The sequence below is a fragment of the Haliotis rufescens genome, unplaced genomic scaffold (genome assembly GCF_023055435.1).
Source record: "Haliotis rufescens isolate VD_foot unplaced genomic scaffold, xgHalRufe1.0.p SCAF_14, whole genome shotgun sequence".
Taxonomy (NCBI): Eukaryota; Metazoa; Mollusca; class Gastropoda; order Lepetellida; family Haliotidae; genus Haliotis; species Haliotis rufescens.
In genome coordinates this window covers 20,678,665-20,955,874 of record NW_025963824.1, presented here as the reverse complement: position 1 = coordinate 20,955,874, position 277,210 = coordinate 20,678,665, and the positions used below count along the sequence as shown (strand labels likewise).

General features: G+C 41.3%; 5 protein-coding genes and 3 long non-coding RNA genes across 15 annotated transcripts; 6 read left to right on the top strand and 2 right to left on the bottom strand.

Annotated features, from left to right (window-relative positions):
* The first annotated feature begins 11,011 nt into the window (after positions 1 to 11,011).
* LOC124116675 (MICOS complex subunit MIC13-like) lies at positions 11,012 to 16,322 on the top strand. The gene is made up of 4 exons (XM_046478104.2): positions 11,012 to 11,166; positions 13,515 to 13,659; positions 13,820 to 13,871; positions 15,916 to 16,322. Exons 1-4 carry the CDS (start codon positions 11,084 to 11,086, stop codon positions 16,017 to 16,019), a joined length of 384 nt encoding a protein of 127 aa, XP_046334060.1. The 5' UTR covers positions 11,012 to 11,083; the 3' UTR covers positions 16,020 to 16,322.
* Positions 16,323 to 19,272: 2,950 nt separating this feature from the next.
* LOC124116674 (calmodulin-like protein 4) lies at positions 19,273 to 42,914 on the bottom strand. Its single transcript, XM_046478103.2, has 5 exons — positions 42,771 to 42,914; positions 42,658 to 42,688; positions 29,394 to 29,543; positions 23,629 to 23,814; positions 19,273 to 19,812 (listed from the first exon to the last, which is right to left on the bottom strand). The coding sequence occupies exons 1-5, from the start codon at positions 42,771 to 42,773 to the stop codon at positions 19,715 to 19,717; spliced, it is 468 nt and encodes a 155-aa protein (XP_046334059.2). The 5' UTR covers positions 42,774 to 42,914; the 3' UTR covers positions 19,273 to 19,714.
* LOC125379142 lies at positions 23,875 to 25,810 on the top strand. 3 transcript variants are annotated; one of them, XR_007220601.1, is made up of 3 exons: positions 23,875 to 23,907; positions 25,124 to 25,564; positions 25,706 to 25,810. It is a non-coding gene; the product is annotated as an uncharacterized LOC125379142 (long non-coding RNA). The 3 variants fall into 3 exon arrangements; XR_007220602.1 differs by lacking the exon at positions 23,875 to 23,907 and adding an exon at positions 24,414 to 24,446; XR_007220600.1 differs by lacking the exon at positions 23,875 to 23,907 and adding an exon at positions 24,724 to 24,740.
* Positions 36,567 to 39,047, top strand: LOC125379141. The gene is made up of 3 exons (XR_007220599.1): positions 36,567 to 36,800; positions 38,539 to 38,640; positions 38,945 to 39,047. It is a non-coding gene; the product is annotated as an uncharacterized LOC125379141 (long non-coding RNA).
* Positions 42,915 to 70,461: 27,547 nt separating the features above from the next.
* LOC124116686 (hydroxysteroid 11-beta-dehydrogenase 1-like protein) lies at positions 70,462 to 211,119 on the bottom strand. Of its 5 annotated transcripts, XM_048395111.1 has the most exons (8): positions 210,997 to 211,119; positions 153,800 to 153,933; positions 102,674 to 102,755; positions 90,481 to 90,611; positions 89,869 to 89,967; positions 88,442 to 88,655; positions 76,709 to 76,846; positions 70,462 to 70,965 (listed from the first exon to the last, which is right to left on the bottom strand). In XM_048395111.1, the coding sequence occupies exons 3-8, from the start codon at positions 102,744 to 102,746 to the stop codon at positions 70,724 to 70,726; spliced, it is 897 nt and encodes a 298-aa protein (XP_048251068.1). In that variant the 5' UTR covers positions 102,747 to 102,755; positions 153,800 to 153,933; positions 210,997 to 211,119; the 3' UTR covers positions 70,462 to 70,723. The 5 variants fall into 5 exon arrangements, with proteins under 5 accessions (XP_048251068.1, XP_048251069.1, XP_048251067.1 ...); XM_048395112.1 differs by lacking the exon at positions 153,800 to 153,933; XM_048395110.1 differs by lacking the exons at positions 153,800 to 153,933; positions 210,997 to 211,119 and adding an exon at positions 132,798 to 133,398.
* On the top strand, positions 145,720 to 172,524 carry LOC124116685 (zonadhesin-like). The gene is made up of 6 exons (XM_048395444.1): positions 145,720 to 145,746; positions 153,158 to 153,996; positions 158,389 to 158,517; positions 160,463 to 160,470; positions 163,978 to 164,880; positions 172,118 to 172,524. Exons 1-6 carry the CDS (start codon positions 145,720 to 145,722, stop codon positions 172,522 to 172,524), a joined length of 2,313 nt encoding a protein of 770 aa, XP_048251401.1.
* Positions 211,120 to 239,552: 28,433 nt separating the features above from the next.
* Positions 239,553 to 268,569, top strand: LOC124116695 (zinc finger protein 629-like). The gene is made up of 3 exons (XM_046478134.2): positions 239,553 to 239,656; positions 251,388 to 252,505; positions 263,813 to 268,569. The coding sequence occupies exons 2-3, from the start codon at positions 251,435 to 251,437 to the stop codon at positions 264,677 to 264,679; spliced, it is 1,938 nt and encodes a 645-aa protein (XP_046334090.1). The 5' UTR covers positions 239,553 to 239,656; positions 251,388 to 251,434; the 3' UTR covers positions 264,680 to 268,569.
* A 2,564-nt stretch (positions 268,570 to 271,133) lies between these two features.
* On the top strand, positions 271,134 to 276,663 carry LOC124116694. Of its 2 annotated transcripts, none has more exons than XR_007220598.1 (2): positions 271,134 to 273,351; positions 273,438 to 276,663. It is a non-coding gene; the product is annotated as an uncharacterized LOC124116694 (long non-coding RNA). The 2 variants fall into 2 exon arrangements; XR_007220597.1 differs by having other exon boundaries at positions 273,382 to 276,663.
* The last annotated feature ends 547 nt before the right edge of the window (positions 276,664 to 277,210 follow it).

Below are 277,210 nucleotides of genomic sequence, written 5' to 3'. Positions count from 1 at the left end.
CTCAAGTCAAGACGGCCACAACAAAAAGTCAAAATCTCCACAAACCTATTTATTTTCAAAACGACATTAAAATGTCATAACGGCCACAACAAATCATACCCGCTACAGTTCAAAAGTCAAAATGGACATTATAACAATGAATGAACATCCAATGTGAGCAGGAAAACATGTTGCAGAGAATTATTACGTTGAAGCACAGGACCATGTAACTAATAATAATAACAATAAAAGAACTCGCCAAAAAAATCATACACGAGGCCGAAGGCCTTTGGCCTCGTCTGCGAGTTTTTTTGTTGTTACTGCTATTGGTTACATGGTCCTGTGGTGGGAGGTTAAATTGTTATTACAATGTATAATCCTCATCAAATTACTTTGATCTCTGTACTGACCTGTGTACGAATCTGTTGTGAAAACATGAATAAAGTTTTATCCTAATGAGGAAACCATACATTTTTTGTATTTCAAACTAATCCGGGGCGGTCGGGGAGGTTAGTGGTCCAAGCGTTCGCTCGTCACACCGATTCCCGACATGGGTACAATGTGTGAAGCCAATTTCAAATGTTTTGACATTTTACTGAGGCCGTTTTGACATTTTACTGAGGCCGTTTTGACTTTAGCTTTTGAGGCCATTCTGACATGAGGCCGTTTTGTCCTGCTCCCCTTTTGGATTGTGGCCGGTTTGACGAAAGGTAATCGTGGAAAAGAAAACGAAAACAAATGATTACCCATAAATAATGATTTAATGTATTATTTCTACAAAATAAATAATAAGTGAAATTCTCGTTTTGAGAAAATCGCTGTCGCTAGATATGGCATCCCACGAGCATTCGTTTAACTTCTGGTTCTCCCACCTGCATGGGGATTCCACTGCTCGTCTCGGGGAACAAATGAATCGGATAAGTCATGTCTTGGTTGGGTCGCGTGTCATGGTACCCTGACGGCGTGGAGCGTCGCTCACTACATGAATCACTAGACTGTCCGTTATTTTCAGTCCGTAAGCATTATGGTTTCTCTGAATGTATAAAGGAGAACAATATATACTAGTTGACCCCACAGGCCTCGGCCTGAGACAAAAGTGGTCAAAGTTAAAGTGAAACAAATCACACTACTATAGGTGCAATATAAGGCGAGATATGAGTGAGTGAGTTGGGGTTAACGCCGCTTTAAACATTATTCCAGTTATATCATACATACGCAAAATTGATACATTTTAGTGTTTATGTACAGATTTAACAATTTTAATGATTAACAATTAGAAAACAATAATATACTAGCTACTGAATCTGTTAGTCGTTTCTATATATTTGTGTACAGACAAAAATATATTTGTATTCAGTAAAACATTTAGGTTTGGGTCATCAAAAAAAATACTACACTGTCCAAAAGAAGAAACGCATAACAGAATAATCAGTGTTTCATTACATTTTTAATGAAATAGGATTACACAATAAATAATGAAGATACAACAACCAAATTTTACACAGGATGAGGCACGTTTCTTACACTACAAACAGTCTTTTAATGTTCTAAGGGACGTCTGTGTCTGTGATGGCACTGTGCCAAAGTCAGTACCGGGTGTTACCACCTCGAGCATCGATCACAGCTCTGCACCGCCTGGGCATGGACTGTATGAGTCGTTGAATCTGGCGTTGTGGAATCCTTCTCCACTCATCCTGCAAGGCATGGTTCAGCTGTTGAAGCGTCTGTGGTTGAGGCTGTCGGCGTCGTACACGTCTGTCTAGCTGATCCCACAAATGTTCAATGGGGTTTAGATCTGTCGATTTGGAGGGCCATGGCAGCACAGTAACATTGTTGTGGGCAAGATAATCCATGGTAACACGTGCAGTATGCGGTCTTGCGTCGTCTTGCTGGAAAATCTCTCTTCTGACGTCAATGGCGGGAATAAGGTGACGTTGAAGGATTTCATCACGGTAGCGTACAGCAGTTAAATTTCCCTGCACGTGCACCAGATCTGTCCTACCATTCACGGATATGCCTGCCCACATCATGACACTTCCACCGCCGTATCGGTCGACTTCATGAATACAGTGTCGAGTGTAGCGTTCATTTCTCCGTCTGTAGACACGCATCCTACCATCATGGCGATACAGCATGAACCGCGACTCATCACAGAACCATATCCTTCTCCAGTGCACTAGGGTCCATGGTCGAACATTTCTGCTCCATTGCAGACGTGCACGACGATGATGTTGCCGCAGAACGGGCGCTGTATATGGTCTCAGCGCTGCCATAGACGAGAAATGGTACTCTGCCTCACGTTAAAGTGCCTGGCTACTGATGTCTGACTTTCTCCAGCTTCCAGACGTCCAATGGCTCTGTTTCTACAGTCTTCATTCAGTCTTGGCATCATGAGAGTCACGTATACAGAACATCGGAGAGTGATTCGTAGCAGGACTGCCAAATTTTTATACCCATCGGTATAAAGGTTAAGTAGCCGTATTTGCACGTGCAGCATACTTACAGCTTTTTCTCCATGCAATGTCTCCCAGTTTGGTTTCAAGATGCTGTATTTTGGCGACAAGTCACCAAATGTTGTGTTCGAGTGCTATAAATTAGTGTAAGGTCAATATTCACAGTTAGCAATGACATTTATATTGAGTTCAAGCCTTCATCTTTAATAACAGTCAAGTTTGAAAAACAGATTTCAGCTATGCGTTTCTTTTTTTGGCCAGCATAATATTATGTACTCCCCATTCACTGGAAATAGTATTAGATAAGTTAAAACGAAACAGGTTGGAATTTAGTATGTTACAATTGTGTCTCAATCTAGTGTGCAATATGTTTGTAGATCTCTTACCGCAATTATAGTACATACATGTAGGTGGTGATATAGGCTGCTGAGATGCTACAGATTTAAAAGAAGAAATTGACGAAATATTCCTTACTTCTGAGGGTAGATTATTCCATTTGCCTAATGTATCTATAACATAAGACCTTTTAGACGTAGATGTTCGTGCACATGGTAGTACAAAATCCTGGCGGTTTCTGAGATTATAATTGACGTTCTGTGACACAGATGGTGGTATAAGACAAGTTTCATATGAAGGGCATTGCTTATTTATTATTTTATACATAGTTACAAGATTCTTGACGTAAACTTTAGGTAATCCAGTCACTATTTCAGCTACCTCAAGCTGTAGTAATTCTGATTTATTAGCATTATAGGAAGAGTAACTGTCACAGACAACCGAGGCATATTCTAAAGTCGGTCTGCTAAAAACTAGATATATTCTAGCCAAGTTTGATCTACTAAACCCGATATTTAATTTTTTTCATTTTTGAAGCACTTGAAAGAATATTATTGATATGATCGTTGCATTTTGTGTCTTGTGATAATGTAGCACCAATGTACTTATGACAGTCTACTCTTCCTATACATGTGTTATTGAAAACTATTGATGGCATTTTATCTGGGGTTTTATGCGCGAAGAATATATACTTGGTTTCGCTAGGATTGAATTGTACTAACCACGTTTGTGCCCAGTTATGTAATTTGCATAGATCTTTATAAACTGAGTTTTCAATATGCTTAATATCTGGAGTTGATATGCCTATGCTGGTATCATCTGCGAACAAACGTATCAAATTTCTCATTTCATAGCATATGTCATTAATATAGATAAAAAAATATTAATGGACCAAGGACTGACGCCCGAGGGATGCCAGCGTGTAGGATTTGTTCTCTTAAAAACAAAACCGCATCCGTGGTCTAGTGGTAGAGCGTCTGCTGTTCTTCCCGGAGAGCGGAAGGTCCGGGGTTCGATGCCCGGTCGCGTCATACCAAAAGACGTTAAGAGATGGTACATGCTGTTGCCCTGTCTGGCGCTCGGCATTAAGGGGCTAACACAAGGACTGGTCGACTCGGAGTCAGTATACTGTGTCTGAGTGGGGTATTCATGTTAAACTGCGGCATGGTATCTCACTGAGTTATCACTGTAAAATCGGCATCAGTCCGGCCTAGTACAAGCAGTCACACACACGTATGCACGTCGCTATATAAGTGCAATAATAAGCGGTAGTACGTAGTTCATTGAACGCAGCCATTGTCGATTTACAATGTCCTAAACGCCATTGTTTTCACACTTGTTAAAAAATGTCATGGATGAAAACAGTAAAGCAAAATGCACGTGCAAGTTATGGCATTCGTAACTCGTGGTAGTGGCAATAAAAAGACAAGCATAAGCCAATAATTTGTCATTCAATTGTCAACATTTTTCAAGTTCGAAAATTCCGGGACTCAGTGCTGCCGATCGGAACATAGGACGTATTCAAAGAGGGGAATAGCAGTTTTCTGTTGCACGCCACTTCAACGTCTACCACAGCACCATTTGCCACTTTGGGGACCGATACACACTGTTCAATTCCACTGCAGACCGTCCGAGAACCGGCCGACCACGAGTTACCAACCCTGCACCGGATCGCTACATTCGACTGTTCCACCGACGTCATCGTAATGCCACAGCTACAGAGACTGCAGGACGCATCCCTGGTTAGAGGAGGATATCGGACCAGACTGTCTGGAACCATCTTCGCGAGGCTGGAAGCCAGAAGACCAGTTATCGTCCCTGTGTTGCAACAGATCCATCGACAGCAACGCTTGCGTTGGTTCGATACCTTACAGAATTTGGAATTTGAGAAACTGGAGACGAGTGTGGTTTAGCGATGAATCACGATACCCTACACCACGAGATCTGATTTGGTTGTGGTTCGGGGAAATTTGACAGCAAATTGCCACATGAATGAAATTCTTCAACCTCACCTTCATCCAATCATTGACCGCCAGAGGGAGCTGTTTCAATAGGACAACGCTCCACCTTGTGTCACGGTAGACTACCTTCATAACGCCAACACATCAACTTCTTGCCCTGGCCGTCGAGATCTCCAGATCTCAACCCAATCGAACAACTCCGGGATGAACTAGATCGACGTGTACGTCAACGCCAGAACGCGTTACAAGCAGAATGGCGTAGAATTCCGCAGGGCAGAATTCGTAAACTTATCCGAGGAGATGTAGAGCCGTGATTGCTGCCAAGGTGGTACTGAGTTCAGCGCCACCTTGTGGCCTTATGTGACATGACAATGAAAAGTTTTCGATGCCTTTGTACAACGACAACATGTGACTATCGAGCCCTAAAATTTCATACTTGTATCTATGATATTAAATAAGATATATCGACTTTATAAGGTACAATAAATTTACAGTTAAATGTGTTCAATCATTCTTTATAATACTGATAGTTCCGATGTGCTTTCAAAAGCATCTGGAATATATACGACAAATGGGGGAACTATTCCCCTGGATGCCTGAGGGATATGTCCCTCTTCTTCAACCCTCACTTTAAAGTCGAATATAATTCAACATACATCACGTGCACAAATACACTTCATAGTTTTGAATTCCGTGGGAAATTCCCTGTTCTGTGTTATCATCCACTGCCATTTTAGGCAAAGCAAATTACTGAAAATGACCTCTGAAAATTAGGTACATCGTAAATGTCGCCATTGTTCACACATTACTAAATCACCATTCACGGCGCTATTTCGGCGTAAATCTAAATTTCGGATATTTACTCTGAGAAATGAATTTCACAAATGGCATATTAGTGATCACGGGTATCTGTCTTATATCAAATCACCAAGGATCATTCCAAAACGTCGCTGATAACGCAAGAATCGTTTAGAATGTTTTGGAAAATATGCAAACACGAACGCCGAAGTGAACTTTCCGCCATATCGGAAAGTGTTTACATAATCACGTTTCACGTATGCAAGTAATGAGACGCCAAAAGATAACATCACGTATATACTCTTCAAAATGAGAAAAGCAAAACGGATATTTTGGGCCATAAAAGTAAAATTAGCAGATCAAGAGGTGCAAAATGAAGGTGTTGAATGTGTTATAGCCAGTGACAAATTTCCCGGATCAAAATGATCACAACAAGGACATGAAAACCATTAGTTGGGAAACACGTACGATTCGGAAAAAACGCTGCCAGTGCATTAACAAACGGGCCATGGAGCTTCTCGCACTGTACTATGAACGGTATTAAAGTGCAGGATCTTTTACTGTCTGGCATCTGCGTCAATCGAACAGTGACAGTCAAACAACATGCCAATAATAACAGAAGCGCATGGAAACAACGTCATGGGCCGCTTGCAAGAAGGAGAATCCCGATCAGCTGTAGCCAGGGTTTTCAATGTAGCGCCCAGCACCATCACAAGGCTATGGGATCGCTTTGAACAGCGTGGGTCAACACGTGATCGGCCAAGGTCGGGCCGACCAAGAGTAACCACCCCCGCCCAAGTTCGCTACATCCGACTGCGCTACATACGTGAAAGGACGACCACAACCACCCAAACCGCATCCCAAATACCTGGACTGTGCAGAATCTCCGACTAGACCGTTTAAGAGCAGCAGGTCTACGAGCAAGACGTCCTGTTCGAAGCGTCATATTGAGTCGATAACATCGTCAACAACGACTGCATTTGTGTCGTCAACACAGGGAATGGCCTCAATTGCAATGGAGAGATGTCTGGTTCAGCGACGAATCAAGATTTCTCCTCCGTCGGTGGGATGGTAGAGCACGGGTCTACATGCGTCGGGGAGAAGGTTACGCCGGAAACTGCATACAGGAAGTGGACAGGTTTGGTGGGGTAACGTTATGATGTAGGCCGCTATCTCTCATCATGTCAGGACAGGTTTAGTCCATATCCAGGGCAATCTTACTGATACATCAACGAAATTCACCAACCTCCCAATTACAGCCAACGGCTTATTCCAGCTGGACAACGTTCGACCGCATCACAAGAGCCTGTCTACACAACAACAACGTTGATGTTCTCCCCAGGCCCTCCAGATCCCAGGATTTGAACGCGAAAGAGCACATATGGGATGAATTGGATAGACGTCAACCACCACCCCAGACGTTGTAGCAGTTGGCTTTTGCGTTGCAGTCCGAGTGGGCTACCATTCCCCAGGATGTGATTCGCATACTCGTCCTTTCAATGGGCAGGAGATGTCAGGCCCCTATCGATTCCAACGGGGGACATACGCGTTATTGATGGTAGATGAGCCTCACCTTGGACTTTTCCTGACTGAGATGACTACAATCACCAAGTGTTCTCTCCACAACATTGTGGCTCAATGCCTTGTTCGGTTCCTCGTATAAATGTATTCTTACCTCACACAGTCTGGCTTTGCGTTTCTTTTTTTTAAGAGTATATTTTCAAACTAATACGTGATACATACATCCTTGAATTCCTCACACATCTTAGAATCAAATGACAAATGGTCTTTGTCACTTTAAAAAGTAGTCTAGATGAAACCATGCAATATAAATTAGGTGTGAAAACGAACGCTGCGGTCGGAAAAGTGCACTTGTTTGAAATGTAAACAAAGCAAAATTCATATTTTACACTGTGGCATTTTCTCCTATTTTGAGCTATCCGTCGTCTATTCGTTGCATACACTGGCTCAACATTTTCAGAATATGCATGGAGAGAGAGTCGTAGCAGGAATTAAGAAATTAAAAAAAGATACATTGCAATGATTTGGTAAATTCAACAAATTGTCAGAGATTCCGTCCAATGTGACGCCATGAATGACGCAAAACGGACTATTTCTCTTGGCTTCAGTGAAAAACATAAAACCAATTAACAGTACACAGATTGTCTGAATGTTTCTGATAACTTACATGTCACACACACATACATACATACATACATACATACATACATATATATATATATATATATATATATATATATATATATATATATATATATGGTTCCTGTATCAACGAAAGTCCCCTCGTAAATACTAGAAGACCAACCTGTGACCATATCATATCATAGATACTATGGGTCATTGCTATATAACCTGGGAAGCCTTAGGATGGCATTGGACAACAAGGTTTAACATTTTGGCGGCATAATCTCCCCATGTATAAGAACTTTCATCTTGCTTCTCCCTATCCTCGGCAGATTGGGTTGACAGCCTCCAAATGAATCCCATGTCTTGGTAAGTCCAGTTGAAGAAAGTTGAACTTCTCAGTCAATTTTGATTTTTACCCTTTCCGTTTTGTTCCATTTATATTGAAGATCGGGAGACACTCTTCTGTCATGCGGTACTCCATAATTTCAGATAGCACAAAACCATCATCTAACTCCTGTGCCAAAGTGATGATCTCGGCCATGGCTTTGTTTTCCAATGCATCCGTTTTTGTTACCCTCTGTTTTGATGCGTCTTTGGCAACTGGCGGTTTGCTGAAGCTGTGTCTGCTGTTTCTGTGAATGGTTGTATGAAACTGTTTGTCATCAGAGAACATTCGCTCTTTAAAGAATGATTGCACTGGAGTCTCCCAACCCTCGTGTGCTGTTTCAACATCTTTGACAAGTGCATCTGATGCTACCATTCCTGACTGGAGTGACCTCAAGATTGGCTTGGTAAGGTCGAACGGGTCTGTGATTCAATTGTCTAAGTCTTGTACCCCGCGCTCATCCAGCAACAACCTCGTTGTGGAGTTCTCCTTGTGACCTTCGGAAGATTCAGTGAGGTTTGCCAATGCATGTAGGGAACTTCTTACTCTATACACAGAGTTGACGGTTCTTGTGTGAGTCAACAACATCTTCTCATTTTTTAAGATGCGCTTTCTGCTTTCATCTTCGAACATTTGTTCATGGTCATTTTTATCCAGCACAAATTCACAAAGACATGGAGCAGTTTACGATCAAATATGTATATAAGGATAGAACAAGCAAGACACTCGCAGAAGCTAGGGCCAAAAGGTGGGAGGGGGTGAAGAGGAAATCAACTCTCAGGATTCCTCCTGATAGAGATTCGCATAATCTGAAAGTAACCAGAGCCAACTATCAGGCATTCATCATGTTGAACTTTATGAACCCAGCTGCCCCATCATCTCCAATACAGCATGGTTGGAGCTTAAGAGAGGGCAAATGTTTGCCAATACGGTATTCACAGCCAGCACTGCCTGAACATCTGAGTGATGCCAGAGCAAACTGCTCTGTAGAATCGGACACAGATTCAGATACTAGTGATTGTGACAGTGATTCTGACTCTGCATCTGATGGGTATGACACAGAGTAGGATGATGAACTGTGCACTAAAGTAAGGTTAGAAAAGCATTACTGGACAATGGATTCTGAAATATGCTGCGTTATTGGCCAAGGATCCTGTTTCCAATGACTTTGCTGAAGCATGACAATTCTTCGTGCAGCTCTTTTGGCAACCATTTTCAATTTTCAAGGTCTAGGTAACCCTTTTTACTTTTAAAAGTTGCTTGGTTGAATTTGTCATGTCAGAAAACATATTAATAGACACTACAATCATGAAAATCGGACAATGTTAACTGTGTTTGTGAATTTCACCGACTGCAAAAAGTGTGCTGACCTTTCAACGTTTTTGGCCATAGTTCCCCCATTTAAGGTCGGAAGTATAACAAACTATATATTTCTAGGTTCCTTATGACTGGACGAGTAATTTGATATGCATATCGACACAATTACATCATATTTAAATTTTGACCCCTGTTTGACCTTTGTTGACCCCTCCCCGAAATGCCCGGGATTTTCAAGGGGGCAGCCCAAGTCAAAATTGTTCAGTATACATCAGGAAACTCAAAAACACATTCAAACCTTTGTTTCCATGATTTGGTCACGGGACCTACAGGTTGGTCCTTGACTAAAAATCCCGCGTACTGTTTACACTGAATATACGCCATTTTGTAAATGTCGGTCACCGGTAGTGATGTTATACGTCAACTTTGTTGTACATATTTGGTAATTTCTTTGAGGTGAAGGTCCTTGTGCTGTAGATTTTGCATATATTTTATACATTGTAACACATAATTAATTTCACCATGGATATTATCAATGTTCAGTATGATATACGTAGATATAGGCCACAAAATGTATGAACATTTGATAATCTACTGTTTGTTTGAGCATTGTTTAGTGTCGTATTCGATATTTCTTTCCTTTAGGAGATGAAATGTAACTGTAACATGTACTTATTCCTTTGGAGTATCATAGTCAATATTGTTATTTCATATAAACAGGTTAATGAATAGCCGTTTCACTTTCTTTTAAAACTGAAACTTAATACATTAATTTAACAAGACGAGTAATACTTTTTTGTTAAAATATATGCACAGATTTTTAGAAGAATTGCCTTGGTTTTTTTTTTATATGTCGTTTGATAGACAGAACGGTTATGTCTAAAGATTCGCCAGGTGCGCGTTAGTCACAAACGATTTACGATTTATTCCTCTCGTGCTTTCAATTCTTTATTTTATTTTCTCAAAGAATTGTAAAAAGTATAAAACATATGAACCGTGACATATACCCCGATGGTCAAACCTAATACGATTATCCTGATAATTCTGTACCTTTTATTATTGAATCCTTTTATTGTATCATTCTGAGACGAGATAAAGAGAAATAGTCACACAATAATGAACAAAGACATGTCCAATATTGAAGATAATTTTGTTTGTTTCGAAATATTTTTTAGGGTATTTGATTACGTAAAATTTATGTCAAACAGGTGCGTGTCTTGTCCAATTAAGATACACAGTAACTATCTGAGCTAATGGTTTATCTCTATTCGGCTTGTCCCGGAATAACACGAGTTGTCACGAATGAAGTGCATCATTCTTCGCAGGAACGCACGGGAACCAGTCTAAGGGAGTTGGGAACCAGCTCATATTACACTAAGCTGGTTCCCGACACACTAAGCACGTCGTCAACTTGTATATTGTGATATCAGAGACGGGACCCAGCTTAATATTACACGAGCCGCGACATCGATATACACTGGGTTCCCGTCTATGGGTAAAAGCATAAGGTGTGCCGGGGCGAACCAATGGCACCAGTTTAACACAGATAGTATAATGTCCACAACTATCTATAGTTCCCTATTTATTTTACACATGTATCGATTTCAGTATTTGGTAATATGCGACTATTTCAATAAGGATAACACTGACATCAGGACCAGATATAGTTATACACAATCAACAACACTTACTACCAACAGTAATAGATGGATACAGTATGTCGAGTAACTGCGAACGTTTGGTATTGGGAAATAGTGTTTGCTCCCAAAATGGCGACGACCTTGGTGAAGTGAGTTCTGTTCTGATTATGTGTACTTTAGTTATTGTAGTTAGGTTTGCAGCACTGTTTGAGTCAGTTATTAAGAACAACTAATCAGGCAATGTATCATAAGCAAAACGTGCCTAACCACAACTTACAATCGTAAACAGCATAGAAACCATGCTGCTGCAGATGAGAGCCGGATCGCCTATGTTGTGTTTGATTGTGTGTGGAAATTTTTAATATTATGAGCTGTTAGGCAACAGATCTCAGAGGGAAAGTATATAAAAAGTGATATTTGCACATTTTTCCTTTGTTTACATTGGTTTACGGCTCCACGTCCGGTCATGGAAGCCCTACGGATCGGTCACTTGGATGTGTTGGTTGGTTGGTTGTTTTACGCCGCACTCGGCAATATTCGAGCTACAGTGCCGTGCCAGTTATATTCGTACGATCCAAAATGGCCGCCGTTTGTTTACATATCGACTCGCTTTAAAAGAGCGTCATTTATTATTGAAAAAATTATCTACATACCTTTATACTTGGTAAGATGCCCTTTCATAGTCAGAACTTTAGATATCCGGCGTGGAATAGATTCATAAAGGCCACGAATAAAGTCTAGCTCAATGTCCTGCCAAGTGATATGGATCGCTTTCAAAGCGATCTTAGCACTAAGGTGATCGTAAGTCCCATATTTTAACATAGGTTTACGATCATTGTAGCGCTAAGATCGCTTTGAGGAACGGGGACCTGATCTTGGTTAGTGATGTCGTTTGAGGTGTCCTGTAGTTTTTTCTTTAGTTTTAGCCAAACATTTTCTATAACATTTAAATCGTGTGATTGTGCTGGCCAATCCATCGTGTTTATGGCATTGTCGGCAATGAATTTTTTCACAATATTTGCCTTTGGAACTGGCACATTGTCATCTTGAAATATATAGTTATTGTCTGGAAAATGTCTACAAATTACTGGCCACAAATTATTGTCCACAATTTCTATGTATTTCTGGGCATTGATGTTACCATTTACACGCACCAAAGTCCCCACACCATGATAACCGATACTCCCCTACACCATCGAACTCAACTTCCTGGTTCGAGGGGGACACACGCACTCGGGTCGATCGGCTTCATTTTCCTTTCTCCAAATGTATACACGATTATTATTTCCAATAACCAACTGACTCTCATCAGTAAAGTTTACATTTTTCAAAAAATCATTAACAGTTTTTTTTCCTCATACTCCCGACACCACAAGACACGTTTTCTTTTGTTCACCCCCCTAACAACCATCTTTGTTTTCGTGATGTGCCTGTAAAATCCTTCTCGGTGTAATTCCCTTTGAATTGTTCTTTTCGAGACAGGTTGGTCTCTCACTGAATTGAAACTACCAGTGATGTCCTTCAAAGGTCTCTGTCTATTATTTTTAACGAGTCTGAACAGCGCGATGCGATCTCTGTCTGACAACTTCTTTTGTCTAGCTTGTCTCGGGATGTTTTCTACCGAACCCGTTCGCTGAACTTTAGCAAAAATACTACCCAAAGTAGACTTGGGAACCCCCAACAGGTCAGTAATCGCTTGATAACTTTTCCCTCTTCTTTTAACTTTAACACTATTCTTTTCACATCACCACTCAATTTCTTAGATTTTCTCCCCATGTTTGCACTGATTATCGTATGTTTTGATCAAAACAACAGACGACACTTTGAAGGACATCACATGACGGTCACGTGATCAAAGTGACGTCATGTCAAATTTAACATGGTTCCAAGCATTATTGATGCTATGCGAAACATTTTTGTGCTTGTAAAATATTTGACGGTTATAAACCGTTATGGATCATACGAATATAACTGGCACAGCACTGTATATGACAGCGGTCTATAAATAATCGAGTCTGGACCAGGCCATCCAGTGATTGATATCATGAGCATCGATCCACTCAATTGGGATCGATGACGTGCATGGATGTGTAAAGCTTTTTTGTCATGCACCTCACTGTCTAGTTGTATTAGCATATCTATGTCATTATGGATCATGATATGTAAAGCAGACTGACAGGCTATAATAATTTTGGCCTGTATGTTATTATTTTAGAATTGTTTTTGTTTGCAAACAAGAGAACTGTGTGGTCACGTGATAAGCCCACACTCCAGCTCTGGTCACTGGAACAGAAACATCTCTCGTGGAATAAGGGGACCAAAGCCAAATGAGATTGAGCTTATCGGCTATTGTTTGCAAACAAAGCTCCAGAACAGTCGGCAACCATTAAACATACAAAATGAAAGTAACACAATCATTATAATTTGATCCTGATTATTATTTTCCTGAGAAAAGATTAAATTTTATTAAAATTTAGTAATTAATGTATTGTTACAGGCTAGCCAGCAAGCTTGCAATTGGTGCTGGTGCTGTGTATGTGACCATTGACCAGGGTGTGTGGAGCAACAGCAGCAATGGCAGTCAGGCCCTGGAGAAGGTGAAGGGATCTGTCCTGCCTGCTGCCAGTGACTACGCTAAACAGGTAGGTGACATCACCATCATAAACATGCAACACTCATGCTTCCAAATGTTGATTCTCTTCAAGTATGGATGGTAACTATGATACAAAATTGAAAATTTATTTGAAACAGAAAGAATCAACAATATCTTCTGTGATAATTTATTATCTTCTCTACTTTCAGATTCCGTCTTTAGATGATGTCAACAACACAGTGTTAAGTGGCTGGAACTCAGGTAAGCTTGCCTCTCTTTGGTACGTATGGACAGTAGTGAGTTAATAATTAACGTCACATCAGCAATATTTCAGCCATATCGTGACGAGTATGGACAGTAATATACTTTAGACATATAATAACTTTTAGTTCGGTCGTCACCTGTGTATGTTATATATGTTCATGTAGGGTTCGAAGGGTGAAAGGTCTGCACAGTCTTTGTTTTGCATAACTGCCATCTGTGTATAAACAAGTACAGGAAAACCTGCAAACAAAAGAGCCATCACGCCATTGCTGGGGCCCTGGCCCACATGTGATGTCGCTATGCGGCAGGGTGGCTGATGGATTTCACGTCTATCTGTCCCTTGACCACAGACAGATAGATACACAGGTGTGTTCCATACCCATGGGATCATCTTCTCTCCTGTAAGTCCTGGTACTAGTAGAAAGGCCAGTCAAGCCCGATTTGTAGACGATTGTTGTCATGGTAGATGTTAATGTTTTGTGATGTAGTTGTATGCAACTAACTGTAAGTAGTGAATGAACCTTTTTAGAAAATAAATTCAATCACAGGTTCTGTTTGATATGAAAACTAAAAAGTTACAAATGCCCTTTTTTTGTCACTTTCTTCACATAACTTTAGAGAATCCAATCAAAATCATTTGTTTTTAATTATGGATAATTGTGTTGATTGTTTGGTTGTTTTGACCACCCGAATAATTATTAAGCTGGCCATCCATACAGATCTTAGTGACTGATAATAATCAATTATTATCAATTATTTATAAATATAGGAGAAGTAACTTTGAGCAAATATGCTAAAAGCTGAGAAAAAACAACATATTTCACATCACTAGTGAGTGGTGTCACATTTATGCATGGATTACTTTGTGGACATGTAAGATATAACAAAATCAGTTGCTTCCTGTCTTTGGCAATTTACAATTTACAAGTTGCTTTGGTAAATTTAAACTTTATTTCATCACACTAGTTTATGCAAGATATTATTGATGACATAATTTTCATATCGATAATCGTTTATATTTCTTCACATCAACGCCAGCCCTAGTATAACATGCAGTATATTAAGTTCAATATAGTGTATATCACATGCAGTATACTGTTTGATCTGTGCAGTGTGCGCTGAGTGAACTCGACTCAGTAACACAAATTTCATCCCCCCTCTCCCTAAGGCAAACACCGCAGAAGATACACTTGTACAGCGTTGTGGCAGGTGCAAATTGATAAACAGCATGTAACTAAACTTAATTAATGAAGTAGAGATAATGACTGGACACAATCAAAGGACAATGTACAATGAGAACCCTTTGCTGCTCCCTTGATCTGCAGTATTCAGGAATGAGCAAAACTCTTTGAAATTAATTTAAATGATTTAAACATTTCCTATTGGTTTTGATCTGAAAATATAGGCAACTAGTACTCTGGACTAATACAAACTAATACAAATATTATTCTTGCCATATGTCAGTAAACGTAAATAAATTTTACTGAAATGTTCCTATTATTTGAACATGAGCAATGTTTTTACCCAAGCTAATTTTCAAAGGAGATTTTGGTAAAGTTATTACAAATATACAGTTGAAAATTCAAAGTGGGTCACCAACTTGGTCAGCTACATTTGCGGTATTTCCTTTTTCACCCATTTAAGCCATTCATTTATACTAGATTATGTCATATGGCCAAATTGTGCAGGTAAGACAGGAGCTAGTTGTTAGTCATATGACTTCCATGAAAATATTTTGCAGTTTATGTATATATGTGGGTTCAGATAGGGCCCTTCTCTGTATAGTATCTCATCCTGTCGACACCAGTGCAGCTTAACTTGTCTGTATTAACAAGCAGACAGTTGCATAGGACTAAACAAGAATGTGTACTGTGTGACTTTGTTGGGGAGGTTGGGTTGGTTACCATTCCCTACATGGGTACAGTGTGTGAAGCGTATATCTGGTGTCCCCCGCCATGATGTTGCTTGAATATCGCTTAAAGTGGTGTAAAACCATACTCACTCACTATGACTTGTTATTGATTTACACTGTATATTGCAGGGGTGAAGACTGTGTTCTACTATGTGTCATCAGCCCCAGACACAGCCGGGGAGTACAGCAAGAAGGCCGTGTCATCATCTGTCAACTTTGTACGTGGAAACTGATGTGCACTTGTTATTTTTGTGTGGCAGATAGCTGAATGACTGTGAATAGATGCATGTTTTACAAAGGACAGTTCGAACAGTGTACATAGCACAGCATGTAATCCTTCAAAGAATACTAAAAATGATGAAAAATCCTTCAATCCCGGCTGTTCGGTTTGAGCTGTTTACCTGAACTGTTGAATGAAGTCTTGGACAGAATACACATCATCATATCCTGAGGTATAAAATCCTGTATATTTATGACAACTGTGATCTGGGGAAGAGTTTGTTGGTTTTCATTAAATATTCACGAAACCATCTAAATAGATTTTGTTTTAATTTTCTACTTTTTGAGGAAGGTTGTATGTACTTACTTTGTCGATCTTCCTGAGGTAAGGGAGTTAACGAACTATAAAAGTCCAGTTTCCATCCTTGCCGAACAAGGCTAGAATTTAGTGGCTCAATCGTAGAGCCACCAGTAGTTTTTACTAGATATGTCCCTCCTGTTGATCAATCCAACTCCAACTCACATATCACTTGCATTTCTTGAAACAAAATGGATGCACACAGTCAAACGATCTGATTGACAATCACGGCCTTACCTCACGAAGTGCATTAAATCACTTGAGCAAGTTGAGGTGCACACATGAAAAGATTTGGAAAATATCTGTCGATGACTAGTTGTAAAATACACATGCTTTGCAAATCCTGCTATAGACCAATATCTGTCATCATGTTGTTTACAAACCAGATGTTAATTCCGTTGCGCGATTTTGATTGGACTCTGCATAGCCTCATTGGGCCAGCTGAAATATAACTCAGAAATTCCAGCCTAGTTCAACTGAACTTTACCTTAGGAAGATGACCTTTGTCATGCCCTTCAACAGTGGTGACACAGACATATCACTCGGGACTGGGTTGACATCATCATATCACATAAAGGTAATTACTTAATTTTAATATACACATTTGTATTTGTACAAACTGTATTAATTATCCGGAGAGTAAATAACTGTCGTGTTTATTAAGCAAATGAGTAGAGAAAGTATGAAGAGGGGATGAATAGTTTTGAGCCTAACTATGAATGATGAATAGTACACCCTTAACAGTTTGCATATATTAAGTACAATACATTTGAACCAAATACACAACCAGGAAGCATATTTGTACAGGCATCAAATAAAAGTGATTAGGTATCGTTGCGGACAGTGTGTCAACTTGAGGGGATGATGTTCCATCCTGTGCCACTATTCAAGAGGTGAATAGAGAGCCGAGAAGATGATCCAAGATCAGGAAGACTAAGATCAACTTCAACCCCTAAGGAAACAGTTGATATAAAACATCAAATGCTTATGAATGATCGACGACACACCACATGTTACACAGCCCCAAACAGTAGGCATCTCTATGAGAGATTTGAGAACCTTTTCAAGGAATGAACTAGGCATGATACAGGTTTCAGCACACTGGACTTAAAACTGATCAGACAAATCAGAAACTCTCTGGATTCATCTCGTGAGGGGGGCGGTCGGGTAGCCTAGTGGTTAAAGCGTTCGCTCGTCACGCCGAAGACCCGGGTTCGATTCCCGACATGGGTACAATGTGTGAAGCCCATTTCTGGTGTCCCCCGCTGTGATATTGCTGGAATATTTCTAAAAGTGGCGTAAAACAATACTCTCTCTCTCTCTCTCTCTCTCTCTCTCTCGAGAGAGAGAGAGAGAGAGAGAGAGAGAATTTATGTCGGTTTGAAGCAGACCCAGCTGATGTTGTTTTGAGTCATTTGTAACCATGGATTATTCTTTGGCTGACCACTATCCATTTTCCCGAGGCAAGGGCATTAACTAACTATAAAAGTAAGGTTTCCACCCTTGCCGAACTAGGCTGGAACTTCCAGGCTCGATCGTAACACCACCAGTGGCTATTGTGAGTTATGTCCCTTCTAAGTCCCTCCTATTGACCAATCAGATTCCACCTCTCATATCACTTGCATTTGCTTCAAACAAAATGGCTGCGCTCAGTCAAGACGATCTGATGGATAATCAAGATCTACATTATGATAACACGGGTCTTACCTCATGAAGTGCATAACATTACTTGAACACCTTGATTAAAATAATGAAAAGATTTGCAAAGTAGATGCTGACACCCAGTATGCTTTGTAAAACCTGCATTTGACTGAAATCGGCACGTTGAAATCCCTGTTTTTTACAAACTGGATGTCTAGTTTATCACACGATTTTGAATGGATTATGCACAGACTCAATAGTCCATCAAAAATGTAACTCCGGCATTCCAGCGTAGTTCGGCAAGGGTGGAAACTGGACTTTTAAAAGCAGTTAACGACCGTGGCTAGGGAAGAAAACTGCTATCAGCCAGAGACTTAGCGACAGGGAAAGCAGTGGAAACATCTAATGTATATAACAAAAGTGGCAAGGTGATGGCTTTGGTTTTCTAGGATTCCAAAGGAATCCTACTAATGAACTTCCTCTCAAAAAGGTCAGACCATTACTGGGCAATATTTTGCAACTGTGTGAGAACATCAAGGCTAAATGTTGTAGAAAACTAACTAAAGATGTGTTATTCCACCAGGATAATGCACAGGGCACAAGTTGGTTGTCTTTGTTGACTGTGGCTTTGAACTCTTTGAACATCCTCTGTCTTTACTACCAGAACTCTCTGCCAAGCAATATCCAATATCCAATGCCTTTGAGTGGTGTAATCCTACATTATGAATCTGTTGTGCCATAGGTACTGTCTGTGCATCAACTCATCAATTCATAAAAAGCAGATGTATTTTGCATCTCCTCTTTTCTGAGGAGGCAATGAGATGTACAGTCTTCTTGACGAAGATGAAGATCAAATTCTGTGCTATCACACATCGACCAACTGGTGATGAATATTCCATGCTTGTTGAAAAGTAGCAGATGCAGCTGATTAGCTGTAGTCCTGGTAACTAGTGCAACCTCTGATGCAGCTGATTAGCTGTAGTCCTGGTAACTAGTGCAACCTCTGATGCAGCTAATTAGCTGTAGTCCTGGTAACAAGTACAACCTCTGATGCAGCTGACTAGCTGTAGTCCTGGTAACTAGTGCAACCTCTGATGCAGCTGATTAGCTGTAGTCCTGGTAACTAGTGCAACCTCTGATGCCGCTGATTAGCTGTAGTCCTGGTAACTAGTACAACCTCTGATGCAGCTGATTAGCTGAAGTCCTGGTAACTAGTGCAACCTCTGATGCAGTTGATTAGCTATAGCAAAAACAAGTCAAATCAATTCTGGCATTGCATAGATTGATAGATTTAATGAAGATACATCACATAAGATGAGGACACTTATCATACACTACATAGATTTAGCTATGCTGTTTAATGGAACGATGTTAATGAATTACACACAGTTTGACGTCGACCCTCCACCCTAGATGTGGACCTGCACCCTAACTATTATCATGATCAATATACAGTGGACTTATGTAGAACCAGACATAAGAAACTTCAATGTTGTGTTTGAAATACAATGATAAATGTTCACAACCTTTATCTATGGATTGATCAAGTGATGCCACACTGTGGAATGTAAGCCAGGATAAGCTGCAATGAATCATCTCTGAATGATCACTGTTCATGTTAGTCCCCTTCAGAGGTCTTTCTTGTGATTTCAAAAAACAGACAATCTGCTACTAAAGTGGCCATGGCTGCCACAGCTGCTGTGAAGAAGTCTAGTAGTCCGGTGATGGTGTTATTATAGCATCTACAAACTGCTGGTACTGCACCTCACCGCGTGGGTTCAAGCCATTCTCCTGGAAGAGGCTGTCCACTGCAAATACACACAATAAACCATTAATCTCTACATCCATCTCCAGACTGCAATGTGTTGTCCATTGTGTTTCGGGAGGCGCAATGATATTGTTGAATAGCCTACATAAGTTTGACCAAGATGTCTACCACAGCTAGGTCTCAAATCCCAACAGCGCAGTGACTGTGCAACAGCTGCTGCACCTCGTCTTGCCCATGCATCAGCCAGGTTAGGAGAGTACAGGGAAGCCATGTTGGTCTCCGCCTACAGTTAGTTACCATGGTCACAGTGCTTCTGTGCATTTCATAAATGTAAACTGTTAGGCAATATTTGTTTGCTTTTTGTTTAATGCTGCACTCAGCAATATTCCAGCTATATGATGGTGATCTATAAATAAACGACTCTGGACCTTCCAGTGAATGACATCATGAGCATTGATCCAGGCAATTAGGTTACAATGACATACAATCAACACATCACCGAGCCTGACCACCATTTAGATCCATTTAGTCACCCCTTTCCCCTTTATTCAAATCGTCACAAATATGGTAATGCTGTTCATAGATGAAGGAACCAAACTGCCCCCACCCCATCTTTTGAAGTAGTGTGAAGCATGATAAAATAATTTCCTTCTTATGCAAATATATCCAAGAAAAATAAAAGCGTATTTATTTATGAGAATCGACAATAATTTCATACATTACCTGTTCGATTTTTACCAATGCTGTGATAATGAACACTGACTGGAAGCGATAGTGCAGCGTCCTTAGAGACCAAAATTATGACTTTGAAGCTTTAGAGTCCATGATGTCACCAATGTGTGAATTTCATAACATACTTTTTATAAACTTACATCAGGTACAGTTTTAAACCAGTTGGTAGTGACAAATACTAAAATTTACTGAGGCATTGTTTGGGAGTTTGATCAAAAATCAGATTGCAAAATGAATAAGGAAGTGTGGCAACCAGCTGTGTGAAGTATACAAACAATGTCCGCCCTTAACCGAACGAAACATGCAGACCAAAGATTCAAAAAGTCTTACAATGTCATTTTAAAAAGAAATATCACATTGAAAAGGTATTTATTTTATGTATTCATATTAATTCACATACATTGCCTTGCTCATTGCCTTATCCTTGAAACGCAAGCATCAGGGCAGAACCTGCAAGCCTTTGAGGGATGCTCTTGATGTCATAATGGAGATTATAAAATTAATCAAATATTCCCCAAAGTGAGAGAGCACCTCTTTCAGAATCTCCAAAAAGGTCCTGCAAAAGAGAAACCTTGATCTTGAAAAGACCCACACTGCACTTGGTCTAAGGCCTCTTTATTGTACACGATGGACTGTCAGGACAGGGTCTTTCAACTCAGATGTTCTTCAGACATCCTTAGTGATATTAACAAGAGGGGCATGATGAATATGCAAGAACTGCAGGTGGTCTGATGGATCAGTTTGAACAGTTCAGTACATACTTTGGACTGAAAGTTGCCTCTCAGGTGTTTGCTGCATCTGAACAACTATCAGCCTCCATTCAGAGTGTGCACACAATTGCTCAGCATGCAAAACAAGCTGCTCAGCAAGTATTACAATACTATGCACAACTGAGGTCACACAATTTCACAGAGTACAGAATGGTTTAGATTAGATGATGGTTCAGAACTTCACAGAATTAATTCTGTTGAAGAACTCAAATATCAAGGGATTTCAGAGAGCTTTACAGAGAAGATTTTGACTTCCCCCATTTGGACACACAGCTCACGATGCTCCATGAAACTAAAATGTCTACCACGTATCGCTGTGTATAAAGTGACCCATGTATAAGATGACCCCCCTGTACACGCCTTCAAAATCGACCCAAAATCCAATACTCCGTGTTTAAGGTGACCTGGAATGAAGCACATCACAAGTGCTCACACAAACCTTATATTTGCAATATGTCAGCTGACAAAGGATACGTCATCAAGGAGGTGAGACTTATTGACTCAATCATCGTTACCCCGAACTCTTCACCATTCATCAAATGGATGCTCACAGAGATCAATAGAGATACTTTTCATCACTGATACATCCAAAGTCATATCTCAGATCTAACGACTCCGGAGCGACTGAACAACGTTTTGCTATTGCATCAGGCTCATTTCAGTTGAACTGTCTTTAAATGACATTGCAAGGAGTTTGTAACCCCAAATAACGGAAGGCAAAGAAGCTACTTTGGATCATTCTCCCAAAAATAACTTTCAAAGTGGAAAAAAAGTCTGATTGCTGAATGCTGACATCTCTCTCCTTATATGCAAAGAGATATTAACGTGTTGTCCAATCTAACCTTTCTGTTTGTCTTTACAAGTTATATGTTATAATGGTCCATATGGACTAAAAAATCATGTGTAATTTCTTTTTGATATTTGCAGTGTGCATTTAATGATTCTCTAAGCTGATTCTTGAGCTAATATAACTATTTGAACCGACAAACTTAATGAGGTTACTTTGTAATGTAATGATCTCAGAGGGAGACAAGTAAGGCATCTTACTGAAATGTATTAAGAGTTCATTTCTGTATGTTCAAAATAATGTGTTTAAAATGAAAATGAGTGATAATCAAAACCCTTTTCAGGTTTCTTTTGAGACACTTAAAAACATATTCATCTCATTTGAGGTAGTCTAACTGTAGATTATATTCCTCTTATGTTAATTTGGGACGGGTCACTTTAGCTTTATACCTACACATGAGCCAAGGTGCCGAAAAGAGATCACAGATAGTGAAAAAACACAAAATATTACTCAAGTTAAAGATTAAGTACGAGTTCATATTTTTGTTGAAAATGATGGTTACAAAATACAAAGTTTGTCAAACAGAATTGATAAAATAACCCTCCATGTTGCCTATTTTGACTCAACCAAGTCATTCTTTGGATATATCAATATGAGATCTTCCATTGTTTGAATGACATGTTTGGGAAATAGTGACAGAAGAAGCTGAACTAATTTGTTTCTCAAATAAATTGCATCACGGTGTCGTAGTTATTTTGTAGCTTTATACCAGATGGTATTAAATAACTCTCCAGCAACAATAACACATATTCAGAGTGACTTTATGAGCACCCCCACATGGCTGAACTTCCTATCTTTCGTTACTCTTCACTGTCCTTGGCTGCCAAAATAGTTGATTTTTTGCATTAACCCAGAGCCCATTCCAAGGTATAATCATGTTCACTTTTAATGTGATGATTTGCTCATGGAACTGAGCCTGCTGGCACAGCCTCAGCGCCAACAGAACCACCCCTGGCTGAATACTGCCTTTTAGATAACGACAAGATGGCATTGTATGACACGAGAGAGACTCAGATAGTCTGAGACACAGCTTATTTTCGTGAACCCAGATTGTGTGGCCCTGAACAGTAGTTTGGGTGAGTTTTACTTAATTATCTTTGTTCTGAAATTGATTCAACACATCTGATATCTGATCTGCAGCTATTGCCATATGTATTGATGCGTAGGCTATCAATAGATCAATGTTTTCATAAGCCAGATCTTTGTGTGAAAAGACATGATAATTTTGAGTTATCTAATTGAAATCAAGCAGAATCAAGAATTCTTCAGTGTCATGGAAGAATTAGCGATTTACAAACCTCCTTACCCTGGGCATACAGGGTTAGAATAGGTCCCCATAATCCTGTGTGGGTCATAAAAGGAGACCAAATGGATTGGTGGTCAGGCTCAAAGACTTGGTTGATTGCACATTATTTTACCCGGCACTGACAGAAACTAACATTTATATATATGTCATATACCAGGAATGTTGCTGAGTTACACAACAAGCAAATAAAAAACAACAAACCTTCATTCCTGCTCAGCTTTTCTCCCATGCTCATGAGGATATGCCTCATTTCTGTGGCAGACACGGTTCCCCTCTTGCCTTCATCCTGTGCTCGGAATCCCTGCAGCATCTCCTTCTCACAGTTCTCCACCTCACTGTGCTCATGCATCACGTCCAGGAAGGAGGCAAAGTCGATCCGGCCTTGAGCTGCAAACACAAAAATGGAGGTTCAGGAACTAACAACACAACAGGTCTCACTGCACACTCAGGAACTAACAACATCTTCAACAGTATCAACAGGTCTCACTGTACACTCAGGAACTAACAACACCTTCAACAGTATCAACAGGTCTCACTGTACACTCAGGAACTAACAACACCTTCAACAATATCAACAGGTCTCACTGTACACTCAGGAACTAACAACACCTTCAACAGTATCAACAGGTCTCACTGTACACTCAGGAACTTACAACACCTTCAACAGTATCAACAGGTCTCACTGTACACTCAGGAACTAACAACACCTTCAACAGTATCAACAGGTCTCACTGTACACTCAGGAACTAACAACACCTTCAACAGTATCAACAGGTCTCACTGTACACTCAGGAACTTACAACACCTTCAACAGTATCAACAGGTCTCACTGTACACTCAGGAACTAACAACACCTTCAACAGCATCAACAGGTCTCACTGTTCACTCAGGAACTGACAACACCTTCAACAGTATCAACAGGTCTCACTGTTCACTCAGGAACTAACAACACCTTCAACAGTATCAACAGGTCTCACTGTACACTCAGGAACTAACAACACCTTCAACAGTGTCAACAGGTCTCACTGTACACTCAGGAACTAACAACACCTTCAACAGTGTCAACAGGTCTCACAGTACACTCAGGAACTAACAACACCTTAAACAGTATCAACAGGTCTCACTGTACATTCAGGAACTAACAACACCTTCAACAGTATCAACAGGTCTCACTGTACACTCAGGAACTAACAACACCTTCAACAGTATCAACAGGTCTCTCTGTACATTCAGGAACTAACAACACCTTCAACAATATCAACAGGTCTCACTGTACACTCAGGAACTAACAACACCTTCAACAGTATCAACAGGTCTCACTGTACACTCAGGAACTAACAACACCTTCAACAGTGTCAACAGGTCTCACTGTACACTCAGGAACTAACAACACCTTCAACAGTATCAACAGGTCTCTCTGTACACTCAGGAACTGACAACACCTTCAACAGTATCAACAGGTCTCACTGTACACTCAGGAACTAACAACACCTTCAACTATGTCAACAGGTCTCTCTGTACACTCAGGAACTGACAACACCTTCAACTATGTCAACAGGTTTCACTGTACACTCAGGAACTAACGACACCTTCAACAGTATCAACAGGTCTCACTGTACACTCAGGAACTAACAACACCTTCAACTATGTCAACAGGTCTCTCTGTACACTCAGGAACTAACAACACCTTCAACAGGTCTCACTGTACACTCAGGAACTAACAACACCTTCAACAGTATCAACAGGTCTCACTGTACACTCAGGAACTTACAACACCTTCAACTATGTCAACAGGTCTCACTGTACACTCAGGAACTAACAACACCTTCAACTATGTCAACAGGTCTCTCTGTACACTCAGGAACTAACAACACCTTCAACAGTGTCAACAGGTCTCACTGTACACTCAGGAACTAACAACACCTTCAACAGTGTCAACAGGTCTCACTGTACACTCAGGAACTAACAACACCTTCAACTATGTCAACAGGTCTCTCTGTACACTCAGGAACTAACAACACCTTCAACAGTGTCAACAGGTCTCTCTGTACACTCAGGAACTAACAACACCTTCAACAGTGTCAACAGGTCTCTCTGTACACTCAGGAACTAACAACACCTTCAACAGTATCAACAGGTCTCTCTGTAAACTCAGGAACTGACAACACCTTCAACAGTATCAACAGGTCTCTCTGTACACTCAGGAACTAACAACATCTTCAACTGTGTCAACAGGTCTCACTGTACAACATTTAGGAACTAACAACACCTTCAACAGGTCTCACTGTACACTCAGGAACTAACAACACCTTCAACAGTATCAACAGGTCTCACTGTACACTCAGGAACTAACAACAACTTCAACAGTGTCAACAGGTCTCACTGTACACTCAGGAACTGACAACACCTTCAACAGTATCAACAGGTCTCACTGTACACTCAGGAACTAACAACACCTTCAACAGTATCAACAGGTCTCACTGTACACACAGGAACTAACAACACCTTCAACAGTATCAACAGGTCTCACTGTACACTCAGGAACTAACAACACCTTCAACAGTATCAACAGGTCTCTCTGTACACTCAGGAACTGACAACACCTTCAACAGTATCAACAGGTCTCACTGTACACTCAGTAACTAACAACACCTTCAACAGTATTAACAGGTCTCACTGTACACTCAGGAACTAACAACACCTTCAACAGTATCAACAGGTCTCACTGTACACTCAGGAACTAACAACACCTTCAACTATGTCAACAGGTCTCTCTGTACACTCAGGAACTGACAACACCTTCAACAGTACCAACAGGTCTCTCTGTACACTCAGGAACTAACAACACCTTCAACAGTGTCAACAGGTCTCACTGTCCACTCAGGAACTTACAACACCTTTAACTATGTCAACAGGTCTCACTGTACACTCAGGAACTGACAACACCTTCAACAGTATCAACAGGTCTCACTGTACACTCAGGAACTAACAACACCTTCAACAATATCAACAGGTCTCTCTGTACACTCAGGAACTAACAACATCTTCAATTGTGTCAACAGGTCTCACTGTACACTCAGGAACTAACAACACCTTCAACAGGTCTCACTGTACACTCAGGAACTAACAACACCTTCAACAGTATCAACAGGTCTCACTGTACACTCAGGAACTAACAACACCTTCAACAGTATCAACAGGTCTCTCTGTACACTCAGGAACTAACAACACCTTCAACAGTATCAACAGGTCTCACTGTACACTCAGGAACTAACAACACCTTCAACAGTAACAACAGGTCTCACTATACACTCAGGAACTAACAACACCTTCAACAGTGTCAACAGGTCTCTCTGTACACTCAGGAACTGACAACATCTTCAACAGTATCAACAGGTCTCACTGTACACTCAGGAACTAACAACACCTTCAACAGTATGAACAGGTCTCACTGTACACTCAGGAACTAACAACACCTTCAACAGTATCAACAGGTCTCACTGTACACACAGGAACTAACAACACCTTCAACAGTATCAACAGGTCTCACTGTACACTCAGGAACTAACAACACCTTCAACAGTATCAACAGGTCTCACTGTACACTCAGGAACTAACAACAACTTCAACAGTATCAACAGGTCTCACTGTACACTCAGGAACTAACAACACTTCAACAGTGTCAACAGGTCTCTCTGTACACTCAGGAACTGACAACACCTTCAACAGTATCAACAGGTCTCACTTTACACTCAGGAACTAACAACACCTTCAACAGTGTCAACAGGTCTCACTGTACACTCAGTAACTAACAACACCTTCAACAGTATCAATAGGTCTCTCTGTACACTCAGGAACTAACAACACCTTGAACAGTATCAACAGGTCTCTCTGTACACTCAGGAACTAACAACACCTTCAACAGTATCAACAGGTCTCACTGTACACTCAGGAACTGACAACACCTTCAACAGTATCAACAGGTCTCTCTGTACACTCAGGAACTAACAACATCTTCAACTGTGTTAACAGGTCTCACTGTACACTCAGGAACTAACAACACCTTCAACAGTATCAACAGGTCTCACTGTACACTCAGGAACTAACAACACCTTCAACAGTATCAACAGGTCTCACTGTACACTCAGGAACTAACAACACCTTCAACAGTATCAACACGTCTCTCTGTACACTCAGGAACTAACAACACCTTCAACAGTATCAACAGGTCTCACTGTACACTCAGGAACTAACAACACCTTCAACAGTATCAACAGGTCTCACTGTACACTCAGGAACTAACAACACCTTCAACAGTCTCAACAGGTCTCACTGTACACTCAGGAACTAACAACACCTTCAACAGTATCAACAGGTCTCTCTGTACATTCAGGAACTAACAACACCTTCAACAATATCAACAGGTCTCACTGTACACTCAGGAACTAACAACACCTTCAACAGTATCAACAGGTCTCACTGTACACTCAGGAACTAACAACACCTTCAACAGTGTCAACAGGTCTCACTGTACACTCAGGAACTAACAACACCTTCAACAGTATCAACAGGTCTCACTGTACACTCAGGAACTAACAACACCTTCAACAGTATCAACAGGTCTCACTGTACACTCAGGAACTAACAACACCTTCAACAGTGTCAACAGCTCTCACTGCACACTCAGAAACTAACACTTTCATAGCCAGATAGTATAACAACAGGACTAAGTCGTGTACTTCAGTACGGATTTGTTGACATGATCGTTCCGGCGTTTGTGTGGTCGCGATTACATCTTTGCATGTGAAATAAAATCAAAGCTCATTGTATGCATGCACTATGCACACACTGGAAGTCCAAGAGTAGTCAAATACTGTATTCCAGTATTATACTTATCAAGGAACATATTTATGTAAGGAGTCCATTTCCAAGGTTGATTGTACATAACTGTTTATTTGGTTACATACTATCAGCAGTTTGAACAACACCGGAACCCTAACAAAACACCACCCACCTGCACCATATTTTTAAAAGGCATAGCCTGAGAACCAATTCTTTTATGTTTCAAGCCTCACAGCATGACTTTTCTTCTTGTTGCACTGAGTGATCAGCATCACTCTCTTACTCCAGCTTTCCTACAATTTCTTTTGAAAGATGAAAAATTCAAAACCTCAATGTGCTTTATTAGCATTAGTTCAAAACCTCAATGTGCTGCTTTAGCATTAGTTCAAAACCTCAATGTGCTGTATTAGTTCAAAACCTCAATGTGCTGCATTAGCATTAGTTCAAATCCTCAATGTGCTGCATTAGTTCAAAACCTCAATGTGCTGCATTAGTTCAAAACCTCAATGTGCTGCATTAGCATTAGTTCAAATCCTCAATGTGCTGCATTAGTTCAAAACCTCAATGTGCTGCATTAGCAGTCCAACTATAAAAACAGACAATTCCTAGGGATACCTTACTTATATTCACTTATGGACTAGTTCAATCACTAGTTTGAAATTAACATGTGCCTAATGCTACAGAACTGCCCAGAGGAGGACTCCAGGTGAGAATAGGTCCCCTGTACCCCATGTTCGTCAAAAGAGATGACTAACCTTGGCATTAGGGCTCACTAACTGGGGGATGGTACTGCCTCAGAAAGATACCCCATGCTTGTTGTAGGATTTAATTAACATGAGGATGTGTTTTGCTTACAATGTATGTCTTAGCTTTTTGTGTAATTGTGTCCAAATGGCATGATTGCTGCTCATAGTATTAACCACTGGTTTCAATGGTCCTCACTTATGTTCAGTGCAACAGCCAATCAGTCCATCTTGTTGCAACAGAAAAAGAAAAACATAATTCTGGAAATAAATGAAAATATTAACTTGTACATAATAAACATGTAAACTGCAAATAGTACCCTGGCACAGGCTGAGTGTTGTACTTGCAGCAAGATCGATGAGAGTTCAGTGTATACATACTATTAGGATCTTTAGATGCACATTTCACATAATACTTGTGGACTTCCTGTCGGGTAGGACTATAGGCCAGGGATCGCATGATGATGTTCAAGTCTCCCTCCTGCTGGATGAAGCCTTTCCGTGCATGGAAGTAGAAACACTCCTTAAATTCTGCAAACAGAGACACTTACAATTATACTCCTATTGGAGCAACATGAGGTGAGATAGGAGACTACTACAGGTGCAATATAAGGTGAGATAGGGGACTCTACTACAGGTGCAACATGAGGTGAGATAGGGGACTACTATAGGTGCAATATAAGGTGAGATAGGGGACTCTACTATAGGTGCAACATAAGGTGAGATAGGGGACTACTATAGGTGCAATATAAGGTGAGATAGGGGACTCTACTATAGGTGCAACATAAGGTGAGATAGGAGACTCTACTATAGGTGCAATATAAGGTGAGATATTAGATTCTACTACAGGTGCAATATAAGGTGAGATAGGAGACTCTACTATAGGTGCAATATAAGGTGAGATAGGAGACTCTACTATAGGTGCAACATAAGGTGAGATAGGAGACTCTACTATAGGTGCAATATAAGGTGAGATATGAGACTCTACTACAGGTGCAATATAAGGTGAGATAGGAGACTCTACTATAGGTGCAACATAAGGTGAGATAGGAGACTCTACTATAGGTGCAACATAAGGTGAGATAGGAGACTCTACTATAGGTGCAATATAAGGTGAGATAGGAGACTCTACTATAGATGCAACATAAGGTGAGATAGGAGACTCTACTATAGGTGCAATATAAGGTGAGATATTAGATTCTACTGTAGGTGCAACATAAGGTGAGATAGGAGACTCTACTATAGGTGCAATATAAGGTGAGATAGGAGACTCTACTATAGGTGCAACATAAGGTGAGATAGGGGACTACTACAGGTGCAATATAAGGTGAGATATGAGACTCTACTACAGGTGCAATATAAGGTGAGATAGGAGACTCTACTATAGGTGCAATATAAGGTGAGATATTAGACTCTACTGTAGGTGCAATATAAGGTGAGATAGGAGACTCTACTATAGGTGCAATATAAGGTGAGATAGGAGACTACTATAGGTGCAATATAAGGTGAGATATGAGACTCTACTGTAGGTGCAATATAAGGTGAGATAGGACACTTTACTATAGGTGCAATATAAGGTGAGATAGGAGACTCTACTATAGGTGCAATATAAGGTGAGATATGAGACTCTACTATAGATGCAATATAAGGTGAGATAGGAGACTCTACTATAGGTTCAATATAAGGTGAGATAGGAGACTCTTCTATAGGTTCAATATAAGGTGAGATAGGAGACTCTACTATAGGTGCAATATAAGGTGAGATAGGAGACTCTACTATAGGTGCAATATAAGGTGAGATAGGAGACTCTACTATAGGTGCAATATAAGGTGAGATATTAGACTCTACTATAGGGTCAATATAAGGTGAGATAGGAGACTACTATAGATTCAATATAAGGTGAGATATGAGACTCTACTATAGGTGCAATATAAGGTGAGATAGGAGACTCTACTACAGGTGCAATATTAGGTGAGATATGAGACTCTACTATAGGTGCAATATAAGGTGAGATAGGAGACTCTACTGTAGGTGCAATATAAGGTGAAATACAGCATTTTCTTGAGTATAGTGCGGACCCAAATTATAATGTGCACCCTCCTCTAGCGGATTCAGTGTTTTGGAAAAAGAAAATTCAAATATTATGCGCAGAATTCCCCTTCAGCGAATTCCGGTAAACGAATGGGTGGTGAGAAACTTGGTCAGTACAAATTTGAATTTTGAGATAAAAAAATCACCAGAGATGTTAATTTACCGTTGAAATTGTATTTTTTGTTCGGCTAGGCATTGTTTTACTTCAGGGATTAAGATTACCTTGTGTATTTTATTGTAAACTAAGCCATAAACAGCAATCAGTTGTACGCCTGTTCTCTTGGAAACTACGATGATTCGGTCAAGACACACCCAATGATATAACTTCACAGGATTTTAATGCAAGGATTGGCAAAAATTGTATCTGAAACTATTTTTTTACCAGGAATAATATATTCCAATATCTTGTTAATTTAGTTGCAGCTTTTACTAAATATGTTTAAAATAATAACAAACCTAAGCGTAGCAGCTGATCGCTATTGCCGGGTATTATTTTTCACATGGAACCAGTTTGACCAGTCATTGTCGAGGTTCCCACGCACGTGATTGCGTGAACTACGTGTTGATATAGAATCGTCAAACTATAGCAAATATGACTTATATGAAGTATGGCATTTATGATATATGTATCCATTCTCTGTCAACTACAGTTTGTTTCAAGGCGTCAATAGCGGTAATCTGACCGTGGTTGCTGTTAATAATGATGAGTTGTGCAATCTTCTGATTGCTTCAGACACAATTTCGCAGAAATTAATTAAAACAATATTAAAAGGAATTTTGAATAAAATTAATGAAATAAGTTACAAACATAAGTCCAGATATACAAAGAACACTTTTTATAGCCAGACAGTGTAATTACATGATAAATTTGCATACTTCAGTATGGATTTGTTGATATGGTATTTCCGGTGTTACGTGCTCATGGTAATGAGGGAAAAAAACATCAAAACTAACTATGGTGTGTATAATGCGCACACCCTTCTACACTGCTGAGATTTTTTTTGGAAAAAAAGTGTGCACTATACTCAAGAAAATATGGTATGAGACTCTACTATAGGTGCAACATAAGGTGAGATATGAGGTGAGGTGAAATTGGGTTTACGTCGCGTCCAAGATTATTGCACTTACATAGCAATGTGCATGTACATTTGTGTGTTTGTGTGGCTGCTTGTACCAGTCCAGACTGATGCCGACTTATTGTGCTAGCCCACTGAGATACCATGCCGCAGTTTAACATGAATACCCCACTCAGATACAGTAAACTGACCCCGAGCCGACCAGTCCTTGTTTTAGCGCCTTAATGCCGAGTGCCAGACAGGGTAACAACAAGTACCATCTTTTAACGTCTTTTGACGCGGCCGGGGATCAAACCCCGGACATTCCCCTCTCCAGGCGGACGCTCCACCACTAGAACACGGAGGCGGTAGGTGAGATATGAGACTCTACCATTGGAGCAATATAAGGTGAGATAGGAGACTCTACTATAGGTGCAATATAAGGTGAGATATGAGTGAGTGAGTTGGGTTTAACGCCGCCTTAAACAGTATTCCAGTTATTTCACGGAGTGTGGGAGGCTTAATGTGGGAGGAAAGCCCGAAGTGATGCAGGTCATAGACGTTTACCACTTCAGTGAAACCCACAAGCACGGGTATGGTGCTGACAAACATAGAAACATAACCGGGGCGACCTGGGATTCGACCCACAATCAAAGGTTTCTGGCATGAACTTTCTATGCTTCTCACTTTGCTCAGTCAGATACCATAGAAAGTCTACTCGTTTCGTAAAAATGGTATCTAATGAGAATGAGTGTGGTATTCTCTATGCTCCTACTGATATATAAGGTGATATATAGCTATGCTCCTACTGATACATAAGGTGAGATAAAGCTATGCTCCTACTGATATATAAGGTGATATATAGCTATGATCCTAATGATATATAAGGTGAGATATAGCTATGCTCCTATTGATATATAAGGTGATATATAGCTATGCTCCTACTGATATATAAGGTGATATATAGCTATGCTCCAACTGATACATAAGGTGATATATAGCTATGCTCCTACTGATATATAAGGTGAGATATAGCTATGCTCCTACTGATATATAAGGTGAGATATAGCTATGCTCCAACTGATACATAAGGTGATATATAGCTATGCTCCTACTGATATATAAGGTGAGATATAGCTATGCTCCTACTGATATATAAGGTGATATATAGAGATTACTACACGAGTGTCTGTCAGATACCATTGATCTTACAACGAGTTGTTTCAAAACATATCTAACGAGCGAAAGCGAGTTAGATACGCTTTGTCACAACGAGTTGTAAGATCAATGGTATCTGAGAGGCACGAGTGCAGTAATCTGTTTCTTACACACCCTAAAATTGCACCTTTTTAGCATCGAACCGATGAATTTTGTCTATTCTCATGATTGAATGAGCGCATTAATACATAACACCACTGTCATAAGTGACGTCATCTTATGTGCTGCTTACTTCTCATAAATAATGTGACCCTACACAAAAAGGTTTCCGTCATATCTGTGGATTATCAAGGCGATGATGAAAATGCAAACTAGACAAAAACAAAGAACACGCCGGGAGCAAAGTTGAAAGTTTACACCTCAAAGAAATTACCAAATATGTACAACAATGTTTACTTCCGTATGACATCACTGCCGGTGACCGACTTTTACAAAATGGCGTGTTCACTGACAACAGTACGCGGGATTTCCAGAGGAGGATTTTCGTTGATTGAGGGATCGTATACACATAAATGTTTCATGTAAGTAATCTGAAACATTCTGACAATCAGCGTACTGTTATTTGTTTACCATGTTTTCCAATGTAACAAAGAGAATTAGTCAGAAATGCAGATAACTAACGTCATCGTTGTGCATGATTTAGCATCAGTCATGGCGTCACACAGGACGGAAACTTTTACGGCTTCTGTTGAATTTACCACATCATTGTAATGTGTATATGTGTATTCCCATGAATATTCTCAAACGCGTGATCGAGCCAATGTTTGCAACAATTAGACGAAAGTACCTCTAAAAATGCTACACAGTGTAAAATCTGAATTTTGCTTTGTTTACATTTCAGCAAGTACAGTTTTCCGAGCACAGTTTTCGTTTCCATACCTAGACTCTAATATATTTCGCATGATTTCATCTAGATAATTTGCGTTGGTGACAAAGACGATTTATCCATTGTTTCGAAAATGTATGAGGAATTCAGGGATGCATGTATAGCAGCTGAGTTTGAAATATACCTGATTGAATAGGTGTCTCATAACCGGCAATTTGTAAACACAATCCAATCCAATATGGCAGAACATATTTTCCAAAACATTTTAAACGATTCTAGGCTTAACAGCAACGTTTCAGAATTATCATTAGTGATTTGATACCCGTGATCGCTAATATGCTATTTTTCTTCTTTAATTATTCAAGTAAATATCCGCTATTTAGATTTCTAAACACACAATAAATATTTATATAACGCCGTGAATTGTGATTTGGCGAGGTTTACAATGTATCTAATTTTCAGAAGTCACTTTCAGTAATTTTGAATTGCCTAAAATGACAGTAAATGATAAACAGAAGGGGGAATTCAAAACTGTGCACATGAAGTGTATTAGTCTGCGTGATGTATTTTGAATTTTATTCCATTTCGAAGTGAGGGTTGAATAGGAGGGACATATGTGTCGCTGTGGCATCCAGGGGGTTTACACTCTGAAAAAACGATAATGTTGACATAACAACAGATAATGTAACTGATAATAATACCAAACAAACTCGCAGACAAGGACGAGTTTGTTTATTTTTATTATTAATTACACGGTCCTGTTGTTCACGACAGACGAAGGTGAACATTCGACTGAAGCACGAGCAACTTATGAATGACTTACACTCAGGAAAGTAGTCCGTCATCATCTGACCTCAGGTCATCACCATGGAGTAGCCAATCACGGGCCTGGAATTCGATCTCACACATATGTTTGATACCAGTTATCTCAAATGGGTTTTTCACCAACAGGTGTGTAAGAAATAGCTATGCTCCTACTGATATATAAGGTGATATATAGCTATGCTCCAACTGGTGCAACAGAACGTGAGATATAGCTATGCTCCTACTGATATATAAGGAGAGATATAGCAGTCAGCAGATAATATATGTATATGTATATGCATTCAGAGGTACAGCAGCGTCTGGAATTACAGAACATGCAGATATTGTCGAACAAAAGGATGTTTTTCTTATTATTACGCTTATTATGTTTAGATATATATGAGATGTTCCCTGTTACATAGATCTTGAAATATATGTCATCATATCTTGGATTCATGTTCAAGACAAGAAATGTACAAATATTGTGAAAATTTGTACAAAATGTACTATCCGAGATATGGATTGGGTTGAATGTAGCAGTTGCAAAGATCAATTCCTACTGAGGCTGTATAATTGCTGATTGCAAGGATTTTTCATTGAAATATGACACAACAGATGGCAGTACGATGTGAAATGCATCTCATAGTTAAAGGGCAATAACACTCCAACTTTGAAAGTATTGAAACACGGCTGGGCTTTTTCTGATACAAAATGTGCTTATTATGGACTATAATTTCGACTGGATTGACTTGTGTTCAGTGCTATCCTCGTTGCGCTGCGCAAAGCAACATCTATCGGAGGCTTGAACAATGACAAACCTGATATCATAACAAAGGTTTTACAACAAACTGACATGTGTTTTTGTTGTAGATTAGTGTATACATGACTTGCAAGGGTGACGCTATGGGTCAACATCATATTACACATAGTAAGAAACTACATCATATCCTTTCCGAGATTTCAGGTAAACGAACAGGTGCTTACCCAGCTAACACACGACGTTGTCACAACGTTGTGGAAAGGTTGTGGATTGGTAACGTCGTGAAATAACGTTGTCACAACGTTATTATAACGTCAACATGCAACGTTATTTCACAACGTTATAACAACGTTGCACATTCACGTTGTGAAAACGTTGTGCATCGGACATCGCACAACGTTTTGTAACTACGTTTCTGAAACGTCGGTTAAAAGTTATAAAGTTTGCTTCTTGATAGTCATAAAGGAATAGAACTGCTTTATCAAAATCAACATGAATTTGTCAGAATACCAAGGCAGTAATGCATTACCTTTCTGTATATTCGGCATTTGAATTTTCATCTCTTAATACTAAAATTCCCAGAACGTAATTGCGTATCTCTATTACAACGTTAGTATTACGTTACATTGTAACGTTATTCCACAACGTAACAGCAACGTTGCAAATTAACGTTGTGATAACGTTATGCTTTGGACATTACAACACTTTTTGTAAATGATGTTTAGGAAACCACTTGTAGATCTACCATCTCGTAGTTTTATTTATTTTAAACATATATATCTATGAACAAAGTTAAATGTTGTCTAAAGCAAAATTACAGTTAAAAACACATTGGCGCGCATTTTTTGCGGCGTGAGAGCGACTGCTGAAAAGTTTAGCCTGTTGCCTCGTGAAGTGACGTCAAAATGACGTCACATTGTCGCGGAAGATTTGTTGTCACCAGCCATCTTAGTTCAAACTCACTCTGGATATATTACAACCAAGGGATTGTGCAGCAACGGGAACTGGACAGATGATCTGTGAATTCGGATAAGGTAAGTTATTTTTCAAAAGCAGTCTCCGCTTGTTGATATGTTTCTGTACATGCAGATAGTCAAATGATTTAAATGTATCATATTATTCAGAAGTGGCGGGGTTTAGAATGTACTTTGCCGGTCACTTTCACTGAGCTGAGCGTCAGTGTTGATAGTAATATTTGATACACAGAACGTGATGTATATAGAGGTGAAGGAAGCCCATGACTTTTTACCATATTATTATTTTATGGATACCAAGGGTAGTTACCAAGGGCAAGCAGTAGGTATATGTTTGACCAGAATTCAGTCTGGCGGCGTTTTGTGGTCGTCATATTATGTTCGGGTTTCGATCGTAAGCGTATAAGGCCTGTATGCCTAAATAGGCCTAACGTATGCATCGCCTACTGACCACTGACAGTTATCGCCATTTCTTCCGTGTTATTGCTGAAATCTGAAAGTTTACATGTACTAATATTCTGACTTTGATTTTTGTGAAACAATGTGGCTCATTCAGGCCATGGGAAAGGTTGAGTAGATTTCTCTTATACAGCGAAGAGAGGGAATCAAAACAATGGAAGTATTTTCAGATCGACTCTCTGTAGGCTGCTAGTTATAGCCCTAGTCTAAAGGGCTCAATGATGTTATGAAAAATTGTATTTTCGGGAAGAGACAGAAACATACTTGTTGTTCCCGAAAAGGCCCTATTAGCACTGACTGAAGTGGCCTAAATGTGGATCATATGGTTGTTGGTGCTGTCTATAAAGTTTATTTGAGCAAGGCGCTTATCATGTGTATTTTTAATATTTCCCCAAAAAAGAATCAATTCATCATTTTCCGATAACTAGATCTATGTCCGACTCCCTTCTAATGAAAACGAGCAAAAGTAAAACGAGTCTCGTCGCGCGCTATAACGGGGTGTTTGCGGTATTGTTCTCGCTGGTGATGATAAGCTAGTCGATAATCAAAAGTTAAATATCACCATACATTGTCAGTGATTTGGTCATCGTTTGTTGATTATTAAGGTGAGATAGGTGTAGATCTAGTCAATGTGCACCAATGAAAAATACAATGGAATTGATAGCAACCATATTCGTTCGGTTTTCGATCTGTGTATGTTGCCAGGTAGGCTACCATACTACAGAATTATATTTAACGATATTGAACTGTATTATGTTAATAAACGTAGTAAGTATATGATACTTGGTTCTTGGTTCTCTGAAACGTTTTGGCAATGAGAGAGAATAAAATGGTGATCGCAAACTGAACGAGTAAGTTCCAGTGCTAGCTACAAAATCGTACTGTAGCTAGATCTATAAAAACAGCGCTGCGATGAAGATGTGAGTCGTAATTAGCTACAATGCCTGTCAAATATATCTGTTCCCGTTTGGATTCCGGTTTAGAAAAGGTCCCCAACAAACCATGTTTGTACTAACATGATTGTGTGTCATTGTACTCTGACAGAGGTTGTGAGACGTGGCTCACTATAACAATCACTGGTTTGTCAGACCGGTGTATATGTAAAACCAAATTACATTAGGTGTTTTTTTTATGATGGTACTCATAAATTTGTTACTTATATCTGTAGCCTGAGTTTATTTCCGATCGGACCTTATACATGAAGACTTTAGATTTACAGTTTTCCTAAATTTTAGGCAATTATACAATGTATGTTATCTTTTTGTTTAGACTACAGATCTAAATGTATGCTTATTGAATATAGTTTTAGTTTTGACTTTTTTTCTTGTTTTCGTTGCAGCAAGGGGGAAAATGTTACACGACCATTCCAGGAGATAATATCAAGAATGTTGAATCATTGAGGAACACACCAAATAAACCCTGGGCTGTGAATTATGTTAACGTAAGACAATTGTTTACGGTTACATTCCATTGTCTATATCCATGTTAATTGGTGGGTTTTTTTTTGCTTGAAATGAATGCTAAGAATGTAGATCTATTTATATAAATCTATGCTCGTACCACGTTTTGTATTCAACCTGATTCTTGATGTCTCTGAATGAATGTTAAAATTTGTTTCCATCAGTCACTTGAATTATACATTATAGTTTGAATATTGATAAAACCTTATCTCCAAATGAATGTTTCTCGTCATACGAAATCTTTCATATACCTGCTCGAGATTTATTAAGCTGTTTGTATTTCAGGGAAGTGGAAGTGAACACCAAAGAAAGAAGATTCTGGCATTCAATAATTTCGAAAAGTGTATACATTTTCTATAATCTAAAAATAATAAAATGTCAACGCAAATGTGTCTTGGAGTTCTTTGTTGAATGGTGACTTCGCATGACTGAAAGTTGAAGTATACTATATGGACTTGATTAGAGACCGACCATTTAATATTCAAGGAGGTGGGGACCTGGAACTTTTCTATGGAGATTACATATGTTTTCGGTCACAGCTACAAAAGCAGATATATGATTTTCTTTAACTCTATGAGCCTGAAGATAAGCACCTTGCATCTAGATCTATGTCATTTTTTTGTGGCAGGCATTTTTTTCACCAGTCTGAACCGTAATTATTTTTGTCAAGAATTTTCGGTGACAATATATTTATCGATAATATTCCAGGACCCGACCCGACCCAGAAAATATCACATGGTCAACCCCTTACAATGTCTGCCATTCTTTTTTTTTGTTTCTTTCAGTACAAGCCTAAAGGGTAATGGTGTCTGACTTTGTTATAGTCAAATCATGTATCTAGTTAACAGCTGAGGGGTGTTTTCACACGATCTAACTCACTGTTAACCGGGCTATTCGACGCCCTGGTTTTTAAATATTGGTAAAAGGTATCTCGTATCATACACATTCATGTGACTAAAGCATATCCTAAAACATTTCCGGAACAAGTTTTGGGGTTGTCTTTACATTTTAGTGTGGAGTGGTCACAACCGTATCATGATCATCCTTGTAACACAAAGTTATTTCACGTCGTTGTGACAACGTCCATGGTAGTACACAGAATAACGTTGTAGGGACGCATTATTATAACATTACCACAACGTAAAATACAACATAACCACAACGTCAAATACAACGTTCCCTCAACGTAAAAATACAACGTTCCCACAACGTAAAATACAACGTCATCACAACGTTGTGACGACGTGAATATGACGTAACACAACGTGAGGCGATGACGTTGTGACAACATAAATGGGAGTCCACAGAATAACGTTATATGGACGTAACATCCGCAACGTTACCACAACGTAAACACGACGTTATCACAACGTTCCCACAACGTAAAATACAACGTCATCACAACGTTGTGACGACGTGAATATGACGTAACACAACATTCGGCCATGACGTTGTGACAACATAAATGGGAGTCCACAGAATAACGTTATATGGACGTAACATCCGCAACGTTGCCATAACGTAAACACAACGTTGTCACGACGTTGTCACAACGTGAAATTGTTAGCTGGGTAGATACTTGGCCAATAAAAATGCAAAATTTGAATGATAAAGTATCACTAGACATGATGACTTACCATTTAAATTGTATTTTTATATGCAGAAATTAAGATTACCATCTGTATCTTCAGCCAGAAATAGCAATCAGCTGTACTCACATTTTCAACCAATTAACCGGTGACTCAGTCAAAAAAATACCCAATAATATATAAAAAATATATAAATAATATATGAATAATGTATAAACATGTACCTTTTTGATGCAATGATTGGATGAATTGTATCTGAAGCTATTAGTTTATCAGAAATAATATATTCCAATATCAAGTTATTTTAGTTGCAGCTTGTACCACAAATATCATCCATGCATTCAGGAATCTGGACAGGCTTTCACTGAGGGGATACTTTTTCTTATGGAACTCTTTCCATCGTGGGATTTCCAAATAACGACATCCGAGAAGTTTTCACCAGTTATTTTTGTTTGTATGTTTAGGTTGAAGAAATTAATGAACATGTGCCATTTGTAATATTTAAATCTTCATAGAATATGAAGATAGCTTTGACAGTGGTTAATAGTGAAATACGTGCACAGCAGCTATGGGAAACTCGGTCAAATACATTTCAATAACTTCAGCTGTATCCGTCAAAAGCCGATCATAGTTAATTGACAACACCTTTTCCGACAAACGTAGTATTTTCTTTGGTTAGTCTGACTTGAAGTCTTGTCTATCAAGCATAAAATCCAACATTGAACAACTATTATTCATATGCATCAGAATTTGTTATCTAAAGTGGGAGACATGTTTTCTGGTATCAGTTATCACAAATAAATGGGCAGTCGTCAGGTATGGTCTCCTAACATGCTGAATATGCCTGACATCTTGCCCATCCCCCCATCCGATCCCAGCAATCTTGGCAAGTGTGTGGTAGCCAAAACACACATATATTGCAGATCATAACTGTAATCAGAATTACAAATGCCTGTGGTATTAATAGGGCTTGGACAAGTCCAAATTTACTACCCGGGTACTCAACCCCCTGTTACCCAACCCTACCGGGAACCCACTGTATGTCTTAAGAGATAGGAACAACTGTCTGACTGGGAAAAGTTTGACTGTAGCCCTGGCAAAATGTATTTAGATACACAAATAAACGATCTGATCATGCATACACTGAAGTTGACTGAAGTTTGCGTGACTAACTACGGGTCCGGGTAGTCCTTTGGGTACCCGGGTCCCACTCAGTACACACCCAACCTGAGTACCCGAATTACCGATCCCAGCCCTAGGTTTTACACTCTTGGAACGGACTGTATTACATACATTTCAGTACTACAGGCTAGGTCAGAAATGTTTTGGTTACTTTTGTATTCTTATTGAACACATAGAATATGCTGAAAGTAAATCATATCATTGTATAGCAATGATACTCAGGGCCATACTCAGCCACAATGCTCCCCGAGTGATGTACAGCAATAGTGTTAAGAAAAATCCAACAAGAATGTTCAAAATAGACAGACACAGGTAAAATATTGATCTGTAACAAGTGTACTGCCCATCAGAACACAAGACTAGGATTCACATTGAAAGATTTGACATGATACAGAGCTGCAGATAAGCTTTTGGTGTTGTGGGTATTTTACCCATGCATTTTAAAATCATTGGGTATCAGTAATTCTATTTGGGTATTCAAATTTCTGTTACCCACTAGTTTTTACACATGTGGGTATTTAAGTTAAATATTTAAAAACACTATTCATCTAGTCCCTGCAAAGTGGTGTCGTGTGGGTTCGAGAGCTTTATAGGACGATACCACGATACTTCCACAAGAAAGTGTGATGGCAAATGATCATGATGTAACTGTCATCGTGGAGTTTGGAAAGGTTGTTCGGAAATACCCGGCACCACTCTAAGTGACTAAAGAACTTGAGACTTTGGTACTTATATATGTTATTTTTTCAGCTGTAGAAGTGCGCAGTAAATCCTACAGCATTCACTAAAGCATAATGCAGCCGAGCAAATCCACTATTTTACTTAGACTCCCTGCTTGGACTTTTAGTCACGGCGATCTAACCAGGATATTTTATCAAATGGGTTCAAACAGATGACAGGTCTTTGCACTGATTTTCATTTTTTCATACATCTAAACATTTTATCTAGCAGTCATACACCTATTACGTTCAAATGTAACAGTCAACAGTCCAAATAATTTCATTGCAAGCTATTTGGGGGCCTTAAAAAAACTATCACATGCGGTACTAAATGAGATTTAATCACACAATTTCGTTTGTTTCGATCTACACATATGCCCCACCCTAACACTGGTACGGCTAAAACAGTTTCCTGGAAGTTCCTACATATTACAATGTCAAATTCTCGTCAACAGGAAAGGTTCGATGCAGATGGGTGTGGTCACCTTGCTGTCACCTGTAAACTCACCGTCAATCTTCTGTTGATCAAAGAACCTTGCCTGAAAAAAAATGAAGAATATCTTAAAATACAACGTAATTCAAACAACGTCCCACATTATAAAAGATAGCTGGGATTCATACCATTGTTTTCTCTGTCAACAGACTCTCAGGTGAAAGTCTTAGTTTTCGTTCTTGTTTCTATTACCTCCCCTTAGACCTCGGTCTTTTTCGGAAAACACGATTATTCACGGCCACTTGGCTGGGCTCCTGTCTACGTATCCTTTAAGACTGGTCCACTGCCTCTGTTGCGATCTATGGTCTCAGGGTCACCGCTACAACAAATAAGAGATGAGATAATTTAAAAAGACTTAGTACCTTACCAGGACTATTTCATTGCATGATGTTAAATCAAACGACAAATGTTACTTTATTTCAGTTCAGCCGCTGTATTTGTAGCCTGGCGAGTAAGGCCTCAAAGGCGCTGATAAACACAATGCTTTTGAGGATCTATTTTTCAAGTACATCAAGAGTTATTTTATGTCCGTTTCATAAGATTCAGGAGAATTGTTTTGGAAACCTAAAATTGTTTATAAATGTTGTGTAAAATCTTCATTTCAGTTTACAAGTTGGAAAAAGCTCTTCTTTGATCTTGACTGAGACTGTAAGCACGGGGAATCGGGAAACTTGGTGGTCGTTTTTTATCCTTTACTTGCCATAAAAGATCATATTTCCTAGTCTTAAGCGTAGATTGAAGCAAGGAAATACACTTAGGAGTAAATTGTGCCGTGGCACTGTGCAATCAGAAATTGCATCAGGTAGATTTACTCATCCTAAAACTTCAGAGATCTGTAAATTTTGTAACGATAACGTGAAGAATGAATGACATTTTCCAGTGAGCTAGCTGTAGGCGTTTACTATATTTTGGGCATCAATTCCAGTAAATTAGTAACGTAATAAAGTTGCTGACCCCCTGTTACATGTGTACACAGTTGCTGACCCCCTGTTACACGTGTACACAGTTGCTGACCCCCTGTTACACGTGTGCACAGTTGCTGACCCCCTGTTACATGTGTACACGGTTGCTGACCCCCTGTTACACGTGTACACAGTTGCTGACCCCCTGTTACACGTGTACACAGTAACTGACCCCCTGTTACATGTGTACACAGTTGCTGACCCCGTTACATGTGTACACAGTTGCTGACCCCCTGTCACACGTGGACACAGTTGCTGACCCCCTTTTACACGTGTACACAGTTGCTGACCCCCTGTTACATAAGTACACAGTTGCTGACCCCTTTTACATGTGTACACAGTTGCTGACCCCTTTTACATGTGTACACAGTTGCTGACCCCCTGTTACATGTGTACACAGTTGTTGCCCCCCTGTTACACGTGTACACAGTTGCTGACCCCTTTTACATGTGTACACAGTTGCTGACCCCCTGTTACATGTGTACACAGTTGCTGACCCCTTTCACATGTGTACACAGTTGCTGACCCCCTGTTACACGTGTACACAGTTGCTGACCCCTGTTACATGTGTACACAGTTGCTGACCCCTTTTACATGTGTACACAGTTGCTGACCCCTGTCACATGTGTACACAGTTGCTGACCCCCTGTTACACGTGTACACAGTTGCTGACCCCTTTTACATGTGTACACAGTTGCTGACCCCCTGTTACATGTGTACACAGTTGCTGACCCCTGTTACATGTGTACACAGTTGCTGACCCCCTGTTACATGTGTACACAGTTGCTGACCCCTGTTACATGTGTACACCGTTGCTGACCCCCTGTTACATGTGTACACAGTTGCTGACCCCGTTACATGTGTACACAGTTGCTGACCCCCTGTCACACGTGTACACAGTTGCTGACCCCCTCTTACACGTGTACACAGTTACTGACCCCCTGTTACATGTGTACACAGTTGCTGGCCCCCTGTCACACGTGTACACACTTGTTGACCCCCTGTTACACGTGTACACAGTTGCTGACCCCTGTTACATAAGTACACAGTTGCTGACCCCCTGTTACATGTGTACAAGTTGCTGACCCCTTTTACATGTGTACACAGTTGCTGACCCCCTGTTACATGTCTTCACAGTTGCTGACCCCTGCTATATGTGTACAAATTACTGACCCCTGTTACATGTGTACAAGTTGCTGGCCCCTGTTACATGTGTAAAAGTTGCTTACCCCTGTTATATGTGTACATGTTGCTGACCCCCTGTTACACGTGTAGAAAGGTACTGACCCCTGTTACATGTGTACACAGTTGCTGACCCCCTGTCACACGTGTACACAGTTGCTTACCGCTGTTATATGTGTACAAGTTGCTGACCCCCTGTCACACGTGTACACAGTTGCTGACCCCATGTAACACGTGTACAAGTTGCTGACCCCCTGTTACATGTGTACACGGTTGCTGACCCCCTGTTACATGTGTACAGGTTGCTGACCCCATGTTACACGTGTACAAGTTGCTGACCCCTGTTACATGTGTACAAGTTGCTGACCCCTTTTACATGTGTACACAGTTGCTGACCCCCTGTTACATGTGTACACAGTTGCTGACCCCTGTTATATGTGTACAAATTACTGACCCCTGTTACATGTGTACAAGTTGCTGACCCCTGTTACATGTGTACAAGTTGCTGACCCCTGTTATATGTGTACAAGTTGCTGACCCCCTGTTACACGTGTAGAAAGGTACTGACCCCTGTTACATGTGTACACAGTTGCTGATCCCCTGTCACACGTGTACACAGTTGCTGACCCCATGTTACACGTGTGCACAGTTGCTGACCCCCTGTTACATAAGTACACAGTTGCTGACCCCCTGTTACATGTGTACAAGTTGCTGACCCCTTTAACATGTGTACACAGTTGCTGACCCCCTGTTACATGTGTACACGGTTGCTGACCCCTGTTATATGTGTACAAATTACTGACCCCTGTTACATGTGTACAAGTTGCTGACCCCTGTTACATGTGTACAAGTTGCTGACCCCTGTTATATGTGTACAAGTTGCTGACCCCTTGTTACACGTGTAGAAAGGTACTGACCCCTGTTACATGTGTACACAGTTGCTAACCCCCTGTCACACGTGTACACAGTTGCTGACCCCATGTTACACGTGTACAAGTTGCTGACCCCCTGTTACATATGTACACAGTTGCTGACCCCGTTACAAGTGTACACAGTTGCTGACCCCCTGTTACACGTGTACACAGTTGCTGGCCCCCTGTTACACGTGTACACAGTTTCTGACCCCTGTTACATAAGTACACAGTTGCTGACCCCCTGTTACATGTGTACAAGTTGCTGACCCCCTGTTACATGTGTACACAGTTGCTGACCCCGTTACATGTGTACACAGTTGCTGACCCCCAGTTACACGTGTACACAGTTGCTGGCCCCCTGTTACATGTGTACAACTTGCTGACCCCTGTTACATGTGTACAAGTTGCCGACCCCTGTTACATGTGTACAAGTTGCCGACCCCTGTTACATGTGTACAAGTTGCTGACCCCTGTTACATGTGTACAAGTTGCCGACCCCTGTTACATGTGTACAAGTTGCCGACCCCTGTAACATGTGTACAAGTTGCCGACCCCTGTTACATGTGTACAACTTGCTGACCCCTGTTACATGTGTACAAGTTGCCGACCCCTGTTACATGTGTACAAGTTGCTGACCCCTGTTACATGTGTGCATGTTCCTGACCCCCTGTTACACGTGTAGAAAGGTACTGACCCCTGTTACACGTGTAGAAGTTACTGACTCCTGTTACATGTGTACAAGTTGCTGACCCCCTGTATATGTGTACAAATGTGCTGACCCCCTGTTACACGTGTAGAAAGGTACTGACCCCTGTTAAATGTGTAGAAGTTACTGACTCCTGTTACATGTGTACAAGTTGCTGACCCCCTGTATATGTGTACAAATGTGCTGACCCCCTGTTACATGTGTACAAATGTGCTGACCCCCTGTTACATGGATACAAGTTGCTGACCCCCTGTTACATGTGTATAAATTGCTGACCCCCTGTTACATGTGTACGAATGTGCTGACCCGCGTTACATGTGTACAAATGTGCTTACCCCCTGTTATATGTGTACAAGTTGCTGACCCCCTGTTACATGTGTACAAATGTGCTGACCCCCTGTTACATGTGTACAAGTTGCTGACCCCCTGTTACAAGTGTACAAATGTGCTGACCCCTGTTACATGTGTACAAGTTGATGACCCCCTGTTACATGTGTACAAATGTGCTTACCCCCGTTACATGTGTACAAATGTGCTTACCCCCTGTTACATGTGTAGAAGTTGCTGACCCCCCTGTTACCTGTGTAGAAAGGTACTGACCCCTGTTACATGTGTAGAAAGGTACTGATCCCCTGTTACATGTGTACAAGTTGCTGACCCCCTGTTACATGTGTAGAAAGGTACTGATCCCTGTTACATGTGTAGAAAGGTACTGACCCCCTGTTACATGTGTACAAGTTGCTGACCCCTGTTACATGTGTACAAGTTGCTGACCCCCTGTTACATGTGTAGAAAGGTACTGATCCCTGTTACATGTGTAGAAAGGTACTGACCCCCTGTTACATGTGTACAAGTTGCTGACCCCTGTTACATGTGTACAAGATGCTGACCCCCGTTACATGTGTACACATGTGCTGACCCCTATTACATGTGTACAAGTTGCTGACCCCCTGTAACATGTGAACAAATGTGCTGACCCCCTGTTACATGTGTACAAGTTGCTGACCCCTGTTACATGTGTACAGAGTTACTGACCCCTGTTACATGTGTACAGATATGCTGACCCCTGTTACATGTGTACACAGTTACTGACCCCCCTTACATGTGTACAGATATGCTGACCCCTGTTACATGTGTACAAGTTGCTGACCCCCTGTTATATGTGTACAAATGTGATGACCCCCTGTTACATGTGTACACAGTTACTGACCCCCTGTTACATGTGTACACAGTTGCTGACCCCCTGTTACATGTGTACACAGTTGCTGACCCCCTACAACATGTGTACACAGTTACTGACCCCCTGTTACATGTGTACACAGTTACTGACCCTATGCATTGCGAGAACCTATGCATAGACGTAAAAAGTTTAGTTGGCAGACGGTGGTTCATCGGATGATTTGAACATTTTCGTATTAGCACCGACTTCACAAAAAAAATTTTCAATACTTCCTTACAGTGAACATTAGCAGGTTTTGACAGGTTTAGGGTATTTTGATATAATTTTTTAATTTGAAGTTTACACGATATACGGCTTTTCCATTGGACGAGAGGTCGGTCACCTGACCGCTACATTGACGTTCATAAGTGTATAATTCTTTAATTTGAAGTTTACACGATATACGGCTTTTCCATTGGACGAGAGATCGGTCACATGACCGCGAAATTGACGTTCATAAATGTATGAACGACAAAATTTGACGTTCATACGTTTTTCACGAGACCGTGTTCTTGAAATGACGTAAACACTGATGGACTACTTCCACATTCCTGGGGAAAACCCTGGGAATTCCCTAACACGAAAACATACATAAGCGTTCTTTCTGATCATTTAGAACCTTTATTTTTGGTCTCAGCGTTTCAGTATACATTGAGAAATGTCAGAGAGCGTGACTGCATGATTTTCACGAATATCCTCGCTTCGGCCTATCCTAATGAACAAACGAAGAAATGCACATCTAAACTATCGTAGTATCGACTCGATTCGTGTCTAGGCTGACACTGAACGTCTCCATTAATCTATGAATTTACCTTAGTGTCTGTTTGACGCATCGTTATTCACCGTTCAATGATCGGCCAGTTGATCAATGATGACTAACACATGTAACCGCCACAGGTTCATTAACAACTTCGGAAATCTCTCCCGTCACGTTTATCGTGTCGGCCATTTTGACGTCTTGTTCTTCATGTAAATGTATTACGACGCGCTGTCATTGTGACTGACTTTCTGAGGTAGTTCTTTACAGACCTTTCTCATCTAATGAGGATATGATTTGAACACACGTGCTGGTAAGATGTTTCTGAAGAGCAAGTTGTGCATCCATACGCCCATGTCACCTCTGTTTTTGACGAACTAAACTGACGTCCAAAAGAAACTTTACCAGAGTTTGAAATCACTCTTGCTCAAAAACAACAAAACATACATGCATGAAGTAAAGTGTATTTAGAAGATCAATATATCAACATAATCAACACTGAAAATGACAATCATACCGCGACCGAGAATGAATGACGTCAGAGCCCCCCAAAGTTGGGTGTGGTACAAAACTCGAGCTTTCAGAATCATGGACAATAGACAGAGTACATAAACAATCGCTCACGTTCAATAACAAGTCATTAGTAGCGTGTGTGACCACCAAATGCCTCAATACACGCAAAAACTCTTCGACGCGCAGAAAAAGTCAGTCGTCTGATGAGGTCACGTGGGATTTGACGCCATTCTTCTTGGAGGACCAAGATCAGATCTTGCTGGTTGGCTGGAGAGTGTGGTCGTTGTCGAACACGACGATCCATCAAGTCCAAGAGGTGTTCTATGGGGGCCATGTCGGGTGAGCGTGCAGGCCACGGCAGGACGTTGACGTTGTTGGCTGCGATGAAGTTAGTGACAATTCTGGCTGCATGGGCTCTAGCGTTGTCATGCTGATAAATGACTCCACGTGGCTGCTGTTGGAGAAATGGTAGGACAACTGGACGAAGAATGTTATCCATGTAACGCTGAGCTGTCAAGTTTCCGTCAACGATGACCAGCGGTGTCCTCTCCTGCTCTCAGATCCCTCCCCACGCCATGACACTCCCTCCACCATATGGTACGACCTCCTGCACGCAACACGCCGCCGTTCGTTCACCACTTCGGTGGTAAACACGTTGTCTTCCATCAGCCCTAAACATACAGAATCGACTTTCGTCAGTGAAGACAACCCTCTGCCAGTCACGTCGTTGCCAACGTCGTACAGTCCGGGCCCATCTCAATCGCAGACGACGATGTTGCGCTGTCAATAGCTGTCCTCTGTATGGTCTAAAAGCCCTGATTCCATGAGCCCTGAGTCTCCTTGCCACTGTCTGTCGACTAACCCTGTGACCTAAGGCATTTGTCGCCGATGACGTCACTGTCAGGAAGCGATTTCGGAGGTGCAATGTACGCAAGTACCGGTCATCATGGGGCGTGGTCACCCTGGGTCTGCCTGTTCTTGGCCTGTCCGCGGTCCGCCCTGTCTGTCTGTAACGTTGCATCAAGTTGGTAACGGCAACACGGGAGCAACCGAAGGTTCGTGCAATATGGGCGTGGGTGGCTCCTATCTGTACCATACCCAAGGCTCGTTCAAGGTTGTTCGACTGTCAGTCGTGGCATTTCTTTTGTGTTTTTTTATCACTGTGGATGTCTGACTTGGCGTTGCAATCGTTTTATACCCTTACCCGCACGTGCATTTGCAGTTGTCCGTGGTGCACGTGATTTTTCGCGTGTTATCTCGCAAACATGTAACAGACGATTAACATTTTCTGCATACACTATTGTTGTATTTAGGTTATGTGTTTTAGATAGACTTCATTGAAAAATCCTTTATACTTTGTCTGAAATTTATATTTTTAGTTCGTAAAGTTTCTTTTGGACGTCAGTTTATTTACTCCGCGATATAACTGGTTATTGTATGGCTGTTAGTGTAAACATGAAGTCACGTACTAAATAAAATTGTGTTTAGATCTTGGCCTACATCCTTTGAGGTAAGAAATTGTGATAAAAAATTATAAGAATTGACTTTTACTTTGTATGAGTTCATTGGAGTATGAACCTTCATAGAGTGAGGGCCAAACATTGTATGAACGTCGTCGCAAGCTCCGACGTTCATACAGCTTGGCCCTCACTCTATGAAGGTTCATACTCCAATGAACTCACACAAAGTGAAAGTCAATTCTTAAATATTTGCATTGGAAGTACAAAATGCGCAAGCCTTTCAAATAATGAAACCGACATTTAAGTTCAGGAACACAGATTGCAGTTTCTTTGCATCTATTTATCCTCTGAGAAAGTTCAGGTTCAGTCAATAACTTTTGTTATTATTAATTCTGATTGGTGTCATATTCAATACAACCATCAAATGAAGTTTACAGCCAATAATAATACACGTTATCACTTAATTAGCTATGGCAAAGACGTCTTTGGCCATGGTTGCGAATGGATCTTACAGCCTGGAGACAGTATTGCACTGGATGTCTGCACATTCGCTGATCAAACGCGTGCGGGGGGTCAAACGTGTGAGTCATGACTCACTTTTATTACTATTGGGATTCGTCCCAACCACAGCAAAAGTTAGCAAGGTCGATCCGTTATGGGGCTGACACGGTAACATAGATATACCACATGTAGCCACTTGCCCGCTCAAATTTCAGCAATCATCGATCCCCTCAGACACCTTGGTCACACACGCATGGCAAACCATAGAAAACAGTTCAAGGTATGACTTGTACAGAACGTTTAAGTGTCTTATTCAACCAGAGAAATACTTATCTACATTAATATCAAGAACCCTTCGACGTCCATTTATTCAATTTAGGCTCGGATTGTTAGATCTCATATTAAATGAAGGAAGAAAAATGTCCACTCAAAAGTCGAAGAGGCTGTGCCCATTGTCATTTAGCTATAGAAAATGAAAATAATTTTACTTTTGACTGGCCTTATTATTGTGACCTAAGAAGAAAGTTTATTCCAGAACGCTAACTGTCAAATTATCCTGTACCTGCTTTTATTTCTTAAAAAGATGATGCTGTCATATAAAAACTGGCTATATATATTAAAAATGCAATTTCCCTTATAAACAAACTGTTAAACATGAGTATATATCCAAATATGTAAACTACTTATACTTGCAACTCTCTTGTATATGGGCCGGAGGCCTTACATGCAATAAATATCTTTGAAGACAAGATTGAAAGCAAGTTCGCAGTTGCAACTTATAAAGAATATGTCACGGTTTAAATCTCGAGTCTCACCATGTATCATTGCACGTTCATTCAGCCCATTCGTTAATACCCTGTTGGAAAGGTGGCCCTGTCATTTACCTTGGTCCCAGGTGAAAGATGGGAGTGGGTTTGAAAGTTTGCCCTGGTAGACATCGAAATGAAAGCCTGTTGCGTCTAAACACACAGTGGACTAAGAAACTGCCCAGTTATTGCTCGTTCCATCTCCACGTCTTCACCAGATTCATCGCCAACATCTAGTCGAATATGAAGGTGCCAGGGGGAAATCTCTGCATCAATGTTAAGGGCGATAAAATAGATATACTTTCTATCATATTGCTGTAAGGCTGTAATGGCGTACCATGTGGGATCAACCATAAGACTTAAGTCGTACTGTAAGTAAGAATATAAAATGTTACATTCTGACTGGACAAGATATGCAATTAATGATATAAAATTAAGTTTGCATGAATATGAATTAATTTACTTTAACTGTATTTGACACTTATGCTTATTCAATATATAAAGACTCTAAGACTGGGAAAACTTGACAGGTGGCTTGCCGCTTGGGTCGTCAGTCAGCATTTTTATTAATCTCCCCGAGAAAAGGCAGTTAAGTGACTATATAAGTCTAGTTTCCACCCTTACCGAACTAGGCCTGGAATTATAGAGTTATATATTGGCTGGACTAACTGGCCATCCATAGTCCAATAAAAAATTGCGTTACGAAATCGACATCCGGTTCGTAAACTGCCGTGCAGATTTCGGTCGATTGCAGGATTTGCAAAGCATGTGTACCGCCAACTAGGCGTCAACAGATATTTTACAAATCTTTTCATGTTTTAAATGGATGTGCTCACGTGATGTGATGCACATTGCGATGTAAGACCTGTTTTATTACAACCTTGATCTTGATTATCGATCAGGGTGCCGTTATACAAAGCGATCTTAGCGCTAAGATGATCGTAACTCCCACACCTTAACATAGATTTACGACAGTCGTAGCGCTAAGGTTGTTTTGTACAGCGATACCCAGATCGTCTTGCCTGGGCGCCGCCATTTTTTTAAGCAAATGCAATTGACATGAGAAGTAGAATCAGATTGGTCAATAGGAGGGACATAGAAGGGACATAACTCGTAATAGCCACTGACGCTTCGATCAAGCCTAGAAATTCCAGCCAAGTTGGGCAAGGGTGGACACTGGACTTTCAGTTAAGTCCCTTGCCTCGAGAAGATGTCAGCAAACCAAAGGACGGATAAGTCAACCTCGGACCCTTAATCCTCCAGTAGTAATTTTAGTGTATGACGCCAGTGCGCCAACTATGCTTGATAAGGTTTTTCTTTGATGATTATACAGTAAACTTTATATTTCTTTATGCTTATAACTTATGTAAATCTGTAAGCACATTTTGTAAACGTATACATGAAAGTAGCTGTATGACAATATCCTCGAGGTGTTCAAGCTCCACGTGGTTTCAAAAAGTGATGCAGCACCGGCTGCCACGATAACATTTACATATCATCTTGAATTGAACTGTTTGTTCAAAACATTCACAAAAATACAATCACATCATTTCGAAACACAGATATCGGGCCATTTTCTTCATAGCGAGTTAATCCAGCTCTGGAGGGGGCGTAGCTTTAATGTTCCCCTTTGAGTCATGCCTTGGAGAGACGTTAGGTTGCTTAGGAGAGACGAGTATGTCGTGTATGTCGACAATGTAAACACTGTGCTTGACTGGTATGATCCCAGAGTTAGTCAGGTGCACCATAAATAATAGATACGTTATAAGTTTGTTAGGAACATCATGTTCTGATGAAGCTAGACCGCCTCTGTGCTCTAGTGGTAGTGCGTCCGCCCAGAGAGCGGATGGTCCGGGGTTTGATCCCAGGCCACATCATACCAAAAGACGTCAAAAGATGGTACTTGTTGTTACCTTGCCTGACTCTCGGTATTAAGGGCCTAAAACAAGGACAGGTCCGCTCGGATTCAGTATACTGTGTCTGAGTGGGATATTCATGTTGATGTTGAAGTCTCTCAATGGCATGCTTGTACACAAGGGCGTCCCATGGAGTCCGTGCGGGAACCGTGGGGTTGTTCAGGTGATCCCGTGGACGTCGGACTTCGTTTTTAGTTAACGGTACTGGCACCTGCTGGTCTTGGGTACTTGAGCGTGACGGATGGGTTCAGCTTCAGAGCTACTACTCAGCTGACTTGATGATCTCTCGTGCGCGCCGTCTGGAGGCCGCACGGTCGCAGAGCTTGCAGTAGCAGACTGGCGCGGCTCGCAAGAGACAGTTCCCTGTGTGGCCTCGATCTCGGTCGGTGGAGTCGTCTGCGCCAATTCCTAAAGCGATTTCTTCTGAAGAAGAAAGGGCGGACAAGCAGGAGTCGAACAAGGCATCCATGGCCGATTTCTGTTTGGAGAAAAGTTGCTCCAAGAGGCCCAGAGATGAACTGGGAGTAGGGTCGAGCTGAGTACGGTCTAGGAGACGAGAATTTGGACGGAGCTGGCTTGAGAGAAGACTTCAATGAACTCTAATGCGGCATCCTTCCTTCTATATTAAATCACGTACGAAACTTGGAGAGGTCGGAACACAGAGTGTGTATGCACAGGTACATTCTCTACACATTTCCAGGAGGGTCGGTTGCCAGTAACCATAAAACGTCCACACTTCTTACAAGTGGAGTACGTTAACGCCGTGGGAGACACGCACTCGCACTCAACTAGTAATACACACGTGAAAAGCACAGAAAATATAAATATACACATGCACAAAAGTTAAGCGCCACCCACCATATTTGTGTATTAATGATGACTATTATAACGAGATGTACGATTGTTATAAGCCGTATATGTAAACCTCATGTAATGCAAAAGTTGTCCCAAAGCAAGTTTATCTTGTGTTCCAAAAGAATATGAGCAGAATGGAATTTTATCGAAGACCAGAAATTGAAGGAATAGAAAACATTGAAAAACCTTTTTGGTCATGTAACTGTCATGATATCAGCAGACCATATCAGGTGTCACATAGACACCCTAGGGAGTGCAAAGTCTATTGCAAGACAGAAACGCCAGTAACGTGTGTATGGTCCAAGGACATTGACCACAGCTTCGACCCTAAGCCTCATACTCATTACAAGTCGTTGAATGCTTCTCTGAGGCAAACGGATCCATTCTTCATGAAGTGCGGCTTTAAGTCCAGCGAGATTTTGAACTGGGGGATCACGATGTTTGATTTTCCGGCCAAGAATGTCCCAGAGTTGCTCAATCGGATTAAGATCCGGACTACAGGCTGGCCAAGGAAGAGTGTCAATAGCTTCTTGACGCAAATAAGCCAAAACTGCCCGAGATCTGTGTGGTCTAGCATTGTCGTCCATGTAAATAGGTCTTGTCTGAAGAGGATGGTTGTCAAAATGAGGGACTACCACTGGACGAAGCACGGCATCTTGGTTTTGTTGGCCATTCAGGTTTCCACGAATTGTCACCAGCGGAAGTTTGCAGCCGAAGGAAACACAACCCCATATCATGACAGACCCCCCGCCACATGCTAAGGTCTTCTGGATGTTCCTTGGTGCAAAACGACTGTTACGTTGCCTCCAAACACGTATTCGACCATCAACAGTTCGTAGCAGCATTCGACACTCGTCAGACCAATGGATCCTTCTCCAGTTGGCCAAGTTCCATCGACTACGGGCACGACACCATATCAGACGATTCCGCATGTGCCTCTCAGTCAGTTGAGGACGTTTTACTGGTCTTCGTTTTACCGGTTATAACCAGCCGCTCTGAGGCGACGCCTTACGGTCATCGTCGAGAGTCTCTGATGGGTAATCCAATGCAGTCATAAATCTGTTGAAGTGGCAAATGGATTTCGTCTGACTATCCTGAAAAGACGTCTATCCTCTCTGTTAGAGGTCTTTCTTGGCCTACCAGACCTATGCCTGTCATTGACATCATTGGTTTGACCATGTTTGACAATGAAACGAGGGATATATAACACTGTGATGACGACCCATTTGTCTCGCAATGGCCCTGCATGACATGCCAGCATTTTTCATGCCTATCACTTGCCATCTTTCAGCGTTGTTAACTTTCTCCTCATCATGGCTGATTTTCAACCTCTACTGGAAGGGGAATCTCACACAGGAGCAAAATGCAACCACGTGTCTGAAACTTGAATTTCACTATTGATAGGGTAGGGGAACTGCAGCAACACGTAAAGCACGCTTTCCTTGTGGTATCTGGACAAATTTGGGCTCATGAAACTATGGAAGCCTAATTCAGAAAATTTGAAATATTAGCTATAGTGTAATTGCAGGCAAATTATAGGTTTTATGTATTAGCAGTAGGGGATTCTCACACCTTCTCCCCCTCCCCCCTCCCCCCTCCGTATATACCCATTCATCAACACAAGTGGGATACAATGACATGCATCAAACAAGTCAGCGTGCCTGATCACCCGATCCGATCCTGTCAGTCGCCTCCTACTAAAGGCATAGTCGCCTTTTACAGAAAGCATGCGTTGCTGAATACCTATTCTACCCAGGATCAAGGGATGAGTTTCAGGAGCATAATCTGCCCATCATGCTTACATGCAGTACCCAAAAACATCATGGTGATGTTCACCTAGGGTTGTGTACTTTATGTTTTGATGCTCTTTTTAATCATAAAATACCACTGGGTTATGTTAATCTGAGGTGATGGCAATGTTTGCCTTGGCTGCATAAGGCATAAGGCACCAACCAGTTGATATTCCAGTTAGGAACAAAACATTCTTGAAAAAAATAATAATGCTTCAGGCTGTACAAATGTAAAAAATATTGCCTGCCATAAATATTCCATTGTTACAAGGTGTTTTGTTCTTAAGAAAAGTACAGACTCATACTTTTTTAATAAAATAATTTTGGTATTGCAGCTGCAGCTGAAAAGAATATCTAATCTTGGTGTCTAACTTACAAAGGAAGGCACTACCACACACCACAGTACACAGTGGAGGTCATCGATGGCATTCATTCAATGACACATGCCAACGAGTAGATGAGGTAACACCCAATACTGACATGGTTGCTTACCAATGACTTTTTCAAAACTCTGCAAAGTTGTCTTCCACACTGTGTTCGTGATATCATGTCCATTTTCTGCTTTTAGAGGCTTACTAATTTATAAGTGTTTTGGTATCCATTTCACGTAAGTACTCCCACTGTACGATGGCTGCCTGGAACTGTAGCAAGCACCCTGTCTGTTATGATGATAAAAGAAGGCTGTGGACCTTTTCTAACCAGGGTCCTCACCCAGTCATACAATAAGAAGGCTCCATGTCAAGTGATATCACTGCAGCATCCATATCAGCATGGTGCATGATATTCTCCCAGTCCCAGTCCAGGCAACAGTCAATGGTACTGACAAAAACAAATAAATCATAAACAATCTTTGTGTAATAAATAATTTATTAATGATAAATTACAGTGAAGTCCCTGATAAAAGGTATCAAGTGACCAAGCTAATAACCTGAGAATACTGACAGGATGTTGTAAGGCATTCATAGATAGAGTGTATATTTAGGGCTATCCAGCAGACTGGGCCACTGGGAGCCACTCAAGTCTGCAGCACTGTCAAACATTCATCAAAGACAACTTTGGACTCATTACATATGATGGTGAAATGTATACTGTATGCAACTAATGTGACAACATGAATGTGATGCTAGCTACCTCATGATGTGTAATAATGTAGACATCGTGTGTGCCTGTGTGCACATATTGTGTGACAATGTAGACATCTTGTGTGTCTGTGTACACATATTGTGTGACAATGTAGACATCTAGTGTGCCTGTGTGCACATATTGTGTGACAATGTAGACATCTTGTGTGTCTGTGTACACATATTGTGTGACAATGTAGACAGCTTGTGTGTCTGTGTACACATATTGTGTGACAATGTAGACATCTTGTGTGCCTGTGTGCACATGTATGACAATGTAGACATCTTGTGTGCCTGTGTGTTCATATTGTGTGACAATGTAGACATCTCGTGTGCCTGTGTGCACATATTGTGTGACAATGTAGACATCTTGTGTGCCTGTGTGTTCATATTGTGTGACAATGTAGACATCGTGTGTGCCTGTGTGCACATATTGTGTGACAATGTAGACATCTTGTGTGTCTGTGTGCACATATTGTGTGACAATGTAGACATCTCGTGTGCCTGTGTGCACATATTGTGTGACAATGTAGACATCTGGTGTGCCTGTGTGCACATATTGTGTGACAATGTAGACATCTTGTGTGCCTGTGTGCACATATTGTGTGACACGAAAGACATCTTGTGTGCCTGTGTGCACATGTATGACAATGTAGACATCTTGTGTGCCTGTGTGTTCATATTGTGTGACAATGTAGACATCGTGTGTGCCTGTGTGCATATATTATGTGACAATGTAGACATCTCGTGTGCCTGTGTGCACATATTGTGTGACAATGTAGACATCTTGTGTGCCTGTGTGCATATATTGTGTGACAATGTAGACATCTCGTGTGCCTGTGTGCACATATTGTGTGACATGAAAAGACATCTTGTGTGCCTGTGTACACATATTGTGTGACAATGTAGACATCTTGTGTACCTGTGTGTTCATATTGTGTGACAATGTAGACATCTTGTGTGCCTGTGTGCACGTGTATGACAATGTAGACATCGTGTGTGCCTGTGTGCACATATTGTGTGACAATGTAGACATCTTGTGTGTCTGTGTGCACATATTGTGTGACAATGTAGACATCTCGTGTGCCTGTGTGCACATATTGTGTGACAATGTAGACATCTTGTGTGCCTGTGTGCACATATTGTGTGACAATGTAGACATCTTGTGTACCTGTGTGTTCATATTGTGTGACAATGTAGACATCTTGTGTGCTTGTGTGCACATATTGTGTGACAACACATACATTAGGTTGAGTGATAGTGTAGTCATGTTGTGTGATGGTGTAGACATATTGTGTGATGGTGTAGTCATGTTGTGTGATGGTGTAGACATGTTGTGTGATGGTGTAGACATGTTGTATGATGGTGTAGACATGTTGTGTGATGGTGTAGTCATGTTGTATGATGGTGTAGACATATTGTGTGATGGTGTAGACATATTGTGTGATGGTGTAGTCATGTTGTGTGATGGTGTATACATGTTGTGTGATGGAGTAGACATGTTGTATGATGGTGTAGACATGTTATGTGATGGTGTAGACAAATTGTGCAATGGTGTAGTCATGTTGTGTGATGGTGTATACATGTTGTGTGATGGTGTATACATGTTGTGTGATGGTGTATACATGTTGTGTGATGGTGTATACATTTTGTGTGATGGTGTATACATGTTGTGTGATGGTGTAGACATGTTGTGTGATAGTGTAGTCATCTTGTGTTTTGGTGTAGTCATGTTGTGTGATGGTGTAGACATGTTGTGTGATGGTATAGTCATGTTGTGTGATGGTATAGTCATGTTGTGTGATGGTGTATACATGTTGTGTGATGGTGTATACATGTTGTGTGATGGTGTAGACATGTTGTGTGATGGTGTAGACATGTTGTGCAATGGTGTAGTCATCTTGTGTTTTGGTGTAGTCATGTTGTGTGATGGTGTAGACATGTTGTGTGATGGAGTAGACATGTTGTATGATGGTGTAGACATGTTGTGTGATGGTGTAGACAAATTGTGCAATGGTGTAGTCATGTTGTGTGATGGTGTATACATGTTGTGTGATGGTGTATACATTTTGTGTGATGGTGTATACATGTTGTGTGATGGTGTAGACATGTTGTGTGATAGTGTAGTCATCTTGTGTTTTGGTGTAGTCATGTTGTGTGATGGTGTAGACATGTTGTGTGATGGTATAGTCATGTTGTGTGATGGTGTATACATGTTGTGTGATGGTGTATACATGTTGTGTGATGATATAGACATGTTGTGTGATGGTGTAGACATGTTGTGCAATGGTGTAGTCATGTTGTGTTTTGGTGTAGTCATGTTGTGTGATGGTGTAGACATGTTGTGTGATGGTGTAGACATGTTGTGTGATAGTGTAGTCATCTTGTGTTTTGGTGTAGTCATGTTGTGTGATGGTGTATACATGTTGTGTGATGGTGTATACATGTTGTATGATGGTGTATACATGTTGTGTGATGGAGTAGACATGCTGTGCAATGGTGTAGTCATGTTGTGTGATGGTGTAGACATATTGTATGATGGTGTATACATGTTGTGTGATGGTGTAGACATATTGTGTTTTGGTGTAGTCATGTTGTGTGATGGTGTAGACATGTTGTGTGATGGTGTAGTCATGTTGTGTGATGGTGTATACATGTTGTGTGATGGTGTAGACATATTGTGCAATGGTGTAGTCATGTTGTGTGATGGTGTAGTCATGTTGTGTGATGGTGTAGACATGTTGTGTGATGGTGTAGACATGTTGTGTGATGGTGTGTACATGTTGTGTGATGGTGTATACATGTTGTGTGATGGTGTATACATGTTGTGTGATGGTGTAGACATCTTGTGTTTTGGTGTAGTCATGTTGTGTGATGGTGTAGACATGTTGTGTGATGGTGTAGACATGTTGTGTGATGGTGTGTACATGTTGTGTGATGGTGTATACATGTTGTGTGATGGTGTAGACATGTTGTGTGATGGTGTATACATGTTGTGTGATGGTGTATACATGTTGTGTGATGGTGTATACATGTTGTGTGATGGTGTAGACATCTTGTGTTTTGGTGTAGTCATGTTGTGTGATGGTGTAGACATGTTGTGTGATGGTGTATACATGTTGTGTGATGGTGTATACATGTTGTGTGATGGTGTAGACATCTTGTGTTTTGGTGTAGTCATGTTGTGTGATGGTGTATACATGTTGTGTGATGGTGTGTACATGTTGTGTGATGGTGTATACATGTTGGGTGATGGTGTAGACATCTTGTGTTTTGGTGTAGTCATGTTGTGTGATGGTGTAGACATGTTGTGTGATGGTGTATACATGTTGTGTGATGGTGTATACATGTTGTGTGATGGTGTAGACATCTTGTGTTTTGGTGTAGTCATGTTGTGTGATGGTGTAGACATGTTGTGTGATGGTGTGTACATGTTGTGTGATGGTGTATACATGTTGGGTGATGGTGTAGACATCTTGTGTTTTGGTGTAGTCATGTTGTGTGATGGTGTAGACATGTTGTGTGATGGTGTATACATGTTGGGTGATGGTGTAGACATCTTGTGTTTTGGTGTAGTCATGTTGTGTGATGGTGTATACATGTTGTGTGATGGTGTATACATGTTGGGTGATGGTGTAGACATCTTGTGTTTTGGTGTAGTCATGTTGTGTGATGGTGTAGACATGTTGTGTGATGGTGTATACATGTTGTGTGATGGTGTATACATGTTGTGTGATGGTGTAGACATCTTGTGTTTTGGTGTAGTCATGTTGTGTGATGGTGTATACATGTTGTGTGATGGTGTAGACATGTTGTGTGATGGTGTATACATGTTGTGTGATGGTGTATACATGTTGTGTGATGGTGTAGACATGTTGTGTGATGGTGTAGACATGTTGTGTGATGGTGTAGACATGTTGTGTGATGGTGTATACATGTTGTGTGATGGTGTATACATGTTGTGTGATGGTGTATACATGTTGTGTGATGGTGTAGTCATGTTGTGTGATGGTGTAGACATGTTGTGTGATGGTGTAGTCATGTTGTGTGATGGTGTATACATGTTGTGTGATGGTGTGTACATGTTGTGTGATGGTGTATACATGTTGGGTGATGGTGTAGACATCTTGTGTTTTGGTGTAGTCATGTTGTGTGATGGTGTAGACATGTTGTGTGATGGTGTATACATGTTGTGTGATGGTGTATACATGTTGTGTGATGGTGTAGACATCTTGTGTTTTGGTGTAGTCATGTTGTGTGATGGTGTAGACATGTTGTGTGATGGTGTGTACATGTTGTGTGATGGTGTATACATGTTGGGTGATGGTGTAGACATCTTGTGTTTTGGTGTAGTCATGTTGTGTGATGGTGTAGACATGTTGTGTGATGGTGTATACATGTTGGGTGATGGTGTAGACATCTTGTGTTTTGGTGTAGTCATGTTGTGTGATGGTGTAGACATCTTGTGTTTTGGTGTAGTCATGTTGTGTGATGGTGTATACATGTTGTGTGATGGTGTAGTCATCTTGTGTTTTGGTGTAGTCATGTTGTGTGATGGTGTAGACATGTTGTGTGATGGTGTAGTCATGTTGTGTGATGGTGTAGTCATGTTGTGTGATGGTGTAGACATGTTGTGTGATGGTGTAGTCATGTTGTGTGATGGTGTAGACATATTGTGTTTTGGTGTAGTCATGTTGTGTGATGGTGTATACATGTTGTGTGATGGTGTAGTCATGTTGTGTGATGGTGTAGACATATTGTGTTTTGGTGTAGTCATGTTGTGTTTTGGTGTAGTCATGTTGTGTGATGGTGTAGTCATGTTGTGTGATGGTGTAGACATGTTGTGTGATGGTGTAGTCATGTTGTGTGATGGTGTAGACATATTGTGTTTTGGTGTAGTCATGTTGTGTTTTGGTGTAGTCATGTTGTGTGATGGTGTAGACATGTTGTGTGATGGTGTAGTCATGTTGTGTGATGGTGTAGACATCTTGTGTTTTGGTGTAGTCATGTTGTGTGATGGTGTATACATGTTGTGTGATGGTGTAGACATCTTGTGTTTTGGTGTAGTCATGTTGTGTGATGGTGTAGACATGTTGTGTGATGGTGTAGACATCTTGTGTTTTGGTGTAGTCATGTTGTGTGATGGTGTATACATGTTGTGTTTTGGTGTAGTCATGTTGTGTGATGGTGTGTACATGTTGTGTGATGGTGTATACATGTTGTGTGATGGTGTATACATGTTGTGTGATGGTGTAGACATCTTGTGTTTTGGTGTAGTCATGTTGTGTTTTGGTGTAGTCATGTTGTGTTTTGGTGTAGTCATGTTGTGTGATGGTGTAGACATCTTGTGTTTTGGTGTAGTCATGTTGTGTGATGGTGTATACATGTTGTGTGATGGTGTAGACATCTTGTGTTTTGGTGTAGTCATGTTGTGTGATGGTGTAGACATGTTGTGTGATGGTGTAGACATCTTGTGTTTTGGTGTAGTCATGTTGTGTGATGGTGTATACATGTTGTGTTTTGGTGTAGTCATGTTGTGTGATGGTGTGTACATGTTGTGTGATGGTGTATACATGTTGTGTGATGGTGTATACATGTTGTGTGATGGTGTAGACATCTTGTGTTTTGGTGTAGTCATGTTGTGTTTTGGTGTAGTCATGTTGTGTTTTGGTGTAGTCATGTTGTGTGATGGTGTAGACATCTTGTGTTTTGGTGTAGTCATGTTGTGTGATGGTGTATACATGTTGTGTGATGGTGTAGACATCTTGTGTTTTGGTGTAGTCATGTTGTGTGATGGTGTATACATGTTGTGTGATGGTGTAGACATCTTGTGTTTTGGTGTAGTCATGTTGTGTGATGGTGTAGACATGTTGTGTGATGGTGTAGACATCTTGTGTTTTGGTGTAGTCATGTTGTGTGATGGTGTATACATGTTGTGTTTTGGTGTAGTCATGTTGTGTGATGGTGTGTACATGTTGTGTGATGGTGTATACATGTTGTGTGATGGTGTATACATGTTGTGTGATGGTGTAGTCATGTTGTGTGATGGTGTATACATGTTGTGTGATGGTGTAGACATCTTGTGTTTTGGTGTAGTCATGTTGTGTGATGGTGTATACATGTTGTGTGATGGTGTAGACATCTTGTGTTTTGGTGTAGTCATGTTGTGTGATGGTGTAGACATCTTGTGTTTTGGTGTAGTCATGTTGTGTGATGGTGTATACATGTTGTGTGATGGTGTAGTCATGTTGTGTGATGGTGTAGTCATGTTGTGTGATGGTGTATACATGTTGTGTGATGGTGTAGTCATGTTGTGTGATGGTGTAGTCATGTTGTGTGATGGTGTATACATGTTGTGTGATGGTGTACACATGTTGTGTGATGGTGTAGTCATGTTGTGTGATGGTGTAGACATGTTGTGTTTTGGTGTAGTCATGTTGTGTGATGGTGTAGTCATGTTGTGTGATGGTGTATACATGTTGTGTGATGGTGTACACATGTTGTGTGATGGTGTAGTCATGTTGTGTGATGGTGTAGACATCTTGTGTTTTGGTGTAGTCATGTTGTGTGATGGTGTAGTCATGTTGTGTGATGGTGTATACATGTTGTGTGATGGTGTACACATGTTGTGTGATGGTGTAGTCATGTTGTGTGATGGTGTAGTCATGTTGTGTGATGGTGTATACATGATGTGTGATGGTGTACACATGTTGTGTGATGGTGTAGTCATGTTGTGTGATGGTGTATACATGTTGTGTGATGGTGTATACATGTTGTGTGATGGTGTATACATGTTGTGTGATGGTGTAGTCATGTTGTGTGATGGTGTATACATGTTGTGTGATGGTGTATACATGTTGTGTGATGGTGTATACATGTTGTGTGATGGTGTACACATGTTGTGTGATGGTGTAGTCATGTTGTGTGATGGTGTATACATGTTGTGTGATGGTGTATACATGTTGTGTGATGGTGTATACATGTTGTGTGATGGTGTACACATGTTGTGTGATGGTGTAGTCATGTTGTGTGATGGTGTATACATGTTGTGTGATGGTGTATACATGTTGTGTGATGGTGTAGTCATGTTGTGTGATGGTGTAGTCATGTTGTGTGATGGTGTAGTCATGTTGTGTGATGGTGTAGTCATGTTGTGTGATGGTGTATACATGTTGTGTGATGGTGTAGTCATGTTGTGTGATGGTGTAGTCATGTTGTGTGATGGTGTAGTCATGTTGTGTGATGGTGTAGACATGTTGTGTGATGGTGTATACATGTTGTGTGATGGTGTATACATGTTGTGTTTTGGTGTAGTCATGTTGTGTGATGGTGTAGACATGTTGTGTGATGGTGTAGACATGTTGTGTGATGGTGTAGACATGTTGTGTGATGGTGTAGACATGTTGTGTGATGGTGTAGACATGTTGTGTGATGGTGTAGACATGTTGTGTGATGGTGTAGACATGTTGTGTGATGGTGTATACATGTTGTGTGATGGTGTAGTCATGTTGTGTGATGGTGTAGTCATGTTGTGTGATGGTGTATACATGTTGTGTGATGGTGTAGTCATGTTGTGTGATGGTGTAGTCATGTTGTGTGATGGTGTAGTCATGTTGTGTGATGGTGTAGACATGTTGTGTGATGGTGTATACATGTTGTGTGATGGTGTATACATGTTGTGTTTTGGTGTAGTCATGTTGTGTGATGGTGTAGTCATGTTGTGTGATGGTGTAGACATGTTGTGTGATGGTGTAGACATGTTGTGTGATGGTGTATACATGTTGTGTGATGGTGTATACATGTTGTGTTTTGGTGTAGTCATGTTTTGTGATGGTGTAGACATGTTGTGTGATGGTGTAGTCATGTTGTGTGATGGTGTAGTCATGTTGTGTGATGGTGTAGACATGTTGTGTTTTGGTGTAGTCATGTTGTGTGATGGTGTAGACATGTTGTGTTTTGGTGTAGTCATGTTGTGTGATGGTGTAGACATGTTGTGTGATGGTGTAGACATGTTGTGTGATGGTGTAGACATATTGTGTGATGGTGTAGACATCTTGTGTTTTGGTGTAGTCATGTTGTGTGATGGTGTAGTCATGTTGTGTGATGGTGTAGTCATGTTGTCTGATGGTGTAGTCATGTTGTGTGATGGTGTAGTCATGTTGTGTGATGGTGTAGTCATGTTGTGTGATGGTGTAGTCATGTTGTGTGATGGTGTAGTCATGTTGTGTGATGGTGTAGTCATGTTGTGTGATGGTGTAGACATGTTGTGTTTTGGTGTAGTCATGTTGTGTGATGGTGTAGACATGTTGTGTGATGGTGTAGTCATGTTGTGTGATGGTGTATACATGTTGTGTTTTGGTGTAGTCATGTTGTGTGATGGTGTAGTCATGTTGTGTGATGGTGTAGTCATGTTGTGTGATGGTGTAGACATCTTGTGTTTTGGTGTAGTCATGTTGTGTGATGGTGTAGACATGTTGTGTGATGGTGTATACATGTTGTGTGATGGTGTAGACATGTTGTGTGATGGTGTATACATGTTGTGTGATGGTGTAGACATCTTGTGTTTTGGTGTAGTCATGTTGTGTGATGGTGTAGACATCTTGTGTGATGGTGTATACATGTTGTGTGATGGTGTATACATGTTGTGTTTTGGTGTAGTCATGTTGTGTGATGGTGTAGTCATGTTGTGTGATGGTGTAGACATGTTGTGTGATGGTGTAGACATGTTGTGTGATGGTGTATACATGTTGTGTGATGGTGTATACATGTTGTGTTTTGGTGTAGTCATGTTTTGTGATGGTGTAGACATGTTGTGTGATGGTGTAGTCATGTTGTGTGATGGTGTAGTCATGTTGTGTGATGGTGTAGACATGTTGTGTTTTGGTGTAGTCATGTTGTGTGATGGTGTAGACATGTTGTGTTTTGGTGTAGTCATGTTGTGTGATGGTGTAGACATGTTGTGTGATGGTGTAGACATGTTGTGTGATGGTGTAGACATATTGTGTGATGGTGTAGACATCTTGTGTTTTGGTGTAGTCATGTTGTGTGATGGTGTAGTCATGTTGTGTGATGGTGTAGTCATGTTGTGTGATGGTGTAGACATGTTGTGTGATGGTGTATACATGTTGTGTGATGGTGTATACATGTTGTGTTTTGGTGTAGTCATGTTTTGTGATGGTGTAGACATGTTGTGTGATGGTGTAGTCATGTTGTGTGATGGTGTAGTCATGTTGTGTGATGGTGTAGACATGTTGTGTTTTGGTGTAGTCATGTTGTGTGATGGTGTAGACATGTTGTGTTTTGGTGTAGTCATGTTGTGTGATGGTGTAGACATGTTGTGTGATGGTGTAGACATGTTGTGTGATGGTGTAGACATATTGTGTGATGGTGTAGACATCTTGTGTTTTGGTGTAGTCATGTTGTGTGATGGTGTAGTCATGTTGTCTGATGGTGTAGTCATGTTGTGTGATGGTGTAGTCATGTTGTGTGATGGTGTAGTCATGTTGTGTGATGGTGTAGTCATGTTGTGTGATGGTGTAGTCATGTTGTGTGATGGTGTAGTCATGTTGTGTGATGGTGTAGACATGTTGTGTTTTGGTGTAGTCATGTTGTGTGATGGTGTAGACATGTTGTGTGATGGTGTAGTCATGTTGTGTGATGGTGTATACATGTTGTGTTTTGGTGTAGTCATGTTGTGTGATGGTGTAGTCATGTTGTGTGATGGTGTAGTCATGTTGTGTGATGGTGTAGTCATGTTGTGTGATGGTGTAGTCATGTTGTGTGATGGTGTAGTCATGTTGTGTGATGGTGTAGTCATGTTGTGTGATGGTGTAGTCATGTTGTGTGATGGTGTAGACATGTTGTGTGATGGTGTAGACATATTGTGTTTTGGTGTAGTCATGTTGTGTGATGGTGTAGACATGTTGTGTGATGGTGTAGACATGTTGTGTGATGGTGTAGTCATGTTGTGTGATGGTGTAGACATGTTGTGTGATGGTGTAGTCATGTTGTGTGATGGTGTAGTCATGTTGTGTGATGGTGTAGTCATGTTGTGTGATGGTGTAGTCATGTTGTGTGATGGTGTAGTCATGTTGTGTGATGGTGTAGTCATGTTGTGTGATGGTGTAGTCATGTTGTGTGATGGTGTAGTCATGTTGTGTGATGGTGTAGACATGTTGTGTGATGGTGTAGTCATGTTGTGTGATGGTGTAGACATGTTGTGTGATGGTGTAGACATATTGTGTTTTGGTGTAGTCATGTTGTGTGATGGTGTAGACATGTTGTGTGATGGTGTAGACATGTTGTGTGATGGTGTAGACATATTGTGTTTTGGTGTAGTCATGTTGTGTGATGGTGTAGTCATGTTGTGTGATGGTGTAGACATGTTGTGTGATGGTGTAGTCATGTTGTGTTTTGGTGTAGTCATGTTGTGTGATGGTGTATACATGTTGTGTGATGGTGTAGACATCTTGTGTTTTGGTGTAGTCATGTTGTGTGATGGTGTAGACATGTTGTGTGATGGTGTAGACATCTTGTGTTTTGGTGTAGTCATGTTGTGTGATGGTGTATACATGTTGTGTGATGGTGTAGACATCTTGTGTTTTGGTGTAGTCATGTTGTGTGATGGTGTAGACATGTTGTGTGATGGTGTAGTCATGTTGTGTGATGGTGTAGTCATGTTGTGTGATGGTGTAGACATCTTGTGTTTTGGTGTAGTCATGTTGTGTGATGGTGTAGTCATGTTGTGTGATGGTGTATACATGTTGTGTGATGGTGTAGTCATGTTGTGTGATGGTGTAGACATCTTGTGTTTTGGTGTAGACATCTTGTGTTTTGGTGTAGTCATGTTGTGTGATGGTGTAGTCATGTTGTGTGATGGTGTAGACATGTTGTGTGATGGTGTAGTCATGTTGTGTGATGGTGTAGACATGTTGTGTGATGGTGTAGACATCTTGTGTTTTGGTGTAGTCATGTTGTGTGATGGTGTATACATGTTGTGTGATGGTGTAGACATCTTGTGTTTTGGTGTAGTCATGTTGTCTGATGGTGTAGACATGTTGTGTGATGGTGTAGACATCTTGTGTTTTGGTGTAGTCATGTTGTGTGATGGTGTATACATGTTGTGTGATGGTGTAGTCATGTTGTGTGATGGTGTAGACATCTTGTGTTTTTGTGTAGTCATGTTGTGTGATGGTGTAGACATGTTGTGTGATGGTGTAGTCATGTTGTGTGATGGTGTAGACATGTTGTGTGATGGTGTAGTCATGTTGTGTGATGGTGTAGTCATGTTGTGTGATGGTGTAGACATGTTGTGTGATGGTGTAGTCATGTTGTGTGATGGTGTATACATGTTGTGTGATGGTGTAGACATGTTGTGTGATGGTGTAGACATGTTGTGTGATGGTGTAGACATGTTGTGTGATGGTGTAGTCATGTTGTGTGATGGTGTAGTCATGTTGTGTGATGGTGTAGTCATGTTGTGTGATGGTGTAGTCATGTTGTGTGATGGTGTAGTCATGTTGTGTGATGGTGTAGACATGTTGTGTGATGGTGTATACATGTTGTGTGATGGTGTAGACATGTTGTGTGATGGTGTATACATGTTGTGTGATGGTGTAGACATGTTGTGTGATGGTGTAGACATGTTGTGTGATGGTGTATACATGTTGTGTGATGGTGTAGACATGTTGTGTGATGGTGTAGACATGTTGTGTGATGGTGTAGACATGTTGTGTGATGGTGTAGTCATGTTGTGTGATGGTGTAGTCATGTTGTGTGATGGTGTATACATGTTGTGTGATGGTGTAGACATGTTGTGTGATGGTGTAGACATGTTGTGTGATGGTGTAGACATGTTGTGTGATGGTGTAGACATGTTGTGTGATGGTGTAGACATGTTGTGTGATGGTGTAGACATGTTGTGTGATGGTGTAGACATGTTGTGTGATGGTGTATACATGTTGTGTGATGGTGTATACATGTTGTGTGATGGTATAGACATGTTGTGTGATGGTGTAGACATGTTGTGCAATGGTGTAGACATGTTGTGTGATGGTATAGACATGTTGTGTGATGGTGTAGACATGTTGTGTGATGGTGTATACATGTTGTGTGATGGTGTAGACATATTGTGTGATGGTGTAGACATGTTGTGTGATGGTGTATACATGTTGTGTGATGGTGTAGACATGTTGTGTGATGGTGTAGACATGTTGTGTGATGGTGTAGACATGTTGTGTGATGGTGTAGACATGTTGTGTGATGGTGTAGTCATGTTGTGTGATGGTGTAGACATGTTGTGTGATGGTGTAGACATGTTGTGTGATGGTGTAGTCATGTTGTGTGATGGTGTAGTCATGTTGTGTGATGGTGTAGTCATGTTGTGTGATGGTGTAGACATGTTGTGTGATGGTGTAGACATGTTGTGTTTTGGTGTAGTCATGTTGTGTTTTGGTGTAGACATGTTGTGTGATGGTGTATACATGTTGTGTGATGGTGTAGTCATGTTGTGTTTTGGTGTAGTCATGTTGTGTGATGGTGTATACATGTTGTGTGATGGTGTAGTCATGTTGTGTGATGGTGTATACATGTTGTGTGATGGTGTATACATGTTGTGTGATGGTGTATACATGTTGTGTGATGGTGTAGTCATGTTGTGTGATGGTGTAGTCATGTTGTGTGATGGTGTAGTCATGTTGTGTGATGGTGTAGTCATGTTGTGTGATGGTGTAGACATGTTGTGTGATGGTGTAGTCATGTTGTGTGATGGTGTAGTCATGTTGTGTGATGGTGTAGTCATGTTGTGTGATGGTGTAGTCATGTTGTGTGATGGTGTAGTCATGTTGTGTGATGGTGTAGTCATGTTGTGTGATGGTGTAGTCATGTTGTGTGATGGTGTAGTCATGTTGTGTGATGGTGTAGACATGTTGTGTGATGGTGTAGACATGTTGTGTGATGGTGTAGACATGTTGTGTGATGGTGTAGTCATGTTGTGTGATGGTGTAGTCATGTTGTGTGATGGTGTAGACATGTTGTGTGATGGTGTAGACATGTTGTGTGATGGTGTATACATGTTGTGTGATGGTGTAGTCATGTTGTGTGATGGTGTAGTCATGTTGTGTGATGGTGTAGTCATGTTGTGTGATGGTGTAGTCATGTTGTGTGATGGTGTAGTCATGTTGTGTGATGGTGTAGTCATGTTGTGTGATGGTGTAGTCATGTTGTGTGATGGTTGTGTTTGACGGACATGCTCTATTTTCTCTGAGGATGACCTGAGAAGCAAGTTGTACAATACCCACAATCTACATGTCTGAAGAAAAGCTGGTAGCAATCTTTTGTAGTGTGAGTGTGTAACAATGTAGCGTGTGACACACTTCACACTATCTCTTGTAGTGAGAGGGTGTAGAGATGTAGCGTGTGACAGACTCTATGGCATTGGGTAGCCAATCTCTCAGTAAGTATGGTATCCTGACATCCAGGTAGGGGTAGTAGATCTCCCTGACGCGCCTCTGCCCCCCCTTGACAATGGCCAGAGCTGTGTCTGTGGGTGTGGCGGGCTTCATCACACTCAGCAGGAAGTCCTGTCGAAACTCCATCAACTTTGACAAAGCATTGTCTGTACCTGGAAGGAGAGAGCTAGTAAATAGCATCACAGACTTCACCACTGATTCAAATATTTTTCAAGGCACAATTTGCTAGAATGTAAACACTCCGTTCAAATTCCAGATTTCCTATTATTTACAAAATATTGGTTGGATTTTCCCAAAAAAATTCTCGAGTCTTTCCAAAAATGAATCTGTGTATTTAACCATGCAATTCAATTGAACCTGCTTGTCAATTAGGAGATACACATAAGGTGTTCTCAATGTACAGTTAGGTTTCCTGTAGATTTAACCCTGCTAAATTGAATTTGGAACTAAACCGCAGCTGAGGTTAAAATGTTAAATTTAACGCAATTAAATCTACACGTAACCTAGCTGTACATTGAGAAAACATATGTTTATCTCCATTCTACCATGAGTAAATAAAATGTGAACTCTTTGGTGTCAGCAAATATATTGAGTGAAGTGGCACGGGTTGAGTCCAGTGTTTTGGATGGGTTGTCGATCAGAATTTACAGAATCACCGCACAACATCCTTCAAACAAAATATGGTGAGCTGTATGCTCAAGCAGTTTGTTTACAACATAATACTTCACTCAAGCTTATGACAGGCACTGAAAGCATGTAGCATGTCAACTTGGTAAGCTGACATGACATTGGCACACTAAAGAAAACTACACAAACCTCTCAAAGGTTTTGTTCTACACCGGATAGCACTATTATGACATCATATCGCTCATTGTGATGCAAAAGATATGACGTTACAGTCGTATATAGAAAAGCGCCAAATAGCAAGCTCTCCACAAATTTTAAAATACATTCTCTTTGCAGATTTCCATCATGTTTTTTGCACTAAATGTATTGCCACACATCCTTTGAATATTGTAGTGACCGCAACTTTGCATTTTGTTGCCTATAATTGTACATATAATTATTTATATATGCCTTCCGACAATGACTGTAAAAGAAGTACTATTTTAAGAATATTAGCTTCGGCGGTGATGCAGCCATCAAATCGTCTGTTTCAATCAGAGGGGTTTATTGTGATTTAATACCTCTGATTGACAAATCAAATTCATGTATTTTCCAAATTCATGGTAAATTGGTTTTGACCATCAATTCTTGACATTACAAGAGGTTGTTATCCATGAAACTGTCTCTCACCTTACCTAAAATAACGATGATTACAGAAACACAAAGAGCAAAGAGGTATCAAGTGATGGTAATGGATGGATAAGCAAAAGTAAGGACTAGGTGTAACATGACAATGAACACAACATGTTGGCGGTGTATTGTTAGGTCGCAAGTGAGTGAGTGAGTATGGTTTTACGCCGCTTTTAGCAATATTCCAGCAATATCACGGCGGGGGACACCAGAAATGGGCTTCACACATTGTACCCATGTCGGGAATCGAACCCAGGTCTTCGGCGTGACGAGCGAACGCTTTAACCACTAGGCTACCCGACCGCCCCTGTTAGGGTGCAAACAACCGAGACAACAGGGCTGTGTAACAAAATGAACGTTGATGACTTGTCCAACATCCACTCCTCTTGCAGGGCTTGGTCCAGTTTGGCTAATGTAGCAGCTCGACTCTGATGTCGGGAGTACAAGTCTCCGTATCATGTCCCAGATGTGCTCTATGAGGGAGTGGTCAGGGATCATGGCTGGCCATTGCTTCCTGATGATGTTTTGCTACTGGAAATAGTCAATTACCATAAGTCCATGGAGGGTACAAGTGTTATCACCCTGAAGACAAAACTTGGAGCAGCATGGCATGCAAATGGCACAACTATTGGTGCCGGTATGTAGTCTTGGTAGTTCTGTCCAGTGTCCCTTGCATGGACAATATGCAGTGGCATTCTGGCAGTCATTGTGATCCCGCCCCATATCACTACAGACCCCATCCCAAATGTCTCATGTTGCCTTATGTTCGTTGGGACACCTCCAGATATTTCCACATGTCTCCAAAAAGTCCAGAGTGTATCTTGACTCATCTGAAAACTTTACATGTGGCCATCAGTGATTGCCCCAGTTTCTACACTACAGTTTCTACACTACAGTTTCTACACTACAGTTTCTACACTACAGTTTCTACACTACAGTTTCTACACTACAGTTTCTACAATTAAAACATTGGCTTTTGGCTACAAAGTGTTGATGGTGGTACCAAATATGGTCACAGAGAAAAATGATCAGCTGCTTGGTTTCTAATCAGCAGTGGTCAGTATCGTGAACTTGGTGGGTGGCCTGGCGTAGGTAAATAGCAATTGGATTGGCTGTTTGGGCTTGATTTCTTAAAGCCTAGTTTCTGATTAATCTGGACTTGTCAAGTTGATCAAGGCTTCCCAAGTTGTAGATGATGTTTTCCCATATCTGATTACAAATGCTGCACGAAAGCAAGAGTAGAGAGCTTACTTCTTACTGAAAGTAAACAATACTAATGGCTCAGCAATTTGATGACCATTTAACTGAAGTGTCAAAATCAAGATTGACCCCCTATTCAAATGCACAGAGCAATTGCACATTCCACGTGCAATATTTCGGGTGAGCTGTGGCATTAGGTTTTGGTTCCAAAACTGTTCTATCTATGGCGGCCATTTTTCAAAGCTGATCATAACATCTATGTTTGATGCTCCCCTACCTATTGTGTAGAACCACTACAAGAAAACAGACAGTCACATATGGAGGAAACACGAACATTGCCTACGTCACTTTGCTGGTGATCCACCTTGCATATGAGATTGATCAGAACATTGTCTACATGCATTACTGAAACAATTAAACGTATATTGTCAAATATATTGTAAATATGAAAATATGACAAATAGTGGCATGTTACTGTATCTGATAGTTTACCAATCTTAAAAGAAGCAGAGGTCAGCACTGATATTTAAATACTTTCCTCATAAATACTGAGGCCTTTTTAAAATCACCAACACAAATTCTACGGATGTGTACAAAATATGATTTCCTCATAAGGAGAAACAAGGTTCAGCTTCGTCAGTCGGCAAATTACTGAGCATGGTCAAAAGAAGGTTCAAAATTTAAAATATCACAAAAAATGGAATACTGTATTAATGTTGAGTCCCACTTCTAACTAAACATAGACCAAATGTCATTACATTTTTAAAAATGGCTACTGAGGCAGCCTTAACAAAAACTGTATTTGAACCTCTTGAAGAAATTGTGGTGTCATTGTGGTCTTTCAGTGTCACTTGTCCTATTATGACATCACTTCCTGTTACTGATATTGAGGTCTTTAGCCTTCCTGCAACTTTGGCTTTCATGATGTCCTTGTCTGAAGCTGCCTTACAAGATAAGAAAAGTGGTTCTCTGTGCCCTTTATGTGATTCCATTGCTGCCAGATAAAACTTTAGTGCTCTAACTGGACATGGGCATTGATCAGGGTGATCCACAGTCTAACCTAACAGGTTTGGAGTGTTGTCCATGTCCCACATATGCTGACTGGATCTTGGCCACAAACTGTGGGAGAGAATGGATAAACATTGAGCTCTAATCCTCTGCGTGAATAAGTCCCAAATGATTCATGTATACTTCGATACTCAAGCTGCTGTAGTCATAGCTAGCGGAACAGATAACTGAAAAAGGAACTCCCCTGCTAATGGTTTATATGGTTTATCAATCAACGCAAATAAGATCCTATTCAGGAAAGTATGCGGAGTTCTGACATCCTCCAGGAAGAATGATATTATCAGTCTGTTAAGAACAGCTAGCTATGTACAGTCAAACAATCATTCCCTTACTGAGCTGGCAACATTGGTGCTCCGAGCATGACCATGCAGTCTGACCTTCTGTTTTCCACTTACAACTCTGTTTTAGAGAGAACAAGGAGGAAAAGGCACTATTCACTATAGATGATGTGTTTACTCAGAGAGCTTCGTGGTCCCATACTGGTCAATGTACAATGAAAACTTGTTGCTGAGACGTGACGACCATGACTACATGGAGTGTTTCCCAAACCCATGTTATCCAATGAAAACAACTCATTACTAATACCAAATCTAATGAATGGTGTTGTAATTCAAGTGACCAATCACTCAAAAAAACCTTGTAACGGCAACCGTCAACTGAAGTGTGAAGTTTCCATACTGATTCCATCTGGAATTTCAGGTCTACATAACCAATATTTCTTGTTGAGTAAATTTATGAAGATGTGAATATTTTGTTTCAGACATAACCACCCTCCTTGCTTAACAACCAACCAGCAAGGAGGGTGGTGGGGGAACCTGGGATAATGTACTGAGACCAGATATTTGTTCAACTACAGCTGCAAAACCACATATTTTTTTTATTTGAAACTACGAGCCATTGCAACATTGTGTTTTTGTGGTAGACAGTTTCTCTTTTTCCAACAAAATGAAGCATAGTTATTTGTTTCCAAGATTTGGGGGTACAATGTATTTTTTTACATTTTTTTTCTGTACTTGATGCTGATGATCTGACATAATGATGGAGTCTGAGCTTTTGATGATCGCCCTGACAGTACGCTTCTTATGTCCACAATGCTCGTAGCGTCAGTGGCTGGGAAACAGCCCCATGCTCCTGTTTTTCAAACTCAAACAAGGCAACATGGCAACCAAGGATTCATCAGGCTCTGAACATAATCTAATTCTTGATTACCTGATAATAGGCCTGACCCCCGAGCCAAGCTTAAAAACATGGTAATTACGAGGCGCAGCCTGTGGAAGATGATCTATTCAATCCAGCTAATGTGCGTTATCCATTGTAAGATAATGGTGTAAGATAACTGTGTCATCAACCGTGACATCCAACACATGTACAGAAGTGATGATGTAACACACATGTACAGAAGTGATGATGTAACACACATGTACAGAAGTGATGATGTAACACACATGTACAGAAGTGATGATGTAACACACATGTACAGAAGTGATGATGTAACACACATGTACAGAAGTGATGATGTAACACACATGTACAGAAGTGATGATGTACAAACCGATTAAAATTGAAATGATGTACAAATTGCAGCACCATCTGGCATTCTTTATTATCAATGTTGTCTTTAGCATTCGGTGTCCCTTTATGTGACACTCTTCAGTACACATTGTTTTTATTTTGACCTTTATTAGTGATTTATAATCTTTCCGTAACACTTGACTGTAATTACATACTCTTATTACTTCTTTATTTCAACTGAATGGCTGACCATAATTTCCCTAATAATCTTTTGAGGATGAAGTAGGTCTTTGAAAGATATATGCCACTGACCTGGTAGGCCTTGTTGAGAATCATGTAAATATTAAGTGTTATCAACAAGCAGTTTCAGAAGAAAAGATGTTAATGATCTCAAAAATATTTTGCGTGACTCTAAGGCCAGAAATTTTTTTTGTTTGTTTCACAGGCCTGCTGCCCCAACTGAATTCAGCTTAGAAATAAATAAATGAAACATAAAAATATATATTTTTATTATGTCTCCCGCTCTTAGTAATATAGACCCTCAATAAAAAAATGTTATAAATATATAAATTCCATGTCTACATCACTATCAGTGATTCAAGACGCCAACTGTACTTTGAACTCAAATGCAGAATGGTTTTCATAAAAATAAATGATTGACATAGCTGTTTATTTTATTTTTATTTAGACTGGCCTTGTGTGGAAAAGCTGGAATAAATCTGTGAAACATAAAAAATCAAAAAGTGTTGCCTTATAGTAAGGGTAGTGAGAGTGTCCCCATGGGAATGAAGGTGACAAACCTAGGAGGAGTTCACTTACCTACCAATCCAATGATGCATAATGTAATAGATATATCACAGTTTTTCATCCTTAGCTCCTGTCTCAAAGCACTGAAAAATCCATCCAGGGCAAACTTGGATGCAGAGTATGGAGCTACGAAAGGGATGGACACTTTCCCTGGAACACAGGGCACAATAATGTTATAGACAGCATCAGCTACCCTGGTATACAGGGCACAATAATGTTATAGACAGCATCAGCTACCCTGGAACACAGGGCACAATAATGTTATAGACAGCATCAGCTACCCTGGAACACAGGGCACAATAATGTTATAGACAGCATCAGCTACCCTGGAATACAGGGTAAAGTAATGTTATAGACAGCATCAGCTACCCTGGAATACAGAGCAGAGTAATGTGATGGACAGCATCAGCTACCCTGGTATACAGGGTAAAGTAATGTTATAGACAGCATCAGCTACCCTGGAATACAGAGCAGAGTAATGTGATGGACAGCATCAGCTACCCTGGAACACAGGGCACAATAATGTTATAGACAGCATCAGCTACCCTGGTATACAGGGTAAAGTAATGTTATAGACAGCATCAGCTACCCTGGAATACAGAGCAAAGTAATGTTATAGACAGCATCAGCTACCCTGGAATACAGAGCAAAGTTATGTCATAGACAGCATCAGCTACCCTGGAATACAGAGCAAAGTAATGTGATGGACAGCATCAGCTACCCTGGAATACATGGCAAAGTAATGTCATAGACAGCATCAGCTACCCTGAAATACAGAGGAAAGTAATGTCATGGGCAGCATCAGCTACCCTGGAATACATGGCAAAGTAATGTGATGGACAGCATCAGCTACCCTGGAATACAGGGCAAAGTTATGTCATAGACAGCATTAGCTACCCTGGGATACAGAGCAAAGTAATGTGATGGACAGCATCAGCTACCCTTGAATACAGAGCAAAGTAATGTCATGGACAGCATCAGCTACCCTGGAATACAGAGCAAAGTAATGTGATGGACAGCATCAGCTACCCTGGAATACATGGCAAAGTAATGTCATGGACAGCATCAGCTACCCTGGAATACAGAGCAAAGTAATGTCATAGACAGCATCAGCTACCCTGGAATACAGAGCAAAGTAATGTGATGGACAGCATCAGCTACCCTGGAATACAGAGCAAAGTTATGTCATAGACAGCATCAGCTACCCTGGGACACGGGGCAAAGTACTGTGATGGACAGCATCAGCTACCCTGGAATACAGAGCAAAGTAATGTCATGGACAGCATTAGCTACCTTGGGACACAGGGCAAAGTAATGTGATGGACAGCATCAGCTACCCTGGGATACAGAGCAAAGTAATGTCATGGACAGCATCAGCTACCCTGGAATACAGGGCAAAGTAATGTGATGGACAGCATCAGCTACCCTGGAATACAGAGCAAAGTAATGTCATGGACAGCATCAGCTACCTTGGGACACAGGGCAAAGTAATGTCATGGACAGCATCAGCTACCCTGGGACACGGGGCAAAGTAATGTGATGGACAGCATCAGCTACCCTGGAATACAGAGCAAAGTTATGTCATGGACAGCATCAGCTACCCTGGGACACGGGGCAAAGTAATGTGATGGACAGCATCAGCTACCCTGGAATACAGAGCAAAGTAATGTCATGGACAGCATCAGCTACCCTGGGACACGGGGCAAAGTAATGTGATGGACAGCATCAGCTACCCTGGGACACGGGGCAAAGTAATGTGATGGACAGCATCAGCTACCCTGGAATACAGAGCAAAGTAATGTCATGGACAGCATCAGCTACCCTGGGACACGGGGCAAAGTAATGTGATGGACAGCATCAGCTACCCTGGGACACGGGGCAAAGTAATGTGATGGACAGCATCAGCTACCCTGGGACACGGGGCAAAGTAATGTCATGGACAGCATCAGCTACCCTGGGACACGGGGCAAAGTAATGTGATGGACAGCATCAGCTACCCTGGGACACGGGGCAAAGTAATGTGATGGACAGCATCAGCTACCCTGGAATACAGAGCAAAGTAATGTGATGGACAGCATCAGCTACCCTGGGACACGGGGCAAAGTAATGTGATGGACAGCATCAGCTACCCTGGGATACAGAGCAAAGTAATGTGATGGACAGCATCAGCTACCCTGGAATACATGGCAAAGTAATGTCATGGACAGCATCAGCTACCCTGGAATACAGAGCAAAGTAATGTGATGGACAGCATCAGCTACCCTGGGACACGGGGCAAAGTAATGTGATGGACAGCATCAGCTACCCTGGGATACAGAGCAAAGTAATGTGATGGACAGCATCAGCTACCCTGGAATACAGAGCAAAGTAATGTGATGGACAGCATCAGCTACCCTGGAATACATGGCAAAGTAATGTCATGGACAGCATCAGCTACCCTGGAATACAGAGCAAAGTTATGTCATAGACAGCATCAGCTACCCTGGAATACAGAGCAAAGTAATGTGATGGACAGCATCAGCTACCCTGGAATACAGAGCAAAGTTATGTCATAGACAGCATCAGCTACCCTGGGACACGGGGCAAAGTACTGTGATGGACAGCATCAGCTACCCTGGAATACAGAGCAAAGTAATGTCATGGACAGCATTAGCTACCTTGGGACACAGGGCAAAGTAATGTGATGGACAGCATCAGCTACCCTGGGATACAGAGCAAAGTAATGTCATGGACAGCATCAGCTACCCTGGAATACAGGGCAAAGTAATGTGATGGACAGCATCAGCTACCCTGGAATACAGAGCAAAGTAATGTCATGGACAGCATCAGCTACCTTGGGACACAGGGCAAAGTAATGTCATGGACAGCATCAGCTACCCTGGGACACGGGGCAAAGTAATGTGATGGACAGCATCAGCTACCCTGGAATACAGAGCAAAGTTATGTTATGGACAGCATCAGCTACCCTGGGACACGGGGCAAAGTAATGTGATGGACAGCATCAGCTACCCTGGAATACAGAGCAAAGTTATGTCATGGACAGCATCAGCTACCCTGGCACACGGGGCAAAGTAATGTGATGGACAGCATCAGCTACCCTGGAATACAGAGCAAAGTAATGTCATGGACAGCATCAGCTACCCTGGGACACGGGGCAAAGTAATGTGATGGACAGCATCAGCTACCCTGGGACACGGGGCAAAGTAATGTGATGGACAGCATCAGCTACCCTGGAATACAGAGCAAAGTAATGTCATGGACAGCATCAGCTACCCTGGGACACGGGGCAAAGTAATGTGATGGACAGCATCAGCTACCCTGGAATACAGAGCAAAGTTATGTCATGGACAGCATCAGCTACCCTGGGACACGGGGCAAAGTAATGTGATGGACAGCATCAGCTACCCTGGGGTACAGAGCAAAGTTATGTCATAGACAGCATCAGCTACCCTGGGACACGGGGCAAAGTAATGTGATGGACAGCATCAGCTACCCTGGAATACAGAGCAAAGTTATGTCATAGACAGCATCAGCTACCCTGGGACACGGGGCAAAGTAATGTGATGGACAGCATCAGCTACCCTGGAACACGGGGCAAAGTAATGTCATGGACAGCATCAGCTACCCTGGAATACAGAGCAAAGTTATGTCATAGACAGCATCAGCTACCCTGGAATACAGAGCAAAGTAATGTCATGGACAGCATCAGCTACCCTGGGACACGGGGCAAAGTACTGTGATGGACAGCATCAGCTACCCTGGAATACAGAGCAAAGTTATGTCATAGACAGCATCAGCTACCCTGGGACACGGGGCAAAGTAATGTGATGGACAGCATCAGCTACCCTGGAATACAGAGCAAAGTTATGTCATAGACAGCATCAGCTACCCTGGGACACGGGGCAAAGTAATGTGATGGACAGCATCAGCTACCCTGGAACACGGGGCAAAGTAATGTCATGGACAGCATCAGCTACCCTGGAATACAGAGCAAAGTTATGTCATAGACAGCATCAGCTACCCTGGAATACAGAGCAAAGTAATGTGATGGACAGCATCAGCTACCCTGGGATACAGGGCAAAGTAATGTGATGGACAGCATCAGCTACCCTGGGACACGGGGCAAAGTAATGTCATGGACAGCATCAGCTACCCTGGGATACAGAGCAAAGTAATGTGATGGACAGCATCAGCTACCCTGGGACACGGGGCAAAGTAATGTGATGGACAGCATCAGCTACCCTGGGATACAGAGCAAAGTAATGTCATGGACAGCATCAGCTACCCTGGAATACAGAGCAAAGTAATGTGATGGACAGCATCAGCTACCCTGGGATACAGAGCAAAGTAATGTCATAGACAGCATTAGCTACCCTGGGATACAGAGCAAAGTAATGTGATGGACAGCATCAGCTACCCTGGGACACGGGGCAAAGTAATGTCATAGACAGCATCAGCTACCCTGGAATACAGGGCAAAGTAATGTCATAGACAGCATCAGCTACCCTGGAATACAGAGCAGAGTAATGTCATAGACAGCATCAGCTACCCTGGGATACAGGGCAAAGTAATGTCATGGACAGCATCAGCTACCCTGGAATACAGAGCAGAGTAATGTCATAGACAGCATCAGCTACCCTGGAATACAGAGCAAAGTAATGTGATGGACAGCATCAGCTACCCTGGGATACAGAGCAAAGTTATGTCATAGACAGCATCAGCTACCCTGGAATACAGGGCAAAGTAATGTCATGGACAGCATCAGCTACCCTGGGATACAGAGCAAAGTAATGTGATGGACAGCATCAGCTACCCTGGAATACAGGGCAAAGTAATGTCATGGACAGCATCAGCTACCCTGGAATACAGGGCAAAGTAATGTGATGGACAGCATCAGCTACCCTGGAATACAGGGCAAAGTAATGTCATGGACAGCATCAGCTACCCTGGAATACAGAGCAAAGTTATGTCATAGACAGCATCAGCTACCCTGGAATACAGAGCAAAGTAATGTGATGGACAGCATCAGCTACCCTGGAATACAGAGCAAAGTTATGTCATAGACAGCATCAGCTACCCTGGGACACGGGGCAAAGTACTGTGATGGACAGCATCAGCTACCCTGGAATACAGAGCAAAGTTATGTCATGGACAGCATCAGCTACCCTGGGACACGGGGCAAAGTACTGTGATGGACAGCATCAGCTACCCTGGGATTCAGAGCAGAGCAATGTCATAGACAGCATCAGCTACCCTGGAATACAGAGCAAAGTTATGTCATAGACAGCATCAGCTACCCTGGAATACAGAGCAAAGTAATGTCATAGACAGCATCAGCTACCCTGGGACACGGGGCAAAGTACTGTGATGGACAGCATCAGCTACCCTGGGATTCAGAGCAGAGCAATGTCATAGACAGCATCAGCTACCCTGGAATACAGAGCAAAGTTATGTCATAGACAGCATCAGCTACCCTGGAATACAGAGCAAAGTTATGTCATGGACAGCATCAGCTACCCTGGGACACGGGGCAAAGTACTGTGATGGACAGCATCAGCTACCCTGGGATTCAGAGCAGAGCAATGTCATAGACAGCATCAGCTACCCTGGAATACAGAGCAAAGTTATGTCATAGACAGCATCAGCTACCCTGGAATACAGAGCAAAGTTATGTCATAGACAGCATCAGCTACCCTGGGACACGGGGCAAAGTACTGTGATGGACAGCATCAGCTACCCTGGAATACATGGCAAAGTAATGTCATAGACAGCATCAGCTACCCTGGAATACAGAGCAAAGTAATGTCATGGACAGCATCAGCTACCCTGGGACACGGGGCAAAGTACTGTGATGGACAGCATCAGCTACCCTGGGACACAGAGCAAAGTTATGTCATAGACAGCATCAGCTACCCTGTAAAACAGAGCAAAGTTATGTCATAGACAGCATCAGCTACCCTGGGACACAGGGCAAAGTAATGTGATGGACAGCATCAGCTACCCTGGAATACAGAGCAAAGTAATGTCATGGACAGCATCAGCTACCCTGGAATACAGAGCAAAGTTATGTCATAGACAGCATCAGCTACCCTGGGACACAGGGCAAAGTAATGTGATGGACAGCATCAGCTACCCTGGAATACAGAGCAAAGTTATGTCATAGACAGCATCAGCTACCCTGGAATACAGAGCAAAGTAATGTCATGGACAGCATCAGCTACCCTGGAATACAGAGCAAAGTTATGTCATAGACAGCATCAGCTACCCTGGGACACAGGGCAAAGTAATGTGATGGACAGCATCAGCTACCCTGGAATACAGAGCAAAGTTATGTCATAGACAGCATCAGCTACCTTGGGACACAGGGCAAAGTAATGTCATGGACAGCATCAGCTACCCTGGAATACAGAGCAAAGTTATGTCATGGACAGCATCAGCTACCTTGGGACACAGGGCAAAGTAATGTGATGGACAGCATCAGCTACCTTGGGACACGGGGCAAAGTAATGTCATGGACAGCATCAGCTACCCTGGGATACAGGGCAAAGTAATGTCATGGACAGCATCAGCTACCCTGGGATACAGGGCAAAGTAATGTCATGGACAGCATCAGCTACCCTGGGATACAGGGCAAAGTAATGTCATGGACAGCATCAGCTACCCTGGGATACAGGGCAAAGTAATGTCATGGACAGCATCAGCTACCCTGGGATACAGGGCAAAGTAATGTCATGGACAGCATCAGCTACCCTGGGACACAGCCGCAGAGTCAGGTGATCTGGGGGACTGAGCTGTGTTACTACGAATTAAACCTGTAATAAAGTAATTAAACTGAGCGTCAAAAGGATGAAAAGAAATACACAGGTGTTGGGTTACACCATGAAGCATGGATGACAAAGGTTACTGTTATGAACTGAACTTCATTGATGACAAAATAATACATATATACTAAAGAGTTCTGTTTATACAACAGAATTTTATGCTTTTCAAACATAACAATGTTGTGTTTTTTTCAACATGAAAAATGTCAAAATAGACTTAAAAATCAGATAGGTAGTTAGCTTTATTATAAAAAGACAAACCTGTTAGAGATCAATCTTTGATAAATAAAATGTTCCGAAAGATTATTCAAAATAATTTTTCCTAATTTTTCATCATTTTAGTGTTACTGCATTTACAAAGAAAAGCCAGAATGATAATGAACTTTTATTACATAACAAGTAAGGTTTCAAACTTAGGATTTGAGGATCTATTTGATATTAGGATTGTATCGTTATATGTATCAGATGAAAGGAGTAAGATTGCATGTGTTGCCATGAATTGTTTGCCATGTACTCCCATGCTGGAATACACATCATGCTAACATCGAACAATAGTTATCATTGTTAATAATTCAAAGACACCACCTATATTACATCTTTGCCATAAATCCTGTATTTTGGCTTCAGAACTAACTAAAATTTTCAGATTTTCAACTGTCCTCTTCACTGTCCATCACACAGCTAGTTGTTCCCAAACAGCCTCGTAACCAATCAAGCTGTGATGTATGCAACGGCGGGAACTTCACTTCTTCCCACATCTAACCACTAGGGGTACATGAATTTCGGAGGTGGGTGGGAGTACTTCCGATGTTATAGAGGTTGTATTCTTAGAATTATTAACAGTGATAACTATTGTTCGATAATTCCTACGAAACTACTACCTCTTTTACATCTTTGACAGAATATATCAGAGGGACCCGGTGGGATCTGGCTCTAGTAACTTCCTGTGTAATTGACAGTATTCTCTTCTTGAACCCATTATTCTTTGATTCTAATCCTAACTCAAGATAACTTCCCTCTGAAATTCCCCCTGAGGACTTGTAAATCAGAAAAGTCACAAGAATTACCGTTATATTTGCTAATCCTGATGATAATAATAAAGTCATTTCTGGTCTATTTTCACCCAATGACCACTTGTTCTTCTGAGACTTTAGTCCATGAAGTGAGACTCGTGGCTAAGGCTCTTATCGAGTGAGTGAGGGAGTGAGTGAGTTGGGTTTAACGCCGCTTTTAACAGTAGTCCAGTTATATTGCGGCGTGTCAGCTTAATGTGGGAGGAAAGCCTGAAGTGATGCAGGTCTTAAATGTTTACCACTTCGTTGAAACCCACGAGCACCGGTATGGTGCTGACAAACCTAGAAACATAGGTTTCTGGTGTGCCCAAGGGACGCAACTCTGCACAGCGAATCACGGCGCCTTAGATGACTGGGCCACCTGTGCCCCCTCTTATCTCATGAGCTGAGCAGGATCCAAAATGTGGTGTGCTGTTCTGTGCTTGTGTATAACTCTCTGTTAAGGTAGTTTTAAGCCATACGGCTATTGTTGGTTATGTCTTTGTTGGATTGAGTCTTGCAAGATCTAAAAAGTCTCCTTCGATGGCACCTATGAACTTTAGAGCTCTGATGGAACATAAAAGTCTGTCTGGGTGATCCACTGTTGGTCCAAAGCGGGAATGGTACAGTGTCTATGACCTAACGGTCCCATTGTGGTAGATTGATTCTTGGCTACAAAGTCTGGGAGCGCTCTTAGGGTGATTGAGGCCCATTGTTGATCATGAGTGAGACTAGAATAGTCCAAGGCATGGAGTTCTGAAACTCTTGCTGCTGTCGCCATGGTTAGGAGGAGAGATGCTTTCCTGGAATTTTAGAGTAAGGTGGCCTCAGCCAGGGGCTCTTTAGGTTCCATTAAAAGTGCCGATAGTACTATGGAAAGATTCAACTTGGGGAAGATACGAGCTGAGCGAACATCTTCTAGTAGAAAGGATCTCATTAGTCTGTTTAGAATGGGATGGTTTCTGATTGAGAAACAGAATGAAGTACCGATCTGTAACCTTCTATTGTCCCATGTCAGAATTTATTGTCCTGACGTAGATGTATTAGAAAATCCGATACCATAGGGATAGATATAGCATTAGTTACAATCCCTTGTCATCTTATCCACTGAACAAACTTGTCCCATCTGTTGTCATACAAAAGGGAGGATGAAGATCCCCATGATCATGCAACAGCTTCCGAGGCAAGCTCAGAGTATCCGGATGTCTGCATCTTCTGCGTGATAATTTCCAGGCGGTTAGATGTAGGCTGGGCAGACTGTAGTGGAAAATGCTGGACTTGGGTTGTCATAGCAGATCTCGATGGAGAGGTAACTGGACAGGTTCTTCCATTAGTAATCTCAGAAGTCTGGGGAACCACGCCCTGCCAGGCAAGATTGGTGCTATCAGGATTATCAGTAAGCGGATCGACTAGACGGTCGGTGCATTAGCCGTGGAGTCCGTGCTGTAGCTGTAGCTGTAGTGGTGTCCTAACAGTCGGCTGGGTGGACGGCTGGTCAGCCGGCTGGGTTATCTTGGGGTCCGCACGTCGTAACGGTTGGCTGTGTGGACAGCTGGTCGGCCGGCTGCTTTATCTTGGGGTCTGCACGTCGTAGCGGTTGGCTGTGTGGACGGCTGGTCGGCCGGCTGGGTTATCTTGGAGTCCGCATGGTGTAACGGTTGGCTGTGTGGACGGCTGATCAGCCGGTGCCATGTGGTCTGTGCGGCAACCGTACGGTGTCTCGGCTGGCCGTAGCAGATGGCTGTCCCCAATGCGGTCTCTTGACCTGGGGACTCTTCTTAGCCAGAGCTGCCTGCTTACTCTTCTCCATTTCTACGTTGATTCAAGAGAACTTAGTCTCAAACATCGTCTTCATCATATCTTGTTGCTGTTTGAAGAGATCGTGTATGATGCTCATAGAAAGCATAGGAGATGGTTCTGCTGACGGTCTACTGGGGGTAGAGGGAGGAGGGTCAAGGGAAGTAGCTGGGGCATGAACAGTGTCAGTAGCTGTGATGACCTCTACTTTCTTCTTAGCCGCTTCACGTATGTGCGCACTGCTCAAACCTACCCCCTCAGTGCATACAGTACATCTGCACCTTGTGCAGTTAAGATGAGGATCTCCCATGATCATGAAATGACCACATTTCTTGCATCCAGGAGTAGAGGGAGACTCCATTACGACCTCACAGCAACACCTAACACCAGCTATACTCACGTGTGATCGTCACTCCAGTAAGCAGCCTTATTAATATCTACTTACTATGTCTGTTTTATAGAAGAATAATCTTAGATTAATGTGACTAAATACCAGGTGCTAGATCGTTACAACTATATAATAGGTGTTGACTCAAGCACAAACAAGGAAGAAGTGAAGTTCCCCCAATTGCATATGTCATAGCTTGATTGCTTACGATGCTATTTGGGGACAACTAATTGCTTCCCTGCTGCCTGCTGCCTCCCACTTTCTGACTCCCCACCCTGCTGCCTCCCCTTCCTGCTGCCTCCCCGTCCTGCTCCTCCCTGTCCTGCTGCCTCCCCATGCTTCTCCCCGTCCTGCTGCCTCCCCTTCCTGCTGCCTCCCCTCCTGCTCCTCCCTGTCCTGCTGCCTCCCCATGCTTCTCCCCGTCCTGCTGCCTCCCCTTCCTGCTGCCTCCCCTCCTGCTGCTCCCCCTCCTACTGCCTCCCCGTCCTCCTCCCCGTCCTGCTGCCTCCCCTTCCTGCTGCCTCCCCTCCTGCTGCTCCCCCTCCTACTGCCTCCCCGTCCTCCTCCCCGTCCTTCTGCCTCCCCTTCCTGCTGCCTCCCCTCCTGCTGCTCCCCCTCCTACTGCCTCCCCGTCCTCCTCCCCGTCCTGCTGCCTCCCCTTCCTGCTGCCTCCCCTCCTGCTGCTCCCCCTCCTACTGCCTCCCCGTCCTCCTCCCCGTCCTGCTGCCTCCCCTTCCTGCTGCCTCCCCTCCTGCTGCTCCCCCTCCTACTGCCTCCCCGTCCTCCTCCCCGTCCTGCTGCCTCCCCTTCCTGCTGCCTCCCCTCCTGCTGCTCCCCCTCCTACTGCCTCCCCGTCCTCCTCCCCGTCCTGCTGCCTCCCCTTCCTGCTGCCTCCCCTCCTGCTGCTCCCCCTCCTACTGCCTCCCCGTCCTCCTCCCCGTCCTGCTGCTCCCCCTCCTACTGCCTCCCCATCCTCCTCCCCGTCCTGCTGCCTCCCCATCCTCCTCCCCGTCCTGCTGCCTCCCGCTTTCTGCCTCCCAAACCCTGCTGCCTCCCCCTCCTGCTGCCTCCCCTTCCTGCTGCCTCCCTTCCTGCTGCCTCCCGCTTTCTGCCTCCCAAACCCTGCTGCCTCCCCCTCCTGCTGCCTCCCCTTCCTGCTGCCTCCTCTCCCTGCTGCCTCCCCATGCTTCTCCCCGTCCTGTTGCCTCCCCTTCCTGCTGCCTCCCCTCCTGCTCCTCCCCCTCCTCCTCCCAGTCCTGCTGCCTCCCCCTCCTGCTGCCCCTCCTGCTGCCTCCCCCTCCTGCTGCCTCTCGAGTTGGGTACAAAATGTTCGCTTGGGAATTGGTTTACCAGAGCCCTGGCAAGAAGTATTCAGATACACATAAGTATGAAATGATGTGATCAAACACACATTGAAGTTGACTGAAGCTTTATCGTTATCTTATCTTAAACATGTAAAAGTCAGAAGGAATGTGTGCATAGTCAGAAAGAAAAGCAAACATTAGTGACATTAGTGTCATTAAAGACCATATCACATGACTAACTATGGGTCCAGGTAGTCCTGTGGGTACTCAGGTCCTACTCAGTACCTGTCCGACCTAAGTACCCAAGTTACCCATCCCAACACTACTCACCACCCTGCCGGAACCCTGACTGAAACAATCCTCACAGTGACCACAAATATTACCTGCAAAAGATGACACAACAATAACGCTGCCACTGGTTTTCTCCAGCTCTGAGAATGCATGTGATGTGAGGTGGACATATGCACGGAAGTTGACATCAAAGATGTGCTGCAAAGAGGACAGGTTTTGAGGGGTGCCCTTCCACTCTCCCAGGGGCATAACAGTGATGTGATTCAGCACCAGGATGTCGATCCCCCCCAGACGCCGTGTCGCCTCCTGAAACATAGACCCACACATCACTCACAGCCTCCTGAAACATATACCCACACATCACTCAAAGCCTCCTGAAACATAGACCCACACATCACTCAAAGCGCCCTGTAACATAGACCCACACATCACTCAAAGCGTCCTGTAACATATACCCACACATCACTCACAGCCTCCTGAAACATATGCCCACACATCACTCAAAGCCTCCTGTAACATAGACCCACACATCACTCAAAGCGTCCTGTAACATAGACCCACACATCACTCAAAGCCTCCTGTAACATAGACCCACACATCACTCAAAGCGTCCTGTAACATATGCCCACACATCGCTCACAGCCTCCTGAAACATATACCCACACATCACTCACAGCTTCCTGAAACATAGACCCACACATCACTCAAAGCGTCCTGTAACATATACCCACACATCACTCAAAGCGTCCTGAAACATATACCCACACATCACTCACAGCTTCCTGAAACATAGACCCACACATCACTCAAAGCGTCCTGTAACATATGCCCACACATCACTCACAGCTTCCTGAAACATAGACCCACACATCACTCAAAGCGTCCTGTAACATATGCCCACACATCACTCACAGCCTCCTGAATCATATACCCAGGGGCATAACAGTGATGAGATTCAGCACCAGGATGTCCATCCCCCCCAGACGCCGTATCGCCTCCTGAAACATAGACCCACACATCACTCACAGCTTCCTGAAACATATGCCCACACATCACTAAAAACCTCCTGAAACATAGACCCACACATCACTCAAAGCGTCCTGTAACATATGCCCACACATCACTCACAGCCTCCTGAAACATATACCCACACATCACTCAAAGTGTCCTGAAACATATACCCACACATCACTCACAGCCTCCTGAATCATACACCCAGGGGCATAACAGTGATGAGATTCAGCACAAGGATGTCGATCCCCACCAGACACCGTGTCGCCTCCTGAAACATATACCCACACATCACTCACAGCTTCCTGAAACATATGCCCACACATCACTCACAGCCTCCTGAAACATATACCCACACATCACTCACAGCTTCCTGAAACATATGCCCACACATCACTCACAGCCTCCTGAAACATATACCCACACATTAGTCACAGCCTCCTGAAACATATACCCACACATCAGTCACAGCCTCCTGAAACATGTGCTCCTTGTGGCTCTGACATACCCGTATGACGTTCTGTGTGGCAGACATATCGCTCATGTCAGCTGTGATGTACTCATATTGGCCCTCTGTGCTGCCAACTTGTCTGCATCGATCTACTACCTGGATATATGGAGGATACTAGTGCTTATATATATGTATATTGCCCACAAACTCAAAATCATTAGAAATTATCTAGGCATCACATGTATTTTTCAGAAAATACAAAAGACTCCCTTGGTCAAGGTTGTTTGTTTGTTGTTTAATGCCGAACTCAGCAATATTCCAGCTATGTGACAGCGGTCTGTAAATATTTGAGTCTTGACCAGACAATTCAGTGATTGACATCATGAGCATCCATCTACGCGATTAGGATATGATGACATGCATCAACCAAGTCAGCGAGCCTGACCATCCAATTCCGTTAGTCGCCTCTTATGACTAGCACAGTCACCTTCTAAAGCAAGTATGGTTTGCTGAAGACCTATGCTATGTCTTCACAGGTCCTTGGTCAAGGTTATGAGTTAACAAAATAATATATTCATTGTATTTCAGTTTTTTTAGTGGAAATTGCATCTTTCATTTGGAAAAGATATCTAAAGAGCTACGATTCACTTAATTAAGAAGTATACACACCTGCTTCAGCACCTCCTCTCGTCGGGCAGTGATCAGAATCTTGGCACCAAACCTTGCATAGTGATATGCAATCTGTTCCCCTATCCCGGTAGATGCTCCAGTTATAACTACCCGTTTAGCGTTCAATGTTTCTGCAACAAACCATTTATAATGATAAGGCCAACACAGAAATTTTATAGCTTCTATTTATCAGGCACCAATGTCGAGGCAATATTATCTTGACATCTAGCAACTGGTCCATGTGAAAGAAAAAGAAAATTGTTGCTGAATGACCAAAAGAAGTTCCAGCTTTCAGTATGATCAAAGTGGCATGTCATTTGGAACAACAGTTAGTGATGCCCATAAATAGCCTTTTCAATATGGCTGCCACGTTTAACATTGGATTTGAATCTCTTAAACACTGGTTTCATCATTGGTGGACCAAGCATGTGAAGTTTCAGCTCCATTGGTCAAGTGGATTCTGATGAGAGGATGTCAACGCTGAGGGGAAATGAATTTTGAGATAATTTAGGAGCAAGATCAAAGGGTAAGGGTCAAGTAAAGGTCCAAATTTCAATCATCCTGAAAAATTGAACATAATAGCCCATCTATCTACACAAGTACCAAATTTCATTACATTTTGAAAGAAAATTTCAGCTTTCAGTATGGTTAAATGCAAAGGCCAAATTAAAGCTAGAATGAAAAATATTGTCAAAAAACAGAACATACCTTTTGAGCAAGTGTAACCAGAAATTCATGACATGTATTACAAGAATTCTCAAGGGCCATTTGGAAGATTTAAATGTTTGTTGTTAATGCTGCAGTCAGCAATATTCCAGCAATGAGAAGGTGGTCATCTTGATGAAGGCCAGTGTAGAATAATCACTAATGTCAATAATATGTGTATATAAGGATTAAAAATATCACCAGTGGTGGAATTCAAATTCAGACAACTTGGCCATGACCTCAGCATGACCTGGAAATGATTAATAGAAGGCTGCTGTTGGAATGACCTGGCTGTGTTTACTACAACACAGATGTCGGAATGACATGGTTGTAATAACCCAGCATCCTGTACAGCATGTTGTAATAACCCAGCATCCTGTACAGCATGTAGTAATAACCCAGCATCCTGTACAGCATGTTGTAATAACCCAGCATCCTGTACAGCATGTTGTAATAACCCAGCATCCTGTACAGCATGTTGTAATAACCCAGCATCCTGTACAGCATGTTGTAATAACCCAGCATCCTGTACAGCATGTTGTAATAACCCAGCATCCTGTACAGCATGTTGCAATAACCCAGCATCCTGTACAGCATGTTGTAATAACCCAGCATCCTGTACAGCATGTTGTAATAATCCAGCATCCTGTACAGCATGTTGTAATAACCCAGCATCCTGTACAGCATGTTGTAATAACCCAGCATCCTGTACAGCATGTAGTAATAACCCAGCATCCTGTACAGCATGTAGTAATAACCCAGCATCCTGTACAGCATGTTGTAATAACCCAGCATGTCGTACAGCATGTTGTAATAACCCAGCATCCTGTACAGCATGTAGTAATAACCCAGCATCCTGTACAGCATGTAGTAATAACCCAGCATCCTGTACAGCATGTTGTAATAACCCAGCATGTCGTACAGCATGTTGTAATAACCCAGCATCCTGTACAGCATGTTGTAATAACCCAGCATCCTGTACAGCATGTTGTAATAACCCAGCATCCTGTACAGCATGTTGTAATAACCCAGCATCCTGTACAGCATGTTGTAATAATCCAGCATCCTGTACAGCATGTTGTAATAACCCAGCATCCTGTACAGCATGTTGTAATAATCCAGCATCCTGTACAGCATGTTGTAATAATCCAGCATCCTGTACAGCATGTTGTAATAACCCAGCATCCTGTACAGCATGTTGTAATAATCCAGCATCCTGTACAGCATGTTGTAATAATCCAGCATCCTGTACAGCATGTTGTAATAACCCAGCATCCTGTACAGCATGTTGTAATAACCCAGCATCCTGTACAGCATGTTGTAATAATCCAGCATCCTGTACAGCATGTTGTAATAACCCAGCATCCTGTACAGCATGTTGTAATAACCCAGCATCCTGTACAGCATGTTGTAATAACCCAGCATCCTGTACAGCATGTTGTAATAACCCAGCATCCTGTACAGCATGTAGTAATAACCCAGCATCCTGTACAGCATGTTGTAATAACCCAGCATCCTGTACAGCATGTTGTAATAACCCAGCATCCTGTACAACATGTTGTAATAACCCAGCATCCTGTACAGCATGTTGTAATAACCTAGCATCCTGTACAGCATATTATAATAACCCAGCATCCTGTACAACATGTTGTAATAACCCAGCAGTGTATAATACAGCATGTTGTAATAACCCAGCATCCTGTACAGCATGTTGTTATAACCTAGCATCCTGTACAGCATATTATAATAACCCAGCATCCTGTACAGCATGTTGTTATAACTCAGCATGTTGTACAGCATGTTGTAATAACCCAGCATCCTGTACAGCATGTTGTTATAACTCAGCATGTTGTACAGCATGTTGTAATAACCCAGCATCCTGTACAGCATGTTGTAATAATCCAGCATCCTGTACAGCATGTTGTAATAACCCAGCAGTGTATAATACAGCATGTTGTTATAACCCAGCATCCTGTACAGCATGTTGTTATAACCTAGCATCCTGTACAGCATGTTGTAATAACCCAGCATCCTGTACAGCATGTTGTAATAACCCAGCATGTTGTACAGCATGTTGTAATAACCCAGCAGTGTATAATACAGCATGTTGTAATAACCCAGCATCCTGTACAGCATGTTGTTATAACCTAGCATCCTGTACAGCATGTTGTTATAACCTAGCATCCTGTACAGCATGTTGTTATAACCTAGCATCCTGTACAGCATATTATAATAACCAAGCATCCTGTACAGCATGTTGTTATAACCCAGCATGTTGTACAACATGTTGTAATAACCCAGCATCCTGTACAACATGTTGTAATAACCCAGCATCCTGTACAACATGTTGTAATAACCCAGCAGTGTATAATACAGCATGTTGTAATAACCCAGCATCCTGTACAGCATGTTGTTATAACCTAGCATCCTGTACAGCATATTATAATAACCCAGCATCCTGTACAGCATGTTGTTATAACTCAGCATGTTGTACAGCATGTTGTAATAACCCAGCATCCTGTACAGCATGTTGTAATAACCCAGCATGTTGTACAGCATGTTGTAATAACCCAGCAGTGTATAATACAGCATGTTGTAATAACTCAGCATCCTGTACAGCATGTTGTAATAACCCAGCAGTGTATAATACAGCATGTTGTAATAACCAAGCATGTCGTACAGCATGTTGTAATAACCCAGTATCCTGTACAGCATGTTGTAATAACCCAGTATCCTGTATAACATGCTGTAATAACCCAGCACCCTGTACAGCATGGTGTAATAACCCAGTATCCTGTACAGCATGTTGTAATAACCCAGCACCCTGTACAACATGCTGTAATAACCCAGCATCCTGTACAGCATGTTGTAATAACCAAGCATCCTGTACAACATGGTGTAATGACCCAGGATCCTGTAAAGCATGTTGTAATAACCCATCAGTGTATAATACAGCATGTTGTAATAACTCAGCATCCTGTACAGCATGTTGTAATAACCCAGCAGTGTATAATACAGCATGTTGTAATAACCAAGCATGTCGTACAGCATGTTGTAATAACCCAGTATCCTGTACAGCATGTTGTAATAACCCAGTATCCTGTACAACATGCTGTAATAACCCAGCACCCTGTACAGCATGGTGTAATAACCCAGTATCCTGTACAGCATGTTGTAATAACCCAGCACCCTGTACAACATGCTGTAATAACCCAGCATCCTGTACAGCATGTTGTAATAACCAAGCATCCTGTACAACATGGTGTAATGACCCAGGATCCTGTAAAGCATGTTGTAATAACCAAGCATCCTGTACAACATGGTGTAATAACCCAGCATCCTGTACAGCATGTTGTAATAACCCAGCATCCTGTATAGCATGGTGTAATAACCCAGCACCCTGTACAACATGTTGTAACAACCCAGCATCCTGTACAGCATGTTGTTATAACCTAGCATCCTGTACAGCATGTTGTTATAACCCAGTATCCTGTACAGCATGTTATAATAACCCAGCATCCTGTACAGCATGTTGTTATAACCCAGTATCCTGTACAGCATGTTATAATAACCCAGCATCCTGTACAACAAGGTGTAATAACCCAGCATCCTGTACAGCATGTTGTTATAACCCAGCATGTTGTACAACATGTTGTAATAACCCAGCATCCTGTACAACATGTTGTAATAACCCAGCATCCTGTACAACATGTTGTAATAACCCAGCAGTGTATAATACAGCATGTTGTAATAACCCAGCATCCTGTACAGCATGTTGTTATAACCTAGCATCCTGTACAGCATATTATAATAACCCAGCATCCTGTACAGCATGTTGTTATAACTCAGCATGTTGTACAGCATGTTGTAATAACCCAGCATCCTGTACAGCATGTTGTAATAACCCAGCATGTTGTACAGCATGTTGTAATAACCCAGCAGTGTATAATACAGCATGTTGTAATAACTCAGCATCCTGTACAGCATGTTGTAATAACCCAGCAGTGTATAATACAGCATGTTGTAATAACCAAGCATGTCGTACAGCATGTTGTAATAACCCAGTATCCTGTACAGCATGTTGTAATAACCCAGTATCCTGTACAACATGCTGTAATAACCCAGCACCCTGTACAGCATGGTGTAATAACCCAGTATCCTGTACAGCATGTTGTAATAACCCAGCACCCTGTACAACATGCTGTAATAACCCAGCATCCTGTACAGCATGTTGTAATAACCAAGCATCCTGTACAACATGGTGTAATGACCCAGGATCCTGTAAAGCATGTTGTAATAACCCAGCAGTGTATAATACAGCATGTTGTAATAACTCAGCATCCTGTACAGCATGTTGTAATAACCCAGCAGTGTATAATACAGCATGTTGTAATAACCAAGCATGTCGTACAGCATGTTGTAATAACCCAGTATCCTGTACAGCATGTTGTAATAACCCAGTATCCTGTACAACATGCTGTAATAACCCAGCACCCTGTACAGCATGGTGTAATAACCCAGTATCCTGTACAGCATGTTGTAATAACCCAGCACCCTGTACAACATGCTGTAATAACCCAGCATCCTGTACAGCATGTTGTAATAACCAAGCATCCTGTACAACATGGTGTAATGACCCAGGATCCTGTAAAGCATGTTGTAATAACCAAGCATCCTGTACAACATGGTGTAATAACCCAGCATCCTGTACAGCATGTTGTAATAACCCAGCATCCTGTATAGCATGGTGTAATAACCCAGCACCCTGTACAACATGTTGTAACAACCCAGCATCCTGTACAGCATGTTGTTATAACCTAGCATCCTGTACAGCATGTTGTTATAACCCAGTATCCTGTACAGCATGTTATAATAACCCAGCATCCTGTACAACATGGTGTAATAACCCAGCATCCTGTACAGCATGTTGTAATAACCCAGCACCCTGTACAGCATGTAGTAATAACCCAGCATCCTGTACAGCATGTAGTAATAACCCAGGATCCTGTACAGCATGGTGTAATAACCCAACATCCTGTACAGCATGTTGTAATAACCCAGCATCCTGTACAGCATGTTGTAATAACCCAGCACCCTGTACAACATGTTGTAATAACTCAGCATCCTGTACAACATGATGTAATAACCAAGCATCCTGTACAACATGATGTAATAACCCAGCATCCTGTACAGCATGTAGTAATAACCCAGGATCCTGTACAGCATTGTGAAATACTCACATCCCCCGCCAATATGACATGTCGGGTGTGTGCAATGCATTAGCTCCTGTGAACTATGTTCACTGGGCTTTTTTGTAAAGAAATATAGTACGGTTTTCAAGATCTGCTCCGGAAACGAGGACTACCTCCATTTTCAGTCTAAATCAAGTTGTTGCCATGGAAACTCGAAAAATAACTTTTAAAAAAAATCCAAAACTATCCAAAGGCACCAGTTCACCAGTAGACCTATCAATGTGCAAAATATGATGAAGAAAAATGGTACGGTTTTCAAGATCTGCTCCGGAAACGAGGACTACTGCCATTTTCAGTCTAAATCAAAGTCGGTGCCATGGAAACTCAAAAAATATTGATTTTTAAACATGCCAAACTATCAAAAGTCACCAGTTCACCACTAGACCTATCTATGTGCCAAGTTTGGTGAAGAAATATGGTACGGTTTTCAAGATCAGCTCCGGAAACGAGGACTACCGCCATTTTCAGTCTAAATCAAAGTCGTTGCCATGGAAACTCAAAAAATTTTTTTTTAAAAAATCCCAAACTATCAAAAGGCACCAGTTCACCACTAGACCTATCTATGTGCCAAGTTTGGTGAAGAAATATGGTACGGTTTTCAAGATCTGCTCCGGAAACCAGGACTACCTCCATTTTCAGTCTAAATCAAAGTCGTTGCCATGGAAACTCAAAAAATAACTTTTTTAAAAATCCCAAACTATCAAAAGGCACCAGTTCACCACTAGATCTATCTATGTGCCAAGTTTGGTGAAGAAATATGGTACGGTTTTCAAGATCTGCTCCGGAAACGAGGACTACTGCCATTTTCAGTCTAAATCAAAGTCGGTGCCATGGAAACTCAAAAAATATTGATTTTTAAACATGCCAAACTATCAAAAGTCACCAGTTCACCACTAGACCTATCTATGTGCCAATTTGGTGAAGAAATATGGTACGGTTTTCAAGATCTGCTCCGGAAACGAGGACTACCTCCATTTTCAGTCTAAATCAAAGTCGTTGCCATGGAAACTCAAAATTTTTTTTTTTAAAAAATCCCAAACTATCAAAAGGCACCAGTTCACCACTAGACCTATCTATGTGCCAAGTTTGGTGAAGAAATATGGTACGGTTTTCAAGATCTGCTCCGGAAACCAGGACTACCTCCATTTTCAGTCTAAATCAAAGTCGTTGCCATGGAAACTCAAAAAATAACTTTTTTAAAAACCCCAAACTATCAAAAGGCACCAGTTCACCACTAGATCTATCTATGTGCCAAGTTTGGTGAAGAAATATGGTACGGTTTTCAAGATCTGCTCCGGAAACGAGGACTACCTCCATTTTCAGTCTAAATCAAAGTCGTTGCCATGGAAACTCAAAAAATAACTTTTTTAAAAATCCCAAACTATCAAAAGGCACCAGTTCACCACTAGATCTATCTATGTGCCAAGTTTGGTGAAGAAATATGGTACGGTTTTCAAGATCTGCTCCGGAAGCGAGGACTACCTCCATTTTCAGTCTAAATCAAAGTCGTTGCCATGAAAATTCAAAAAATAACTTTTTTTAAAATCCCAAACTATCAAAAGTCACCAGTTCACCACTAGACCTATCTATGTGCCAAGTTTGGTGAAGAAATATGGTACGGTTTTCAAGATCTGCTCCGGAAACGAGGACTACCACCATTTTCAGTCTAAATCAAAGTCGTTGCCATGGAAACTCAAAATTTTTTTTTTTTAAAAATCCCAAACTATCAATAGGCACCAGTTCACCACTAGACCTATCTATGTGCCAAGTTTGGTGAAGAAATATGGTACGGTTTTCAAGATCTGCTCCGGAAACGAGGACTACCGCCATTTTCAGTCTAAATCAAAGTCGTTGCCATGGAAACTCAAAATTTTTTTTTTTTAAAAATCCCAAACTATCAAAAGGCACCAGTTCACCACTAGATCTATCTATGTGCCAAGTTTGGTGAAGAAATATGGTATGGTTTTCAAGATCTGCTCCGGAAACAAAATGTGCCGGCCGGTTGGCCGGCACCCATTCCTATATCCCCCTTCCACTTCGTGGCGGGGGATAATAACCCAGAATCCTGTACAGCATTGTGTAATAACCCAGAATCCTGTACAGCATTTTGTAATAACCAAGCAGTGTATAATACAGCATGTTGTAATAACCCAGCATCCCGTACAGCATGGTGTAATAACCCAGCATCCTGTACAGCATGTTGTAATAACCCAGCATCCTGTACAACATGTTGTAACGTGGCTATATCCCCCGCCCCTGTTTCAGGATTTATGACATTATTAAATCTAAACAAACCCTAATTTTTTTTAACTGAGGTGGAACTTGTCATGGAAATTGTAAAAAAAGAAGAGTTTGGAACCTAAGTCCATCTTGTTGCCATGTTGCCAAAAAATAAAAGTTTCTAAAATTTCTAAATAGCAAAAGGCACCAGTTCAGCATGCACCTGACAGACCTGCAAAGTTTGATGAAAAAATATTGAACGGTTTATGAGTTATGCTCCGGAAACGAACCCTACCCTCACAGAACCTAAGTCCACCTGGTTGCCATGGAAACGTAAAAAATATAAATTACTAAAATTTCTCAATAGCAAAAGGCACCAGTTCAGCATGTACCTGATAGACCTGCAAAGTTTGATGAAAAAATATTGAACGGCTTATGAGTTATGCTCCGGAAACGAAACCTACTCTCACAGAACCTAAGTCCATCTTGTTGCCATGGAAACGTAAAAAATAAAAATGTCTAAAATTTCTAAATAGCAAAAGGCACCAGTTCAGCATGGACTTGACAGACCTGCAAAGTTTCATGAAAAAATATTGAAAGGTTTCTGAGTTATGCTCCGGAAACGAAATGTGACGGACGGACGAACAGATCTTGCAACAAAATTCCACAAATTACGTCATCGGGTATTGTGACATTATTGTAAACTTTGAGGTGCAAGGCCCGTTCCACAAGGCGATCGCACTGTAGCACAATGACACTCCTTAGTGTAAGTTTAAGTATGTGAGTTGCGAAAAGTCTTAGCCCTACGATAATTTTGTGAATTCTAAAGGTGGACCGTTGTATGGTATTAAATTCATACATTTCAACTTTTGACGTGTTTGAAGTATTATTCTTTTAAATTCAAGGGGACTATGCCATGGATCGTGTAGGTGTCAGCCTATTCATACTCAACAGTATAATTCTAAAAACGTTATAAATGGCAAGTAATAAATAAAATACTAAACTCGCTCCCGTGTAAAACCAATTTTATGAAACTCGAGAAAAGTTGTGGTATCTGACTCGCTTTCTCTCGTCACATACCACAACTATTCACTCGTTTCATAAAATTGGTATTACACGGGAGCTTGTTTAGTATTCTATATGTAATAACCCAGCATCCTGTACAGCATGTTGTAATAACCCAGCAGTGTATAATACAGCATGTGGTAATAACCCAGCATCCTGTACAGCAGGTTGTAATAACCCGGCAGTGTATAATACAGCATGTTGTAATAACCAAGCATGTCGTACAGCAGGTTGTAATAACCCGGCAGTGTATAATACAGCATGTTGTAATAACCCAGTATCCTGTACAGCATGTTGTAATAACCCAGCACCCTGTACAACATGCTGTAATAACCCAGCATCCTGTACAACATGTTGTAATAACCCGGCAGTGTATAATACAGCATGTTGTAATAACCCAGCATCCTGTACAGCATGTTGTAATAACCCAGCATCCTGTACAGCAGGTTGTAATAACCCAGCATCCTGTACAGCATGTTGTAATAACCCAGCAGTGTATAATACAGCATGTAGTAATAACCACAGAGCTGAGATTCTAGGGTGCAATAGGGTCCACAGAGCTGAGATTCTAGCGTGCAATAGGGTCAACAGAGCTGAGATTCTAGGGTGCAATAGGGTCCACAAAGCTGAGATTCTAGGGTGCAATAGGGGGCACGGGTGGCCCAGTCATCTAAGGCGCCGCGATTCGCTGTGCAGAGTTGCGTCCCTTGGGCACGCCAGAAACCTATGATTGTGGGTTCGAATCCCGGTTCGCCCCAATTATGTTTCTAGGTTTGTCAGCACCATACCCGTGCTCGTGGGTTTCACCGAAGTGGTAAACGTCTGAGACCTGCATCACTTCGGGCTTTCCTCCCACATTAAGCTGACAGGCCGCGATATAACTGGAATACTGTTAAAAGCGGCGTTAAACCCAACTCACTCACTCACTCACTCTAGGGTGCAATAGGGTCCACAGAGCTGAGATTCTAGGGCGCAATAGGGTCCACAGAGCTGAGATTCTAGGGCGCAATAGGGTCCACAGAGCTGAGATTCTAGGGCGCAATAGGGTCCACAGAGCTGAGATTCTAGGGTGCAATAGGGTCCACAGAGCTGAGATTCTAGGGTGCAATAGGGTCCACAGAGCTGAGATTCTAGGGTGCAATCAGGGTCCACAGAGCTGAGATTCTAGGGTGCAATAGGGTCCACAAAGCTGAGATTCTAGGGTGCAATAGGGTCCACAGAGCTGAGATTCTAGGGTGCAATAGGGTCCACAAAGCTGAGATTCTAGGGTGCAATAGGGTCCACAGAGCTGCTATTCTAGGGCGCAAAAGGGTCCACAAAGCTGAGATTCTAGGGTGCAATAGGGTCCACAGAGCTGCTATTCTAGGGCGCAATAGGGTCCACAGAGCTGAGATTCTAGGGTGCAATAGGGTCCACAGAGCTGAGATTCTAGGGTGCAATAGGGTCCACAAAGCTGAGATTCTAGGGTGCAATAGGGTCCACAGAGCTGAGATTCTAGGGTGCAATAGGGTCCACAAAGCTGAGATTCTAGGGTGCAATAGGGTCCACAGAGCTGCTATTCTAGGGTGCAATAGGGTCCACAAAGCTGAGATTCTAGGGTGCAATAGGGTCACAGAGCTGAGACTCACCTGGATCAAAGTCATCGTACAGCCAGTACCCAATCACCAGGCCAACTAACACAGCCTACTCACCTGGATCAAAGTCATCGTACAGCCAGTACCCAATCACCAGGCCAACTGACACATCCTACTCACCTGGATCAAAGTCATTGTACAGCCTGTACCCAATCACCAGGCCAACTGACAAAGCCTACTCACCTGGATCAAAGTCATCGTACAGCCAGTACCCAATCACCAGGCCAACTGACACATCCTACTCACCTGGATCAAAGTCATCGTACAGCCAGTACCCAATCACCAGGCCAACTAACACATCCTACTCACCTGGATCAAAGTCATAGTACAGCCAGTACCCAATCACCAGGCCAACTGACACAGTCTACTCACCTGGATCAAAGTCATCGTACAGCCAGTACCCAATCACCAGGCCAACTAACACATCTTACTCACCTGGATCAAAGTCATCGTACAGCCAGTACCCAATCACCAGGCCAACTAACACATCCTACTCACCTTGATCAAAGTCATTGTACAGCCAGTACCCAATCACCAGGCCAACTGACACATCCTACTCACCTGGATCAAAGTCATCGTACAGCCAGTACCCAATCACCAGGCCAACTGACACAGTCTACTCACCTGGATCAAAGTCATCGTACAGCCAGTACCCAATCACCAGGCCAACTAACACATCTTACTCACCTGGATCAAAGTCATCATACAGCCAGTACCCAATCACCAGGCCAACTAACACATCCTACTCACCTGGATCAAAGTCATCGTACAGCCAGTACCCAATCACCAGGCCAACTGACACATCCTACTCACCTGGATCAAAGTCATCATACAGCCAGTACCCAATCACCAGGCCAACTGACACAGTCTACTCACCTGGATCAAAGTCATCGTACAGCCAGTACCCAATCACCAGGCCAACTGACACATCCTACTCACCTGGATCAAAGTCATCGTACAGCCAGTACCCAATCACCAGGCCAACTGACACATCCTACTCACCTTGATCAAAGTCATCGTACAGCCAGTACCCAATCACCAGGCCAACTGACACATCCTACTCACCTTGATCAAAGTCATCGTACAGCCAGTACCCAATCACCAGGCCAACTGACACAGTCTACTCACCTGGATCAAAGTCATTGTACAGCCAGTACCCAATCACCAGGCCAACTAACACATCCTACTCACCTGGATCAAAGTCATCGTACAGCTAGTACCCAATCACCAGGCCAACTGACACATCCTACTCACCTGGATCAAAGTCATCGTACAGCCAGTACCCAATCACCAGGCCAACTGACACATCCTACTCACCTGGATCAAAGTCATCGTACAGCCAGTACCCAATCACCAGGCCAACTAACACAGCCAGAATCTTCTTCCACATCTTGGATATCTGAAAGCAGAAACCACCACAAACTTGCACTCCACTAGCTGTAGATATCATGTGATCAACTTGAACATTAACACATATCATCTTGTACTTATAAGCTAGAGGGGCGGTAGCCTAGTGGTTAAAGCGTTCGCTCGTCATGCCGAAAACCCGGGTTCAATCCCCGACACGGGTACAATGTGTGAAGCACATTTCTGGTGTCCCCCGCCGTGATATTGCTTGAATATTGCTAAAAGCAGCATAAAACCATACTCACTCACTTACTCACTTATCAGCTAGATAGTTTTGTCATGTGATATAGAGCGTCTCTACTAATTACAGAGAGCTCACATCCGTCAATATGTGGTGTATATATACATATAATGTCTCTACTAATTACAGACAGCTCACATCAGTCACTATGTGTTGTATATATACATATAATGTCTCTACTAATTACAGAGAGCTCACATCCGTCAATATGTGGTGTATATATACATATAATGTCTCTACTAATTACAGACAGCTCACATCTGTCAATATGTGTTGTATATATACATATAATGTCTCTACTAATTACAGACAGCTCACATCAGTCACTATGTGTTGTATATATACATATAATGTCTCTACTAATTACAGACAGCTCACATCAGTCACTATGTGTTGTATATATACATATAATGTCTCTACTAATTACAGACAGCTCACATCAGTCACTATGTGTTGTATATATACATATAATGTCTCTACTAATTACAGACAGCTCACATCAGTCACTATGTGTTGTATATATACATATAATGTCTCTACTAATTACAGACAGCTCACATCAGTCACTATGTGTTGTATATATACATATAATGTCTCTACTAATTACAGACAGCTCACATCAGTCACTATGTGTTGTATATATACATATAATGTCTCTACTAATTACAGACAGCTCACATCAGTCACTATGTGTTGTATATATACATATAATGTCTCTACGAATTACAGACAGCTCACATCAGTCACTATGTGTTGTATATATACATATAATGTCTCTACTAATTACAGACAGCTCACATCAGTCACTATGTGTTGTATATATACATATAATGTCTCTACTAATTACAGACAGCTCACATCAGTCAATATGTGTTATATATATACATATAATGTCTCTACTAATTACAGAGAGCTCACATCCGTCAATATGTGGTGTATATATACATATAATGTCTCTACTAATTACAGACAGCTCACATCTGTCAATATGTGTTGTATATATACATATAATGTCTCTACTAATTACAGACAGCTCACATCAGTCACTATGTGTTGTATATATACATATAATGTCTCTACTAATTACAGACAGCTCACATCTGTCAATATGTGTTGTATATATACATATAATGTCTCTACTAATTACAGAGAGCTCACATCCGTCAATATGTGGTGTATATATACATATAATGTCTCTACTAATTACAGACAGCTCACATCTGTCAATATGTGTTGTATATATACATATAATGTCTCTACTAATTACAGACAGCTCACATCAGTCACTATGTGTTGTATATATACATATAATGTCTCTACTAATTACAGACAGCTCACATCAGTCACTATGTGTTGTATATATACATATAATGTCTCTACTAATTACAGACAGCTCACATCAGTCACTATGTGTTGTATATATACATATAATGTCTCTACTAATTACAGACAGCTCACATCAGTCAATATGTGTTATATATATACATATAATGTCTCTACTAATTACAGAGAGCTCACATCCGTCAATATGTGGTGTATATATACATATAATGTCTCTACTAATTACAGACAGCTCACATCTGTCAATATGTGTTGTATATATACATATAATGTCTCTACTAATTACAGACAGCTCACATCAGTCACTATGTGTTGTATATATACATATAATGTCTCTACTAATTACAGACAGCTCACATCTGTCAATATGTGTTGTATATATACATATAATGTCTCTACTAATTACAGAGAGCTCACATCCGTCAATATGTGGTGTATATATACATATAATGTCTCTACTAATTACAGACAGCTCACATCTGTCAATATGTGTTGTATATATACATATAATGTCTCTACTAATTACAGACAGCTCACATCAGTCACTATGTGTTGTATATATACATATAATGTCTCTACTAATTACAGACAGCTCACATCAGTCACTATGTGTTGTATATATACATATAATGTCTCTACTAATTACAGACAGCTCACATCAGTCACTATGTGTTGTATATATACATATAATGTCTCTACTAATTACAGACAGCTCACATCAGTCACTATGTGTTGTATATATACATATAATGTCTCTACTAATTACAGACAGCTCACATCAGTCACTATGTGTTGTATATATACATATAATGTCTCTACTAATTACAGACAGCTCACATCAGTCACTATGTGTTGTATATATACATATAATGTCTCTACTAATTACAGACAGCTCACATCAGTCACTATGTGTTGTATATATACATATAATGTCTCTACTAATTACAGACAGCTCACATCAGTCACTATGTGTTGTATATATACATATAATGTCTCTACTAATTACAGACAGCTCACATCAGTCACTATGTGTTGTATATATACATATAATGTCTCTACTAATTACAGACAGCTCACATCAGTCACTATGTGTTGTATATATACATATAATGTCTCTACTAATTACAGACAGCTCACATCAGTCACTATGTGTTGTATATATACATATAATGTCTCTACTAATTACAGACAGCTCACATCAGTCAATATGTGTTATATATATACATATAATGTCTCTACTAATTACAGAGAGCTCACATCGGTCAATATGTGGTGTATATATACATATAATGTCTCTACTAATTACAGACAGCTCACATCTGTCAATATGTGTTGTATATATACATATAATGTCTCTACTAATTACAGACAGCTCACATCAGTCACTATGTGTTGTATATATACATATAATGTCTCTACTAATTACAGACAGCTCACATCTGTCAATATGTGTTGTATATATACATATAATGTCTCTACTAATTACAGACAGCTCACATCTGTCAATATGTGTTGTATATATATACATATAATGTCTCTACTAATTACAGACAGCTCACATCAGTCAATATGTGTTGTATATATACATATAATGTCTCTACTAATTACAGACAGCTCACATCAGTCAATATGTGTTGTATATATACATATAATGTCTCTACTAATTACAGAGAGCTCACATCAGTCAATATGTGTTGTATATATACATATAATGTCTCTACTAATTACAGACAGCTCACATCTGTTACTTACTTACTTACTTATATTAGGAGATTTTACGTGCGCTTTCCGACTGGAGCGTATTTCGCACACGGGCCCGGCCGGGCCATTTAGTGGTATAAAAGTGGTAGCGAGAGGAGTGCAACCAAGGAGGGGGGTTTAGTGGTTGCTTATATAAAGTTTTGAAATTTTGAGATTTGGAATACATGCCTTGGGGGAGTGGTTGGGACTAAGGGAGTGTGTGGGGGTGAGTTGATGTTTTTTGGATGTTTAGTGTTGGTGGTTTAGTGAAGTTTTAAATACGGTTAATTAGTTCTGTTTTGGTTAGGTAAATGCCTAGGGCTTTGAAGTTTTCTATTTTATTTTGGGGGTTAAGGATTGCTTCTAAGGTAAGAGCGTTATTTGGATTTAGGTTGGTTTGTAATGTTGTACGTTGTGTGAGGTAGTGGGTGCAATGTAGTAGTACGTGGTCTATTGTTTCTGGGTGAGTGCAGTGTGGGCACTTCCCGTTTGCGTGTTTTTTTAGTTTTAGAAGGTGGTTATTTAGTTTGGTGTGTCCTGTTTGGAGTTTGGTGATTATTCTATCGATTTTTTTGGAGGGATGGAGGATTTTTGGTTTGGTGAGGGGTTTTTTGAGGGTTTTTAGGATTTGGGTTTTTGTGTTTTGATAGAGGTTATGCCATTTTTGGGTGATTTTACGTTTGTTTATACTTTTGATTTCTGCTTTAGATATTGGTAGCTTAAGGCTTATGTCTGGTATTTTTAGGGATTGTTTTGCGGCTCTGTCTGCGTTTTCATTCCCGTAAATTCCTACGTGAGCTGGTATCCAGATAAGTTGTATGTTTTTGCCTGCCTCTGTTAGTTTGTTTACGCTTTTGAGAATTTGGTTTATTAATTTGGGGCGGTTTTTGGTGTTTTTGTTTTGGAGGGCCTGAAGTCCGCTTAGTGAGTCTGAGAGTATTAAGATTTTTTTTTGGTTTTTGGTGTGATGGTTGTGGAGCGCCGTGGCGATACCCATGAGCTCTGCGGTGAATATAGATTGGTTGTTTGGGAGTCGGAAGGATTGAGTATTTTTGACTGGTTGGGCTGTATGGACTCCGAAACCTGTGTGATTTGTGATCGGATCAGCGGATCCGTCTGTGTATATGTGACACCAATTTGGCCATTTTTGATGGATGTAAGCTAGTGATGTGCTTTTAGCTAGGTTTGGGTCGGTTTGTTTGTTTATTGTGTTGGCTAGGGATGTGTCTATTTTGGGGATTTTAAGTTTTGGGGTGAATACGTTTGATTGTTTGCAGTTTTGTTGTTGGTTTCCTATTTGGTGTTCGTTATGGTAGTTTATTATTCGTTGGGATATTGGGGTGAGTAGAGGGTGTTTTCTAGTTAGTGCCTGGTTTTGGGGACGTATGTTTTGGTTTAGCATGTTTTGGAGAAGGGGGTTTGATTGAGATGCTGCCCAGAAGTTTAGTGTTAAGTGTTGTCTACGTAAATTTAGTGGCATTTCTCCTGTAAGGGCCTGAAGTGATGTGAGGGAGGTGCCATGTTGAGTACGTGTTACTAGTTTGAGGGCTTGATATTGTATTGAATCTAGTTTTTTGGTTAGGGTTTCGTTTAGGGTATCGTATATGGCACAGCCGTAGTCTAGTTTAGATCTGATTAGGGATGTGTAGAGGCTGAGGAGGGTATCTTTAGAGGCTCCCCAGTTGGAGCCGGTTAGGCATCTTAGTGTGTTTAGATCTTTGCTACATCTGGTGGTTAGGTTTTGGACGTGAGCATCCCAGGAGAGATGCTCGTCGAAGATTAGACCTAGGAATTTAGTTTGCTTTTGAAATATGATTGGTTTATTGTTTAGTTTGAGGAGAGGGGAGGCCCGTCTCATATTTTTGTGTTTGAATACTATTCCTGTCGTTTTTTCGGAGTTTAGGGAGAAGCCCCATTTGTCTGCCCAGTTTTGTATTTTGTTTAGGGATTTTTGTAGTAAGTCCTGAGATGTTAAGATACTTTTGGAGCGGATCCATAGGGCTCCGTCATCCGCAAATTTTGAGGTGTTTATTTTGGGGGATAAGCCATCAAATAGGTCGTTTATCATTATGTTAAAAAGTGTGGGGCTAAGAATGCTGCCTTGAGGGGTGCCGTTTTCCAGGGGACACTGCTCTGACAAGGCCTGGTCTATACCCACTGTAATTTTGCGGTTTTGGAGGAAGCTTTGGATGTAGTTTACGATTTGACCTTTAAGTCCTATTTTTTTAAGTTTTTGGATTAATCCGTTATGCCATACCATATCAAAGGCTTTAGAGAAGTCCAGAAAGATGCCTGTTGTGTATTGTTTGTTTAGTTGACCGGTTTTAATATCCTGTTCGAGACGAGCGAGGTTATCTAGGGTGGAGCGGCCAGGAGTGAAACCGCTTTGATCTGAGTTTATTATGTTATTTTGAGATAGATAGTGTTGAAGTCTATTTTTGGCCATGGATTCCATTACTTTGCAAAGGTTGGAAGTAAGAGAGATTGGTCTATAAGAGTTAGCTTGGTTGGTTGGTTTACCGGGTTTGGGAATAGGTATGATTAGCGCCTCTTTCCAGGGGGTTGGTACATGGCCTTTTATGTAGATTAGGTTATATAGTTTGAGTAGTGTCTGGAGTAATTTAGGGGGGAGTTTTTTTAATATTTGGAAGGAGGTTAGGTCTAGTCCTGGGGCTGTTCCCTTTTTCCTATTTTGGAGTACATAATTGAGTTCTTCTATTGTGTACGGCTGATTTATTTCTAGGGCGTCATTATTTGGGTCTTGGCTAGGTTTGGTTTCTGTTTTAAGTTTTAGTTGGAATTTGTCACTGAAATTGTTATTACTGCTTGTGGCCGAAAAGTGGTTTGCTAGGTTGTCTGCTTTTTCGCTAGGGGTTGTTGAGTTATTTATGTTAGGTGTCTTTTGGTGACGTTTTAGGCCTCTAACGGCGTGGATTTTACGCCAGACCGTTCTGGCGTCTGTACGGTTGTTTAATCCCTCACAGAATTTTTTCCAGTCTCTAGTTTTTGCTATTTTAACTAGGTTTTGTACCTGGTGGTTTAGTTGGTGAGCTACTGGTATGTGGTTATGGTCGCGTTTGGCTTTGTTGAAGGCTGTTTTACGTTTTTGTCTAGTTAGGTCTATTTCCTCGTTCCACCAGGGTACAGAGGGCCTACCCGATTTATTGGGTTTTTTAAAGGGGATTGCGCTTTTGGCTGCGTTTATTATGAAGTCCGTTAGGTTTTGGCAATATATTTCTGGGTCACTATTTTCTAGTTCTACTAGGTTAGCTTGGTTGCATATGTCTTGGAATTTATCCCAGTTAGCCTGGTTGTAGTTAAATTTAGGTTCTGAACTTTCGGATTGATTTGGGACGTTAGTGTTTCCTATGGTTATGTTTATGGGGAAGTGATCACTTCCTAGGGGGGCGTCGTGAACTTCCCATTGGGTACTTTGAGCTAAGTCTGCTGTACATATGGTTAGGTCGATAGCCGACATGTTTTTATTGTTTTTGTCGTATCTGGTAGGTTGGTTGTTATTTAGTAGTACTAAATTATTTGTTTCTATCCATTCTGATATTAGTTTGCCGTGATTATCTAGTTTATCTCCCGTGCCCCAGGAAGGGTGGTGGGCGTTGAAGTCTCCTAGAAAGATGGTAGATTTGTTGCCTATCTTTGTGAGTATGTTTAGATCCTCCGGTTGGATTTTCTGTTGTTGCCAGTGGTAGATGTTTATGATGTTTATTTTTTGGTTTTTAAGGGTGATTTGGATACCATTGGCTTCTAGGTTTGGGGTGTTTATTTTGATTTCCTCGTAGCTTATGTCTTCTCTAATTAGTATTAGTAGGCCACCTGATGCTCTTATTATTTTGGTTTTAGGTCGATCATGTCTGACTATGTTGTAGTTTGGTAGGTGAAATTTGGATTTATTGGAGAATTTAGTTTCCTGGATGCACGCTATGTGTGGTCCTTGTTTTAGTTTAAATCTAGCTTTTAATTCGTGGCTGTGGGAGTTAAGCCCGGCCGCATTCCACATCTGTCAATATGTGTTGTATATATACATATAATGTCTCTACTAATTACAGACAGCTCACATCTGTCAATATGTGTTGTATATATATACATATAATGTCTCTACTAATTACAGACAGCTCACATCAGTCACTATGTGTTGTATATATACATATAATGTCTCTACTAATTACAGACAGCTCACATCAGTCACTATGTGTTGTATATATACATATAATGTCTCTACTAATTACAGACAGCTCACATCAGTCAATATGTGTTGTATATATACATATAATGTCTCTACTAATTACAGACAGCTCACATCAGTCACTATGTGTTGTATATATACATATAATGTCTCTACTAATTACAGACAGCTCACATCAGTCACTATGTGTTGTATATATACATATAATGTCTCTACTAATTACAGACAGCTCACATGAGTCAATATGTGTTGTATATATACATATAATGTCTCTACTAATTACAGACAGCTCACATCAGTTAATAAACAAAGCATAATGCTGATGGCCTTTGACCTACTTAGTAGTAAGGCTGTACAACAATAATGGAATATCTTGCAAGACAGGTATGTTTGTTTGTTGTATAACACCGCACTCAGCAATATTCCAGCTATATGACGGCAATCTGTAAATACTTGAGTCTGGACCAGACAATAAAGTGATTGGCATCATGAGCATCGATCTATGCAATTGGGATACGATAACATGCATCAACCAAGTCAGCGAACCTGACCACATGATCTCATGAGTCGCCTCTTACGACAAACATAGTCGCCTTTTACGGTAAGCATGAGTTGCTGAATACCAATTCTAACCCAGACCTTCACGGGTCTCGATAGAGGTATCGGTATTGCGATTCATATTGTGAAATATCGGGAGCTAAAGTGTTTGGTACATGCAGAACCTATTTTCTTCATGATATAATATATATTATTCTGCATGGTCTGGCACCATTATTTTGAGTCAAGGATACAGGCAGGGGAGATAACAAATTTGATAACAATCACTTCTGCGTTTCGGTCATTTTGTCAATCAATTTCGAAAGGATACAATTACTAATGAAACTTGTTTTATTTTTTTTTCCCCAATATACTGGAACACAGAGAAGGAAAATTGCGATACATGCCGTTCGCAAAGCGTATTGCAGTACAGCCGTTTATACCGCGCAGTCCTACTTAGTACTGACCTACTTGACTAGGTATCTCAATAACATCAACGTCTGTCAAGTCAATTTGTCTCAAGTTATCACCTGAAAATAAACCTGGACTTCTTTTTTTCACTTTAACTTTAATGTGAACTTTGACCGATTTGATAATGGTCTTTAGTAGTGATAATCTCTACATAAAAGTTTGTTAGTATCCATTAGCATTTGTTCATATATGGCAGAAATGTAAACATGATGGACGACACATGTCACACCATTATAAAAGCTCTACTGGTCCATAACGTGTGGGGTAAATATATGATCAAGTGTCTCCCTGTGAATGTCTATGCATTGCTAAACACACATACCTAGACTGGGTAGTAGCCACACTGACCACCACACGCCCAGCCAGCTGAAGATCTGGGTAAGCAGGAGATTAGTGAAAATAACCTCATAGACAGCAAGAGCTTCTTACATTAATTTCCTGTCAGTGTTTAGACGAGGGGCTGCATGGCTGCGGCTACTTACATGATGCAGCCATGAAGTAGAGCAGCATCTGGCAGGTGTGGTCCTCCAGGCTAACTTCAGCCCCATGTGCTGGTGGTGGTGGAGGCTCACACACCAGTACAAGTCTGGAAGTTGGGGCCAGTAATACTGTCTCTACTTTATGTACAACTTGTGAAAACAAATAAATTGCCACTGTATAATAAACACGGAATAAATTGACACTGTATAAATTGCCTCCTTGTCTGATTTTGGATGTTGTAGAGTTGAGTTGTGAGGCAAAGTCAGCCCAGTTTCAGTTTCGGCCCTCTGCAAGCCTGATTTATGCATGCATGTCAGGAGATGACACACCAAATATATCCCTAACCAGCCCCCATGGGGACCAGGTTAGACTATGTGCTGGACTAATGTTGCCAGTGGTCAGACTGATTGAGTGACTGTCATCTTGCCCAACGTTGCTCATATTATCATCCGCTATTTGCCTGGTCTAGACAGGTCACCATTTTTTCGAGAGTATTGCAGACGATGGGATTATACAACATGATCCCTGAGCCAGTCCCTGCTGAATTCTGCAGCCACAAATAATAATATTTATAATCCTGTGCAACTATAATATATTGAGAACCAGTTTTCTATTCACATGGTACATTTCTGGAGTGGTTTTGACCAATTCCATGGCAGAATAATTCATCATTTGTGCATCAAGCGGAGAATTCTGTAAAATGTTCAGTGAGTGCGGAATTGAGTTATACATCAGGGACTGTTAACCGATCTTTGACCGCCCGATTCAAATGAAAGATGCCTGGGTTCTTGAGCCAATCAGTTAATATTTTTATGAAAATTTTGATCTATGCAAAATTAACCCAAACATATCCTCCACAGTACATCATTTGTCATATACCTGTAGATGCCACAGACATTTAATACCAATAATGTGTACCACCTATTGGGACATTTGATATCAATAATGCATATCACCTATTGGACAATTTGATATCAATAACGCAAACCATCTACTAGACAATTTGATATCAATAAAACATAGATCGACTGGACAATTTGATATCAATAATGCATAGAATCCACTGGACAATTTGATATCAATAATGCATACCATCTACTGAGACATTTGATATCAATAATGTATGCAACATGCTCACACTTTAATATGAATAGTGCACACCACAATCTGATATCAATAATGTGTACAATCTCCTTGACAATTTGATATCAATAATGCACACCAACTTCTGGACAATCTGATATCAATAATGCATACCATCTTCTGGACAATCTGATGTCAATTATGTTAAGTATCTATTGGACAATTTGATAATATGAATAGTGCATACCACCTACTGGACAATCTGATATCAATAATGTGTACAATCTACTGAACACTTTGATATCAATAATGCACACCAACTTCTGGACAATCAGCTATCAATAATGTGTACAATCTACTTGACACTTTGATATAAAAAATGCACACCATCTACTGGACAATCTGATATCAATAATGTGTACAACATACTGGACAATTTGATATCAATAATGCACACCATCTACTGGACAATCTGATAAAAAATGTGTACAACCTACCGGACAATTTGATATCAATAATCCACAACAACTTCTGGACAATCTGATATCAATATTGTGTACAATCTACTGCGCACTGTGATATCAATAATGCATACAATCTACTGGACAATTTGATATCAATAATGTGTACAAACTACTGGACACTTTGATATCAATAATGCAAACCAAATTCTGGACAATCTGATATCAATAATGTGTACAATTTACTGGACAAATTGATATCAATAATGCACACCAACTTCTGGACAATCTGATATCAATAATGTGTACAATCTACTGGACAATTTGATATCAATAATGCCTATCACCTACTGGACAATCTAATATCAATAATGCATACCATCTACAGGAAAATCTGATATCAATAATGTGTACAATCTACTGGAGACTTTGATGTCAATAATGTGTACAATCTACTCAACAATTTGATATCAATAATACATACTATCTACTGGACAATGTGATATCAATAATGTGTACAATCAACTGGACACTTTAATATCAATAATGCACACCAACTTCTGGACAATCTGATATAAATAATGTGTACAATCTACTCAACAATTTGATATCAATAATACATACTGCTACTTGACAATCTGATATCAATAATGTGTACAACCTACTGGACACTGTGATATCAATAATGCACACCAACTTCTGGACAATCTGATATCAATAATGTGTACAACCTACTTGACAATTTGATATCAATAATGCACACCAACTTCTGGACAATCTGATATCAATAATGTGTACAATCTACTGGACAATTTGATATCAATAATGCATACCATCTTCTGGACAACCTGATATCAATAATGCATACCACCTACTGGACAACTTGATATCAATAATGCACACCACCTACTGGACAATCTGATGTCAATTATGCGTAGTATCTACTGGACAATTTGATATCAGTAATGCACACCACCTACTGGACAATCTGATGTCAATTATGCGTAGTATCTACTGAAAATTTGATATCAGAAATGCACACCACCTACTGGACAATCTGATGTCAATTATGTGTAGTATCTACTGGACAATTTGATATCAGTAATGCACACCACCTACTGGACAATCTGATGTCAATTATGCATAATATCTACTGGAAAATTTGATATCAGTAATGCACACCACCTACTGGACAATCTGATATCAATAATGTGTACAATCTACTGGACAATCTGATATCAATAATGTTTGCAATCTACTCAATAATTTGATATAAAAAATGCATACCACCTACTGGACAATTTGATATCAATAATGCATACCATCTACTGTACAATTTGATACCAATAATGCATACCATCTACTGGACAATTTGATATCAATAATGCATACCATCTACTGTACAATTTGATACCAATAATGCATACCATCTACTGTACAATTTGATATCAATAATGCATACCCTCTACTGGACAATTTGATACCAATAATGCATACCACCTACTGGACAATTTGATATCAATAATGCATACCATCTACTGTACAATTTGATACCAATAATGCATACCATCTACTGGACAATTTGATACCAATAATGCATACCATCTACTGTACAATTTGATACCAATAATGCATACCATCTACTGGACAATTTGATACCAATAATGCATACCACCTACTGGACAATTTGATATCAATAATGCATACCATCTACTGTACAATTTGATATCAATAATGCATACCATCTACTGTACAATTTGGTACCAATAATGCATACCCTCTACTGGACAATTTGATATCAATAATGCATACCACCTACTGGACAATTTGATACCAATAATGCATACCACCTACTGGACAATTTGATATCAATAATGCATACCATCTACTGTACAATTTGATACCAATAATGCATACCATCTACTGGACAATTTGATACCAATAATGCATACCACCTACTGGACAATTTGATATCAATAATGCATACCATCTACTGTACAATTTGATACCAATAATGCATACCCTCTACTGGACAATTTGATATCAATAATGCATACCACCTACTGGACAATTTGATATCAATAATGCATACCACCTACTGGACAATTTGATACCAATAATGCATACCACCTACTGGACAATTTGATATCAATAATGCATACCATCTACTGTACAATTTGATACCAATAATGCATACCATCTACTGGACAATTTGATACCAATAATGCATACCACCTACTGGACAATTTGATATCAATAATGCATACCATCTACTGTACAATTTGATACCAATAATGCATACCCTCTACTGGACAATTTGATATCAATAATGCATACCACCTACTGGACAATTTGATATCAATAATGCATACCACCTACTGGACAATTTGATATCAATAATGCATACCACCTACTGGACAATTTGATATCAATAATGCATACCACCTACTGGACAATTTGATATCAATAACGCATAGAATAGTTGTTTCCCAATCTTATTAAAATCAGAGCTTAGTTCTCGCTACCGCGAACAAAGATCTCAGGACATCCTATTACGGGTCATGTCAGACCGACCTTGCGCAAACTTTGACCGACCAATGGAATGACCAATCAGAAGGCAGCTTTCTCATGCTTTATGGCACTAATTTCAAAATGGTGACTACGCTTAGAAACATATTTTGACAAATTCTCGATTACAAATTTGAAACCTAAACAAAAGAACATTCTGGAATGGCTAATAGATTGTCTAGATTGTATGGATTCAGTCATTAAACCCGTAACTATCGTTCGGAATACCCCCTGTTAAAATTTTGGGGTTGTATGATTAGAAATCACATTCCGACTGTCACTTTCATGATCTAGTAAGCGACGCTCTGATTGGTCGGATGAAAGGTCTTTCTGACGTGACCCCTAATGGGATGTCTTCAGATCTTTGTTTAGCAGTAGCGAGAACTAGGGTCTGATTTTAATGAGATTGAGTTGTTTCCAACCTCAAAGTGAAAAACAACCTCCCAAAATCAACTCAAGAAAACTTTGAAAACTTCATGTGCAAAAACACAAATATGTAGTACCTTCACTTGAACTACCTATATATTTGTTATAATGCATAAACATGACGTCATAGATGTTCTAAAACCATCTCTCTTATCATAATTTCCGGTTTTGTAATGTCACTTCCGGTCTATCATATTTTCGGTTATGATGTCACTTCTGATCACCATCCGATTGCGATGTCAATTCCAGTTTTAACTGTCATTTCCATTTTTTTGTGACGTCACTTTTGGTGCTTTCTGGTTATAATGACACTTCAAAAGGGACATCACTTCTGGTCACATCTTAATCTGCTTCAAAGTAGCTTGTGTTGAGTGGATAGACTGATCAAAAGGTGCATCTACCTTTTGAGACTGCAGATTCCGGAACCCTGCCACACACATCTACACCCCACTCCCTTTTTTTTCATAGGAGGGAAAACAACTGTGTTATGTGCTGCCACAATGGAACCTGGGGAATGTATCCCTTCCAGGTCTGTCTGAACATCACGCAAGTAAAAGTTGGTGAAGGTGTTGTGTGAGCCCCATTGACAGCCGGATACAAGTTGTTCTGAGGAAACTACTGTATTCCAGGATGCCATTTGATGCCAAAGCTAATATCACATGGGTAGAGAAGGATGCAAGTATAGGTGATGAGTCTGAAGCTTTCATAGCGTGGGCTTGTGTCATGAAGAACCTGTACAGGATCCGTGCAGTCAGTGACGGTCTGGTCATGAACACTGGCATGGGTTCTGCCAGGTCCGTGCAGGTACTGTACGGTGACCGTGGGTGATCTTGATTCTCATCTGATCTGTGCGGGAGTAGGTGGTTGACTGGATTGTTGGTTTTTGTTATGACAGTCTTGGCTACTGTACAGTGACAGTGTCAGCCGTGGTTCTCGAGTAGGTAAAGCTAGCTGGCTTCTACATCCACGGCTGGCAGATGACAGGCCGGGAGTTCCCTTGGACAGCGGTACAGTTTTGTCCCCTATATGGGCCCTTGGCCAGGGGATTCTTCTTAGCCTGGTCCAGTAAGTGTTGTTTTCAGCTAGAGCAGCAGTAGGGGGAGATAAAATGACATAAGCCATCTTTATTGCTACCTCCTTCCTTGACAAGGAGGCGCACAACTCACAACAAGTTCCTAGTGTGGGAGTCATCTCTGTATTTCCAGTAAGCTACATGAGGGTCTCCGGAAATCATGAACTTCAACAAGCTGGGTGAGATTGGTTACGCCGTCTTGGATTCGTACCAACACCACTGATACTTATGTGAGTATCAGGTATTATGACACTCTATTGAACAGACTACTTATTGTTGAATAAGTTGAATTATTAAGAAAAAAACAAGTAATAACTAAAAATTAGTTAACTTGTGTGACAACACAACCTAAGTGTTAAAGGTTAGACTCAGTTGAAAGCTTATGTTGACTCAAGCACACACAGGAAAGAAGTGAGGTTTTCCCCACCTGTGCAAGCTGAAGAGCTGGATGCTGATTTGTGGTTCTATTATCTTGACAACTAGTTGTGTGCAGTTGACAGTGAAGAGGACCTCTGTTGAAAACCCTGAAGATTAGTTGTGTGTGATTGAAGGCAAAATACAGGGTTTATGGCAATGATGTAAAAGAGGTAGAGGATTCGCAAGGATTATAGGTTTCTGGAGTGCCCTAGGGAAGCAACTCTGCTCAGCGAATTTTGTTGCCTTAGATGAAGGCAACACAGTCTTGCTGAAACATGCTGAAGTAGCTTGCATTACATGTGTTGTAGTTGGGAAACATGGGCAGCTGGAACAATTCTTATTTGGAACATTTAAGCTATTCATACCATAATGAATGTTTCGAAATGCCTGGTGTATTACGCTACACATCATTTGGAGATGGTGAGAGTTTCTTACAGAAGATGAATGGAAGTATAAGAGTTTAATTCAGCTTGGCACTCAGTAGTGCAGTTGTCATTTCACGGTAAGCAAGGGAGCAGGTAAGGAAGAGAAGAAACTCCCTGGCACATCCATCAATAATCACAATCACATCACTGACCTAAGAAATAACTTGAAACATTTTTTGCTCAGGCACAGTAATCCTGTTTATACTTTTCCACTTATGACTTAATTAAGCCATCAACTCTTAGTTGGAATTTTATACCTAATCAAGGTAAACCAACGGTAAATTATTGAAGAGAGTTATGGTTTGCTTTAATGCTAACTACTAGATAAATATCTAATTTGCAATAATAGCTCAATCCGTGTGTGTATTGTGTGCATGCATGTTTCATACCTATGTGTAGCAGGATATAAGGTCTGCCTATTTCACCTAGGTTTGGATTTTCATTTACATCTGATCCTCCAAGCTTCACCTGCCAGTCCCCTCTCACACCCTTCAGTTCACCGGAGAATAAAATGTACTACATATCAATGTATAGACAACATGCAAAATAACACAAATATAAATGAACATTTCTGCAGTAAAACATTAAATAATAATACATGCATACAGTAAAGAGTATACACACATAAGGCAGTGGATATACACACATAAGACAGTGAGTATACACACATAACGCAGTGAGTACACGCATAAGGCAGTGAGTATATATGCATAACGCAGTGAGTATACACGCATTAGGCAGTGAGTATACACGCATAAGGCAGTGAGTACACGCATAAGGCAGTGAGTATACACACATAAGGCAGTGAGTATACACACATAAGGCAGTGAGTATACACACATATCGCAGTGAGTACACGCATAAGGCAGTGAGTATACACACATAAGGCAGTGAGTATACATGCATAAGGCAGTGAGTACACGCATAAGGCAGTGAGTATACACACATAAGGCAGTGAGTATACACGCATAAGGCAGTGAGTATACACACATAACGCAGTTAGTACACACATAAGGCAGTGAGTATACACACATAACGCAGTGAGTACACGCATAAGGCAGTGAGTATACATGCATAACGCAGTGAGTATACACACATAAGGCAGTGAGTATACACGCATAAGGCAGTGAGTACACGCATAAGGCAGTGAGTATACACACATAAGGCAGTGAGTAAACACACATAAGGCAGTGAGTATACACACATAAGGCAGTGAATACACGCATAAGGCAGTGAGTATACACACATAAGGCAGTGAGTATACAAACATAAGGCAGTGAGTATACATGCATAAGGCAGTGAGTACACGCATAGGTCAGTGAGTATACATGCATAAGGCAGTGAGTATACACACATAAGGCAGTGAGTACACGCATAAGGCAGTGAGTATACTCATAAGGCAGTGAGTACACGCATAAGGCAGTAAGTATACACACATAAGGCAGTGAGTATACATGCATAACGCAGTGAGTATACACACATAAGGCAGTAAGCATACACACATAAGGCAGTGAGTATACACACATAAGGCAGTGAGTATACACACATAACGCAGTGAGTATACACACATAAGGCAGTGAGTATACACACATAAGGCAGTGAGTATACACGCATAAGGCAGTGAGTACACGCATAAGTCAGTGAGTATACATGCATAAGGCAGTGAGTATACACACATAAGGCAGTGAGTACACACATAAGGCAGTGAGTATACACACATAATGCAGTGAGTATACACACATAAGGCAGTAAGTATACACACATAAGGCAGTGAGTATACACACATAAGGCAGTGAGAATACACGCATAAGGCAGTGAGTATACACGCATAAGGCAGTAAGTATACACACATAAGGCAGTGAGAATACACACATAAGGCAGTGAGTATACACGCATAAGGCAGTGAGTATACACACATAAGGCAGTGAGTATACACACATAAGGCAGTGAGAATACACGCATAAGGCAGTGAGTATACACGCATAAGGCAGTAAGTATACACACATAAGGCAGTGAGAATACACACATAAGGCAGTGAGTATACACACATAAGGCAGTGAGAATACACACATAAGGCAGTGAGTATACACGCATAAGGCAGTGAGTATAAACGCATAAGGCAGTAAGTAAGCTACTGACTGTTCACCTGTTTGGATGGGAGGCAAATTATCACTCATCTGTCATGCTGAAGTGTTCAGGTAGAAAGGTCCGTCACACTATCAGTCAGCCAGCTAGAGGAGGAAGCACGCTGGAGGCCTGCAGTGTCCCTGCTGCCTGCACTGACCATCAGCACCCTGTGTTGACAGTCAATGTAGAGACTCCAGTGACGGACAGCTGACACACAGGGCACTGCAAACGTTGCTTCACTGAAAGAAGCACACGTGCCAGATGCCTATCAGTGGGTTGTCACACATCCTCCTCACATAGCTCAGGACACCCACAGCAGGCAGGAAGCCATCTGTGGCCCTCTCATGTCATAGGAGGGAGGAGGAACTGCAGGAGTCTGTTGGAGCTGTAATCAGTGGGTCCAGCTGGGGCTGTGACAGGGTGTTACACGGGTAGTGATGGAAGTTATGCATTATTCAGTAGTTGAACATGCAGTAATAATCACTCAATCAAATGGTAATAATCAACATATGTGCAACACACAGTCTCTTAGCACCTCAGCACATTAGATTGAAGGGGGGAGGGACATGAGTTGTTGGGAGCATTGTTGGGTAGTGTCATGGTTAGTGTAGTGGCAGGATCCAGGTCCAGGGCAGTGTTGGGTAGTGTCATGGTTAGTGTAGTGGCAGGGTCCAGGTCCAGGGCAGTGTTGGGTAGTGTCATGGTTAGTGTAGTGGCAGGATCCAGGTCCAGGGCAATGTTGGGTAGTGTCATGGTTAGTGTAGTGGCAGGATCCAGGTCCAGGGCAATGTTGGGTAGTGTCATGGTTAGTGTATCAGCAGGGTCCAGGTCCAGGGCAATGTTGGGTAGTTTAGTGGCAGGATCCAGGTCCAGGGCAGTGTTGGGTAGTGTAGTGGCAGGGTCCAGGTCCAGGGCAATGTTGGGTAGTGTCATGGTTAGTGTAGTGGCAGGATCCAGGTCCAGGGCAGTGTTGGGTAGTTTAGTGGCAGGATCCAGGTCCAGGGCAGTTTTGGGTAGTGTCATGGTTAGTGTAGTGGCAGGGTCCAGGTCCAGGGCAATGTTGGGTAGTGTCATGGTTAGTGTAGTGGCAGGATCCAGGTCCAGGGCAGTGTTGGGTAGTTTAGTGGCAGGATCCAGGTCCAGGGCAGTTTTGGGTAGTGTCATGGTTAGTGTAGTGGCAGGGTCCAGGTCAAGGGCATTGTTGGGTAGTGTCATGGTTAGTGTAGTGGCAGGGTCCAGGTCCAGGGCAGTGTTGGGTAGTTTCATGGTTTGTGTAGTGGCAGGATCAAGGTCCAGGGCAGTGTTAGGTAGTTTAGTGGCAGGATCCAGGTCCAGGGCAGTGTTGGGTAGTGTCATGGTTAGTGTAGTGGCAGGATCCAGGTCCAGGGCAATGTTGGGTAGTGTCATGGTTAGTGTAGTGGCAGGATCCAGGTCCAGGGAAGTGTTGGGTAGTGTCATGGTTAGTGTAGTGGCAGGATCCAGGTCCAGGGCAATGTTGGGTAGTTTCATGGTTTGTGTAGTGGCAGGATCCAGGTCCAGGTCAGTGTAGGCTAAGATCATTTTAAGTTACATTCTACCATGACATTGATGAATGCTTGATTCTGCTTGGTTAAAAAGAGGTTTCGTTTTAGCTATGGAAACCCCTTTTAAAATACATTAAGCCTTTTCACACACAAAAATGTGTGTATGAATACATTGATAGCCTACATATCAATTCATAAAAACCTGGCTGCCGATAGATCACCCCAATTTGAACTGTAAAACGTAGTTATATTCCCTCTATTACACACTGGGTCTCGGTTCCAAATTAAATTAAGAGGTATCTACTCTACAGTGGGACTACATCAAATTTCAAAACACAGTAGGTTTATCTCTTAAATCAAAACTTACAACTGGGCTGGACCAAGATCATTGAAGTTCCTGAATAATCTTGACAAAATGGCGTGCAAGAGAGGGTCTGTTTCACATATAAAATCTGCTTTACATTAAACATTGTCTCTTTTTATTCTTAAGCTGTATGATTTGAAACTGAAACTTCAACAACATGAAGAACAACCACAGATTTTACGTCAGAAATATTGTTAACTGCGAAAGTGAACCACACAAGTATCGAGTCTGTAGCTAAAAGTACTATTTCCACGCGACTCAATGCTGAAAGAAGTGTGAAACAACATACCTTTTCGCCTATCAAGGGAAGGATAAAAATGTCAGTTGTCTGCAAGCGACTAGTAACGACCGTGGCCTTTTGGATAACTCAAGGGCAGCTAGTGTCAGTTTATACTCTAGATGGGAGTGGTTTCCCTTCATAGAGTAGAATCTACCTTGCCCAGTGTATTAATGTTGTAAACTGGCTGAGCTATGCCTGTATTTCTTTTGGGTAATATTCATGTTAGTGATTTCATCTTCAGTTTATCATTAAAATAATCTACAATTAATACAAGTTGTAGTGAAAAATCAAACATATTTAAATCTAAAAAACGAGTGGGATGAGGGACGTATGGTTCTAATATATGAATTATAAAAAAATACTAGCATTCATCAAACAAGGAGTGAGTGAGTGAGTATGGTTTTACGCCGCTTTTAGCAATATTCCAGCAATATCACGGCGGGGGACACCAGAAATGGGCTTCACACATTGTACCCATGTCGGGAATCGAACCCGGGTCTTCAGCGTGACGAGCGAACGCTTTAACCACTAGGCTACCCGACCGCCCCCATCAAACAAAGAAATACAAAAGATGATACATTTGAAATTTGTGTAAAATATGATTTAAATAGCAAAAGTAAAATTCACACTTCTTAAATATACTTTAATATCAATGTAATTAATAAACAGTGAATATATATACTAGATAACTGCTTTCTCGAAATATTGTTTATTATTCTTAGTTTCCATCCATGAATTCATGAAATTCCCAGTCTTTCTGTGTTAAGCTTTCGTGTGAACACAGTTTAACAGGAAATCTAGACTAGTTCGCGACCTGTGCTGAGCCATTCGTAAGCGCATTAGTCACATTTATGGGTAGCAAAAAGCGCGTATGGTCACATTGATCAACAAAATGAAATACAGTTTTCGAGATTGACATGGAAATGTAGGTATCTTTGTGGGTACCATCGGTAATGGTGACGAAGTTTTGATAAGTCACTTGCTTGGTAATTTTGCGATTTTCATTTACACTATTTTGACTTGCAACACAAAGTAAATATTTCACCTGAGCATTGCTTTTTTTTATAGTGTGTAATATTTTTTTACTGTCAAAATGTGTAACATTTTCAAATCTATAAAACGCCTAAATATTCAGTTATTTTACAAACTGACTGAAAAACATTTCCATCTGTATTATTATGATAACAAATTCCAAACATTTTGATGTTTAATGTCATCACCAAGAGACTGAAAATGTTACGTTGAAAAGTACATTTCTATGTTGTCTGGCTTCTAATCCTACATAATAATCTGTTGTGATATTTTTAGGCCCTTTTGATTGTCTTAATCAATTTTAGTCAATCTAGACAGATTTTTCAGTCAAAATGACTGAAATATTTACACATTTTAAAAATTGCCTGAAAGAATCAGACGGTAATTGAAAATTAACGGTAATATATACATGTTTACAAAGGAAAAGACCTGTGAAAACAACGTCTATCGCGCATTGAAGAATTTCCCAACCAAGACGTAGAGGAACAAGAACGAATCGGTTCAATGCTACAGCAAATGAAGGAAAACAAAATGCAAATACCATAATTACAACCTACCAAATTTATGTGTATAATTTTAGGCAGCTTCCTTGTTTGAGGAATGTATCCGAGAACATCCACACAAAGGAACAATATCCCACTCGTCTGCTGCTGTACAAAGAAAATTTTTCGATGTCACGTGTCACATTTGTAACAATCAAATATTATATAAGATATATGTCATTTCGGGATATTATAACCCGTGTTCGTTTCTCAACTGATCACTTAGATTGTTTCAGGTGTTTCACATAGGTGTCAAGTCTCAAGGGTCGGCTGAGAAAGTCCGACGTGACAACTATACTAGCCACATAAAGAAACTGTGCACGGAGAAAATATATTCTGGATTGAAATACAACACAGCAAGAACAAAATGATGCAGACGCTGTAGCAGCTGAATGATCGGACCATAAGAAAATGTCAACGGGACCTGAACAACATCTGTTACGATGACGTCAGAAGATCAAAATGGAGTAGGGGGTCAAACGACAAAGTCACAAAGTCAATAACGGGTATGACCACCCTGTGCGTGAATCACAGCAGTGCATCGGCGACGCATGGAGTCCACCAAATGGGCATGGAAGGCCTGGGGAATGGCCTGCCATATCCTCCTCAAATCCTGTGCCAAGTCACGGACGTTATCTGGAGGATGTGGAGGATGACGCAGACGGCGCTCCATTTCATCCCACACATGCTCTATTGGGGAGAGATCTGGAGAAATTGCAGGCCATGGCAGTAACATGACATTGTTACGGTGAAGGAAATCCATTGCGACCCTAGCCGTGTGAGGACGAGCGTTGTCCTGTTGAAATGTCAATCCCGGGCCATGACGTTGCAGGAAAGGAATGACCACAGGCCTCAGAATCTGATCTCTGTAGCCAACACTGGTGAGATTGCCCTGAACAACCATCAAAGGGGTTCGGTGCCGTGCTGTTATCCCACCCCAAATCATCCCAGAGCCACCTCCAAAACGATTCCTCTCCACAATACAGTTGCGTGCATAACGTTCTCCCAAACGCCGGTAGACACGTTGGCGCCCATCACTGTGGGAAATGTTGAACCTCGATTCATCTGTAAAGACAACATTTCTCCACCATATTCGAGGTTGGCGAACATGATTTCGACACCATCTTAGACGGTTGACTCGATGACGGTGTGTCAGGATGGGACGTATGGCAGGGCGTCGTGGTCGAATCCCATGCTGACGTAAACGATTCCTGACAGTGTTGGGATGGATAAGGCGCAGTCCAGGAATTGTCTGGGACGTCGTTACTGCCGTTTGGAACCTGTGTCGGAGATGTGTAACTCGAATCCAACTGTCCTGTCTTGGCGTCGTTACTCGGGGACGTCCTGAACATGGGTGGTCGGCAACGTCATTTGTGTTCTGTCAACGCCTCACCAATGCTGATATCGTGTTACGATGGCATTGGAAATGTGTTGCCACCTGTTGTTGCCTCATTCCCGCTCGGATCATTCCAATGGCTTCATGACGCTGTGCAGCTGTCAATCTTGGCATGATTTGCTTGAGATATGCTTGTGTCTGCGCCTGAGAAGTTTTGAATTTTTGAATGACCACAGATAATGCTTTCCAAAGTGACAGCAATTTTGAGTTGCACATGCTGTGTACAGCTGCACAGGATGCACGTGCAGTAACACATTGCACGTCCATAGACCCCCATCAATGACGTCATATCGCATGGCACGTGCATGAGCGTTTGAATGTCTCTAATAATTGCTGGGTTCAAACCTATCTTTCATATATGGACCATGTGCCCTTATATCTTTATTTTCTCCGTGCACACTTTCTTTATGTGGCTAGTATATTTTCATAACGTCCACGGTGCCGAAAAAATCCATTGAGTGATAGATAACAATGAGCAATCAATCAACGTATTATCAGTTAACCCTTTGAACAAAGTATGTTGTTTTTACATTGGCACTTCACGCCATGATATGAGTGTATTCCCTTTGTTTTAGTAAACCTCGACATGTAAACACTCACTTTTGACATATCAACTGTGCAAGATAACAGTGATTAATCAATCAACGTATTTTCTGTTAATCCTTTGATGACTAGGAACGATCCGTTTATTTACAAAAAAAATAAATCAACTGATCATTCATCTCTTGATGGGCTGCCATGTGTATATTACATAACACACATTTCACGTCACTTCAAACCTGGATTTAGATTGAATAATTACCCCAGACACAATAAATGCCAACCTTTGTCAGGTAATCTAAGTGGTGCTACCACTAATTGTACCTGTAATAAATTCATTAACTGAGCATCAAGTGGATGACGACAAATACACAAGTGTAGGGTTATACCAGAAAACATGGATGACAACAAGGGAGTAGTAATCGCATTATCGACGCAATCCGAAATCCGAAAATGCTTTCACTGCATGGATACTTTTTACTTTTTACTTTTTAAACTATAACCATCTGGGGTATTTCCAAATGACAACATCCGCAGTTCTTTTTGTCTGTTTGTTTAGGCTGAAGAAATTAATTAACATGCACCCTTTGTCGAAATCTTTATAGGTCACAGTTAACCAATCAGTGTTCAAAAATGCGTAAAACAAATATTGCCTCTAAGTTTATTTAGCTGTCCTTGCAGACGTTAGCCCAGTCTCTTGTCACGCTCAGTTGCGTTGCGTATCATCCAGGTACTCACGGGGGAAAAAACAATAACAAAGGCAACAACCAGTCCCAGGGAATTGCTTTAGATCAGTGCCCCTTTAAATCGTTCACACTTCAATGAACCCATCCAAACTGAGGTTCAATCCTTAAATAAATAATCCTGCACTCCATGAACACACATATTATCAAATCATCTGAAGTGTATGGAACATTGTCAGCTTTTCATTTTCAAGTTAGCTTTTCTTGTTTGAAATGGAAAGTATATACCTATTTCAGTGAAGCCAATCTACCTGAGGAGTGGCCAGGTGAGCTAATGCTTCTGTAGATACAGATACAGTGAAGGCATTAGGTGCGGTGGACAGGGCTAGATGAGCTAAAACTACTGTAGATGGGGGATATTGTAAAGCAAATAGGTGCAGGTGCACTGGGCCAGGTGAGCTATGCTACTGTAGATGGAGGATATGGTAAAGCATGTAGGTGTTGATGTATGGGGCCAGGTGAGCTATGCTCCTGTAGATGAGGGATAAAGTGTGGCAAGTTGGTGTAGATGTATGAGGCCAGGTGAACTAATGACACTGTAGAAGGGGGATACAGTGAAAGAAATAGGTAGAGTGCATGGGGCCAGGTGAGCTTATCCTACCGTAGATGGTTGATACAGTGAGGCAAGTAATTGGAAATGCATCAGTCCAGTTGAGCAAAGCTGCTGTAGTTGGGGTTACGATGAGGCAAGTAGATGTTTTGGTACAGATGCATGAGGCCAGGTGAGCTAATGCTATAACTAGGTAGTATAACATCCCAGTCAGTCATTCATGCACTCACTGAAATTTACAAGATTTGAGACTTTGCTTCTGTAGGCAACAATATGAAACGCAACAAACAATTATGTTTTTCCCCCATTAATTTCCAAACTGATTGAACAAAACAGGATGAACATGTATATTACGATATAACCATGTTTAATTTGCAATGATAAGATATACATATCACTGATACCACCATTATGAAAGTTTACTGAGACCTGCGTATGAGCAGGAATCACAGATGACAGTGCACAATTTAGAGTATTTACTTTGCTCCCATCTTCACCACTAGCATAAACATTGGGGCATCAAGTGATTACTTATACCCTACAATAGCTACACCATGGTGAGGGACTAGGGTTTATTTGTATAGGTACATAATACTCCTCCCCGTGATGACTGACTTGTGTTGACAGTCACTGCTCACTCCTTCAGCTGGCAGCACTTCTTGAAGCTGGGGCCTTGGCCATGGGAGCTATCTTTAGACAAACTCTTTATACTCATCAACAACCAAGGCATGACAAATATTTACTAGCAACCACTTATTGCCAGCAAGCCCAGCCCTGTGTTTCATAAAAGTACTGTGTGAATACAGAAGGAATTACTCAAGCTAGACTGTTCTTGATCCCAGTAGGCTGTTTACATGCCCGCTGTCATGTGCTTACACACTGTTTGCAGACCACAGCTGCTGGATCAAATGGTCAGATGTGATTTGAACACTTACTGACACTCCTACAGGTTGTTGGGAGAATGACTAGCAGTCTAGTCACAATTGGGATTATGTCTCATCCTACTCTTAGTAGGGAATACATCTCAGAATTATATAAGTCTAAGTAGGGAATATGTCTCACACTGGTCTTAGTAGGGAATACATCTCACACTAGTCTTAGTGGGGAATACATCTCACTTTAGTCTTATGCCCCCATTTCACTACGACCACGAATATCCCAAATCACCCTGAATAGGAATTTTTTCATGTTCGTTGATAAATCTGAATCATTTCTTGAAGTTCTTAAATGAATCTTATTTGATTCCAAAACATTCATACAGTTCACGGGAGTTCGTCAATTCGGCGAGAAAGTTACTGTTTGTCAAAAACTTTCGTGGAAGGGTCCCCAAATTGTAATTTCGTGGCTGTATCATAATCCATTTGTAATTACTTCCATAACAGCTTCCTAATTGATTCTTTTGAATTCTTTGCTATTCTTAGCGATTTGTGGCTCCCAAAATTTCTTGTCCTCAACCCAAAAACATCCCGAAACCGCCACGAATGTCCTAAGTCAACTACGAATCATGTAAGAATTAAGTAAGTAAGAACAACATTCAGCATATTCGTAGGTGATTCTTACAATTTGTGCATGATCCGTAGATGAATCTTGTAATTTGTACATGTTTCTTAACCCATTCCTGGCATTCTTCATACTTTTCAATCTGAAACCACGAAGGTTTGCATTATTGGCCGAATCATCACGAATTTCCGATTTCCGTCTTAAACCAGTCTTAGGAGGGACTATATCTCACTCTAGTCTTAGTAGGGGATGCATCTCACTCTTGTTTGTCTTAGTAGGGAGTATGTCTCAATCCAGTCTTAGTAGGGAATATGACTCAGATTTATATAAATCTAAGTAGGAAATACGTCTTAATCCAGTTTTAGAAGGGAATACATCTCACTCTATAGTTTTAGTAGGGAATATATCTAACACTAATTTTAGGATATAAAGGAATACGTCTCAGACTAGCCGCAGTTGTTAAACACTTCACCCTGGTCGTAGTAAAAAATATGTATATCACTCTAGTCAAAGGAGGAAATATTTCACAGCCTTATAAGTCACAAGCATGTATATCCCTACATAAGTGCAATAATCTTGAAAGTGATGTTCATTTCCATTTCAGCTCACATCACCTCTTCTACCCTGTTACAGTGTAGATATATTCCCTCTTCTGCCCTGTTACAGTGTAGATATTTTCTCCCTTCTGCCCTGTTACACTGTAGATATATTCCCTCTTCTACCCTGTTACAGTGTAGATATATTCCCTCTTCTACACTGTTACAATGTAGATATTTTCCCTCTTCTACCCTGTTACAGTGTAGATATATTCCCTCTTCTACCCTGTTACAGAGTAGATATTTCCCCTCTCCTGCCCTGTTACAATGTAGATATTTTCCCTCTTCTACCCTGTCATAGTGTAGATATTTTCTCCCTTCTGCCCTGTTACACTGTAGATATTTTCCCTCTTCTACCCTGTGACAGAGTAGATATATTCCCTCTTCTACCCTGTTACAGAGTAGATATTTCCCCTCTCCTGCCCTGTTACAGTGTAGATATTTTCCCTCTTCTACAGTGTTACAGAGTAGATATATTCCCTCTTCTACCCTGTTACAGTGTAGATATTTTCTCCCTTCTGTCCTGTTACACTGTAGATATTTTCCCTCTCCTACCCTGTTACAGAGAAGATATTTCCCCTCTCCTGCCCTGTTACAGTGTAGATATTTTCCCTCTTCTACCCTGTTACAGTGTAGATATTTTCTGCCTTCTGTCCTGTTACACTGTAGATATTTTCCCTCTCCTACCCTGTTACAGTGTAGATATATTCCCTCTTCTACACTGTTACAATGTAGATATTTTCCCTCTTCTACCCTGTTACAGTGTAGATATTTTCTCCCTTCTGCCCTGTTACACTGTAGATATTTCCCCTCTCCTGCCCTGTTACAGTGTAGATATTTTCCCTCTTCTACCCTGTTACAGTGTAGATATTTTCTCCCTTCTGTCCTGTTACACTGTAGATATTTTCCCTCTCCTACACTGTTACAGAGTAGATATATTCCCTCTTCTACCCTGTTACAGTGTAGATATTTTCTGCCTTCTGCCCTGTTACACTGTAGATATTTCCCCTCTCCTGCCCTGTTACAATGTAGATATTTTCCCTCTTCTTCCCTGTTACAGTGTAGATATTTTCTTCCTTCTGCCCTGTTACACTGTAGATATTTCCCCTCTCCTGCCCTGTTACAGTGTAGATATTTTCCCTCTTCTACCCTGTTACAGTGTAGATATTTTCTCCCTTCTGCCCTGTTACACTGTAGATATATTCCCTCTTCTACCCTGTTACAGAGTAGATATATTCAATCTTCTACCCTGTTACAGAGTAGATATTTCCCCTCTCCTGCCCTGTTTCTATTTAGATATTTTCCCTCTTCTACCCTGTTACAGTGTAGATATATTCCCTCTTCTGCCCTGTTATAGTGTAGATATTTTCTCCCTTCTGCCCTGTTACAGTGTAGATATTTTCCCTCTTCTACCCTGTTACAGAGTATATATATTCCCTCTTCTACCCTGTTAAAATGTAGATATATTCCCTCTTCTGCCCTGTTACAGTGTAGATATATTCCCTCTTCTACCCTTTTGCAGTGTAGATATTTCCCCCCTTCTACCCTTTTGCAGTGTAGATATTTTCCCCCTTCTACCCTTTTACAGTGTAGATACATTCCCTCTTTGGTTAAGATTTTTGGATATGTAACAACTCACACTGGACTCCCTGGACACACTCAATGTGCCTCAACAAAAGTGGACGTTCTTAAACATTTACTAGTGAATGATAACAAAATACTGCTGTTAAAAGAAATATGCTATTATGACAGGTAAATATGGTAATGATCAATCATGAAAGCATTTACCCCCCACTGCTCAAACAAATTGCAACACCTGACAATAATACCTCTTCACATGCCAGTAGTTTCATGCTGAGCATGACTTGCAGCATTGCCGTCTAACTGTGCTGCGCTCATCACGTTCAGGCTTCACTAGCCAACACAAGCCTTGCTCACAGAAACACACTTACTGTTCAACACAGGCCGTGCACATAGTAACACACTCAATGTTCAACACAAGCCTTGCACACAGTTACACACTCAATGTTCAACACAAGCCTTGCACACAGTTACACAATCAATGTTCAACACAAGCCTTGCACACAGTTACACACTCAATGTTCAACACAAGCCTTGCACACAGTTACACAATCAATGTTCAACACAAGCCTTGCACACAGTTACACAATCAATGTTCAACACAGGCCTTGCACACAGTAACACACTCAATGTTCAACACAAGCCTTGCACACAGTTACACAATCAATGTTCAACACAAGCCTTGCACACAGTTACACACTCACTGTTCAACACAAGCCTTGCACACAGTTAAACACTCACTGTTCAACACAAGCCTTGCACACAGTTACACACTCACTGTTCAACACAAGCCTTGCACACAGTTACACAATCAATGTTCAACACAAGCCTTGCACACAGTTACACACTCACTGTTCAACACAAGCCTTGCACACAGTTACACACTCACTGTTCAACACAAGCCTTGCACACAGTAACACACTCACTTTCCAACACAGGTGTTGTACAAAGTAACACACTCACTGTTCAACACAAGCCTTGCACACAGTAACACACTCACTGTTCAACACAGGCATTGTAGACACTAACACACTCACTGTTCAAGACAGTAACACACTCACTGTTCAACACAATAACAAACTCACTGTTTAAGATAGTAACACACTCACTGTTCAACACAGTAACACACTCACTGTTCAACACAGTAACATGCTCACTGTTCAACACAGTAACACACTCACTGTTCAACACAATATCACACTCACTGTTCAACACAATATCACACTCACTGTTCAACACAGTAACACACTCACTGTTCAACACAGTACCACACTCACTGATCAACACAGTAATACCCTCACTGTTTAACACAGTAACACACTCACTGTTCAACACAATAACACACTCACTGTTCAACACAGTAACACACTCACTGTTCAACACAGTAACACACTCACTGATCAACGCAGTAACACGCTCACTGTTCAACACAGGCGTACACAGCCACAGTGGTCAACACTGTATGAATGGAAGATTTAAGCCGTCTTGTTTAACAATACATGTTGAGGATACCTTCAGCAAGTGACTGCACATTTAACAATAAATTGACAGTTGTGTGCCTGGTCAACAGTGACTGAGCAAGTGGGGGGGGGGGGGGGGGGGGGGGGGGTTGTTGGTTGGGTGGGTATCGGGTTACTCAGAGCTGGTAGTCAGGCTGGACTGAGACAGGTGTTTCTATGTGACCTGTGACCTTTATCCCTAACACACTGTCACAATACCACTACAACAACCCTGGAGGCAACTGTATACCTCAGATCAACATGTGGAGATATGGGTGGAGAAAGGCAATGTTCTTACCTGATACAAGAGCTTGTAATTAGATATTCATATATATATCTCCTTGTGTCAGTGGGAGCAACCAAGTGGGCCGGCATGTGACCTTAGATCTAACACAGCTAAATGTTCCCACTAAGTCACAGCATGCCTCTAGCGTATGCATGGCTCTTTATAATGTCCATTATTTATAACAATAGGGCCAATGGATTACTATAAAAAGACTTTGAGAAAGCAGGGACCATGTCAAAAGCCCATAACACATTACTACCTGGTGTCATTGAGTGCAACAGGACTAGGAGCAGCTGTCCATGGGGCCTTGCTGTCCCCACCCACACTTTACATGCCTGTACGTCAACTCCTATCTCCACCAACACTTTACACACCTGTACGTCAACTCCTGACCCTATCCACACTTTACACACCTGTACGTCAACTCCTGACCCTATCCACACTTTACATGCCTGTACGTCAACTCCTGTCTCCACCAACACTTTACACACCTGTACATCAACTCCTGACCCCATCCACACTTTACATGCCTGTACGTCAACTCCTGACACCATCCACACTTTACATGCCTGTACGTCAACTCCTGTCTCCACCAACACTTTACACATCTGTCCGTCAACTCCTGACCCCACCCACACTTTACATGCCTGTATGTCAACTCCTGACCCCACCCACACCTTACATGCCTGTATGTCAACTCCTTTCTCCACCCACACTTTACACACCTGTAAGTCATCTCCTGCCCCCACAGACACCTTACACACCTGTAAGTAAACTCCTGCACCCACCCACACTTTACATACCTGTAAGTCAACTCCTCCCCAACCCACACTTTACATACCTGTAAGTCAACTCCTCCCCAACCCACACTTTACATACCTGTAAGTCAACTCCTCCCCAACCCACACTTTACATGCCTGTAAGTCAACTCCGGCCCCCACCCACACTTTCCACACCTGTAAGTCAACTCCTCCCCCACCCACACTTTAAATGCCTGAGGTCAACTTCTGCCCCCACCAACACTTTACATGCCTGTACGTCAACTCCTCCCCCGCCCACACTTTACATGCCTGTACGTCCACTCCTGTCTCCACCCACACTTTACATGCCTGTATGTCAACTGCTGTCTCCACCAACACTTTACATACCTGTAAGTCAACTCCTCCCCCGCCCACACTTTACATGCCTGTATGTCAACTGCTGTCTCCACCCACACTTTACATGCCTGTATGTCAACTCCGGCCCCCACCCACACTTTACATGTCTGTATATCAACTGCTGTCTCCACCCACACTTTACATGCCTGTATGTCAACTGCTGTCTCCACCCGCACTTTACATGCCTGTACATCAACTCCGGCCCCCACCCACACTTTCCACACCTGTAAGTCAACTCCTCCCCCACCCACACTTTAAATGCCTGTACGTCAACTCCTGTCTCCACCCACACTTTACATGCCTGTATGTCAACTGCTGTCTCCATCCACACTGCTGTATGTCAACTCCTGTCTCCACCCACACTGGTGTATGTCAACTCCTGTCTCCACCCACACTGCTGTATGTCAACTACTGTCTCCACCCACACTGCTGTATGTCAACTGCTGTCTCCACCCACACTGCTGCATGTCAACTGCTGTCTCCACCCACACTGCTGCATGTCAACTGCTGTCTCAACCCACACTGTTGTATGTCAACTGCTGTCTCCACCCACACTGCTGTATGTCAACTGCTGTCTCAACCCACACTGCTGTTTGTCAACTGCTGTCTCCACCCACACTGCTGTTTGTCAACTCCTGTCTCCACCCACACTGCTGCATGTCAACTGCTGACTCCACCCACACTGCTGTATGTCAACTGCTGACTCAACCCACACTGCTGTATGTCAACTGCTGTCTCCACCCACACTGCTGTATGTCAAATCCTGTCTCCACCCACACTGCTGTATGTCAACTACTGTCTCCACCCACACTGTTGTATGTCAACTACTGTCTCCACCCACACTGCTGTATGTCAACTCCTGTCTCCACCCACACTGTTGTATGTCAACTGCTGACTCAACCCACACTGCTGTATGTCAACTGCTGTCTCCACCCACACTGCTGTTTGTCAACTGCTGTCTCCACCCACACTGCTGCATGTCAACTGCTGACTCCACCCACACTGCTGCATGTCAACTCCTGTCTCCACCCACACTGCTGTATGTCAACTCCTGTCTCCTCCCACACTGCTGTATGTCAACTCCTGTCTCCACCCACACAGCTGTATGTCAAATCCTGTCTCCACCCACACTGCTGTATGTCAACTCCTGTCTCCACCCACACAGCTGTATGTCAACTGCTGTCTCCACCCACACTGCTGTATGTCAACTCCTGTCTCCACCCACACTGCTGTATGTCAAATCCTGTCTCCACCCACACTGCTGTTTGTCAACTCCTGTCTCCACCCACACTGCTGTTTGTCAACTCCTGTCTCCACCCACACTGCTGTATGTCAACTACTGTCTCCACCAACACTGCTGTATGTCAACTCCTGTCTCCACCCACACTGCTGTTTGTCAACTCCTGTCTCCACCCACACTGCTGTATGTCAACTGCTGTCTCCACTGACACTGCTGTATGTCAACTGCTGTCTCCACCCACACTGCTGCATGTCAACTGCTGTCTCCACTGACACTGCTGTATGTCAACTGCTGTCTCCACTGACACTGCTGTATGTCAACTGCTGTCTCCACCCACACTGCTGCATGTCAACTGCTGTCTCCACCCACACTGCTGTATGTCAACTGCTGTCTCCACCCACACTGCTGTTTGTAAACTGCTGTCTCCACCCACATTGCTGTTTGTCAACTCCTGTCTCCACCCACACTGCTGTATGTCAACTGCTGTCTCCACCCACACTGCTGTATGTCAACTGCTGTCTCCACCCACACTGCTGTTTGTAAACTGCTGTCTCCACCCACATTGCTGTTTGTCAACTCCTGTCTCCTCCCACACTGCTGTATGTCAACTGCTGTCTCCAACCACAATGCTGTATGTCAAATCCTGTCTCCACCCACACTGCTGTATGTCAACTCCTGTCTCCATCCACACTGCTGTATGTCAACTGCTGTCTCCACCCACACTGCTGTATGTCAAATCCTGTCTCCACCCACACTGCTGTATGTCAACTCCTGTCTCCTCCCACACTGCTGTATGTCAACTCCTGTCTCCACCCTCACTGCTGTATGTCAACTCCTGTCTCCACCCACACTGCTGTATGTCAACTCCTGTCTCCACCCTCACTGCTTTATGTCAAGTGCTGTCTCCACCCACACTGCTGTATGTCAACTCCTGTCTCCACCCACACTGCTGTATGTCAACTCCTGTCTCCACCCACACTGCTGTATGTCAACTCCTGTCTCCACCCACACTGCTGTATGTCAACTGCTGTCTCCACCCACACTGCTGTATGTTTTTGATTGATTGATTTGTTGTTTAACCCCGCACTCAGCAATATTCCAGCTGTATGACGGCGGTCAATAAATAATCGAGTCTGGACTAGAAAATGTAGTGATTGACATCATGAGCATTGATTCACACAATTGTAATTATCATATGACATGCATCAACCAAGTCAATGAGTCTGCCCAACTATAGATGTTGTACTATGGGTGTTAGGGTTATAGATGTACTACAGGTGTTGTACAAAAAGGATACTGTACTATAGGTGTTGTACTATTGATGTACTATTGGTGTTGTACTATAGATGTACTACAGATTATTGTACCATGGATGTTGTACTTTTAGTGTTGTACTGTAGATGTACTATTGGTGTTGTACTATAGATGTACACTTAGTGCTGTCCTATAGATGCACTATGGGTGTTGTACTATTGGTGTTGTACTATAAACGTATGATGGGTGTTGTACTAAAGATCTTGTACTATTAGTGTTGTACTATATATGTACTATTGGTGTTGTACTATAGATGTAATATTAGTGTTGTACTATATATGTACTATTGGTGTTGTACTATAGATGTAATATTAGTGTAGTACTATAGATGTACTATTGGTGTTGTACTATAGATGTAATATTAGTGTTGTACTATATATGTACTATTGGTGTTGTACTATAGATGTAATATTAGTGTAGTACTATAGATGTACTATTGTTGTTGTACTTTAGATGTACTATGGGTGTTGTTCTATTGATTTACTATTGATGTTGTTCTGTAGATGTACTATTAGTGTTGTACTATAGACGTACTATTGGTGTTGCACTATAGATGTTGTACTATAGATGTTTTATTTTAGATGTTGAACTATTGATGTTGTAACATAGATTTTGTACTATGGGTGTGGTATTTGTGTTGTACTATAGATGTTTTACTTTTGGTGTTGTATTGTAGATGTTGTACTATTAGTGTTGTACCATAGATGTTTTACTTTAGATGTTGAACTATTGATGTTGTACTATAGATATTATACTAGGGGTGTTGTATTGGTGCTGTACTATGGATGTACTACAGGTGTTATACCATAGATACTGTACTATAGGTGTTGTAGTATAGATGTACTATTGGTGTTGTACTATGGATGTACTACAGATTATTGTACCCTAGATGTTGTACTTTTAGTGTTGTACTATAGATGTACTATTGTGTTGTACTATAGATGTACACTGAGTGCTGTACTATAGATGCACTATGGGTGTTGTACTAATGGTGTTGTACTATAGATGTGCGATGGGTGTTGTACTATAGATCTTGTACTATTAGTGTTGTACTATAGATGTACTATTGGTGTTGTACTATAGATGTAATATTAGTGTAGTACTATTGATGTACAATGGGTGTTGTACTATAGATGTACTATTGATGTTGTACTGTAGATGTACAATAAGTGTTGTAATGTAGATGTACTATTGGTGTTGTACTATAGATGTACTATTAGTGTTGTAATGTAGATGTACTATTGGTGTTGTACTATAGATGTACTATGGGTGTTGTTCTATAGAATTACTATTGATGTTGTATTGTAGATGTACTATTAGTGTTGTAATGTAGATGTACTATGTGCTGATGATCTCATTCTTGTAGCAGACACCCCTCTTAGATTGCAAAAGCGATTAGATCAGCTTGCTGTTTATTGTTTTAAGTGGGGAATGGAGTTAAATATGGATAAGTCAAAAATAATAGTTTTTAAGAATGGAGGTAAACTTTCTAGATATGAGAATTGGACATATAATGGTGTTAAAATGGAAACTGTAAGTTTTTATAAATATTTGGGGTTGATGGTAACACCAAAGCTTGTTTGGACTAAAGCATGTAAAGTATTATCAGAGCAAGCTAGTAAAGCATTAATCCCAATAAGGTCTTTGATAAGGAAATTTGATATTCCAGTGGAAAATTCATTTCAAGTTTTTGACAAGAAAACTATGCCAATTCTTACATATGGTAGTGAAATATGGGGTTTTATGGAGAGGGAGAGTATAGAAATTGTTCATAGAAAGTTTTGTAAATTTATTTTGAATATTTCTTATAAGTTACCAAATGCAGTAGCCTATGGAGAATGTGGCAGACGTCCACTTAAAGTTGTATATTATGTCAAATGTATAAAATATTGGTTACGGCTTATCGCCATGTCCAGAAGTAAGTACCCATATCAGTGTTATCAAATGCTAAGAAGTTGTTGTGATAGGAAACAACCTAATTGGGCCACTCATGTTAGAAATTTATTATGTTTTTATGGTTTTGGAGTAGTATGGGTATCGCATGAAGTGGGAGATGAGCAGTTATTTCTAAACATATTTAAGCAAAGAGTGTTGGATTGTGCAACACAGGATTGGCATTCAGATGTGGAACAATAGAAAGTGCTTGTTTTTTTTTCCTCATTTAAATCTTTGTTAGAATGTGAAAAATATGTGGTTTGTATAAATGTAACTAAATTTAGAAGAGCGTTGTTAAAATTCAGAAGTGGTTTTAATTCATTTGGAATCCAGAATGTTAGAAAAGGTAAATGTGTTAAAGAGGATACTGAAGCAATTTGTTTTTTTTGTAATGTTTTTGAGAATGAAAATCATATTATATTTCAATGTCCTAGGTATGAAGATAACCGAAAGGTTTTTCTAGAGGAGTTGAGAAAAAAGAATAAATCATTTGTTACTATAAATATGTTGTGTACATCAGATCAAAGTGAGATTTTATATTATTTCTCCAGATTTCTATATACCATTTTCAGTATCAGAGGGGATGTCTAGTATTTTTACAGTTATCACTATTTGAAATGTTTCAGGGTTCACTGTACTAAGAAAAGAAAACAACTAACTGAAGCATCTGGAAAATCTTAGTTTGTCAGATTTATATAACACTTTATATAATCCCATCACTGTCAGTATGCTATCTGTTTCTATATTTATATTGAGGTTTATTAGCTAATAGAGCGCATCCAAAATATATTGTAACTATGGGTCATGTGGCCTTCTTTACTGAATAAAATTCTGTCTGTCTATACTGTAGATGTACTATAAGTGTTGTAATGTAGATGTACTATTGGTGTTGTACTATAGATGTACTATGGGTGTTGTTCTATAGAATTACTATTGATGTTGTACTGTAGATGTACTATAAGCGTTGTAATGCAGATGTACTATTAGAGTTGTACTATAGATGTACTATTGGTGTTCTACTATAGATGTAAGATGGGTGTTGTTCTATAGAATTACTATTGATGTTGTACTGTACATGTACTATTAGCGTTGTAATGCAGATGTACTATTAGAGTTGTACTATAGATGTACTATTGGTGTTCTACTATAGATGTAAGATGGGTGTTGTTCTATAGAATTACTATTGATGTTGTACTGTAGTTGTACTATGTGTGTTGTACTATAGGTGAACTATGGGTGTTGTAATGTAGATGTACTATAAGAGTTGTACTATGAATGTACTATTGGTGTTGTACTATAGATGTACTATTAGTGTTGTACTATAGGTGTACTATCAGTGTTGTAATGTAGATGTACTATTAGAGTTGTACTATGGATGTACTATTGGTGTTGTACTATAGATGTACTATTAGTGTTGTACTATAGGTGTACTATCAGTGTTGTAATGTAGATGTACTATTAGTGTTGTACTATATATGAACTATCAGTGTTGTAATGTAGATGTACTATTAGTGTTGTACTATAGATGTACTATCAGTGTTGTAATGTAGATGTACTATTAGAGTTGTACTATAGATGTACTATGAGTGTTGTTCTATAGATACACTATGGGTGTTGTTCTATAGAATTACTATTGATGTTGTAATGTAGATGTACTATTAGTGTTGTACTATAGATGTACTATGGGTGTTGTACTATAGATGTACTATTAGTGTTGTACTATAGATGTACTATCAGTGTTGTAATGTAGATGTACTATTAGAGTTGTACTATATATGTACTATTGGTTTGTACTATAGATGTACTATTAGAGTTGTACTATAGATGTACTATTAGTGTTGTACTATAGATGTACTATCAGTGTTGTACTATAGATGTACTATCAGTGTTGTAATGTAGATGTACTGTTAGTGTTGTAATGTAGATGTACTATTAGTGTTGTACTATAGATGTACTATTAGTGTTGTACAATAGATGTACTATCAGTGTTGTAATGTAGATGTACTATTAGAGTTGTACTATATATGTACTATTGGTTTGTACTATAGATGTACTATTAGAGTTGTACTATATATGTACTATTGGTGTTGTACTATAGATGTTGTACTAAGGACATGTACTTAGGATGTTGTAATATATACGTTGTACTATAGATGTTGAACTCTAAATGTTATGCTAAAGATGTCCTACTACATGTTCTCCTACGATGCTATATATCTGTTTTGAGGCACTGGGGGATGCATGCGTTTTTTTGGTGATAAGGAACAGAGAAGCTGTGAAGAACTCAGTGTAGAACACATGGCATTCTCCCAATACTCATGTCCAATGTCACGTTAAAACCTTTGGCTTTCCCGGTGAGTTTTTGTTGAAAGAAAAGCAAACAACATGAGCAACCAGCCAAACTTTGGGCAGGCCACACATGCTAACAAAAGTTTTGTGCTTGTTTATCTTATTCAATTAGGCACAAACCCTTTAGGAAGCAATCCTCAGGAATTCCTCTGGTTTACAATGAGCTTGACAACAAACACAACAGATCTATGAAAATAGTCCAACAGCTTGAAGCTCACCTGAAGCACTACAATCGGTGACACATTCATAAAGAGTGGGAAGTTCTATGAAGTAGTATCTTCAACCATTGGTAAGACATATTGGACTGCTATGGAGATTTCAAATGCTTGAAATATACTGTTTCACATGGGAGAATTCCTGACATCGATGTAAACAGTCCTTTCAGAGCACTAAAACTTGAGCGCCCTGTGGAAGTTTCTATACATGTTGTGATGGATCACTTGCTGGCCAACTCTGACATCTGGTTAATTTCAGACCTCAGCCACGAATCACTTGATACAGACTTCACATTAAGTTTTAATACATAGTTACATGTTTGCAATATGAAAATAATGAAAAAACAATTTATTATTTTGTTTTACACGTATCTTAGTAAAAATACCAAGAGGTAAGATGCACAAAGAAGAAATGACAATGTCAAGGTTGATTTGAAGTTAAATATTTATTGACAAAATCAAGCAACATTAAATTGATTGTTTGTATATAAATAGGGTAGGCCCCATGGCCACACGAAAATAATTTTGTCTGATCTCAGGAATGAATGAGTGGAGTAGTACAGTGCACAACATCTACCTGCTGCCAAACAGATTATTGCGGGCACTCCCGATAGACATTGCTAATTTTCATGCAACACCAGATATAAATCGTCACAATGTGCATCAAGCTCAAAACAGTGTATGCTTTACTTGAAATTGTTGCTCAAATACACTTTTGATCTGTCGCAGAATGCAAACAAACATGTTTGAAAAGAGAATAAAGCATACGATCACTCTCATTTTTGTATTGTAGTAATACAAGCATTGTGGCATTACAAAGGTTCAGAGCATCAACAGCAAACAACACATTCTGCTGAAACATCATCAATTATGTGTTCACTGTGAGCATCATCACATTGTTGTCACTTACAACCTTGAAAATTGTCCTACAAATGAGAGTAGCCCCTCTTGGACCAAGTGGCCAGTTGTTTGAAATCAAACAATAGTTATCATTGTTTATAATTCTACCTCTATCACATCATAGCCATAAATTCCTGTTTGGCTGTCAATCACACTGTAAAATTATTTAAATTTTCAACATAAGTCCCCTTCACTTCCAACATATCTAATAGTGGTGAGGATAACCCTATCCTTTGCAGGAAGGGCAACTGTGCATGCACAAGGCAGGACAACATCACTTCTTTCAACCCTTTCAACCATAATTCTCATACACTAGATGCAGATTATAAGGGAGGTGGGAGGGACTAATTCCTGATGTAATAGAGGTAGTAGTCTTAGAATTATACACAATGATAGCTATTGTTTGATAATTCCTTCGAATACCCTACCTCTATTACATCATAGCCAAATACACCAGAGGGACCAGTGGGAACTGACATCTAGTATCCCTTGATAGTTGTCAGCAGTGAAATGGGAAAAGAGCTGAAGTATATTGCCTGATATTTGTTCTAGATTTACTAGATTGGCATACAGATTACGTCACTCCTTTTACTATGACATCAATGTTTCGAAACCATGCAGTGGTATATGTCATATCCTGACGTTACTTCCGGTTCTGACATCACTTCTTCTGAAGTCACTCTATGACATCACTTCCGGTTCTGTCGATACTTTCTGACATCACTGTCGGTTCCGAGTGAGTGAGAGAGTGAGTGAGTGAGTATGGTTTTACGCCACTTTTAGCAATATTCCAGCAGTATTACAGCGGGGGCACACCAGAAATGGGCCTTGCACATTGTACCCATGTCGGGAACTGAACCCAGGTCTTCGGCATGACAAGCAAACGCTTTAACCACTAGGCTACCCAACCGCCCCTATCGGTTCTGAAGTTCACTATGACGTCACTTCTGGTTTTATATCTCTTACGACCTCACTTCTTGTTTGTATTACGAGTGACTTCTTCTGTCCAACATAATATCGACCCTTACCACTTCTAGTTCTCATAGATAGGGAAAAGTGAAGCGGTGAAGAACTCAGTGTAGAACACATGGCATTCTCCCAATACTCATGCCCAATGCCACGTTAAAAGCTTTGGCTTTTCCGTTCAGTTTTTTGTTGAAAGAAAAGCAAACAACATGGGCAACTAGCCAAACTTTGGGCAGGCCACACATGCTAACAAAGGTTTTGTGCTTGTATATTTTATTTAATTAGGCACAAACCCTTTAGGAAGCAATCCTCAGGAATTCCTCTAGTTTACAATGAGCTTGACAATATAACACAAGTATATTGCCTGATATTTATCCTAGATTCACTAGATTGGCATATTATTACGTCACTCCTTTTTCTATGACATCAATGATTCTAAACCTTGCAGTGGCATATGTCGTATCCTGATGTACTTCCTCTTTTGACGTTACTTCATCTGAAATCACTCTATGACATCACTTCCGGTTTTGTCGATACTTTCTGACATCACTGTCGGTTCTGAAGTTCAACGTAACTTCTAGTTCTCAAAGATATGATGTCAGTCCCTACTTTTGACGTCAACTTCTTCTTCTCATCAGTTATATTTATCATATTTTGATGTTATGACGGTGTAAAGTCTGAAAGTATACCCCCCCCCTTCAAAGTATACCCGGGGGTTAATTCAGGGGGCTTGCAGAATCTACCCCCCTTTCCCAGAATCAACCCCCGGGGTATAATCTGGGAGCTCCCAGAATATACCCTGGGTTATAATTGAGATTGTTGTCAGAACCGGAGGTCAGTACAATGATATCATGTAGAAACCTTATATAACTTATATCCTAAACGATCTATGATTTCCATGTTAACCAATGATATGACTGTGCACTGGTAGGCTGTTTTAAAGGTCAACTTACCTTGATTTGGGTCTGTCCTAGAAAGATAGGAATCCCCTGAAAGATGAAGAAGGGGAGGCAGGGCTACTGGGTAACTATCACCAAAACAGGTCCCAGTGAGAATAGTCCCTCAAGATTGGTCTGACTGTTACTTGTTCCATGGAGTTCCTACTAGCAAGGCTTGTTGCTACAGCTCTGATCTCATGAGCTCTGCAGTTTCTCCATGTTGGTGTGAAAATTTGTGCCTGGCCATACCTGTCTGCTGTGGTGGTTTTCAGCCAGCCATATCCTTTTCTGATGAAGGGACTAATTCCTGATGTAATAGAGGTAGTAGTCTTAGAATTATACACAATGATAGCTATTGTTTGATAATTCCTTCGAATACCCTACCTCTATTACATCATAGCCAAATACACCAGAGGGACCAGTGGGAACTGACATCTAGTATCCCTTGATAGTTGTCAGCAGTGAAATGGGAAAAGAGCTGAAGTATATTGCCTGATATTTGTTCTAGATTTACTAGATTGGCATACAGATTACGTCACTCCTTTTACTATGACATCAATGTTTCGAAACCTTGCAGTGGTATATGTCATATCCTGACGTTACTTCCGGTTCTGACATCCCTTCTTCTGAAGTCACTCTATGACATCACTTCCGGTTCTGTCGATACTTTCTGACATCACTGTCGGTTCCGAGTGAGTGAGAGAGTGAGTGAGTGAGTATGGTTTTACGCCACTTTTAGCAATATTCCAGCAGTATTACAGCGGGGGCACACCAGAAATGGGCCTTGCACATTGTACCCATGTCGGGAACTGAACCCAGGTCTTCGGCATGACAAGCGAACGCTTTAACCACTAGGCTACCCAACCGCCCCTATCGGTTCTGAAGTTCACTATGACGTCACTTCTGGTTTTATATCTCTTACGACCTCACTTCTTGTTTGTATTACGAGTGACTTCTTCTGTCCAACATAATATCGACCCTTACCACTTCTAGTTCTCATAGATAGGGAAAAGTGAAGCGGTGAAGAACTCAGTGTAGAACACATGGCATTCTCCCAATACTCATGCCCAATGCCACGTTAAAAGCTTTGGCTTTTCCGTTCAGTTTTTTGTTGAAAGAAAAGCAAACAACATGGGCAACTAGCCAAACTTTGGGCAGGCCACACATGCTAACAAAGGTTTTGTGCTTGTATATTTTATTTAATTAGGCACAAACCCTTTAGGAAGCAATCCTCAGGAATTCCTCTAGTTTACAATGAGCTTGACAATATAACACAAGTATATTGCCTGATATTTATCCTAGATTCACTAGATTGGCATATTATTACGTCACTCCTTTTTCTATGACATCAATGATTCTAAACCTTGCAGTGGCATATGTCGTATCCTGATGTACTTCCGCTTTTGACGTTACTTCATCTGAAATCACTCTATGACATCACTTCCGGTTTTGTCGATACTTTCTGACATCACTGTCGGTTCTGAAGTTCAACGTAACTTCTAGTTCTCAAAGATATGATGTCAGTCCCTACTTTTGACGTCAACTTCTTCTCATCAGTTATATTTATCATATTTTGATGTTATGCCGGTGTAAAGTCTGAAAGTATACCCCCCCCCCCCCCTTCAAAGTATACCCGGGGGTTAATTCTGGGGCCTTGCAGAATCTACCCCCCTTTCCCAGAATCAACCCCCGGGGTATAATCTGGGAGCTCCCAGAATATACCCTGGGTTATAATTGAGATTGTTGTCAGAACCGGAGGTCAGTACAATGATATCATGTAGAAACCTTATATAACTTACATCCTAAACGATCTATGATTTCCATGTTAACCAATGATATGACTGTGCACTGGTAGGCTGTTTTAAAGGTCAACTTACCTTGATTTGGGTCTGTCCTAGAAAGATAGGAATCCCCTGAAAGATGAAGAAGGGGAGGCAGGGCTACTGGGTAACTATCACCAAAACAGGTCCCAGTGAGAATAGTCCCTCAAGATTGGTCTGACTGTTACTTGTTCCATGGAGTTCCTACTAGCAAGGCTTGTTGCTACAGCTCTGATCTCATGAGCTCTGCAGTTTCTCCATGTTGGTGTGAAAATTTGTGCCTGGCCATACCTGTCTGCTGTGGTGGTTTTCAGCCAGCCATATCCTTTTCTGATGAAGGCTTGCAGGAGATAAATAGGCATTTTCACTACTGTCTGTGGTCTTGAGTGGCTGGGATGTAATATCTCAAGGCTTTTATAGGACATAGTAGTCTGTCCGGATAGTCCACACTTTTACTTAATGCTGGTATCCTGTATTCCTGTGGCTAAAGAGACCAAATGCTGATGACTGATTGATATGAGTGTTATTGTGCTCCAGTCTTGTTTGTGCGTTATTGATGAAATATCAATGGCATGTACCCCTGATACACAAGCCACAGTGGACATAACAATGGAGAAAATCTGTTTTCTTTGAAGCTATCGGTAATATAGCATTGTTGATGGGTTCATAAGGAGGCTCCATCAATGCTGACAATATGATTGACAAATTCTGTTTTGGAAATGTATGTGTTATTTTAATATCTTCAAGTGCAAAAGACTTCATGAGTAGGGTGAGTACCTAAAGAGAAATCATCATGTTGTAAAACTGAGGCGAGAGCTGATCGGTAGCCTTCAGTGGGGCCATGTCTGAAATTCTTATCCTTTCTGAGATGGAGTAAGAAATCAACAACTTTAGGTACTGTTATGTCCATATCTAGAAAGCTTCTTCCCCTTCACGAATTGAGAAACTTGTTGTTATAGATGGCAGTAGATGATGGTCTCCATAACTTTGCCACTGTCTGTGCAGATGATTGTGAGTAACCGTCGGCTTGCATGTTTCTCGAGACAATTTCAGTAAAGTATGTCAGATCTCGGCTAGTGCAGTAGATTGCGAGTTTCACAGGTTCTTCCATTAGGAGGGGTAGGAATCTTGGAAACCATATCCTGTTTGGCCATGCCATGGCTGTTAGTATTTTCATGCAATCCGTCTCTTCTATTTTCCTCAAGACTCTGTCTAGGCGCATCTTCCCGAGGCAAGAGAGTTAACTGACTTTAAAAGTTCAGTTTCCACCCTTGCCGAACTAGGCTGGAATTCCTGGGCTCGATCGTAGCGCCACAAGTGGGTATTACGAGTTATGTCCTTTCTATGCCTCTCCTATTGACCAATCCAATTCCACCTCTCATATCACTTGCATTTGCTTCAAACAAAACGGTGGCACCCAGTCAAGACGATCTGATCGATAATCAAGATCTATATTGTGATAAAACGAGTCTTACATCGCGAAGTGCATCAAATCACGTGAGCACCTTGATTAAAAACATGAAAAGATTTAGAAAATATCTGTTGACAACGAGTTAGTGGTGCACATGCTTTGCAAATCCCGCAGTCGACCGAAATCTGCATGACACTTTACGTACCGGATTTCAGTTTCGGTGCACGATTTTGATTGGACTATGCATAGACTCGTTAGTCCAGCCAAAATGTAACTCCATAATACCAGCCTAGTTCGGCAAGGGTGGAAACTTGACTTTTATAGTCAGTTAACTCACTTGCCTCGGGAAGATGGTCTAGGCGAGACCAAAGGGGGAAATGCGTCGGTAAATAATCCCTTCCAGGTAATGGATAGAGCATCAATCTAAAGGGCTGGTGGGTCTGGCACTGGGATGACATAAACTGGTAGCTTGTGGTTGAGGCAGGTGGCAAATAGGTCGAGATGTGGAGTATTCCAGGTTGATGTTATCCACTTGAATATCTCTGGATGGAGGGGCCATTCCGTGGGTGCGATCTTCTTCTTCCAGGATAGTCAATCTGCCAGTATGGAAAATTTTCCTAGGATGTGACATGCTACCAGCCTGCAACTCACTGAGTCTGCCAAAGCATATAAACGTGTAACCTCCTTCAAGCAAGGCTGAGACCTCATGCCCTCTTGATGTAATTGCATTTGCCATGCAAGGATAACTTGATAAAATGCTCTCATTTCCAGGCAACTGATGTTTAATTCCTTGTCTTGGGTAGACCATTTCGCCTGTACTGTGACGTGGTCCATGTGGGCTGCCCATCCTTTGCCTGATGCATCTGTGTAGAAATGATGTGATGAATGGGAGGTGCCTGGCATGACATTGCAGCCACCATGCCCCTATGTAGACTATGTCTTGATTGGGAACTAACCAGGAAACCCAGATGCGCTAGCATTTGGATGAGGAAGAATGTATTTTGCTTGATCTGTGACTTGTCCTGATCGGCCAGTAGGAAGTCGGCGATGTAGCTTTGTAGTGTAAATAGGTTCAGATGAGCAAACCCGATGACAAGGGTGGTGATCCTGGTGAACAGCCATGGAGCAATGGAAATGAGCTCTTGATATCTGGGTCTCTGAACATTTGATTGATGCCTTATTTTGTACAGATTCCCACAATTCATTTTCTGAACTAATTACCTACCAGACCGACCTTGGTTCTTATACCTTCTCAGGTCATCAATCTGCTACAGTTTGTCTTGCAGTTGCTCTTGTATAAGAACATCTAGCAGCGATAGTGTGAAAAGTTACCAAAATCGTGTTCAGATGTGATAAAAAAAAATCTTTAGCTTGTTGACATCTGGACAAACATGAAAGAAGTGATGTTTTCCAGCCTTGTGTATGTGCAGTTGCACTTCCTGCGAAGGATAGGGTTATCATCACAACTATTAGATATGTTGGCAGTGAAGAAAAGTGTTGAAACTTTAAATAAATTTATAGTGTGATTGACAGCCAAACAGGAATTTATGACTATGATGTAATAGAGCTAGGGTATTCAAAGAATTATTTTATTCTCATTGAAGCCCTGTGTCATGAATCTTTGGTGCTTCATAATTGGTGTTGCCTCGGGTTAGTAGAAAACATTTCATAACATATAAATCATCTGCTGAATCTTCTGAAGTCCTTGCCAAAATGACTTAAATCGATGAGTCGGTTGTCTCTCTGGCTTTCCTCGCCTACACTGAGTTTTATATTATGACATTCGATGTTTCTGTTTCTAATTTGGTGATGTTTGTGTTTATGCTTTTATCATGTTCTGACTAAATGGAGTAGCTTAGCCAGGGAGAACAAGAGACGACTACTGGTAATCCTGGATAAGTTGAACCAACTCACAAAATGTGTTTGAAACAGATTTTGGGATTACATATTTGGTTTTTGACAGGTAGAGAGGGCGTATGCATGTTGTGCCTGTGCAGGTCATGACAGTGAAACAAACGGACTACTGTCCCGTGGACACGGGTTGCTCATAAGACTACGGAATTCTCTAAAAGGCGTTAAATAGAAGTCAATAACCAACAAATAATCATGTCAATGCGAGGTAAGCATGGACAAATCATACATTCTCAGGCTTGAGAATTGGCCTCTAACTTACATGTAGAAAGAATGTACCAAAAGATCTCAAGCCTTGTCAAAAGCTGGCATTGCCACTGGTCTGTCTTATCTATGCTAAAGCACACAAGAGCAGAAGGTATCACTCATGATAAAGGCAAGAGTAGTTGCATTATCCCATTTAAGTAGCGAAATCATCCAGTGATCAAGTCTCAACTTTACGATTTCGACCAGTGCACTGTTCCCAATTCGTAGAGTAATGAGAAAACAACTCCAGACAGTATCTATGACATGATGAAAACTGATTTGAATTATGAGGGTTCAAGAGAAAGCTTAGAGTTATCTCTTAAACACATGGTATTTAGATGGCATAACATGCAAGGTTTTAATGGAAGGAAAAGCTAATGTTGCAGAGCACATGCAGTACTTAAAAGCAATAAAAGAAATGAGATGAGAAACGACCGACCATCTCTATTGATGAAACGTGGTGGCATGTGAACCACAGTGTCAAAACATCTTGGCAGTTGGAGGCTGATATGGCCATAGACATCGGGTGATCACAGTTCATGTACAGTCCGAGAATGGATTTGTACCAAATAAGCTGCTCATATTTGATGCAAAACTCAAAACAGGTGATTTGATGAGTTGAATTTTGATAATTTCTCCAAATGGTTGCAGGAAAAACTGATTGCCAACATTCCATCCAAGTCCATCACTGTTACGAACAACACGCCATATCATAGCAGGGAAGTGGATAAAATTGCATTTGACGACATGGATGATCAAACCCAAAATGCAGTTTCTTTCAAAATTTAACAAATCAGGTTCTGTGTACCAAGTAGATACCATGATAAAACAAAATGGACATGCTATGTCTGCCTCCTTAACCATGCAAATTTTCTTCCCAAACGAAACTTGCACTTCACAAAAACATCGATTTGAGCTGCATGTGAAGAACGTATGTCTGCAATCAGTGCAAAACACGGTCAGGATGTTGTAAGCATGTGTCCTACTGACAAATGCAATGGCAATGCGGTGGCACTATTGTGTATTGTCAGATACAGCTAGATGGAACAATTTGACAAATCACTGTTAAAGTTAAGCATGAACTAGCAATTTTCATCGCAGAAACAATATGTTGACATTTAATCATCAAACTACAACAAATATTAATCTTAACGAGTCAAAGTATGGCAGTTATGATATTTGTATCCATTTTCTGTCAACTAAGGTTTGTTTCAAGGTGTCAATAGTGGTAATATGATCGTAGTTACTGTAAATAACGGTGAGTTGGTAAAGTGGACCTTATGGAATGGAGCAAACAGAAGTTGTAAGTACCGGATGGACACCGAAATTAATGTAAATATTATTGAATGAAAGTTTGATTAAAATTAATAAAATAGATTACGTAGATTACAAACATGAGTCCAGATATACAATTAAACACTTTTTATTACCGACGATGTAATGACAGGACTAACTGGCATAATTCAATACGGATTTGTTGATATGTTATTTCAGATGACAGTTCATGATGAGACATAGTTTTAGGTTACGGGTCCGGCTTATCTACCGCACATAACAAGTTAAAGTACTGTCAGAAATGCTAGAAAACTGCTTTCTGGCTTACGAGTCATAGGACTATAAAAAGAGCATATATCAAAATAACGCACATTGCCCTAATCTAGCCTGTCCTAACTGACACTGTGATTACCCTTAAAATGTACTTTTACAGGTAAAATGATGATCAAGTCAGAAAATATTTGTGTGTTGTTATGCATGTATGAAATGGCCGATAACCTGAGGTAATTACCTAACACCTGTCCTGTGCATTCTCCCAGGTGCAAATGTCACTGAGTTGGGGTTGGTCTCAAAATATTGCTGTTATTGTACTTAATTGACATGCGTTGATGAGGTAGCAATTTAGGATATGTACTGCATTATATTTGCTTGGAAACATGATGGAATAGTTAAGAGCTATGAAACGGGATGAGTATTGGAAGGTTGCGGTTTTGGAATCCAGAAGTATTTGTTGTTCTACAGATGGTTTCTTGAGGTAGCATTTATCTCTGCTGATGATGTATATGAATCTGTACTTTTGAATGTTGTGTTATGTCATGCCACAAACCCTTTACACTTAGCCAAGATGGGTACAACAGGGTTGAGCTCACAATGTCTGACTGGCGTCCGTGACCATGTTGTGCCGCCAGCACATATGTCTTGTACTTTACTGGGTTCTTATTTAGCCGAATTTTCTCCAGGAGTTGAACTTTCGCTTCATATGGTCTGAAGTCGACAATGTCATATATTCCTGTATGGTCGCCTTTGATAGTTATGAATGGTTTGGAGATAATGTGACCTCATAGACAGGATTGAATATTTTCCCCTGAAAAGTGCTCAGTCATCGCCACGGGCATTGTATCGAAACGCCATCTCTTGGAGGGCAATAGTTAGTGCAGTTAACATTAATTGTATCTTTTATTCCTTTCAAATTCTACTACAAGTCAGGGTTACCTTCTGCTCATAAAGCTTGTATACTATACGCCTAGTCACCCTGTATCAAAGCTGTCTAATATCCTTTTACGTCCCTGTTTTGTTTTTGAGACCACCCCTCTAGCTGTTTTGTTTTATTTATCCTACTGTAGACTTGATGGTATGAATTGAAAACCATATAGCTTGGGCAGTTTGGTAATTCACCCGATCTGAATTAATAAATATTTTCCCTCTATCTCTCTAAAGTGTAAAGAACTTGTATACATTTCCCAATACAGACTCCATATCATGTACCATGGTTTTGGCTATGCAAGTGTAATGTAACATCCATCATGGGAGCATGCAATGTTTACAAAACAAATACAGCATCATTTTGTCATTTTAGAAGATGCACATCTAGAATTTTCTCAAAATGATTTCTGTGTGTGGATTACATGTTTAAAGAAGACTACATTATTATCATAATAACGGAGTCACGTGCGCATATTGATGTTGTCCGTTTCAGACTGCCATCATTGGACTTAGAATAAATGTAAACTTCCTGTTTTCGTTCAAATTTGTCTCCTGTAAACTTGTCGAAAGGACTCCTTGTGACTGAAATACTTCAAACAACAGGTAGGTCGATTGGTAGTTACTCGATATTTCAATAACAACAATCTGTGAAAAATTATATCCTTTTTCAACAGGCAAAAAGCAGATTTCTAGCATTTCCAAGAGTACTGTAATACTTCGGCTTATGTATGAGATCAGCTTATCTACGGTCATATATGTTTAAACCTAATGTTTCAAATATTTCATTGAATTTCAGGTGAGCCACAGAGCTATGTTGATCTTTTCATAATATCTTTATCTATCTGTCAAGGAGTGTACATGTGATAGAATGAGTTGGAAAAAACTACAGTTGCCATTTGTTCAGCTATGACAATTTAACAAGTTCTGAGACACATTTGCTGTGATTTTGTTACCACTTATCTGATATCTAGTGTGTGAAGGAAGACTGGTAGATGACATGAATGTGATACAGGACAGTGAACAGGACATGTATCATCCTCTCATTATGATTAAGTTCTCCTCTCATTGTTGAAACAGAAGTATGCTCAAAGTATTAATGTTACCCATGTGAAATTGCATTTAATTTCCAATTATGAAACATGAGATGGTCCCCATCTGCCCCAACAAGTGTCCCAATGCACCTGGATGTGGGGTTGACTGGGACAAAACAAATACTTCCACTGGTAATATCTCAGGTTGTCTTGTGTTTGTTGCACAAATGTTAGTCATTAAAGGCTTTAAATATATGATCTGTTCTTTGGATTCTGTACCAACTGCAACGGAAGATATACAACAACCATTTGGTGTCCATATGTGCACCAGTACTCAAGCTGTATTTAGTTTATGAAATATGATGTTAATGCATCTGACAATTTCCATAATATTTGATTACAGATAATTTATTTGTACTGGATATTTATGTTGATAATGATCCATTTCCTGGCTGTTCCAGTTCCTGCTATCCAGTGTTTGTTACTGTCACGTGACATATGAACCCCAACACATCCTCCTGCAGCCTGACTGCCCCCTCACCGACTGCTCCCTCACCGACTGCCCCCTCACCGACTGCTCCCTCACCGACTGCCCCCTCACCGACTGCTCCCTCACCGACTGCCCCCTCACCGACTGCTCCCTCACCGACTGCTCCCTCACCGACTGCCCTCACCGACTGCTCCCGCACCGACTGCCCTCACCGACTGCTCCCTCACCGACTGCTCCCTCACCGACTGCTCCCTCACCGACTGCTCCCTCACCGACTGCTCCCTCACCGACTGCTCCCGCACCGACTGCCCTCACCGACTGCTCCCTCACCGACTGCTCCCTCACCGACTGCTCCCTCACCGACTGCCCTCACCGACTGCTCCCTCACCGACTGCCCTCACCGACTGCTCCCGCACCGACTGCCCTCACCGACTGCCCCCTCACCAACTGCTCCCTCACCGACTGCCCCCTCACCGACTGCTCCCTCCTCACCAACTGCTCCCTCACCGACTGCCCCCTCACCAACTGCCCTCACCGACTGCTCCCTCACCGACTGCTCCCTCACCGACTGCTCCCTCCTCACCAACTGCTCCCTCACCGACTGCCCCCTCACCGACTGCTCCCTCGCCGACTGCTCCCTCACCGACTGCTCCCTCGCCGACTGCCCCCTCACCGACTGCTCCCTCGCCAAATGCTCCCTCACCGACTGCCCTCACCGACTGCCCTCACCGACTGCTCCCTCTCTGGCTACAATGAGCAACAGGTGCAGATAATTTCCCCTGTGCTACCACATCCCGGGGTGAATATTCAGTACAACAATCACATTCAAACAGGACAGCTGCAATTAAATATACCATGTTGGATCTGTAATTACATGCAATGTCCAGATCCCACGACCTGCTTTCATTTGTTCATTGCTGACAGGTCAGTTGTCCTAAATTCTTGTAGGAAATCAGTCATTTGCTAATTATCGAGAAGGCTTTGAGAGCATCAGGCAACCATTTACCCACTACTATAGTAGTGATTTTTGTTTTTTTTCTATCACTTTTTATTTACAATATTATCAAATGATGGTAACATCATAACATTTATGTTTCTGCTGTTAGTAAGATACACTTTATGGTTGTAACAAATGTTATATTTGGGAAAACACTTTCTTAGTAAAGTACAGATTCTCGTAGTTTTTGGGGTTGAGCGATCTAACCCACTCAGCCACCGAGGCTTCCACAAAAATGAAAGTCCGACTACCAGTTGTCGATCGCTGTGGGTTAGATCGCTGACTTTGTGTGCTGGCGATTAGGTGCCTCACTCTGGCAAGTGTGGGTTCGAATCCCGGACGGGACTCAACCCCAAAAAGTACGAGAATCTGTACTTTACTAAGAAAGTGTTATCCCAAATATAACATTTGTTACATTTGTACACTTTCTAAATGGCATTGTGTATTCCCACTTTATACTTATTTACACAATGAGCATTATGCCTGTGTACTCGTACAAAGAGGTGAGGGGAAATGGGGTTTAATGTCACATTCAAGATTATTGCATGTATACAGTGATGTGCATGCACTTGTGTTTGTGTGTGTATGGCTGTTTGTACTTGTCTGTACTAATGACGATTTTATAGTGCTACCCCACTGAGATACCATTCCGTAGTTTAACATGAATACCCTACTCAGACCCAGTGTACTGACTTCGAGCCGACCAGCCCTTTAATGGCGAGTGTCAGGCAGGCTAACAACAGCTACCATCTTTTTATGTCTTTTGGTATGACATGCCCGGGCATCAAACCCCCAAACTTCTGCTCTCCTGTCACATGCTCTACCACTAAACAACAGAGGTGGTCTACTCGTACAAAGAAGATGGATGATGTTTTTTTAAAGAACACAAATAAAGGGTCACAATAAACTAGAAAGATGTTTGCAACATTTCCTAAATGCCAATAAAGTTTCTCATCACAAACATGTATCATGAACCATAGTGACTTTACCACATCAGGAGACAGTTTACCTCACACATGCCCAATGCAGTATAATGTTATAACATTTATACTAAGTTATCCTATAATAATTAGATCCACATCAAGTGCTTTTATGAGTTATCATGGTGTAATATTTATACATCATTTCATATAATTATAGTTTAGCAAGTAATATTTATATGAAATGATGTATAAATATTACACCATGATAACTCATAAAAGCACTTGATGTGGATCTAATTATTATAGGATAACTATACATCATTTCATATAAATATTACTTGCTAAACTATAATTATATGAAATGATGTATAAATATTACACCATGATAACTCATAAAAGCACTTGATGTGGATCTTATTATTATAGGATAACTTAGTATAAATGTTATACCATGATAAAACATTTATACTAATTTATCCTATAATAATTAGATCCACATCAAGTGCTTTTATGAGTTATCATGGTGTAATTTTTATACATCATTTGATATAATTATAGTTTAGCAAGTAATGTTTATCATCAGGTAAAATGTATATATAAAATATCAGTAGTTTCAGTTATAGCTTTTTAGATAGATGCTAGCCTAAGGTAATGGGAGCGCATCTATCTAAAAAGCTATAACTGAAACTACTGATATTTTATATATACATTTTACCTGATGATAAATATTACTTGCTAAACTATAATTATATGAAATGATGTATAAATATTACACCATGATAACTCATAAAAGCACTTGATGTGGATCTAATTATTATAGGATAACTTAGTATAAATGTTATACCATGATAGCAGTACAAATTGGGAACAGAAAAGCCTATGACTCCAGCTACCTTAATAACAAAGTTATTTTGGGTTTAATAACATCGATTTGGGTTTGGGAAACCACATGGTCAATGCAGTACATGTTTAAAAAGAGAAAAACGTATACCTATATCTACCTTAATAACATAGTTATAAGCACTTCTGGTTTTCTAACATCACTTGTGAACCTCTAGTGATGTCATCCTATTGTTTAAATAGAACAAGGGCACATCAGAAGTTTGTTTGTTCATACTCTACCCATTGCAACCACTATTTACAGCATTAATGTTCAAACTTTGTCTTGACAAGTATCTCTTAGAAAAGCTTGCAAACTTTAATTCATGTAACTTCAGTAGTTTCAAAGAAAACTTGTCCCCCTTTCAAGCAGTATGCACAAGGTTGAAAAGCATGGAGTGAGGGCCTTAACTCATATTTGAGATTGTGACCAGTAACATCAGTGTGTATAATTATATTTCTCCAACATATAAAGCTTTGGGGAAAATTGGTCCCCATTGAGAAGCAGGCAGATGAATGGAAGGACAGAAAGATGGATGGATGAACTCCGTTCCTATATCCCCCGCCCCACTTCTTTGTGGAGGATAAAAACCTTTCAGCAACCTATCTCAACTGTCCCAGGGTTATTCTACAGTTACTCCCCCTGTCCCAGGGATATTGTACAGTAACTCCCCCTGTCCCAGGGTTATTCTACAGTAACTCCCCCTGTCCAAGGGTTATTCTACAGTAACTTCCCCTGTCCCAGGGTTATTCTACAGTAACTCCCCCTGTCCCAGGGATATTGTACAGTTACTTCCCCTGTCCCAGGGTTATTCTACAGTAACTCCCCCTGTCCCAGGGATATTGTACAGTTACTCCCCCTGTCCCATGGATATTGTACAGTAACTCCCCCTGTCCCAGGGTTATTCTACAGTAACTTCCCCTGTCCCAGGGTTATTCTACAGTAACTCCCCCTGTCCCAGGGATATTGTACAGTTACTTCCCCTGTCCCAGGGTTATTCTACAGTAACTCCCCCTGTCCCAGGGATATTGTACAGTTACTCCCCCTGTCCAAGGGATATTCTACAGTAACTTCCCCTGTCCCAGGGATATTGTACAGTAACTCCCCCTGTCCCAGGGTTATTCTACAGTAACTCCCCCTGTCCAAGGGTTATTCTACAGTAACTTCCCCTGTCCCAGGGTTATTGTACAGTAACTCCCCCTGTCCCAGGGTTATTCTACAGTAACTCCCCCTGTCCAAGGGTTATTCTACAGTAACTTCCCCTGTCCCAGGGTTATTGTACAGTAACTCCCCCTGTCCCAGGGATATTGTACAGTAACTCCCCCTGTCCCAGGGATATTCTACAGTAACTCCCCCTGTCCCAGGGTTATTCTACAGTAACTCCCCCTGTCCAAGGGTTATTCTACAGTAACTCCCCCTGTCCCAGGGATATTGTACAGTTACTCCCCCTGTCCAAGGGATATTGTACAGTTACTCCCCCTGTCCCAGGGATATTGTACAGTTACTCCCCCTGTCCAAGGGATATTCTACAGTAACTCCCCCTGTCCCAGGGATATTGTACAGTTACTCCCCCTGTCCAAGGGGTATTGTACAGTTACTCCCCCTGTCCCAGGGATATTGTACAGTTACTCCCCCTGTCCAAGGGATATTGTACAGTTACTCCCCCTGTCCCAGGGATATTGTACAGTTACTCCCCCTGTCCAAGGGATATTCTACAGTAACTCCCCCTGTCCCAGGGATATTGTACAGTTACTCCCCCTGTCCAAGGGATATTGTACAGTTACTCCCCCTGTCCAAGGGATATTGTACAGTTACTCCCCCTGTCCAAGGGTTATTCTACAGTAACTTCCCCTGTCCCAGGGATATTGTACAGTAACTCCCCCTGTCCAAGGGATATTGTACAGTTACTCCCCCTGTCCCAGGCATATTGTACAGTAACTCCCACAGTCCCATGGATATTGTACAGTAATTCCCCCTGTCCCAGCAATATTCGCCAATCGCCAATCAAAATTTACAATCTCAAGAGCTGTTGTACACCCAACAGGGTAATATCCAGGCATCACAATTGTTATCAAAAGGTTTTGCTCAAGGTTTCAATCTGCAGTACAATTGTCCGTTAGCTCTATAGGGCTGCTAAAACACAAACATCGGCAGTGTAACAACTGCCCAAGGTTGTCAGCAGCAAAATGCAAAAAGAAATTCTCTTAGGTAGGGTTACTAAGCAGGTCCTTTTTCTGCACGTACTATAAGGAGTATCACACATTGTTTTAGTCCAGAGGAAAACAGGAACATCATGCCCCACTGGTAAGTTTTCTGAAGATTTCAGGCTTATTCATCACTTCTCTTATCCCCAAAGCTCCTCAGTCAATGATCACATTGATGATGCATTTTGTTCTGTTCAGTACACTCAGTTTGATCAAGCAGTCACTTTTGTCCGGAATCCCAGATAAGGAGCTCTTCTTGATGAAAAACCGGACATCAAATCTACATTTAGGTTACTTCCAGTCAAACCACAAGTTTTCATCTGCTGGGTATGTACTTCAGGGAAATGTCTTCCTATTGGCTGCTCTATTTCTTGTGCATTATTTGAGAAATTCAGTCCTTTCCTAGAATGGTATATCACAACCAAATCACAACCCAATCAGGTCATATACTATTTGGATAATCTTCTGCTCGGATGTAAGCGTGGCACTTAACAGTGCAGTGAACCCTTAATGCTAGTAAAAACCCTGTTTCATATATTTGGTGTCCCCATTGCATCTGAGACCCGTGGAATTCCAGGGCAGAATAGGTCATCAGCAAACTATGCTAGCCGTAAAAGGCAACTATGCTTGTCTAACGGGATCAGGTGGTCAGGCAGAATAGGTCATCAGCAAACCATGCTAGCCGTAAAAGGCAACTATGCTTGTCTAACGGGATCAGGTGGTCAGGCAGAATAGGTCATCAGCAAACCATGCTAGCCGTAAAAGGCAACTATGCTTGTCTAACGGGATCAGGTGGTCGGGCAGAATAGGTCATCAGCAAACCATGCTAGCCGTAAAAGGCAACTATGCTTGTCTAACGGGATCAGGTGGTCAGGCAGAATAGGTCATCAGCAAACCATGCTAGCCGTAAAAGGCAACTATGCTTGTCTAACGGGATCAGGTGGTCGGGCAGAATAGGTCATCAGCAAACCATGCTAGCCGTAAGATGCTTGTCTAACGGGATCAGGTGGTCGGGCTTGCTGACTTGGTTGATGCATGTCATCATATCCCAATTGTGTTAATCAATGCTCATGATGTCAATCACTGATTGTCTGCTCAAGACTTGATTTTTTACAGACCGCCAGCATATATAGCTCAAATATTGCTGAATGTGGCATTAAAGAATAATTGATACAGTTTCTATGGAGATACAGATTTTTAAGGACAAGATCGAGGCTTTGGTGCTATAAATCACAAACATACTGCAATCCCACAGAAACAAGGCAACAGTTTGTACAATGCAATCGCTACTTGGCAAGCTGCAGTTTGTCATGGGGTAAGACTTACACAAAGGAAGACTTGAAGGTATGGCCTACATTCTCTAATCATCTCAATGGTGTTTCAATGTTCCAGGATGCAGAAAGCGTTTCTGGTCAACAACCATAACTATACACAGATGCTTCAGGAAGGCTTCAGGCTTACTTTCAGGGCAGATGGACATATTTTAAGTGGCCACAATCTTTGGTACAAAAGGATTTTGACATTACTTGATTTTTTTTCCTATTATTGTGGTTTGTGACTCTGGGGGCACAAGATTGTCAACAAGAAAGTTATGTTTTTTTGTGACAACCAGGCAGTGGTATAAGTCATCATGCAGCATTAGAACAAGCGGGTAATGTCATTGGTCAGAACTATGGTGAGCATAAGCTTTTGTGCCTGGTACATCAGCACCCACTACAATGTCATAGCTGAGACAACTCAGTTGTCAGGGTGAGTAGTCATTTGTCCCCAATCAGGCCTAGAGGTGTCAGATGACATCTGCTACTCGTCATACGAAGCAACACTGTTCAGGGCTTTTTTTTACTGTGGCATTCTTTGGATTCTTTTGGGTGAGTGAAATAGTTTCATGTTCCATACGGTATGATCCAGCTTTAAAATTGACTGATATCTGATACTGGACCACAAGATGTTATTCACCTGCAGTATTTCAAGACCGATCAGTCAGGAAAAGGAACATATATACATCTATCATCAATACCAGTAAATGCAATGTCTCCCTACTTGTTGGTTTGGCCCGAAGGATGTGAGCAGCGATCTAACCAGATATGAATTTCAGTTCCTTCTCAGAAGCACCATCTCTATTCCAGGTTTTTACTCCTACCAGTATGCATCTCATTCCTTTTGAATTGGCACTGCTACATCAGCAGCAATGAATGAGGTTGATCAGCAACAAATCCAGCAATATGGTAGATGGCAATCCTCGTGATTCTAACTCAACTTCTTCTTGCTTCAGGGACATGGGTGATAGGTAACTGCTCCCTGGCACCAGTCATAAAGAAGCAGTCCACAGTGCTTGCAGATCATGGTCCTACTAGTTGGAAGGTGAAAGGGGGCTGACTTGGAGCAAATACCGACCTGCTCTTTATAGACTCCTCGACAGCACCAAGCAACATCCAAGAAGGCTAATCATACAACTGTGCTCCAACACCTTGTATGTTAAAGCTGGACACCGTCTGCATAATGATAATGTGAGGGACCTATTACACACTCGTCTTCGCCTCCCCCACTCAACACTGATCTGGTCCTGGACGCTTCCACGTAGGTTGTCGCGAGGGGTAAACAATGTGAGCCAGGTCCCAACAAGGAAGAAGCTTTATTGTTGGATTGCCACCTGTGACAGGAACTCAAAGTTGACAGGCATGACTACGGTCATCCACATGCAGGTAGTTTGTACCTCAGAGACAATGAGCATGGGAATTATCTCCCTTTATGCCTCGTCCATTCACACTTTGAAATTTCTCCCAACAAGTTTACCTACTGTTGTCATTCTCTGTAATTCAGTGTATGATTATTTCAACAGTCTTACCTCACACCAGTAATCTCTCAACAAAACAAATTTAATATATTCCTATCAAAACCACTGGTCTGTCAATAATCATGAACATTGTGAACACTGATGGCAGTCTTAGAGTAGAATATCTTTTCAATCCAGAAGTAGATCACCTGCCATAGTTGATCACCTGTTTTCATGGACTGATGCTGCTTCTTTTCACTACAAGAAGCTCCCGATGGACGCAAACTTGGAGTGTGGTTAAAACACAGATTTTATGTGCGCCTCAGTCAGATGAATGCTTGTCTTGTTGCCTAACAACACACTGTGATAGGCTGAAGAATGAAGCACCATGTTCCAGATAATTACTGGATGCAAAATACACTAATCCCCATTGGATGCAAAAATGCATGGCTGTACAATAAAAACTTCTGACTATGTCTAAATTTCCTCAGTGTATTTTAAATATTTAGTGTAGACTTGAGAGTATGGACACTTTGTGATGTCATTAGTGTCTTTGAGTCACAGGCAAGATGACATCAACTCCAACAGCACCAATGGATGAGATAATCAGGACTCACCATGCACCAATGGATCAAATAATCAGGATTCACCATGCATCAATGAATGAGATAATCAGGACTCACCATGCATCAGTGGATGAGATATCAGGACTCGCCAAGCACCAATGGATGAGATAATCAGGACTCGCCATGCACCAATGGATGAGATAATCAGGACTCACCATGTACCAATGGATGAGATAATCAGGACTCACCATGTATCAGTTGATGAGATAATCAGGATTCACCATGCACCAATGGATCAAATAATCAGGACTCACCATGAATCAACGAATGAGATAATCAGGACTCACCACGCACCAATGAATGAGATAATCAGAACTTACCATGTATCAGTGGATGAGATAATCAGGACTCACCATGCATCAATGAATGAGATAATCAGGACTCACCATGCATCAGTGGATGAGATGATCAGGACTCACCATGCACCAATGGATGAGATAATCAGGATTCACCATGCACCAATGGATGAGATAATCAGGACTCACCATGCATCAGTGGATGAGATAATCAGGACTCACCATGCATCAGTGGATGAGATAATCAGGACTCACCATGCATCAGTGGATGAGATAATCAGGACCTTCCATCAGGTGATGCTGTCTTCTCTGCAAATGCTTTTATACCTTCCATCAGGTGATGCCGTCTTCTCTGTAAATGCTTTTATACCTTCCATCAGGTGATGCCGTCTACTCTGTAAATGCTTTTATACCTTCCATCAGGTGATGCCGTCTTCTCTGTAATGCTTTTATACCTTCCATCAGGTGATGCCGTCTTCTCTGTAAATGCTTTTATACCTTCCATCAGGTGATGCCGTTCTCTGTAAATGCTTTTATACCTTCCATTAGGTGATGCCGTCTTCTCTGTAAATGCTTTTATACCTTCCATCAAGTGATGCCGTCTTCTCTGTAAATGCTTTTATACCTTCCATCAAGTGATGCCGTCTTCTCTGTAATGCTTTTATACCTTCCATCAAGTGATGCCGTCTTCTCTGTAATGCTTTTATACCTTCCATCAGGTGATGCCGTCTTCTCTGTAAATGCTTTTATACCTTCCATCAGTTGATGCCGCCTCTCTGTAAATGCTTTTATACCTTCCATCAGGTGATGCCATCTTCTCTGTAAATGCTTTTATACCTTCCATCAAGTGATGCCGTCTTCTCTGTAAATGCTTTTATACCTTCCATCAAGTGATGCCGTCCTCTCTGTAAATGCTTTTATACCTTCCATCAAGTGATCGAACTAGTGATGGTACTGCTCGGCAGACAGAAAATAATGAAACCAATTTTTGAATTGATGTATGATGTGTGTACATGAAGAAGACACTCTGCACATTCAAGCTATGTGACAGCAGTCAGTAAATATCCAGGTTTAAAGACCATATTGATGCAAGGTTTGAGATCCAGTATACGGGAATTGTAGTTGGTGCAGGTGATGAGGTTCTGGCCATAGACAGGAATTCCCCAATTTGTAGCCATCTTATCATAGCGACTGATTCAGGACAATCATATTCAACATCACATGTGTCTGTAACCAACGCAGTCAACACATTGGAGCTATCGGGTATGACAGGCTTCTAAGTCTGTCCTTTCCTGAACCTCGCTGCAGCAATGTGTATGACACAAACGTGTCAGTCTCTCATTAAAAGGATATGCTTCTATGCTGAAGTCCAGTCATCAACTCAAATCATGGAGAACATAGAACGGCCACGTCATGAGATTGAAGAAACAACAAGCACCTCTCTGAATAAGATCAAGTCCTCCCAAGCCTTTCCTGATCAAATATCTTTCAAAATTTCCCTCCTACACCGCACTAAATTAAGCAAGTACACATGTCTATCCAACAGAGATTACTGAGGACCAAGCAAGTACACATGTCTATCCAACAGAGATTACAGAGTACAAAGCAAGTACACATGTCTATCCCACAGAGATAACTGAGGACCAAGCAAGTACACATGTCTATCCAACAGAGATTACCGAGTACCAAGCAAGTACACATGTCTATCCAACTGAGATTACTGAGGACCAAGCAAGTACACATGTCTATCCAACAGAGATTACTGAGGACCAAGCAAGTACACATGTCTATCCAACAGAGATTACCGAGTACCAAGCAAGTACACATGTCTATCCAACAGAGATTACCGAGTACCAAGCAAGTACACATGTCTATCCCACAGAGATTACTGAGGACCAAGCAAGTACACATGTCTATCCAACAGAGATTACCGAATAACAAGCAAGTACACATGTCTATCCCACAGAGATTACTGAGTACCAAGCAAGTACACATGTCTAACCCACAGAGATTACCAAGTACCAAGCAAGTACACATGTCTATCCCACAGAGTTGACTGAGTATCATGCAAGTACACGTGTCTATCCAACAGAGATTACCGAGTTCCAAGCAAGTACACATGTCTATCCAACAGAGATTACTGAGGACCAAGAAAGTACACATGTCTATCCAACAGAGATTACTGAGGACCAAGCAAGTACACATGTCTATCCAACAGAGATTACTGTGTACCAAGCAAGTACACATGTCTATCCAACAGAGATTACTGATGACCAAGCAAGTACACATGTCTATCCCACAGAGATTACTGAGGACCAAGCAAGTACACATGTCTATCCCAAAGAGATTACTGAGGACCAAGCAAGTACACATGTCTATCCAACAGAGATTACTGAGGACCAAGCAAGTACACATGTCTATCCCACAGCGGTTACTGAGGACCAAGCAAGTACACATGTCTATCCATCAGAGATTACTGAGGACCAAGCAAGTACACGTGTCTATCCAACAGAGATTACTGAGGACCAAGCAAGTACACATGTCTATCCAACAGAGATTACTGAGGACCAAGCAAGTACACATGTCTATCCAACAGAGATTACTGAGGACCAAGCAAGTACACATGTCTATCCAACAGAGATTACTGAGGACCAAGCAAGTACACATCTCTATCCAACAGAGATTACTGAGGACCAAGCAAGTACACCTGTCTATCCCACAGCGGTTACTGAGGACCAAGCAAGTACACATGTCTATCCATCAGAGATTACTGAGGACCAAGCAAGTACACGTGTCTATCCAACAGAGATTACTGAGGACCAAGCAAGTACACGTGTCTATCCAACAGAGATTACTGAGGACCAAGCAAGTACACATGTGTATCCAACAGAGATTACTGAGGACCAAGCAAGTACACATGTCTATCCCACAGTGGTTACTGAGGACCAAGCAAGTACACATGCCTATCCCATTGCGGTTACTGAGGACCAAGCAAGTATGTGTGTCTATCCAACCGACTATCCTTCTGGACTTTGTTGGAGACAAAACCATAACAGTAGTTTTGTTTTCCTGTATAGGAGTCATAATGGAGATGTGTTGCTCCATCTGAAGTGTCTCAGCTGTTTGTAGACTCCTTGGGGGTGAGTGCTGATCAGCAGCTACATTAATAATATTTCAACTTTTAATTACCAATCTAGTCACTGTCCATTTTTTATTATCACCATTAAGTTGTTTTCAACAATAGCATTCTATTTCATCAACCTGTAATTTCATAAAACATTCCTTAGTTGTCACCATGTTGGTATGAACTATTCAGAGTAGGATATGTTGGGTTATCATGTAATTGAAATGTATTTTCATCCTGGTGACTGTAACATCCTGACAGGCGAAACATCTACATCTGATTATTGTTGTGTCAAGTTTATTGTGAATTTGAAATGAGTTGTAACCTCGTATGAGTCATCATTGTAAATTAATGGTCCCTTGCAATCTCATGCAATAAGACCTCAGCAATGCATGTTGGGTAAACAGAGTGAGATGCTTGCTATGGCGGATGTTGTATCGATGCTCTGAAGTAAACAACTATGTGGAACTACAAGATAAGTCTGTCTTATTTCTTATGAAACATATGGGATTACGATCCCAGGTTACCACAAAATGCTTATGTACACTGTTACCATATGGCCATGTTTTTAAGAAATGTTTTATGTATTTGTTTTAGGCTACATCATGGGTGGCTATAATACTGACTACCACAGCAAATAAAAGTGATTCAAGAGAGATATTGTACTTGGTCCTCTTTACCCTGCTACACATATTTGGCACATGCTTCTTGGTAATGGAATGACAGGCACTTGACAACATTTCTAGGAATTTGTAACATAAATAGATCTTGTGCCGACTTTTGAAGTTTTTTAGGCCTAGTTTTGCTGACATATTTTAGTTGAATATGTAAAACTGGACTCTTTAGCTTCCAAGAGATGGATGCAGAAATCATAAATGCCATAATTTGACTCACAAAACGTCATATTTGTTGTAGTGTGACTATCATATGTCAACATAACATTTTTGCGACCAAAATAGTTAGACCCCAGGAAGCCTACACGGTGACTGGAACAATTCCATACGAAAAATATATCCAGAAATAGCAATCAGCTGTAACAAAGTGCTAATTGATGGTTATTATTATTTTTAAAATAAACATATAAAAGCTGCAACTATTAAATAACACGATATTAGAATCTCTGATAAAATAATAGTTTCAGACACAATTTTCTCCGATCATTGCATCAAAATTCTGTGAAGTTATATCATCAGGTATTTTTTAACTGAATCGCCTGTAGATCTGGGAGAAAATGTGTGTACAACTGATTGCTCCTTCGGTTTACGAGAAAAGACAAACGGTAATCTTAATCTCTGCATAGAAAACCATAGGAAATACAAATCTAACATTTACTGATGCTTTACCACAAATTTTGCATTATTATTGACCATGTTTGTTATCACCTTTTCATTTACCTGAATTTGCTGAAGGGATTCAAAGTAGTTTTATACTACGCATTAAAAAAAGAAAATCGGTGTTCCCCAATGCTGCATCCCAAAGATGTGTGCACATTATGCTTACTCAAGAATATACAGTTAGCTATTGAAGATAGAGTAGCCTACCTTTGCTTCATTAGCGCAAGAACTAACATTTATCGCACATATTGCAGCAATCCTAAGTTTTATTTGCAGTTGGGGCACGCTTAAGGGAAAAGCAGATGGAGATTCTGATCATTAGAATACGGATTTCTTCAAGAAAAGCAAGACATCAAATCCAGTTTACTCATTAAATCATTACTTGTCCATGGACATGCTAGGCAATGTATATTACTCACCCAACTTCTAAATATTACTTGGCACGGGCATCGGGCAACAGTATTTTCTAACCCCTGTACTGACTCAAGACTTTTGGCTACAGATCATTTTCCCACACTTCCCCAGTTCTATGAGTGAGTGAGTGAGTGATTATGGTTTTACGCCGCTTTTAGCAATATTCCAGCAATATCACGCCAGGGGACACCAGAAATGGGCTTCACACAATGTACCCATGTCGGGAATCAAACCCGGGTCTTCGGCGTGACAAGCGAACGCTTGAACAACTAGGCTACCCGACCGCCCCCTCCCCAGTTCTATGGAAAACTCTGCCTGCAATCTTCTTGCTCAGTGTGCATATATATATACTCAACAACAAAAGTTCCTGTGACATCAATATTATAGTGTATTTTTCAAACAAGTAAAGTTTGGTTTTCAATATTGTAGTACATGTATGGAACAAGTCACAAAAACGCAACTGCTACAGAAAAGCATGCATTCCATGCAAAAGTTGACTTTTATGCAAGCCCCATGCATTTCACTACCCAAGAATGGGTATAAAAACATGTGCGTTAATGGGATTTCCATATGCATTGTTATCCTCGTGCTGACAACAACCACTCAGAAAAACAACAAAATTACGCAATTATTCAACATTACAAAATGCCATGCCTGTCCGAAAATGAGCGTCTGTGAGCTATTGGTATGCTTGAAGCCGGATCGAGTCAACGTGATGTTGCAAGACAATTTAACGTCCACAGAAACACCATTGGTGTTTATGGCAACGTTGGCAAAAGACGAATGCAGTCAGAGACCATCCTCGGAGTGGCAGGCCACGCGTAGCCAATAATCGACAAGACAACTGGCCCCAGGATCATGAAACTAACTTAAGACCATATTTTGTCTTAACTCTTAAGATTTAGACTTAAGACTAAATTTTGTCTTAAATCGGGGATCACGAAGCACAATCTATGAGAATATCTAGCCTAAGACAAAATTTGATCTTAAGTCCTAAGACTGCCCCTGAGTAGACTTAAGACAATATTTGTAGCAAGAAAGATGGCGGAGGCTGTTCGCCTCATGAGTCTCCTAAGGCCTAAAAAGGACAAAATAGCAATTCATCGGACATTTCGAGACCGATTCAACCCTCGTGATCTGTACAACAACGAAGAGCTCTTTGAGAGATATAGATTTCGTCGTTCTGCCATTTTTTTCATCGTTGGTCTAACCAGTGATGAACTGGCATAGATTCTACCCCACTCAGCATTCCCACAGTCTCCCACCTATCATTCAAGTTATGATATTCCTTCAGTTTGTTGCCACTGGGGCTTTTCACCTTTATTTGCTCAGTCGTTTTGTGTCAGCCATATTGGATAGTGTTTACAAAATCACGTTATACGTACACCGGTAATGAGACGCAAATACCATCACATATATTTCAAAATCAGCTGCGATACCTACATCCTTGAATTCCTCATACATTTTAGAATCAAATGCCAAATGGTCTTTGTCACCAATACAAATTTTCTAGATGTAATGAAGCAAAATAAATGAGGTGTGAAAACGAACGCTGAAAAAAGGGCACTTGTTTGAAATGTTTCCGTTGGTTTCAATGAAAAATATAACAACAAATAACAGCACACGGATTGTCAGAATGGGTCTGATTACTTACATGTCACATTTATGTATATACGAACCCTGAATCAAGGAAAGTCCCCTTGTAAAATCCCGCGTACTGTTGACAGTCAACATATTAAGTAATTTCTTTGAGGTGGAGGTCCTTGAATGAAAGTATACACATCTAGTTTTGCATTATATAATCAATGGGTTCGTCCTTTATCAAATATTGTGACCACAGGATATTAAACTGTTTACTATATTTCTCCAAGAATTGTAAAAAGTTTTAAAATATAACCTGTGCCATGTACCCCGTTGGTGGACGATTATCCTTATACGATTATCCTGATAATTCTATACCAAGAGAGCTTTCTTCGCATCTTTTATGGTATAATTCTGAGACAAGATGATGAGAAATAATTACATAATAAAGAACTAATACATGTCCAATATTGAATATTAATTTTGTTTGGTTTGAAATAATCTTTTGAGTACTTGATTACGTAAAATTGATGCCAAACAGGTGCGTGTCTTGTCCAATTAAGATACACTGTACATTATCGAATTGTTTATCTATTCAAGACATCATTTACATGGTAAACGCAGTCTTTTTATGTTGTGTCAAAAAAGCGTCAAATTCCATTGTACACATGGACTTTTTCCATACCATGAACGAAAATTAGGGGAGATATATATCAATCAAAATAAAAGGGTCATCTTTCTCCGATGTTATCAAAGACATACAAGCAGCCATGGCGTCAAATAGAATTGTGTCATTTTCTTAGTAATTCATTACATTTGATGATACTGCTAGTGATCCAATTATATAGGTGCAACATTAGTCAAATTACACTTGCACAATCAGGAGAATGTTGGAATCTAAGGACTAATTTATGTTTTACATAGGGCCATCCATTTCGCTATCACTCATTTTTTATGAAGTACAATTTCATCATGTCTGGTGGTTTTTTTAATTCCTAAACGTATACAGTTCCAATATCGATATTTGTGTTGGAATAGTTTGGTTCCTCATGAACAAAACACAACGAAAATACACTGTCTTTACCCACAGCTAATTCTCACCAAGTGACCTGAGTTACAATAAACTAGTGCTTAAGCATAGCGGAGTTATGCCCCCTTTCCTTTGAACGTGTGTAACCTCTCTGTCGCCTTTTGACGTCATAGCGGTAATCAGTTTTCGTCATTTACGGCAGGCTATTTTTTCCATTGAATCTATGTCGTTATACATACTCATATAACTCCCTTTGATATATATTTATGTCGTTCAAATATTGGGGAATGTATTTTGTTCGCTCACAGTTTCGGTAAAGCTGCTAAATGAAAAAAAATGTCGCACAGGACTTTTATTGGTGTATGCTAAAAAGCGGAGAAATTTCCTGTTTTTCAACACAGATTAAATTCTCGGACAAAACTTAGCAGCGTCTTCTTTTCAAACCAGTTTAATATAATAACAGTTAAATTTACACCATCAGATAGGAAATTTAAAATTCTACATTGCTGCGGTATTTTATAGCCGGAGGTAGACCCAGTGCCGAGTGAGCGCAATTCTCGCACAACCCTCACTTTTCCAATCTTAGGAAAATGTGCGTCAGAAAAATAACCTCGGCATCCAATGATTACCGTAGTGCGATATTACGTGCGCGTGTCCCTATGACGACGGTCTTAAACTTAGACTTAGCTAAGATTTTGCTGAGACCGTTTCAAGATCCAGTCTTAGACCGAATCTTAGCTAAGCAAAATCTTTAAAACTTAAGACAAAATTCGTGCTGAGCAAAATTTGAGCTAAGACCACTTTCATGATCCCGGGGCCTGGATTCGAACAACACACCTACAAAATCGATTCCAGCCAGCAACAGTGACTGCAAGAAGCATCCCTGGCCTTCTATAAATATCTTCACAAACCGAATGTCGTCGCCTCAGATGTGCAGGGATTGTCACCAAAAGACCCGCCAGATGTCCCATTTTGACAGGAAACCACCGCCAAGCACGTCTAAAGTGGTGCAGACAGCATCTACGCTGGCTGGCCATGTAATGGGGACAAGTTCTATTCACTGACGAGTCTTGTTTTCACCTCAGCAACAGCGATGGACAGATTTGAGTGTACTGAGATCGAGGTGAACGTTACGTCAATCATTTTGTCATGGAAGAAGATCGGTTCAGGGGCCGCAGCGTTATGGTATGGGTTGGGATTACAGCAAGACAGAGGACCCTTTTGATAGTGGTACCGCAACGAGATCATCGGCCCTGTTGTTCTACAAGTTTTGCATCATCATGGCCCAGACATTACCTTTCAACATGACAACGCCCGGGCTCATATTGCTCGATTCAGGATTCTCTTCAACAAAACAATGTGAATGTCATTCCCTGGCCGGCTCGCTCCCCTGATCTCTCACCAATCAAGCACATGTGGGATGAGATGGATCGGAGGCTTCGACGTCAACCACGTGTTCAACAGACACTCCAGGAACTTCAAAACATGCTCCAGCAGATATCGACAGATATCCCACAGGACTTTGTGCGACGTCTGGTCCATTCCATGAGACGAAGATGTGTAGCTTTCATCGCAACCAGAGGTGGACACACATGCTATTGATTTGTGAATTGACATTTTGGCATGTTCATGTTTTTTATGAAATCACACATTTTCTGAAGTCAGTATGGCAAATTAAACCATTTGAACACTTACAGGAGTCTTTTATCTGTTGCAAACCGAAATTGTTTCAGATTTGGTAAAAAACATAACTTTGCATTAAATCTTATTCAATGTCACAGGCACTTTTGTTGTTCAGTATATATGTAAGCAATCTGGTAATAAGTGAGTTTGTATTTACAGTTCACATTCAAATCTGTCTTGGACAGTTCCAACATTTCCTGTATCGTAAATTTGAGATCTTGAGAGTAGTGTAGTTTTACCAAAAAGCGAGCCCTGGAGCTATATATAGAGGATGGAATGGCACGAAATATGTCGTAATAGCCAGAGAGGCTGCCATTAACTTTGGCCCCTTTAAGAGAAAACAACATCCCTAGGGATAGAAGATCTGGATGATGATGAAAGTGGAGCTTGAATCCCCTCTCAACTACAGGTAGAATCCAGTGGGACATGATGTGGCTCCAATTCTCAGCGAATAACACCAACTGTTCCCCCAGTTTTGGCTAGGGTTCTTGGGGAGATTTAACGGTATGTCAGTTTTTCAGAATCAAAAGTGCGCTGACAATAAGTATCTGCAGCTGTTCACTGATGCAGCCAGCACTATCAGGTTCAGGACATACTTTAACAGGAACTGGGCAAACAGGCTCTGGCCCCGGGAGTGGATGGACCTCGGCTCAACTCACGACATGACACTGCTGGAGCTGTTTCCGATTGCTCTGTAAGTTTGTCTGTGGGGCACAGCCTTTGCTAACAGGAAAGTACTTTTGTTTTGTGATAACCAAGCTGTCGTGTCAGTCATCAATAAACAGTCTTCAAAGGCACCCATGAATCATGTCACTGATTAGGCATCTAGTCTGCCTCAAAAACAACATTTTGTTCAAGGCGAGATACATAACGACATATGACAATATTATTGCAGATGCACTGTTGAGATTTCAGTGGGAATGATTCTGCATACCTAACAGTGAGATCACAGGGTCTCAAGCTTTGATAAATCTCCTCTGACCAGGTATCAATTCCAGGCTGTGCTAAAAAGAGCACTGGCACATAGCGGCATCTGTACAGCAGCATACTCTTCGCATTCCTTCAGGATTGGTGCAGCAAAGACAGCACCTACAGGACAGTGACTTCGGTATGGTTGGGTTGGCAAGGGGCGGCATGAGGTGGGAGGAGCTGACGAAGTTGATAGATGCCCAGGTAAAGTCAATGCGGACACCACCGAAGGCGGTAGTGATTCACCTTGGTTCGAATGGTATTGTAACCACGTGCCAGCTATATTACCAGATCAATCTGGCACTCCTGAGGATACAACTCCTCCCTGGGGCTGTCATTCTGTGGTCAGACATGTTGCCACGGAGGTACTGGCATGTAGCCAGCTGTGCCCGGCACCTGGAAGTGGCCAGGCAGAAGCTAAACAGGGCCCGCGAGCTTGGGGAGATACGGGTTTCCCACACTGCCTTCAACCGACAAGACCAAGACAAGACTGTACCTGCATGACAGGGTTCATTTGTCACCAGTTGGACTTGACTTATTTGCACAAAACATTCGCAGCTGCCTGTCCGTAGTATGCTTGCAGGAAACATTTTCTGTATAGGATAGCACGGTGGGTGTACATGAGCGCAAATGGTCGTGGTTGTGTGGAAGCACCTTGGTGCTTGTGGCGGGGTACTGGTGTTACATTTCGCATCTTGGGATTCATCCCAAATCAAAAATTATATAGGATAGTGTTGCCCGCTTTACAGCAGGAACCAATTTATCCATTCTGCTTTACAGCAGATGGCTTAGTGTCAGCTTTACAGCGGATGGTCGCCTAGGCAGCCATAGTTGCCCTCGCTCGTTTTTTGACAATGATACTTGCCTTGCAGCACTAGCTGCATAGCAACATGGGTTGCTTGGCAACAATAGTTGCAGAGCAGCATTTGGAACATGGGTTGCTTGGCAACTGTTGTTGCAGCGCACATCAGCTACAGGAGGTGTGGCCAGTCCCGCTGGATCAGGTTGTAAACTTCCTGTTGGGGCAAGCTATTAACAGGCTTACACAAGTCGGCGGTCCGACCAGACAGCAGAAAACCCATCACGGCAGATCAGTTGCAGATAGTAACCAACAATCTGCCAAACGTATGTTTGTCAGCATATGTAAGCAAGACAAGTCTACTGTACAGCCTTCTTTGGTTTCTTTAGGGATAACGAGCTGGTCCAGACTGGACCCTCCAAACCAGGTTGCTCCATCCACAATTTAAGTTTCTTGGGCAACCCCAAACAGCTATCAATCCATCCAAGTGATCAGTACAATACATGGCCAACTGTTACAAAGTCATCTATACCAGGTCTTCACTATGTCCTGCAGTCACCACTAAGGACTATCTTGAGGCGCCTCCTACTGGCCAAAACATGAATTTGTTCATTTCGATCATTCCCCTGTTACTAGGTAACCAATTCCAAGCACTCTTTAAAAAGGCCTTAGCACACAGAAACATAAATACTGCTTGCTATTCTTCTCACTCCTTCTGCATTGGGGCAGCCACAAGACCGCGAGGTGCAATGAAGTGGACGGAGCTGAACACCATCTTAGATGCACAGGTCAAGGCCACAAGTCTCAGCCCCAGAGCCCTCATCATGTACCTTGGCTCCAATGACCTGAGCACAGTCAACACTACCTTGACATGGTGGCCTCAATCCCTCGGATTCTCCAACTTCCTGAGACCAGAATCATCATATCCTCAATGATGCCCAGGTGCTACTGGCATGAAGCCAGAGATCCAATAAAGATAGAGGGGATGCGGAAGAACATCAATAGCAGGCTAGCCAACCCTGTCAAAGAGCTTGGCGGAACTATCATGATATAACATTTATACTAAGTTTTCCTATAATGATTAGATCCACATCAAGTGCTTTTATGAGTTATCATGGTGTAATATTTATACATCATTTCATATATTTATAGTTTAGCAAGTAATACTTATCATCAGGTAAAATGCATATATAAAATATCAGTAGTTTCAGTTATAGCTTTTTAGATAGATGCTAGCCTAAGGTAATGGGAGCGCATCTCCTAGACATACTATTCAATAAGAGTTATGTCTACATAGTTTAATAGATCTGAAGCTTTTATGTAAATACTAGCCTAAAGTATCAAGATCCCATCTCCAAGACAAAAGATATGTCTACATAGTCTTATAGATTACCTTGAACTATTTTATTTAAGTAAATCTGTCATCACCTATATTAGAATAACATTCAGCAATTACTTCAATTTAGACTCATTTAAGATTAGCCCCCATACAAGCTCGTCTATAGTGCATTAAGGATTAGCCCCAATACAAGCTCGTCTATAGTGACACCATAATCTTTTTCAAAGCACCCAGTAAATATGTCAACAAGATTAGTGCCAGTCCAACAGGATTAACAGGATTAAGTATTCCCCTCTGTCTAGCCATTCATTAACCATAAGGCACAGCCCATCATGTATCAGCCAATCATATTCCGATTTATTGTTCTAATTTTTGTTAAATACATACAGAAACCAAATGTTAAGGCAGAAGGGGTTTGACGCTCATACCAAGCAGATCTCTCTCTCACAGACCAGAGGGTTGTACCAACTCTCTGTGGCACCCTCAGCTTTATTCTAAGATTTTGTAACTTGCTCATTGTTAATTGTTCTTGTAAATAAAATTGTGATTAGTCTCCTGTGACTCCGGCTCTTTGCTGACTAATTCCCCCAAGAAAACCAGCACACCATTTGGAAGGTTTTTGTTCATCCGAACATACCATAATAGAACAATAGTGCCAGATCCTGGCATCAGACAGGACATGGTATGGCTGGGAGGGCATCCATCTTAGTGACAAAGGACTGTGTGTTTTTACATACAGTTTATTGCATGCCCTGGCACTTGTTTTGCACTAATAGGAGGATGTTATCTCCAAAGGTCAGTGTTTCTTTTCAAAACATAGGCAAGCTGGGCCACAATGCTATCTCCACGCATAGTGGCCGTGGGTGTGGGGTAGCACTTTGGTGCATTGTTGCATGATTCTCGTGGGCTACCCTGCTAGTAACAAATTACTTGCTTCCAAACTAATATTGGCTAAGTGCTTCTCAGTTCAAACCTTGTCTTTCCCGACTTTTCAGCAGTGGAATCATAAAATAGTTTACATTGGGCAACCAATTGCCAAGTATATTGGCCCAGCGGAGGTAGTTGACATGTCAGCAGTAGTTGACATTTTACTAATTGGGCAGGGCTGCGGTAGTTGTTTTGGTTCAGCTACCTGGTGCCAGGCAGCAGTAGCTGACTTAGGCCAGCAGTGGTAGCTGCTTTTGGCAGTGTGGTAGTTCCCAAGCAATGGTAGCATTTAAATATGCTACCATGGGGGCTGGGCAGCAGTAGCTGCTGATTGCCATTGAGGATGCTTGTTGCCCTGGCAACAGTAGCTTTTTCGTATACCCAACTAGCAGCTTAGTAGCCCACTAGTACCTGCACATGCTTGGCCATTGAATCCACTCTCATCAAGTGTTTTTATTATAGGCACGGGCATCCACAGTTTGGCATATCATGCAATAATTGCATTTAGTACTAGCCACTAAATGGCTGCAAACCAGTCTTTACGGGACCACCTGCCTTCATCTCTATAATTTCTACTGTTTACAGGACCACCTGCATCCATCTCTACAATGTCTATTGTTTACGGGACCACCTGCATCCATCACTACAATGTCTACTGTTTACAGGACCACCTGCCTCCATCTCTACAGTGTCTATTGTTTATGGGACCACCTGCCTCCATCTCTACAATGTCTACTGTTTATGGGACCACCTGCATCCATCTCTACAATGTCTATTGTTTACGGGAACACCTGCCCCTCCATCTCTACAGTGTCTATTGTTTACAGGACCACCTGCCTCCATCTCTACAATGTCTACTGTTTACGGGACCACCTGCATCCATCTCTACAATGTCTACTGTTTACGGGACCACCTGCATCCATCTCTACAATGTCTACTGTTTATGGGACCACCTGCATCCATCTCTACAATGTCTACTGTTTGTGGGACCACCTGCATCCATCTCTACAATGTCTACTGCTTACGGGGCCACCTGCCTTCATCTCTACAATGTCTACTGTTTAAGGGACCACTAGCCTCCATCTCTACAATGTCTATTGTTTACAGGACCACCAGCCTCCATCTCTACAATGTCTATTGTTTACGGGGCCACCTGCCTCAATCTCTACAATGTCTACTGTTTACGGGGCCACCTGCCTCAATCTCTACAATGTCTACTGTTTACGGGGCCACCTGCCTCCGTCTCTACAATGTCTACTGTTTACAGTACCACCTGCATCCATCTCTACAATGTCAACTGTTTGTGGGACCACCTGCCTCCATCTCCACAATGTCTACTGTTTACGGGACCACCTGCCTCCATCCCTACATACTTGCTACAAATCACATTTTATTACGATACATGCAGAAATGTTATAACCATAAATGATATTTTCCATATGGTCACCGCGAGCACTTATCAGAGACACCATAGCTGGGATCATTCATACAAGTTTCAGCTCCATAGGCCTTGTAGATTCAGAAGAGGTGTTGATAATGCAAAAGTTAATGATGGACGGAAGACAGACAAGACGCTATGACAAAAGCTCACTTGACTGTCAGTCAGGTGTCATTATAACAAAGCGCAAACCTACTCTGTAGTGATGCTCAAAGCAATAGTGCTGCTGAAATTTCAGGTGTGAGTTAGTGGTGACAAAGTGTCGGCTGTGCCCAGAGACCCCAGCAGATATGCTTCATGTAAGCTCACCTGGTAAAACAGACAACAGAAACTCTCGTGTTCATTATCTAAGCAGCTCTTAAACTCATTTCCCCTGGTATTTTCTATCAAATAGGAAGCAAGAAACTAAATGTCAACATTTCTAAATCTGCAACAATACGGGTTCACTTGTTCACCAACCAGCGGATCTGTTTACATTAGTTAGCATTCTCAGTTCCCTTGGAAGCATACAGCCTGTATTCATGTTTCCACCATCCACATTATCAGCTGATCTCAGCCAGCACGTAAAACCGGAAATACCATATGCATTCAACAAATCTGAACTGAAGTTCCCAATATTATACTATCTGGTTATAAAATGTGTTCATTGTAAATCTGGACTTATGTTTGAAATCTATTTTATTTATTTTGTTCAACATTTCATTCAATATTTGTTTACACTCATTTCGGTGTGAAGTGATCAGCAGATCACACAACTTACCGTAACTTACAGCAACCACTGTCAGATTGATGCCTTGAGTTGCCAGAGAATAGATACATATATCATAAATGCCATACTTAAAAGTCATATTTGTTGTAGTTTGACTTATGTGTCAATAAAGTTTTCACTTGCTATTGCAAGATTACATTGTCGTGAAACTTGACCCAGTTCATTTTGTGCGCTCTACTTGTCCAAGGACATGATAAAAAACGTATATAACTTGTCCGACATCTAAACCTTACTTGGCACGGTAGTCAGGCAATTGCTTTCTTAACCCCTGTTAAGTGGGATATGATCAGAATACATGGTGCTTGCAAGCCTGGCGCTTTTGTGCACTCTGCCATCAACAGTTAGGTCAATTCCATATATACTTTGTCAAAATTTTACATCTTTTTTTGTCTGACTTGTCTTTTACAAATTTGTTTTCTTTAATACCTTCATCAAAATTAAGTTCTATGATGGTAACAAAACACCCATAAAAAAAACCCATTCAGTTTTCTGTTTCTGAGAAATAGTATTTTCTCCTTATGATCAGTGCATATACAGTCATGCAGACATGATCCAGCTTCATTATATATAGTCACTTTTCGTCTAAAGATATCACTTTCAGTTTTGGAAAAAATGTATTGTTAGTGCTGTTAAGGACTTTAAAGAATAAATTCTCCTGCCTCTCGTTTATCTAATAGAAAGTTATGAAGCACCACCAGTCAGATCATGTGACTTTAGGTTGAACATGAAGGCTAATATATGCAGCATCTATTTTTAAATTTTTATAGACATAGAGCACACTGTGAAAAGAATACTTGGATAAGTATTATAATGCTTGGATATTTTCTTGTGCGAGAAGAATAAAGTCATAACAGACTCGATCATATTGACCTGGGGGGATGACAGACTGAAATTGACCAGGAGAAGGTCATGACTCACGTTGTTAGGGGGATGACAGAATGAAATTGACCAGGAGAAGGTCATGACTCATGTTGTTAGGGGGATGACAGACTCATATTGACCAGGGGAAGGTCATGACTCACGTTGTTAGGGGGATGACAGACTGAAATTGACCAGGAGAAGGTCATGACTCACATTGTTAGGGGGATGACAGACTGAAATTGACCAGGAGAAGGTCATGTCTCACGTTGTTAGGAGGATGACAGATTGATATTGACCAGGAGAAGGTCGTGACGCATGTTGTTAGGGGGATTACAGACTCATATTGACCAAGAGGTCGTGACTCACATTGTAAGGATGATCACAGACTCATATTGGCCAGGAGAAGGTCATGACTCAGGTTGTTAGGGGGATGACAGAATGAAATTGACCAGGAGAAGGTCATGACTCAGGTTGTTAGGGGGATGACAGACTCATATTGACCAGGAGAAGGTCATGACTCACGTTGTAAGGGGGATGACAGACTGATATTGACCAGGGGAAGGTCGTGACTCAAGTTATTAGGGGGATGACAGACTGATATTGACCAGGAGAAGGTCATGACTCACGTTGTTAGGGGGATCACAGGCTGATATTGACCAGGAGAAGGTCATGACTCACGTTGTTAGGGGGATGACAGACTGATATTGACCAGGGGAAGGTCGTGACTCACGTTATTAGGGGGATGACAGACTGAAATTGACCAGGAGAAGGTCGTGACTCACGTTGTTAGGGGGATGACAGACTGATATTGACCAGGGGAAGGTCTTGACTCACGTTGTTAGGGGGATGACAGACTCCTATTGGCCAGGGGAAGGTCGTGACTCACATTGTTAGGGGGATGACAGACTGATATTGGCCAGGGGAAGGTCGTGACTCACATTGTTAGGGGGATGACAGACTCATATTGACCAGGGGAAGGTCGTGACTCATGTTGTTAGGGGGATGACAGACTAAAATTGACCAGGAGAAGGTCATGACTCACTTTGTTAGGGGGATGACAGAATGAAATTGACCAGGAGAAGGTCATGACTCATGTTGTTAGGGGGATGAAAGAATGAAATTGACCAGGAGAAGGTCATGACTCACGTTGTTAGGGGGATGACAGAATGAAATTGACCAGGAGAAGGTCATGACTCATGTTGTTAGGGGGATCACAGGCTGATATTGACCAGGAGAAGGTCATGACTCACGTTGTTAGGGGGATGACAGACTCATATTGACCAGGGGAAGGTCGTGACTCATGTTGTTAGGGGGATGACAGACTCATATTGGCCAGGGGAAGGTTGTGACTCACATTGTTAGGGGGATGACAGACTGATATTGACCAGGGGAAGGTCGTGACTCACGTTATTAGGGGGATGACAGAATGAAATTGACCAGGAGAAGGTCGTGACTCACGTTGTTAGGGGGATGACAGACTGATATTGACCAGGGGAAGGTCGTGACTCATGTTGTTAGGGGGATGACAGACTCATATTGGCCAGGGGAAGGTTGTGACTCACATTGTTAGGGGGATGACAGAATGAAATTGACCAGGAGAAGGTCATGACTCATGTTGTTAGGGGGATCACAGGCTGATATTGACCAGGAGAAGGTCATGACTCACGTTGTTAGGGGGATGACAGACTGATATTGACCAGGGGAAGGTCGTGACTCACGTTATTAGGGGGGATGACAGACTGAAATTGACCAGGAGAAGGTCGTGACTCACGTTGTTAGGGGGATGACAGACTGATATTGACCAGGGGAAGGTCGTGACTCATGTTGTTAGGGGGATGACAGACTCATATTGGCCAGGGGAAGGTTGTGACTCACATTATTAGGGGGATGACAGACTGATATTGACCAGGGGAAGGTCGTGACTGACATTGTTAGGGGGATAACAGACTCATATTGGCCAGGTGAAGGTCGTGACTCACATTGTTAGGGGGATGAGAGACTGATATTGACCAGGGGAAGGTCGTGACTCACGTTATTAGGGGGATGACAGACTGAAATTGACCAGGAGAAGGTCGTGACTCACGTTGTTAGGGGGATGACAGACTCATATTGACCAGGGGAAGGTCGTGACTCATGTTGTTAGGGGGATGACAGACTCATATTGGCCAGGGGAAGGTTGTGACTCACGTTGTTAGGGGGATGACAGACTGATATTGACCAGGGGAAGGTCGTGACTCACATTGTTAGGGGGATGACAGACTGATATTGGCCAGGTGAAGGTCGTGACTCACATTGTTAGGGGGATGACAGACTGATATTGACCAGGGGAAGGTCGTGACTCACGTTGTTAGGGGGATGACAGAATGAAATTGACCAGGAGAAGGTCATGACTCATGTTGTTAGGGGGATGACAGACTAAAATTGACCAGGAGAAGGTCATGACTCATGTTGTTAGGGGGATGACAGAATGAAATTGACCAGGAGAAGGTCATGACTCATGTTGTTAGGATGATCACAGGCTGATATTGACCAGGAGAAGGTCATGACTCACGTTGTTAGGGGGATGACAGACTCATATTGACCAGGGGAAGGTCGTGACTCATGTTGTTAGGGGGATGACAGACTAAAATTGACCAGGAGAAGGTCATGACTCACTTTGTTAGGGGGATGACAGAATGAAATTGACCAGGAGAAGGTCATGACTCACGTTGTTAGGGGGATGACAGACTGATATTGACCAGGAGAAGGTCATGACTCATGTTGTTAGGGGGATCACAGGCTGATATTGACCAGGAGAAGGTCATGACTCACGTTGTTAGGGGGATGACAGACTCATATTGACCAGGGGAAGGTCGTGACTCATGTTGTTAGGGGGATGACAGACTAAAATTGACCAGGAGAAGGTCATGACTCACGTTGTTAGGGGGATGACAGAATGAAATTGACCAGGAGAAGGTCATGACTCATGTTGTTAGGGGGATCACAGGCTGATATTGACCAGGAGAAGGTCATGACTCACGTTGTTAGGGGGATGACAGACTCATATTGACCAGGGGAAGGTCGTGACTGATATTGACCAGTTTTTGTTGATTCTCACTGCTCAGAACTCCTCAGAATCTTTTATGACAACAGCACTGACAGGCTAAACAACTGCTAAAGAGTCCATCAATAAAATGGGCTTGGTTAGATACAGAGTGAGTATTGATGAAGCTTCAGTCATACCACATATCTATTTTAGTTCCATCAAAAAGTAACCCTTACTATTGATAAGTTGCCATGAGTCAATATCTCAATATGTATCTAGGCTGTGGAAACACAGCATACACTGAGTGCTAATGGTCTTGATGGCAGCAAGACATGACATCAGGGAGAGACTATTTGAGAGACTATTCACTGCTACATTACAGCTGATCTCTCTACCTGAAACTCTGTAGTTTCCTCCAACTAACCTATAGTGGGTCTTCATGTTCATAGTGCCAGTGGCCAACTTCTTATCCTACGTTTTGTTTGAAGCAAAGCAATCTGTTATTGTCAACAGTTACAAAACATGAACAGTGGTTGTAAGTTCTCTCAGTTCAATTCAGTTTTGTGTTTATCATTATTTTCAAATCTTAAAGTTTTCAAATCTTGAAGTACATCTATGGCAAGTAATCAACTATCTGCACAGGATCACAGGAGAACAAGAGAAAATTGCCTTGTGATTAAAACATATGCTAAGCTGAGAGAACTGTCAAAGAAATTCTAGACAAATTCAAAGCATTTACTATTGGTGAAGTTAATGAGACATATGAGAGATAAGTCTTCAATCTCAGAAAACAGAAGGAAGGAGAGTCATTTGAAAATTTCTTAGGATCAATCCATTCTCTTGTGAAAACCTGCAACTATTGTCAGAATTGTATCTCTTCAATAATAAGAGATAGACTCATCCTTGGAGTAAGAGATCCCGACACTCAGCAAGCACTGCTCAAAGAGAGGGACCCCACCCTAGAAAGATGTATCGACATCTGTAAAGCCACTGAAAATGCGTCAGTTCAGTCAAAGTTGATCAGACCTGAACCTATCAATAGAGTTGCAATAGACTCTTTGAGATCAAGGCAAAAGAAGCCTCTTCGATCAAGTCAAAAGATGAATTCTCCATCGAGAAGTCAGAGACCCCAATCTCAGCATGAAAGAGACTGTAAATTCTGTGGTTATTCTCATATCATGGCTCGTAAAAGTTGTCCTGCATGGGGAAAAAAGTGCACAAAGTGTCACCAGCTGAATCATTTTGCACCAAAGTGTCCCAGTAAGAAGCAATACAGCAAAGTCAACAATGTTGAGCTTCCAGATGAAGATTGGATAAATTCTGTGCATGGAGATTCAAACACAGACAAGCCTGCTAAATGTAGAATGACCGTGGAGGGAAGAGATGTCGTCTTCACTATTGATCCTGGTGCTGCTGTTAATATCATTCCGTCTTCTATTGTCTAGGACAAGTTGAAAAGTCTGAAACCTACAACTAAAAAGTTGAAGATGTGGAATGAGACTGACGTCACTCCTCTTGGTTGCCTAGACATTCTTGTTCAGAATCCTGCTAACAAGAAAAAGTATTCTGTTGAATTTGTTGTTGTGAAAGAGAACTTTGCACCTCTCCTAGGTGTCAAAACTGTTACGCTCATGAACTTAGTCACAATTCATGAGAAAAATATTGAGCGTGTTGCCAATATTGAAGTTACTGATAGGTTCAGTGATGTGCTGGATGGTAAATTTGGTACTTTTAGTGGTGTTGTTCATCTGTCAGTTGATAGTGCGATGAGACCAGTTGTGATGCCAAACCGTCGTGTTCCTGTTGCACTGCGCTCAAAGTTGAACACTGAGTTAGACAGACTGGAGAAGTTAGGTGTGATTGCGCCCGTCAGTGAGCCAACCCCCTGGGTAAACCAAATCACAATTACGCAAAAGAAATCAGGTGAACTTAGAATTTGTTTGGATCTGCAAGAACTAAACAAAGCCCTTTGTAGAGAGCATTAGACCCTGCCTGTGCTTGAAGATACCTTACATGAGCTAGGGAAGTCTAGAGTTTCCTCCAAAGCTGACTTGTCATCTGGATACTGGCATGTCCAACTCGATGAGGAGTCAAGTCTTCTTACAACCTTTCAAACTTGTTTTGGTCGTTATCTATGGCTCAGGTTGCCATTTGGACTTTCTGTGTCGTCAGAAATCTTCCAAAAGAAGTTGATTTAAGCCCTTGATGGTCTGCCAGGTGTCGTCTGTATTGCTGACGATGTGCTGATTCATGGTCAGAACCTAGAAGAACATGATGCTCATCTTGAAGCATTTCTAGCAAGATGTCGCGAGAGCCATATCAAGCTGAACCCATCAAAACTTGAACTGCGATTGAGTGAAATCACCTTCATGGGACATTTGATAACCAAAGATGGTTTGAAGTCTGACCCCGAGAAGGTCAGAGCAATTCAAAACATGGTTCCACCAACAAATCTTGAAGAACTTTGACGTTACCTTGGTCTTGTGAACTACTTGTCCAAGTTCTTGCCAAACTTAACTGATGTGCTAGCTCCTCTGCGTAACCTTGTAAGAAAGGACGTTGCCTGGATATGGTCCAGTTCTCAACAGGAATCCTTCCAAAAGGTGAAGGACATGGTTACCAAGGCACATGTATTGTCATATTTTGATCCAGAGAAAGAGCTGACAGTTGAGAATGATGCATGTGAACATGGCATTGGCTCAGTACTGATGCAGGAGGGAAAGCCTGTCGCTTTTGCCAGTCGCTCGCTTACTGACACTGAGCAAAGATTTGCTCAGATAGAAAAGGAAATGCTCGCCGTGACCTTTGGTCTTGAGAAATTCCACCATTACACATATGGTAGAAGTGTAACTGTGATAACTGATCAGAAGCCACTAGTGTCTATTGTCAAGAAGCCCTTGTCTAGAGCTCCCAATAGACTGCAGTCATTACTACTGAGGACCCAGCGATATGTGTTTGATCTTCAGTATCGACCTGGAACAGCTATTCCTATTGCTGATACACTCTCCAGAGCGCCATTGCCTGACAAACCTTCCTCTGAAACTGTGTATGTGAATAATGTCTATCATCTGTCAATCAAGATTAGAGTTGCAGCTGCATCTGATGAAAGCCTCACCAAGTTGAAATCAACTATAATGGAAGGATGGCCAACACATAAGGAGAATCTGTCCTCTGAGCTTACTCCTTACTTCAGTTATAGAGACCAACTCACCATTCAAGATGGGATAATTCTTCATGGGCCTAGAGTTGTCATCCCACTTGCATTGAGAGATGAGATCAAGAGAAAACTTCATGTTGGTCACATGGGGATAAACTCTTGTCTTCGCCGTGCAAAGACACTTGTGTTCTGGCCCTTGATGTCAAGTGACAAAAGACAGTATATCGAGTCCTGTGATATTTGTGCTCGATTCAGTGATAAGCAATCACCAGAACCTCTGATTATGCATGAGATTCCTGATCATCCCTGGGAAAAGATGGGAACAGATATTTTCACCATTGAAGGTAGGAATTACCTTGTGACTACCGACTACTACAGCAATTTCTTTGAAATTGACTTTCTGCCTGAAACCACTTCTGATGTTGTGGTTACCAAGTTGAAGCACCACTTTGCTCGTCATGGTATACCTAAAGTCGTCATCAGTGACGGAGGACCTCAGTATACCAGTGAGAAGTTCAAGAAGTTCAGTCAGTCTTGGGGTTTCTCTCATGAAACTTCCAGCCCTGGTAACAGTAAAGCTAATGGTGCTGCCGAAGCTGCCGTTAAAGTAGCTAAAAGGATGATGAAGAAATGTCTAGCTGCTAAAGAGGATCCTTACCTGGGATTGTTGAATGTGAGAAATCAATGGACTGAAGGCGTACAAACAAGTCCAGCCCAAGACTATTTGGTCGCCGAACGCGTACTCAGGTTCCTTGTACGTTAAAGACTATTGAACATGATTCTGGTCCAGATGACAAGCAACAACTTGAAGACAAAAGGATGCTTGTAGTTGAGAGACATAACCGGAAGTACTCAGGAAGACCTCTCAAACCCTTACGGGTTGGTGATACTGTCAGAATGCAACCCATTCAAACCGGCAGGAAGGAATGGAATGAAGCTACTGTGACAGCTAAGATCAAGCCGAGAACCTACTCTGTGAGATCTGATAATGGTCACTGTTTCAAACGGAATAGACAACAACTTCGTCTTGCCAGAAAGTCTCGAGTTGAGGATGATGTTAATCTTGAGATTCCAACATTCCAAAACTGCCAGTCGCCAAGAAGATCTAGAGATGATGAACTTATCCAGGATAAGCAATGTGTTCAGTCTAGTGCTAACCTCTCTAATACTCAGACTGATTCTGTCATTCCAACTAGAGATGTTCCAAAGAATACCTCATCTCCAAAATCTGACATGTTCAAGACAAAGTCTGGGAGATTAGTTAAGCCAGTTAAACGTCTTGATTTGTAACTCTTGGATGTGTTCTTTAGAAGTTTTCCAAAGACTGGAATAATATGTTTCTGATGTTAAAACTAATAATTTTGTCATTTCAAGTTGACAGCAAACTTTAATTCAGGAATTATAGGAAAGTGTTTCAGTAAAGGAATGTTACAGTGAACTGCATACTGTATCCCAGTGTATTGACCGACTTGGTAATGACACTCATTTCTTGGATTAATGTACCTATAGTTAAAGGTTTAATTACTTTATTTGTTTTCCTCAAAGGAAGGGAGATGTTACGTGGTATGCAGTCTTGTGACAAGAGTTGCTTCCCTTGACATATGTCAGCCATGCAAGTTCTAATAAACGCTGATGCTTTAACCTGAGTTGGCTATGACTATCCAGACATGTGTACAGCATACACAGCACGTAACAAGTATTGTAACCAAAATGTGAAATCAGTCAATAACCACACAAGATCATTGAATATTAAAACACACAGCTTTAGGTTTACAAGTGAAAAGGCAATACAATGGGTCATGTTAATGGCAGCAGCAGTAGGTACATGAGGTGAGGTGAAATTGGGTTTAACGTCGCGCCCAAGATTATTGCACTTGTATCGTGATGTGCATGTACATGTGTGTGTGTGTGTGTGTGTGTGTGTGTGTGTGTGTGTGTGTGAGTGTGTGTGTGGCTGCTTGTACTAGTCCGGACTGATGCCGATTTATAGTGCTAGAGACTATGCTTCAGCTTAACATAAATACCCCCTTGCACCCAGTATACTGACTCTAAGCCAACCGGTCCTTGTTTTAGCCCCTTTAAGCCGAGCGCCAGACAGGGTAACAAGTACCATTTTTTAACGTCTTTTGGTATGGCGCAGCTGGGGATCGAACCCCAGACCTTCTGCTCTCCTTGCAGACGCTCTACCACTAGGTCACGGAGGTGGTCATTGGGTACATGAAGTAACCGGCCCTAGTATTAATGTAAGAGCACTCACAAATGTGGAGAATTTGGTCACTGTCGAATGTCTAGAAACAGGCAGAAATTCAGTGTTTTCAGATAGGTATCCTACACTTGGCAAGTAGATAAGATGCAAGTCAGGTCATATGATGCATTGGATCCCAACGTGTCACTCTCATATAGATACAGCCAGCCTTCTAGAAATTGTTCCATCCGGAAACTTCTCGAACAATCAAACCTCTCATGTTTGTTTACAACAACCAAGAGAGGTAACTCTAAATTCCACTCAGCACTTGACATTTTACCAGTGCTTCATCATTTGCTGCCACTGACAATCACTACAAATAAACTTACAACAATCTCTACAGCCACATATGAATAAATATTTTGAAAACTTTAGAAATCAAACATGTCACAAAAACAGTACATCAAGTTCATTTCTTTATTGATCATACTATAGTGCAGCCTGGTTCTTACCATCATTTCAGTTAGTGCCTTTCACAAAATCAGATTCACTAAAGACAGCCCTTGATTGCCAAGAATGAAATGTCGGAAAACAGAATTCTAATGTCTTCTCTGTTTGCAAAAAATGTGCAAGCTGTAATGGTTATGAATTAACTACATCCGAGTAACAGTTTCATAAGATTGATAATCCGGCATTTCATCAGTGACATGTAGGGCTTTTGATTATTTGGACAAGACAGTGTTTGTGAGAATAAACAGATCAAGTTGATGCTGACTATGAAAGTCACTCATTCGAAACATCACAATTTGAGTTTACTATATACAACAGCTTTAGATTCACAGAGGAACTAACACACACAACTGTTGTTTCATTACAGTAATGAATCATTCATATCATAGAAATCTATTCAACTGGTGACCTTGTCTAGGAGTTATGGATACTGAGGTCAGTGAATCACCTTGCATAAAATATCAAGTTACTGAGGTCATAGGATGGTAATGTAAGCTACAAACACAGTAAGTTTGAGGTTTCTATACTGTTCAATAAGATGCTGATGACACTTCTCTGTACAGTGACATAGATGATCCTGTTAACTGTGCCAACACTTCTCTCTACAGTGTCACAGATGATCCTGTTAACTGTGCCAACACTTCTCTCTACAGTGACATAGATGATCCTGTTAACTGTGCCAACACTTCTCTCTACAGTGTCACAGATGATCCTGTTAACTGTGCCAACACTTCTCTCTACAGTGTCACAGATGATCCTGTTAACTGTGCCAACACTTCTCTCTACAGTGTCACAGATGATGCTGTTAACTGTGCCAACACTTCTCTCTACAGTGACATAGATGATCCTGTTAACTGTGCCAACACTTCTCTCTACAGTGTCACAGATGATCCTGTTAACTGTGCCAACACTTCTCTCTACAGTGTCACAGATGATGCTGTTAACTGTGCCAACACTTCTCTCTACAGTGTCATAGATGATCCTGTTAACTGTGCCAACACTTCTCTCTACAGTGTCACAGATGATCCTGTTAACTGTGCCAACACTTCTCTCTACAGTGTCACAGATGATCCTGTTAACTGTGCCAACACTTCTCTCTACAGTGTCACAGATGATCCTGTTAACTGTGCCAACACTTCTCTCTACAGTGTCACAGATGATCCTGTTAACTGTGCCAACACTTCTCTCTACAGTGTCACAGATGATCCTGTTAACTGTGCCAACACTTCTCTCTACAGTGTCACAGATGATGCTGTTAACTGTGCCAACACTTCTCTCTAAAGTGTCACAGATGATGCTGTTAACTGTGCCAACACTTCTCTGTACAGTGACATAGATGATCCTGTTAACTGTGCCAACACTTCTCTCTAAAGTGTCACAGATGATCCTGTTAACTGTGCCAACACTTCTCTCTACAGTGTCACAGATGATCCTGTTAACTGTGCCAACACTTCTCTCTACAGTGTCACAGATGATCCTGTTAACTGTGCCAACACTTCTCTCTACAGTGTCACAGATGATCCTGTTAACTGTGCCAACACTTCTCTCTACAGTGTCACAGATGATCCTGTTAACTGTGCGAACACTTCTCTCTACAGTGTCACAGATGATCCTGTTAACTGTGCCAACACTTCTCTCTACAGTGTCACAGATGATCCTGTTAACTGTGCCAACACTTCTCTCTACAGTGTCACAGATGATCCTGTTATCTGTGCCAACACTTCTCTCTACAGTGTCACAGATGATCTTGTTAACTGTGCCAACACTTCTCTCTACAGTGTCACAGATGATCCTGTTAACTGTGCCAACACTTCTCTCTACGGTGTCACAGATGATCCTGTTAACTGTGCCAACACTTCTCTCTACGGTGTCACAGATGATCCTGTTAACTGTGCCAACACTTCTCTCTACAGTGTCACAGATGATGCTGTTAACTGTGCCAACACTTCTCTCTAAAGTGTCACAGATGATCCTGTTAACTGTGCCAACACTTCTCTCTACAGTGTCACAGATGATCCTGTTAACTGTGCGAACACTTCTCTCTACAGTGTCACAGATGATCCTGTTAACTGTGCCAACACTTCTCTCTACAGTGTCACAGATGATCCTGTTAACTGTGCCAACACTTCTCTCTACAGTGTCACAGATGATCCTGTTAACTGTGCCAACACTTCTCTCTACAGTGTCACAGATGATGCTGTTAACTGTGCCAACACTTCTCTCTACAGTGTCACAGATGATGCTGTTAACTGTGCCAACACTTCTCTGTACAGTGACATAGATGATCCTGTTAACTGTTCCAACACTTCTCTCTAAAGTGTCACAGATGATCCTGTTAACTGTGCCAACACTTCTCTCTACAGTGTCACAGATGATCCTGTTAACTGTGCCAACACTTCTCTCTACAGTGTCACAGATGATCCTGTTAACTGTGCCAACACTTCTCTCTACAGTGTCACAGATGATCCTGTTAACTGTGCCAACACTTCTCTCTACAGTGTCACAGATGATCCTGTTAACTGTGCCAACACTTCTCTCTACAGTGTCACAGATGATCCTGTTAACTGTGCCAACACTTCTCTCTACAGTGTCACAGATGATCCTGTTAACTGTGCCAACACTTCTCTCTACAGTGTCACAGATGATCCTGTTAACTGTGCCAACACTTCTCTCTACAGTGTCACAGATGATGCTGTTAACTGTGCCAACACTTCTCTCTAAAGTGTCACAGATGATGCTGTTAACTGTGCCAACACTTCTCTGTACAGTGACATAGATGATCCTGTTAACTGTGCCAACACTTCTCTCTAAAGTGTCACAGATGATCCTGTTAACTGTGCCAACACTTCTCTCTACAGTGTCACAGATGATCCTGTTAACTGTGCCAACACTTCTCTCTACAGTGTCACAGATGATCCTGTTAACTGTGCCAACACTTCTCTCTACAGTGTCACAGATGATCCTGTTAACTGTGCCAACACTTCTCTCTACAGTGTCACAGATGATCCTGTTAACTGTGCGAACACTTCTCTCTACAGTGTCACAGATGATCCTGTTAACTGTGCCAACACTTCTCTCTACAGTGTCACAGATGATCCTGTTAACTGTGCCAACACTTCTCTCTACAGTGTCACAGATGATCCTGTTATCTGTGCCAACACTTCTCTCTACAGTGTCACAGATGATCTTGTTAACTGTGCCAACACTTCTCTCTACAGTGTCACAGATGATCCTGTTAACTGTGCCAACACTTCTCTCTACGGTGTCACAGATGATCCTGTTAACTGTGCCAACACTTCTCTCTACGGTGTCACAGATGATCCTGTTAACTGTGCCAACACTTCTCTCTACAGTGTCACAGATGATGCTGTTAACTGTGCCAACACTTCTCTCTAAAGTGTCACAGATGATCCTGTTAACTGTGCCAACACTTCTCTCTACAGTGTCACAGATGATCCTGTTAACTGTGCGAACACTTCTCTCTACAGTGTCACAGATGATCCTGTTAACTGTGCCAACACTTCTCTCTACAGTGTCACAGATGATCCTGTTAACTGTGCCAACACTTCTCTCTACAGTGTCACAGATGATCCTGTTAACTGTGCCAACACTTCTCTCTACAGTGTCACAGATGATGCTGTTAACTGTGCCAACACTTCTCTCTACAGTGTCACAGATGATGCTGTTAACTGTGCCAACACTTCTCTGTACAGTGACATAGATGATCCTGTTAACTGTTCCAACACTTCTCTCTAAAGTGTCACAGATGATCCTGTTAACTGTGCCAACACTTCTCTCTACAGTGTCACAGATGATCCTGTTAACTGTGCCAACACTTCTCTCTACAGTGTCACAGATGATCCTGTTAACTGTGCCAACACTTCTCTCTACAGTGTCACAGATGATCCTGTTAACTGTGCCAACACTTCTCTCTACAGTGTCACAGATGATCCTGTTAACTGTGCCAACACTTCTCTCTACAGTGTCACAGATGATCCTGTTAACTGTGCCAACACTTCTCTCTACAGTGTCACAGATGATCCTGTTAACTGTGCCAACACTTCTCTCTACAGTGTCACAGATGATCCTGTCAGTGTGCCAACATTTTGAATAAAGATCCAACTGATATCAGACAACTGTAGACAAAAAAATATAACCCACAATACAGTATTCATCTGCACATTGATATGTGTATTTCTTCCACATTTGATAAATCACACTTATAACTCATCTGCTGTGTTGCTCTTGTCCCATCATTAGTTACATCATAGACTTTGCACTATTGCATAGTAACTATGATATTCATATACTTCTTATTCAGAAGTAACCCTGAAACTATGTCATATACTACACAATATGAGTCATTTTCAAAAGATGTCACTATTTCTGTCCGAACCCATTAACAAATTTAAAAATATATATATTGACATTGCAATTTGTACAGATTATCACCTGCAAAGTAATGCATCTAGTAAAATGGTTATTTTCAATCATTGTGTCATATTATGTGTTTTTGATGCGTTTTAAATGGGTAGAAAGTGCATTTTTGGCTGTCCCAGTGCATTTAGCTTCAAATTTGAGAAACTGTCATTTTATAAATATTGGCATATATATAATATTACTGTGGTTATCTTATAAAAACTAGATTCATTTAGGAATTTCAGTGTGTAATTTCAATATAACTGATATAATTCCTGAATAATAATTATATCAAGAACACCGTCCTTAGATTTTGTGTCTTTCCTGTAACACTTAATAAAACTTTGGAATAATCAATGATCCCCAATACAAGGATATCAGTACTTTCTGTCATGCCTAGTACCATTTCCTATACAATAGGAGTGTGGTGTGCCATGTGCACCAGGAGACAAATAAGCACCAAAAGTTAACCAAAAAGGTAAGGAAATGATGAGTATTTTCATTTCATGTCTTTCCCATAACGCTGTGATTCAATGGAACAGATGCAAAATAGTTATTTCAAGTTCCAAGTTTATGTGCCAATTCATGAACAGAAAATTGTGTGAACATTCAGCTTCATGAAGGGACCATTAATTAGTCAATATAATTTTTTATCTAATGATTTGTCTTTCCTGTAACAGTCTTTCCTGTAACGCTAAATTTTGTTACAGCTAAGACAGATTTTGTTATGGTAATGACTTTCTTCACTTAATAAGCTATAAAGTAAGAAAACTATTACTTTCTGTTCTTTTTCAACATTCCAACTGAATATTTTAATTCAGCAGTTTGAAAGACAAAGTTGTATTTTATTATTTTGAGCAACATTGTCAGAACACATGGTTTTTATAAGAAATGTGTTACAGTTAAGACATATTTTGTTATTGTAATGACATTTTGCAATTGAAAAGTTATAAAGAAACAAAGTAAATTACTCTCTGTTCTTTTTCAATATTCTAATTAATTATTTCAATCAAGCAGTTTGTAGGATAAATTTGCTCTTCATCATTTTATGCAAAATAATTGAAACACCTAATTGTTATAAGAAATGTGTTACGGCAAAGACAGTTTTGCTTCAGTAATGACATTCTACATTTCCATAAGACAATCAGAATCAAAGTAACTACTCTCTGTTATGTTTGATGATATATTGTACTATAGGGATCAATGAGATTTTAGTTACTTGTTCCTAAGCTTGCTAAAATAAGTGTTTATGATTTCGGAGTTAATATGGTACCATGGTTATAGAAAAGACAAACTTTACATTTAATATAGAATCATGGCAGTGATCATGAAGTACCTAATAGCTTATGGGTATTTTCTATTTTAAAAGGTCAAACAAGTTTTAGAATACGAGTTTGGGAGAAAAACATTTTTTCACTGCACTAAAATTCAACTCTCCACGCTTCTTTATTTTCTGAAAAGGTCTTTGTTGGCAAAGACAAACACTCAAGTATGATAATGTATAGATTTCATTACATCATCAAAATAATTTGAAATTCACTAATGCTGATTTCATGAAGGTTTACTGAATAGCAATGTGTGCTTGACTGGAATACAAAGCAATTCCAAAGTGGAATTTCTGAGTGGAACTATACAACTAAATAACCATGGCAATGACAAATGGTGAGCTGTATCCTTGTACTATGTTATCAAATGGTAACTGCTCACCATCATGTGGCAGTGTACTTGCTTTTGGGACAATTGACAGAGCAGCAGAAATGACAGTGAGAGTAGTCTTTGAACTTGTTGCCAATGAAGCCAAAGATCTTGATGGAAATTTCCCATCTCAAGGCATAAAGGAAGGATGTCAGTGTAAAGAGACATAACTTGCCACGTCATTATGCTCAGTATTTTGACATATATGTTCCAGGAACTTGTCTCACAGACAACATAGTCCAAAGCATATTTCGACTCAAAACCCTCAAAGTGAAGAGGGACAAGTCTTTATGGGAATCTGGCAAATTCACACTGGTTATTCCTCTTTCTTAAAAGCATCATTAAGACTTCCATTTGATGTTACTGACAGCTCCAGATATTTGTTACTCCATTTAAACCAAAAAAAGATATTATATCAACCATTGGATTTTGTAATTTTGGAAACTCAAAAAGTGACATCTTTTGAAAATGACTCATATAGTGGAAGTAACTTGTCTTACAGTCCTACAGTTATGTTCAGATCACTACTTTGAACTGTATTCCAGTTTATATCATGATGTGTCAGCTTACTGTGTGATGCAGGTCTCAGATGCTTTCCACTTCGGTAAAACCCATGATCAAGGGTATGGTGCTGACAAACCTAGAAACTTAATCAGGGCAAAGTGAGATTTGAACACACGATCATAGCTTTCTGGGGTGCCCCAAGGATGCAACTCTGTACAGTGACTTGCAGAGCCTTAGATGATTGGGCCACCCATGCCCCAGAGGTCACTGAACAACTTCTCGGTTTTTGGTCCCATCAGCATGTACCAAGTTTTAACTGCCTACAGTAATCCATCACCAGTTATATGGATAACAAACCTTGACCTTATAGGTGACCTTGACCCATAACATGAATGATCAAATTATCCACAGCTATCAAAGTGATACACTTGATATCACACAGATGTTGATGTTTCAAAAACAAAATTCTAGAAAGTTGTATTTACTTTTCCTAACAACTGTTCAGAGTGAGCTGAGAGCCTTGCAGTAATGTCTGTGTAGTCAACAATAAAACATGTCAGAGGGTTTTTAAGAGATTTAAACCCAAATCCTATTGACAAAACTTAGGGTAAGTATTTTATCTAACTTATAAACCCCCGTGAAAAACTTTTTAAAAATTTACCAACATTTTTATGCTTCAAACATGTTTTCCATGAACCTTAGGAAACGGGCATAAAATATCTGTTGCTTGAATACAGGGTACTTGAAAAAGATCTTCTCAAAAAGCATTGTGATTTATCAGCACCTCTGTAGCCTAGTGGTACACTCACTGGGCTACAGATACAAAGGTTGCATGTTCAATCCACGGGGATATGATTTTAGGCTAGTTGCATCTGCGTGGTCACTAGCACACAAAATATTCAAAATGCCTACCATTATTGTTGTGCAGGATCTACTAGCACACATACATTTATGACTGTTGAATGTTTCAGATCCTCTTAGCATGGTAGGGATGAATCAGCAGTATCTAATTGAATTGGAATCCTGGTACCTACAATTATTACTTAACAATTAGACAAATGGGATATATTCAAACAGAATGAGCACAAATTCATCTTCACATCTATCTAATGAGCTCAAATTCAACCTCACATCACATCAAAATGTTGTAGAAAGGTCATGGTCATCCTTTCTTGAAACAGTAAGAGTAAAGAGCTTATTTCTAAGAATGTTTTTCTTCTGAGAGACTTAAAATAAAACTTAATCTTTCTTTGTTTCTCCACTGACAGTTTGCAAATACAATGAATATGACTTGCAGCTGCACAGATCAAATGAACCTGTTTTCTTACACAACTAAAAATAATCTGCATCAATCTCAGATTTAGTTTTCCTTCCCACTTTGGGAGGAGTGTCTTTACAGAGGTCGCAACATGTCACTGTGGTAGAAACAGGTCCTGTCTCTCCTGCTCTGTGTTGAACTGGTCTTGCAAGTCTCACATTACTACATCACTATGTCAACAGCCTACACAAACTACATAGCTGGAACCGCAAGTTGGTCATGTCATAAAAGTAAAACATTTGACATAAAACAAGAAAAATAAATCCCTGTGAATGCTAAAGTAGTCTGACTGGGTCAACAGGAGAACACTATGAACATGGTGTCACTCATACACTTAGGAATGTCAGTGTTGTGGGCAGGAGACTGGCCAAGTCTGTAGAATACGAACATGGTGCCACTCATACACTTAGGAATGTCAGTGTTGTGGGCAGGAGACTGGCCGAGTCTGTAGAATACGAACATGGTGTTACTCATACACTTAGGAATGTCAATGTTGTGGGCAGGAGACTGGCCCTGTCTGTAGAATACGAACATGGTGCCACTCATACACTTAGGAATGTCAGTGTTGTGGGCAGGAGACTGGCCAAGTCTGTAGAATACGAACATGGTGTCACTCATACACTTAGGAATGTCAGTGTTGTGGGCAGGAGACTGGCCCAGTCTGTAGAATACGAACATGGTGTCACTCATTCACTTAGGAATGTCAGTGTTGTGGGCAGGAGACTGGCCCAGTCTGTAGAATACGGACATGGTGTCACTCATTTACTTAGGAATGTCAGTGTTGTGGGCAGGAGACTGGCCCCGTCTGTAGAATACGAACATGGTGTCATTCATTCACTTAGGAATGTCAATGTTGTGGGCAGGAGACTGGCCCAGTCTGTAGAATACGAACATGGTGTCACTCATTCACTTAGGAATGTCAGTGTTGTGGGCATGAGACTGGCCCAGCCTGTAGAATATGAGAATGGTGTCACTCATTCACTTAGGAATGTCAATGTTGTGGGCAGGAGACTGGCCCAGTCTGTAGAATACGAACATGGTGTCACTCATACACTTAGGAATGTCAGTGTTGTGGGCAGGAGACTGGCCCAGTCTGTAGAATACGAACATGGTGTCACTCATACACTTAGGAATGTCAGTGTTGTGGGCAGGAGACTGGCCCAGTCTGTAGAATACGAACATGGTCTCACTCATTTACTTAGGAATGTCAGTGTTGTGGGCAGGAGACTGGCCCAGTCTGTAGAATACGAACATGGTGTTACTCATACACTTAGGAATGTCAGTGTTGTGGGCAGGAGACTGGCCCAGTCTGTAGAATACGGACATGGTGTCACTCATTTACTTAGGAATGTCAGTGTTGTGGGCAGGAGACTGGCCCAGTCTGTAGAATATGAGAATGGTGTCACTCATTCACTTAGGAATGTCAATGTTGTGGGCAGGAGACTGGCCCAGTCTGTAGAATACGAACATGGTGTCACTCATACACTTAGGAATGTCAGTGTTGTGGGCAGGAGACTGGCCCAGTCTGTAGAATATGAGAATGGTGTCACTCATTCACTTAGGAATGTCAATGTTGTGGGCAGGAGACTGGCCCTGTCTGTAGAATATGAACATGGTGTCACTCATACACTTAGGAATGTCAATGTTGTGGGCAGGAGACTGGCCCAGTCTGTAGAATACGAACATGGTGTCACTCATACACTTAGGAATGTCAGTGTTGTGGGCAGGAGACTGGCCCAGTCTGTAGAATACGAACATGGTGTCACTCATTTACTTAGGAATGTCAGTGTTGTGGGCAGGAGACTGGCCCAGTCTGTAGAATACGAACATGGTGTCACTCATACACTTGGGAATGTCAGTGTTGTGGGCAGGAGACTGGCCCTGTCTGTAGAATACGAACATGGTGTCACTCATACACTTAGGAATGTCAATGTTGTGGGCAGGAGACTGGCCCAGTCTGTGAATATGAGAATGGTGTCACTCATTCACTTAGGAATGTCAATGTTGTGGGCAGGAGACTGGCCCAGTCTGTAGAATAAGAACATAGTGTCACACATACACTTAGGAATGTCAGTGTTGTGGGCAGGAGACTGGCCCAGTCTGTAGAATACGAACATGGTCTCACTCATTTACTTAGGAATGTCAGTGTTGTGGGCAGGAGACTGGCCAAGTCTGTAGAATACGAACATGGTGTCACTCATACACTTAGGAATGTCAGTGTTGTGGGCAGGAGACTGGCCCAGTCTGTAGAATACGGACATGGTGTCACTCATACACTTAGGAATGTCAGTGTTGTCGGCAGGAGACTGGCCCAGTCTGTAGAATATGAGAATGGTGTCACTCATTCACTTAGGAATGTCAATGTTGTGGGCAGGAGACTGGCCCAGTCTGTAGAATACGAACATGGTGTCACTCATACACTTAGGAATGTCAGTGTTGTGGGCAGGAGACTGGCCCAGTCTGTAGAATATGAGAATGGTGTCACTCATTCACTTAGGAATGTCAATGTTGTGGGCAGGAGACTGGCCAAGTCTGTAGAATACGAACATGGTGTCACTCATACAGTTAGGAATGTCAATGTTGTGGGCTGGAGACTGGCCCAGTCTGTAGAATACGAACATGGTGTCACTCATACACTTAGGAATGTCAGTGTTGTGGGCAGGAGACTGGCCCAGTCTGTAGAATACGAACATGGTGTCACTCATTTACTTAGGAATGTCAGTGTTGTGGGCAGGAGACTGGCCCAGTCTGTAGAATACAAACATGGTGTCACTCATACACTTGGGAATGTCAGTGTTGTGGGCAGGAGACTGGCCCTGTCTGTAGAATACGAACATGGTGTCACTCATACACTTAGGAATGTCAATGTTGTGGGCAGGAGACTGGCCCAGTCTGTAGAATATGAGAATGGTGTCACTCATTCACTTAGGAATGTCAATGTTGTGGGCAGGAGACTGGCCCAGTCTGTAGAAAAAGAACATGGTGTCACTCATACACTTAGGAATGTCAGTGTTGTGGGCAGGAGACTGGCCCAGTCTGTAGAATACGAACATGGTGTCACTCATACACTTAGGAATGTCAGTGTTGTGGGCAGGAGACTGGCCCAGTCTGTAGAATAAGAACATAGTGTCACTCATACACTTAGGAATGTCAGTGTTGTGGGCAGGAGACTGGCCCAGTCTGTAGAATACGAACATGGTGTCACTCATTCACTTAGGAATGTCAGTGTTGTGGGCAGGAGACTGGCCCAGTCTGTAGAATAAGAACATAGTGTCACTCATTCACTTAGGAATGTCAGTGTTGTGGGCAGGAGACTGGCCCAGTCTGTAGATTACGAACATGGTGTCACTCATTCACTTAGGAATGTCGGTGTTGTGGGCAGGAGACTGGCCAAGTCTGTAGAATACGAACATGGTGTCACTCATTTACTTAGGAATGTCAGTGTTGTGGGCAGGAGACTGATCCAGTCTGTAGAATACAAATATGGTGTCACTCATTCACTTAGGAATGTCAGTGTTGTGGGCAGGAGACTGGCCCGGTCTGTACAATACTAAAAGCCTGATGTCACAGTGGGCAAATCATCTGTGATGTCAGAGTCGGCAATTCATCTGTGATGTCACAGAGGGCAATTCATCTGTGATGTCACAGTGGGTAATTCATCTGTGATGTCACAGTGGGCTAATCATCTGTGATGTCACAGTGGACAATTCATCTGTGATGTCACAGTGGGCTTTTCATCTGTGATGTCACAGTGGGCTTTTCATCTGTGATGTCCCAGTGGGCTATTCATCAGACCTGTCAACCCTCCCACATTTTGCGGGAGACTCCCGCAATTTGATGAAATCTCCCAGTCTCCCGCAAGATGGACTATTTCTCCCGCAAAACAGAATTCTTCATTATTTAAAAAAATCGCCTCATTGTCCCGTGAGTGAAAACAATGAACGGGAAGTTTGCGTCCTGATCTGTCCGGTAGGCTCCCGGATTAGCGACCCTTATCACAGCCACCCGCAGGGGGACCCAGATGGGCCTTTGTCCAGTAATCAAATGGTAATTGATTTCATATGGTGAACGATTGAACAATGTAAACTGTTCAGAAAACTCGGATAGTCCTAACAGGTGCCTGAAGGGTTGAACTTGAAATGAAAAATCAGCCAAGTATTCATCACTTCATGAAATGAACTGTTGTCTTCATGTTCTTAGCGTGTTTATTCTTCCATAATTTAAGAACGTAGATACATATGGCCGGTCCAGTTATACATGACTTTATTGGTTATCAGATTTGTCAGAAACTTTGTTAAAACATCAACATACCTCAAAGTTACGTCATTGAACTCTTGGAAATGAAAACAAAATATGTCCTGCAAGCGCCGTCTTCAGAAACAACACTATGCGTGATTGGTTGATTCGGTAGTCGAAATAACAATGAGTTACACGATCAGGCTCCCTCACAGCAGGATTTCAAAGTCAAAGTTTAAAGTGAAACTTACAAATTTCCTTTTGACTGACATCGTGACTTGTGTGCACAGAAAATATCAAAACAGAACTTTATCAAATTTTGCGAGAATGTATCATGTGATTATTTTACACGATTTGATTGGCTAATAGTTTGCTTGCGTCCCAGATCTGCAATCTAATTTGCATACAACAGTACTAGTCAACCAATGAGATTAATACACGCCAAGGTCAGAAAGGTCAACAACGACAACGAGACTCATTTCATTCATAAATTGTAGTAAAACGTAATAGTACTTCCAAATATGGCATACATTTCTTGGAATGGAATAACGTGAACATTTCTAGGAAATTTAAGAAGCGAAGTAATGGGACTGTCAACAGACTACCGCAGACAGAAAAAAAACCCAGTATATCTTATTGAAATTAAGGGCGATGATGTTGCGTCAGGATAAATGCATTTGATATTTCTTTGGCGAATTTTGTAACCAACATCGCGCCAAATACTCAGAAAACCTGCATCGTAACGAAGCCTGACAACTGGTCGGATTGAACACGTCGTCAACTGGTCAAGCTACTGATTGTGAAATTTCAATATCTGTTTGCGTTTATCTGAGATGATCTTTGAACGAAAGTTATATGGGTAGATTGTGCTGGGTTTATTTTTGGAGGAGGAAAATGCAAACGGAAATTAAGCAAGCTGTACGTATAAGAAACTTATTGATTATTTATTGTTTCAAAATATTTGGTTTTCTTTGTAACATTATTAAAAATAATAGTTGGAAATTATCTTATCCACTATCTTAAAAATCTCCCCCTTTGGAGGCAAATCTCCCCCATTTTGAAGTCAAATCTCCCACATTGTCATGATGAGGGGTTGACAGGTCTGCTATTCATCTGTGATGTCACAGTGGGCAATTCATCTGTTTATTCCACAGTGGACTATTCATCTGTATAGATCTGTAGAATACTAAAAGAATACTCGAATACTAAAAGCCTGATGTCTCAGTGGGCAATTCATCTGTGATGTTAGAATCGGCAATTCATCTGTGATGTCACAGTGGGCAATTCATCTGTGATGTCACAGTGGGCTATTCATCTGCGATGTCACAGTGGGCAATTCATCTGTGATGTGCCAGTGGGCTATTCATCTGCGATGTCACAGTGGGCTATTCATCTGCGATGTCACAGTGGGCAATTCATCTCTGATGTCACAGTGGGCTATTCATCTGTGATCTCACAGTGGGCTATTCATCTGTGATGTCACAGTGGGTAATCGGTCATGTTTTGCTCCTGCTGCTGCTATGGTTTTCCGGAACAAACTAAATATGCTTTATTCAATAATTGTGAACATTTTTTCAGTTAATCTGAAGTAATATTTTTCATTACGTTTCTCATAAAATCTGAAATTATATAATTATGTATGTTGTAGCTTAAAATTTTATTTACAGTTTTAGGTTCATTTAGGGGAATGGGAGGATTCAATAAAGTTCATTTACTTTTTCTTATTCTTTCAATTTTGTAATTCCATCATCTTTTATTTCAGCTAATTAGAAAGACATGTACATGCCACAGGCATGCTGATGAATTATTTGAGTCGTTTTATTATGTGATGTTTTCAATATTGACGATGGTGGTAATTTGCTGCGGGCTGTGTGTTCTAGTAGAGTGAGTCTAGTACAAGAGTCTGCTGTAATATGCTAATGGCTGGACTCTTACTCAAAGCAGCGGCTGGTTGGCCACATGGGCGAAGCATCAATGTCTGTGTGCACTCGTAACACTCAGCAACTCCTAACACCAAGCCACTTATACTAATGCTGATAAATGGCAGGCTGATTCAATCAAAGTCTTCCACAAGTAGGTACAACCATGAACTTTCTAAGGCGATATTGTATTTCATTACTCATAAGTCAAAAAAGGATTACATGTATTTCTAATTTGAAACCTTATTGTGAAACACAGGTACCAACCATGGGTGTTATAGATTCTCCATTATAATGAGAGAAATACACTCTTGAATCAATCCCTACTTTCACTACTGCTGAGCAAAAGAGACATTCCAAAAGAAGGAGATTCCTCTATCACAAATGCTTTGAAAGTGATATCTTAATTATTCAACAGTTATCAGGAATTTCTCAATCAGTATTGACTGGCTGTAACTTCAAAATCAGTGTTGCAAGCTTCTACAAGGGAATGAGTCAGTTACTGCCCTTACTTTATTTAAGAAATACACAATGAGAGGGTGTTGATACACAATGCAGGGAGAAAAAAACATGGGGGGCGTAGCCCCCGAGTGATTTATTCTCCCTGCAGGGATTTATTGCACATCCATAAACATTTTATTTCTTATATGAGATATCATCATCATGTACAGCCTCTTTAATCATCATGTATAGCTTCTTTAAGGATGATAATTAAATGTACAAGCTTTAAAAATATTTACCTGTATTTAAATAATGATAACTCCCTCAATACAATCCGAACTAGGCAGGTGGGTATTTCCTACATATTCTCACAATCCTCACATCTATAAACTGTACCTTTTCTCCCAATACCGATTGTCATATCTCTCCTACTTTTGAATGCGAATGTTCGGCCATCTCGTTTATGTGCATTGCCCAGTTTCATCTATGCGGAACAAGTCCCCTCTCAAAATAATGTCATCTAATATACGACATCATCAAGTTTCAAACACATATTCGAATATCATGATAGAACAATGTTTTATCGTGACCACACTTCTTCATCGATCTTCTTCATAGTGCAACTATCTGATATTAGTACATATTGCAACACATCATACAATCAGTATCAGTATGTATGTTGGACAATGATGATCAGAATAAGTATTCATGGCAATATGATCAGCATATGGCATTGGTGGCAATGATCAGCATCAGTATATGGCATTGATGGCAATGATCAGCATCAGTATATGGCATTGATGGCAATGATCAGCATCAGTATATTGCATTGATGGCAATGATCAGCATCAGTATATGGCATTGATGGCATTGATGGCAATGGTCAGCATCAGTATATTGCAATGATGGCATTGATGGCAATGGTCAGCATCAGTATATGGCATTGATGGCAATGATCAGCATCTGTATATGGCATTGATGGCAATGATCAGCATCAGTATATGGCATTGATGGCATTGATGGCAATGATCAGCATCAGTATATGGTGTTGATGGCAATGATCAGCATCCATATATGGCATTGATGGCAATGGTCAGCATCAGTATATGGCATTGATGACATTGATGGCAATGATCAGCATCAGTATATGGCATTGATGGCAATATGATCAGCATCTGGATATGGTGTTGATGGCAACGGTTAGCATCAGTATATGGCATTGATGGCAATGATCAGTATCAGGATATGGCATTGATGGCAATGATCAGCATCCGTATATGGCATTGATGGCAATGATAAGCATCAGTACATGGCATTGATGGCAATATGATCAGCATCAGTATATGGCATTGATGGCAATGATCAGCATCAGTATATGGCATTGATGGCAATGGTCAGCATCAGTATATGGCATTGATGGCAATGATCAGTATCAGGATATGGCATTGATGGCAATGATCAGCATCCGTATATGGCATTGATGGCAATGATAAGCATCAGTACATGGCATTGATGGCAATATGATCAGCATCAGTATATGGCATTGATGGCAATGATCAGCATCAGTATATGGCATTGATGGCAATGATCAGCATCAGTATATGGCATTGATGACATTGATGGCAATGATCAGCATCAGTATATGGCATTGATGGCAATATGATCAGCATCTGGATATGGTGTTGATGGCAACGGTTAGCATCAGTATATGGCATTGATGGCAATGATCAGTATCAGGATATGGCATTGATGGCAATGATCAGCATCAGTATATGGCATTGATGGCAATGATAAGCATCAGTACATGGCATTGATGGCAACATGATCAGCATCAGTATATGGCATTGATGGCAATGATCAGCATCAGTATATGGCATTGATGGCAATGGTCAGCATCAGTATATGGCATTGATGGCAATGATCAGCATCAGTATATGGCATTGATGGCAATGATCAGCATCAGTATATGGTGTTGATGGCAATGATCAGCATCAGTATATGGCATTGATGGCAATGATCAGCATCAGTATATGGCATTGATGGCAATGATCAGCATCCGTATATGGCATTGATGGCAATGGTCAGCATCAGTATATGGCATTGATGGCAATGATCAGCATCAGTATATGGCATTGATGGCAATGATCAGCATCAGTATATGGTGTTGATGGCAATGATCAGCATCCATATATGGCATTGATGGCAATGATCAGCATCAGTATATGGTGTTGATGGCAATATGATCAGCATCAGTATATGGTGTTGATGGCAATATGATTAGCATCAGTATATGGTGTTGATGGCAATGATCAGTATCAGGATATGGCATTGATGGCAATGATCAGCATCAGTATATGGCATTGATGGCAATGATCAGCATCAGTATATGGTGTTGATGGCAATATGATCAGCATCAGTATATGGCATTGATGGCAATATATTCAGCATCAGGATAAGGCATTGATGGCAATGATCAGCATCAGTATATGGCATTGATGACATTGATGGCAATGATCAGCATCAGTATATGGCATTGATGGCAATATGATCAGCATCTGGATATGGTGTTGATGGCAACGGTTAGCATCAGTATATGGCATTGATGGCAATGATCAGTATCAGGATATGGCATTGATGGCAATGATCAGCATCCGTATATGGCATTGATGGCAATGATAAGCATCAGTACATGGCATTGATGGCAATATGATCAGCATCAGTATATGGCATTGATGGCAATGATCAGCATCAGTATATGGCATTGATGACATTGATGGCAATGATCAGCATCAGTATATGGCATTGATGGCAATGATCAGCATCAGTATATAGCATTGATGGCAATGATCAGCATCAGTATATGGCATTGATGACATTGATGGCAATGATCAGCATCAGTATATGGCATTGATGGCAATGATCAGCATCAGTATATGGCATTGATGGCAATGATCAGCATCAGTATATGGCATTGATGACATTGATGGTAATGATCAGCATCAGTATATGGCATTGATGACATTGATGGCAATGATCAGCATCAGTATATGGCATTGATGGCAATGATCAGCATCAGTATATGGCAATGATGGCAATAAACATCAAGGCCTCTCCCAGTCAGAACATCAAACCTCAATACTGCAGAAAGACTCTACCATCTCTGACCATGTTCAAGCCCATCTAGGCCATCAAGCAGAAATCATATCAACTACAAGATCAGGAAACTCCTAGAAGCCATCAACATCAAAAGACTCCAACCAGCCATGAACAAAGGAAATCAAGGTTACTACATCCCACAGTCTGCCATGAGCTCATCACTAAACAGTCTGTATGTCATTCCGATTGTCCATTACATACATATACATCTCAACCATTCTCATCTTCCTACTTGCTTCCAATCAACTTGTCCATATCAATCACTGTATTGTTTTATTCAATCATGACTTATTAATCCTATTTATTCTAACATGTAAATAAAGCAGGCTTTATACTTCAATCTTATCTGTTGTGTTAACATCAATCTACCATCATTCAACCTCGCATAAACATCAATTATCCACAAGTATATAACCTACTTACTTCTCATTCCCGTACATCACTTGATAACGGTGTTAGTATCAACATAGAAGCATTGCAGTCATTGTAATAAGGAAGTTGTATATTATCTCCCTTATTCATCATACCAACTTCTAAATGACACACAAAAATGTTACCAAGTTACAACTTGATCTTGAAGATATTTTTTTTTAAGTTAAAAAACAACAAAGCATAACTGTTAATCTAAATGACATCATTAAATCTGAATTCCATTGCAGTGTCACATCTCCTACTTCAGCTACTTCACCCTTTTGCTTTTCCAAACCACATTGAGATCGTACACATCTTCACTTTCTGCTCACTAGGTCTTAAAGATTTTCACCAATTTTATAATTATATTTTTCTCTCTCCATGTTCTAGAAATCTGAATAATATTGAGCTGATATACATCATATTAATGTTTTAGCTTCCTAGGATGTTTGAGGAGAAGATTCTTAAAGAGATGTGATTTCAGTGCCAATAGAGCCAGACATCTTCTTACACTTTCAGGCTGACAGAGAATGGATGACACACCATGCCAGGGTCTAAGTTGGACCTTTCATCTGGAGTGAGCTACCACCCAATATTGGTTCCCAGTACAGAGTTATTGCCATCAATATGACAGCACGCAGAATAAAGTGTCCATTCGTGTACACAATGTTAAACTCTTAAGGATTAACTATAGGCTGTAGGATCCAGTATGTCACTGAACAAAGACCACTCATTGGTGTGTTCAGTGTCCTGAAGCCAAAGAGCTGTCGGCTGTCATCAATGTTTAATGCTCATATTAACACCTCCAGGATAAACTCTCCAGTCCTGTGTTAAAGGTATCATCAGATTACAGTGCCAGGTTACTCTCTTACACAGTCAAACCTCACTACTACGGACCCTGCTACTACAGCCAGACACCACTAGTGTGGACCCTGCTACTACAGTCAGATACCACTAGTATGGACCCTGCTACTACAGTCAGATACCACTAGTGTGGACCCTGCTACTACAGCCAGACACCACTAGTGTGGACCCTGCTACTACAGCCAGACACCACCAGTATGTACCCTGCTACTACAGCCAGACACCACTAGTATGGACCCTGCTACTACAGTCAGATACCACTAGTATGGACCCTGCTACTACAGCCAGACACCACTAGTGTGGACCCTGCTACTACAGTCAGATACCACTAGTATGGACCCTGTCGCTACAGTCAAACCTCACTAGTATGGACCCTGCCACTACAGTCAAACCTTGCTAGAATGGACCCTGCCACTACAGCCAGACACCACTAGTATGGACCCTGCCACTAAAGCCAGACGCCACTAGTATGGACCCGGCTACTACAGTCAAACCTCACTAGTATGGACCCTGCCACTACAGTCCATCACCACTAGAATGAACCCTGCTACTACAGTCAGACACCTCCAGCATGGACCCTGCTACTACAGTCAGACACCACTAGTATGAACTCTGCTACTACAGTCAGACACCACTAGTATGAACTCTGCTACTACAGTCAGACACCACTAGTATGAACCCTGCTACTACAGTCAGACACCACCAGTATCGACCCTGCTACTACAGTCAGACACCACTAGTGTGGACCCTGCTACTACAGTCAAACCTTGCTAGAATGGACCCTGCCACTACAGCCAGACACCACTAGTATGGACCCTGCTACTACAGTCAGACACCACTAGTATGAACCCTGCTACTACAGCCAGACACCACTAGTATGAACTCTGCTACTACAGTCAGACACCACTAGTATGAACCCTGCTACTACAGTCAGACACCACTAGAGTGGACCCTGCTACTACAGTCAAACCTTGCTAGAATGGACCCTGCCACTACAGCCAGACACCACTAGTATGGACCCTGCCACTAAAGCCAGACGCCACTAGTATGGACCCGGCTACTACAGTCAAACCTCACTAGTATGGACCCTGCCACGTCAGTCCATCACCACTAGAATGAACCCTGTTACTACAGTCAGACACCACCAGTTTGGACATTGCTACTACAGTCAGACACCACCAGTATGGACCCTGCTACTACAGTCAGACACCACTAGTATGAACCCTGCTACTACAGCCAGACACCACCAGTATGGACCCTGCTACTACAGTCAGACACCACCAGTATGGACCCTGCCACTACAGCCAGACACCACTAGATTGAACCCTGCTACTACAGTCAGACACCACCAGTATGTACCCTGCTACTACAGCCAGACACTTCTAGTATGGACCCTGCTACTACAGCCAGACACCACTAGTATGAACCCTGCTACTACAGTCAGACACCACTAGTATGAACCCTGCTACTAGAGTCAGACACCACTAGTATGAACCCTGCTACTACAGTCAGACACCACCAGTATGTACCCTGCTACTACAGCCAGACACTTCTAGTATGGACCCTGCTACTACAGCCAGACACCACTAGTATGAACCCTGCTACTACAGTCAGACACCACTAGTATGAACCCTGCTACTACAGTCAGACACCACCAGTATGGACCCTGCCACTACAGCCAGACACCACTAGTATGGACCCTGCTACAACAGCCAGACACCACTAGTATGAACCCTGCTACTACAGTCAGACACCACTAGTATGAACCCTGCTACTACAGTCAGACACCACCAGTATGGACCCTGCTACTACAGTCAGACACCACTAGATTGAACCCTGCTACTACAGTCAGACACCACCAGTATGGACCCTGCTACTACAGTCAGACACCACTAGTATGAACCCTGCTACTACAGTCAGACACCACTAGAATGAACCCTGCTACTACAGCCAGACACCACTAGTATGAGCCCTGCTACTACAGTCAGACACCACTAGAATGAACCCTGCTACTACAGCCAGACACAACTAGTATGAACCCTGCTACTACAGTCAGACACCGATAGATTGAACCCTGCTACTACAGCCAGACACCACTAGTATGAACCCTGCTACTACAGTCAGACACCACCAGTATGAACCCTGCTACTACAGCCAGACACCACTACTACGGACCCTGCTACTACAGCCAGACACCACCAGTATGGACCCTGCCACTACAGTCAGACACCACCAGTATGAACCCTGCTACTACAGCCAGACACCACTAGTATGAACCCTGCTACTACAGTCAGACACCACCAGTATGGACCCTGCCACTACAGTCAGACACCACTTGTATGAACCCTGCTACTACAGTCAGACACCACTAGTATGGACCCTGCCACTAAAGCCAGACGCCACTAGTATGGACCCGGCTACTACAGTCAAACCTCACTAGTATGGACCCTGCCACGTCAGTCCATCACCACTAGTATGAGCCCTGCTACTACAGTCAGACACCACTAGAATGAACCCTGCTACTACAGCCAGACACAACTAGTATGAACCCTGCTACTACAGTCAGACACCGATAGATTGAACCCTGCTACTACAGCCAGACACCACCAGTATGGACATTGCTACTACAGTCAGACACCACCAGTATGGACCCTGCTACTACAGTCAGACACCACTAGTATGAACCCTGCTACTACAGTCAGACACCACCAGTATGGACCCTGCCACTACAGCCAGACACCACCAGTATGTACCCTGCTACTACAGCCAGACACTTCTAGTATGGACCCTGCTACTACAGCCAGACACCACTAGTATGGACCCTGCCACTACAGCCAGACACTTCTAGTATGGACCCTGCTACTACAGTCAGACACCACCAGTATGGACCCTGCCACTACAGCCAGACACTTCTAGTATGGACCCTGCTACTACAGTCAGACACCACCAGTATGTACCCTGCTACTACAGCCAGACACTTCTAGTATGGACCCTGCTACTACAGTCAGACACCACCAGTATGTACCCTGCTACTACAGCCAGACACTTCTAGTATGGACCCTGCTACTACAGCCAGACACCACTAGTATGGACCCTGCTACTACAGTCAGACACCACTAGATTGAACCCTGCTACTACAGCCAGACACCACTAGTATGAGCCCGGCTACTACAGTCAGACACCACCAGTATGGACGTTGCTACTACAATCAGACACCACCAGTATGGATGCTGATACTACAGTCAGACACTTCTAGTATGAACCCTGCTACTACAGTCAGACACCACCAGTATGGACGCTGCTACTACAGTCAGACACCACTAGAATGGACCCTGCCACTAGTCAAAACTCACTAGTATGGACCCTGCCACTACAGTCAGACACCACTAGTATGGATCCTGCTACTACAGTCAAACCTCACTAGTATGGACCCTGCCACTAGTCAAAACTCACTAGTATGGACCCTGCTGGTACAGTCAGACACCACCAGTATGGACCCTGCTACTGCAGGCAGACTACACCAGTATGGATGCTGATACTACAGTCAGACACCACCAGTATGGACCCTGCTACTACAATCAGACACTTCTAGTATGGACCCTGCCACTACATAGTATGGCCTCAGGCCAAAAAAGATCACTTGCTGCTTAAAATCGTACATTTTAAACTGATTCAGAGTATGTTTTGCCCTCTAAACCAAAAGTTTCAGATACACATTAATAATTTTTTTTTCTTTATTTCATTTGAAATGTTTGGTGTCTCAAGGGACTTGTGAGGGTCATGTCCTGCTGCTTCAAGCTCTGGATTCTTATTGTTGATTGGCAGCCCACCTCTCAGATTGTCTAGGTTGGTTGTGACACCTTTCTTTCTTCACTGCCAACACTTTATCCCCACATTAAATACACAGTTTTTTTAATTAATGTCACAGATCAATAGCTGTGCAGGAGGCCCTGTCCGGCTCCTCTCACTACGACTGTAAGCTGTATCATCTTCCAAGAGTCCCAAGCCTATCACAGCCCGGCACCAGCACTCTGGGATCAACAGTCATATTTCCTGGCCCTAATGACATGAGGATAAATGCTGCAGGATAAATTGTCCACAAAATTATTTTCTCCAAGGACATGAGAGAAGCAGATCTTTGTTTCCTGCATATATATTCATCTCTAAAGGTGATTTTCAACATCAAGACTATTATACCATTTTTAACATACTCAATAGCTAAGACAGTCACATTATCTGCCGAAATGTATTGTATTACGTACAAATTCTGACGTAATCAAGCTAAACTGAATGTGCTTTTAGAACCGTCACCTGAGTGAGGACATGGTCAATGTTACTGACAGTGGAGTCCCCTGGTGAGGGCTGATTCACACACTGCATCCATGCAGGGAATCAAACCCAAGCCAGTCATCAGGCTATCCCCCCGCCACCTGCATGTAATTAGGTATTTATTTGACAAAAAGACACATATTTTCAAAATTCTTACAGTAAATAGGCAAATGATTATGTTTTTTTATATTGGCTGAGAATAAATACTAATTGTCGAAGTCTCGTGGTAATAATAATTGTAACAAAATGTTTGTCCTTTCTGTGAATCATCATCTTTGTGATAGAAAGTTATTACATATTACCACAAGTCTGGTTTAATAAGCCAATCAAATAAAGTATATAAAATATGCAACAATTGTGACTATTTAAGTTTTGGTAAGGATGCTAATAATTCCAGCATCACTCTTGGTTTTCTGTCATTATCCGTGCAGTTGATGCCTGCCATGGATGCGGCCTGTCTGTCCTCGCCTGTACGTGTACAGGGAAGTGGGCAGGGCCGGTGTCCAAACATTGAATATCAAACAGACACCGAGAGCCGGGGTCAAAGTGCACTCACGATGACTATCTGCTCTGATTGTCAGCCGAAACATACCCAAAAATTATGTCACTTGCAAAATTACAAAGGATTTCCTTTGCAACTATCTTTCCATAACTGGTCATAAAACGGAACTTACCTCTTCTGACAAGGCTGCCGGGCGACTTTATAGCTGCTATGCCAAGACTCGCATGCATGTGTATGACTAGAACAGATAGCCTGTTAGCTCGAGCTGTGGGAAGGCTGACGGTCCGTCGGCGGTCATGTGATAACACTGTTGTGGTTATATCAGCACTCACCGGCCGGTCGCCCGCGCCACGGAGATTCCCTGCCATGACAGTCCGCGGGCAGGTGTCGGGGGGGGGGGGGGGGGGGGGGGGGGCGTAAACACTCCACTTTCTTGTTTTTATGTGGCAGCCGAACAGTTCCTCTCTAAGACGAATGTATTACAATGATGTTGAAACATTTTGCTTCCAAAAGTTGTTAAAGTTATCCGCAGCTGTGAAACAACGATTATGGATCCATGTATCTATATATTTACCTGGAAGATGCTAAGCCAACCCCTCCCCGAAACCACCAACAGGTTGTACGTAGAATACCTTACATCACATCTGTCACATATGCATAGGCCTAAAACATATTCAATACTGCATTTCATGTACAGAAGACGATGCAGCACTTGGATTATATTCGGTATATTTAATTGATCACCGTTCATCAATTTTTAACCCAAGCTAACAAAAAGGAATAATTTGTTGGGCAACGGCGCCCGTCAGTGATTTCTATTGCTAATAAAATGCATTTTCAAGTTTCTCACGACAAATAAATTCGACTCGGTTATCTATAAAATGAACATGTAAATCTTTTCCGTTTATATTGTCTGTTTGTTGTTTAACGCCGCACTCAGCAATATTCCAGCTCTGTGACGACTGTCTGTATGTAATCGAATCTTGACCAGGCAATTCAGTGATTGACATCATGAGCATCGATCTACGCAATTGAGTTACGATGACATGCATCAACCCAGTCAGCAAGCCTTATCACCCGAACCCGTTAGTCGCGTCTTACGACAAGCGTGGGTTGCTGAAGACCTATTATATAAAGAGCCGGGTTCAATGTGTGCTCATGCAGGTAATGGTTTTATACAACGCTCAACTGCTACAACCCAGCACACTGTTATATCGCAGTCAACAGCTCCAACCCGCCACTCTGTTATACACGAGTCAACAGCTACAACCAAGTACTCTGTTATACGGAAGTCAACAGCAACAGCTCACCACTCACTCTGTTATACACAAGTCAAAAGCTACAACCCACCACTCTGTTGTTATACAGAAGTCAACAGCTACAACCCGCCACTCTGTTATACACAAGTCAACAGCTACAACCAAGTACTCTGTTATACGGAAGTCAACAGCAACAGCGCACCACTCACTCTGTTATACACAAGTCAAAAGCTACAACCAAGTACTCTGTTATACGGAAGTCAACAGCTGCAACCAAGTACTCTGTTATACACAAGTCAACAGCTACAACCCACCACTCTGTTGTTATACACAAGTCAACAGCTACAACCAAGTATTCTGTAACACACAAGTCAACAGCTACAACCAAGTACTCTGTTATACGGAAGTCAACAGCAACAGCGCACCACTCACTCTGTTATACACAAGTCAAAAGCTACAACCAAGTACTCTGTTATACACAAGTCAACAGCTACAACCAAGTACTCTGTTATACGGAAGTCAACAGCAACAGCGCACCACTCACTCTGTTATACACAAGTCAACAGCTGCAACCAAGTACTCTGTTATACGGGAGTCAACAGCAACAGCGCACCACTCACTCTGTTATACACAAGTCAAAAGCTACAACCAAGTACTCTGTTATAAACAAGTCAACAGCTGCAACCAAGTTCTCTGTTATACGGAAGTCAACAGCAACAGCGCACCACTCACTCTGTTATACACAAGTCAAAAGCTACAACCAAGTACTCTGTTATACACAAGTCAACAGCTGCAACCAAGTACTCTGTTATACGGAAGTCAACAGCAACAGCGCACCACTCACTCTGTTATACACAAGTCAAAAGCTACAACCAAGTACTCTGTTATACGGAAGCCAACAGCTGCAACCAAGTACTCTGTTATACACAAGTCAACAGCTACAACCCACCACTCTGTTGTTATACACAAGTCAACAGCTACAACCAAGTATTCTGTAACACACAAGTCAACAGCTACAACCAAATACTCTGTTATACGGAAGTCAACAGCAACAGCGCACCACTCACTCTGTTATACACAAGTCAAAAGCTACAACCAAGTACTCTGTTATACACAAGTCAACAGCTACAACCAAGTACTCTGTTATACGGAAGTCAACAGCAACAGCGCACCACTCACTCTGTTATACACAAGTCAACAGCTGCAACCAAGTACTCTGTTATACGGGAGTCAACAGCAACAGCGCACCACTCACTCTGTTATACACAAGTCAAAAGCTACAACCAAGTACTCTGTTATAAACAAGTCAACAGCTGCAACCAAGTTCTCTGTTATACGGAAGTCAACAGCAACAGCGCACCACTCACTCTGTTATACACAAGTCAAAAGCTACAACCAAGTACTCTGTTATACACAAGTCAACAGCTGCAACCAAGTACTCTGTTATACGGAAGTCAACAGCAACAGCGCACCACTCACTCTGTTATACACAAGTCAAAAGCTACAACCAAGTACTCTGTTATACACAAGTCAACAGCTGCAACCAAGTACTCTGTTATACACAAGTCAAAAGCTACAACCAAGTACTCTGTTATACGGAAGTCAACAGTTGCAACCAAGTACTGTGTTATACACAAGTCAACAGCTGCAACCAAGTACTCTGTTATACGGAAGTCAACAGCAACAGCGCACCACTCACTCTGTTATAAAGAAGTTAACAGCAACAACGCACCACTCTGTTGTTATACAGAAGTCAACAGCTACAACCAAGTACTCTGTAACACACAAGTCAACAGCAACAACGCACCACTCTGTTATAAACAAGTTAACAGCAACAACCCACCACTCTGTTGTTATACAGAAGTCAACAGCTACAACCCACCACTCTGTTATAAACAAATTAACAGCTACAACCTACCACTCTGTTGTTATACACAAGTCAACAGCTACAACCCATCACTCTGTTATAAAGAAGTCAAGAGCTACAACCCACCCCTCTGTTATACAGAAGTCAACCGCTACAACCAAGTACTCTGTTATACACAAGTCAAAAGCTACAACCATGTACTCTGTTATAAACAGGTCAACAGGAATTCACACAGTGTAAATCTTCATAAAACAAAGATTGTTGTAAGAAAGAGAATGTATGGATGCTAACTTCTTTATTATGATGAACACAAGCACATGTTCCTCACAGCAACGAATTTGGCATCCATATATTATCTCCCTTATGTGTATCAGTTCTAAATGCATTTCAAAGACACAAATTGCTGTGTTAAAAAAAGCCGGAAACTTGTCAAAATATGAAAAATGTTATTATGGTGATTGTCCCTTGGCGATGTATTTCATACTGGTGTAAGATTGTAAATTTGCCTGAATCTCGTTACCCTAAAAATGTTTATAATATGCTATATCTTGAAGCTGCCAATGGTAAATGTAATTGGGCATCTAAAATTAAGCTACTTTTGAATAAGTTGTGGGAATATTTGGAAGAGTCAGGGTGCCGATTTACCTAAATGGTTTATTTATGAATCTGTTACACGTTTTAAATCGGTAAATGAACAGAACTGGCTCTCAGAAATTGTTGGTAGCTCGAAGATGCTCTTTTTAAATCAACCTTCACTGTGGAATAGTATTGATCAGTTGAAATTTTAGATAAATTTAGATCGGCAATGGCTCGCTTCCCCTGCAGCTCACATTCTTTACCTATGGAAACAGGTCGACACAATAATACTCCTAGAGGCCAGAGGTTATGTAAGACATGTAACATGGGCGATGTGGAGGACGAATATCATTTCTTGTTAATTTGTAACGCGTGTGGTTTATCTTCGCCAGCAGTATATTCCAGAAAAGTTTCAAGTCTATCCCACGTTATCTAAGTTCAAAATTCTAATGCCAGAGCGAGAATTTCTATTTTAGAAATAGAGCCATGTTTGTACATCACGCAATGAATCGCCGTTTGGTCCTGCTGTCTTCTGTCGACCCTGTACTGTGGGGCGAAGGCCTACACAAGTACTGAATCAAGAATTAGACTTAGACTTCAAAGAACGTGTCCTAAAAATCATGTTCACAAAATGAAAACTGTTACAACCCCTATCACTATCATTCAACGGTGAACAGCTACAACCCCGGCCAATCTCTGTAAAAGCGGTAATACAAAAGTCAACAATTACAACGCCTGCTATCCCTGCCATACAACAGCCAACGATTACAACGCCTACACTCCCTTGCAAACAACAGCCAACGATTACAACGCCTACACTCTCTGGCAAACAACAGTCAACAATTACAACACCTACACTCCCTGTTAAACAACAGTCAACAATTACAACGCCTACACTCCCTGGCAAACAACAGTCAACAATTACAACGCCTACACTCCCTGTCAAACAACAGTCAACAATTACTTCCCCTACGCTCTGTGTCATACAACAGCCAATAAATACAATCCCATCACATTTACTCTTAGTACAAACATTTCAAAATATACATTGTTCTGCTTCTTCGGCTTCGGTATTTTATGAGCGCCTCTTAAACGTCAGCCAGATGTTGGTTCTGTCTGTTTCACAGCCTTATCTGTGCTGCACAAATGTGTGCATTATTTATCCAAAGAAACAATAATGTGTAATATAAGGAGAAGTGAGCGAAAACACGACAAGGTGTAGATGATCAGAGCACAACAAAGGGTGGATGATAAGAACACCACAAGTGGTAGATGATGAGAACATGACAAGTGGTAGATGATGACAACATGACAAGGGGTAGATGATGACAACATGACAAGTGGTACATGATGAGAAAGCGACAATTGGTAGATGTTGAGAACATGACAAGTGGTAGATGATGACAACATGACAAGTGGTAGATGATGACAATATGACAAGTGGTAGATGATGACAACATGACAAGTGGTAGATGATGAGAACATGACAAGTGGTAGATGATGAGAACATGACAAGTGGTAGATGATGACAACATGACAAGTGGTAGATGATGACAACATGACAAGTGGTAGATGATGAGAACATGACAAGTGGTAGATGATGAGAAAATGACAAGTGGTAGATGATGACAACATGACAAGGGGTAGATGATGACAACATGAAAAGTGGTAGATGATGACAACATGACAAGTGGTAGATGATGAGAACAAGACAAGTGGTAGATGATGAGAACATGACAAGGGGTAGATGATGACAACATGACAAGGGGTATATGATGACAACAAGACAAGTGGTAGATGATGAGAACATGACAAGTGGTAGATGATGAGAAAATGACAAGTGGTAGATGATGACAACATGACAAGGGGTAGATGATGACAACATGAAAAGTGGTAGATGATGACAACATGACAAGTGGTAGATGATGAGAACAAGACAAGTGGTAGATGATGACAACATGACAAGTGGTAGATGATGACAACAAGACAAGTGGAAGATGATCAGAACATTAAAAGGAGTAGATGATGAGAACACGACAATGGGTAGATGATGAGAACATGACAAGGGGTACATTATGACAACAAGACAAGGGGTACATGATGACAACATGACAAGGGGTAGATGATGAGAACATGACAAGGGGTAGATGATGACAACAAGACAAGGGGTAGATGATGACAACATGACAAGTAGTAGATGATGAGAACATGACAAGGGGTAGATGATGACAACAAGACAAGGGGTAGATGATGACAACATGACAAGGGGTAGATGATGAGAACACGACAAGGGGTAGATGATGAGAACATGACAAGTGGTAGATGATGAGAACATGACAAGGGGTAGATGATGACAACATGACAAGTGGTAGATGATGACAACAAGACAAGTGGTAGATGATGACAACATGACAAGTGGTAGATGATGAGAACAAGACAAGTGGTAGATGATGAGAACATGACAAGGGGTAGATGATGACAACATGACAAGGGGTAGATGATGACAACAAGACAAGTGGTAGATGATGAGAACAAGACAAGGGCAGATGATGACAACATGACAAGGAGTAGATGATGAGAACATGACAAGGAGTAGATGATGACAACATGACAAGGAGTAGATGATGACAACATGACAAGGGGTAGATGATGAGAACAAGACAAGGGGTAGATGATGAGAACACGACAAGGAGTAGATGATGAGAACATGACAAGGAGTAGATGATGACAACATGACAAGGGGTAGATGATGAGAACACGACAAGGAGTAGATGATGACAACATGACAAGGGGTAGATGATGAGAACACGACAAGGGGTAGATGATGAGAACATGACAAGGGGTAGATGATGAGAACATGACAAGGGGTAGATGATGAGAACATTACAAGTGGTAGATGATGACAACATGACAAGGGGTAGATGATGAGAACATGACAAGTGGTAGATGATGAGAACACGACAAGTGGTAGATGATGACAACATGACAAGTGGTAGATGATGAGAACACGACAAGTGGTAGATGATGACAACATGACAAGTGGTAGATGATGAGAACATGACAAGGGGTAGATGATGAGAACATGACAAGGGGTAGATGATGACAACATGACAAGGGGTAGATGATGACAACAAGACAAGTGGTAGATGATGAGAACACGACAAGTGGTAGATGATGACAACATGACAAGTGGTAGATGATGAGAACAAGACAAGTGGTAGATCATGAGAACATGACAAGGGGTAGATGATGAGAACATGACAAGGGGTAGATGATGACAACATGACAAGGGGTAGATGATGACAACAAGACAAGTGGTAGATGATGAGAACACGACAAGTGGTAGATGATGACAACATGACAAGTGGTAGATGATGAGAACATGACAAGGGGTAGAAGATGAGAACACGACAAGGAGTAGATGATGAGAACATGACAAGGGGTAGATGATGACAACAAGACAAGTGGTAGATGATGACAACATGACAAGTGGTAGATGATGAGAACAAGACAAGTGGTAGATGATGAGAACATGACAAGGGGTAGATGATGACAACATGACAAGGGGTAGATGATGACAACAAGACAAGTGGTAGATGATGAGAACACGACAAGTGGTAGATAATGAGAACATGAGTAGGATTAGATGATGACAACACGACAAGGGGTAGATGATTACAACACGACAAGTGGTAGATGATGACAACATGACAAGGAGTAGATGATGAGAACATGACAAGGGGTAGATGATGAGAACATGACAAGGAGTAGATGATGAGAACACGACGAGGGGTAGATGATGAGAACATGACAAGGGGCAGATGATGAGAACATGACAAGGAGTAGATGATGACAACACGACAAGGGGTAGATGATTACAACACGACAAGTGGTAGATGATGACAACATGACAAGGAGTAGATGATGAGAACATGACAAGGGGGAGATGATGACAACATGACAAGGGGTAGATGATGACAACATGACAAGGAGTAGATGATGACAACATGACAAGGGGTAGATGATGAGAACATGACAAGGGGTAGATGATGAGAACACGACAAGGAGTAGATGATGAGAACATGACAAGGGGTAGATGATGAGAACACGACAAGGGGTATATGATGAGAACACGACAATGGGTAGATGATGAGAACATGACAAGGGGTACATTATGACAAAACGACAAGTAGTAGATGATGAGAACATGACAAGGGGTAGATGATGACAACAAGACAAGGGGTAGATGATGACAACATGACAAGGGGTAGATGATGAGAACACGACAAGGGGTAGATGATGACAACATGACAATGGGTAGATGATGAGAACATGACAAGTGGTAGATGATGACAACACGACAAGTGGTAGATGATGAGAACATGACAAGGGGTAGATGATGACAACAAGACAAAGGGTAGATGATGACAACATTACAAGGGGTAGATGATGAGAACACGACAAGGGGTAAATGATGAGAACACGACAAGAGGTAGATGATGAGAACATGACAAGTGGTAGATGATGAGAGAATGACAAGTGGTAGATGATGACAACAAGACAAGGGGCAGAATGAGAACACGACAAGTGGTAGATGATGACAACATGACAAGGAGTAGATGATGAGAACATGACAAGGGGTAGATGATGAGAACATGACAAGGAGTAGATGATGAGAACACGACGAGGGGTAGATGATGAGAACATGACAAGGGGCAGATGATGAGAACATGACAAGGAGTAGATGATGACAACACGACAAGGGGTAGATGATTACAACACGACAAGTGGTAGATGATGACAACATGACAAGGAGTAGATGATGAGAACATGACAAGGGGGAGATGATGACAACATGACAAGGGGTAGATGATGACAACATGACAAGGAGTAGATGATGACAACATGACAAGGGGTAGATGATGAGAACATGACAAGGGGTAGATGATGAGAACACGACAAGGAGTAGATGATGAGAACATGACAAGGGGTAGATGATGAGAACACGACAAGGGGTATATGATGAGAACACGACAATGGGTAGATGATGAGAACATGACAAGGGGTACATTATGACAAAACGACAAGTAGTAGATGATGAGAACATGACAAGGGGTAGATGATGACAACAAGACAAGGGGTAGATGATGACAACATGACAAGGGGTAGATGATGAGAACACGACAAGGGGTAGATGATGACAACATGACAATGGGTAGATGATGAGAACATGACAAGTGGTAGATGATGACAACACGACAAGTGGTAGATGATGAGAACATGACAAGGGGTAGATGATGACAACAAGACAAAGGGTAGATGATGACAACATTACAAGGGGTAGATGATGAGAACACGACAAGGGGTAGATGATGAGAACACGACAAGAGGTAGATGATGAGAACATGACAAGTGGTAGATGATGAGAGAATGACAAGTGGTAGATGATGACAACAAGACAAGGGGCAGAATGAGAACACGACAAGGGGTAGATGATGAGAACATGAGAAGGGGTAGATGATGAGAACATGACAAGGGGTAGATGATGAGAACACGACAAGGGGTAGATGATGACAACATGACAAGGGGACAGATGAGTGAGTGAGTGAGTGAGTGAGTTTAATTAAAGTCACGTCGGCAATATTTCAGCCATAATGTGACTTGAACAAGTTATACAATAGGTATAACAATTGTCGACGAGGGACAGTATAATAACTAGCAATATATCACAGATTGACTTAAAACTAGTTGTAGAACACTAAACATTTCTGATTATTAAGGTACGACACAATATAAAGATGGGGCTATAGATTGCCAGCAACAAGGTTAAGATCACCATACTCGGGACCAAGGGGACTAACGGAACCTCTGCTACCTGCATGGTTCCCCAGCAGGATTTACACTTCCCCAAGTTACTGCGAGTTTAGCCAGATATTAAAAGTTAACAAATATTCTGCAGTTAAAATAGAGGTAGATATAAATACACTTTGAAAGAGGTGGTCTTACAAGCGGTAGATGATGAGAACACGACAAGGGGTAGATGATGAGAACACGACAAGTGGTAGATGATGAGAACACGACAATGGGTAGATGATGAGAACATGACAAGGGGTACATTATGACAACACGACAAGTAGTAGATGATGAGAACATGACAAGGGGTAGATGATGACAACAAGACAAGGGGTAGATGATGACAACATGACAAGGGGTAGATGATGAGAACATGATAAGAGGTAGATGATGACAACATGACAAGGGGTAGATGATGACAAGATGACAAGGGGTAGATGATGACAACATGACAAGGGGTAGATGATGAGAACATGACAAGGGGTAGATGATGACAACAAGATAAGGGGTAGATGATGACAACATTACAAGGGGTAGATGATGAGAACACGACAAGGGGTAGATGATGAGAACACGACAAGAGGTAGATGATGCGAACATGACAAGTGGTAGATGATGAGAGAATGACAAGTGGTAGATGATGACAACATGACAAGGGGTAGATGATGAGAACATGACAAGGGGTAGATGATCAGAACATAAAAAGGAGTAGATGAGGAGAACACGACAAGGGGTAGATGATGACAACATGACAAGGGGTAGATGATGAGAACATGACAAGGGGTAGATGATGAGAACATGACAAGGGGTAGATGATGAGAACACGACAAGAGGTAGATGATGACAACATGACAAGGGGCAGATAAGTGAGTGAGTGAGTGAGTTGAAATTAAGTCACGTCGGCAATATTTCAGCCATAATGTGACTTGAACAAGTTATACAATAGGTATAAAAATTGTCGACGAGGGACAGTATAATAACTAGCAATATATCACAGATTGACTTAAAACTAGTTGTAGAACACTAAACATTTCTGATTATTAAGGTACGACACAATATAAAAATGGGGCTATAGATCGCCAGCAACAAGGTTAAGATCACCATACTCGGGACCAAGGGGACTTACGGTACCTCTGCTACCTGCATGGTTCCCCAGCAGGATTATCACTTCCCCAAGTTACTGGGGATTATTGCGAGTTTAGCCAGATATTAAAAGTTAACAAATATTCTGCAGTTAAAATAGAGGTAGATATAAATACACTTTGAAAGAGGTGGTCTTACAAGGGGTAGATGATGCGAACATGACAAGTGGTAGATGATGAGAGAATGACAAGTGGTAGATGATGACAACATGACAAGGGGTAGATGATGAGAACATGACAAGGGGTAGATGATCAGAACATAAAAAGGAGTAGATGAGGAGAACACGACAAGGGGTAGATGATGACAACATGACAAGGGGTAGATGATGAGAACATGACAAGGGGTAGATGATGAGAACATGACAAGGGGTAGATGATGAGAACACGACAAGAGGTAGATGATGACAACATGACAAGGGGCAGATAAGTGAGTGAGTGAGTGAGTTGAAATTAAGTCACGTCGGCAATATTTCAGCCATAATGTGACTTGAACAAGTTATACAATAGGTATAAAAATTGTCGACGAGGGACAGTATAATAACTAGCAATATATCACAGATTGACTTAAAACTAGTTGTAGAACACTAAACATTTCTGATTATTAAGGTACGACACAATATAAAAATGGGGCTATAGATCGCCAGCAACAAGGTTAAGATCACCATACTCGGGACCAAGGGGACTTACGGTACCTCTGCTACCTGCATGGTTCCCCAGCAGGATTATCACTTCCCCAAGTTACTGGGGATTATTGAGAGTTTAGCCAGATATTAAAAGTTAACAAATATTCTGCAGTTAAAATAGAGGTAGATATAAATACACTTTGAAAGAGGTGGTCTTACAAGGGGTAGATGATGAGAACACGACAAGGGGTAGATGATGAGAACATGACAAGTGGTAGATGATGACAACATGACAAGTGGTAGATGATGAGAACACGACAAGTTGTAGATGATGAAAACATGACTAGTGGTAGACGATCAGAACATAAAAAGGAGTAGATGATGAGAACACGACAAGGGGTAGATGATCAGAACATGACAAGGGGTAGATGATGAGAACATGAGAAGTGGTAGATGATCAGAACATAAAAAGGAGTAGATGATGAGAACACGAAAAGGGGTGGATGATGAGAACATGACAAGGGGTAGATGATGACAACAAGACAAGTGGTACATGATCAGAACATAAAAAGCAGTAGATGAGGAGAACACGACAAGGGGTAGATAATGAGAACATGACAAGGATTGGATGATGAGAACATGGCAAGGGGTAGATGATGAGAACATGACAAGTGGTAGATGATCAAAACATGACAAGTGGTAGATAATGAGAACACGACAAGTGGTAGATGATGAGAACACGACAAGGGGTAGATGATGAGAACATGACTAGGGGTGGATGATGAGAACATGACAAGGGGTAGATGATGACAACATGACAAGGAGTAGATGATGACAACATGACAAGTGGTAGATGATGAGAACATGACAAGTGGTAGATGATCAGAACATGACAAGGGGTAGATGATGACAACATGACAAGTGGTAGATGATCAAAACATGACAAGTGGTAGATGATCAAAACATGACAAGTGGTAGATGATGGGAACATGACAAGGGGTAGATGATGACAACATGACAAGTGGTAGATGATGAGAACACGACAAGTGGTAGATGATGAAAACATGACTAGTGGTAGATGATCAGAACATAAAAAGGAGTAGATCATGAGAACACGACAAGGGGTAGATGATCAGAACATGACAAGGGGTAGATGATGAGAACATGACAAGTGGTAGATGATCAGAACATAAAAAGGAGTAGATGATGAGAACACGACAAGTGGTAGATAATGAGAACATGACAAGGATTGGATGATGAGAACATCACAAGGGGTAGATGATGAGAACATGACAAGTTGTAGATGATCAAAACATGACAAGTGGTAGATAATGAGAACACGAGAAGTGGTAGATGATGAGAACACGACAAGGGGTAGATGATGAGAACACGACAAGTGGTAGATGATGAGAACACGATAATGGGTAGATGATGAGAACATGACAAGTGGTAGATGATGACAACACGACAAGTGGTAGATGATGAGAACATGACAAGGGGTAGATGATGACAACAAGACAAGGGGTAGATGATGACAACATGAAAAGGGGTAGATGATGAGAACACGACAAGGGGTAGATGATGTGGACACGACAAGAGGTAGATGATGCGAACATGACAAGTGGTAGATGATGACAAAATGAGAAGGGGGAGATGAGTGAGTGAGTGAGTGAGTTTAATTAAAGTCACGTCGGCAATGTTTCAGCCATAATGTGACTTGAACAAGTTATACAATAGGTATAAAAATTGTCGACGAGGGACAGTATAATAACTAGCAATATATCACAGATTGACTTAAAACTAGTTGTAGAACACTAAACATTTCTGATTATTAAGGTACGACACAATATAAAAATGGGGCTATAGATCGCCAGCAACAAGGTTAAGATCACCATACTCGGGACCAAGGGGACTTACGGTACCTCTGCTACCTGCATGGTTCCCCAGCAGGATTTACACTTCCCCAAGTTACTGGGGATTATTGCGAGTTTAGTCAGATATTAAAAGTTAACAAATATTCTGCAGTTAAAATAGAGGTAGATATAAATACACTTTGAAAGAGGTGGTCTTACAAGGGGTAGATGATGAGAACACGACAAAGGGAAGATGATGAGAACATGACAAGTGGTAGATGATCAAAACATGACAAGGGGTAGATGATGAGAACATGACAAGTGGTAGGTGATGACAACATGACAAGTGGTAGATGATGAGAACATGACAAGTGGTAGATGATGACAACATGAGAAGTGGTAGATGATCAGAACATAAAAAGGAGTAGATGATGAGAACACGACGAGGGGTAGATGATGAGAACATGACAAGGGGTAGATGATGAGAACATGACAAGTGGTAGATGATCAAAACATGACAAGTGGTAGATAATGAGAACACGACAAGGGGTAGATGATGAGAACACGACAAGGGGTAGATGATAAGAACATGACAAGTGGTAGATGATCAAAACATGACAAGTGGTAGATAATGAGAACACGACAAGGGGTAGATGATGAGAAGACGACAAGGGGTAGATGATGACTACACGACAAGGGGTAGATGATGACAACATGACAAGGGGTAGATGATGAGAACAAGACAAGGGGCAGATGATGACTACACGACAAGGGGTAGATGATGAGAACATGACAAGGGGTAGATGATGAGAACACGACAAGTGGTAGATGACGAGAACACGACAAGTGGTAGATGATGACAACATGACAAGGGGTAGATGATTAGAACATGACAAGGGGTAGATGATGAGAACATGACAAGGGGTAGATGATGAGAACAAGACAAGGGGTAGATGATTAGAACATGACAAGGGGTAGATGATGACAACACGACAAGGGGTAGATGATGAGAACAAGACAAGGAGTAGATGATGAGAACACGATAAGGAGTAGATGATGAGAACACGATAAGGGGTAGATGATGAGAACACGATAAGGGGTAGATGATGAGAACACGACAAGGGGTAGATGATGAGAACAAGACAAGGGGTAGATGATGAGAACAAGACAAGGAGTAGATGATGAGAACACGATAAGGGATAGATGATGACAACATGACAAGGAGTAGATGATGAGAACACGACAAGTGGTAGATGATGACAACATGACAAGGGGTAGATGATGAGAACATGACAAGGGGTAGATGATGAGAACAAGACAAGGAGTAGATGATGAGAACACGATAAGGGATAGATGATGACAATATGACAAGGATTAGATGATGACAACATGACAAGGGGTAGATGATGAGAACAAGACAAGGGGCAGATGATGAGAACACGACAAGGGGTAGATGATGACAACACGACAAAGGGTAGATGATGACAACATGACAAGGGGTAGATGATGACAACATGACAAGGGGTAGATGATGAGAACAAGACAAGGGCAGATGATGAGAACACGACAAGGGGTAGATGATGAGAACATTACAAGGGGTAGATGATGAGAACATGACAAGGGGTAGATGATGAGAACACGACAAGGGGTAGATGATGACAACACGACAAGGGGTAGATGATGAGAACAAGACAAGGGGCAGATGATGAGAACACGACAAGGGGTAGATGATGACAACACGACAAGGGGTAGATGATGACAACATGACAAGGGGTAGATGATGACAACATGACAAGGGGTAGATGATGAGAACAAGACAAGGGCAGATGATGAGAACACGACAAGGGGTAGATGATGAGAACATTACAAGGGGTAGATGATGAGAACATGACAAGGGGTAGATGATGAGAACACGACAAGGGGTAGATGATGACAACATGACAAGGATTAGATGATGACAACATGATAAGGGGTAGATAATGAAAACCTGACAAGGGGTCGATGATGACAACATGACAAGGGGTAGATGATGAGAACACGACAAGGGGTAGATGATGAGAACATTACAAGGGGTAGATGATGGAACATGACAAGGGGTAGATGATGAGTACAAGACAAGGGCCGATGATGAGAACACGACAAAGGGGTAGATGATGAGAACATGACAAGGGGTAGATGATGAGAACACGACAAGGGGTAGATGATTAAAACATGAGAAGGGGTAGATGATAAGAACATGACAAGGGGTAGATGATTAAAACACGACAAGGGGTAGATGATGGAACATGACAAGGGGTAGATGATGATAACATGACAAGTGGCAGATGATTAGAACACGACAAGGGGTAGATGATGATAACATGACAAGGATTAGATGATGACAACAAGACAAGGAGTAGATGATGACAACATGACAAGGGGTAGATGATGACAACATGACAATGAGTAGATGATGACAACATGACAAGGGGTAGATGATGACAACATGAGAAGGGGTAGATGATTAGAACATGACAAGGGGTAGATGATTAGAACATGACAAGGGGTAGATGATGGAACATGACAAGGAGTAGATGATGAGAACACGACAAGGGATAGATAATGACAATATGACAAGGATTAGATGATGACAACATGACAAGGGGTAGATAATGACAACATGACAAGGTGTAGATGATGACAACCTGACAAGGAGTAGATGATGACAACACAAGAAGTGGTAGATGATGACAACATGACAAGGGGTAGATTATGACAACATGACAGGGGGTAGATGATGACAACATGACAAGGGGTAGATGATGACAACACGACAAGTGGTAGATGATGACAACATGACAAGGGGTAGATGATGAGAACACGACAAGGAGTAGATGATGAGAACATGACAAGGGGTAGATGATCAGAACATGACAAGGGGTAGATGATCAGAACACGACAAGGGGTAGATGATGAGAACACGACAAGGGGTAGATGATGAGAACACGACAAGGGGTAGATGATGAAAACACGACAAGGGGTAGATGATGAGAACATGACATGGGATAGATGATGAGAACATGACAATGAGTAGATAATGACAACGGGACAAGGAGTAGATGATGACAACATGAGAAGGAGTGGATGATGAGAACATGAGAAGGATTAGATGATGACAACATGACAAGGGGTAGATGATTACAACATGACAAGTGGTAGATGATGAGAACATGACAAGGATTAGATGATGACAACATGACAAGGGGTAGATGATGAGAACACGACAAGGGGCAGACGATGAGAACAAGACAAGGGGCAGATGATGAGAACACGACAAGAGGTAGATGATGAGAACATGACAAGAGGTAGATGATGACAACATGATAAGGGGTAGATGATGAGAACATGTCAAGGGTCAGATGATGACAACATGACAAGGGGTAGATGATGACAACATGACAAGGAGTAGATGATGACAACATGACAAGGAGTAGATGATGACAACATGACAAGGGGTAGATGATGACAACATGACAAGGGGTAGATGATGACAACATGACAAGGAGTAGATGATGACAACATGACAAGGGGTAGATGATGACAACATGAGAAGGGGTAGATGATTAGAACATGACAAGGGGTAGATGATTAGAACATGACAAGGGGTAGATGATGGAACATGACAAGGAGTAGATGATGAGAACACGACAAGGGATAGATAATGACAATATGACAAGGATTAGATGATGACAACATGACAAGGGGTAGATAATGACAACATGACAAGGTGTAGATGATGACAACCTGACAAGGAGTAGATGATGACAACACAAGAAGTGGTAGATGATGACAACATGACAAGGGGTAGATTATGACAACATGACAGGGGGTAGATGATGACAACATGACAAGGGGTAGATGATGACAACACGACAAGTGGTAGATGATGACAACATGACAAGGGGTAGATGATGAGAACACGACAAGGAGTAGATGATGAGAACATGACAAGGGGTAGATGATCAGAACATGACAAGGGGTAGATGATCAGAACACGACAAGGGGTAGATGATGAGAACACGACAAGGGGTAGATGATGAGAACACGACAAGGGGTAGATGATGAAAACACGACAAGGGGTAGATGATGAGAACATGACATGGGATAGATGATGAGAACATGACAATGAGTAGATAATGACAACGGGACAAGGAGTAGATGATGACAACATGAGAAGGAGTGGATGATGAGAACATGAGAAGGATTAGATGATGACAACATGACAAGGGGTAGATGATTACAACATGACAAGTGGTAGATGATGAGAACATGACAAGGATTAGATGATGACAACATGACAAGGGGTAGATGATGAGAACACGACAAGGGGCAGACGATGAGAACAAGACAAGGGGCAGATGATGATAACACGACAAGAGGTAGATGATGAGAACATGACAAGAGGTAGATGATGACAACATGATAAGGGGTAGATGATGAGAACATGTCAAGGGTCAGATGATGACAACATGACAAGGATTAGATGATGAGAACATGACAAGGATTAGATGATCAGAATATAACAAGGGGTAGATGATGAGAACCTGACAAGGGGTAGATGATGAGAACACGACAAGGGGCAGACGATGAGAACACGACAAGGGGCAGACGATGAGAACACGACAAGGGGCAGACGATGAGAACACGACAAGGGGTAGATGATGAGAACATAACAAGGGGTAGATGATGAGGACACGACAAGGAGTAGATGATGACAGCATGACAAGGATTAGATGATGAGAACATGACAAGGGGCAGATGATGAGAACATGATGAGGGGTAGATGATGACAACATGACGAGGGGTAGATGATGACAACATGACGAGGGGTAGATGATGACAACATGACAAGGGGTAGATGATGAGAACACAACAAGGGGTTGATGATGAGAACACAATAAAGAGTAAATGATGACAACAAGACAAGGGGTAGATGATGACAACAAGACAAGGGGTAGATGATGACAACATGACGAGGGGTAGATGATGAGAACACGACAAGGAGTAGATGATGAGAACACGACAAGGGGTAGATGATCAGAACATGACAAGGGGTAGATGATCAGAACACGACAAGGGGTAGATGATGAGAACACGACAAGGGGTAGATGATGAGAACACGACAAGGGGTAGATGATGAAAACACGACAAGGGGTAGATGATGAGAACATGACATGGGATAGATGATGAGAACATGACAATGAGTAGATAATGACAACGGGACAAGGAGTAGATGATGACAACATGAGAAGGAGTGGATGATGAGAACATGAGAAGGATTAGATGATGACAACATGACAAGGGGTAGATGATTACAACATGACAAGTGGTAGATGATGAGAACATGACAAGGATTAGATGATGACAACATGACAAGGGGTAGATGATGAGAACACGACAAGGGGCAGACGATGAGAACAAGACAAGGGGCAGATGATGAGAACACGACAAGAGGTAGATGATGAGAACATGACAAGAGGTAGATGATGACAACATGATAAGGGGTAGATGATGAGAACATGTCAAGGGTCAGATGATGACAACATGACAAGGGGTAGATGATGACAACATGACAAGGAGTAGATGATGACAACATGACAAGGAGTAGATGATGACAACATGACAAGGGGTAGATGATGACAACATGACAAGGGGTAGATGATGACAACAAGACAAGGAGTAGATGATGACAACATGACAAGGGGTAGATGATGACAACATGAGAAGGGGTAGATGATTAGAACATGACAAGGGGTAGATGATTAGAACATGACAAGGGGTAGATGATGGAACATGACAAGGAGTAGATGATGAGAACACGACAAGGGATAGATAATGACAATATGACAAGGATTAGATGATGACAACATGACAAGGGGTAGATAATGACAACATGACAAGGTGTAGATGATGACAACCTGACAAGGAGTAGATGATGACAACACAAGAAGTGGTAGATGATGACAACATGACAAGGGGTAGATTATGACAACATGACAGGGGGTAGATGATGACAACATGACAAGGGGTAGATGATGACAACACGACAAGTGGTAGATGATGACAACATGACAAGGGGTAGATGATGAGAACACGACAAGGAGTAGATGATGAGAACATGACAAGGGGTAGATGATCAGAACATGACAAGGGGTAGATGATCAGAACACGACAAGGGGTAGATGATGAGAACACGACAAGGGGTAGATGATGAGAACACGACAAGGGGTAGATGATGAAAACACGACAAGGGGTAGATGATGAGAACATGACATGGGATAGATGATGAGAACATGACAATGAGTAGATAATGACAACGGGACAAGGAGTAGATGATGACAACATGAGAAGGAGTGGATGATGAGAACATGAGAAGGATTAGATGATGACAACATGACAAGGGGTAGATGATTACAACATGACAAGTGGTAGATGATGAGAACATGACAAGGATTAGATGATGACAACATGACAAGGGGTAGATGATGAGAACACGACAAGGGGCAGACGATGAGAACAAGACAAGGGGCAGATGATGATAACACGACAAGAGGTAGATGATGAGAACATGACAAGAGGTAGATGATGACAACATGATAAGGGGTAGATGATGAGAACATGTCAAGGGTCAGATGATGACAACATGACAAGGATTAGATGATGAGAACATGACAAGGATTAGATGATCAGAATATAACAAGGGGTAGATGATGAGAACCTGACAAGGGGTAGATGATGAGAACACGACAAGGGGCAGACGATGAGAACACGACAAGGGGCAGACGATGAGAACACGACAAGGGGCAGACGATGAGAACACGACAAGGGGTAGATGATGAGAACATAACAAGGGGTAGATGATGAGGACACGACAAGGAGTAGATGATGACAGCATGACAAGGATTAGATGATGAGAACATGACAAGGGGCAGATGATGAGAACATGATGAGGGGTAGATGATGACAACATGACGAGGGGTAGATGATGACAACATGACGAGGGGTAGATGATGACAACATGACAAGGGGTAGATGATGAGAACACAACAAGGGGTTGATGATGAGAACACAATAAAGAGTAAATGATGACAACAAGACAAGGGGTAGATGATGACAACAAGACAAGGGGTAGATGATGACAACATGACGAGGGGTAGATGATGAGAACACGACAAGGAGTAGATGATGAGAACACGACAAGGGGTAGATGATGACAACAAGACAAGGGGTAGATGATGAGAACATGACAAGGGGTAGATGATAAGAACATAACAAGGGGTAGATGATGAGAAGACAACAAGGAGTAAATGATGAGAACAAGACAAGGAGTAAATGATGAGAACAAGACAAGTGGCAGATGATGAGAACATGACAAGGTGTAGATGATGAGAACACGACAAGGGGTAGATGATCAAAACATAACAAGGGGTAGATGATGAGAAGACAACAAGGAGTAGGATTCAGTCTTATATAGAAATGCTTAAACATCAACTGATATTAACCTTACCATCATACAATCTATTCATTTGTTTATGGTAATGCAGCGTTACACGTATGTGTGTATCTATGTGTGACTTGTATATTGCATTATAATATATTATTTATTGCAGTAGGTACAAGTAACCTACACACATAATGTATACATGGTTATAAGAGTACACACATAATGTATACATGGAAATAAGAGTACACACATAATGTGTACATGGTAATAAGAGTGCACACATAATGTATACATGGTAATAAGAGTACACACATAATGTATACATGGTAATAAGAGTACACACATAATGTATACATGGTAATAAGAGTACACACATAATGTATACATTGTATTAAGAGTACACACACAATGTATACATGGAAATAAGAGTACACACATAATGTATACATGGTAATAAGAGTGCACACATAATGTATACATGGTAATAAGAGTACACACATAATGTATACATGGAAATAAGAGTACACACACAATGTATACATGGAAATAAGAGTACACACATAATGTATACATGGTAATAAGAGTACACACATAATGTGTACATGGAAATAAGAGTACACACATAATGTATACATGGAAATAAGAGTACACACATAATGTGTACATGGAAATAAGAGTACACACATAATGTGTACATGGAAATAAGAGTACACACATAATGTGTACATGGAAATAAGAGTACACACATAATGTATACATGGTAATAAGAGTACACACATAATGTGTACATGGAAATAAGAGTACACACATAATGTGTACATGGAAATAAGAGTACACACATAATGTGTACATGGAAATAAGAGTACACACATAATGTGTACATGGAAATAAGAGTACACACATAATGTGTACATGGTAATAAGAGTTCACATATTATGCATACATGGACGTAGTAGTACAGACATAATGAATATATACTTCTGAATTGTGTTATTGTGTTGTGTAGGTGTTCAGGTAATAATTGCAGCCAGTCCTTGGCGTCTGCATTTCATATCTCTTGAGGTGCAATCGAGCATGCTCTTTTTACAAAGATTTCAAAGAGCGTCATATGACTCTTGCTCAGAAATTGTTTGATTAAGGTTACCACATTCAAAGCCTCAGCAAGGCTTTCCAAGAGGTATATGGTAGACATGTATTTGTTTGTTTGTTTGTTTGTCAGTTGTTTAACGCCACACTCAGCAATATTCCAGCTGTGTGACGGCGGTCTGTAAATAGGCGAGCCTGGACCAGACAATCTAGCGACTGATATCACGAACATCGATCTACGCAATTGGGATACCATCTTCCCGAAGGCTTAGAAGGGACACAATTGGTAATAGCCACTGGTGGCGCTAAGATCGAGCCCAGTAATTCCAGCCTAGTTCGGCAAGGGTGGAAACTGGACTTTTAAAGTCAGTTAACTCTCTTGCCTCGGGAAGATGTTGGGATACATGCATCAACCAAGTCACCGAGCCTGATCACCTCTTACGTAAAACATAGTTGTCTTTTACGGTAAGCATGGGTTGCTGAAGACCTATTCTATCCCGGATCTTTACCGGTTGGTAGACATGTCGAGGACATATGTTGCCGTGTTGTTTCTGGTGAACAATTGACTTGCCTTTGTATGTGTTTGTGACAAGTGACACCGGCTGTGCAGGATACGCACAGCTCTGAACGAACGCCTAGCATCGTCACTATTTGATGGTGATTCATAAACAAAGTCATGCTCGTGAGAATGTCGGAATCGAACAATAGCTTCAGCTTTGGTAGAGAGTTCTAATGAAGATGGAAAGGGTTTTGTCGCTTTTTATTAACATGTATATAAGAGTACGCCAAGATATATGATGGCTTGGTATTTTAACTTAACAGAATCATTGGGATTTTTCTGTTATTTATTCAGCCACTGTTTAATGACATACAAGTTTTTTTCTCTGACAGTAGGAGCCAAATACTTTTATTGGACCCAACCCGCAAGAATATTGTCCCATAACTCAATTATGTACCAGAGGTCAGATTAACCCATGTGTATCTAGGCCATTGATGTTTAATTTGCCCCCAAATCAAATACTTTAGGCTGCATGAACAAAGTCATCCCATCGTTTTGCAGGTTTCGGCAGAGTCAGATGGTCATCATTGTTTGCGCTAGACTTAAATTTGGTGTTAAAGTTTTCCATGCTTTATTTCGTCTTGCCTTAATATGGTCCACCTTCCAAAATCTTCTCCTCTGATATAATCAATCCATATGCTTCACAATTACTTCGGTGTACGATGACGTATTTTTAGTTCTCAAGTGAAACACAAGCCAAATTAGCGAACAATCTTTGTGCGAAACCTACCATTGTCTGACTTTGAATCAATGTGTACATCATTTACAATCAAGCTTTGGCTCGAAACATTGCCGTTTGTCCGATATAAACTATATATACTCTCTGGTTTCCCTCTTCAGGAACAAGGACTTCGCTTGTGATATAAACTAGCTACACCACTGTACCGAACATCGGCCATGTGTATCCTGGGGTGGTAGAGGAGTGTAGAGTATACATACCCGTGAGTATCGATAATGACATTAAATGTCTTTTAACGTTTCAGACAATGTTAAATATCACATTCGATTCTACTTCTACTTCAGATCTAATTTTTTTCGCATTAAAAACTACTTAAGATTTTTCTTGTAATGAATGGAAAACTCCTGCATGGTGCATGCACATCCCATGTTAAACATATCTTGTTCTTGGTTGCATGGCAAATGTCATGTGGCTTGGCGGCAATATTCAGTTGAAGAGTTTGTCCTTTTTGAGCATGTGCGCCTTCCAAACTCTTGTACACTGAAGTTAGCCATCATAAAAAGCTTCCATACCTTGCACTAGTTGTCTCAAAATACCATACATTAAATATGTCTTCGCAGTTTTTGGAAATATCACTTTAATATTGGAGACATTGGCCTTTCATTTGGAGGAGCCATGACCCAACCTGAAACAGTAATGACTTTGTTACAAACCATTGAACCATTGGACTTTCTGTTTTAAAGTTTTAATGTAGTAAGAATGTGTTTAGTCCACTGAATAAATATGTCGCTTACAGCCCAACAATGTTGCTGAGAGCTATATTTCTCTTCGCTTCATGTTCTTCATAGCTGGGACATGTCCTTGAGAAGTTGCTACGTTTTGTGTAAATTCCATTTAGCACGGTTTTACTCAGCATGATACCTTGCTCTACATTTATAATACAGTATGTTTTCATGTCACTTGATTCTACTTACAGTCATTACAACCCCATCTTCCCGAGGCAAGAGAGTTAACTGACTATTAAAGGCCAGTTTCCACCCTTGCTGAACTAGGCTGGTATTATGGAGTTAAATTTTGGCTGGACTAAAGAGTTTTGGCATAGTCCAATCAAAATCGCGCAACGGAAACGAAATCCGGTTCGTTAACTGTCGTGCAGATTTCGGTCGATTGCAGGATTTGTAAGGCATGTGCACCGTCAACTCGTTGTCAGCAGATATTTTCCAAATCTTTTCATGTTTTTATTCAAGGTGCTCACGTGATTTGATGCACTTCGCGATGTGAGACCCGTTTTATCACAATATAGATACTGATTATCGATCAGATCGTATTGACTGGTCGCCGCCATTTTGTTTGAAGCAAATGCAAGTGATAAGAGAGGTAGCATCTAATTGGTCCATATGAGAGGAATAAAAGGGACATAACTCGTAATAGCCACTGGTGGCGCTACGATCGAGCCCAGAAATTTCAGCCTCTCTCTTGCCTCGGGAAGATGTTACAACCCACGCAAAATTAAACTTTTCTTTACATTGAAGATATTGAGATAACCGTTCAGGCCATTTGATTTTTTTAAATGTCTCCATTAGAACATTCGTAGCAAGTGTCATCTTCAGAACAGCAGTTCCATAGGAGAAGAAGGCGTTTACAGAGCCCAGAAAGTTTCAAGTGCACAGGCCAAATCAAGGTCAAAATTCAAAGTAACGCAAAAAAACAACCCCAGGACATATATGTTGACAAAGCCAACTACAAACTACGCATATGTCAAATTTCGTTAAAAGCTATAGCCGATTAATGGACAGTAATTGTTTTTTGCAATATTGTTGCTGAACAGTTTGAATACAAGGAATTGCAGAGCGCCCCTACTGCAGTTGATGGCGACCAATGTAGGCATCGGTGTGTTGGTGTTTGTTCATACAAACTAAGCGGCAAAAGAAAGTATAGGTTGGCAATTTGCAATTTTCCTAAAAGCAGCGATAACTAGTGGAAAGTGGGTATTGGGAATATGACTGCCCAGGAACAGGTACCAAAAAACACCTCACCCGAACGCGCCACCATTGACGGCGCTCGTGTGGTGAAAAATGGTGAAACAGGTTTCCCGCCTATCGCATAAACTGCACGTGCATGTAAGCTGTATAAATGCGTTTGTATGCATTGTATAACCACACGTGATGAAATCACACAAAAGAAATAAGACGACTGTCATAGGTGCAGAGAGAGAGATCCATCGGTATGGCCGAAATGGGGGCAACACTGGTCCAACTTGCCAGAAGTTTTGGTTGTAGCCTGCAACCTCGGGGTATCGCGGTACTTGTCATGTACGCTAACGGAACAAAATGCACTCACCAACCTTTATTATTATTCGTGTTCTCTATATCAGATATCATTTATTTTATCAAACTATGCATATTTTACTGATAAAAGTTCATTATTTACATTAGTAGCTCCGAGTAAAAGCCGGGCTTCGCGCTCTGTTTGACAAGGGAGAGAACTCCATCGTATCGCGGTACAGAGAAAGGTTGTGTATGGAGGTCCGAATTGGACAAAAAGAGGACATAATTCTACCAACCACTTGGTATGACCATGCCAGACATCAGTGATTTGTCCTGACAAGTGCAAAGACAGCACAAGTAAAATTCTAAATGTGTTATCAGCAATAGGTATTCAATGCATTTTTACCGAAAAGTAAGAGAAAAATATTTTTATAAAATCAACAACAAAATATCAGAAATGATATTTTAAAATTGTTTTTAAAAAAATTGGATGACAATAATTTGTCACAAAATGGGAAAATGTTAAAAGTCAACAATAAATATATAAAAAGCACTCCTAGTATGCCCAAAGTATGTATTTATCTTTTGGTTACTAGTGAAGAACGTATTTCTAAGTTTGGCATTATGGCCCTTAAGATCTCCCAATAGATTCTGGGCACAGAGCGGGGAGAAATGTACGGACTACGTAACTTCCGTTACCTCATTAGTCGCTATGAATATGCAGATGATCTAGTTCAGGTCGATAGAGAAAGTTTACTTGGGGAACTGCGGGTTATATCGTTGGCCATTGATAGATGGGGGTAAGGCAATATTACAACAGATGCCAGAAATATGTATCAACGGATTAATAACTCCTTACTTACAGCAGACGGAACATTCCGAGGAAATTGAAATTGTTTACGAAGTGAACACTTCCTGGTTACTGATTTGCATTAATAGATAGCCGCTAAGAGGCGTGTCCCGCGTGAACTATCGGAAATCACAAATGCCGCGATACGATGAATGCCACGGTACCACGGGGTCCGATTCAACGGTACAGGCAGACAGGGAGGACGCAGGACAGGCCTAGAACCGGACGACCCCGAGTGACAACACCACTGGAAGACGGTCAGATACGGCTCATTCACCTGCGAAACAGAGTCGTTACGGCGACGGCGACGGCAGCAACAGCGATGGGACATCCCATTAGCCAACGTCGTGCTGCTGGAATCTGAGCGTATCTTCCTTTCAGAGGAATGGTACTGACTGCTCAACATCGACGCCTGAGACTGCGATGGGCGAGGCAGGTTCAACGGTGGCTGGAAATTGGCGTCGAGTGCTGTTTACTGATGAAAGTCGGTTTAACTTGTTTCGAAATGACGGCAGAGAACGAGTTTATCGACGAAGAGGGGAACGCTTGGCTCCGGCGTGTATTCGAGAGGTCCATCCATTCGGCGAGGGCGGTATTTGTGGAGATCAGAAGACTGATTTGGTGATTATACAGGGAAACCTGAACGCTGTGCAGTACAGAGACCAAGTTTTGCAGCCAGTTGTCCTTCCGTTCTTACAAAACCAACAGCAGGGGACACGGCAACACGACAATGCCAGGCCCCATACTGCAAGACTGATTCTGTTTCTAAACCAGCAGAACGTTGACGTTTTGCCCTGGCCTACCCACTCACCCGATATGAATCCTATTGAACATCTGTGGGACCATCTTGACAGACAGATTAGAGCAGGCCATCAGCCTTCCGTCAACAGACAAGAATTGCAATAGGTCCTGAGAGACGAGTGGCAACGGATTCCAGTCCAAGTCATCAGATGACTGACGTCATTTATGAGGCGGCGTATCACAGCATGCATTGAGGCAGCTGGGGGTCATACACGCTATTGAAGGCAACTGTGTCGACAATGAACTGGTAGTGTGTCTGACAATTTTTTGGTGACATTTCAGACAACTTTTGAAAATGAAATATCTTACCCCACCTTTGTTTACCTTGAGCTTACATTACCTATTCATTCACACTGTGGTTGATCAATCATTTGTTACCCCTCCTTAGATTATATTATAATTCACAACAAAACCTCTTCTTGCTATTTTTTTTAACGATCATGGAACTCGACCTATACTTTCTTTTGCCGCCCAGTTTAGTAATGACTCATCGGTTACATTTAATTTATGTTTAACGGAAATAAAAATAACATTCGGAAAACATGGCAGAAACCCCTTAATGTTCAGGAACTCTACTCCGATGGAGCATAACGCTAAATAAAGACATGCAGCTAATATATATTAAGGCATAAAGAGGAGGGGAAAATTAGATGAGTGCAGCTACACATTTCCTTGTAAAAAAGACAAAACGACTTTTATCTTTGAATTGGGTGGACAAATTCGCAAATCTAATAACAGTATTTGAGTCAGATTGACTGGTTTTGGGTATTTTATACATACCCAAGAGCATATATATAAAAAAAATTCCACTTTCACTCCCTTCTGTGCTCTAGCTGCCCTTAAGCTCTGTGTAATGCTCGAGGATTTCAGCAGTTGTATCTGACCTCATACACAACCTTATTTCGGGAAGTACAGGTTTGTCTAGACGGCTTCATATGGGATTATATATCATCAATATACGAGGGAAGTAAGGTTATACAATGTACTCTTTTGCAAATTTAATCTTGTACTGTGAGGAAATCTTGGTCTAGGATGTGACAAGCAGCTGCTTTAACCAGTAAACCTTCATATCACTTCTAGGGACATGTCCGATAGTTTTTAAAACTAAATGTGATGATGTTTTCTTGTTTGAACTGAGGGCGGGTTTGTTGTTTTGAACGCTGCTACCATTTACACCGGATGCCTGGTATACGACTGCAGATACTTGCAACAGTTATCTTCAAAAAGCGTGTGCTTTGCTGACATTTTAGCTGTTGAATACAAACAACTCCAGGGTGAGCTACAGTGCGGTGCTCCTCGTGTTAAAAGTGTGGATAAACCATTGAGTATATAAGAATTTGTACATACGAGTGTCGAATTGAAGATGTCATTATTTACATACGTTATTTTGAGAAATGCGTTAATAACGCATCCTAAGGGTGAATGAATGTTGTTTATGAATTCGTAACTTTTTTTTAAAAATATATTTATTTTCAAAAAGAGATTGTAATATTATAACGTTCTAAATACACAGTGTTAGTATTATATATATATTGTGAAAGGAAACCTATGAAATTACAATGGTAAATGATACAATAATATTGGTTGTATATTTGGATAATATCGGTTTAGATATGAATGATGTTGTAATGAACATGAAATGTTCTGCATTAAAATGTATATTCGGGGTCGTATTATTATACGTTATAATCATCATGAAATATTTGTAATTTCATTATGTCATTAGTGCCTTTCACGGGTGCACGGTACATTGTACGGATTAATCTACACGGGGTCCAAGGGAAATAACTCTTTCGAAACTATTCATGAAAAAAAACATAACGGTAGAAATAATAACTGGTCCCTCAATCTTCATGTGCGCCATCTTCCGTGAAAATTCCCAGACAGGAGCACTATGTTAGGATTTCAAGAGAGGCGAACTTCAGACTTGTCAGGTAAGGAAGGCACTACCAGGACAATCTTGCGGCTCTTTCATGTTAAAACGAACCAGTTTAGTGGAGCATGGGAGTTGGTCATGATATATAACTGGCGTGAGCTGCGTGTCGAATGTCAGTCGCAAGACATGTGTCAGACTGGAGAACAAAGCAATCGTCTTTGTTTACTCTTATAGTCCTTCAGCCATTTGCAAAATTGATTCGGGTTATGAATCGTGTCATTTCACATGACCTTTCTTATCACTCAAACGACATCATGGTCGTTGGTGTCTTGGGTGCTGTTATGGACGATCATTTGTCTAACATTGTTTTGGTTGAAAGATCTCTGGACATGTGCTCGTGCTGCATGAGTTGAGCGCGCGGCTCGTGGCGAGATGGTGTTCGTCTCGGTGACAGGCTGACCCAGGCCGGCGCACGGGCTGGCTTCCCTGTCTTTCTAAGCGGTTTGTGATGTAAGACAGGTGCCCGCCGTACACTACAACGAAATCACTTACCTACATTCCTGGTTGGAATTTTAATAAAACTCCTTGCTGTGTGATTGCAAAACAGAGTTCTCATACATACAGATGAAAAAAAACCATCTGTAAGTTTGCAGTTACTGATATGATTTGATATCAGGCCCTGATAATATGTTATTAAGAACACTGCAGTTGAAAACAGTAAGAATGTTGGAGAATGGGCAAATTGAGATTGATTTGATCGACAGATGCATACAGTTAAGAACAAATTAAAGGATAGAACAACTTCTTAGTTGATGTTAAATTTCTGATATGAATGTAGAAAGATAAAAAAAATAAAGCCTGCTGTACAGTAGTCTTAAAAAATCCCATAAAGTCGGAACTATAAGTGCTTTTAGTTATCTGTTATCAAAATTATGAATGTCAGACGGGTAAGCAAGATGATAATCCTATGCCTTGAACAGTTGCAGTTATGCATATCAGCATCAGAAGAACTATGAAGCCTGATGCAAGGTGTAGTTTATTTTAGATACAACAATTCACTGAGGCAGGTGCAGCAGGAAAGGCTGCTTCCTAATTTTCCTAATGTCCAGTATTAAGCATCATGTATAGAGTTTTGTATACGAGCATGCGTGTCATACTGGTTTTATGAAATGAGTGTCAGAATCCTTGTATTCCTTGTATCCTTGTAATCCATGTGTGTGACATGTGAGTGTAATAATTTCTTTATTACCCATTCTTCTTTCTCCTTTGGAGCTGCCCTTACACTGATCACCACAGCTGTCCTAGAAAACCACAATTTTAATTGTTGAATGACGTCAACAATCTTCATCTATGTTGTCGTGTCTAGTGTGATATCATTCCGTCCTTACATCACGTTCAGGTGTAAGACCAAGTTTTATCCCCCGTCACAAAGTGGGGAAGGAGATATGGGAATGGAGTCCTTCCACTTCTCAATGAAAAGAAATGTTCTCAAAAACTATGTCAGTTAGAGAAGTGAAAGATGCACACTGATCTTAGTGGTCACTATCTCAAATGAGTTTGACAATTGGCGTCTTAAATTAAGTTTTTTAGAGTTATGTCCCTTGCTCAATGCTTTTTATAATGAAAGTTTGCATGCTTATCGAAGAGAATGCTTTTCAATACTGATTTTGGAAATAGGTGATTATTTTCACCGCCCCTGCATATAAAGCAGGGTCATACAGTTGTCGCCTCGTCTGTCTGCCCGCCCGTCGCTCGTAATCAATTCATTTCCGGAGCACAACTCAAATACCGTTCAATATCTTCAACAAAACTTGGCAGATTTATCATAAAGATTCTGGAGTAAATCCTTTTGCTATTTGTGGATTTTTTTCATTTCTATTTTCCCGATTTTCCATGGAAACAATTTGGACTTGTCTCAAAAGGGTGTGGTGGATTTTGTTTCCAGGGCACAACGTGAAAACCGTGAAAGAATTTTCATCCAAACATGGTAGATCTGTTAACCATGGACTGAATATTTAGGAACTTTTTCACAGTTTGTTTTTCACTGTTTCCATGGCAACAAGTTAGACTTGGCTGAAATGGAGTTAGGTGTTGTTTCCGGAGCAGAACTAAACAACTATTCAACATTTTTCATCCAAACTATGTACATGTATTAATCAAGGGCTTAAGGTGTGCCTTTTGCTATTTAGGAATTTTAATGAAAATAATTTTTCCGTTTCCATGGCAACATGTTTGACTCTATAGTGGTGTGTTTCTTCGGACCATTACTCTAGAAATAATAAGTATTCTTTCATAACACTTTGCACACACAAAGACCAGGTTATCAAATGATCCCTTTTGCTACTTTGGTGTTTCCATGGCAGCAAGTTTGACTTTTGACTCTGTTCATAGTGGTGTGTTTTTCCGGACCATATCTCTGAAACTAATAGGCACTCTTTTTTGAAACTGTGCACACACAAAGACCAGGTTGTCAACTGGTGCCTTTTGCTATTTAGGGATTTTTATAATTTATAATTTTCCTGTTTCCATGGCAAGAGGTTTGATGTTAACTCTGTTCATAGTTGTGTGTACCTGACATAGAAATGCAAAGTTCCAAATCCCAAAGTCCAAAAGTTGGACTTAAAGTAACAGTCAGATGATTTGTTCCTTAAACAATGTGGGGTGATGACCCTTGTCTCTGATGACATAAAGCGACCCTAGTGTCTGTCTCTTCTTACGGCTTTATAGGACTCTTTTTATCCCCCTGGCATATAATGTGGGGGGAAACAGTTGACACCTTGTCTGTCTGTCAATCCGTCTGTCCTTCCGTAGTCATTTTGTTTTCAGGAACTCGAAAACTGTTCAATATTAATTTTGTTTCCGGACCGTAATTCGAAAACCGTTTAATATCTTTCAACAAAACTTGGCAGATATATCAAACAGATCCTGAAGTGGTCCCTGTTGCTATTTACAGATTTTTGGCTCTTTTATTCAGTCAGATGAATCTTTCTTTCAAATTTGTTGGGGCCGGGGGAATTGTCATCTTCTGATGACTCTTCCATGGTTAACATAACTTCCATATTATTCACTACTATATGAGCAAACAAAATTCTTATGTGCCCCATGGTGAGAGATTGTGATAACTCTGTATTCTTGTTGATAATTAGATCATCCCACCTGATTCATATTTGAAATGAATCAGCATCATTTTGCTGTTTTTCAATGTTATGTTCAGAAAAAACTCGATCACAAAATCAAACAGAAGCTCTTACTTCATAACTTTATTTCTCAAAAGAGACATTGCACACACTCTTTCTGCCTTCTTGGTAGTATGCAGTGAAAAACAATTCCCAGGAAATAGGAAACAATACCATCTCAGGGTTTTGGTTAATCTACTTTTAGCTCAACTGACACATTTTCTCCTTAGAAACCACTGAACAAATAAAGCAGAAACTTCACATGTCCACCAATAATGGCACCCATATTGTTCAAGAGGTTCAAATATGATTTGCAATATGTCCGCCACAATGATCATATTGAATTTCGTATATATGTGTAGTTAGTGGTGGGGCTCAACACATATGATCTGTGTTTCACAATATTTCAGTTTTTAGCTCACTGGGTCCAAAGGACCAGGGTGAGCTTATGGTATACCATGTCGTCTGTTGTCCGTCCGTCGTCCGTACGTCAACAATTTCTTCAAACAACTTCTTTTGAACCACTAATTGGAAATTAATAAAATTTGACTGGAAGCATCCCTAGGTGGTGGGGATTCAAAATTGTACAAATGGAGGGGCTGACCTCCCCAGGGGCTGACGGGCAAGGCCAAATAGGGGTAATTTGGCTATATTGCTTGAAACAACTTCTTCTCTGGAAGTAAGAGACAGATATCAACCATATTTGGTTGGAAATAATCTCAGGTGATGGGAATTCAGGGGCAGAGGGGCGGGGCCAAAAAGCGTTTTTAACTTGAACACAGTTAAGATCCCCAATGTATAACCATATATACAATTGCTGAGTATAATGAGAGCAATGCACATATGCTCCCAGGACTGTCTCTTCTGTTCATCTGTCCGGCACTCCCAGAGGAGTTAGAACCTTGACCATAACATGCAAACCGATATTATCCCCACCCTATAATAAACAGATATATAATATACATTTGTTTGTTTTGAAGCGAATAATACCAGGGTCCAACCTTGCCTCTGGAAACTTAGATCCTTGATCATAACATGGAAACGGTTCAGATCTTTATGCTACATTTGTATCTAGAGAAGTAAACGTGCCATCCACCCATTTTAAATTCTGTCAGAGTCCAAATTACGAAATATTTGCAGTATTATATACATGTACAAAGCAAATGTATATTTTGTCATTATTGGTGAGCGATACAGGCCCTATGGGCCTCTTGTTTTAACTTGATTTGACCTTTACACTTTGATTATGCTTGAATCAAATTTTCTGTATGGTCGCTTGACAAGTCATATTGAAAAAAGCTACTTACTTTTCCATTACTTAGTCATTTTTATTCAAGATGGAATGAAATTTGGTACATGTGTACTTAGTAGTTTGTAGTGGGGCTCAATGTACATGTCCCTTTCTTTGTTATATTTTGAATCTTTTCCTTGTTTTCTCTCAAAGGCATTTTTTTAAACTTCCTCTGTTCTGATTTTGACAGACCAAGGTAGTTGAACTTTGGCATGTTTGTCTTATGATGATGTCATATTTAGTTCAAGTCATTAGATTTTAGTGTTAGTCCTTTAGGAATTATGCAGAACATTTTTGAATATCGATCCTGACAGGCAGCGATTTATTATAAGTGTCTCTCTTTGTTGACTACATATTCAGGTGAGCTGCAGTGCCTGTGTCACTATGCTTTTTTTCGACTTTGAAAGAGCGGTCAAAACCATTATGTATTTCATTACTGAAAATTACATTTGATTGCTTGGTCGTTTACATCGATCTTTGAAGATTACCCCAATAATCGGAACACGTCCTGATCATTGCTGGGATTCCTCATCATGGGACTTGTTTTGTGAACACCTCATGGAAGAGTCCTTTAATGTCTATCTACACAAGTCGGGAGTCTGACCGGCGCTCTCAGTCTCGAGACTCAGACATGCCTACACCGTCTTCTGCCAAGAAGCATAAGAAATCAACCAGGCTTCATCGGTCGCTCATGTGGATTGCCTCTCTCCGAGTCGCTCCCTATAGTCATCTCCACTTTCGGTTCATTTGCCTCCTACCTGTCCTGTTCTGACCTCTTTGGTGATGCTCCCTCCATCCACATATCCTCTCCCTACCTCATGGGACCATTGAGACTAAGCTCATGATCCGGCGCCGAACTCGGAATCACTCCTGTGCCTTGTGGCCTCTTCCCACCAGACTCTTTCTGGACTATTGATAGTACTTCCCCTGCATTCTTCGACTTCTCCACAGGAGGACCTTGTTTTATGGTTCCTGTTCCTCCAGTGGTTGATCCTGCGCCAGCTGGTTGCTACGTGAACCATCAACCATCTCTTGCCTGTTTTTGGGCAGTTATGAGAACAGATATCCTGCTGTTTTTCTTCATTGGATTGCGGATAAGTTACAGCTCAAAGACAAACACTGTACATCGACTGATGATCACGTGACTTGTTAGGCCATTCCCTCCACTGGTTCTTCAAACATCATGCTTCCTCCCAGGCCGATCTTGATGGATATTGCCACCCACCTCGAGCAGGCTTTTGAGTCCTTTCAGACACTTACGTGATTGCCTTCAGACCCCTCGCGTTCTAGTGGAAGAGCCCGGCACCCATGGACTGTCCAAACTTGATGGCAATTTGTTGACCCTTGGTTCCAAGCGAGCGGTGACTAACTACACAGTGGAGGACCGTGAACTGGGACATCTCGATACCACTGTTAGAGGGATGTTTCACTTAATATCAGCTATGCTCTCGGCATCTGAGGGCATTACAGTGAATGTCCCCATGCGTCTTCGAATGAGGAGTCTTTCGTTCATGCATCGGTTGTGCTTATTCAAATAAAAGTTCTTTTCTCCTACCACACAGGATTTATCACAGTTCTAAGGTGATGGGGCGTCCTTTAACATTGCCAATGGGATGACGCCTTCACGGCTCAGTCTCTTTGCGAACTGCATCCAAGGATGTCCAGGATGTTCTACGTGATACCCGTCCCCAGGTGTTGGTCGATCTTCTTTAGCTGTGTAGAGAACAAGGATGTCCACAGTTTGTGCCTGTCAAACGTGACCTTCGTGAAGTCGTCAGTGGGAAGTCCAGTTCTTTGTGGCCATGGGCGAGGCCGTCCGGGAAATAGCGGATCCAACTCCTCTTCTGGATGTTTCGTCTTAAAAGACACTGGCAAATCTTCAAAGTGACTTGCTTCAACTTCGGGACAACTGGGAACGTTCGCCTCCAGTCATGCCAGTTATAGACTCACCCGTAGGCGGAAGATTTGTTCACTTTGCATCTTGGAAGATCCCCTCATCTTGCTTTTTCTACAGACCAGTTTCTGACTTCCCATGACTGCAACTCCACCAACGACATTCATGGTGCTTCGCCGTGTGTATCCGGCCAGCCATCTTCTGGTTCTCGAGGAGTCGGAAGGTATGTTGCATGCAAAACTCGATGTAGAGTGTCTAGGTCCAGTGCTTGTTGATTTTTTTCTGGTCCTGGAGAATGACAGGCTGTAGCTGCGCCTCATTTCCATATGACGTCTATCGTGCTTCTCCGTATGTTCATTCGTACTGGCGATTTCATGGTCAGCCTCGACTTCCGGGACATGTACTTGCCATCGGGAGTGCCGCTATTTCCTTCGTTTGTTTTCCAAGGCTGCCACTACCTATGGAGGGTGCTCCCATTTGGAATATTTCCAGCTTTTTACCTGTATTACCAATCCTACTATGAAGTTCCTGCACATCTGAGGGACTGTGTTCGAGGTTTATATAGATGCTTGCATTCGGGCCAACTCAGACCCAGATGTCCTCATGCACCATCTCCAATTTACGCAAGATGTTCATTCCTCTGGACCGGTTTGTTGAAGATGTAGCGCCTCGTGCCGTTGGCAGTCAGCTGCTCCTTCTACGTCAATGGCAGCAGCTCCTCGGCCTTCTGATACGGCGCAAGCCCTCATTATGAGGGGTCAGTGCTTCCTCACACTCTACATCCACAACGACGAATGCCAGGTCCCGATCTCCTTGCTGATCCATTGCATCCATTGCAACATTGAGTGTTTGTGCCGGGGTCTCTTTGCAGCTGTGTGTCCTGACCCTACATCTCTTCATTGACTCATCAACCGTTGGTTCGACGGCGATCTACAAATTGGTCCAACTCTCAGAAAGAAGACCCTCTACCACTAAAAGTGGAATGCGTTGGAAGCCTTCTGTGATGCTCTTGACCACCTCTTCTCCGCAACAGATCACTGGTGATTACCTCCATCATTTACGATTAACTTGGAAGCTAAAAGAGTCTACTCTGGCTAAATACCTTGCTGTGTGTCGTTGCAAGTACAACTGGATCGCAGATATCTACAGTTGCTGTGCTTCAGTCCCTTATTCGGTCCTACACTTGGTTCTGGAAGAGCAGCTGACGATTGTACAACTGAGCAAATAGTAGGTGCATGTACACGCTCCGGTTTCCGTACTACGTATTGTGTATATACTGAATAAATCCTGGAACTTTAGATACTGTGTTTATTATAATTAATTTATCTTGTCCATTTTTGAGTACCGTATATTACCGCGTATAAGCCAATTTTGAGGACCAGAAAAAAGATTCTGTAGAAAGGGGTCGGCTTATCCACGGGATACACTTTCATGATTGTATTTTTCAGATCGTGATCCCTCAGAAACATCGCCTGAATGACGGTTCGATAGAATACAACTTCCCGAAAGTTTGGAAGTTGCCACGACTAGAGCCATTATTGTTATAAATTATCAATAAAGTTATTATTATACACCAATGTTGTTATTTAAAAAAATGTTTTGCATGTTAATACTTCCGATAATAAGTTTTCAATTGAATGTTCAAAGTTTATCGTTCTTCATAAACTCCACAATCTTTACATGTAACAATATATGTAATTCACAGCTATAATATATAAACCCAAGATGAAATCACCAATAGCTAATACGTACGTTTTGCAAAGTTCATAAATTGATAGTGAACAAGTATCTACCTTTATTGAAAGAGGCAAATAAACAACTGTTACGGCGAGTTATTCCGTTCGCCATGTGCAAAAACATGTGATCAGCTGTTTCCTGTGACGTCACAAACGGTGTCCACTGTGACCACTTGTTTAAAAAGCAACACGGTACACAAGGAAATGAGCACTGATAATAACGGGCCGATTGGTATTGTCATGTTGTTTACACAAACATTTTCAAGTTGTGGGTGCTTAGCGATCTTGTTGGGAGTAGGGGCTTAATATTCCTTTGTTTTTGAGAGATTAGTTTAATAAACTGGAGAAGCCTGTGAGTAAGTGATGGTCATTCAATGTGTTCATAGTTTATTTAATTCAATTGGTTTGTTTGTTTGTTTCTTGTTTACGCCACACTCAGCAATCAATTCAATTGGATTAACATACAATAGTGGTATAAAGGGGGGTATAAAACATGGTATATTTTTACTAACGGACATGCTTACGATGCTGAATTCAAACTGCGAGTCTTCGCTCTAGCTGATATTTTTTCTCACGGGTTCATAATTCTATATACACCGATTCACAAAATGGCGCTTCGTTGTTGATGGCAACATATAACGATCATTATGAGATTAAAAAAAGACAAGAGAAACAGCTTCCCACATTATGAAAGTGGATGACTGGTTTGTTAAATCTTTATTAGAAATAATAATGACTTTTTCAATATAATTCCAACGTTTTTCATCTATTTTTGGACATCTGCGAGTACCGTCACATGTCTTGCAGTCCGACTACGCAGTGTCCTGGTTCGGCTTATCTGCGGGTCATATCATTTTCTTTCGTATTTCAATGGTCAAGTTGACACCTCGGCTTATCTACGGGGTCGGCTTATCCGCGGTCATATACGGTACCCAATTGGAGGTGGCTTAGCTTGTCTGTAAAGACTTCGGTCTCAAGCAGTAAAAAGCCGCAATGCACATCCGTTTTGGAGATGTCCCAAATCCTTAACCCGTTCACCTATGCTTATGCATGTGTAGCCTGCTACTGACTTGAAGATCCCCTTGTGGATACAGGTTTGTGCCACATGAGCTTCCTCCCAGTTCCTTTCCACATTCCTCAGTGGTTCGTAAGAATCAACATGATATACCTCCTGTCCATCTCTTGGCTTTGGCCTGTCAAGTGCTGTATGTCTTTCCTGGGTCTGATCATTAGATGTTCACAAGATGATTGGAAATTTTCTTCATGGCCTCATGTTTTCAAGTTTTTTGGATAATTTTTGTTAAGTATGGGGCATGAATTTCACACTGTGGTCAACAATAATTGCAATGGGCCATATATTCAACATATCTTAAAAATATAAATCTTGATCTTACTTCAAACAATATCATATTATTTCATCAACAAATCTCGCTGTGCCAACTTACAAACGTAACTAGACTCATCCCTCGCGATACTGTGGATACGCTTCCTGCAACAGATCAGATTACTGCTATTGATGCTTTGGAATGAACCTCTCACATGGCAAGAAGAGACATGGTGACATCATGGTGACGTCACACTCGCATGGGGGGAACACAAGACATTGTGACGTCACACTCCAGGGTTCGAAATTATTAGTGCCATCATGTCGAGGGCACACTTGAAACTGTAATGGCACAGTGAACTGTTGTTATATCTATTGATAGTCTTGAACATGCTGAACCCAACACTTGTCCATGGTTACAAATTGCTAAACGAAATAAGCTGAGTCTGCTTCGAAACAACATAAATTTTCACGAGAGATGATGAACCTTGAGCATATCTGATCATGAGTCTGACATCTTTCAACTTTCTCATGAGAGATTCCTTCTGTAGTTGCTATATGGTAAGTTGTTGATCATCCATGATCATATCAGTTTTATGTCATATGAACATTTGGTATTTGAAGGTCTTCCTGATCTTGGATCATCTTCAAGGCTCTATGCGATCGCAAGTTGTTTGTAGCTGTCCAGGTCCAGACACAGGGAAGCAGTGGCAAATTAATATGTCATATATCCTGAATGCAACAATCTGTTTACGAAAAATGTCCCAAAAGAACATTTGCAGCAGTGAAATCCGTGTCATTATCAGTTTATATGGCACTGTGACAGGCATGAAACTTAATCTTTGCAAGTGTCTAATCGAGTCCTACCATATCACATATGGTATTCTGATACTTTGTGCATATTATTTCACCATTATGAGTTTTATGAAAGCAATCAAAATATATTTATACATTTCCAAGAAATTGGAAACAAAGTGTGTTTTTCAACAAAGTTAAAAAATTGCACATGTAACATTGAAGATTAAGAAACGTTTTTTGAAATTCAGTTAGTTATTTTATATATAGTTATTTTATATATCAAGTTGACCATACTATCTGTGAAGAAGTATTTCAATTTTTATGGCTATCAGCATGTCGGTCTGTCCATCCGCCTGTCCATTTTTTCCGTTTTGGGAGTAGAACTTGAAAACAATTAAATATGTCTTGTTGAAACTTGCAGATTAGTCTAGTAGTAAACTGGTGCCTTTGATGATTTTGGATGTTGAGAAATGCTGAATGTCATTTTAGTTTCTGGAGCACAATTTGTTAACTGTTCAATATTTTTCAATAAAACTTGACAGATATATCACACAGATCCTGAAGTGGTGCCTTTTGCTATTTGTGCATTTCTATTTTTCTCAATTTTTCATGGAAACAATTTGGACTTTGTCTCAAAAGTGGCCGGTGGATTTCATTTCTGGAGCACAACCCCAAAAACGTTCCATATCTTTCAATATAACATGGCAGACATATTAAATTTTATTCGATTTCCATGACTACAAAAGGGTATAGGGGGATGGGGTGGAGATAGTTGTTGTTTCCGGAGCACAACTTGAAAACTATTAAAGACTTAATGGTGCTTTTTGCTGTTTAGGAATATGTCAAAATTTGATTTTGTCCCTGTTACCAATGAAATCGAGGTAGGTGTCGTTTCACCAGGTGGGATGGGAGTAGTTGTTGTTTCCGGAGCAGAACTAAAAAACTATTCAACATTTTTCATCCAAACTTGGTGCAAAGATTAATCAAGGGCTGAAGGCTTTTTGCTGTTTAAGAATTTATAAAAAAAGAATTCTTTTCCTGTTTCCATGGCAACAGGTTTGACTTTGACTCTTTGTGGTGTGTTTGTCCAGACCACATCTCTAAAACTAATAGGTATTCTTTCATGACACTTTGTACACACCAAGACCAGGTTGTCCACAGGTGCCTTTTGCTACTTTGGGGTGTTTAGTATTTATATTATTTTTTTTGTTTCCATGGTAACAAGTTTGACTTTTACTCTGTTCATGGTGGTGTGTACGTGACATAGAAGTTCCAAATCCCAATTCCATGGTATAGTTTTGATAGCTCACAAACTACTCTAGTATACGGATAGACAGATTAGATAAGATTTCTCTGATCAAGTTGGACTTAAACTAAAGTGACAGTTAGATCATTTGTTCTTTCAAAATTGTGCGGGTCGGGGGGGATTTGTCATCTTCTGATAACTCTTGTTGTTTTCTTCTCTGAATTGAAGATATCCAATGGAAATGAACCAAAGCGGGGTATAAGTAGCCAAACTCCGCTACAGAGCTGTGGCCCTGTGTTATGAACTGTCTGCCTTCTGTTGTAGGTGTGGCGTGACCTGACGGAGTGGATGTGGCTCCCACACAGCACACCATGTCCGATGCTGACATCATGGCTGAGGCGTATGCTACCGACGGAAGCAGAACCCCAACACAGCCAGCTGTGGAAGAAAATGGGGAGGGTGGAGCATCAGAGAAAGAACAACAGTCAGATGCCTTGGATATGTCTCACACACCTGTCTCCCGCTTTGGCCGGAAGTTCTCCAGTCCAAACCTTGTATCAAGTGCCATGATGAACAGCCTTCGCTATGGCCATAGTAACAAGCTGGCATGTAGGTACTGTGGAAAGACTTTCTCACAGGCAGGCTACATAAAGGCGCACGAACGCTTACACACTGGAGAAAAACCTTTTGCGTGTTCGGTGTGCGGGAAGCGATTTAGTGACCCAAGCAATTGGAAGAAACATGAACGAGTCCACTCTAACCATAGCAACAACAATGTAGGAGGGGGTGGGGGCAGCAATTCTTCCAGTCCAAAGACCCCACCAGTTCCACAGCCACAGTCATTGGTCAAGTCTGAGAGTGAAAGGAGCCTTGTAATTCGGGCTGCCAGCTCAATGATCACCTCATCTTTGCAGCAAAGGATGCGCAATGGGACCGAGATGAATTCTCCTATTGTCTGCAAGCTATGTGGGAAGGTATTTTCTAGTCAAAGCAGCCTGAGCACTCACAAAAGAATCCATACGGGAGAGAGACCCTACACCTGCATATCCTGTGGCAAGAGCTTCACTCAGATTGGCACGCTACGGACTCATGAAAGGATTCACACAGGGGAAAAGCCCTATGTCTGCAAGGTCTGTGGGAGGACATTTGCTCAGAGTGGAAGCTACAGGATGCATGAGCGGAGGCACATGACGGACACAATCCAGAGATGCCACATCTGCTACGCTACATTCACAAAGTGGCAGGACTTGCAGCAGCACATGACAACCCACCCTCAGATGTCGGAAGCCATGATGGACTACTCTCCACCTGGGCTTGTGAGTCCAGGGCACCAGCCCACTGACCAGAAAGAAGATCTGAGGGGTCCTAGTCTTCCTGTGTCACATGCAGACACCATCCTGCTGGAGGGGGAGGGGCATTTCCAGGCACAGTCAGTGTTTCAGGTAGGCTGTCACTTACACCCATGTTCAGATGGTTCCACTTGCATCACATGTAGTGCTAGTTTCATTGGGAGTGACCTAAATGGAGACACTGATTCACAACTGTTACACGGTGTGACATTTCTCCTTATTGTTAAAATGCACATTTACTACAAAGTATGGAAAACCAAGTATGGAAAATAACACTTACTTGCAGTAGGGAAAATAACACTAAGGCTAAAAAAAAAGTATTCTTCGTTCTCAGGCACCGCCGCATCATCATAAAGTACACCACACGTTTCGTTTTTATTTCCATTTTCAAAAATAAAAATCCTTAAATGTTCCACTTCTCGAACACACGACCTCAACTGTGAAATGCTACAAAACTTAAAAGCAATGCGATCCAATAAAGCGTGCAGTTACTTCCCTTTTCATGCGCACTGCTTTACTGTGCATCGCATGTGTTATGGTCATGGTGGCAATAGGAGTTCTTGTGCTTGCTTTGCTGTTTGCAAATTAGGTCAATGAAAACATTAAATTTGTGATACAACATCACTAGACATGATAATGGTAATCAAATACAAATTTAATGGTATTTGTGTACTGTATGAGGGACAATGTTTCATACGCAGAGGTTATTTGTCTCGTAAAATAAGCGGGAAATCGATGCTAATTTATGTACCCCAAGTATGGAAAATAAGATAACCCACCAAGTATGGAAAATAACACCAGCTACCAAGTATGGAAAAAAACACTAGATTACAAGTATTGAAAATAGCACAAGCTACCAAGTATGGAAAAAAACAACAATAACGACCAAGTTTGGAAAATGATGCACTTACAACCAAATATGGAAAATGCGATAACGGTTGCTCATGAGATACATTTTGATATTAATACACTCATCGTATAAACATCTTCTATTGAGAAGTGGTTCAGTAATCTCAGTGTATCACAATAAGGATGGATGGGACTTTGTTATATAGGGGCATGGTTATCTATATATCACTATAGGGATGGATGGGACTCTCTTATATAGGGGCATGGCTATCTATGTATCACTGTAGGGATGGATGGGACTTTGTTATATAGGGGCATGGCAGTCTGTGTATCACTGTAGTGATGGATGGGACTTTGTTATATAGGGGCATGGCTATCTGTGTATCACTGTAGTGATGGATTGGACTTTGTTATATAGGGGCATGGCAGTCTGTGTATCACTGTAGTGATGGATGGGACTTTGTTATATAGGGGCATGGCAGTCTGTGTATCACTGTAGTGATGGATGGGACTTTGTTATATAGGGGCATGGCTATCTATGTATCACTATAGGGATGGATGGGACTTTGTTATATAGGGGCATGGCAGTCTGTGTATCACTGTAGTGATGGATGGGACTTTGTTATATAGGGGCATGGCAGTCTGTGTATCACTGTAGTGATGGATGGGACTTTGTTATATAGGGGCATGGCAGTCTGTGTATCACTGTAGGGATGGATGGGTCTTTGTTATATAGGGGCATGGCTATCTATGTATCACTATGGGGATGGATGGGACTTTGTTATATAGGGGCATTGCGATCTATGTATCACTATAGGGATGGATGGGACTTTGTTATATAGGGGCATTGCGATCTATGTATCACTATAGGGATGGATGGGACTTTGTTATATAGGGGCATTGCGATCTATATATCACTATAGGGATGGATGGGACTTTGTTATATAGGGGCATTGCGATCTATGTATCACTATAGGGATGGATGGGACTTTGTTATATAGGGGCATTGCGATCTATGTATCACTGTAGTGATGGATGGGACTTTGTTATATAGGGGCATTGCGATCTATGTATCACTGTAGTGATGGATGGGACTTTGTTATATAGGGGCATGGCAGTCTGTGTATCACTGTAGTGATGGATGGGACTTTGTTATATAGGGGCATGGCAGTCTGTGTATCACTGTAGTGATGGATGGGACTTTGTTATATAGGGGCATGGTGATCTATGTATCACTATAGGGATGGATGGGACTTTGTTATATAGGGGCATTGCGATCTATGTATCACTATAGGGATGGATGGGACTTTGTTATATAGGGGCATTGCGATCTATGTATCACTGTAGTGATGGATGGGACTTTGTTATATAGGGGCATGGCAGTCTGTGTATCACTGTAGTGATGGATGGGACTTTGTTATATAGGGGCATGGCAGTCTGTGTATCACTGTAGTGATGGATGGGACTTTGTTATATAGGGGCATGGTGATCTATGTATCACTATAGGGATGGATGGGACTTTGTTATATAGGGGCATGGTGATCTATGTATCACTGTAGGGATGGATGGGACTTTGTTATATAGGGGCATGGTGATCTATGTATCACTGTAGGGATGGATGGGACTTTGTTATATAGGGGCATGGTGATCTATGTATCACTGTAGTGATGGATGGGACTTTGTTATATAGGGGCATGGCAGTCTGTGTATCACTGTAGTGATGGATGGGACTTTGTTATATAGGGGCATGGCAGTCTGTGTATCACTGTAGTGATGGATGGGACTTTGTTATATAGGGGCATGTTGATCTATGTATCACTATAGGGATGGATGGGACTTTGTTATATAGGGGCATGGTGATCTATGTATCACTGTAGGGATGGATGGGACTTTGTTATATAGGGGCATGGTGATCTATGTATCACTGTAGTGATGGATGGGACTTTGTTATATAGGGGCATGGCGATCTATGTATCACTGTAGTGATGGATGGGACTTTGTTATATAGGGGCATGGTGATCTATGTATCACTGTAGTGATGGATGGGACTTTGTTATATAGGGGCATAGCAATCTATGTATCACTATGGGGATGGATGGAACAGAGATAGAGTTGAGAGCAGTCTCAACCCAAGGACATCTGCTGAGATAAGGGTCGGCATTCAGAGTCCTACAGAGATGTCGACATCGAACCTTTATCCACCCTCCAAGGGTTGACATTCCTCAGGTCGACATTTAGCGGATCGACATTCCTCAGATTGACATTCTTCGGATCGACATTCCAAGGGACGACATTTTTCTTATCGCCATTCTAAGGGTCGACATTCCGATGAACGCACTCCATCCAGTCGTAGATCTCGAGATCTACAGGTCAACTCTCTAAGGGTCGACATTCAGATCACTCTCCTGAGGGTCGATCGTCCCAGGGACACACTTCGACATAGTAATCGCAAGATTACTCTGATTCAGAGTGTCACCTCTCTACAGATCAATTGTATGGACACGAACCGAGACGTTCTCATTCTACAGATCGACATCGTCACCTCGACCGATCACGTTCATCGGACTCACAGTGTTATCTCTATGGACAGTCATCTTGACACTTTGGTTAGATAGAGATGTCGACTGGGATCAACATCGATGTCCATCTCACTGATGCCAACCTATGAGATACTATCCTTATCAGACAACTGATCGATATGGAGACTGCCATGAAGGACTCCGGAGACTCGCCTAAGCAGGCCAAACTCTCAAACAAATGACTCCTTCCATCCTCGGGACGACTGGGAACTGCTCCCAGTTGTAACCGTTACGTTCATTCCTGTAGGCGGAAGACTAAGTCATTTTGCCGGCAAATGGACCATCCTGGAGGACCCCTCCGTGTCCCAGATCCTCACAGCCACTAATGGGACTTCCAGTGCGATCCAGAGGCCATACCTGACCAACCAGCTGTAAAGACTACAAGCGACAATAGGAATGTTGATATCCAAGCATGCTCTAGAGTGTTTAGGCCCAAGTCCCAGTCCAAGTTCTACTCAGCTCTGCTTGCTAGTCAACACAGAAAAGTTGGAAACTACACCCACTCGACCACTGCAGTTCAGCGGAGCACTTTTCGACATCTCAGGGAGATGTTCATACCTCCTGACAGATGGACAAAGATACAACAACTTGTACCATTAGCACTCAGACAGTCACTACATCTATGACAAAGGCAGCAGTTGCTCTGTCTGTTGACATCGGCACAAGCCCTCACCCAGAAGGGTTGCCTCCAAATACGGCCAATTCAGCTTTCCTAACACCAGATCTTCAGATCGACGATTTTGGGGTCCTGATGCAGCTCCCATTGCACCTGTACAGCCATAAACAAAGGTGGTTATGCAAAACAAAACTCTTCTCAGGAGTTCCCCTGGTACCCATTCTACCAACACACCACTTGTTTGTGGATGCGTCGACAGTAGGGTGGGGAGCACATCTGCAGTATCAATAAACTTCATATCAACAATCTCAAATACAAGGCGGTCATTCTGTCGATCTCTCATTGGGCAGAAGTACTTCGACAATGCCTCAGTCGTATGGTATATCATCAAGATGGGGTCAACCCAGTCAGCTTCCCTGTTGGCTCTGACGATGGACTTTTATCGACAGATCGATGCATTGGGCATCAACGCCCGAGCTCGACACATTTTGGGAATAAGCAGTGTCACAGCAGACTCCCTGTCCCGTCCAGATCGACCATCCTTGACAGAATGGCATCTACACCCAAAGACCTTCGAGGGGATTTGCCACCTCTACCACTGCCTAGAGGTTGGCTTGTTCTTCACCAGGTTCAACTCACAACTCTCCAATTCCGGATCTAGAGGCATGGGAGTTTGACACTGGCCATATCATCGGAGAATCTCAACGCCTACATGTTTCCACCAACAGCCCTTCTACCACGGGTAATCATTGGATTTGAACGTAATATTACGAAACCTGATGTCAGCAGAATATGAACCCTTGGCGGAAAAAGATTTTGAACAGATTACACTCAAGACAGTCTTTCATCTAGTCCTGGCTACTGCTGCAAGGGTCAGTGAGGTACACACCTTGGATGTAAACAGGAATTGATTGACACGGAAAGGTCCATCTGGGTCTGCGATGAGATTTCATTGCTAAGAACCAGCTTCCTGGTTGACCTGACAGGCTATTCGCCAAACCGGCTTTGGCTTCGATTCTACATCTGAGGATCGCTAGGACATATTGCTATGTCCAGTTCGAGCTCTGCTCATATACTTGCAAGCCTCATCGACCCCGTGACGATACCAGAAGAGATTGTTTATCCCCATACCTCAGAGGTCTCCCGTACAGCGGTCTCCTTTTGGTTATGATCTGCATACTCCGTGCATACAACTTTGCGGGATTGCCTCCACCACAGACATCAAATCCTCACAAGACGAGAGCTGTCACATCTACCATGGCTCTACATAGCAACTGTTCCCCCAGTGCTATCATGAAAAGATGTCTTCGCCTCCTACTACTTATGAGATATTTCCGTAACTGATGTCCAAGGGCTATACTTATACCACTTCGGTCCGCTAGTCCTGGCTCAACAATTAATGATAGCCCGTCAACGCAGATAAATTGTGAGTACATTCACGGCAGTCGTGCAATCATATCATGTACAGCATGAATAAATAATTGAGAGCCACTCTCTTTTGTTTATTAATATTATTCGGGTTCCCAGAATGAGGCTTAAATGGAGAAGCACAAAAAACCTATCTGTAGAGACCATAAAAATGTCTATCATCACAAAGTCGCCGCAAGGCACAGCCGTTTCGACAGTGTCCCAATTCCATTATCGGCCCACCGCTGCAATGAACATGTGATGCAGTAATGCTTTGAAGATTCTCTTATGGATATTGTAGATTGTTTCCTCATTTTGTCTTAGCTATTCGATAAAAGAGCTTCGAAAAAGCGTAAAATGGGATGCCAAACAATAATACCTGCGTCAATTGAGAGTACGGACAACTTTGTTTGTGGAACGTATTGACTGATGACCCCTTCTGAATTGGTTAAAAGTCGTGGTTGAATAGCTTGCCTAATTTAAAACCATGCGGTTGTCATACTACGATGTCCTATGCGAAAACACACAAGCATTTGTTTCACCTAAAGACATATCGCTGTTCTCAAAATCACTCCACAGCAGTGATTCACCCATTGAAAACACAAGTAAAATCTCCTAACGCGGATGTGAGACAGTCCCAGGATTGAAGCACCGGCACCAGCTTCCTCGTGTACATCTTACGGCTACAGACGAATACAGACTAGGGTAATCTGCGACCCAACCGTGGGATAATGCATAGAATCAGTGTATGACAAGTTAAAAATTTTGTAAATTTTACAATTAAGTGTATATTTATAATACTTATCCTATCTCACATGATGTATTCCCGCTCATCTGATACCGCATCACACCAGCCTGTCAGCTCCAAGAAAGAGAATGATGAGGCAGTCAATGGATCATGCTGCATGAGATCCAAGTGCATGACCTAGATACTGGGGTGGTCGTCATGGTGATGCTTGGGCATCTGGGCAAATGAAGCTTAGAAGCTGGAAACTTTGATCAAGGGCGTTTCCATGCAAGGGATCGATAGAAGAAGGAAGAATGCATTGAGTGAGATAGGATAGGTATAATAAATATTCAGTTTATTGCAAAATATCCAATTATGTAATGCACAAAATTGATGTTTGTAATATATTTTATTAATTTTATTCAAAATTTTATTCAATATTGTTTACAGTAATTTCCTCGAAATTGTATGTGAAGTGATCAGTAGATCGCACAACTCACCGTTATTTACAGCAACCACGGTCAGATTGCAGGTTGCAACGAACTTTAGTTGCAAGTAAATGGATACATATATTATAAATGCCATACTTTGTCTTTTCAAAAAACATTTGTGGCAACTTCACTATTGTATGTCAACATAACATTTGCGCAATCAAAATACATGCAGTGCAGGAATTCTCTACGGTGACTGGTCAAATTGTACCATACGTAAAAATAGTCTGCAATAGCAATCACCTGTACCAAACTGCTACGCTTATGCTTCTTATAATTTTAAATATGTATAAAGTTGCATATAAAGTAACACATTATTGAAATATATTATTCCTGATAAAACAATAATTACAGATACAATTTCTTCCGACCATTGCATCCAAATTCTTTGAAGTTGTATCACTGGGTACTTTTTAACTGAATCACCGGTAGATCACCGGAGAAAACGTGTGTACAGCGGGTTGCTATTTCCGGCTTAGTTTACGAGACTATACACACGATAATCTTAATCTTTGCATATAAAACAATGCCTTGGAGAGCAGGAAATAGAATGTTAATGGTAAATCATTGTGTCTGCACGCCAGGAACCTATGGTTGTGGGTTCGAATCCCGGTTTGCCCCGTTTATGTTTCTAGGTTTGTCAGCACCATACCCATGCTCGTGGGTTTCACCGAAGTGGTAAACGTCTGAGACCTGCATCACTTCGGGCTTTCCTCCCACATTTAGCTGACACGCCGTGATATAACTGGAATACTGTTAAAAGTGGCGTTAAACCCAACTCACTCACTCACATTGTGTCTGGTGATGTTTTATATCGAATTTCATATTTTTAGCGATCTTAGCGCTAAGATGATCGTAACTCCCATACTTTAACATAGGCTTACAATAGTTGTAGCTCTAAGATCGCTTTGTGCAAGTGGGCCCTGGTTTGTAATACCTGTTTATTCACGTGAATTCGCTAAATATGTTTCTTACACTATGAAGCATAAACAACTATTATTCCAATCCTTTTTCAAACCCTGAAGTGTACATCGTAGATCATGTTAGGTAAGGCAGAGCATGTACTATTGTGTTGGTCATCTACCCACCTACGACTCCACCTCCTTTAAGAGAGGGTATCACTGCCCCCTGACAATGGTAACATTTTAATTTTTCTGAAAAAGAACCTGAAGTTGAACTGTTCACACTGCGAAGTGCACTGATTATTTTCTGGTGTTTGAACTTTTAAGATTCCTACTGTTTTGAAATTTGACATGTTTTGACGAAGGGTGAGAGAAAGTTCCACTTTGAAGCTTGACAAGTAGTGTTGTTATTATATACTCTTCAAAAATGAAACTTGACACTGACTTTCAAAATGTAATATAATGCGATTGTTTCAAAATAGAACACAGAAACCATAATTAAAACACTGTTTGAAGATCAATGTACACGATGTTCAAAACATTAATTGTGTCACCTAGACAGACACACATACACGATACAGTTAATGTCACAATCTGTTGTGCCCACCACGTGCATCAATCACCGCTTGACACCGACGACCCATAGATGCAATCAAGTTGTCAATAACACGCTGTTGGATGTGCTGCCATTCATGCTGAAGTGCATCAAGAAGCCCCGGAAGTGTTTTGGGCGGTGGATTCCTTCTGCAAACGCGTCGATCCAACTCGTCCCACAGATGCTCAATCGAGGACAAATCTGGTGACCGGGCTGGCCAAGGTAATGTCTGGATGTTGTTGTGCTGTAAGAAGTCCTGACAAACACGTGCAATATGCGGTCGAGCGTTGTCCTGCTGGAACTGTCCGCCATGAACGTTGACATGAGGAAGAACGTAAGGCTGTAGGATCAAGTCTCTGTAACACACACCTGTCAATGCACCTGCCACATGCACGAGAGGCGTCCTACCACCGTGATGAATTCAGGCCCATACCATGACACTCCCGCGGCCAAATGGGACAACCTGCTGCACACAGTTGGGGGCGTAACGTGCGCGCCCATCAGCATGTGTGAGTAGGAAACGAGACTAGTCAGTAAACAGTACATTTCTCCACCTTGCACGTGCCCATCTAACACTCTGTTGGCACCAAAGCAGACGGTCCGCCAGATGACGAGGGGTCAATACATGACGTCGAACAGGTCTTCGTGCAAAAAGTCCAGCCTCCCTCAGTCTGTTGCGTACCGTTTGATCTGATATTCTGCATACCCCAGGGATCTGTGGTTGTAGACGTGGCCGTGGTAGTGCGGTCTCACAGGTGTCGCAGCCGGATGTATCGATCTTGTGCTTGGGTTGTCACCCTTGGTCTTCCTGACCTTGGTCTGTCGTCAACTCTGTTGGTGTTGTTGTATCGGGTCCACAGTGCGGAGATTGTCAGTCTGGATACCCAAAAGTGCCTGGCCACTTCTTGCTGAGTTACTCCAGCTTTTAATCTACCAATGGCGTTGTTCCGTTGAGCTGCATTCAGTCTTGGCATTCTGTCACCGCCTCTACAGCCGTTATAAGGACTGTATGAACAGCCGTTGATGTGGATTTTTATACCCATTCAGCAGGGAGGCCTGCATGCCTAAATGCAGGATCCTGTGCTGCACGTTTTATACAGGCGGTTGCGTTTGGATGAAGCTGTAAAATTGATCCCCAAACGCTACGTTTATGTGCTTTGAATGTGTTTTCGCGAATTATATCGAGATACGTATTGTATCATGACCTTCCTGTATCGTTGCAGCCCTAGTTATTAATACAAAGCTTCGAAAATAGAGATATTTCCAAGTATGTTCTCATGTTACTGAGTGGAAATAGGTGATAGTAGATATATTTTAAAATTCTTTCCACTTTTGTAGTGAATGAAAATAAAAAATACGAAATAGGTTAATGGATATTATGAAATTTTACAATTGCCAAAAATTACCACAATTTTTGCTTCTCTGGACATGTGTAAGCTTACATTCTTTTGTTAAGAACAAACTTAATTAAGTTGTCAACGCATTATTTAAATAATTTAACAAACATAACTTTCATATTCTTTAAGACAAGGATGAGACCCTTCAGTGGTGTATGACATGTAGTAGCAGAGATGTTGTACAAGCTGGTATTTGCCTTGATACATGTAGGCTTCATCTATCACCCCCAGAGTCTCTGAGCTCAGTGTCATAGCAGTAAAAGCTACTAGTAGACTGATCTTGAAAGAGTCTACACACCATTAAGAACTTTAAAAGGTCTGGAATTTGCTTGACGTGGTTGTGTGATGATCCCTGGTTAACCTTCACTCATAGAGGTGTTTATTCCCCACATGGTGAAGATGCAGGTGGGGAAACACTAAGACTGTTGTGTGTCTTACAAGATGGACCTCGTTTTATTTGTTTTGATTGGATAACCTTGCCCTCAGTCACAACAAAAACTACTTTTTAATGGAACTATAGCGATCAACATGTCCATCTATCCAGAACTCATAAACCGTTGAGTATTACTTGATGAAACTTGCTGTACAGATCAGTCTAGTGGGGAACTGGTGCCTTTGAATTCCAAACCCTTTAAATATTTCTTGATGAAACTTCCTATGCAGATCAATCTAGTGGTGAACTGGTGCCTTTTGATGATTTGGGATTTTGAAAAATTACTTTTTCTTGACTGAACTGAAGTTATCCAATGGCAATATACCAAAAGTTGGGTCTAAGTAGAAAACTACATTTCTGAATTGCTCCAGAACGAGGGATATGTCATCTCCTGATGTTGCCACATTTGGTAAAGCCCCAATGGTTCATGGTACATGTAATTCTTGTGAAGACCAAACCTTCAGTACATCATTGACTTAATCCTGTTAACTATTGTTTGCTTTTTGGTGGGACAGTTTTGGGCATTCAGGCAATATTGGGGATCTATTAGGCTGCATATTTTTTCTCTTGTCATGCAAACACTTTTCTAGTTAAACTTTAAATTTGTGTTTCATGAAGCTTTCTCCATGTTTCGAGGAAGATGCCAAACTTTGAGTCCTGCTAAGGCACCATTATCTGTTGTCAAGGTCTCCCATTGTTGATTATGTTGATTACGAAAATAGGGAGTGCATCTTGGAAGATGCTGAACCAAAAGTGGAGATACATAGAAGCTTGTTGTAATAGCATTGTTCTTTAAGTTCCTTTGAATATCAATATGATGCCATGCTGTCTTCCCACATGAAACAGAAAACGTTAGGACAATCAGTATGATACTTAAGACCCTCACAACTCACCCCTTCCTTACTGGATGACTGAAAATATCACTGCTTATAAATTTCAGTTAAGAATATACTTGAGCAACAGCGCATTGACTGTATTTATTTTCATTTTTGGAGAGGGTGTTTGGTAGCAAGGGATAGAAATGTATTTTTGTTTAAAGTATGCCGCAAGGCACTCATTAAAACGGTTTATGCATGCCCTTTGGAATTAAACAGTGCCATCTACAATAATAATTTTGCTCCTTTGCTGAACTGTTTCCTTAGATGTTGTTTCACCAAGGCTAGATAGAAGCAGTTGTAATTTTGAAGGTTTGCCCCTTCTTTTCATTGAGTTTGATCATACCATTTTCCTTTTGTGTGTACCCACATTTAATTGTGGTTTCACTTGGTAAACATTGTCACAAGGTACTGTTGTTATGAAACCAAATTAATTAAATCAGTGTGAACTTTAGGCATGCCCATGGTTAAAAGAGTATGAATCCAGCTCCATGTCTGCTGTTTAACCTCTTCAATTTATTTGTTCCAGGGTCAACTGCCTCCCTTCTCCTCAATCATGCCATTTCGATCACCAGTAGGAACATCCTTTTCTCCCAGTTTCTCTGCTCCACTCAGCATGTACACATCTTCACCTGTCACATGCCTCCCAGACCAGCCTGAGATGGGTCTTCTACGGCCCCAGTACTTTCCCAGTATGAGCTTGGCAACACAACTTAAGCTTCCTGAGCAGACATCACCCGTGTCTACACCTACTGGCACCACAGAAAATAATGAAGTGGTAAGCACCACCAGCCATGGCCAGACTCGCAAATACAGCACTGAGTCCCATAACTCGCCCCCAATTTCCACTCTTGATGCCCAAGCAGATGCCAACAGCAAGATGGATCAAGACGCTGACACTTCTCAGAATGCAGGCGGACTGAGTGAGTCCAGTGACAGTGGCTCCCAGACACCCGATGGGGTGGAAAATGGAGGAACTGACGATGCCCAGCCATTGGCCATCGAGAGGCAGAATCTCAACACGCGCATGATGCCATCATCCTCTAGCGGGCGTAAACAGCGTCACCCCATGCGACGCTACAGCAGCAGCGCCAGCAGCGAGCAGGAGATGCCTCAGTCCACTTCCTGCCTTCCCACCAACATACACACCAATGGGATGAAGCTGCCTGCAGAGCCAAACGATGCAGAGGATGTGGCTCTGGTGTCTTATCTCCTGTGGAAAGGTAAGGTCTACAAGTGTGAACACTGCCACATCATTTTCGATGACTGCACCCTCTACCTTCTCCACAACGGCTTCCACTCTCATGACTCTGACCCCTTCAAATGTGTCATCTGCAAACTCTCATGTAAAGACCGCATCGACTTCAACTGCCACCTGACAAGTCACATCAAGTAAACAGAGGCACAGCATCACAGTAACATGAAAGATATTATAAATATTTTTGACTGCTAGTTTATTTCCAACTGTGTAAGGTGGTGGACAACACATCACCATGCTTATGTTCATCCAACAGTTTGATATATTAAGGTTTTGTTATTCTAAACTTGGACCACAGATTGCAAATAAGATTATTGGTATTTCACTCAATCATGACAATGATCTTCACTTTTTGTACTGATAGACAAATTGTTTTATTGTCTGTTCGACAGACTCTAAAAGATGCCATAGCCAAAACAATATTATTATTCCATTGGCCATGAAAGCTTTATTTATACAATTTTGAAGTGCTTTTATCATGTTTTCATGTTACATTTGTGTAAACATTTATTGTTTGTATTCATGAAGTATGATTCTCCAAATCTTCAGCAAGAAATGTATTTTTATTGGAAATCTGTGAATACAACCGTACTGTAATTTTCAGTGTGCAGGGTATTGTGTTTTACAACCGCAAGTCAGTGTAGATAAATATATAAATCTATATATATTCATGTAGAAACAGGACCAAGCATGAAGTATTTATTATTTGTTTAAATATTTGAACATAAAAAATTAAGTGCATTTGGTTATAATTTCAACATTTCAACATTGATAAATTTTAGCATAAATGAGAGCATTATATATTAAGTTGCATTCATAATGTTTCATAATACTCATTGACATATCTGCACCTCATCCCTTGTCCTGGTCAATTCCTGGACAGGACTTTATGTGACATCACTCTTGTCTGTTATCTGTATCAAGCATTTCACATTTTGATTAAGGTTTTGTGTCTTCTTTTGAATGTCTATAGAGAGCAAAAATCATACAAATTTTTAATATAAAACTTCAGAATCAGATTCACTGGCACATAGCAAGAATACTAGGTGTAAATGACTCATTGTGACATTCAGCCTTTTTCTATTGCATGTTCATGTGCAATGTGTAAGATAGGTCAGGTAAACTGGTGTACTGTGTTGTCATGCCAGCCAGCCTGACTCCTCACAGCCAATTCACTCCTAGTTCAGCCTGCCAGTACAGATGTAGTGTGTTGCCGTCACTCAGAATGTACTCATTGTTCCTTCTAGTCACACACCAACATTGGCAATCTCATCAATGTCACCATCTTACATTTTGTCAACAAATTGATATTTTGCATTTAGAAATTAAAGTTGGAAAGTAGGTGTTTGGTACCATTGGGTTCTGCTACGTGTTCTTTGAAATTCTCACTGTATTTGTTTAGTCAGCAGAGACCTGAGTATTCATTAGAAACTGTGCTCTAGAATCATTGTCTTTTGGTTTAAATCATGACACCAAGTTTTACATGCCTGTTGGGAAGAAAATAAATCATCATGATATTGTTCAATTTGTGCGTGGACCAAAGGCAGTTGTGCAGTGCAGTTGATCAGAATAGGCGGAATATATCAGTTCTAGAAGTAACAACATTAGGAAGTCATTTTAGGGATACCTTCAGACTTAACATTAATTTCTGGAATTTCCATAATTGTTTATGGTTAATTTTGCTGTCATTACAAAAGGGCTACAAATGCTGTGAGATGTTTATTACAGACCCCGTTTTGTCATTGTTTGTGTTCCTGGCCTATATAATGATATTACTCCTCTAAGGCTGCTGGCTGTATGTACAGTATTGTACACTTATATATATATATATATATATATATCTTACCGTCACAGGTACATTGTCCAGGAAATAGTTTCTTCAATATTCTTTATCAGTCTCTTGAGTTTGATGAAAGTGTTGACTACTTAGACCTTGATGTGATTGTGTTGTGGTGTATTCATGTATAGCTAGTGAGGCAATTCCTTCACAGGGGCTGTTGCAGGGGCACCTGCTGCCTGGGGGCTGCCTGCTTCAGAACCCTACTTATGTATATAGTGACCACAGATTAGGTGTGGGAAAACACACTCAACACACATCATGTAGTGGGGCTGCCATTACACATTGCAACAGATTCAAATGTCAAAAATTGTTATATGCCAAAGATTAAAAGAAAAGCTTTATACTGAGTGTACTTACTATTTCCCTCGCACAAATTCCAGTTGTCCATGTCAGTAAAACAGAGGACTAGTTACCTACTTACATTTAATACAGTTATGTTCCTGAAAGTCAAAGTGTTTGGACCAAGTCAGAAGACTGAGTGATAGTTTGATATTTTCATATACATTGTACATGTATAGATATGCATGCTTGCCAGTGTGAGGGCCGAGTGCCGACCAATAGATCTGACACTTTACAAAATATTTGGGCAATGATCAATATTGTTTGTCATTCTTTCGTCAGTCAGTCACCTCAAAGGTGAATTTTTATATATATAATCAAAGTTACATTTAATTTTCCTATATGATATTATGGGTTTAGTAACAATTTATGTTATTGCCCCATTTATTTGGGCATTGTGTGTCAAGAATATATTATATATTTTATGGATGTATTTAGCAGATACCATGTACATGTAGGTATGTTTTGTAATCTGCCTGCTTTTGATTATATTATCATGCAATAGATATATGTGATTACTCTGATTGTCCAGAATCAAAATTCTTGAATGTGATTGTGATGCCCCTGCTGCTGCTGCTGCTGGCACCAATGTTGTTGATGTTGCCGCATAAATGATATGATACGGACCAGCACCTAGCTGTTCAGGAGTACATGGCTAGAGCCAGGCTCCTCTGTACAGACTCCAGATGTTGGACTCTCCTGCATCTGACTCCTGGCCAGCAGGCAGGTGTGTTGTGCATGTCTGAATGAGTATTGGACGTGGCAGTGTTGGTCACTGACTGTGAATGTGTAACATGGAAGGATGAACGTCGGCAGCACCTGCAGCAGGAGGCTTCCTCCTCCTCCTCCTCCTCCTTTCCCAGTGTTCTCTCTGCCAAGCAGCAAACACAGGCCAGCTACACACCTTACACGTATTAGTGTACACATGCTTAAAGCAATTATGTGTAGTGGTGTTCTAGCAATATACAGTGAAGTTGTTGTGTGAGAAGGTCTGCACTGGTCAGGGTCACCATCCAGCAGTGTGTGTCACTATAAACCACAGCAGAAGGGCCACCACCTCACCCCCTACTGACTACTGGCAGTTGATACACCACTAATCTTAAAACTACCTTACGGTAGTACTCGCATCACTATGATGCATGCAGTACTCTCATGGCACATGTATTGAATGAAAGTTTGTGCCTAATTTTAAATCATACTTGGTTGTTAATCTCTGCATAGCTGTGTAGCTGCGGGTGAAGGCAACATCTTACTTCATGGCCAGCTTCATACTATGGAGGAAATGCATTCAACTGACAGAAAATCTGTCCTTTTGAAAACGTTTATCATATGCAAGTCATTTTCTCATTTTATATCATGTCTCTAAGTATATCAATACAAGATAAGCCAACAGTATTTTTAGTTGGAGGGTTTTTTAAAGTAACTTGGAGCGTAAAACCAACTTAGAGCCACTTTTCTAGCTGTCTGTACAAAGAAAGGTCATTGAGTGACCTTGTGTCTCTGTCCGTCCACTTCAGTTGATGCCAGGTCAGGTGAGCCTGGTGGCTGCTCCTCTAATTAGTGGCGGGTGACTCTGAACAGTGTGCCAGCCTGTCATTGTGATTAAAAAGATCATCATGCAACAAGCTAAGTCCATCATGATTTTTTATTAAAAGCAATATATTATATGGCCAGTCTTGTATAATGCCTTTTCATGACTCCTGTCATTCTTCTCCAAGCCATGCAGATGAAGCTTCAAGCTACAGCAATACTAAACAATGCCTACTTTTTCACTATTTTATCTGTGGTGCTGGATCAACAATTACATTTGTCTCATAGTTATATTATTTGTGTAACATACATACATACATACATATATATATATATATATATATATATATATATATATGTGTCTTTATTTTAAGTAAATGGTTACACCAATTAGCTGACTACTTAGTAGTAGTTTCCCATGTTGGTTCGTGTAAAGACTGCTACTGCTAGCTAGATGTGTTGTCTTGTGTAACAGCTGCTGTCTGTGGTGTCATACTTCCCCATGACCTATGCAGCTTTGCAATTCTGCACCTCTTGGGTGGACCTAGCCTCAGCCTATTTGTAGCTTGAATACTGTACCCCATTTGCTGTTGTAACCTGCCTCGGCCTATGCGCCCAGTGCTTACATGCTCTGTCTTCTGTCTTCATACCTGCCAAAGGCAGCCAGTCTTAACCCCATATGCAAGTTCACATTGAAGATGCAATTCCATGACATGTTACATATCAATGCACACCAGCCCAGAAGATGTGACACATCTCAGCACACTACCCCATAAGATCATATACATTACTGTTGTTTACTCCACCTAAACACTCTCAACAATATCACATTTACTTCACAGAAACAATACATCCTATTCTTCCCAAATCTCATACTATACACCTTACTCCACACAAACCCACGCAACATTTCACCTTACTCCACACAAACCCACACAACAACACTACACCTTACTCCACATTTCACCTTACTCCACACTTCACCTTACTCTGCACAAACCCACACAACAACACTACACCTTACTCCACACTTCACCTCACTCCACACTTCACCTTACTCCACACAAACCCACACAACAACACTACACCTTACTCCACATTTCACCTTACTCCACACTTTACCTTACTCCACACTACACCTTACTCCACACTTCACCTTACTCCACACTACACCTTACTCCACACAAACCCACACAACAACACTACACCTTACTCCACACTACACCTTACTCCACACTTCACCTTACTCCACACAAACCCATACAACAACACTACACCTTACTCCACACTTCACCTTACTCCACACAAACCCACACAACAACACTACACCTTACTCCACACTTCACCTTACTCCACACAAACCCACACAACAACACTACACCTTACTCCACACTTCACCTTACTCCACACAAACCCACACAACAACACTACACCTTACTCCACACTTCACCTTACTCCACACTACACCTTACTCCACACACTACACCTTACTCCACAATTCACCTTACTCCACACTTCACCTTACTCCACACTTCACCTTACTCCACACCACACCTTACTCCACACTACACCTTACTCCACACTACACCTTACTCCACACACTACACCTTACTCCACACTTCACCTTACTCCACACTACACCTTACTCCACACTTCACCTTACTCCACACTACACCTTACTCCACACTACACCTTACTCCACACTTCACCTTACTCCACACTTCACCTTACTCCACACTTCACCTTACTCCACACAAACCCACACAACAACACTACACCTTACTCCACACTACACCTTACTCCACACTTCACCTTACTCCACACTTCACCTTACTCCACACAAACCCACACAACAACACTACACCTTACTCCACACTACACCTTACTCCACACTTCACCTTACTACACCTTACTCCACACACTACACCTTACTCCACACTTCACCTTACTCCACACTACACCTTACTCCACACTTCACCTTACTCCACACTACACCTTACTCCACACTACACCTTACTCCACAATTCACCTTACTCCACACTTCACCTTACTCCACACTTCACCTTACTCCACACTTCACCTTTCTCCACACTACACCTTACTCCACACTACACCTTACTCCACACTTCACCTTACTCCACACTACACCTTACTCCACACTTTACCTTACTCCACACTACACCTTACTCCACACAAACCCACGCAACATTTCACCTTACTCAACACTACACCTTACTCCACACTTCACCTTACTCCACACTACACCTTACTCCACACTTCACCTTACTCCACACTACACCTTACTCCACACTACACCTTACTCCACAATTCACCTTACTCCACACTTCACCTTACTCCACACTTCACCTTACTCCACACTTCACCTTTCTCCACACTACACCTTACTCCACACTACACCTTACTCCACACTTCACCTTACTCCACACTACACCTTACTCCACACTTTACCTTACTCCACACTACACCTTACTCCACACAAACCCACGCAACATTTCACCTTACTCAACACTACACCTTACTCCACACTTCACCTTACTCCACACTTCACCTTACTCCACACTTCACCTTACTCCACACTTCACCTTACTCCACACTACACCTTACTCCACACAAACCCACACAGCAATGCTTCTTCCTACTATCCTGCACATCCTGTCCACTCCACAGTACAGGCAACTGCTCCGAGTCCAACACTGGCCACTGCATCCTTCCCTGGACTATGTAGTCCGGCATGTGTCCACTCAGTGATCCACATTGTTTATGTGCCCATGTTGAGTCATGAAGTTCCTCCTAGCCTTCGGTCACCACTACTAACAGTGCATGCTTCAAGACTTAACTTGATATGACATGCAGGCTGAGGTGGGATACACCAATGTTACCATACAGCTTTATGTAGTGTGGTGGTGCACATTTACCAAAGATATTCTTTGCCAGATATATCATATGTACCAGGGTACCCAAATTACCCAATGCAATGTGCATATTGAAAGGAGAAATCTGCAGCAGTATCTCCAGCAGAGACCTACCCGCAACTCTTACACTGTGGTGTTGTCTGTTTCCCATCCCTCCTCCTAGTGGTGATATGACTGTTGTAAGCTACTTGTACCACTGAGTCAATAACCCATGAGTGAATGTAATCAGGATGAAATTAGCTTCACACATAATGTTTTTAGTGTCCATACAGGCATCCAAATGTTTTCAGCTTTGAGCATATGTGTTCATGTGTACTTCATGTGGGTGTGGAGCATTTGTATTCAGGGTAAATAAGTACTATGAGCTGACAGTGAATATGTTTCCCAGACTGAAGATGTATGTCTTGAATATTTCTCAGTGTAGAAAAATACTCTGTTATCAAGTTATTGGATCCAAACAGAATAAGTTCATACATTCCAGATTACAAGAATATCTGTTCAGTATGTTAGACTGTTTTCAACATTGTTGGTCAATGAAAAAAATTCCATGTTAAAGAATATACCAATTAGATAATACCGATTTGCAGATTATTTTAGCATGTTTTGTTCTTTAACCATTTTGGCATGTTACATTGGGACATGAATTCATTGGTTGTAAACCAAGCAGCAGTGAATCTTTCAGAGGAACAGTGGTGTTTTATTGACTTCTGATATTGCATACAAAGACAGAATTCCTTTGGATATTAACATCTTTATATGTTTCATTTTTAGGCTCTGTATAAGACTTTTTTCCTTGGAAGTCTCTATATGCACAGAGAAATACAAAGAATGGGTATAACAGGGTTGCTTTTTTCAGTTAAATGAAGTACAAGTTTGAAAATGGGGACAATGTGGTCTGTATTATTGTGTAAATTCTTACAATTCTTGGAAATGGCCTTCAAACCTGCAGACCTACTCCTGAGGTCATGTTTGGAGCATACAACTTTCAACAATGATATGTGAACTAGCAATGTTCTTCAGGAAAAGGTTTCCAGATGCCTGTATATAATTTTTGTGTTGTAGTTGGACCAAATATTTTGCATGATTAAAAGTCAGTTAGGTTTTAGGTGTATGATGGGTCTAAATGTGTGTCATATTTCAAATGATGAAAACATTTGAGAAAAAGGCAACTTAGATTTGCAACTGATATTTTGGTGTCAGGCAGGTAGGCATGTCTGAGCAGGTAGAAAAATTAATCTTTTAACACACTGCATGTCCTTTTGTAACCCACAAACAAATACATTTGACAAAGTTGTAACTATGACAGTACTTCTTAACTCTATAGAATTGATGACTAATTTGGACCGCTTTTCAGTGGGAAGAATATGTGACAAGTTTGTGAGATGTATCCCTTAAGGAGGTTTAGATGTGCACTGATAATACTATGCAAGCGCAAGGCCATTCCATGTTTCAGTATAAGTGATGGGGGGTGGGAAAAATTAATAGGGAGCAATATTGCCAGTGCTTTTGTTGGATTTCTTAACAAATCCATGCTTGGCTTTCTTGAAAATGTAGAAATACCCTGACATTTATTTACAGCATACTGTTACTACTGATGTGTTATGAGCTTTTCTGTGCTCTTCATGTCCGAGAAAGATATGATGTGCAGGTCACTGTTGATTGAATTCTGTGCAGCTCACTGTTGATCTACGATGTCCTGTGCAGCTCACTGTTGATCTACGATGTTCTGTGCAGCTCACTGTTGATCTACGATGTTCTGTGCAGGTCACTGTTGATTGAATTCTGTGCAGGTCACTGTTAATCTATGATGTTCTGTGCAGGTCACTGTTGATCTATGATGTTCTGTGCAGGTCACTGTTGATCTACGATGTTCTGTGCAGCTCACTGTTGATCTACAATGTCCTGTGCAGGTCACTGTCGATCTATGATGTTCTGTGCAGCTCACTGTTGATCTATGATGTTCTGTGCAGGTCACTGTTGATCTACTATGTCCTTTGCAGGTCACTGTTGATTGAATTCTGTGCAGCTCACTGTTGATCTACTATGTCCTGTGCAGGTCACTGTTGATTGAATTCTGTGCAGCTCACTGTTGATCTACGATGTTCTGTGCAGGTCACTGTTGATTGAATTCTGTGCAGCTCACTGTTGATCTACGATGTCCTGTGCAGGTCACTGTTGATCTACGATGTCCTGTGCAGGTCACTATTGATTGAATTCTGTGCAGCTCACTGTTGATCTATGATGTCCTGTGCAGGTCACTGTTGATTGAATTCTGTGCAGGTCACTGTTGATCTATGATGTTCTGTGCAGGTCACTGTCGATCTATGATGTTCTGTGCAGGTCACTGTCGATCTATGATGTTCTGTGCAGGTCACTGTTGATCTACTATGTTCTGTGCAGGTCACTGTTGATCTATGATGTTCTGTGCAGCTCACTATTGATCTACGATGTCCTGTGCAGGTCACTATTGATTGAATTCTGTGCAGCTCACTGTTGATCTACGATGTCCTGTGCAGGTCACTGTTGATTGAATTCTGTGCAGGTCACTGTTGATCTATGATGTTCTGTGCAGGTCACTGTTGATCTACTATGTTCTGTGCAGCTCACTGTTGATCTACGATGTCCTGTGCAGGTCACTGTTGATTGAATTCTGTGCAGCTCACTGTTGATCTACGATGTCCTGTGCAGGTCACTGTTGATTGAATTCTGTGCAGCTCACTGTTGATCTATGATGTTCTGTGCAGGTCACTGTTGATCTACTATGTTCTGTGCAGGTCACTGATGATCTAGGTTGTTCCGTGCAGCTCACTGTTGATCTACGATGTCCTGTGCAGGTCACTGTTGATTGAATTCTGTGCAGCTCACCGTTGATCTACTATGTTCCGTGCAGGTCACTGTTGATATACCATGTTCTGTGCAGGTCACTGTTGATCTGCGATGTTCTGTGCAGGTCACTGTTGATCGACGATGTTCTGTGCAGGTTGATGTTGATCTACGATGCCCTGTGCAGTTCACTATTGATTGAATTCTGTGCAGCTCACTGTTGATCTGCAATGTTCTGTGCAGGTCACTGTTGATCTACTATGTTCTGTGCAGGTTGATGTTGACGGACAAATGGAGTGAAAGAGATTCATCATTCATGGAATGTAACTAACACTTGAAGTATCTGGTTCAACAGTGTTTTACTTCCGGCTTATAAGATAGGGAGTCCAGGGTAGGTTTGATGTGAAAACTAGACAGTGGATGTGAAAGCTGAAGGTAATATAAGTGAAGTATGGACTTGAGTATTTTAAATCAGTGTTGCATGCAGGATGAGTTGATGGTGGGGTACCTTTTGGAAATAGTTCCATCTTCAATATTGTTCGGCAGTCAGGCAGTATTTGCTTTGAATTGTTCATTTACTTTCTATAGTAACATTGGAAGATTTGACCTCAAATTCATTAATTTGATGTATTAAACGTCTCTACTGAGCATGCACCTAGTACTGCTACACAGACGGCTTTGCAAGTAAGTCCATCTGTTTCTTTTCTAACTGTAACCCACACTGAAGTTGAAACTGTAAATTTTACAGATGAGTATGGTGGCTGGAAAGTGAAAAGTATGAATTTCAAGAAATTGTCTTAAAAATCTTGATAAGCAGAGCATGTCTATTTTGCTGATAATACATCCATATCAAGTGCATATCCTTCTTCCTTATTCAGGACATGAGATCTCTGAATCCATTTTTTGTCCAAACATGATACAGCACTGTGTTATTGGTAGTTTGAATGGGGCTGCCAAAGAGTATTTTTTAGTAATGAACAAGTGGTTTGAAATCTTCCCATGTTGCTATAAGGTGAATTAGTTGCCATGGTGTTTGGGGGATCAGTGGTTGAGCTGTACTCATGTTTTTCTACAGTCAACTTTTACATGTTCGTATTGCTGCTTTTGTCTTGATGCATTTTGCAAACTGTTCATCTGTGTATTACAATATGTTGGTGCTACATTATCATGCCATTTATTATTCTACATTATATATCATAGTAGGGGAGGGTCTTTATATAGGGCTTGTAGGTCTATATCATATTTGTGAATTTTGTATTTAAAGTTGTGCCTTTAGTTGATAAATTCTACTTTTGTACACGTGTTAGTTTCAATGACTTGTTTGCGTGCAGACCTAGTCTGCATGCCACATATATGTAGAGGTTGTAGGTATTTTGTTCTGCTCTGGGACTTTTGGACTGTGAAGTATTTCCCAGGACTGCTGCTACTGGGACAATCAGTCCAGGGAGTGGAGTAACACAAACCAGTCAGTCTGTCTCAGACGTGTAGTTTCAGTGGTAGTCCTTATGTTTAAGGGTCTAACCCTGCAGCTTGTGAGTAGACAAGTTCTTGTTACAGATGCAACCTATATTTTGACAGGCTTTGAGTGCAACAATTGCACACTACTGTTGTCTCTCGGCATTTTGCCCACACATGTTAAGGGTTCAACCCTAGTTACGCCTTCCAGTGCTACCAATATTGTTGTCTTCTTTATAGATCTGAATCAAAATCATGTTTTGTCCAATTGTAATATTTCAGTGATAATAATTGTGCACGAGCTATTGTCAAAATTGAAATATGTTCCACATATGACTGTTTTAGTGCACATCGGTGACTGATAGTATTGTCTTGCAAGTATTCCCATGAGTCAGTGGCATGTTGGGCATGTCAGCGCATAGGCAGGATTCATTCAAACATCTCCATAGCATGCTTAACTAATTTAAAGATTGAAAAAAATATTGTTTCCTTTAATGAAACTGGTTATGGTATTTCTTATTCATGAAATGTTCCCTGATTTCAAATTGCTTATTAATGTAAACAAGTTGCATATAGCTGTCCCAACATGCCATCCTGTCTCCACTACCACAAGCCACCAGGCGCCTGGATACAATCAACATCAGGCACTGACACACTTGGAGATTTGAGGTCTATAATGTGACATAAGCACGCATTTTTCCCAAGTTGCTCACATCAGAAGCAGTTTAGAATTGAAGATCCGACATAGAATATAAAAAGCCTGACGATCTATTGAATCTATTTTACCTTTTGTTGGATTGTTTTTCAGTGTAGTGGAGAGTCCAAGTGTTCAGTGCTTGATGCAAGTGTATGGAGATGGTGAGGCAGGTGCCAACATGTGTTCCACATCCAGTACTTAGTTATTCATTTGTTGTTTTCTGAGCCTTACTGGCTGTATTAGGGTCCATGGTATTATGTATTGTTATCTATTTGTTTTTGTACAAAGCATATCAAGCTAGGTGAGATCGGTGGCTTTGTTAGTTGAGTATTTAGTTTGTTTGTGAAGCCCAAGCTTACAGGTGGGCAGGTCGCCTAGTTATACACATTTTGTTATACATTATACTTTAGATATTTTAGCAATTTATGTATTTGTCTACAGCATTTTTTCAATGTTAGTGGAGCATACCATGAGCTTCCGCATTAAAAGCTTTACAAAACTTTTACTACATGTCCTGTTGTTATCGAACAGTGGCATGTGTTTCCTCAGATTACTCACTAATTCTTGGGTGCAGTTCACATAAGTTGCACAAATCTCGTGCACCAATGTTATTAATGTAGTTTTGAGATGGATTGAATAAAACATTATTGGGGTGACATTCGGTAAGTATTTGTCACTGCAGGCAGCAAGGTTCCAGCAACATGAAGGAAACCTGTATGTATTGCCTGGCAAACTGTGATTTGTAGGTAGCATGACCAACAATTCATGCAACTGTTGTTAGATTACAAGAGATTCTCTTTAAGAAGATCCATGGAAAGCTAAGGAACAGACAGGTAATTCCTTCCTTGAGTTATCTCTTGGGGAAATCCTGCCCACAGGGCATGTCTAAATCCCTCTTGTTGTTGACTGCAAGCATGACATGCTTATAGTTGCATCTAGATAGCAAAATTTTCTAATTCATAAAGTATTTACTAGTATTTTGGTGATCTATTAGACATGTTTCTCTATTATATCTTGATACCAGTTCCTACTTAATGATATTATTATTATTT

What these genes read in the sequence shown, in the direction of transcription:
- LOC124116674 (XM_046478103.2), bottom strand. An exon ending in TGATCAACAGAAGATTGACG is followed by an intron (nt 29,544 to 42,657) that starts GTGAGTTTACAG and finishes CTCTGTTTGCAG; the next exon opens with AATTTAAGGAGTGTTTCTAC. An exon ending in AAAGCTGAGCAGGAATGAAG is followed by an intron (nt 19,813 to 23,628) that starts GTTTGTTGTTTT and finishes GTGTATTTGCAG; the next exon opens with TGGACAGCCTCTTCCAGGAG.
- LOC124116686 (XM_048395111.1), bottom strand. Translation starts at nt 102,746, where the DNA reads ATGTGGAAGAAGATTCTGGCTGTGTTAGTTGGCCTGGTGATTGGGTAC. An exon ending in GAGAGGAGGTGCTGAAGCAG is followed by an intron (nt 89,968 to 90,480) that starts GTGTGTATACTT and finishes CCATATATCCAG; the next exon opens with GTAGTAGATCGATGCAGACA. An exon ending in ATGCATCATTGGATTGGTAG is followed by an intron (nt 70,966 to 76,708) that starts GTAAGTGAACTC and finishes CTCTCCTTCCAG; the next exon opens with GTACAGACAATGCTTTGTCA.
- LOC124116695 (XM_046478134.2), top strand. Translation starts at nt 251,435, where the DNA reads ATGTCCGATGCTGACATCATGGCTGAGGCGTATGCTACCGACGGAAGC. An exon ending in AGGCACAGTCAGTGTTTCAG is followed by an intron (nt 252,506 to 263,812) that starts GTAGGCTGTCAC and finishes TATTTGTTCCAG; the next exon opens with GGTCAACTGCCTCCCTTCTC.
- LOC124116675 (XM_046478104.2), top strand. Translation starts at nt 11,084, where the DNA reads ATGGATACAGTATGTCGAGTAACTGCGAACGTTTGGTATTGGGAAATA. An exon ending in ATGGCGACGACCTTGGTGAA is followed by an intron (nt 11,167 to 13,514) that starts GTGAGTTCTGTT and finishes GTATTGTTACAG; the next exon opens with GCTAGCCAGCAAGCTTGCAA. An exon ending in GTTAAGTGGCTGGAACTCAG is followed by an intron (nt 13,872 to 15,915) that starts GTAAGCTTGCCT and finishes TGTATATTGCAG; the next exon opens with GGGTGAAGACTGTGTTCTAC.
- LOC124116685 (XM_048395444.1), top strand. Translation starts at nt 145,720, where the DNA reads ATGAAGAAGGGGAGGCAGGGCTACTGG. An exon ending in CATCCCGGGGTGAATATTCA is followed by an intron (nt 153,997 to 158,388) that starts GTACAACAATCA and finishes TGTTCTGTTCAG; the next exon opens with TACACTCAGTTTGATCAAGC. An exon ending in GGTTACTGAGGACCAAGCAA is followed by an intron (nt 164,881 to 172,117) that starts GTATGTGTGTCT and finishes GCATTCCTTCAG; the next exon opens with GATTGGTGCAGCAAAGACAG.